Source organism: Eucalyptus grandis, chromosome 3, assembly GCF_016545825.1.
Source record: "Eucalyptus grandis isolate ANBG69807.140 chromosome 3, ASM1654582v1, whole genome shotgun sequence".
Classification (NCBI taxonomy): domain Eukaryota; kingdom Viridiplantae; phylum Streptophyta; class Magnoliopsida; order Myrtales; family Myrtaceae; genus Eucalyptus; species Eucalyptus grandis.
In genome coordinates, this window is record NC_052614.1 from 69,286,124 (window position 1) to 69,568,921 (window position 282,798).

Consider the following 282,798-nt stretch of genomic DNA (forward strand, 5'->3'; position numbering starts at 1 on the left):
TTTATTTTATTCTTTATTTTTTTGTTACTAAATCATTTTTTTTTTATTTTTATTTTTTATATTAAATGTCGTAGATACAATGGCGGCGTCCGAAAGGAAGAAATTTTGTGTCGTTATCAAACGAATTTTTATTTTTAGAATAAAAAAATTTTGTGTCGTTATCAAACGGTTATTTTTGCTTAGAAACACTTCTAGAATAGAAAAATCTATTTCTGTTCCATAAACTATTTCCAGAATGGTTGTCATGTGCGCCTAAGCGATTGCAGGTCACTTCGTGGAAATTGAACGTTTCGGTGCGTGTACGGACATGGAAATTTGCAGCGGTGTCCCACAAAAAATCAAAATAGTAAATAAAGAAGCAAACTTCGACCACATACTGGAGCCGAGGAGCCAATAAGAGACAAAGCATTGAATTTACAATTTCGAAATCTGAGCTAACTTTGACCACATACGCTTATCTTGTGAGCTTAAATTTATTATTATTTGAGACTTGTTGATAGTGTTAACTGTGTATTTTGGTGTATAATAGTGAGTCCTATCAACTTGAGTATGAGCAGCACCAGCTTTGGATAGAAGCAATTGGGTATAAGCGGCACAACTTGACCGTAACCATTCATTGGTAAGTGGAATCTAGCTAGTAGGTTGTTAATGTAGGAGAATGGACGTGGGCCTAATCTAAACTAAACCACTATAAATTTCATGTACAATTTTCTTTTCTTCAGATTCTTATTGTTTATTGCTACTATTTATTGCACACTTGTTGGGTGATTCAAAGTCTGTGCTACTGCATTCCAGAATCTAACCCTTATTCAAACTTTAATCTTGACTCATTCTATTCTATTTTAATTTGTCAAGATTTTGTACTGTCACCTATTCAAACTTTAAACTTGCTAGCCACCCTCAAATTATACTTCCAACTACGTGATTTGCAGACTGGGATCTTTTTGGTCTAGAAGAAGTTGGTTGCCAAAAGGAAGTGAGTATCCCTCCCGTATGAATAAAAAAGCAGCAGAACTGTTGAAATTGGGATTCCAGGTCAATGATCCATGACCGAGGATCGGCAAGTTTCATATGCTTCTCATCATCTAATTTAGCAAATAAGGTCTGTTTTGGTTGGATCAAGTTAAAATACTCTTCCACCTTGTCAAATGCAATTTTCATGAAGCAAAATGTCGATGAAAATGCTTTGATAGTTGCATTCGGCCTCGCATGCAATCCCTTTTGCGACGATCATCAACCCATTCTCTCTTGGATACATATGAGGAAATGTTAAACTTGACTGATGATATAGCTTATTTAATTAGGATCCATGTGAAGATGGTATGTGTAATAGCACTTACAGACAATACGAGTACTTTTCATGATTACAGACAATAGTGGTCTTAAATAAGCAAAATCATATTGAACTCGTAAAAGAGCTTGAACTGGAGGTTGGGACTTCAAGCTCCTTCCAACATCCGAGTAATTTTCTTCATGGTTGGCCTCAAAGCCGGGTCTTCCTGGATGCACCACAATGCTGTCATCACAAATCTTCTCACCCTCTTTATGTCACTCGATGCCTCCTCATCGCTCTCCACTAGCTTAAGTATGCTCTCGTCGTGGTATGGAGTCATACCCAGGTCAACTAGCACAATTTGAGCTTCAATTTTTGCTTCTGGCTTGTAGTTCTTTCTGCAGCAAATGAGCTCAACCAACAAAATGCCGAAGCTGTAAACATCTACTTTGCTAGAAATAGGCATATTCTGAACCATTTCGGCGCTAAATAACCTCTAGTTCCTCTAAGTCCAGTGGTGGTTCGTGTTTGGTTCGCCATCAACAGCTTAGCTAATCCCAAGTCTGAGATTTTTGCAGTGAGAGAGCCATCAAGAAGAATATTTTGCGGCTTGATGTCGCAATGGATTATATGCCTGGTGCAATCAGTGTAAATAAGAGAGCCCCCCGTGCAACATCGCAGGCAATTTCTGTTCTTCTGTACCAGTTGGGCTTTGAAGCGCCAAATAGGAAATCCGCCAAAGTGCCATTGCTCATGAATTCATACACCAGTAGTCGATGTTGACCTTCATTGCAGTATCCAAGCAACTGCACTAAGTTCTTGTGGTCAGTTCGGCCAATTGCACTCACTTCTCTTTCAAACTCCTTTTCGCTTTCTCCAGTCCTTGTCGCCAACACTTTTACTGCCACGAAGTTTGTATCCTCGGATCCAAGAACACCTTTGTACACTGTTCCAAAAGCACCCCTACCCAATTCTTCTTTGAATCCATATGTTGCTTCGTGAAGCTCTGATAAGTGAAAGTCCGCATGCCTGTAGCTTGATTGATATGGACTGGTCGTGACAACTTAGAATCCCTAGATCGGAAGCTTTTATAAATTAAGTAGCTAATGAGTAAAAGCAAGTTCAAAAATACAGAACTACTCAACAGCACTGATCCAATGATCACCAGAGTTGAGTTCTTGTTCTTCTTCTGGCCGTTTCCTATAGATGTCAAAGTCGAGTCATCTATCCGGACCTTGATCAGAGCTTTCCACCCACACTAGAATCCTTCCTACCACTTAAAAAGAGGGATATTCTTTTTCCTGCAATTTCCATCTTTGAAAACAGCGACTACGCAAAAACAATCGGCCAAGCAAGCCTCTCGGCACCAGTCCTCAGTTTTCGATTCGCTAACCTCGTAGTCAGACTGCGGCCAGTCTGTATTGAGCATGTCACGCAAAGCAAACTGGTCTTTTCAGGCCTACTTCCATCACAACTCTGTGATATGAAGTCCTGTCTACATCCGTTCATCTCATTCGTCGAATCTAACAGAATATATCCAGGGCGCACTGGCATCGGGGCCTCTGATTGTCTGCAAGAGTACAGTAGCTGTTCAAGCCACAAACTCCAGTACCGCCTCGATTGATCCTCGTGCATATATTTGAAGGGACCGGGGAAGAGACCATCGACCAGCGCATTGGCCAGACAGAACTTGAATTTGCCGTCTTAGGGTGGATATATTGCCTGAATACCCCGTCGTATTCAAGGATCGCTCTTTGGTAATATCCGCTTGTTGGAACTAGTTCTGCGGTGATGGTGTTGAGTCTTGTTCCATTCCTGTCCGTGAGGTAGACCTGACCACTTTGATTGAATATCAACCGGAAGCCCATACGGCCAGCGGTGATGGTGTCGGTGGCCCAGTATGCATCTGAGACTCCCAGAGTGGAATAGAGCACGAGATTTCCGTCGGGTTGCAGTGTGAAGAGGAATCTCCCGGTGGAGTAATTCATTTCGGAATAGCGAGCTTTAACATTAGCCCCAAGATCTAACTGCTGCGTAGGCAATATTGTATCCGTTGGTTGGCTGAACGAATCCCACAAGTTGACGTGGTTCGCGCTTGCTAGGATGAAGTTCCCCGTGTCGAGCATGGCCGCATACGCTAAGCCAGTGCCGGTCAGGCCAGAAGACCACAGCTCTCTCCCTCTTGGGTCGGTAAGCACCAGCCCACCATCCGCGGTCAACTGGACTTTCGAACCTTCAGGTGCTAGACTACTGCCATTTGCCGACCAGACTATGGTCTTGTCCTCTATCTTCTCGAACCATATAGCCAACAAATAAGCTCCTGCTCCCATTCTCCGGAAGCCGAAGGAAAACTCACCTGACGGTGACGACCAGGAAGAGTTCTGGTCGTTCGCCGTCAACGAGTTGCCCAAGGTCAAGTTGCCGCCGAACTGAGCTTCGGTGGAAAGGGGAAGTGGAACGAGTATTAGAAGGATTCCTAGTATAACTGAAGCCATGTTTGATGAAACAGGCGTGCTCCTTGAGTTGAGCTACTTCGGCCTTAAGGATGAAACCGGCGTTCTTATAGAGATTTTTCCACTTTTCCATGCCACCAGAGTCTCTCGCGTACGTCCGGTCGTTTATGGCAGGTGAGAGAGGCGACCATTCCTCCTCCGCGTAGATGCAATTTCTCCACAGCGAGTTTGAACTAAAGTTGTGGACAGCCTTTGCCCATGTCAACACGTATATCTATCACTATCTTTGACCAAAAAAAAAAACAAAACAAAACACATATATCTATCTAGAATAATGATTTTACCATATGGTCTGAAGTATTATCAAAGCTCCACCTGTAGTAAAAGGAAAGGATTAATTAAAATAGGAGGTGATATTTGTACATATATTTTATTAGTTAATTTTTTTTTTTGCATTAATAAACCATTTCTTTAACAGCAATTAATAAACCATTTTAAAGTTTATAATGAGTATTGATTTTTACTTGATATTGTTTCTTTTTTTCTTAAAGTATTTAATAGTTCTATTGATATATTCATCAAATTTTCTTCAAAAATTCTTATATTAATATGATCGATTTAATTTTTCTGATAATAATATCTCCGTGAATTTATCTTTCTTCATTTTCTTTATTTTTCCCTTTTTTCTTATTTAGAAATCAATGGTGAAAGAGAACTTGTTAAACTTAGAATAAGGCGTCCCCGCTCCATAAGCTTGACAGGACCAGATACATTTTCAAGGAACGCACTTGGAAAACACCAAAGTTCGTCGTATATGTTTAGTTGGAGATTTTTTGAGATGAAAGTGATGGAAGAAGAAGGCAGGGCCAGCAGTCGATTCAATCCCCATGAATTCAAACCGACTACAAGTTGCTCCGCGGAAATTTTTTTTTTTTTTTTTTTTTTTTTTTGGTGGAAAGATAACTTATATTAGATTAGAAATCAATACAAGCAGGTGCCCTAGCGTCCGAAGAGATAATGGGCCCGTTTGGTTCGGCTTTTGGAAATGCATTTGCCAAAATGCAAATACCTTTGGGTGAATGGGGTTTTCCAAATGCAAATATCGTTTGGTAAAATTTGCTTTGAAATGCAACTTTGGCCAAAATACCGTTTGGTAAAATTTGCATTTGTAAATGACTTTATTAAATTAAAAAAACAAAAAAATTCTATTTTCTTTTTAGAAATCCGGCCACCCAGACCGCCGGATCCGACGGCCGAACCGCGGATCCGGCGGCTCGGATGGCCGGATCTGTCGCCACTGGGGTCGCGCGACCCGGCGACGCCAGGGTCGCGCGACCCCGGGCGACGGTCGCCGGGGTCGCGCGACCCAGGCGACGGTCGCCGGGTCGCGCGACCCGGGCGACGGCCGCTCGAGGTCGCGCGACCCAAGCGACCGTCGCCTGGGTCGCGCGACCTCGGGCGACGGCCGCTGGGTCGCGCGACCTCAGCGGCCGCCCGGGATCGCGAGATTCAGGCGTCGCCGAGGTCCGGCGACGGTCGCCGGGGGGGGACCCTTGGCGGCGGTTGCCGGCGCATTACCGCGCGCGACCCCTTGGCCGGCGGTCGTCGGCCTCCGGTCGGCTTCTCTCCGGTGAAGATGAACAGTGGAAGTTGCATTCCGAAAATGCAACTTCCCAATGGACCTCTCCCCCTCCATTCCCCCAAAGCCCTTTCAACTCCCTTGGAGATGCAATTGCATCCCCCCAAAGCCCTCAAAAAGTTGAACCAAACACCTTCAGCATTTGGCCAAGGGCCTTTGGAGCCCCAAAGTCCCTTCCAAATGCTGAACCAAACAGGGCCAATATTTAGGAAAATAGATGGAGGGAAGAGAAGCCAGCTTGTAGGTGGGCCTTGATCCCTGTGGGCTTTAGCGGCCGATCGGCTGCTAGGTTTGCCTAACGCCGAACATGTTGAAGCAAGAGATTAGGGCATTGCTGAAGAAGATCGCTGAGAATCGCGAAGAGATGGCGTTCCGTCCATGGTGGCCGTTGTTTCTGCCGAACTATCTCCACCAACTTTAAGCAATCAGATTCGATCACAAAGTGCTAAAGATGGAGTCCCTATTTGGATCAGCCGTTGAAGAGCGGATATGAGGGCATAGATCTCGGCTTGGAAAGCCGAATGGGCAGGCACAGATCTGGTAAGCACATCGATTAAAATACCTTTACTATCTCTGTAAATACAAGCAATTGATCCTTTCTCCGATTCCATGCGAAAAGCCCCATCAATATTACACTTTATATATCCCTCCGCAGGCGGTTTCCATCCCCGATCTAAACGACCAATTTGTTGTTGATCTTCGTGGCGAGGTTGTAAAATACCTGCTCGAAAGTACGTGAAATTTGCATTGAGCATGTGACCGATCAATGCTTCCGGCAGCGGCATTGTGCGGTCTTGTGCAACTTGGAGAGGAATGATTACTGTTGGAACCAAAAGGATTTGGAGGGAGAGAGTGCACACACAAAGAGAGACTATATTACACAATATGTCTTGTAAAAGGCTTAATGGAGTACACACACAAGCTTTGCTAAGCTTATAACTCTCTCTACAATCTCACTCTCTCACTGTCTCTCCCTACTCTAAATAAACTAACGTAACCCTATATTTATAAGCATCTTCACCACATGGACTTCAAACTTGCAAGAGTTAAAGTTAAACTTTTCTTCTTGGCAGTCAAAAAGGTGGGCTGCGTTTCCTTCACGTGCAAGTACTAGCAAAGTTAAACTTTGCTTCTTGCTCCTTGAAGGCTCCAGTAACAATTATACTATTATTTTAATATGTGCCCATTCATTCCTTCATGGGAACACTTGCTGCCCACGTCCAGACTTCATGCATAATGGACTTCTTGTTTTTATATTAGGTGTTGACTCCAACACTCTCCCTCAACACCTAATACTCTTCTTCTATAGCATTTGATATTCATCTTCTTCAGTTGCCTCGGCAACTGTGACTTCCAACTGAGCTTTGCGAAGCTCGGATTTCATCAATGCTATTTCACTTTGCGTATCAGTCTCTTTTTCCTTCTCATGGAGCTTTTTTTCTACAATCTTCCATTTGTTTTTGCCCTTGGGGATCTTCTTCTCTGGGCGACATTTCTTGAGCCTTTGCAATTCCTTGAGCTCGTACCGGAGCTTCTCGTGCTCCATTTCTTTGAGCTTGAGCTCCTTGTCCTTTTGCTTCAGCATTTCATCCTTCTCTTTCAACATCTCCCGCATCTCTTGCAGTTCCTTCTCACGACCGCTTGTTGAAGCTGCTTCTTGCTTCTTCGAGCTTGCCCATGGCTTGTTCTTCTTTTGGGGATGTCTCAATGGCTATCACATCATCTGCCTTGATGATACCGGTGGCTACAGGCTCTTCTTGCTCCTCTGCTGCAACAATCGCTTGGAGACTCCATTCTTTATTACTATGGTTCTTCTTCTTGGTAAAAGTGGTAGCATCTCCTTTTACCTGCTTGAACCAACAAACTCTAGCAAAGTGACCTACTTTGCCACAAATGTAGCATCGTTTGCTATGCCTTTTGTTGTCTTTGTCACAGTCTCGGTGTGCTCTCCCTGGTTGAGTGCTTCTCGCTATTGGTTGCCTTTTCCATTCACTATGACTTTTCCACCGTTTGCCATTCCTAATGCCGACATCATTTCTCCATTGGCTCTTGAAACCTCTTTTATTTCTAGAGAGAGTACGCACATCATCCACGGTACATGCTAGCACCACATCTTCATCATCATTGACGATATGTGCATGTTCCGTCACCTCTGCTCGACATTCGGATTTGTAATGTCCGAATTTATTGCACTTGAAACACCTGACTTTTGACTTGTCACGTGTTCTATATCTGCTAGTGAAATTTGAATTTTCACCCCTACCTCGGGTACCTCCATGACCTTGTCCACCTTGATAATCTCCTTGATTTGATTGAACAACCCGACTCTGCAATACCTGCTCGGGATACGAACCGATGGACTTTTGATTCATTCTTTGCTCATGCGAGCATAATGAACCCATCAACCGCTCCAACGTCATGGTTGATATATCTTGGCCTTCTTCGATCGCCGCAACCACGTAGTCAAATCTTTCAGTCAAAGACCTCAAGATTTTTTCTACGACTCGTACATCTTGGAATTCTTCACCATTAACCCTCAATTGGTTAACGATGGTTTGTACACGATCAAAGTACGCCGAGATAGATTCAGAGTCATTCATGCGTAAAGACTCAAAATCTCCTCGAAGTGTTTGGAGCCGCACCCGCCTGACACGATCATCGCCTTTGTAGGATTTTTGCAATATATCCCATGCTTCTTTCGCAGTCTCCGCGCTCGATATTTTCTCAAATATCGTCTCCTCCACGGCTTGAAAGATCGTAAATAATGCTTTCTGATCTTTCTTCCGAGTTTCCACCAATAAATCTTTCTCCGTCTTTCTTAAAGCATCGAATGCTTCGGCATCGGCCACTTCGATGTAGCCGTTCTCCACCAGGTTCCACAAATCTTGGGATTTGAAAAGAACCTTCATCTGGACGGACCAGTTGTTGTAATTCTTTCCGTTCAACTTTGGGAGTAGCAGTTGAACAGAGTTGGTGGAAGCCATTGCTAGCTTTGAGTTCACGATCCTTGATCGACTGCTCTAGGTTCTCGGTCTCCGGCCGCTGGTTTTGATACTCCGATTCCTGACCTCCTAGGCTCTGACACTCCAATCCTTGGCGTGCTCTGGATTCACAATCCCTGACCGCTAGCTTTAACACGGTCCCTGGCCGACTAGCTCTGATACCAATTGTTGGAACCAAAAGGATTTGGAGGGAGAGAGTGCACACACAAAGAGAGACTATATTACACAATATGCCTTGTAAAGGCTTAATGGAGTATACACACACAAGCTTTGCTAAGCTTATAACTCTCTCTACAATCTCACTCTCTCACTGTCTCTCTCCCTACTCTAAATAAACTAACGTAACCCTATATTTATAAGCATCTTCATCACATGGACTTCAAACTTGCAAGAGTTAAAGTTAAACTTTTCTTCTTGGCAGTCAAAAAGGTGGGCTGCGTTTCCTTCACGTGCAAGTACTAGCAAAGTTAAACTTTGCTTCTTGCTCCTTGAAGGCTCCAGTAACAATTATACTATTATTTTAATATGTGCCCATTCATTCCTTCATGGGAACACTTGCTGCCCACGTCCAGACTTCATGCATAATGGACTTCTTGTTTTTATATTAGGTGTTGACTCCAACAACAACAATAATGAACGAAATTGATTCAGCAGACACTCTCCAAAAGTTTGCATCCAGGAATTCCGAATTTTGAGACCGATATGTTGGGCTAAATGGATGTCACGGTGACATAAAGATATCATGCTCGTGGAGTTTACAACATCATGCAATACTTCCCACATCTAAAAGCAATTTGGTTTCCATTTAGTATAAATGATCAGTTCACAAAAGGGGAGTGTTCCTTTATATAGATTACTGCATAAGAGGTAACTATCTACAGTTTTCTGCACATCTTTGATCTTACTGTCAAGAGTCTCTGCAACTTCGGCATATCAGTCACGGCAAAAGTATTCCCGCGCCACCGTGATAATGCCAGCCAAAACTTCCTGTTTATACATTCGTCCCGCAAATAAATTACAACCCGCCGCTTTCGACAATGCTCGACTAGTAAGGCGAAGGGCTAATTTTCCAGGGTTTGTAGGGTTTGATCAAGGGCCTGAGCTTAAAATGAGCGGCTTCCAATAAGCTCCGTGCTGCATGAATCCCACAAAATCTGGCCTGATCGAGTAGGAATTTTCCTGGATAAATTCCCGAATGCTCAACGGGCTATACTAGAATAGTTTTAAAAGGCGAGCAAACTGTAGTCTTAATCTCTTCCATCTGCTCCTAATGAGTGTCGGGTGCAATGCCAACACGTGCTCAGGCATAAAATCATGTCTTGTCAATATCCCACCACTGGCGATCTCTGCAATAAAAAAAGTGTCGAGATTAAAATAAAAACATAGAAGAACATGTTCAACTAGAGCAGAATGTTATTGCAATAATTAAGCACCCAGTCGCATTGAAGTATCGCACCAAATACCCGCAAGAGACGAGATGAAAAATCAATTGTCATCCCTTACCATGATCTACTCTGATTTTCTAGTGAAACTAGGAAGCCACCAAATGTCAAGCAGCCATATATACAGAAATTCAGCTAAACGGAGAGGAAAACGTCTTAGCGCAAAGCTGAGCTAGTGAAGCTACAGAAGTATTTGGCAGTCCTCACCAAAAAGGGTCAAACTTGCACATAAGAAAGATAACCGAGTAAAATAAGAATGGAAGAGGTGAGGGTGCGAAAATCAAGTATGTGAGGCCAAAGGAAGATGGTATTGATGTGATTCTGAAAAATGGCCCAATTTGCTGAAAAGAAGGAAGGCATCAATGTTTTTCATACATCGTCAATTGCTCCAACCAAAAAGAAAAAGTCCATTTTGCTAGTAGACACAGGACTAGAGCTATGAGCAAGATCACCGAATGATTATGTAGTACTCTATTTAAATTAACAGTAGAGTATTTCGATGCCAAAAGACAAAAAGAGCGATAGAATAGCTTTTGATAGAATTAAAGAAGTGAAAATGAGAGCTTACGCCAGAGATTTAAGGTATCACCAGTAGATGTCTCAAGCCAACTTCCCGGAAAAGTATGAGAGCCTTCGCAAGTGACATTGTCTCCACAACCGTGTAAGGTGAAGCATTAGTAAAAGGATGTAAATCCAAGAACATCTCCATCTCTTCTTCAGTCAAGTCTATATCTTCTATCATGTTATAATGACCTGATCCCCTCTTCATGAAGTCCTCTGCTGAAATCTGCTCAAAGGCATCAATATCCGTCGGAACTGGATCAGACAAAAAAGCTTTCTTCTTTAAAAGCTCCATCAGATGAGCACGGAGAATTAAACCATACAGAAAGGGGGACTCTGAATGTGGAGGTTCATCAATTACAGGAAACCCGTTGTGCCTTGTAGTTCGCGACACATGTACCACATTAGCGACCTTCTCGATGCCATGAAACAGCTGAAGGGGCCCACTCACTACATCACCAACTGTTAATTGTCTCGTATATGGCTCGGCATGGGTCTCAAGGTAAGGAAAGCCCTTTGCTTTCGTGATAAGGTCATAGATGTTGCCCTTGAAAGCATCAGCTAGAGTCTTTGAAATAAGAAGAGCCATCATCAAGGGTAGCAACAGCAGATTGTTCGTCAGTTCCAAAAGGATTACACATAGAGAAACCGTCATCCTCATAGATCCACCAAGAAAAGAAGCAGCACCCAGCACAGCAAAAAGACCATGGTTAAGATTGGAATGAGAACCAATCAACATTCCAACCAAACGCCCATAAGATGCACCAGTAACTATTACAGGAACGAAAAGGCCAGCAGGAGCGACAATGCCATAGCTAAGTATACTCAAGAAATAACATGTGACAAAGAATATAATTATAGAAGAGTACTGGAACTCGTCATCCGTGCCCTTGCTAAAGAGATTTTTGATTGCATCATCATTCGTGTTAAATATTAGGCTGGCAAGATCATTGTAATGTCCAGGAGGACATTGAAACTTCTTTTTAGTTGCCAGATCGGCCTATTGTGGGACAGGCTTCTCCAGCATCGGCCGGACAAACTCGACAAGAGGCCGGACAAACTCGACAAGATGCCAGCCACGGTAGTCCAAACAGGAGACACGACGTGAAAATTGAAATCCAGCAAGCAAGCACAATTTTGTAGGCAATGCCCTTTCTGAAAGAACAAGGTCATTGTTGTAATCAGTTTATTGTTACCGCATAATCACATACTCGCGATTACTGAGAAGTAAAGGAAAGAGAACTTACTCGTTGATGAGGTTGTAGATACGAAGAACCTTCTCCAGGAAGAAGTTATACAAGCTACCCAACAATCCACCTATCATACCAAGGAGAAGTACAGGAGGTACATCAACAATGTGATAGGCAACATTTGATGAGGTAACATCGTACATTATCAGCCCTCCTTTCCCAAAAAGCCCACATTTCCCACTCAAACAGACGTCAATGAGAGCCCTCAGCACGATTGCCACTACAGCTGTAGTAAAGAAAGCTCTCCACAACAGGGCACTTCTCCACCTGTAAAAGAAAATAAAGATTATGCCGTGCAAAGACATCACATATTTCCATGGAATATAAAATACTTCAAGGTCTCAGATAGTCAATAAGCTGCAGCGATACATCTCAAAACCAGATAATAAGTGCAAGGAGAAAGTGCAAACAATTTAAGCAAACACAGCCAAGAACCAAAAACAGGGAGAAACAAACTGGCTGATAGAACCGAAAGGAAGCCCAGAATCATCTCTTCCTGGTAATCAGAATAAGTTAAAATAGGAATTTACATAAACCGTTAATATCAGGAAACCAGATTTCTGTACTTGACCAGCAATTTTTCTCAGCTTTTCAGAACTAAGGTAAATATGATCTGCTAACAAGTCCAATATCCAGGACTTTAAGAACAATGAGATTTTGCATCGCAAGGATTCTAATTGCTAAAATAGACAAATGGAGACATCAGAAGAAAGCAGTGTATCACAACAATTCATCATACCAAGACACCATCTCTTCAAGGGCGAACAGCAAACAACCAACTGGGGCACGAAATGCAGCAGCAATTCCAGCAGCTGATCCACATGTTACAAGGTCTCGCCGATCTCGATCATTCTTGAAATACCGAAGCCACTTCCAAGTTAAACCATATCTCTTTGACCCACCTTGACCCAATAGTGATGCGATACAAGCACCAGTGTGCACCGAGGGTCCAGCCTTGCCAACAAGAAGAGATGATGACACCACACAAACGCTCCCAACAATCTGTCGATTGGAACATGCCCCATGAGACTCTCACAAACTTAAGGGAGAACATACTTAAAGGCTATGCCTTAAAAGACAAATTAGCTGAACAGTTACACTTCCAGGAATAGGGGAAAATATGCAAATAAAGCTTGAACTAGCACTGACATCACAAATTGAACTGTAAAAGAATCCGCTGAACGTAGTTGTTTTTGTTATCCAAAATATTTATATTCCTGAAAATAGTCAAAATTTCAAAAGGGCTTGCAATTTGAGGGTATTAGGTAAGTTCTATTTTAAAAATACTCCTCTTCTAGGTCAGCCAAAACAAATTTTAGTCCTACATATTTCACTGGTCTCAAGGAAGTCTCTAGAAGAACCTCTAGGCCAGTAATCGTCAACGAGCTGATCAGAAATAATGGGTAGATTCATCCTCGCTGCTTTAAAAGAGGGGAGTACAGAGAAAAGACAAGAGGGAATAATTAATAGATTAAATAGATGAAGATAAAAACATACAAGATAAAAATGGCAATGTTCAATAGATATCACGCATGCCAATCTGTAAAAGATCGTGTTAACTCAAATGGCAACTCTTTTACAAGCATAACCATGTTTATACTCTCTTACAAGCCAATCAGGCTCTGCTCTCACATCCAGGATAGGAAGAGATGCTTATGGAAACAGCAATAAGGAAATTTTAAGAAATATACAATTAGAGACCAACGAAGCAAGAAACCACATGCATGAAATTTCACCTTTACATATAATGTTCTCAATGTAAAAATCCCTGGTGCATCCCCACCATTGAGGTAAGCCTTAACTTCCGGTATACCAATACACTTAGAGACCGACAAAGCAAGATACCAAAGGCATGAAATTTCATCTTTACAAACAATGTTCGCAAAGTAAAAATTCCTGGTGCATCCACACCATTGAGGTAAGCCTTAACTTCCGGAATACCCGAGCCAGCAGCAGCTGGTGACACCAATGCTGTAATAAGGGCCGCAAATAAAGTAAGCCCGAAATTGGAAAGAGAAAAAACAAGAAAGGCCATTCCAAACCTGCGAGAGGAATTAGATGATATTACCAAGGTTTCCTCCACTCGGAAGATGAAAAAAGCAAACTTTTACTGACAAAGCAAGTCCAAAGCTTTCTTCTGTGTAGTACATTTTTTATCGGAAATTTCTGCAGTACTCAAGTCTCTGAGAAAAACTAAACAGTTCTGATTGCAAGTTCCTTTGACTCTGCATGCATCCACAGATAACATACGACCCCCACTTTACACCAAGTCTATTGTGATCAATGCTCTTCATCATACATTACGTCAAAAACACAGCAGACGGCAATGATTTTAGCATTGATTTCATTACCTGCGTTGCAACATCATATCTGAAGTGACCACAAACTTAACCCCTGCAAGGTTCTCGACAACTCCACCGAATTTCCCTCAGCTCTGCCACTCGTCCGTCTCTCTTTCATCGCCCAGCTGCAGCCGAACCCTCCACTGTCTCTCCCTCTTGCTGTCTCTCCACCGAACCCACGGATTTCTCCTCGCAGCATCACCTCCACCACTTGCTGCTCCACTGATCCCTGCTCCCCGCAGAACCGACGCCAGCACACCACTCACGCCAGTCCACCTTTCTTCCCCGAAGTCAACCTCAGCTCACGCGGTTTCCCCTCTTCGTTCCCTGCCGCGCCAGCTCACCCCGAATTCTGCTGCACCGAAACAATTCCTTGCATCTTCTTCGTCCGCTTCCCCTGCTGCCACGTTCGTGTCTTCTTTCGGTCCAGTCAACAATTCCCAGCAACGAAGACCAAAGCTGCTCTCTCTCCTTGCTGCGCTGCCTTCGTCCACGACACCACCCACCGAAGCTGCCCCAAAACCGTCTTCTTCCTTCGTCCGTTCAGCCCGCATCAACGGCCCAGCAGCTCGCCAGCCCATCCTCGCCCGCAAGTTCAGCAGGCCCAAGTCTCGCGTCCACACCAGCAGCCCACGAAATCTGCAGCCCATCTTCAGCAACTCAGCCCACACGAGTTTCAGCCCACTTCAGCCCAGCCTCTGGTCCAGCTCACTTGAAGCCCACGAAGCAAGCCCAACCCGCAGCCCAAGCCCAGGACCAAGCCCAGCAGTTTGCGGTGTGCTTGCAAGGCTTGTTTGGCCCGGCCCAAGCTCCCTCGGTGTCGCCGTAGGCCGGAGTTTCGGCTGCCGTCGCGGTGAACTGGTTTTCGCACTAAATCGGTGAGTTTATGCACTAAACTCTATCTAGTAGGCTAATGACGTTTAAATGATGTTTAGTTTCAGTTAATTAGGGATTATGTGGTTAGTTAGATTTTAGATTAGTGATTTAATTAGTGAATTATGCATGTTAAGTGTTGAGATTAAATTAATTAAGGACTAGATAGGATGTGCTATTTATCTAGACAAGTTCGGGAATTTTTCCCGACCCGTTTAGGCGGTTAATTTAGCAATTTTGGCCTAGGTTGGTATTTATGGTAATTAATTGCAATTATTTAATTATTTTTGGTAATTATTTAATTATTAAATATTTTTCGGAAATTAGACCGGGATAGCTAGTGACAGAATTTCATACTAATTGCAATGATATGGTTAATTTATGCAATTGAGTGTTAATTTGTGCAAATTGAGTGCTGATTAGAAGTTTGAGTATTTAATTCCAAAATTTGTGAATTTTGATATTTATTTAGAAAATCCCGGGTGTCGGGTTTTAACACCAAAAATGATTTCATGTACTATATAAACCAATGGGATTTTAAAAAGAATATTATGAATTTTCCGAGTCCAATCTGACCGTGTACCCATACACAACTATTTTCACCGGGTGTTTTTAATACGAAGAAAATAGGCCAGGATCACTAATTTAATTAAGGCATTTGAGTGCAATGCATGGTGTCTGGGCCGAGATTGAATTGTCGTGTGTTGGTTAAGAGAATCCATCCCAAGCGTTTATGCTGGACGTTACCCTGTATGGGATTTGGGTCGCAATAGAGTCTGGACCTATACTCTTTCAGGAAAGCCGTCTTTGAGAGAGGTAACTGTGCTCAATAGGGTGAGATATTGCCTGGCTACGCCAGTAAACCGCCGAACTTCAAGTAGGTCGTACCCTAGAATGGCATAATTATCAATTGGAACGCATGTTAAGTGAAATAGATGCGCCGAATTATGGGACAAAATTGCGTAACATGGTATGGGACGTGTTATAACGATTTGGCCATATAATCAGGACCTCTATAATTTATTTAGTTGAGTAATGCATTTCAATTGTTGCGTGCATCAATTTTATGCATGATGTATGTGAACCGTATTGACCTGCAGAGTGGATCTGAGACGAGGTAAGTCTCTGTGACTGTATGATTGTGTAATTAGGACGCCTCTAGGCGTAATACCCTTCTAATCGAGGTCTGAGATTTATATCTCACCCCGTTGTGGGCTCAAATTTTAGGGCCGTAGAGCGGAGGACCTAGAGCCGAACTAAGGGGATCCGAGAAGTAAGTCAGTTATGACAATTTCTTTTTTAGAGTCGGTTTTGAAATCTTTTGGGTATAGACTTTTGTACATGACTCAATATGTTTATAAAAGCATATTTGTTTGTGAATCTGTTGTCCTGCTTTTTTATTCCGAGATGGTTACTATCGGAGGATTTATTATTTGCTTCCGCATGTGCAATAAAATGAATGGGTTGGCAACTCATCCTGAGAAGTCGCAAATTTTATTGACCATTGAGGGATGGGCGCACGCTTGAGGTTCGGGCGTGACAAATATCACCTACGAGATTGATCATCTTTATTAGAAACAATTTATATACATCAAATCTTTTCGGATGGTAAATAATTTTGGAAACAATTTCCTAATTGTATCGACAAATAGAATTGATGGCCTTTCATCACAATCTTCAAACGGCTCGAAGATTTTCTTGATTGATTCTGTCCAACGGGTTGATTGGAAGAATTTATTTGGAAAATGCTAATGGTCGAGAAGGCATGGAGGAGTATTTAAGGAGGACTCTCCAGTTGTTGAATAGAGTATGTGAAAAGAACAATTTCAAAGTCTGAAACTTACCATTTACTTGTTATTCCTTACTCTGTGCTCAAATTTGTACTCAAGAGAGAGAGAGAGAGAGACTTTGTGAAAGCAGTAAAGACTCTTCACTGTGAAGTCGAGATCATAAGATTGTAAATTTTTTTTTTGATTCTTAGTGGAAACAAGTCAGAAGGCTGTCAACGTGGGAGAGTGGACGTAGGCTTGATCTAAATCGAATCACTATAAATTCTATGTTCATTTCTCATCCTTAAACTCCTTTATTTTATTCGTACTTTAATTTTGTAGTTAAAGTATAAACTCTTTTAAAGTTTGCTGATCATTAGACTCAGTTTCAAAAGCAAAATTTCTTAGTACTCTTTGCAAAAATTATTTTCACACCTATTCACCCATCTCTAGATGTTCATATTAGCACTTTCAACACTAACAGACCATACACATACTATTCATTATGACAGACACCAGATGTCTAAATAATCAAAGTCATATTGAACTAATAAAAGAGGTTGGTCAGGCAAGAAGACCACAGCTCTCTTCCTTTTGGGTCGGCAAGCACTAGTCTGTTGTCGACAGTCAACCAGACTTTCGAACCTTCAGGTGCTAGACTATCGCCATTTGCCGACCAGACTATGGTCTTGTCCTCTATCTTCTCGAACGATATAGCCAACAAATGAGCTCCTGTTCCCATTCTCCGGAACCCAAAGGCGAACTCCCCCGACGGCGAAAGCCAGGAAGAGTTCCTGTCATTTGCTGTTAAGGAGGAGCCAAGGTCAAGTTCCCTCGGTCTGAGCTTTGGCGGAAAGTGGAAGTGGGATGAGTATTAGGATTCCAAACATCACTGAAGTCATGTTAGATGAAACTTGCGTGCTCCTTGAGCTACTTCAGCCTTGTGAACGAAACCAGCATTCTTTATAGATTTCTACTTTGTATCCTACCTTAGTCTCTCCCACAGCTAGTTTGAATCGAATTTGTGGACAGAGTTTGCCCATGTCAACACATATATCTAGAATTATCCTATGATAGTATTCCTTGTTTTTGTTTCTTTTTTGTTGAAGTATATTATTAGTTCTATTTGTTGTTTATCGGCGTCGCAGCGGAAGCGGATCGTATATTTGCAATTATGTCTGAGCTATAGAAATTGATCGAAATAAAACGAGGAACAATAAAAGAAAATGACACCAGAGATTAACGTGGTTCGGTCCGAATGTCGGAACCTACGTCCACAGGGAGAGCCAGCAAATCAATTCACTATAAATCGGAGAATTACAGGATTACAATCACATATGCACTCAAGTATTTCCCAGCCCTACTATACACCCAATACCCACGGTGTTTAACAACTCAACTCACTCACTGGACTCGACTCCGCACAAACCTTTCTGAGCTCTCGTCTCTCACACTCTCTCGAGCTCTTTTCTCTCGCTCTCTCTCTCTCTCTCTCTCTCTCTCGAGCTCTTTTTGCACTCTATCTTGGCATCTTCAGACGTCTTCTTCTTCTATAGGGAGAAGGGCAGAAAACAAGACAAAACAAATAAAAATAAATGGCCTCATTAAATGCAGCGCAGGCGCCCACAAGACAAGCCCACAATCGGCACCGAACGCCCACCATATTTGAAGGCATGCATGCGGATCGTGCATGTGCATGGGCAAGCATTTAATGAGGCGGAAGAGAGTCAACAAACGTGCGCCTATGATCCTTGGAGATAACCGTGAGCTGAGGTGGGCGGCCGTCTTCGAATTTCTTGTTCATGGAGAGAAGCAAGCGTATGACCATCATGCACTGACACACAGGTAGAATAGCTTCTGCCTTCTCTCTTTCTTTATTCTGCCATCCCTCTTTCTTTATCAATAAAATAACAAGAGAAACCCACAAAGAGAAACCGTGAAAGAGGGAATTCGGCGCCTACAAGTGTTGACCAATTTTCTACGTGCATGGCCATGTGCATGCATTTCTTCATGCACTTGCAGCAGGTGGTGGGTCCTTTATTTAATGTAGAATATTGTTGATCCCTTCCTTTTCGGCAGAAGACAATTCTTCTCTGACTTTGCTTGCATGCTTGAAGAATAAAACCCCATGCAGCTTTTGGCTTCTTCCTTCTACGCATACGCACGAAGAGATGGGATTAATGCCGGAACAAGAAAAATTCGAAGACATCACAAAGTCTCCCCTGAACTTTGTTATTTGGCCAAACTTATGCGTATTAATCTAACGGGCTCAAACTTGAGACACGATATAACACTATTAATATATTGAGCACAGTTTACAAAAATTATGTATCACTGATATTAAATTTTTCTGATAATAATATCTATGTAAATTTATTTTTCTTCATTTTCTTTAGTTTTCCCTTCTTTTTTCTAATTGAAATCAATGGTGAAAGAAAACTTTCAAATTTAGAATACGGGCGAGTCTACACCATTACCTTGCCGGGACCCTGATATTTTCCAAAGAAAAGCATGAATTTGGAAGACTTTGACCAAACGTCGTACACGTTAAGTTGGAGATTTTATGAGTTATGGAGAAGAAGTCAGGGCTTGCAGTTGATTCAATCCCTATCGCGGGGATCCAGGCTGACCCCCCTAGCCCCGTGAGGGGCTTGTGGACGGGTAGGTCAATGGGGGTTGAATCTTTTTCGAGGCCAACCCCGGCCTCTACCCAAACTTTCCTAGTGGTCAGAGCCTTTTAATAACGAATTCAAACCGACTAGAGAGTTACTTAATGGAAATTGAATGTTTCAATCATAATTGTAGATATGCTCGGACGTACGTGGAAAGTTGCTTTGTCATCTTGCATCAGGCATGCGCTCAATAGTTGCGGACCGTGGTCCATGGCGTTGTGGTGATCAATGCTTTGAATGAGACAGGTCTTTGTGCAACATGGAAAGTAATGGCTACAGCAATGATGAATGAATGTAATTCTGCAGATATTCTACTAAAGTTTGCTTGTAGTAGTTCCGGGTTTCGAAACTCCTGTATGTTTGATTAAATGGATGTTGCAGTGACACGACTATCCTATTCTCATGGACTTAACAACAGTATGCAAAATGTAGCGCATCTAAAAGCTATTTGGTTTACATTATGACCCAATTGCACTTTTGTAATAAGTTTAGAACTTTCAGTAGACTTATCCTCTAAAAATATAGAGCATTAGAGCTATAGAAGATCAATGAAAATATAGAGCATTTAGAGCTTATAGAAGATCAATGAAGTGTCAAGTCAACAACTTTAAAAAAATCTAATGGATGCCCACTGGAGAGAGGTAAGGTAAATAGTCGACTTTAAATTTCGATTTAGTGCTCCATATGTGATAAACGAACCACAAACGAAAACCTTCTAGGACATCAAGGTGATGAAGATTAGAGATGGATGGATTTAAACGGAGCTTGGTTTACTCATGCTAGATAGACATGGTTTTTGCTTGGGGACTCATTGTTGATGCCTATAATTAGGGATTTAATCGGTTGATCCTTAGAAAAAAATTATATATATATATATGGGCGTGTGTAAATTTGCATTATTTAACAAACTTCATGCTTCTCCCTACATTTCATCGCAAATAAAGGGGATTGTGATTTTTGCTACATCATGGGAGACTCGACTTGAAGAGAACATTGAAGCCTTTGATATCATTTTCACTCATACATCATCAACACAGCGGTCTACAAATATTCACCTTGGGGATTGTTTTTAGTTCTAATTTTCATCATAAAAAATCCTAAGGAGAATGAACCAAGTTGTGGCCGAACCAAGCAGCAACGCCAAACCCTAACTCCAGATAATTTAACCGGGGCCGGCCACATGAAGATGATATTGGGCCACATGCTCTCAAATTGAGCGTGCATTGGACAAGGAGGAAGTATATTCTTTGAATGGAATGGCCTCATGCATGCATGCAGAGGAAACAAGCTCATAATTGTCTAATGACTTTCTGCTTCGCCAGCTGCATGAACAGGGGCATTCACCTACTTCTATGAAAGTGGCGCAAGCAGACTTTTTCCGGAGCGAAATAAACGAAAGATGAAGCCCTGGACCAAAACATCGTCCGTCCTATCGAATCGAGAATATGACATGAAAATGATGGTGAACGAGCTGGCAGACGCCGTGGCTGACTAAGACAACTATGAAATCGATCCCATTAACACTTCTCCGGTGCAGATTGATTATTGGATTTGGATCTTCGAGATCTCTCCCTTGTCCAGTCCCGTCCTGTTTGGACCCGTTATGGAATGGCATGACCGTAGCCGAGTTATTTATATATACAAGATCTTCAATGATCATTTTATAAGGGAATATGTATGCTTAGAAAATTGTCTGCCTTGTGTTGCTTCCCGCAAGTTCTCAAATGGAAAATTGAGAGAAAATTCGTCTGATTATGCTTCCAACTACGTGATTTGCGGACTGATTTTTTGGGCTATGACAAGTTGGTCGCCCGAAGGAAGTGAGAGTCCCCTTCTGTATGAATAAAAAAGCAGCAGAGCTATTGAAATTGGGATTTCCTTGCACCCGATTCATGCCTTGAGGACCGGCAACTTCCATACGGTTCTCATCATCTAATTTAGCAGAAGAAGGTCAGGTTGAAACAATGTTTTGCATCGAATGCAATTTTTATGAAGCAAAATCATCGATTGGAAAATGCTTTGATGCATTAGTTTTTCCCGTGACACTGTTCTAGAACCTAAGAGATTCAACACAAGAATCTGTGACTTTCAATTTACCAGTGATGCATCATTTCATATAGTTACTTGATCATTCAACAATATAAATCTCTCTTCAAAGTTGAAGCATGCAATCCTTTCTGCTGACAATCGTCAACATGTTCTCTGTTGGATACTTGCGAGGGAATATCAAACTTTAGGAAGATTTAGCTTATTTAAGCGGGATCCATGTGAAGACATTATGAAAATATTTGATCTGGCATAATAGCACTTACATACGGCATGGATATTTTTCATGATTACAGACAACAGTTGTCTTAAATAAGCAAAATCATATTGAAGTAGTAAAAAAGCTTGGAACTGGTGGTACTGGGACTTCAACCACTCCTTCCAACATCTGAGTAGTTTTCTTCATGGTTGGCCTCAAAGCCGGATCTTCCTGGATGCACCACAATGCTATCATCACAAATCTTTTCACCATCTTTATGTCCCTTGATGCCTCCTCATCGCTCTCCACTAGCTGAAGCACACTCCCATTGTGGTAGCGTTATAAACCCAGTCGACCATTACAATTTGAGCTTCAATTTCCGCTTTCAGCTCATAGTTCTTTTGCAGCAGATAAGCTCAACCAACAAAATGCCGAAGCTGTAAACATCTACTTTGCTAGAAATAGGCATATTCCTTAACCATTCTGGCCCTAAATAACCTCTGGTTCCCGACTCCGGTGGTGGTTCGTGTTTGGTTTGCCTTCAAGAGCATAGCTAATCCGAAATCTGATATTTTTGCAGTGAGAGAGCCATCAAGAAGAATATTTTGCGGCTTGATGTCGCAGTGGATTATATGTCTAGTGCATTCCTCGTGCAAGTAAGAGAGCCCCGCGCAACATCACAGTTAATTTCTACTCTTTTGTACCAGCTAGGCCTTGAAGAGCCAAATAGAAAATCCGCCAATGAGCCGTTGCTCATGAATTCATACACTAATAGTCGATGTTGACCCTCATTGCAGAATCCAAGCAACTGCATTAAGTTCTTGTGGTTAGTTTGGCCAGTTGCACTCACTTCTCTTTCGAACTCCTTTTCACTTTCTCCGGTCCATGCCATCAACATTTTTACTGCCACAAAGTTGGTATCCTTGGATCCAAGAACACCTTTGTACACTGCTCCAAAGGCACCCCTACCTAGTTCTTCTTTGAATCCATCCGTCGCTTCTTGAAGCTCCTGATAAGTGTAAGTCAGTGTGCCTGTGGCTTGGTTGATTTGGACTAGTTGTAAGAACTTATAATCCCTAGATCGGGAACTTCTATAAATTACACAGGTAAGCAAGCTCACAAACACACAGCTACTCAACAGCACTGATTCAATAATCATCAGAGTCAAATTCTTGCTTGGATTTCTTCTGGTGATTTTGTTGGATTAATAGTGTCTCAGTTGTTGTTTTCTGTTTTTTTTTTCTACTCTATTTTCCTCTGTTTTTTTATTAAAAAACAGCCAAGTGCATTTAGTGTTTTTTGCTATTTTCTAGGAAGTGAATTAGCACGTTTAGGTGCAGTTATATGCTGCACATGTGTGTGGTTTGTAAGTAGTTTTTGTTCTTGTTTAAGTTGTCCTGTACTTGACAGTTTCCTTAGAAAACTGACATACGCAAGTTTGTGCTATGTTTTCTCTGTGCTTTTTTTCCTCATTCAAAAACTATAGCTTCTGGTTTTCTGTTTCTAGTTCTTGTTTTTGATCAAGTAACAACAGTGGTATCGAGCGTGTATGATCTTGAGGGACTGTGAAGTGAAGCAAGTATCGAAGTGTAAAGAAGTTAAAGGGTGATGGAGACAGGGTCGAGTGGTTTCTCTACGATGGCTTCTCCAGTATTTACCGGAGAGAATTATCAAGCATGGGCTGTTAAGATGACATCATTTTTGGAGGGTCATGATTTGTGGGAAACTGTGGAGGATGATTATGAAGTTGCTCCACTTCCAGATAATCCGACCATGAATCAAATCAAACTTCATAAAGAGAGAACCACAAGAAGAGCCAAGGCAAAATCTTGCTGTATGTTGTCTCGCCTACCATCTTTACCAGAATTATGAAGTGTGACTCTACAAAGGCCATATGGGACTTCTTGAAGGAAGAATATGAAGGGGATGAGAAGATAAGAGGTATGAAGGTGCTGAATCTCTTGAGAGAATTTGAGAGACAGTAGATGAAAGAGTCTGAGTTAGTGAAGGAATACTCTGATAGGCTAGTGGGGATAGCTGATAAAATCAGAGTTTTAAGGATTGACTTGAAGGATGAAAGGCTTGTTCAGAAGATCCTGGTGTCTCTTTTAGAGAAGTTCGAAGCCACCATAGCGTCTCTGGAAAATACAAGAGACTTACCTGATATAAAGCTTGCAGAATTGTTAAATGCTCTACGGGCACGTAAGCACTCGAATGAGAAGAGAAGAGTTTGTAGAGGGTGCGCGCAAGCTAGAGTGAAATCAAATGATGGAGGCAAAGGAAGAAATGGATTCAATCTAGAGAAAATGCTGGTGACTCCAAGTTTGTAGCAAAAGAAGGAAATTCTCGGTGGGTCTAGCAAATGGAAGAAGAACAAAGAGCCTTGTCAATACTTTTGTGGTGGAACTAATCATCGTTTTAGACGTTGGAGAAAGCCGATGCTAGGTGCGAAGATGTCACAAGTTGGGTCACATGGAAGCCATCTCGCAAAGAGAAAATTACCAGCAAGGGGAGAAGCCTAGGTAGCAGTGAATGAAACTAAGGAAGAGCACTTGTTTGTAGCTTCTTTTTCTGGATCTTTTGTTGGGAATGATGCATGGCTGGTGGATAGTGGCTGTACCAATCATATGACTGGCAATTCAAAGCTGTTTAGGATTCTAGACAAGTCAGTTAGGTCCAAAGTCAGAATTGGCAATGTTTAGTATATTGAAGTGCAAGGGAAGGGTACGGTGGCTATTGAAGGAAATCAGGAGGTGAAGCTGATCAGTGATGTTCTTTTTGTGCCAAATATTAACCATAATCTGTTAAGTGTTGGTCAATTAGTTCAGAATGGCTATAAAGTGAAGTTTGAAGGGAAGGAATGTCTTATTAATAATGCAAATAGCAAAGAAGTGCTAAGAATTCCAATGGAGGACAAGAGTTTCATTTTCAAGCCACAAGAGATGCAACAAATGGCTTTAAAGTGCAAAGAAGAAAATACGGAGATATGGCATAAAAGACTTGGGCATGTTCACGGGGGAAGAGCATGTCGTTTATGCAGAGAAATAGCTTGCGAGATGACTTGCCAAGTTTGGAGGAGGAATTTCCACAGTGCAAAACTTGTCTTCTTGGCAAGCAAGCCATATTTCCTTTCAAAGGAGGAGGCAGGAGAGCATGTGAGAAGCTGCAATTAGTCCACACAGATCTATGTGGACCTATTTTTGAGTCTTCTCTTAATGGTAGCAGGTATTTCATTACCTTCACTGATGATATGACTAGAATGAGTTGGATTTATTTTCTGCGAACCAAGTCTGAAGTTGTTGATGTGTTTGTGAAGTTTAAAGCCTTAGTTGAGAATTAGAGTGGGAAGAAAATTAAAATGCTCAGGTCTGATAATGGTTCTCGAGTATATCTCACAAGTTTAAGTTGAATTGTGAGTAAGCAGGAATTGTGCAACAGTTCACTGCTCCCTATTCACCTCAACATAATGGGGTCAATGAGAGGAAAACAGAAGTATTATGGAGATGGCCGGATGTATGATGCGAGGAGAAGATGTTGCTAAGAAGTTCTGGAGGCTAAAGCAGCTAATACTGCGGTGTTCACCTCATTGAACAGTTGCCCATAAAGGCCTTAGAGAGGTCAACACCTTTTGAAGTCTGGTATGGTGTTAAACCTTCTTTGAGAAATTTGAAGGTTTTTGGGTGTTTGTGTTACACTTATGTTCTTGAGGTCAAGAGGGACAAGCTGGATAAGAAAGCGAGCTTGGAATCTTCATTGGTACAGTCTCCAATCAAAGGCTTACAGAATTTTCACCCTATGACGGGGAAGGTGACTGTAAGCAAAGATGTTGTTTTTCTAGAGGAAGATGAGTGGAATTGGATGGAAGGAAAGAGTGCAAAACAGCAACAATTCGAAAAACAACCTGCAACAGATGTAGAGGTTGATGAAGTTATAGATGGATTGAAAGACAGTGTGGATGATTTACCAGTGAGAGGCACAAGGTCATTTGCTGAAATCTATGAAAGAAGCAATGTGGCAATGCTCGAACCATCTAACTTTGTGGAAGCTAAGGAGGATCAAAGGTGGATTGCAGCAATGCAGGAGGAGATTTCAATGATCTAGAAAAACCACACATGGGAGCTTGTGGACAGACCATCTGATAAGAATGTAATTGGGGTTAAGTGGGTGTTTATAACAAAACTTAATCCTGATGGTTCTGTTAATAAATACAAAGCTAGACTGGTGGTGAAAGGCTATGCACAAATATGGGGAGTAGACTATTCTGAAACATTTGCTCCTGTTGCATGACTTGATACAATAAAGCTACGTTAGCTATTGCGGAGAGAAGGGGTGGCCTATATTTCAGTTAGATGTCAAGTCTGCATTTTGAATGGAGAGCTTGAGGAGGAGATTTTGTTGAACAACTCGAAGGTTTTAGTATCAAAGGGTAAGAAGAGAGTGTATACGGGTTGAAGAAAGCTCTATATGGACTGAAGCAAGCTCCAAGAGCTTGGTATGGGAAGATAGATTGATATTTGCAGGATTTTGGCTTTGTAAAAAGCTTAAGTGATTTCACTCTTTATGTCAAGAAGGTGAATCACAGTGTTGTAATTCTGTCACTTTATGTAGATGATCTATTAGTGACGGAGAATGATATGGAATTAATAGAGAAGGTGAAGCAAGATCTATTTGCAGTTTTTGAGATGTCAGATTTGGGAAAAATGGCTTATTTTTTGGGTCTGGAAGTCAAACAGGCTTCATATGAGATCTTCATCTGTAAAAAAAAATACATGAAGGAAATCCTAAAGAAGTTTCAGATGGAAGATTGTTGAAGTGTAAGCACTCCTATGGCTGCTAAAGAAAAGCTGCAGAAGAATGATGGAATAGATGCAGTAGATGCTTCTATGTATAGAAGTCTGATTGGGTGTCTCATGTATCTTACAGCAACCAGACCAAATATTCTATTTACTGTGAGTGTTTTATCCAGGTTTATGAGTAGTCATAGTCAGTTACATTTGGTTGCAGCAAAAAGGGTTTTGAGATATCTCAAAGGAATATTGTTCATTGGTGTGAAGTTTAAGAAAGGTCAGAAGTTTAATTTGCAAGGATTTTTTGATAGTGACTGGGCTGATTCAATAGATGACATGAAAAGTACGTCTGGGTATTGTTTCAGTTTGGGTTCTGCTTGTTTCTCCTGGTGTTCTAAAAAGCAAGAGATTGTAGCTCAGTCTACTACAGAGGCTGAGTTTATAGCAGTTATCGCAACCTGCAAATCAAGCTTTGTGGCTGAAGAAGATAATGAAAGATTTATGGCTGAATTCCAGTGGCTGTATTGAAATCAATGTGGATAATCAAGCTGCTCTAGCAATATCTCAGAATCCAGTTTTTCATGGCAAAACCAAGCATTTTAAAGTCAAATTTTTCTTTCTGCGTGAGTTGCAACAAAGTGGCGAAATTAAGTTGGTTTATTGCAGATCTGAAGATTAGCTTGCAAATATGTTCACAAAACCACTTTAAGCTGGAAGATTTGAAGTATTAAGAAAGAAAATTGGGTATGCAGCAGAAGCGATCCAAGGAGGAGTTTGTTGGATTAATAATGTCTCAGTTGCTGTTTTCTTTTTTTTTTTTTTTTTTTTTACTTTGTTTTCCTTTTTTTTTTTTTTTATTAAAAACAGCCAAGTGCATTTAGTGTTTTTTGCTATTTTCTAGGAAGTGAATTAACACGTTTAGGTGTAGTTATATGCTGCACGTGTGTGTGGTTTGTAAGCAGTTTTTGTTCTTGTTTAAGTTGTCCTGTACTGGACAGTTTCCTTAGAAAACTGACATACGCAAGTTTGTGCTTTGTTTTCTCTGCGCTTCTCTTCCTCATTCAAAAACTATAGCTTCTGGTTTTCTGTTTCTAGTTTACTATTTTGATCAGTAACAACAGATTTCCTGTAGCTTTTGAAGTTGAGTTATTTATCCTGACCTTAACCAAAGCCTTTCCACCCACGCCAGGATCCATCCTACCATTTGAAAGAGGCGTCCTCTTTTTCCAGCACTTTCTGTCTTTGAAAAAAGTGACTGCACAAAAACAATCAGCCAAGCAAGCCTGTCTGCACTAGTGCTCGGTCTGTGACTCGCTACGCTCGTAATTAGACATCGGCCAGCCTGTATTAAGCATCTCACGCAAAACAAACTGGTCTGTTCCAGGCTAACTTTTGTCACAACTCTGTGGTGCGGAGTCCTGTCTGCATCCGTTCATCTCGTTCGTCGAATCTAACAGAGTATATCCAGGTAGGCAGTGGCATCGGGGCCTCTGAATTTGATCGTCTCCACGAGTACAGTAGCTGTTGAAGCCACAAGCTCCAGTACCAGTATCTCGGTTCATACTCGTGCATATATTTGAAGGGACTGGGGAAGAAGACCATCGACCAGATCATTGCCCAGCCAGAACTCGAATTTGCCATCTTTGGGTGGATATATTGCCTGAAGACCCCATCATATTCGAGGATCGCTCTTTGGTAAAATACGCTGGTTGGAACTTCGTCTGAGGTGACTTTATTGAGTAATTTTCCATTCCTATCCGTGAGGTAGACCTGACCACTTTGATTGAATATCAACCGGAAGCCATTACCTCGGGTGCCGGTAGCCCAATATGCATCTAAGACGACCAGCGGGGTAGGAATGGCATAGAGCACGAGATTTCCGTTGGTTTGCAGTCTGAAGATGAATCTCCCATTGGAGTAATTCATTTCGTAATAGCGAGCTCTAACAACAGCGTCCAAATCTAACTGTTGCGTAGGCAGTATCGTATCCGTTGGTCGGCTGAACGAATCCCACGAGTTGACGTGGCTTGCGCTCGCTAGGATGAAGTTCCCCGTGTCGAGCATGGCCGCATACGCTAAGCCAGTGGCGTTTAGGTTAGAAGACCACAGCTCTCTCCCTCTCGGGTCGGTAAGCACCAGCCCGCGGTTGGCGGTCAACTGGACTTTCGAACCTTCGGGCGCTAGATCATCGCCATTCACCGACCAGACGATGGTCTTCTCCTCTATCATCTCGAACCATATTGCCAGCAAATGAGCCCCTTGTCCCATTTTCCGGAACCCAAAGGCGAACTCACCCGACAGCGACAATAGGGAAGAGTTCTGGTCGTTCGCCGTCAATGAGTTGCCCAAGGTCAAGTTGCCGCGGGCCTGAGCTTCGGCGGAAAGGAGAAGTGGAACGAGTACTAGAAGGATTCCTAGTATCGCTGAAGCCATGTTTGATGAAACTGGCGTGCTCCTGAGTTGAGCTACTTCAGCCTTAAGGATGAAACCGGCGTTCTTATAGAGATTTTTCCACTTTTCCATGCCACCAGAGTCTCTCTCGTACGTCCGGTCGTTCATGGCAGGTGAGAGAGGCGACCATTCCTCCTCCGCGTAGATGCGATTGCTCCTCCTTTTCTCCACAGCGGGTTTGAACCAAAGTTGTAGACAGCCTTTGCCCATGTCAACACATATATCCATCACTATCTTTGACAAAAAAAAAAAACATATTTCTATCTAGAATAATGATTTTACCATATGGTTTGAATTTTTATAAAAGCTCCACCTGTAGTAAAAGGAAATGATTAATTAAAATAGAAGGTGATATTTGCACATATATTTTATTAGTCAATCTTAAAAAAAAAAAAAAAAAAACCATTTATTTAGCAGCAATTAATAAACCATTTTAGAGTATATAATGAGTTACTTGATTTTGTTTCTTTTTCTTGAAGTATCTTATTAGTTCTATTGATATATCATCAAATTTTCTTAAAAAATTAGTATAATAATACTATCGATATTAATTTTTCTGATAATAATGTCTCCGTGAATTTATCTTTCTTCATTTTCTTTATTCCCCCCCTTTTTTTTTTTTAGAAATCAATAGTGAAAGAGAACTTGTCAAATTTAGAATAAGGCGACCCTTCTCCAAAAGCTTGGTGGGACCTTGATACTTTTCAAAGAACGCACTTGGAAAAATTCGACCAGACTTCGTCGTACATGTTTATTAAAGACTTTTTAAGATGAAATTGATGGAAAAAGAAGGCAGGGCCAGCAGTTGATTCAATCCCCATGAATTCAAACCGACTACAAGTTGCTCCGTGGAAATTGAACATGCTCGAACATACGTGGAAATTTGCATCAAGCATGCAACCGATGGATGCTTTCCACGGCGACGTTGTGAGGTCTTGTGCAACTTGGAGAGGAATGGTTACAATGATGAACGAACATAATTTTGCAGACACTCTACAAAAGTTTACATCCAGGGATTCCGGGTTTCAAAACCGATATGTTTGGTTAATTGAATGTCGCGATGACATAAAGATATCATGCTCATGGAGTTTACGACATCATACAATACTTACCACATCTAAAAAGCAATTTGGTTTCCATTTAATATAATTGATCAGTTCACAAAGAGGGAGTGTCCCTGTATATAAATTACTGCAAAAGAGGTAACTATCTACAGTTTTCTACACATCTTTGATCTTACTGTCGAGACTCCTCTGCATCTTTAGCGTCTCAGTCACGGCAAAAGTATTTCCGTGCCACCGTGATAATGCCAGCCAAAACTTCCTGTTCATACAATCGTCCCAAAAATAAATTACAACCTGCCGCTTTCCACAATGCTCAACTAGTAAGGGGAAGTGCTAATTTTCCAGGGTTTTTAGGGTCCGATCAGGGCCTGACCTTATAATTAGGAGCTTCCAATAAGTTCCATCCTGCATGAATCCCACATAATCTGGCCTGATTGAGTAGGAACTTTCCTGGAAAAATTCCTGAATGCTCGACTGGTTATGCTAAAATGGTTATAATAGGCGGGGAAACTGTAGTCTTAATCTCTTCCATCTGCTCCTAATGAGGGTCGGGTGCAATGCCAACACGTGCTCGGGCATAAAATCATGTCTTGTTAATATGCCCACCACAGGCAAGATTAAAATGAATACATAAAAGAACATGTTGAACCAGAGCAAAATGCTATTCGCACCCGGTGGCACAGAAGTATCACACCAAACACCCACAGGAGACGAGAAGAAAAATCAATTGTGATCCCCCACCCTGATCTACTCTGATTTTTTACTGAAACTAGGAAGCTAATGTCAAGTAGCTGCATGTGCAGAAATTCAGCTAAACGGAGAGGAGAACATCCTAGTGCAAAGCTGAGCTAGTGAAGCTACATAAACATTTGGCACACCAGAATCCCTTTCACGGGGTTAAACTTGAACATATGAAAGATAATCGAGTAATATAAGAATGGAACAGGGGAGGGTGAGAAAATCAAGCTCGTTAGGCCAAAGGAGGATGGTGTTAATGTAATTCTGAAAAATGGCCCAATTCACTAAAAAGAAGGAAGTCATCGTTGTTTTTAATAGGACTTTGTTAGTATAATAATCTTTGGGCTATTATGAGAATAACAGCTTGTTATAAATCATAAATTCTTGAAGAAGTTGGCATTACAATAATTCGTAATTATTTGTTATTTAGTTTTTTATGGTCCAAAACAAACTGTTATTTTTACAATACATTAAAAACTATCACCAAATCTTTTACCTTTTTTTTAATATATTGTCGACTGCTCCAACCACAAAGAAAAAATCAATTTTTCAAGTAAAGAAAGGACTAGAAGTATCACTGAATGATGGTGTAGTACTCTATTGAGATTGGCAGTAAAGTATTTCAATGCCAAATGACGAAAAGAGCAATAGGAATAGCTTTTGATAGAATTAAAGAAGTGAAAGTGAGAGCTTGCGCCAGCGATTTCGGGTATCGCCAGCGGATGTCTCAAGCCAACTTTCCTTTTAATTTTTTTTTTTCCTAAAATGGCTAACCTAGCAACCTCAGCAGCACCTCTTTTTTTGAAAAAAAAAAGTAAACCATGTCAGTTTCTTTTTTTCATTAACCAAATCGGATGGAGTTAATAGAGAGACTTGATTGAACTAATTTCATAAGTTTTAAAAATTGATTACACTTTTTGGAAAATTTCATAACTCGATTGCACTTTTGTAATAACTTTTTGGGACTTTTGATGCACTTTTTCCAAAAAAAAAATATTGAACATTTAGAGCTTATAGAGGATCAATGAAGTATCAAATCAATAACTTAATAAAAAAATCTTATGGACACCCATTGGGGCGAGGCAATCTAGCACGCTCGACTTTAAACTTCGATTCAATGCTTGTTTTGTGATAAACGGACCACAACCAAATGCCTTTTAGGACAGCAAGGTGATGAAGATTAGAGATGGATGAACTCGAAGGGAGCGTGGTTTACTCATGGATTGGGCTGGATAGACATGATTTTTGTTTGGGAATTCATTGTCAATTTTTCAATACGTTTCATAAAATTAGGGATTTGATTTTTTAATCCTTAGCAAAAGATATGTGAATTTGCATTATCTAACGACATTCATGCCTCTCACTACATCTATTGCAATCAAGAAGATTGTGCTTTTTGTTACATTGTGGGAGAATCGACTTGAGGAGAACATTGAAACTTTTGACATCATTTTCCTCACCTCGTTTTTTCATTTCCAATCACACATCATTAACACAGTGATTTAAAAATATCACCTCGGGATTATTTTTATTTCTCAGTACCATCTTCAAAATCCTAAGAAGAATGAATTGAGTCGTGGCCCGACCCAGCAAGGACGCCAGGAAGGGTTCCTGTCGTCCGCCGTCAACGAGGAGCCCAAGGTAACGTTGCCGGCAGTCTGAGCTTTAGCGGAAAGCGGAAGCGGAACAAGTACTAGGAGAATTCCTAATACTACTGAAGCCTTGTCAGATGAAGTTTGCGTGCTCCTTGAGCGGAGCTACATCGGCCTTTAAATTGAAACCCGCATACGCTAACAGAAATTTCTATTATGTTCGAGCTTGTCCCGTACGTCCCGTCATTGAAGGCCAGGTGGCTACTCGTTCTCCGCTCAAACCAGATCTATCGCACTTGGGATGTCCATGTCAAAATTATATGACATATTATCTAAACTAATGATTTTCACCAAGTCTTCTAATCTTTTACAAGTGGTCTGTCTGTTAAGTTGAAAAATTGATGATTTACTATTTCGCTCAAAGTTTATAAATTCCATATCATGTTGGTAAAATTCCACTAAGCTAAAAGTAAGCCACTAATTTCACTAGTAATTTGTTAATTTCGCTAGTAAAATTTTGTTTCTGGTGGCAATTTCCTAAATAAGTTGACATGCTTAGTATTGAACGTTACTAGATTTCATACTTAATCATTGAAAATTATTTATGAAATTTAAAAAAAAAAAAAAAACGATGCCCTCAACTCATGAAAAAAAAAATGACTCATTGAATTTAGTCATTTTTTAAATATAATTGCTTGATCGATCATTTTTTGATGTGCGTCCCTAGCAACATGTAAAAGTGATTCTTAAGCTTTTAACAATTTGGCATTTGCTTGGCGATTATATCGGTGACACGTTGAATTTAACTCACTCAAGGTATTGGCTGTTTTGGCCCATCCTATGCTGCGCCTCACGGTTTTGTCATTTGTCATACAAGTGAGTACTTTTTCAAGAGGTCACCCTTCCTCATAGTGCCTCTACCTAAGTAGGTTTAACCTCGGAGTTCCAAATTGCCGCTAAATCAAAAAGCGCCTCCGTGAGTTAATTCTAGTTTTTACATATATATCCTAAATTGCTCTGTCTGTTCCGTGTGGTTTACTTATGTCCTCTTTGCTATTCTGGAAGCCATTAGGAGTCGTTCCTAGTCCAAGCCCTTTAGCCCTAGCAACCACTCTCCACTCTTGTTGGACCGAATCCTTATAGTATCCAAATGAGCTATAACATCATCACCTACTTCCAGTGGCAATGGCGTTTCCTCTTGTGGATTTTCATGCCGTTGTTGATGCAAAACATGTAAAAAGTGCCATGTGCAAGTGGAAACATGTATTTAAAAATGATATTGTAGATAGCTGTTTTTACCATGATAAGAATTCACCAAACTTGTTCACTGTTACAAGTTTCCAGTAAAAGTTGAGTGGCAACCTTTTTATCAAGTTGAACTATTTATTTACCAACAAGAGAACGATTCTGTTCTGAAATGGTCAATGAACTTGAAGTTACTAATTTCACTCTTAAGGTACTAATTTCACGGCTACGTTTTCATTTTGAGTGGTAAATTATATTCTACATGAAGTTGGTAAGTTCCTTACTCTGCCGGTAAATTATAACAAGTACTAGAAGGAATCTTAACATCACTGAAGCCATGTCAGATGAAACTTGCGTGCTCCTTGAGTGGAGCTACTTCAGCCTTATGAATGAAACCAGCATTCTTTATAGATTTTATTCTTTGTATGCTCCCGGAGTCTTTCCCATGGCTCGTTTGAACCAAATTGTGGACAGATTTTGCCCATGTCAACACATATATCTAGTCTTATAATAGTATTACTTATTTTTGTTTCTTTTTTCTTGAAGTATCTTATTAGTTATATTTTTATATTCAGCAAAGTTTGTTGGAAAATCAACTTTAAAATTGGGTAGAACAATGAAGTGAGATTTTGAGATATGATATCACTTTCTTAAGGATTTATTTGCTCCCATAAAATTGCTAATATTCAACGGCAAATTTCCTCCAAGATACAACAAAGTCTCAGTGAGAATATTAGATAGCAATTCTAATATTTCTCCGAATCTCTCAAGGAAAACAATTCAAAAGGATGGTTGTAGTTTTTGGAAAGAAGACCTGAAAAAAAAAAAAAAAAAATTAGCGAACTGTTTTCTCAAAACCCGACATATTTATGTTGGTCTTATTGAACAAAGACATACCTTCGGGAAAAATTGCAAAATGAACTAATACAATTGCAAAAGACCATTCAGGAAAGGTTGCTAATTGAACTTGTATGTTTTCCAAACGACAACTTGAAAAGATATAAAAATTTCGGAATAAAAATAATAATAATTTTTTATTAAAAAATTCAGAATTTAATCATTTCGAAAAAAATTGTAGTTTTTGGAAAAAAAGACCTGAAAAAAAATTAGCGAACCATTTTCTCAAAACCTGACATATTTGTGTCGGTCTTATTGAACAAACACATACGTTCGGGGAAAATTGCAAAATGAACTAGTACGATTGCAAAGGACCATTCGGGAAAGGTTGCTAATTGAATTGGTATGTTTTCTAAACAACAACTTGAAAAGATATAAAAATTTCGGAATAATAATAATTTTTTATAACAATTCAAAAATTAATCATTTCGAAAAAAAAAAAAAAAGCTGAAAAAATAAATACAACATTTTGATTAACAAGATAACCTTATGGAATATAATTAAAAAAAATAGTGGATTAGGGCTAATTAAAACGCAAGCGCTCAAGTGAGTCAAGTGCGCCTAATAATTGCGCAATCATACCCGCATCCAGCATGCGGGTATTTTGAGGTGTGGCTCACGCCTCATTGCTGTTTCTAAATAAGCTAGAAAAACTCACACATTATGTGGTCTATCTCCTCCTAACTTTTCTATGTGGGACAAAGAAGAAAAGCATTCTTGTTTGTTTTGCAAACCAACACCCAACAAAGTTTACAAAAAATTATCTTATAATAGTATCGTTGATATTAAATTTTTCTGATGGTTATATCTTTATAAATTTAATTTCTTTTTTCTCCTTTTTTTTTTTTTATATAAATCAGTGGTGAAAGAAAACTTTCAAATTTAGAAAACGGCGAGGCTACACCACAAGCTTGCGGGGACCCTCATATTTTTGAAGGAACAGCAAGAATTTGGAAGACTTTGACCAAACGTCAAACAAGTTAAGTTGGAGACCTTATGAGTTATGGAGAAGAAGGCAAGGCTCGTAGTTGATTCAATACCTACGAATTCGAACCAATTACTAAGTTACTTCGTGCAAATTGAATAATTCAATAGTAATCATAGATATGCTCGGACGTACCAGGAAATTTGCTTGGTCATCCTGCATCAGGCATGCACTCAATGGATGCAGACCGTGGTCCGTGGCGTTGTGGTGATTCAATGCTTAAAATGAGACGAGTCTTTGTGCAACTTGGAAAGAAATGGTTGCAACAATGATGAATGAACATAATTCTACAAATATTCTACTAAAGTTTGCTTATAGTAGTTTCAGGTTTTGAAATACTTGTCTGTTTGACTAAATAGAGTGACGTAACGATATTGTATTCTCATGTACTTAACAACATCAAGCAAAACTTACTGCATCTAAAAGTAATTTGATTAACATTATAACTCGATTGCACTTCTACAATAAGTTTAGGACTTTTATTATGCTTATCATATAAAAATATAGAGCATTTAGAGCTTATGAATGATCAATGAATTATCAAGTCAACAAAATTAAAAAAAAAAAAATCATATTGAACTGATAAAGGAGCTTGAAACTGGAGGTACTAGGACTTCAACAACTCATTCCAACATCTGAGTGATTTTCTTCATGGTTGGCCTCAAAGCAGAGTCTTCTTGGATGCACCATAATGATGTCATCACAAATATTTTCACCCTCTTTATGTCACTCGATGCCTCCTCATCGCTCTCCACTAGCTTAAGTATGCTCCCGTCGTGGTAGCAGTCATACACCTAGTCAACTAGCACAATTTGAGCTTCAATTTCCGCTTCCGGCTCATAGTTCTTTCTACAGCAAATGAGCTCGACCAACAAAATGCCGAAGCTGTAAACATCTACCTTGCTAGAAATAGGCATATTCCTGAACCATTCTAGTGCTAAATAACCTCTAGTTCCTCTGACTCCAGTGACGGTTCGTGTTTGGTTTGCCATCAAGAGCTTAGCTATTCTGAAATCTGATATTTTTGCAAAGTGAGAGAGCCATCAAGAAGAATATTTTGAGGCTTGATGTCGCAGTGGATTATATGCCTAGTGCAATCATCATGAAAGTAAGAGAGCCCCTGTGCAACACCACAAACAATTTCTATTCTTTTGTACTAGCTGGGCCTTGAAATGCTAAATAGAAAATCCGCCAAAGTGCCATTGCTCATGAATTCATACACCAGTAGTCGATGTTGACCTTGATTGTAGAATCCAAGCAACTGCACTAAGTTCTTGTGGTTAGTCTGGCCAATTGCACTCACTTCTCTTTCAAACTCCTTTTCGTTTTCTCCAGTCCTTGTTGCCAGCACTTTTACTGCCACAAAGTTTGTATCCTCAGATTTGAGAACACCTTTGTACACTGTTCCAAAAGCACCCCTACCTAGTTCTTCTTTAAATCCATCCGTTGCTTCTTGAAGCTCCGGATAAGTGAAAGTCTGCATGCCTGTGGCTTGGTTGATCTTGACTGGTCATGACAACTTAGAATCCCTAGATCGGAATCTTCTATATATTAAATGGGTAATGAGGAGTAGAAGCAAGTTCACAAACACAGAGCTACTCAACAGCACTGATTCAATGATAATCAGAGTGGAATTCTTGATCAGCGCTTCCATTTCCTATAGATTTTGAAGTTGAGTTATTTATCCTGACCTTGATCAGCGCTTTTGCAATATCACTACGATCCTCTCTTCCATTGGAAAGAGGGATTTCTTTTTCCAGCAATTTCCATTGTCGCCGAAAATAGCAAGTGCACATAAACAATCAGCCAAACAAGCCTCTTTGCAACTGTCCTCGGTTTGCGCCGCGGTACGCTCGTAATCAGACATTGGCCAATTTGTATAAGGCATGCTAAAGAAAGTGAACTGGTCCGTTTCAGGCCTACTTTCATCACGACTCTGCGGTACGAAGTCCTGTCTGCATCCGTTCATCTCGTTTGTTGAATCTAACAGAGTATACCCATGTGGGCAGTGGCATCGGGGCCTCTGATCTTCTCCAAGAGAACAATAGCTGTTGAAGCCACAAGCTCCAGAACCCATAGTTTGCGTGATGCTTGTGCATATATTTGGAGGGACTGGGGAAGAACGGGCCACCACCCAGCCCATTTTCATGAGAGAACTTGAATCAGAGTGGACATACTGCCTGAAGACCCCGTCGAATTCAAGGATTGCTCTTCGGTAATATCTGCTGGCAGGGAATGTGTCTGAGGAGACGAGTTGGAGCAGTGTTCCATTCCTATCCGTGAGGTAGACCTGACCACTTTGATTGAATATCAATCGGAAGTCGTTGCTCGTGTTGCTATCCCAGTAAGTATCTGAGGCAACCCACGGGTCAGGAGTGGCATAGAATGCGAGATTTCCGTCGTCTCCCAGCATGAAGTGGAATCTCCCGGCGGAGTAATTCATTTCGGAGTAGCGAGCATTAACTTTAGTCCCTTGATCTAACTGTTGCGTAGGCAGCAACGTGTCGGTTGGTTGGCTGAACGTCTCCCACAAGTTGACATGGTTCTGGCTAACTAGGACAAAGTTCCCTGTGTCAAGCATGGCCGCATACGCTATACCAGCGACAGTCAGGCTAGGAGACCACAACTCTCTTCCATTTGGGTTGGCAAGCACAAATCAGCCATCGGCGGTCAACCAGATTTCTGAACCTTCTGGCGCTAGATTAATGCCGTTCACCGACTAGACTATGGTCTTGTCCTCTATCTTCTCGAACCATATAGCCAATAAATGAGCCCCTCTTTCCATTCTCCGGAACCCGAAGGCAAACTTGCCCGACGGTGACAACCAGGAAGAGTTCTGGTTGTTCGCCGTCAACGAGTTGCCCAAGGTCAAGTTGCCGCTGGTCTGAGCTTCGGTGGAAAGGGGAAGTGGAACGAGTATTAGAAGGATTCCTAGTATAACTGAAGCCATGTTTGATGAAACTGGCGTTCTCCTTGAGTTGAGCTACTTCGGCCCTAAGGATGAAACCAGCGTTCTTATAGAGATTCCCCACTTTTCCATGTTACCAGAGTCTCTCCCGTACGTTCGGTCGTTCATGGCAGGCGAGAGAGGCGACCATTCCTCCTCGGCGTAGATGCGATTGCTCCTCCTTTTCTTTACAGCAAGTTTGAACCAAAGTTGGGGACAGTCTTTGCCCGTGTCAACACATGTATCTATCACTATCTTTGACCAAAAAAAAAAACACATATTTCTATATAGAATAATGATTTTACCATATGGTCTGAAGTTTTATAAAAGCTCCAACTGTAGTAAAAGAAAATGATTAATTAAAATAGAAGGTGATATTTGTACATATATCTTATTAGTCAATCTTTTTTTTTTTGTACTAATAAACCATTTATTTAACAGCAATTAATAAACCGTTTTAGAGTATATAATGAGTTCCTTGATTTTGTTTCTTTTTTCTTGAAGTATCTTATTAGTTCTATTGATATATTCATCAAATTTTCTTAAAACATTCTTATAATAATATCATCGATATTAATTTTTCTGATAATTATATCTCTGTAAATTTTATCTTTCTTCATTTTTTTTTCCAAAATTATCAACACTAGGATTATTTAAAAATTTATTATCAAAATCTGTATTTTCATCAACACTCTTACAAGAACATATTCCTTATTAGATCTCTTTTTACCCGCATCTTAATAAGTGAGGACACTATATAAAAGAAAAATCGGATGAAACCCTAATGATTTGACCCATTTTTACCGCCTCAATATGAAGTTTATGATTAAAAAAAAAAAAAAAGTTAGCCAAATAGAGCCGTTGTCTAGCGTACTACGGAAGAGTAGGTGAAGAAAGACTTGTTAGATATGAATATGGCAAGTTGACTATTACCATGTGTGAAATTTTTTGCATGCAACAAATGAAGCCTTGTTCATTCAATTCCCACCATCTAGCCCAATGGTTAAGATTTTCAATCAATATTGATTGAAATGATAATATTAAAAATCATTAAAATATTTTAGACTAAATTAACTAAATTAAAAAGTTGAAAAAAAAAATTATTTCTATTTCAGAAATTAATAAGTTAAAAATTTCAGCTTCTAATTTATTTGATTTCTTTATTTCTGGAATAGAAATTTATTTCAGAAATATAAAAATCAAATTGTATTATCAAACGGATTTCTGTTTTAAAACTGTTCGAGAAACAGAGAGAAACAGAGAAATTAAGAAACTGAAATTTTATCATACGCGCCTAAAAGAATGAGTGTTCCCCTTCTCACTTCTTTTCCCCTTCATTTTGACTTTTCAGCCTTTTTTTTTCTCTCTTTTTTGGTTAAATCAACCGAACCCCACCACTTCTTTGATCCAGGCAAAGAAAAAGTCCAACTATTACACGATTCAAGGCCCAAGTTCACCTGCCAAACTCGAACTGGACGATGGAGGACTGAAACGACGACGAAGTGGTGGATTGAGACAGCGGTGGGGTGGTGGTGGTTTTTTTTTTTTTTTTGGTCAGTCCTACTCTATTCCTACTCTACACTCACTCTCGCATTTTTGCCCCGCCTCAGTAGGGCGTAGTGAGTCGAAACCCACTCCGAAACTTACACGTCCCCACCCCATCCCCCGGAAGGTGGAGATTTAACCCTTCACCTCCCCCTTCCATGTTGGAAGGGTGGCCACTGGGACGAAGGGTGGCCACCGGGACGAAGGGTGGTGGTGGTTGACTGGGAGATGTTTGCGTCTCAATGAAAGGGAAGAAGAAGAGAAAATAAAAGAAAAGAGAAGAGAGGGAAGAGAGAGGGAAGACAGTGACGTGAGATGAAGGGGCTTCTAGCGCGGTGGGCCCAAGTGACACGTATCATATGGTGAATGGAGTGGGATTTTGGGAGAATCTTACTCCTACCCAATATTTTATTGATCACATTCTGGAGAGGAAATCGAACCAAAGTAGGATTCGGTCAACAAGTCCAATCTTGGACTTTTCTCTTTACCTTTTTTGCTTTCCTTGTGTCGTGACTTCCGCAAGAAATAGTAAAGAATAATTTTTCTTCCCACTTTCTTTTTCTTGTTTTCATTCATTTACAAAATTCGGACTTTCATTTTAGGCTCAAACTCGAGACATAAAGCAAGCTAGTATACTCGACTTTAAACTTCGACTCAGTGCTTGGTATGTGATCAATAGACCACAACCGAATACATTTAGGACGGCAAGGTGATGAAGATTAGAGATGGATGAAGTTGAATGGAGCTTGGTTTACTCATGGATTGGGCTTGATAGACGCAATTTTTGTTTGGAGATTCATTATCGACATTTAAATTTTCACCTAATTAAACTTTTTCATAACGTTTCATTAAATCAGGGATTTGATTTGTTAATCCTCAGCAAAAGATATGTGAATTTGCATTATCTAAAATTCATGCTTCTCACTACATTTCATTGCAATCAAGAAGATTGTGCTTTTTGTTACATCATGGGAGATCGACTTGACGAGAACATTGAAGCTTTTAATATCATTTTCCTCACTTCTCAAGATTATTGTTATTTCCAAGTAACATCATTAAAATCCTAAGGAGAATGAGTTGTGGCCCTACCAAGCAAGAATGCCAAACCCTAACCTGAGTAATTTAGCGGGGCCAGCCACATGAAGATGAAATTGGGCCACATGCTCTTAAATTGAGCATGCATTGTTTGGAGCTTAAGAAGCATCGATACTCTTCGAGATTTTGTATCGTGTCTAATACTCTAACACCAACACTCTTTGAGAGTCTTTGTATCATGTCGACACTCCAACACATGTCAGACACTCTCCGACACTCTCCGACACTTGGTCAACATAAGTTAGAAAATCTGATACTTAATCAACTTTCTCAATACTCTCCGACACTCGAGTTGGAATTCCGATCTACGAATTGTTGATACGTGATTCCGAAATGTGAGGTCAATTTTGAAAATTTTCAATAAATAAGGGGTCAAAATGTATATATGTGAAAAAATAAAAAACAATAATAAAAATAATAAATGGGAAAAAAATATCTAGTTTCTCTTATCTTCGACACTCATTTCCTATGATACACAATTAACTCTGAAGTTTTTCTCTTCTTTTCCGACACGTCCGATACGCGAGTCCAGAATGTGAATTGCTTTTTTTATCTTTAAGTTTTATGAATTATTTAAATAGAGTTGAATTTGTCAAATTAAAACAATCAATAATTTTAATAAATTGTGGATTAATGTTTTTAGAGTAAATTCATTCTAGGATTTTTTATTATTTATTTATTTGTGAATTTGAATCAAATTAGTTTAATTGAAATAATTATAAAAATAATAATTTATTATGTATATATAAAAATATACATTTAATATACAATGTATCTCAACGTATCAGAATTCTCTATTTTTTGAAAAACGATGTATCGACGTATCATGTCATATCATGTCATGTTTGCGTGTCGCTTATTGCGTACTAGTATCAGTGCTACTTAGGTTGGAGATCTTGAAAATTGGAGGAGCATGAAGTATATACATTGAATGGAATGGCCTCATGCATGCATGCAAAGGCAACAAGCTCAAAATTGTCAAGTAAATTTCTGCTTCGCCAGGTGCATTAATGGAGGCATTCATCTACTTCTTTGAAATTGTTGCAAGCAGACTTTTCCAAAGTGAAACAACCAAGAGACAGAATACCCTTGACCAACACATCGTCCATTCTATCAAATTGAGAATATGACATGAAAAAGATGGCGAATGCGCTAGCAGACGCCATAGCTGACTGAGACAAACATGAAATCGAACCCATTAAGCTTCTGGTGCAAATCAATTCTTAGATTTGTATCTTCAGCGTCTCTCCGTTGCCTCATCTCAGTACATTTTCTAGTTTCGCCCTGTTTGATTGCTTTGACTGCAGCTCATTGCGTTGTTTATACAAGATCTCCAATGATCATTTGGAAAGGAACACGTATGCTTAGAAAAATTGTCTGCCTTGTGTTGCTTCTCACAATTTCTCAATGGACGAATCAAGAATCGTTTGATTATGCTTCCAACCACGTGATTTGCGGACTGGGATTTCTTTGGTCTGGAAGAAGTTGGTTGCCAAAAGTAAGTGAGTGTCCCTTCTGTATGAATAAAAAAGCAGCAGAACTGTTGAAATTGGGATTCCAGGTCACCGATCCACGACCTGAGGATCGGCAAGTTTCATATGGTTCTCATCATCTAATTCAGCAGATGAGGTCTGTTTTGCTTGGATCAAGTTAACATACTCTTCTACTGTGTCCAACGCAATTTTGATGAAACAAAATGTCGATGAAAATGCCTTGATTGAATTCCTAAGAGATTCAACAGAATAATGCCTGTGACTTTAAATTTTTCAGCGACTGATTCTGCATTATTTGATATGGTTACTTGGTCACTCAACCATCAAAGTCTCTCTTCATAGTTGCATGCGTCATCGCATGCAATCCCTTTTGCCAACAATCGTCAACTCTCGGATACATGCGAGGGAATGTTAAGCTTGACGGATGAATTAGCTTATTTAAGCGGGATCCACGTGAAGACATTATGAAAATGTTTGATTTGGCGTGATAGCACTTACAGACAACACGAATACTTTCTATGATTACAGACAACAGTTGTCTTAAATAAGCAAAATCATATTGAACTGATAAAAGAGCTTGAAACCGGAGGTACTGGGACTTCAACAGCTCCTTCCAACATCTGAGTAATTTTCTTCATGGTTGGCCTCAAAGCCGGGTCTTCCTGGACACACCACAATGCTGTCATCACAAATCTTTTCACCCTCTTTATGTCGCTTGATGCCTCCTCATCGCCCTCCACTAGCTGAAGCACGCTCCCGTCATAGTAGCAGTTATACACCCAATCAGCCATTACAATTTGAGCTTCAATTTCTGCTTTCGGCTCATAGTTCTTTCTGCAGCAAATGAGCTCAACCAACAAAATGCCAAAGCTGTAAATATCTACTTTGCTAGAAATAGGCATATTCCTGAACCATTCTGGCGCTAAATAACCTCTGGTTCCTCTGACTCCAGTGGTCGTTCGTGTTTGGTTCGCCATCAAGAGCTTAGCTAATCCCAAGTCTGAGATTTTTGCAGTTAGAGAGCCATCAAGAAGAATATTTTGCGGCTTGATGTCGCAATGGATTATATGCCTAGTGCATTCCTCGTGCAAGTAAGAGAGCCCCCGAGCAACATCACAGGCAATTTCTACTCTTTTGTACCAGCTGGGCCTTGAAGAGCCAAATAGGAAATCCGCCAAAGTGCCATTGCTCATGAATTCATACACCACTAGTCGATGTTGACCTTCATCACAAAATCCAAGCAACTGCACCAAGTTCTTGTGGTTAGTTTGGCCAATTGCACTCACTTCTCTTTCAAATTCCTTCTCGCTTTCTCCGGTCCTTGTTGCCAACACTTTTACTGCCACAAAGTCTACATCCTCGGATCCAAGAGCACCTTTGTACACTGTTCCAAAAGCACCCCTACCCAGTTCTTCTTTGAATCCATATGTTGCTTCTTGAAGCTCGTGATAAGTGAAAGTCCGCGTGCCTGTAACTTGATTGATCTGGACTGGTCGTAACAACTTAGAATCCCTAGATCGGAAGCTTCTATATAATAAATAGGTAATAAGGAGTAAAAACAAGTTCACAAAGACAGAGCTACTCAACAGCACTGATCCGATGATTATCAAAGTCGTATTCTTGTTTTTCTTCTGGTCGTTTCCTGTGCATTTTGAAGTCGTGTTATGTATCCTGACCTTGATCAGAGCTTTTCCAATCTCCCCGGGATCCTTCCTTCCATTTGAAAGAGGGATCTTCTTTTTCCAGCAAATTCCATCGCCGAAAATGGCAACTGCGCAAAAACAATCAGCCAAGCAAGCCTCTCTGCACCAGTCCTCGGTTTGTGCCGCGCTATGCTCGTAATCAGACTGTGGCCAGTTTGTATTGGGCATTTCACGCAAATCGAATTGGTCTGTTTCACGCCTACTTCCGTTACAATTCTGTGGTGCGAAGTCCTGTATGCATCCGTTCATCTCGTTCGTTGAATCTAACAGAGTATATCCAGGTGGGCATTGGCATCGAGGCCTCAGATCATCTCCAAGAGTACAGTAGCTGTTGAAGCCACAAGCTCCACTACCGATATCTTGGCTGGTGCTCATGCATATATTTGGCGGGACTGGGTAAGAGACCCTCGACCAGCCAATAAGCCGGCCAGAACTTGAATTTGCCATCTTAGGGTGGATATATTGCCTGAATACCCCGTCGTATTCAAGGATCGCTCTTTGGTAATATCCGCTGGTTGGAACTGGGTCTTCAGTGATCATTTTGAGTGTTGTTCCATTCCTGCCCGTGAGGTAGATCTGACCACTTTGATTGAATATCAACTGGAAGCCGGTGGTGGTGTTGGTATCCCAGTATGAATCTGAGGCGACCAGTGGGGTAGGAGTGGCATAGAGCACGAGATTTCCGTCGTTCTGCAGTGTGAAGAGGAATCTCCCGGCGGAGTAATTCATTTCGGAATAGCGAGCGTTGAGTTTAGCCCCAAGATCTAGCTGTTGCGTTGGCAGTATCGTATCCGTCGGTCGGCTAAACGAATCCCACAAGTTGACGTGGCTTGCGCTCGCTAGGATGAAGTTCCCCGTGTCAAGCATGGCCGCATAGGCTAAGCCAGTGGCGGTCAGGTTAGAAGACCACAGCTCTCTCCCTCTCGGGTCGGTAAGCACCAGCCCGCGGTTGGCGGTCAACTGGACTTTCGAACCTTCGGGCGCAAGATTATCGCCATTCGCCGACCAGACGATGGTCTTCTCCTCTATCATCTCGAACCATATTGCCAGCAAATGAGCCCCTTGTCCCATTTTCCGGAACCCGAAGGCGAACTCGCCCGACGGCGACAACAGGGAAGAGTTCTGGTCGTTCGCCGTCAATGACTTGCCCAAGGTCAAGTTGCCGCTGGTCTGTGCTTCGGTGGAAAGGGGAAGTGGAACGAGTATTAGAAGGATTCCTAGTATAACTGAAGCCATGTTTGATGAAACTGGCGTTCTCCTCGAGTTGAGCTACTTCGGCCCTAAGGATGAAACCAGCGTTCTTATAGAGATTCCCCACTTTTCCATGCTACCAGAGTCTCTCTCGTACATTCGGTCGTTCATGGCAGGCGAGAGAGGCGACCATTCCTCCTCCGCATAGATGCGATTGCTCCTCCTTTTCTCCACAGCAAGTTTGAACCAAAGTTGTGCACAACCTTTGCACATGTCAACACATATATCTATCACTATCTTTGACCCCAAAAAAAAAAAAAAAAAAAAAACATATTTCTGTCTAGAATAATGATTTTACCATATGGTCTGAAATTTTATAAAGCTCCACCTGTAGTAAAAGGAAATGATTAATTAAAATAGAAGGTGATATTTGTACATATATTTTATTAGTCGATCTTTTTTTTGTACTAATAAACCATTTATTTAACAGCTATTAATAAACCATTTTAGAGTATATAATGAGTTCCTTGATTTTGTTTCTTTTTCTTGAAATATCTTATTAACTCTATGGATATATTCATCAAATTTTCTTAAAAAATTCTTATAATAATATCACCGATATTAATTTTCTGATAATAATATCTCTATGAATTTATCTTTCTTCATTTTCTTTAATCCCCCTTTTTTATAGAAATCAATGGTGAAAGAGACTTATCAAATTTTATTTTTTCCCCATTTTTTTATAGAAATCAATGGTGAAAGAGACTTATCAAATTTAGAATAAGGCGACCCTGCTCCAAATGCTTGGCAAGACCTTGATACTTTTCAAAGCACGCACTTGGAAAAATTTGACCAAACTCCGTCGTGCTCCAAATGCTTGGCGGGACCTTGATACATTTCAAAGCACGCACTTGGAAAAATTCGACCAAACTTCATCGTACATGTTTAGTTGGAGACTTTTTAAGATAAAATTTATGGAAAAAGAAGGCAGGGCCGGCAGTCTATTCAATCCCCATGAATTCAAACCGACTACAAGTTGATCTGCGGAAATTGAATATGCTCGAAAGCAAATGGAAATTTGCATTGAGCACGTGACCGATCAATGCTTACGGCAGCGGCATTGTGCAGTCTTGTGCAACTTGGAGAAGAATGATTACAACAATGATGAACGAACATGATTCAGCAGACGCTCTCCAAAAGTTTGCACCCAGGAATTCCGAATTTTGAAACCGATACGTTGGGCTAAATGGATGTCACGGTGACATAAAGATATCATGCTCGTGGAGTTTACGACATATGCAATACTTACCGCATCTAAAAGCTATTTGGTTTCCATTTAGTTCACAAAAGGGGGAGTGTTCCTGTATATAAATTACTGCATAAGAGGTAACTATCTACAGTTTTCTGCACATCTTTGATCTTACTGTCAAAGAGTCCTCTGCAACTTCAGCATATCAGTCACGGCAGAAGTATTCCCACGCCACCGTGATATTGCCAGCCAAAACTTCCTGTTTATACATTCGTCCCGCAAATAAATTACAACCCGCCACTTTCGACAATGCTCGACTAGTAAGGCGAAGGGCTAATTTTCCAGGGTTTGTAGGGTTCGATCAAGGGCCTGACCTTATAATGAGCGGCTTCCAATAAGCTCTGTGCTGCATGAATGCCACAAAATCTGGCCTGATCGAGTAGGAATTTTCCTGGATAAATTCCCGAATGCTCAATGGGCTATGCTAGAATAGTTTTAATAGGCGGGGAAATTGTAGTCGTAATCTCTTCCATCTGCTCCTAATGAGTGTCGGGTGCAATGCCAATACGTGCTCAGGCATAAAATCATGTCTTGTCAATATGCCCACCACAGGCGATCTCTGCAATAACAGAGCGTCGAGATTAAAATAAATACATAGAAGAACATGTTCAACTAGAGCAGAATGTAAGAGTTTTTCTAATTGTGGACTACATTAATTGATATTGTAATTTACCGTTTAACGTTTATCGTTTTACGGGGTTTGGTCTAAGGTGAGATAGTAGGTTTCTTAATTAGTCTAATATGGGCTGGCTAGTGTGAGCCGAGTTGAGCCTGGCCCGTAATGAGGGGGACTGGCTGGAAACTCTATAAATAGTGCTCAAGTCTCTCCTCTAACCCTAATTCTCACATATATCCTCACCTAAGGGGCGTTTACTTAACGCTACACGTGAGGGGGCCGCCTCATTGAGCCAGTGATACGGAGGGCAATAGAGGAGAAGGACTTGCGCGTGGAACATTGTGTTTCCGCTTCCGCTTCAAGAATAATGGATCCCAAAACAAAAAGTGCGTCAATTCTTTCTACTCAATCATGTGTGTGCTTGTTCTAGTTATGGAGATCTTGGGGTTTGCGCAATATGCGTCTAACATGTGGTATCAGAGCATCCATAACCCTAGAACACGAACGCAATTGATTTTGCCCTAATTTGTACGGATTAACCCTAATTAGTGCGGATCTTGCCCTAATCTGCGATTTTCGAGACTTTTAGTTCAATAAAAATTAACTTAAATTATATATTCGGATTGGGCTCGACGAGACGAAGAAAACCATGGGCGGCGCGTCGCCGGAGGAGGCTGCACGCGCCTCCACGCGCGGCCACGCGCCGCATGCGCGTCGAACACGCGCCGCGCGTGTGATCCACGCGCCTCGCACTCAGGCGACGCGTGCGGGCGCGTGGAGACTCCAATTCGCGCGTGGCTGGCGGCGACGAACTCGTATGGTTATTTCCTACGTCATAGTGTATTTATTTTATATTTTTGATGATTTTATGGATGTGAAAATACATGCAAAGCCCTAAATACGTGGCTTTTTAGTCTATTTTCTGCGTATTTTTTTTTCTTGTATTTTTCTGTGATTTAGAAAATACAGGTGCCGGGATACAAGTATGTTATCACATAAACATTATAAAGTGTGATTCATTAATAAAAATTAAACTTTATTTTATTTTATTAATGAATAAGGCAATGTAATTAGCATGGCATGTGATTTGAGTGATATAATGCCCCTATCACTAAAATTAAATCACATGTATATGATGTATGTGAGATGTAAAGATTATATCCCTGGGATGAGAGAGTTTCAAGGATTCAATTGAGTTGTGACCGCCAAAGTGGCACACTTGGTTGAGTTTGAGAAATTTCGATCTCGTATTTTGATTGGGATGTCTCCTGGTCTAATGCATAGTCATACTCCCAAAGGAGGTGATTATGTATTAGTTCATGGAGGGATACATGATAGTGTGGTGGAGGAGTGACTGATTCTAATGATTCATATACCCAAAGGTGATGAATTCACGAAGATTGGAATATATTCTCATAACCCTTATTATGTGGGGAGTGTATATATTGCTTGTCATATATTCTGCCCAAAGGTGATTATGTGATTTTGCATGTAACTCTCTAGATGTGTACTTGTGCGTCAAGTTACACAATGCTCACATGATGCTAATTATATATATTGCTTGTCTTTCAGTCACCTTTTCTGTAATTGGTAACTCCGTCACCATTGAGGTTCTTGCTGGTTCGAATTTTAAGAGATGGAGAGAGGATTTTTTGTTTGCTATGGAGATGGCAGACGTTCATATGGCTCTTACTGCTGATCGGCCGGCAGATTTGACTACCGAGAGTACAGAGGCTCAAAAAGCAAATTTTGCTGCATGGGAAAAGAGCAATAGAATTTGCTTGCTGTCCATGAAGCGTTCCATTCAGGAACACTTGAAAAGTGGTTTGCCTGCAGACTGCAATGCTAGGCAGATGATGGAAGCTTTGATGGCTAGAAATCGTGTGTCGCCTAATGCTGAGATAGGGACACATATGCAAACACTTTTTACTATGAAGTATAATGGTTCTGGTGGAGTTAGAGATTATGTTCTGAGGATGGTTGATTTGCAAACAAAGCTTCAGGTTCTCAATGTTGAAATTCCTACTGCTTGCATTGTCCATCAAGCTCTAAATACTCTTCCTCCTGATTTTGGGATTATTAAGACCAATTATAATTCTCAAGATGAAACCTGGTCTGTTAATGATCTGATTGCAAGGTTGGTGGCAGAGGAAGAGAAATTAAAGAAAGATAAAGGACATATTGCTCTTTATGCTTCTAGTTCTGCTAGTGACAAGGGTAAGAAGGTGAAAACTTATGCCCATAAAAGCAATTCAGAAGTTGCTGGTCCTTCCAACTACAAAGGAAATTTTGAAGGAGCAGGTCCTTCTAACACTCTGGGTCCTAAGAAGGCAATCACCAAGAAGGATGGTGTTCTTTGCTACTTTTGTAGGGAGAGAGGACACGTGAAGAAACGTTGTAGCAAGTTTAAGGCTTGGTTGTCTAAGAGAAATAAGAGAGAGCCTAAAGGTAATGATTCTTTGGCATTAGTTTATGAATCCAATCTATCTGAAGTTCCGACCAATTCTTGGTGGCTAGATAGTGGTGCAACTAATCATGTTGCATTTACTATACAGGGGTTCATAAACCAAAGGACGCCAACTCAGGATGAATCAAAGCTCACTGTTGGAAACAGCGTTGAAGTTGACGTTGAGTTCGTGGGAGATGTTATTTTGATTTTAGATTCTGGTTTTCGAATGGTGTTAAGAAACACTTTTTACATACCTTCTTTTAGGCGGAATTTAGTTTCTGTGTCTTGTTTGGACATGTGTGGATACTCTTTTGAAATAAAGAGTCATACTATTTCCATGTTTTTTGATTCAAATAAGATTGGGTGTTGCAATTTATCCGATGGATTATATCGATTGAGCTTATCTCCCAACGACATATACGTTGCTTATTCTGCTGAAAATGTTGTTTCCAAAAGACCTCTACCTAAGGAACAGTCTTATGCATTGTGGCATAAACGTCTTGGTCACATCTCTAAAGACAGAGTAGAAAGGCTTATAAAGGCTGATATCTTGCCTACTCTTAAAGATGATCAAGAGACTTGTGTAGACTGTTGCAGGGGTAAGATGACTAAGATAAAGAAGAAATCTGCTGTACGAAGTTCAGACTTGTTGGAGGTTATTCACACTGATATTAGTGGACCATACACGGCTACTTTGTGCAGAAATTTTTATTTCATCACATTTATTGACGACTATTCCCGATATGGATACTTATACTTGATTAAAGAAAAGTCCGAGTCTCTTGATAAATTCAAGATTTTTCGGACTCAAGTGGAGAAACTTGATTGGGAAAAGTTATTAAGATTGTCAGATCTGATCGTGGTGGTGAGTATTTTGGTAGGCACGGTGATGCTGGTCAACTTAAAGGGCGGTTTGTTAAATACTTAGAGGATTTTGGGATAATAGGTCAGTTTATTATGCCCGGAAGTCCTGAACAAAATGGTGTAGTTGAAAGGCGGAATCGTACTCTTATGGACATGATGAGAAGTATGATTAGTAGGACCAATTTACCTAATTTTTTGTGGGGAGAAGCTTTGAAAACAGCTCTTTATATTCTAAATCGTGTTCCTACTAAAGCAGTTCCATTGACCCCTTTTGAGTTGTGGACTGGGCGTAAACCTAGCTTGAATCATCTTAGAGTTTGGGGATGTCCAGCAGAAGTGAAGTTATATAATCCAACATTGAGTAAACTGGATTCCAAAACTACTCAATGTTACTTTGTGTCTTACCCAGACCACTCAAAGGGGTATCGCTTTTATAACCCTAATGGAGGTACAAGAATTGTGGAATCTCATACTGCAAAATTTCTAGAATTTGATGTAGCTGAAAAGGGTAGTTGCTCACAAGCTATCGAAGATGATAGTATGGTGGGGATTACTGGATCTCTGTCTCATCCTGTGCAGACAATTATGGAGCCTCTTACGCCACAAACTGAGCCTATTGTGGCACTTGATCCTATTGTTGAGACAGTTCCTGATGAAATTCCTCAAGCCCCTCAAATTCAAAATGAGGTTGACGTAGCTCCACTCAGAAGATCAACTAGAGAAAGACATTCAGCTATACCACCAGACTATCTAGTCTACCTGGGAGAGCATGATTATGACATAGGCTGTGTTGTTGATCCCGTGACTTATACTAAAGCCATCTCATGTCCTCAATCAGATTTGTGGTTAGATGCGATGAAAGATGAGATGCAATCCATGAAACATAATGGTGTTTGGGAGCTTGTTGAATTGCCTGAAGGTTGTAAACCTATTGGCTGCAAATGGGTATTCAAGACTAAAAGGGATTCCAAAGGAAAGATTGAAAAGTTTAAAGCCAGGTGGTAGCTAAGGGTTTCACTCAAAGAGAAGGAATAGATTATGAAGCAACATTTTCTCCAGTTTCTTCTAAAGATTCCTTTAGAGTGATCTTAGCATTGGTAGCTTATTACGATATGGAGTTACACCAGATGGATGTTAAGACTGCTTTTCTAAATGGAGACCTTGATGAGGAGGTTTATATGGTGCAGCCTGAAGGTTTTGTAGCAGATGACTCAGGTCAGCTTGTTTGTAGATTGAAAAGTCTATTTATGGCCTTAAGCAAGCTTCTAGACAGTGGTATTTCAAGTTTCATAGTGTTGTTACTTCATTTGGATTTATCGAGAACAAAGTAGATCAGTGCATATACACCAAGGTCAGTGGGAGGAAATACATTTTTCTCATACTTTATGTAGATGATATCTTGCTTGCTAGTAGTGATATTGGTTTACTGCATGAGACAAAGCGGATGTTATCGAAAAATTTTGACATGAAAGACCTTGGTGAAGCGTCTTTTGTTCTTGGCATTGAGATCCATAGGGATCGCTCATGCCGTTCATTGGGTTTATCTCAGAGGGCGTATATTGATCGCATTTTAGAAAGATTCAATATGCGGGACCGCAAACCAGGAATTGCTCTGTTGTTAAGGGTGATAAATTGAGTCTTTCACAATGCCCTAATTCAGATTTTGAGAAAGCTCAAATGAAGGATGTACCTTATGCTAGTGTGCTTGGAAGCATCATGTATGCTCAAGTTTGCACTAGGCCAGATATTGCTTTTGCAACAGGACTTCTAGGCAGATATCAGTCTAATCCAGGACACGATCACTGGGTTGCTGCCAAGAAGGTTTTAAGGTACTTAAAGAGAACAAAAGATTATATGCTAATTTATAGATATGTTCCAGACCTGCAACTAGTTGGATATTCAGATGCAGATTTTGCTGGTTGTCAAGATGATAAGAAATCAACGACTGGATACATATTTATGTTGGCAGGAGGTGCAATATCATGGAAGAGTGAGAAACAGAAATCCATATCTTCTTCAACCATGCAAGCGGAGTTTGTAGCATGTTTTTCAGTTGCTACTCAAGCTATTTGGCTCCGGAACCTCATTAGAGAGTTATCAGTTTATGATTTTGTGGATAGACCCATACAGTTATATTGTGACAATAACTCTGCAGTGTTGTTTATAGGGGTCTAAACACATGGAGGTCAAGTTTTTGACTATAAAAGAATCAGTACAGAATGGTGACGTTGCAGTAGATTATATTCATACAGATGATATGGTTGCAGACCCACTAACTAAAGGCCTACGCCCATGTGTTTTTGATCGACATGTCATTAGTATGGGCCTAGGAGCGTCTTGAGATGCTATTATTTAGTGGGAGCTGTGTTTTATTCTTCTTTGAATAAAGTTTACATCTGTTTTGTTACAATTTAATAACAGTTTGATACATATATGTCAACTTTTTGCATTCAATAAAATGTTTTTGAATGGATTGTTATTATGTTGATATATATTGTTAAAAGTCTCAGGGTATTGTTTAAACCTTGAGTGAAGGCTAGGGGCATCCGGGCATCCGGTTATTAGCCTTGTGCATATGTCTTGTGATACATAAAGAAAGGTTAACCATAAGGACAAGACATATGTGGGTTCATAGGAACCATAAAGCATTCTCTTGTGACACAAGTTTTTTTTGTGTCGCCTAAGGTAAGAGAATGGTGACTGACAAATGGGATCTCTCTATGAGAGATGTTATCCATTTGCCACACTACCATATTGAATCCATATCAATAAAGTCGAGAGCACTTGTGACCATGGAAGGCTCTGTGTGTATACATGCAGTTACCGCCATGATTCGATGTTTGAGACTTTATGGGATAGGATTGACTATTAAGAATTATCTCTGGACTAATGTGCGCACATACAGTACGATTTCAATTAATATAGTCCAAGTGGGAGAATGTAAGAGTTTTTCTAATTGTGGACTACATTAATTGATATTGTAATTTACCGTTTAACGTTTATCGTTTTACGGGGTTTGGTCTAAGGTGAGATAGTAGGTTTCTTAATTAGTCTAATATGGGCTGGCTAGTGTGGGCCGAGTTGAGCCTGGCCCGTAATGAGGGGGCCTGGTTGGAAACTCTATAAATAGTGCTCAATTCTCTCCTCTAACCCAAATTTTCACATGTATCCTTATCTAAGTGCGTTTGCCTAACGCTACACATGAGGGGGCCGTCTCATTAAGCTAGTGATACGGAGGGCAATAGAGGAGAAGGACTTGCGCGTGGAACATTGTGTTTCCGCTTCCGCTTCAAGAATAATGGATCCCAAAACAGGTGCGTCAATTCTTTCTACTCAATCATGTGTGTGCTTGTTCTAGTTATGGAGATCTTGGGGTTTGCGCAATATGCGTCTTACACAGAATGCTATTGCAATAATTAAGCACCCAGTTGCATTGAAGTATCGCACCAAATACCCGCAAGAGACGAGATGAAAAATCAATTGTGATCCCTCACCATGATCTACTCTGATTTTCTAGCGAAACTAGGAAGCCACCATATGTCAAGTAGCCATATATACAGAAATTCAGCTAAACGGAGAGGAAAACATCTTAGCGCAAAGCTGAGCTAGTGAAGCTACAGAAGTATTTGGCAGTCCTCACAAAAAGGGTCAAACTTGAACATAAGAAAGATAGTCGAGTAAAATAAGAATGGAAGGGGTGAGGGTGCGGAAATCAAGTATGTGAGGCCAAAGGAAGATGGTATTGATGTGATTCTGAAAAATGGCCCAATTTGCTGAAAAGAAGGAAGGCATCAGTGTTTTTCATATATCGTCAATTGCTCCAACCAAAAAGAAAAAGTCCATTTTGCAAGTAGACCCAGGACTAGAGCTATGAGCAAGATCACTGAACAATTATGTAACTCTATTTAAATTAACAGTAGAGTATTTCGATGCCGAAAGACAAAAAGAGCAATAGAATAGCTTTTGATAGAATTAAAGAAGTGAAAATGAGAGCTTACGCCAGAGATTTTAGGTATCACCAGTAGATGTCTCAAGCCAACTTCCCGGAAAAGTATGAGAGCCTTCGCAAGTGACATTGTCTCCACAACTGTGTAAGGCGAAGCATTAGTAAAAGGATGTAAATCCAAGAACATCTCCATCTCTTCTTCAGTCAAGTCTATATCTTCTACCATGTTATAATGACCTGATCCCCTCTTCATGAAGTCCTCCGCAGAAATCTGCTCAAAGGCATCAATATCCGTCGGAACTGGATCAGACAAAAAAGCTTTTTTCTTTAAAAGCTCCATCAGATGAGCACGGAGAATTAAACCATACAGAAAGGGGGACTCTGAATGTGGAGGTTCATCAATTACAGGAAACCCGTGGTGCCTTGTAGTTCGCAACACATGTACCACATTAGCGACCTTCTCGATGCCATGAAACAGCTGGAGGGGCCCACTCACTACATCACCAACTGTTAATTGTCTCATATATGGCTCGGCATGGGTCTCAAGGTAAGGAAAGCCCTTTGCTTTCATGATAAGGTCATAGATGTTGCCGTTGAAAGCATCAGCTACGGTCTTTGAAATAAGAAGAACCACCATCATCAAGGGTAGCAACAGCAGATTGTTCGTCAGTTCCAAAAGGATTACACATAGAGAAACCGTCATCCTCATAGATCCACCAAGAAAAGAAGCAGCACCCAGCACAGCAAAAAGACCATGGTTAAGATTGGAATGAGAACCAATCAACATTCCAACCAAACGCCCATAAGATGCACCAGTAACTATTACAGGAACGAAAAGGCCAGCAGGAGCGACAATGCCATAGCTAAGTATACTCAAGAAATAACATGTGACAAAGAATATAATTATAGAAGAGTACTGGAACTCGTCATCCGTGCCCTTGCTAAAGAGATTTTTGATTGCATCATCATTTGTGTTAAATATTAGGCTGGCAAGATCATTGTAATGTCCAGGAGGACATTGAAACTTCTTGTAGTTGCCAGATCGGCCTATTGTGGGACAGGCTTCTCCAGCATCGGCCGGACAAACTTGACAAGATGCCAGCCACGGTAGTCCAAACAGGAGACACGACGTGGAAATTGAAATCCAGCAAGCAAGCACAATTTTGTAGGCAATGCCCTTTCTGAAAGAACAAGGTCATTGTTGTAATCAGTTTATTGTTACTGCATAATCACATACTTGCGGTTACTGAGGAGAAAAGGAAAGAGAACTTACTCGTTGATGAGATTGTAGACACGAAGAACCTTCTCCAGGAAGAAGTTATACAAGCTACCCAACAATCCACCTATCATACCAAGGAGAAGTACAGGAGGTACATCAACAATGTGATAGGCAACATTTGATGAGGTAACGTCGTACATTATCAGCCCTCCTTTACCAAAAAGCCCACATTTCCCACTCAAACAGACGTCAATGAGAGCCCTCAGCACGAACTGTTATTCTTATAATACATTAAAAATTTTCACCAAATCATTTACCTTTTTTTAATATATTGTCGACTGCTCCAACCACAAAGGAAAAATCAATTTTTCAAGTAAAGAAAGGACTAGAGATATGGCTGAATGATGGTGTAGTACTCTATTGAGATCGGCAGTAAAGTATTTCAATGCCAAATGACGAAAAGAGCAATAGAATAGCTTTTGATAGAATTAAATAAGTGAAAGTGAGAGCTTGCGCCCACGATTTTGGGTATCACTAGCGGATGTCTCGAGCCAACTTTCCTTTTATTTTATTTTTTTTCTAAAATGGCTAACCTAGCAACCTCAGCAGCACCTCTTTCAAAAAAAAAAAAAAAAAAAGAGTAAACCATCTCAGTTTTTTTTTTTCATTAACCAAATCGGATGGAGTTAATAGAGAGACTTGATTGAACTAATTTCATAAGTTTTAAAACTTGATTACACTTTTGGAAAATTTCATAACTCGATTGCACTTTTGTAATAACTTTTTGGGACTTTTGATGAACTTTTTCCATAAAAATATCGAGCATTTAGAGCTTATAGAGGATCAATGAAGTATCAAATCAATAACTTAATAAAAAATCTTATGAACACCCATTGGGGCGAGGCAAGCTAGCACGCTCGACTTTAAACTTCGATTCAATGCTTGTTATGTGATACACGGACCACAACCAAATGCCTTTCAGGACAGCAAGGTGATGAAGATTAGAGATGGATGAATTTGAAGGGAGCGTGGTTTACTCATGGATTGGGCTGGACAGACATGATTTTTGTTTGGGGATTCATTGTCAATTTTTCATAACGTTTCATAAAATTAGGGATTTTATTTTTTAATCCTTAGCAAAAGATATGTGAATTTGCATTATCTAACGACATTCATGCCTCTCACTGCATCTTTTGCAACCAAGAAGATTGTGCTTTTTGTTACATTGTGGGAGAATCGACTTGAGGAGAACATTGAAACGTTTGACATCATTTTCCTCACCTTGTTTTTTCATTTCCAATCACACATCATTAACACAGTGATTTAAAAATATCCACCTCGGGATTAATTTTATTTCTCAATAGCATCATCAAAATCCTGAGGAGAATGAATTGAGTGGCGGCCTAACCAAGCAAGAACGCCAGGAAGTGTTCCTGTCGTTCGCGGTCAACGAGGAGCCCAAGGTAACATTGCCGGCAGTCTGAGCTTTGGCGGAAAGCGGAGCGGAACAAGTACTAGGAGAATTCCTAATACTACTGAAGCCTTGTCAGATGAAGTTTGCGTGCTCCTTGAGCGGAGCTACATCGGCCTTTAAATTGAAACCGGCATACGCTAACAGAAATTTCTATTATGTTCGAGCTTGTCCCGTACGTCCCGTCGTTGAAGGCCAGGTGGCTACTCGTTCTTCGCTCAAACTAAATCTATCGCACTCGGGACGTCCATGTCAAAATTATATGACATATTATCTAAAATAATGATTTTCACCAAGTCTTCTAATCTTTTACAAGTGGTCCGTCTGTTAAGTTGAAAAATTGATGATTTACTATTTCGCTCAAAGTTGATAAATTCCATATCATGTTGGTAAAATTCCACTAAGCTAAAAAGTAAGCCACTAATTTCACTAGTAAAATTTTGTTTCCGGTGGCAACTTCCTAAATAGGTTGACAAGCTTATTATTGAACTTTACTAGATTTCATACTTAATCATTGAAAATTATTTATAAAATTCGAAAAAAAAAAAATGATGCCCTCAACTCATGAAAAAAATGACTCATTGAATTAGTCATTTTTTAAATATAATTGATTGATCGATCATTTTTTGATGTGCATCCCTAGCAACATGTAAAAGTGATTCTTAAGCTTTTAACAATTTGCCATTTGCTTGGTGATTATATATGTGACATGTTGAATTTAACTCATTCGAGGTATTGGCTGTTTTGGCCCATGCTATGCTGCACCTCACGGTTTTGTCATTTGGCATACAAGTGAGTACTTTTTCAAGAGGTCACCCTTTCTCATAGTGCCTCTACCTAAGTAGGTTTGACCTCGGAGTTCCAAATCGCCGCTACATCAAAAAGCGCCTCTGTAAGTTAATTCTAGTTTTTACATATATATCCTAAATTGCTCTATGTCTGTTCCGCGTGGTTTACTTATGTCCCCTTTGCTATTCCGGAAGCCATCAAGAGTCGTTCTTAGTCCAAGCCCTCTAGCCCTAGCAACCACTCTCCACTCTTGTTGGAACAAATCCTTATGTATCCAAATGAGCTGTAACATCATTGCCTACTTCCAGTGGCAATTGCGTTTCCTCTTGTGGATTTTCATGCCGTTGTTGATGCAAAACATGTAAAAAGTGCCATGTGCAAGTGGAAACATGTACTTAAAAATGATATTGTAGATAGCTGTTTTTACCATGATAAGAATTCACCAAACTTGTTCGCTGTTACAAGTTTCCAGTAAAAGTTGAGTGGCAACCTTTTGATCAAGTTGAACTATTTATTTACCAACAAAAGAACGATTCTATTCTGAAATGGTCAATGAACTTGAAGTTACTAATTTCACTCTTAAGGTACTAATTTCACGGCTAAGTTTTCATTTTGAGTGGTAAATTATATTCTACATGAAGTTGGTAAGTTCCTTACTCTGCCATTAACTTATAAAAAAGTACTAGAAGGAATCTTAACATCACTGAAGCCATGTCAGATGAAACTTGCGTGCTCCTTGAGTGGAGCTACTTCAGCCTTTTGAATGAAACCAGCATTATTTATAGATTTTATTCTTTGTATGCTCCCGGAGTCTTTCCCATGGCTCGTTTGAACCAAATTGTGGACAGATTTTGCCCATGTCAACACATATATCTAGTCTTATAATAGTATTACTTCTTTTTGTTTCTTTTTTCTTGAAGTATCTTATTAGTTATATTTTTATATTCAGCAAAGTTTGTTGGAAAATCAACTTTGAAATTGGGTAGAAAAATGAAGTGAGATTTTGAGATATGATATCACTTTCTTAAGGATTTATTTGCTCCCATAAAAGTTGCTAATATTCAATGGCAAATTTCCTCCAATATACAACAAAGTCTCAATGAGAATATTAGATAGCAATTCTAATATTTCTCCGAATCTCTCAAGGAAAACAATTCAAAAAGATGGTTGTAGTTTTTGGAAAGAAGACCTGAAAATAAATAAATAAATAAATAAATAGCGAACCGTTTCCTCAAAACCTAACATATTTATGTTGGTCTTATTGAACAAAGACATACCTTCGGGAAAAATTGCAAAATGAACTAATACAATTGCAAAAGACCATTCAGAAAGGTTGCAAATTGAACTTGTATGTTTTCCAAACGACAACTTGAAAAGATATAAAAATTTCGGAATAAAAATAATAATAATAATTTTTTATAACAAAATTCAGAATTTAATAATTTTGAAAAAAATTGTAGTTTTTGGAAAGAAGACCTGAAAAAAAAATTAGCAAACCGTTTTCTCAAAACCTGACATATTTGTGTTGGTCTTATTGAACAAAGACATACCTTTAGGGAAAATTGCAAAATGAACTAGTACGATTGCAAAGGACCATTCTGGAAAGGTTGCTAATTGAATTGGTATGTTTTCCAAACAACAACTTGAAAAGATATAAAAATTTCGGAATAAAAAATAATAATAATTTTTTATAACAAAATTCAGAATTTAATAATTTCGAAAAAAAAAAAGCTGAAAAAATAAATACAACGTTTTGAGTAACAAGATAACCTTATGGAATAAAATAAAATAAAAAATAGTGGATTAGAGCTAATTAAAACGCAAAGCGCACAAGCGAGTCAAGTGCGCCTAATAATTGCACAATCATTTGCGCATCCAGCATGCGGGTATTATGAGGTGTGGCTCATGCCTCATTGCTGTTTCTAAATAAGCTAGAAAAACTCACACATTAGGTGGTCTATCTCCTCCTAACTTTTCTATGTGGGACAAAGAAGAAAAGCATTCTTGTTTGTTTTGCAAACCAACACCCAACAAAGTTTACAAAAATTATCTTATAAATAGTATCGTTGATATTAAATTTTTCTGATGGTTATATCTTTATAAATTTAATTCTCTTTTTCTCCTTTTTTTTTTTTTTTATATAAATCAGTGGTGAAAGAAAACTTTCAAATTTAGAAAGCGGCGAGGCTACACCACAAGCTTGCGGGGACCCTCATATTTTTGAAGGAACAGCAAGAATTTGGAAGACTTTGACCAAACGTCAAACAAGTTAAGTTGGAGACCTTATGAGTTATGGAGAAGAAGGCAAGGCTCGGAGTTGATTCAATACCTACGAATTCGAACCAATTACTAAGTTACTTCGTGCAAATTGAATGTTTCAATAGTAATCATAGATATGCTCGGACGTACCAGGAAATTTGCTTGGTCATCCTGCATCAGGCATGCACTCAATGGATGCAGACCGTGGTCCGTGGCGTTGTGGTGATTCAATGCTTAAAATGAGACGAGTCTTTGTGCAACTTGGAAAGAAATGGTTGCAACAATGATGAATGAACATAATTCTACAAATATTCTACTAAAGTTTGCTTGTAGTAGTTTCAGATTTTGAAACACTTGTCTGTTTGACTAAATGGAGGGACGTAACGATATTGTATTCTCATGTACTTAACAACATCAAGCAAAACTTACTGCATCTAAAAGTAATTTGATTAACATTATAACTCAATTGCACTTCTACAATAAGTTTAGGACTTTTATTATGCTTATCATATAAAAATATAGAGCATTTAGAGCTTATGAAAGATCAATGAATTATCAAGTCAACAAAATTTAAAAAAAAAAAATCATATTGAACTGATAAAGGAGCTTGAAACTGGAGGTACTAGGACTTCAACAACTCCTTCCAACATCTGAGTGATTTTCTTCATGGTTGGCCTCAAAGCAGGGTCATCTTGGATGCACCATAATGCTGTCATCACAAATCTTTTCACCCTCTTTATGTCACTTGATGCCTCCTCGTTGCTCTCCACTAGCTTAAGTATGCTCCCGTCGTGGTAGCAATCATACACCCAATCAACTAGCACAATTTGAGCTTCAATTTCCGCTTCCGGCTCATAGTTCTTTCTACAGCAAATGAGCTCAACCAACAAAATGCCGAAGCTGTAAACGTCTACCTTGCTAGAAATAGGCATATTCCTGAACCATTCTGGCGCTAAATAACCTCTGGTTCCTCTGACTCCAGTGACGGTTCGTGTTTGGTTCGCCATCAAGAGCTTAGCTATTCCGAAATCTGATATTTTTGCAGTGAGAGAGCCATCAAGAAGAATATTTTGAGGCTTGATGTCACAGTGGATTATATGCCTAGTGCAATCATCATGCAAGTAAGAGAGCCCCTTGTGCAACACCACAAGCAATTTCTATTCTTTTGTACCAGCTGGGCCTTGAAATGCCAAATAGAAAATCCGCCAAAGTGCCGTTGCTCATGAATTCATACACCAGTAGTCGATGTTGACCTTCATTGCAGAATCCAAGCAACTGCACTAAGTTCTTGTGGTTAGTCTGGCCAATTGCACTCACTTCTCTTTCAAACTCCTTTTCGCTTTCTCTAGTCCTTGTTGCCAGCACTTTTACCGCCACAAAGTTTGTATCCTCATATCTGAGAACACCTTTGTACACTGTTCCAAAAGCACCCCTACCTAGTTCTACTTTAAATCCATATGTTGCTTCTTGAAGCTCCTGATAAGTGAAAGTCTGCATGCCTGAGGCTTGGTTGATCTGGACCGGTCGTGACAACTTAGAATCCCTAGATCGGAAGCTTCTATATATTAAATGGGTAATGAGGAGTAGAAGCAAGTTCACAAACACAGAGCTACTCAACAGCACCGATCCGATGATAATCAGAGTGGAATTCTTGCTTCCATTTCCTATAGATTTTGAAGTCGAGTTATTTATCCTGACCTTGATCAAAGCTTTTGCAATATCACTACGATCCTCTCTTCCATTGGAAAGAGGGATCTTCTTTTTCCAGCAATTTCCATTGTCGCCGAAAATAGCAAGTGCACAAAAACAATCAGCCAAACAAGCCTCTTTGCAACTGTCCTCGGTTTGCGCCGCGGTACGCTCGTAATCAGACATTGGCCAATTTGTATAAGGCATGCTAAAGAAAGTGAACTGGTCTGTTTCAGGCCTACTTCCATCACAACTCTGCGGTACGAAGTCCTGTCTGCATCCGTTCATCTCGTTTGTTGAATCTAACAGAGTATACCCGTGTGGGCAGTGGCATCGGGGCCTCTGATCTTCTCCAAGAGAACAATAGCTGTTGAAGCCACAAGCTCCAGAACCCATAGTTTGCGTGATGCTTGTGCATATATTTGGAGGACTGGGGAAGAACGGGCCACCACCCAGCCCATTTCCGAGAGAGAACTTGAATCAGAGTGGACATATTGCCTGAAGACCCCGTCGAATTCAAGGATTGCTCTTCGGTAATATCCGCTGGCAGGGAATGTGTCTGAGGAGACGACTTGGAGCAGTGCTCCATTCCTATCCGTGAGGTAGACCTGACCACTTTGATTGAATATCAATCGGAAGCCGTTGCTCGTGTTGCTATCCCAGTAAGTATCTGAGGCAACCCACGGGTCAGGAGTGGCATAGAATGCGAGATTTCCGTCGTCTCCCAGCTTGAAGTGGAATCTCCCGGCGGAGTAATTCATTTCGGAGTAGCGAGCGTTAACTTTAGTCCCTTGATCTAACTGTTGCGTAGGCAGCAACGTGTCGGTTGGTTGGCTGAACGTCTCCCACAAGTTGACATGGTTCTGGCTAACTAGGACAAAGTTCCCTGTGTCAAGCATGGCCGCATACGCTATACCAGCGACAGTCGGGCTAGGAGACCACAACTCTCTTCCATTTGGGTCGACGAGCACAAATCGGCCATCCGTGGTCAACTGGATTTCTGAACCTTCTGGCGCTAGATTATTGCCGTTCGCCGACCAGACTATGGTCTTGTCCTCTATCTTCTCAAACCATATAGCCAACAAATGAACTCCTCTTCCCATTCTCCGGAACCCGAAGGCGAACTTGCCCGACGGTGACAACCAGGAAGAGTTCTGGTCGTTCGCCGTCAACGACTTGCCCAAGGTCAAGTTGCCGCTGGTCTGAGCTTCAGTGGAAAGGGGAAGTGGAACGAGTATTAGAAGGATTCCTAGTATAACTGAAGCCATGTTTGATGAAACTGGCGTTCTCCTTGAGTCGAGCTACTTCCGCCCTAAGGATGAAACCAGCGTTCTTTTAGAGATTCCCTACTTTCCAAGCTACCAGAGTCTCTCTCGTACGTCCGGTCGTTCATGGCAGGTAGAGAGACGACCATTCCTCCTCCACGTCGATGCGATTGCTTCTCCTTTTCTCCAAAGCAAGTTTGAACCAAAGTTGTGCACAGCCTTTGCACATGTCAACGCATATATATCTATCACTATCTTTGACCCCAAAAAAAAAAAAAAAAAACACATATTTCTATCTAGAATAATGATTTTACCATATGGTCTGAAATTTTATAAAACTCCACCTGTAGTAAAAGGAAATGATTAATTAAAATACAAGGTGATATTTGTACATATATTTTATTAGTCAATCTTTTTCTTGTACTAATAAACCATTTATTTAACAGCTATTAATAAACCATTTTAGAGTATATAATGAGTTCCTTGATTTTTTACTTTTTGTTTCTTTTTTCTTGAAGTATATTATTAGTTCTATTGATATATTCATCAAATTTTCTTAAAAAATTCTTATAATAATATCATCGATATTAATTTTTCTGATAATAATATCTCTATGAATTTATCTTTCTTCATTTTCTTCATTTTTCCCTATTTTTTTTTTTATAGAAATCAATGGTGAAAAAGAGTTAAACTTAGAATAAGGCGTCCCTGCTCCAAATTGACAGGACCGGATAATTTTCAAGGCAAGCACTTGCTCCAAACTTGTCTAAATGTTTAGTTGGGACCTTGATACTTTTCAAAGCACGATTCAATTTGGCACTTGGAAAAATTGAAATGACCTAACTTGAGCAGTCGTACACGTTTAGTTGGAGACTTTTTAAGATAAAATTGATGGAAAAAGAACGCAGGGCCGGCAGTCTATTCAATCCCCATGAATTCAAACCGACTACAAGTTGATCCGCGGAAATTGAATATGCTCGAAAGTATGTGGAAATTTGCATTGAGCACGTGACCGATCAATGCTTACGGCAGCGGCATTCTGCGGTCTTGTGCAACTTGGAGAAGAATGATTACAACAATGATGAACGAACATGATTCAGCAGACGCTCTCCAAAAGTTTGCATCCAGGAATTCCGAATTTTGAAACCGATACGTTGGGCTAAATGGATGTCACGGTGACATAAAGATATCATGCTCGTGGAGTTTACGACATCACGCAATACTTACCACATCTAAAAAGCAATTTGGTTTCCATTTAGTATAAATGATCAGTTCACAAAAGGGGGAGTGTTCCTGTATATAAATTACTGCATAAGAGGTAACTATCTACAGTTTTCTGCACATCTTTGATCTTACTGTCAAAGAGTCCTCTGCAACTTCAGCATATCAGTCACGGCAGAAGTATTCCCGCGCCACCGTGATAATGCCAGCCAAAACTTCCTGTTTATACATTCGTCCCGCAAATAAATTACAACCCGCCGTTTTCGACAATGCTCGACTAGTAAAGCGAAGGGCTAATTTTCCAGGGTTTGTAGGGTTCGATCAAGGGCCTGAGCTTATAATGAGCAGCTTCCAATAAGCTCCGTGCTGCATGAATCCCAAAAAATCTGGCCTGATCGAGTAGGAATTTTCCTGGATAAATTCCCGAATGCTCAATGGGCTATGCTAGAATAGTTTTAATAGGCGGGGAAACTGTAGTCTTAATCTCTTCCATCTGCTCCTAATGAGTGTCGGGTGCAATGCCAACACGTGCTCAGGCATAAAATCATGTCTTGTTAATATGCCCACCACAGGCGATCTCTGCAATAAAAGAGCGTCGAGATTAAAATAAAAACATAGAAGAACATGTTCAACTAGAGCAGAATGCTATTGCAATAATTAAGCACCCAGTCGCATTGAAGTATCGCACCAAATGCCCGCAAGAGACGAGATGAAAAATCAATTGTGATCTCTCACCATGATCCACTCTGATTTTCTAGTGAAACTAGGAAGCCACCAAATGTCAAGTAGCCATATATACAGAAATTCAGCTAAACGGAGAGGAAAACATCTTAGTGCAAAGCTGAGCTAGTCCTCACCAAAAAAGGTCAAACAGGAACATAAGAAAGATAATTAAGTAAAATAAGAATGGAAGAGGTGAGGGTGCGAAAATCAAGTATGTGAGGCCAAAGGAAGATGGTATTGATGTGATTCTGAAAAATGGCCCAATTTGCTGAAAAGAAGGAAGGCACCAGTGTTTTTCATATATCATCAATTGCTCCAACCAAAAAGAAAAAGTCCATTTTGCAAGTAGACACAGGACTAGAGCTATGAGCAAGATCACTAAACGATTATGTAGTACTCTATTTAAATTAACAGTAGAGTATTTCGATGCCAAAAGACAAAGAGCAATAGAATAGCTTTTGATAGAATTAAAGAAGTGAAAATGAGAGCTTACGCCAGAGATTTTAGGTATCACCAGTAGATGTCTCAAGCCAACTTCCCGGAAAAGTATGAGAGCCTTCGCAAGTGACATTGTCTCCACAACTGTGTAAGGCGAAGCATTAGTAAAAGGATGTAAATCCAAGAACATCTCCATCTCTTCTTCAGTCAAGTCTGTATCTTCTATCATGTTATAATGACCCGATCCCCTCTTCATGAAGTCCTCTGCTGAAATCTGCTCAAAGGCATCAATATCCGTCAGAACTGGATCAGACAAAAAAGCTTTCTTCTTTAAAAGCTCCATCAGATGAGCACGGAGAATTAAACCATACAGAAAGGGGGACTCTGAATGTGGAGGTTCATCAATTACAGGAAACCCGTGGTGCCTTGTAGTTCGCAACACATGTACCACATTAGCGACCTTCTCGATGCCATGAAACAGCTGGAGGGGCCCACTCACTACATCACCAACTGTTAATTGTCTCATATATGGCTCGGCATGGGTCTCAAGGTAAGGAAAGCCCTTTGCTTTCATGATAAGGTCATAGATGTTGCCGTTGAAAGCATCAGCTACGGTCTTTGAAATAAGAAGAACCACCATCATCAAGGGTAGCAACAGCAGATTGTTCGTCAGTTCCAAAAGGATTACACATAGAGAAACCGTCATCCTCATAGATCCACCAAGAAAAGAAGCAGCACCCAGCACAGCAAAAAGACCATGGTTAAGATTGGAATGAGAACCAATCAACATTCCAACCAAACGCCCATAAGATGCACCAGTAACTATTACAGGAACGAAAAGGCCAGCAGGAGCGACAATGCCATAGCTAAGTATACTCAAGAAATAACATGTGACAAAGAATATAATTATAGAAGAGTACTGGAACTCGTCATCCGTGCCCTTGCTAAAGAGATTTTTGATTGCATCATCATTTGTGTTAAATATTAGGCTGGCAAGATCATTGTAATGTCCAGGAGGACATTGAAACTTCTTGTAGTTGCCAGATCGGCCTATTGTGGGACAGGCTTCTCCAGCATCGGCCGGACAAACTCGACAAGATGCCAGCCATGGTAGTCCAAACAGGAGACACGACGTGAAAATTGAAATCCAGCAAGCAAGCACAATTTTGTAGGCAATGCCCTTTCTGAAAGAACAAGGTCATTGTTGTAATCAGTTTATTGTTACTGCATAATCACATACTTGCGATTACTGAGAAGAAAAGGAAAGAGAACTTACTCGTTGATGAGGTTGTAGACACGAAGAACCTTCTCCAGGAAGAAGTTATACAAGCTACCCAACAATCCACCTATCATACCAAGGAGAAGTACAGGAGGTACATCAACAATGTGATAGGCAACACTTGATGAGGTAACATCGTACATTATCAGCCCTCCTTTACCAAAAAGCCCACATTTCCCACTCAAACAGACGTCAATGAGAGCCCTCAGCACGATTGCCACTACAGCTGTAGTAAAGAAAGCTCTCCACAACAGGGCACTTCTCCACCTGTAAAAGAAAATAAAGATTATGCCGTGCAAAGACATCACATATTTCCATGGAATATAAAATACTTCAAGGTCTCAGATAGTCAATAAGCTGCAGCGATACATCTCAAAACCAGATAATAAGTGCAAGGAGAGAGTGCAAACAATTGAAGCAAACACAGCCAAGAACCAAAAACAGGGAGAAACAAACTGGCTGATAGAACAGAAAGGAAGCCCAGAATCATCTCTTCCTGGTAATCAGAATAAGTTAAAATAGGAATTTACATAAACCGTTAATATCAGAAAACCAGAGTTCTGTACTTGACCAGCAATTTTTCTCAGCTTTTCAGAACTAAGGTAAATATGATCTGCTAACAAGTCCAATATCCAGGACTTTAAGAATGATGAGATTTTGCATCACAAGGATTCTAATTGCTAAAATAGACAAATGGAGACATCAGAAGAAAGCAGTGCATCACAACAATTCATCATACCAAGATGCCATCTCTTCAAGGGCAAACAGCAAACCACCAACTGGGGCACGAAATGCAGCAGCAATTCCAGCAGCTGATCCACATGTTACAAGGTCTCGCCGATCTCGATCATTCTTGAAATACCGAAGCCACTTCCAAGTTAAACCATATCTCTTTGACCCACCTTGACCCAATAGTGATGCGATACAAGCACCAGTGTGCACCAAGGGTCCAGCCTTGCCAACAAGAAGAGATGATGACACCGCACAAACGCTCCCAATAATCTGTCGATTGGAACATGCCCCATGAGACTCTCACAAACTTAAGGGAGAACATCCTTAAAAAATTAGCTGAACAGTTAAACTTCCAGGAATAGGGGAAAATATGCAAATAAAGCTTGAACTAGCACTGACATCACAAATTGAACTGTAAAAGAATCCGCCGAACATAGTTGTTTTTGTTATCCAAAATATTTATATTCCTGAAGATAGTCAAAATTTCAAAAGGGCTTGCAATTTGAGGGTATTAGGTAAGTTCTATTTTAAGGATACTCCTCTTCTAGGTCAGCCAAAACAAATTTTAGTCCTACATATTTCACTGGTCTCAAGGAAGTCTCAAGAAGAACCTTTAGGCCAGTAATTGTCAACAAGCTGATCAGAAATAATGGGTAGATTCATCCTCACTGCTTTAAGAGAGGGGAGTACAGAGAAAAGACGAGTGGGAATAATTAATAGATTAAATAGATGAAGATAAAAACATACAAGATAAAAATGGCAATGTTCAATAGATATCACACATGCCAATCTGTAAAAGAACGTGTTAACTCAAATGGCAACTCTTTTACAAGCATAACCATGTTTATACTCTCTTACAAGCCAATCAGGCTCTGCTCTCACATCTAGGATAGGAAGAGATGCTTATGGAAACATCAATAAGGAAATTTTAAGAAATATACAATTAGAGACCAACGAAGCAAGAAACCACACGCATGAAATTTCACCTTTACATATAATGTTCTCAATGTAAAAATCCCTGGTGCATCCCCACCATTTAGGTAAAACTTAACTTCCAGTATACCAATACACTTAGAGACCGACAAAGCAAGATGCCAAAGGCATGAAATTTCACCTTTACAAACAATGTTCTCAAAGTAAAAATTCCTGGTGCATCCACACCATTGAGGTAAGCCTTAACTTCTGGAATACCCGAACCAGCAGAAGCTGGTGACACCAATGCTGTGATAAGGGCTGCAAATAAAGTAAGCCCGAAATTGGAAAGAGAAAAAACAAGAAAGGCCATTCCAAACCTGCAAGAGGAATTAGATGATATTACCAAGGTTTCCTCCACTCGGAAGATGAAAAAAAGCAAACTTTTACTAACAAAGCAAGTCCAAAGCTTTCTTTTCTTTAGTACATTTTTTATCGGAAATTTCTGCAGTACTTAAGTCTCTGAGAAAACTAAACAGTTCTGATTGTAAGTTCCTTTGACTCTGCATACATCCACAGATAACATAAGACCCCCACTTTACACCAAGCCTATTGTGATCAATGCTCGTCATCATACATTACCTCGAAAACACAACAGACGGCAATGATTTTAGCATTGATTTCATTACCTGCGTTGCAACATCATATCTGAAGTGACCACAAACTTAACCCCTGCAAGGTTCTCGACAGCAAGGTTGATGCAGAACCCGATAACACCGACGATCCCACCAATCAAAAAGCATAATAACCACTTCATAAATATGTACTGGAAAATCTGCATCTTCCCTCTTGTCCTCCAATCTTGCTTGAAAAAATCATTCTCTGCAATCCTGCACCCAAGAATCCACAATTCCCACGAAACATAACTAAAAAAGCTCCAATTTTTGCGAGTTAAACAACTCGGGTACCGAAAAAGAAACAACACGATGATGAATCGAGTCTCGGAAAAAGAACCCATAAAGGAAACAAACTCACTCGTAATCAAGGCTCTCAATTGGGCACACGTTGGCCCCGACAATGGCCACCTGCGAAGTGGAGTTTATGGTGGATCTCTGCAGGGCGAGAAACGGCTGCGTGAGCGATTCCGGGTCTCCATTGGGTTCAGCCGCCATGGTTCTTACAGGAAAATTGCTATCTTCGGATGAATTGCAAAAGCATCAGCTTCCAGTTCTTGCAGTTCCAGAGGACATAAGGAAAGCGTTTGTCGAGAAACGAGGCAGAATTCAGAGAACCCACCAAGAGTCAAAACGGACGTGCACACGTCATCCCGACACGTCCATTCGAAGAGTCGAAAAAGAGAGAGAACTAAGTCGAGGGTGGTGGTGTTCAGGGGAATTCGTATATTTCTTCATCCTTATTTGGTGTAAAACATGGAAGAAGGAGAGTGGTGGGTGAGGTCTGATCTGGTGGTGCTCGGGACCACGAACTCTAACCTTCCATCAGTGATTACTTAAACGATTTGATCATCTTGGTTTTGAATTTCTTAACTTTGAAGATTAGGTGGGGGACTGTGTGGGATGAATTGCCCATGTGGATCAGCAGAATCTGTGGGGAGAGCTGTTTTGGAGATCTATCCAAGGATAGAGAGGCAAGCAATCAAAGGGCTTGTGGTCCTCGCAATATCTTGAGCTCGTTTACCATGTGGATCTGTCATGTCAGTTGATTACTATGAAATTCTTGAATATAAAATCTCTCACTCTCTCTCTATCCAATCAACATATCACCTATCCTCGAATGGGGCAATTCGCATCTTAAATGCTTGCCCAAAGGATGTCGTGGGTCACTCGATTCTTACTCGATCTTGATAACTTTTTTTTTTATCGTAAATTTCACATTTCATGTGATTTTCTTTTTGGGTCTATGTGCTCTCTGAACTTTCATTTGATATTCGATGGAGCCTCTAGTCTCATTTTCTCTTCCATTTAGTCCTAATAGTTGTAGCGTGGTCCTTCTATTAAATGTGTTCTTCTGGTGACATGACTATCAAGTTAGCATCGAATGCGGAGGCAATCAAGCACTAAGTGGATTGTCAAGTCACTTTTTCATTTTCTTTTCATTTTTCATTTTTCATTTTTCATATTTAGTATTTAGAATGTATTGTAGATTTTGGTTAAAAAGTTAAATAAGTGACATTCTGCTTTTTTAAGCAAAATTAAATATGGATTTGTGAATGCTTGAATTGATATTCAAAGAGTTTAAAATTTTATATGATATGCAACTGACTTGTTATGAAAACGTGATAGTTTGAACACTAATTGAAAAGGGCAAAGGGAGATCTAAAAGGACATGAGAATAAACGATAAGAGAACAAAAAATACGGCATTATGAGCATAAAGAGGATCAACAAAATTATTGTTGTTTTATCCTAACGTTATCTGGTTTTAGGCAATTTCAAATACTAAATAAGATAACTATATATAACATAAATATTTTATCGGAACCAGTAAATTAGACATTTGGTTTATTCAATTTTGTTTATCCAATTTTGAAAGGAATGATTTCATCTTGAAGTCGTAAGGATGTGAAGGCGTTTGTTGACTTGACCCTCTTGATGAGAGAGGCCAACATTATCCGGGATATGGAATTAGAGAGATTTGAATAATATGGTTTTTTTTTTTCAAAAATTTTGAATATATGATATGAGAATGTTTGGTACAACTTCCTTGCGAACTTCCTTGCGATGATTTGTTTGGTACAACTTCCTTGCAATGGTTTGTATTTTACAGATCCTCAATCATTTGTACATTATATAATGAAATCTTAAATTTTTCAGAAAATGTAATCGAGTCCAACCTTTCTATTAATACAGTTGATAAATCCAAAATATTCATTCAAAAATGCCATCAAACCAAAATTCTATACTGAAAAAATATTGTTTAAATTCGTATAACTTACTTAATATTCGGTTGCATTTCATATATGAATTTTCTAGATTCTAATGCTAATGCACTTTTTCCCCCTTTTTATCCAAAAATGACCTTCATCTCGAGATTGAAAACAATGGAAAGGTCCTTTCATTGACAATGCGTGCAATGCCTAGGGCAATCTAACCGAAAATACACATGCGGTATAAAAAATGATTGGTATGAGTGGATTGGACGCACATCAAATACGATAATTTCACATTTTGAAAATTCATGAGGAGTTCAAAGTCACACATCTATTTACATTTATATATTGTCAGTGGGACATTTCATTGGCCTTCATTTAAAGCAGCCTCCGGAAAGGAAAGAAAAGTTACATTACAGTAGCAACAATCATTGAAGGAAAATAAAAAGGAGATGACATAGGAAGGAGAGCTCGTGTGGAGTGGGCTCAATCACGGATCTGCATCGTGATCACTTTTAACTAGGAAAGACACAACTTTCTCCACTTGGATTCATGATGATGACACACGTAAGGGTTAGGTTTTCCTCTCCTATCATCTCTCTTGTCTTCCTGTGTGCCAACACCGGAAGCCCCGAAGCTTCATCAGATGTCCTGTAGTTTCCACTTGTCCGATGTCCTCTGTCGCTTGACGACAGAAAGGCGATTTGCCTTCACCGACCGGACCATCCAAAACGAGAAACATGGTGATGCATCATCTGCAAAATAAGGTACAATAACATCATTAGAATCATTGATCTTGGGAAGCTTACGTGGAGTCCATGTAATCAGCAATTTAGATGGACGTTGCGTGACCAATTGTTTGTCAATTAAAAGCTTTGCTTTATCTTGCTTTTGATTACTCATCCCATGAATGAAAGCTCATCGAATGATATCTATGAAAACGCCATTTATCTCGATTGTTAGAGCAACTCGGCCTAGGATTCTACAAAATTAATAATTGTAAGGCTAATAGTACCCAGTAGCCCCACATTAATACAGTCATACTATATTTACCCAAAGAAACTTTTTATCACAAAATGTCTCAAACTGATACAATTGCGCCACATTTATCCTAGACTTTTGGTCATAAAAAATCTCAAATTAATATACCTTGTGCCATATTTATCTCAAGAAAATTTTAGATTATAGGTAAATGTGATATGGGTGTATCAATTTGGAGTAAATATAGTGTGAATGTATTGGTTTGGAAGTCTTTGTAATATATAAATTAATTTAAGGTAAATGTGAAACGAGTGAACTAATCTCATATAAAGGTAGCACAAGGTACCGTACATGGGTATTTCGAGAGTTTTTGTGATACAAAAATTAATTGAAGGCAAATATAGCAAGAATTTAACAATTTAGAGTTTTTTTTTTTATTAATTCAAAGTTATAATCATAGTCCATAGGGGATTTCGTCAAGTCAAAAGTTAGCTCCCAATCACCAAGTACATGGGTATTTAAAATTTGAGCGGGAAGTACATGTATCAATTCACAAAATTCATAATTCAAATGATACGACAAATTCTAAACACATGTTAAAAACCTCACATAGAAATATATTGCATCATTCTATAAGAATTTTGCGAATCATCGGATATTCTAGCATTGCTCTTCGAAGTACCCATTAAAGTTGTCTTCTTGTACGCCAAAAAGTGGAAGCCCGAAGCTTCTCAACATAGAGACAAAAAGTCATCGTCTGTATCAATTCAAACAGCTATGGAATGCAATAAATTCAAAAGTGAAAATCTTTATCCGGAATGCTTTCAAAAATACCAACCAAGGAGATCTAAACTCTGTCCATGGGCTGCAAAGGTATGGTTAAAAACCTACTCACATGAGGTTAAAAATATGAATGGTTGGTACATCGAAAGAAATTCTTCCATAAGATCGCCAATTTTGGCAAATATGGAAAGAACGCAACAATTTTGTTTTCCGATACAAAACCAGGTCTCTTCAACTGGCTTCCTGCGACCTCAGACTGCTCCAAGGCTATATAATTCCTCCAATCAACCAAGCAACCACGTTATCATACTTATCAACATTTATGGTCCATTTATTAATCATTCTATTTCTAGAAATAATTTTTATTTAGAAATAGTTTTTTCCAATTAGATTCTTTGGACGAGTTTCTAAATATTAAAAGGCACTTGCTAATTATCCAAAATCTCTATTCTCGGAATAAATTTTTTTTAATATAACCCTCAATTTTTTAAAAAACTTTTAAAATTTCTTTTGATATCTTAATAATTCTATTACATTTTTCCTTTTTCTTCTTCTATTTTTTTTTTTCTGTCTTTCCACTTCTACTTCCTATGGCCAGTTGCTAGCCACACAATTCCCACAAGCGGCCGATGAGAGACAAGAGCCAATGAGGAGATCATCGGGGTCAAGCTCACTGTGGTTGGGCAAGGCTTGGTCTCACCAAGTCTAGCGAGGTTGAGCCTCACTAGTGGGTGGGCAAGGATGATATTTGCAGGGGGTTGCAAGGTCACCGAACCCTGTCTGGCCGGTCGTCGACCATCACCATGACTGGCGAACAACTAGGGGAAGAAAAAGAGGAAGAGAAAAAAAAAAGAAAAAGATTTGGATTTGATTTTGGAGTTATTCCCAGGAATAAAAAAAGTAACTTTTTTAACTTCTTAATTTTCTTCTAAATCTATTTTTAGGAACAAAAATGTCACCAAACATCTTTTTTTTGTTAAGAGAAATAAAATAATAGAATCAAGTACTATTTAGTTCGTTACCAAACAAACCCTTAACATCTGATGAAGTCTTGTAGGAGATTCATTGAGTGGACATAACACAGATTGAGCCTTGTCCTTAATTCCTACTAGTTATATATAGAGAAAATGACACAAACGGTTCACAAACTTTGGCCTAATGTACAATATAATCCTTGAATTTTTAATTTGTTCAATGTGATTCTTGAATTTTTAATTTGTTCGATAATATTCAATTTAGTCCATAAACTTGAAATAAAAGAATAACAATGTTAAACATTTACAAAAAAATCTATGAACTAAATTGAATATGTACTAAAAGTTTAAGCACCACATTATATATTGAGTTAAAGTTCAGGGCCCACATTAAATAAATTAGAATTCATAAACCATTATACATATATATTATAATAATAATTCATTAAAAAAGACAACGTAGATCACCATGAGTCAGCAGTGATGGGAAGGCTGCTTTATGATAATACGACCCACCCTTTTTTATCGCTTGATGCTCGCTGTGTCTCCATCCACTTGGCCCAAGTCTTGACAGAGAAGGAAGGTGGTGGATTCTTTTTGGCTACCCCTTGTCATTGGCAGAGCACCGAAACTTGACGTGAGGACTCTGGATTTCTATAATTTTTTTTCCTGCATTGGAAGTAGCCAAATCGAGCCGAATTTTTATCTGTATTCGAGTTTATTCAATCCGATCTGTCGCAGCTCTCCTCCATTTCGCAGGGTCCACAAAATGAAGGGTTGTAAGAGACCCAGATACAAGCAAGCAATTCGCAATTAATAAAGGTTATTGTCAACAATCTTTCTTTACTTATGTGAGAGAAAAAAAAGAGCCAAGTATTTAAAAATTCATAATTCGACGGATTACTGTTAGACATTAAATATGATCTGTTGTTTTAAAAGTATGATTGTCGCTTACCATATCTCTCGTAGTATTATTTTTTTAACTCAGCATGCGTAGCATTACTTGATATGTACAAATTGCTTTTGTGCTGTCTCTTTCCCTTTCTAGAGAGCATATGTGCTGTCTCCTTTGGAGGAGAACAAGAAGTGGCCCATCTTATCCTATTCAAGCTATGATGACAAGACAAAGGAGAGGAGGGAGGACTGAGGCTTTTGAGTTCCCTCAGTGACCACACTTAATCACTTGCCCATAGTATTGCAGCAAAATTTCACCCTGATATGTAGCAGTAGCCTTGTCATGACAGATCAGTGAATGCCAACCGATCATGATGTATGAATCATGTGGAGTCCATGTGATCATTTGCGATATGTTGACCACTTCAAGCCATTTGCGAAATGTTAATTTAGTAGGTTACAACCATGCAAGTGTCTGGTTGCCAACTTTAATGTACGAAAAAGTCACATTCATCCCAACATCTTAGCCTTAAAAGTGCCTTTTGAACGGTATCTTCGCCAGCTGATTTGATCCGAGCAACCATATTCTTATTGCAAGATGCATATAAAAAGGAAAAAGATTGGTATGCCACACGCGTTCATGTCGGCATTATAAAATTTACAGTTGAGGAACGCCCAAAATGCCATATACATCAATCAAGAGCATGGGCAATTGTTTATGTCTCAAACAACATAATCCAGAAAAAGAACAAGAAACCATTTCATGGTGTTTCGATTATTTCATATTACATAGGTGGAGTAGAAATAATAGCTCGTTAAATACAACATCCAAGCTCACATGCTTTTGGATGGAATTATCCCAGCGATGCAGGCGTACACAGCAACAGACAGATTAGCAGTAGCAAGAGATGCTGTGCATCTAAAATTGCGGTGGATGTGAGACTATTAAACTGAACAAGAAAGGTCTGGCCTAGCACTTTGCTTATTCAATTGAGTCAACAAACTGTCCTATGTGAAAGCTTGAACTTCTGCTCAGTAAGTTGCAATCTGGCCCACCAAGCTCGTGAGATAATGCTTCTTCTTCAGTCTTCTTCTCCTTCCATTGGTTGCCCTGCATTACCGTGAATCAGGGGCATGTTGAACATGTTTACATTCAAAGATTGCACACAGGATGTGCGAGATGTTGTAGTGACACAAAGCAGTGAAATGTCAGTGTCCATCTGAGATCTGAAAACCTGCTTTCTACCAATTAAGTTAAGCAGTTTCCAAATCACCATCCTTAAAATTTTGAGAAATAACGGGAGATCTATTTTTGTAGCACCTATTTATCATTTCTATTGCGACAATAAAATCAACAGTTCCAAACAATGAAAACTAGTTTCATGTAACAACTGGTCAGACTCGAAAGCTTCCTCAACCCAAATCGAGAATCAAGTGGATTCTACACTAATGCAGTTCTCATTCTTGAAACATGTTTTAGAATAAGATTTAGAGGTCACTCCTAATAACCAAATGCATCCATTAGTCTACAGCTAATAAATGGGGTAGAGAGACGGAGAGAGAATAAAACTTACCAATATTGATTCTGGAGGACAAAGGAGTCTGTTGCCACCTTTCTGCCATCATCATTTCGGTTCCAGTGGTAGAGTGCATGTGTTCTGTTTTTTATTTCCAGTGTTGAATGACCATAACTGGCTTCTCTGAATGCAGAATAATCTGGCTGCGGATCTCTAAACCTGCAAATACAACGAGAAAGTACTGCAGATTAATCTTTTTTCTGGATAAGATCTCGACAAGAAACACAACTTAATCTCACTTTTTTTAGCACCCTGATAAAAAACTAATGGGTGTAAGCTTGTTGGCCTCGCTCACCTTCCAGCAAGACCTTCCTGATTGCCTCCATCTCCAACAGTAATGTAGACAGGAGCTGACTCGTCTGGGATGGGGTAACGATCACCAGTCGACACATTGTAATGTATATTTGAGATCCGATACTGAATATGAAAAGAAGATAAATTATCAGTTCTTTGCAGATCTTATGATCTGTTATGGCAGTTAAAGAATGATTATTTCATTAGGTGAGTTCAATAGTTCATTAATATGCTCTCCATTCCAGGATTCATTTAAATGGAAGAGGAAGAAATCAAGTTTAAATGTGCATTCAAGAACTATAAAATTCTATATGCTAATCAGGGCTAGCAGTTGTAAAAAAAAGCTCTTTGGTCTCATTCTCATATCTGAAAGTCACATCTGATATTTCTTCACTGTTTCTTCCCCGTGGTAGGATGCATTAACCTTTGGTTGCTGACAATTCTCCAAATTATTGTCTGCTTAAAATATAATTTTCACCCCCGAAATATGAGCCAAGTTTCATTTTTCACTGAACTTTAGAATTTGACAATTGCACTCTTCAACTACCCTCAGTAGAGAGAGAGAGAGAGAGAGAGAGAGAGAGAGAGAGAGAACAAAACCAAATTTCTATCGATTTTATAAACATCATCTACTGTCTATGACGTGCACTTGCTCAAGTCACCCTAGCTAACCAAAATCTTCCACTGATTTAATTAGGCTATAGATTTTGAAAATCCGCCTGTTGTAAAATAGGGGATTTTCACTTATTAGAACTGAGTTTCATGAGTAGGTGATTATCGAGCACAACCCACAAATAAGAAGTCACCAGATTGCAAGCATCACCCACTCTACAGCCCACAGATTTGATAACAAAAGTATCTTGCTTCATGACAAACAAAATCCTAGCAGCCTGGGTTGATTAAAAAACATCCTAGCTACAGGGAGCTAAGATACTCGATCCTACAAGTACAAAGTAGATCTGACTTATATATCAACCAAATATAAAAACTGGATCCAAGAAGCGATAATCTCTAATTTTCCTAAGAAGTGATAATCTCTAATTTTCCCAGCCCTACAGAACACTAAGGCTAGAAAAAGAAACCGCGAAGTTATAAAACATGTCAGTTGGCAGAGATGGTTCAAGGGAGTAACATGACAAAATGCCGATAAGAAAAATTGATAGTTTAAGAGGATTTTAACAAAGTTTTGTCCTTTTTCAAGAGTAAGGACACTTCAAGGGTGTCATTGTCAAATTTAGAAGTTTAAAGATGAGTGAGACTCAGTTCAAAGTTCAGGACCAGAAGTAAAGTTTTACTGTTTCTTCTACTTAGATTAAAAGGGGCAGAAAGCAAATTTGTGGGCTCCATTGTTTTCAGAATTCAAATTTTTAGAAACTCAGAAAAAATTTGAAAAGTTGGTATTAACAATAGGTCTCGACATTTTCCAACTCAAATTGAAAGATCGGTGAAATTTGGTCAGCAATATGTCAAATCACATTTTATCAGTTTTTGAACAAAATGGAAGCAAAGTTCTCATATTAAAGTCAAGAAGTTACTGGATACAATTCTCAAAAAGTAAAAAGCTGAAACTTTACCCTCTCCAGAATATAACTTAAAATGGAAAAGAGAGTGTTTCTCTGAAAAGAGGGTACGTTAGTATTGTCGAAAAGTTTATCCCCATAATTGGTTTCAACCACACTAGTCTACTCTAATTAATAAATCGTACTTGCCGCCAATGCCAAGATTCTACCTAAAATGATCCATAGATTATCTTCTTATTTCCCTATAATGAGACTCAATTGATGAAGCAATTATGAGTGCATCAAAGCCTATGTACACTATCATGCCATCATAGAAGATGCTATTACGCAAAAGTCATGAATTGAGAAAAAGAACCCCATACCGATCTTTCATAAGCATGGACGTGACCAGCAAAAATAACATCCACTTTGTTTCGGACAAACCACCTCTCGAATACTGATCTCATACTCTCACCCTCCATGAAGTGAGCATCATTGCTATTGTAGATTGGAACATGCATCAGTACAATGAGCCAAGGGGTCTTCTCCCTATCCACCCTTTTGAGTTCTTCTCTTAGCCACATCCATTGTGGTGTGTATTTCACTGTCACAGAGCTTCCACTGATCAGCAACAGGTAAAGAGAAAACAGGGGAAAATAATGTCATGTCTAATTTATAAATTTGGCAGTTTATTTGCTGGAAAACAGTTGCAAATGTCATCAGCACCAAAGTATAACCTCTGACATTCCATATACCGATGGATAGAAATACTGTAAGTTGTTGAGTCAAATATGCTGAAGACAAGGAAGTGCTCGAATAAATTTCAGCAGGGTTTCCCTTGAAGCACCTTCTGTAACAATTTTATTGTACTAGCTGATGTAATTATTTCAAGTTGCAGTTTAGTAAATTGTAGGATGAGGACCACAGACAAACAGTGGGGCACCTAAAAAAAAGCTCCATTTAGCACTCTCATTATTGCTACAAGTAATTGTGCTCTATCACTTATCTGATCACCTGAACATTGTTCAAGACTGAATGTATAAGGAGATAGAAATTACCAAAGGGGGAATAGCTTGACAGCACAATAATATGGGCAGATGCACGTCTGACAGCGTACCAAAGAGGACTGGTGCTTTTGGATGCCAAATAAGGGGTAGCATACCGATAAAGGTATGACTTGAAAGGAATAACTTCTCCCTGCATGTGTTCAAGAAAATTTGGAGAAGAAAATAGGTTAATTGAAACATAAAATAGTCCACGGAAATTACTTGAACAAGAAATTATAAAAGCATGTTCACATAACAATCCATGGCACATAAGAGCAAAACAATAGTAAAATATCAGAAAACATCATTTCAGTCTGATCAAATGGTGTGGCAGAATAAAACTGCAAACAATGGAAAATGTCTGGGAAAAAAAAAGAAAGAGAGAGAGAGACTAGAAAATGTCATTTAGCTACTCCTTGAATATATCAGCAGACATATGAGATTCTCTGATGTCTACACAAACTCATTCACTTAATAACTATATCCCTTTCCTTCCAATAAATTAACTGTAGTGCAAAAATCACAACACGATAAATTGACATACATGAATAAGCTGAAAAGTCAATATTAATATAAAAGTACAAAACCAGTGATAGATTTTTCATCTTGAAGAGCATAGACCATTCAACTAAAAAGTCATCCACCAACTAAAAGGAAAAAACAGCTTGTGAACCACAACTTTAATTTATACGTTCTTCTAATTTAGAACAATGAGAAATCCCTGGAAAGTTAAATTTCTAGGTCATCATGTTTATTAATTATTGTGGGAAAAAGAGCCTGACTTTCTTATAGAAATTTAGAAAGTGCTTAGTTCTGTTCGCCAACTCTACAATAACTCTACACAAGTGTAGCTGTAATGTCCCTATTCCCACACAAGTGGGAAGACTGTTGAAATTATTCAAGATCAAAATTTGCTCTTTTGATTTCCTATAGATACCAGCTACACTTTCTCGGTTTAGCAGACAGACTTTTTTCAACTCCCAGAAAGGATAAGCAAATGGCAATCTTTGCCCAGCTGCTCAAGAACTTTAACCACCTGGAAAATGTTTATCCTCTTTTCCTACAGGATTATGGAGTAAGCAATTACTACTGACACTGTAGTACTTCTTTTCACAGAAACCCTCTTCTAACTATCATGCGTCTTACCAAAGCCTATGAAAAGCTAGTTTGAGGACCCCAGTAGTAAAACTAGTCTGCCCTCAAGCTTCAGGGCAAGTGAGCATGAGTTGATGATCCAACATCATATCACAATGTAGTCCTTAGATTATTTCCTTTTTCCCATTTGGTCCTCAAAAATCACTCTCAACTGGACTAATTCATGCATCCTCATTTTGACCTTTTAGGCCAACTTGGTCATTCAGTTCATTGGATCAGCATACAAAACTGAACAGCCTGTGAGCCTGATAGAAGAAAATGCCCCTAGTTTCAGGAAGGACAGAAAAAAAAAAAAAAAAAAAACTATTCGACCACCACCATTCTAATTCTGATAATGCGATTACTTTTGTATAAGATGAGTAGACCTGAATGTGGGTTGGGAGAATCCCCTATATTATTTTGAAGAAACAAAATAATCAAAGGCTACTAAAGCGTGCATTGGTCATATAAAACCAGCTTGTAGATACACTGCCAATATGTAGATAGAGTCCTACAAGAACATCTAGGAAGGTGAACAAGGCATAAAATGTTAAAGGGTGTCTAAAGCAGGATGGACCTATGTAGAAGGTAAACAAGCTGTAGAATGGGGGATTCGCTGAGGCTTGGATGAACCAGTAGAAGGTAAACAACTGTGTAGAATTAGAAGATGTCAATACACCTGGGTAGAAGGTCAACATTAAGTTTAGCGTAAAGCGTGAATAGACTAAAAAGGACTGTGTGCAGAAGCAGCTCCCACTGCAGATGAGTAAAATACGTGTTGGATGCTTCTACATTCCTGGTGAAGAATACCCAGAGATCTTTCCAATTTGATTTAATATTCGAATTGGGGTCAAGCAACCATTTTCAAGGTCTGCAGTCCGCATAAAACAACCTGGAGAAAATCAGAACTAGTTTGTCCTCTTTATGCAAGCAGGTAAGAGAGTCAGATAACCCGCAAAAGCAGAAGCCACTACTTCTGGAAATCTTCTGCTTCACTCAGGTACAGCAAAATGGACATGCAGTTTGTAGGTCTGCTCAGTTGAGAAGTGAGTCAAACAGATCCTTTGACCCAGAGATGGCTTACCACAGTTATTTTTAAGATTGGAAAGCTATTTAAAGTGATCGAGGATTGCTGAGGACTTTGACAGAAACCAGACCATCTATTCCCACTGTCTTTGAATACTCTCGTGCTTACACTGGTGAAAAACTGCTTCTTTTCTAATTGTATTCACCATGAGGTTTGTGCTTTATAGAGTTAGAGGTGGCTGCATTCATTGGGTATCTACTAAACTTCATGCAGAAGCAGCACTATTTACAGACTGTAACATCTGTAAGATTATTAGTGGATCTCAGCCTTGTTGTGGCTGTTAATCTAGGAGAGTGAATGTAAGCCAAATGGAAGGCAAAACCACTGTACATCAGTTTGCAATATTTTCTATCTTTTCAACTATCTTATTAACTGCTAGATAAGAGTTTCTGCATCTGCACAACTATATTTCATTCTACAAAAGAGCTTTTGCATGTCTTTACAAAAAAATTCTAATCTCCTCATAACAACCAATTCATCCCCTCTTGGTTTGTGTTAGCCTTATCAAACTAGTTTGAGGCGCGATGCATTCAATAGCTGACTTATTTCTATGAGTGGCGATCTTGTGCCATGACTATTCGAACTGGTATTTCATGAAATTGCTAAAATAAACAAAAGAAAAAAATCATTATTTTGACAAAATGATCCTTCTAGAAAACTGGTCAACACTTCTTCAGCTGTATGGATTTCGAATTACTTGTGCTCATCTTCTGTAACATTTTCTCGAGAACTTTCTAGCATCTTAGTCCTATCAGATCCTCTTACCAGATTATCTCCCATAATTTGGTCGATGCTTTACTTCTACAGTGTGTCCATTAAGGTCCAATATGAAGAAGAAAAGGTGATTGAGAATCAATATCCAAGAAGAAACATTAGATGACAGAATTATAACTATAGTGAAGGTTGGACTAAATTGAAAATAGGAAATAGGGAAGGTCTAGCAAATTAGTCTACCAGACTTGCATATTACCTTTAGGAAATGAATACACATATTCCAGTAGATGTTCAACTATATGCATCATTTTAGTGTGCTTGTGCAAGAGTACTTTGTTCGTCTGTGCTATTGGTAAGGGCAATACTTTACCATGTAGGGCATGTACTCAATCTCATGATTCCCAGCAGCCCAGAGCCACGGTTGATACGCAGCAATTTTTTCAATAAAGCGCCCCCATGTATCCCACCTTAAGCCAACATCATTGTACTGATACCTATCAGCATAAGAAAGATCCCCGACAAATAACACAGCCTGAGCTCCACTGTGCATATAATGCTCAAGAGTGGATAGTGAATTGTAAGTCTGCCCCAGATCACCTGCAAAATACAGTGACATCCAATAATAAACAGACTATAATCAGGACTCTATGAGTGATGCATTCAGTAGAAATTATCGATAGCACTGAACCTAGATAGAAATGAATTTCACTATCCCACATCACTCCTAGGGAGGCCTTCCAAAACAAAGAATTATTTCTAGGGCTATCCACTGATAAATGCCCTCAAAGGCTCAGCTGGATAACTGCTTGATACTCTGCCTTTCCTTTGCCACATTTTTGTTGTGGAAAGTACAAAAAGCTGAATAAAAAAATTGCTTTATGCAACAGTTCTGGAAATTAACTGTTTATGGAAATCTCAATTGATTCTTTGGCTTTTTCCAACAAGAGTTTACTTGTCAATCAAGAACAATTTGCATCCTCCCAGAGTTCTGCATTTCCATAAAGTATATGTTGTTTATCCAGGAAAAGGCATTTGTTTAATTAATTAAAAAAAAAAAAAAAAAAAACTTCTACTGTTCCTTCAACGAAAATTGCTATGCATGAGCACGCACTCTAATGTTCTACACATCCACATACGAGCATTCTCATCTGTTTACATATGGTGAAACAACTCACCAATGATACCAAATTTGTATGGAGCATCCGGACCAATCTTTGGGGGTGTTTGAAATGAAAATTCTCGGGAAGAATCACCCTCTCCAATCTTGTAATAGTACTTGGTGTCATACTGAGAGAGAAGATATCAACAAAAATCTTATACAGAGCATTCTTTTGTGAAGTTAAGTTAGAGTCTCAAATATGAAGCTACTACCTGCTGCAAGACCATAGGCTACCAAAGGAAAATTATTGAAAATAGAATGAAAACACTGGAAAAGTTTTAACAATCTAGAGAATGGCAATAAGTGACCTTGAGGCCCTCAAGTAGACAGTGATGTACGTAACCGGACTTGTAATTATGAAAGGTGTAGTTTGTCGCCGTCCCTTCAGCAGAAAGAGTGTATCTTCCCGGAGATGTTCCAAAGTGAACTACACTCAAAACAGGCGCGTCAGTGGTCACCCACGATACAATGACAGCCTTCCCATCATAATCGCCTTGTGTGATATGCACCTGCAATAGGATGTTTCAAAAGAAAACGAGCTCAGCAGGGCTTTACCACAATATAAAAAGCTGAGAAAAAGAACAGCAGTAGGAAAATATATAAAGCATCCCCATCAGTTATTGCTGAAAAGTGAACTTCAAGCATCTCAAAACTAAAAGCATCATCATGCAAGATACTGTAATTTAGCCAAGAGACAGGTGATTAGGATAATTTAAGAGGTGTTATTAGCTGAGGATCCACAAGTCTCATAGTCGTCTCCTTCAAGCAGTTCCTACATAAACTTTACTCCAAATGAATAAGCTTCACAAGTATTGCTGTTATGCAGCACCATTTTGTGCCTATATAATCAAAAGATAGAGGTGTAGCACTCAATATCAGAAATTGATTCTTTATTCATTCCACCAATTTTTTACAGATACTGCCACCTAAAGAGTTCAAAGGAAAATGTAAAGAGGGGAGCAAAAAAAGCTGACATCTCTTCTGCAACAGTTCACTATTGCTTACTTGTTGTGGTGCATTGTGACCCTTGGGGACTGCAAAGACTTCATTATCCAAAGGAATGTCAACAGACGGCCACTCTGATCTGACAAACGTACTTGTGATGCCACCATATACTCTGGCCCCATAGCTCACGAAGGTGATTGCTGCAAAAATAACTTGGACGAACCAGGAAGGCCTGCTAGTAACAGTGCCTATCATGGTTCAAGAATTGACACGATTCCAATACACAATCACCTACCAAAGAGTCAATGCAAGAATCCGTTAATTATTGGATCAACTCCCTGAAAATGAATGATTCAAGTTGAAAAGAAACAGCACATCTAATAACCAATCGACTCGTTTAGCAAATTTGCGAAAGCTTTCATTCTAATTGCCCCCCCGGGCCCTCATACTGTAGAAAACGATAATATTTTTTCGCGGACAGAGTCGAAACTCATGGCAAGTCACTGCATACCCATTTCCATTTTCCCACTAAAAAGCAAGAATCATGCCAGATTACCCTTCGAGAACCACGCTTTCGACAACACTGTGCAGGGAAAGAGAACGAAATTCGAGCAAATCGAAATGGCTGGACAAAACCCAATTCAGCCAAACGCAGATGGGTCATGCGAAAAGCGAGAGGAGAGAAGACTACCTTCAAGAACCACGCACCAGACACAGAGAGAGAGAGAGAGAGAGAGAAGGAGAGGGGTGGTGAGTTTAAAAGGGTGGTTGTTGAGAGGATGGAAGAGCGAAAGGGAAGCGATGGGGTGGCGTGGCGTGGCGTGGCGTGGGAGGGAGCGCTTGCCAATTTCACTGCTTTGTCGGGTACTCCATTGTTTTGGAATGGCTTTCAAGAATCAAGAACGGATTTTGCGAGCCTGGGTGACCGAGAAACCGTTGGCTATGATCCCATCCATGATCTGCTGCAACTACAACTTTGTCTAAACATGGGATCCGGATCGAGGGTGGCGGGCGGTTCCCAGTGCACGTGACTGTCCAATGCACGTGATGGTTTTGCATAATGTCTTTGTCTGTACTATGTTAATGGCAGATTTTTGTCCCATTCCAATCAATTTTCTCTGTTCTTGCTCTCCACTTTATCAATTATTTCTGATTTTTATAGAATTAATACTAAAAAAATTCGAACTTTACATAATTTGACACAAACACTCTAAACTTAAACTATAAAAAATTCCAAACTTAAACTATAACAAATATATCTTGGATAGAATTGAAATAAAGCGTTTATATATTACATATGAATAATTCTATGTTTTCATTACACATAAAAAAAAAAAAAAGTTCGGGACATTTGTATTATAATGGGTATAGTTTGGATTTGTTGTAGTATTTGCCCTTTTATCTATGTTATTTTCTCTAAATTTTAAAAGTAAAGATATTGTATAAATTATGAGGGATTATTATAATTACTAGTGGAGTTGTGAAGAATTAGGTATAGTGGCTAAATAAACAAATTGTGGACCCCATGGTTAGTGCAATTACTTAATGAGTTTTTGGATTTTCATGTTATTTTTTCATATCCCACCAATTGCATGTAAATTATTTTAAGTTAAATTAATATGTACAGATTTAAAACGTAGGCTTGAGTGATTAATAGGGCTTATTGACAATTCTATTGGCCTCAAGATAATCAAATCTCCAGGCTCGTGTCTTGAGTTCTTAAAAAATAATTAAATAATTATCAATTAATAGCTCTTCTATGATTGCGATGACCATTTGTAAAACTATTTCTAGTAATCAATAATTTTCTACTTGTCCTTATATAAATCAAGCATTTTCTGTAAATATAATTGCAGATTGTAATCTAACAAACTTTCATTAGATAAAACTATTATGTCTATATTATCTGCACCATTCTCTAAGTAAAAATGAACCTTCGACTCCAAAGGATTAAAATCAAAACTTTATTTTCCAAAAACATCCTCAATTAACTGTCTTTCTAATTTAATAAGTTTATTTTATCTCCCCCGTATTCCATTTTCTAACTATGAATCTTTTCTACATTAATTAACAATCCTCACCTGATTCGGGTTTCCCCTATTTCGGGCTTAGCCATTCATCCCGGGCCGGCCCATTTATCGACCACCGCGCTTCTCTTCCCAAATCGCCGATCGAACCAAAAAATCGTCACCGTCGCGATCCCCATTTCATCTAATCGGCAGATCGGCCGATTTAGGGTTTTCATCTCCCTTCGATCGCTCGAGCTCGATCCGATTCCCAACCTCGCAATCGTTCCCGCCCCAATCGCCGCCGCCGCCGCCGCCGCCGGAACCCTAGGGGAGAGAGATGGGGAAGAACGAGTTCCTGACGCCCAAGGCGATCGCGAACCGGATCAAGGCGAAGGGCCTGCAGAAGCTGCGGTGGTACTGCCAGATGTGCCAGAAGCAGTGCCGCGACGAGAACGGCTTCAAGTGCCACTGCATGAGCGAGAGCCACCAGCGGCAGATGCAGATCTTCGGCCAGAACCCCCACCGCATCGTCGAAGGCTACTCCGAGGAGTTCGAGGACTCCTTCCTCGAGCACATGCGCCGCAGCCACCGCTTCAGCCGCGTCGCCGCCACCGTCGTCTACAACGAGTACATCCACGACCGCAGCCACGTCCACATGAACTCCACCCAGTGGGCCACCCTCACCGAGTTCGTCAAGTACCTCGGTCGCACCGGCAAGTGCAAGGTCGAGGAGACCCCCAAGGGCTGGTTCATGACCTACGTCGATCGCGATAGCGAGACCCTGTTCAAGGAGAGGCAGAAGAATAAGAGGATCAAGGCGGACCTGGTGGATGAGGAGAAGCAGGAGAAGGAGATAATGAAGCAGATCGAGAGGGCCGGGCAGTTGTTGCCGGCTGCCGCTGCGCCGGCGAACGGGACAGGGCCCGAACTGCCGAGGGAGGTGAATTTGGAGAACGGCGTGAAGATAGGGTTCTCGCTCGCGAAACAGCCGGAGCTTAAAGAGAGAGGGGAGAGTTCCAAGTTGGTTTTCGAGGAGACAGAGAACGATCGGGGCGGGAAAAGGAAGGGTGGTCCGGGTGGCGAGCCGAAGAAGAGCATGACGAAGTCTGCACTCGAGGAGTTGATGAAGGAAGAGGAGAAGAAGAAGGAGCGGATTAATAGGAAGGACTATTGGTTGTGTGAAGCCATTGTTGTGAAGGTGATGAGCAAGGCACTGGCTGATAAAGGGTATTATAAGCAGAAGGGCGTTGTTCGAAAGGTGATCGATAAGTATGTGGGCGAGATCGAGATGCTCGAGAACAAGCACGTGTTGAGGGTGGACCAGGAGGAGTTGGAGACCGTGATTCCGCAAATCGGGGGCTTGGTGAGGATCGTGAATGGCGCATATCGAGGCTCGACTGCAAGGTTGCTGGGGATTAATACGGAGAAATTTTGCGCTAAAGTGCAGATAGAGAAAGGTGTCTATGATGGAAGGGTGATTCCTGCTGTTGAGTATGAAGATATATGTAAACTTGCATAATGAGGTTGGTGCTTAGTGCTTAGATATATCTATTCAGATAACCTTGAATTTTTCTGAATCATCCATCAAAATAAGCTCCAAGGAAAATGTGTCCGTGATGATGATGAGCCCAAGATTCTTGTTGATTTGTATATGCAAGCTGACTTTTGATTTATGAAATTTTGAAATGTCGGATGGAAAGCTGTCTTACTTCTGCTATGCTATGCTCCTTTGTATGTTTGGTTGTTTTTGTGATTTATGCATGATCATTTCTAGTCAACTGGTAAATGAATTGGGATATATGTAAAGTTGCGCAATGAGGTTGGTGCTTACTGCTTAGATATATCTATTCAGATAACTCTGAAATTTCTCTGTGTCGTCCATGAAAATCAGCAAGTAAAATGTGTATGTGATGTGATGGTGATAAACCCAAGATTCTTGTTGATTTGTATATACAGGCTGACTTTTGATTTATGCATATCTGAATTATCAGCCGGAAAGCTGTCTTACTTCTGCTATGCTATGCTATGCTTCTTTGTATGCTTGGTTGTTTTTGTCATTTATGCATGGTGATGTTGATTCAATTGGCAAATGAATCGGGATATCTGTCACCTAAGTGTCTTGTGTTCATCAAATGCTGCCCCGTTTCGGTTAGGAAGATGTTCCAGGTTATGTGCTGGTTTCCTATATGTAGACTCCGAGCATCCAAATTACTGTATATGTATTGAGGTATGTACTGCTTTTCCGATATGCTTTTCACATTACTTATAGGTCCTTTTGTTAGCCACTGGCGGCTTATTCAGTCGAAATTCTTTTCATTTTAGTGTGGATTTCTGGCTTTGTATCGACTAAGCAGTGTGTTGATTAGCTGGAGCAACTTTTGTTTGTAATAGAGAAGGCCTTGGACCTTGGTGCACAGAATGGAGAATAGGCGTTCTAAAAGACACAAAAAAGAAGTATTTGGGGGGTCTCTGTAATTTACATGATCTGATTGAATGATGTTTTTCTGATTGTTGCTATGCAGATGTTGAGGATTTTGACTAACTGAACATGATGAATGTGCACAAGCGATAGAACAAGAGGACTTCGTAACATGAGTAGTTTCTTCTGTTTACTCGAAAGAGGGAATCGTGCGCTTTCTCGATGTCTGATTTTCGAAGAAGGGCCCATGTGATGGCGCGGCTCTAGGGTTAATGGGGATTTGAGGGAGGGTGAACCATCTTCCGAGAAGTTCTGATTTTACTTGGAATCTTGCACGACCTGAAAGAATTCACGGGAGGGGTAGTTTCATCCTATTACTTTGTTGTGAATGACTAAATTGACTCGTTTTGTCATGAGCACCTCCATGTTCTGCTGAGCAAACATAACTAGTTTCTTTTGTTGGTTAGGCATACTACGTTCTTCATTATGCAATTTTATTTTAATCTAACCGTCATTTTCATTTAATCCTTTTAATGGCGAAGTCGAATATTCGATGCCATGTTTCCACTCATTTTGTTTCTAACTGGAATTCGTGCTTGCCTTATTCAATACCATGATGTGTTCGGGCGAACTGGAATTCGTACTTGCCTCATTTTCCTTTTTTAAGGCGTCATTCTTGAAGGGAATCCTCGCTGAAAAGCTTTTTATTACATAAATACATTTCTCAAGTTAGTAAACTTAAAACATACAGATACAAATTGAGGTCTCTACCAGCAGCACGCCTTTGACCCAGCGAAATCTGCCATATACATTCATGGGGAGAAATTCCCCACTCAGCAAGAACTGCTCCAATGGGAAACACGTCGATCCCACGTACGATTCAAGCATTGAAACGAAGAACCAGTGAGAAACAACAAAGGCCAAACGTATTGTGGAATTTGACCATGTTTATTTGTGCCTTGAGAACACCATTATGCAAGCAAAGGTCATCACAGATCAAGGTACGATGATATTCATGAACTTCCTCTTTGCAAATGCCAACCACCATTTGTTTGGAGTCCCATTTGGTCTATATGCGACACTCAACAGTCTTCCGCTTGTTTCTTCTCTTATCTGCTTCAGATAATTCCTGAATAGCTCTGCATCCAGAGAGCGTATTAGTGGCGGAGCAGCTTATGAATATGGAAACACGGCAATTGTGATGAGACTGCCAAACAAACACAATCAAACTCAAGCATAGGAATTGACAGCTGGCATTCGATTTGTGTGATTCTAAATTCCAATAACAGGTCCGACCAATGAACCGGCCTTGCAGAGCATTTCTTTGTAAAACAATTTCTCCACTCAGTTTCATATCAGCCAACTCAAGATCTTATTCTTCTGTTCCCAAAGTAGCTTCAAATCGTAATGTTCTCGCAAGTTATTTATCGTAACACTTTGGCCAAGCTCTTTTGATGTGAATGCCTATGTAACTAGGACAACTTTAAATATTACATGCCACAATGTCTAAATCTAGATGGATAAGGAAAACTGAACCGTACATCTAGAGAGCTAAAATGTTACTGTTTAGAGACACTAGTAGGAGACTAATGCTACTTCCCAACTTTAACTTAATAATTTGCACACCAAGATTGAGTTCATTCAGGAACAAACATGTTTCCCTCTGTTAACATTGTCATCCAAAGCGATATCTCGCTAAATTGAATACCCAGTCAGATACCACCAGAATATCTGCAGATACGCACATTTAGAATAGTTCGATCAAATTAAACCACTTCTAAACCAATTAACTGAGGAAGCCAAAAAAGAAGAAAGCACAAATGAACAACGACCGATTGAGATGCTTAACTTATTCCAATCAATTGATCAGGTGGAAGGACAAGTATAAGATAAATATGCATATTGACAAAAATGACAACAATTTCATGTATGCAAGATTTTATCAGCTTTATACAACAAGAGCACTTGCCTGCTTCCTGTGGAGACTGAGGCAAGGGAAAAAGGCCTGGAAAGGGATAACCGGATTCTCCAGGCACAGGGACCTTCTCCAGACCCAAGTTAATGATAGCTTTGGTCCCTTCAGCCAAAGTTCTGCAGCCCTCTAGCCTCTTTAGTGCCACATTGATGTAGAATGTCAAATAAATGAGGAGCTTATCCGCAGCACTCTTTATATCGAAGTTCCTAAAGAAAACATTGGCCCGGAAGAATGTGATTGCTTCATCAACAATATCGGTTCTATCTGCAGGAGGCATGCATCAGAAACCAAGCACACAGAATCAAATATATTTCAAAATTCCTGATCAAATCAACTACTACCTTGCTCAGAAGTTGGAGCTGGGCCCTTTATATGGCTTTTTAAGGGAAGCAATGGACACCCACATGCCCTAGTAATCCCTTCCTCATCCAAAAAACTTGAATGGTAAACCTGCGCCAATAGCAAGTTCTAAGCATAATCAGAAGAAGACACTATATATCCTAAAATTGCAGGAACACAACCAAAGCAATGTAAAAAGCACTCTAAATGGATGATTGCAACTTTGCTCGTCTCAGCAAAATTACACGAACAGCGCATTGGTTCAAAGAACCTGCAGTCTAACCCGAACGATAGGAAGCTTGCACTCCAATTTTATCTTTAAGAATGCAGATTCAGTGCATTTAGTTAATTGCGAGCATCAGGTCTCACTCTGGTCCTACCTAGATCAATCTGCATTGTCTAGTTTTTTTCTTGTTCTTTACGGGGGCATCTCTAAATCACTCCCAAGGTGAAGGAAGTCACAAGGCCCTTTCTTTTGCAAGACTCGGGCCTCACAACTTTCACTGGAGATGAAGAGCGGAAATGACCGCAATTTCACTCCGGTGTAGATATCATTTCAAACTACATATGGAGAAGATGAGCAACTGCCCATTTCTAGCCCCAGAATCATCTGCTTTCCCCTCCCTACATTGTTCTGGTGGTTGCTGCTCAAAACATGGAAACAGATCTCATGTCCCCATAAGGTTTTATCTTGAGGTAATGCATTTCTCTTCTTCCCTCCTCTACTAGCTCATCATTCTCTATCTCCCCCAAATTTCCTAAGAACAACCTCCACAGCTTCGACATGCGAGAGCAAATTGCGATAAACGCCCCCCCGAAATGTCCTCGACTGGAAACATAAGTGAAAAACGATGTTCTCATCACCATACCATGCTTCTTCTTCCGACCAAATGCTCGACCGCGACTGCCCAGAACGTCAAGTTCTTCGAATTATCTGCACAAGCCGCAACCAAAGAAACCCATCAACACCACCATCGCCATCGGAGGTAGGCGACAGGACCGATCTCGCCACGATGCGGGAGCCGCCTACAGTCCCGGCCCGTCCGGCAGCGAAAATTCAACTTTACCTGAGATGGAGACCGACGCGACGGCAACGGCGAACGACTCCGCGGGGATCGATCCCGGCCCTCGACGGCCGACGGGAAGCGGCGGCGGGAGATCCGGCGTTGATCCGGCGTTGCTCCGGCGAGCGCGGACGACGACGACGACGACGACGACGGTGAGAAGACGAGGAAAGACGAAGGGAATTCGGGGCGGCGGGTTTTGGCCCGAACCGGTTGGAGTGAAATGCAAGCTTTGGTCGGTACGGTTGGTGCCGCTTAAACCCGGGCCGCATCCCGATATGGCCCGGGTCGGGGCTCCGGATCCGCTGAGCTGCACATTTACTTGCATCGTGAGATTTTGGAAGATCAAAAGGCTAAAAAAGAAAGAAAAAAAAAATCCAAACTGTACCTATTGTAACACATTTATCATGAATTTATTTTATCATAAAAAAACTTCAAACTTGTACTTATATAATATATTTACTATTTGTCTAAGTTTTTGTTGAGTGATTTTTTACAATTTTGTTACATGGATGTCATATCAATATCGTTTACCTTCTGACATTTATATAGGTAGACTTTTAATAGTGTTCATTAACAAACTTATGATGGATAGTAGATGTATCAGACGCATATAAATTTTGAGTTTTTTTATGTCGCTAAAAAAAAAAGTTCGAAGTAAATGCTTCATACTAGATATAAATTTGCGATTTTTGTTATATGTATGTATGTGTAGAAACATGACATTCGGATTTTTGATGCTTTCACGTTGACCCTCAGATTTAGATTTTGCAATATAAAAGATTTGTCATATTTCCAAAAACATCGCAATCGCGACGTTTAACACGATTATCTCTAATCCATTTTTCTTCCTAGACTAAGGAAGTAATAGGCAAGTGTCACAGGCCGAGAGTTGCGCTACTCACAAGTGTCATGAGTACGGGAGGATTCACGGACCGTGACACAAGGCAATATAAGCAGCGCGGCCGCATTTCCTATTTCGTTGCGTAATCCTTCTCGCACTCTTCAATATTATTTCGAAATTAAATGACTGAGAGTCTGCTATAAAATTTTATCTCCATGACCGTAGGTGACGCTTCCTTACTAAACCAATCTTATTTTGAGGTGCATGATGGAGTTTGAATAGTCATGGTTTATGCTTTTTTATTAAAAGGTGTGTTTTGCTTTCGATCAAGCTTGTATTTTTAGTTTTGATACTAGCATCTCCTTTTCCTACATAGGATATATGGCGTTTTATTTATTTATTATTATCATTATTATAATGACCGAGGATTTGTTGGAGCATGCCCTTTGTTGACTTACGCCAATTTGAGATCTTATGGGCCTCCTACGGTTGAGGCCTAACAGCGACTATATTTTAGGAGAAACTAGCCCAATAAACCACCATGAGTAGTGCAGTTAGTTGAAATCTCTCCTTCCAGCACATGAAGGTTGAGGGTTCAAAATCTGTGCGATTCAAGTGGTGGGCCGCATATTTGTTAATTTTGGACGGCGAAAGTAGACGTTCCTTGAACTATGTGCCCATATCTTATGTGTGATCCCTTAATGATGATTTCAATGGTTAAAAGCTTATTAGAAGAACGGGAAAAGTATTAAAAAAATCATAAATATATTCTATTAATATCAATACAATTATAAACCTTTATTTTGGACTGATTCAATCTTAAATATTTTCACCAATTTAGGGTAGATGGCAACGGTCTTACACAACACGCGAGTGTGGACTTAAACATTTTGTTTTTACAATTTTTTTTTTTTTTTTTTTTTATTTTTTTCTAGTTAGAATCTAAAAAAAAGGTATGTGAACGGGCTTGGATAAGGCTAGCAATTCATCGATTGTTGACTATGCACAAAAGAAAAATAATAAATAGTAGATTACAATCTTGAATCTTATACAAAAGAGTTAGGTAGGTTAAGCAATAAATAGATAAGATAAAATTGATAAATTTTATATAAAACATTTTTACCATAAAAAATCTCAAACTCATATATCTATGACATATTTATTATTAATTAATTTTCATTAAATTTTACTATTAAATTATTAAATTTGATGATACAAGGCAATTGACGGGTGCCTTAATTTATATACTAATCTATCGCTTTTTGCAGTATTTATTTAATTTAATGAAAATTAATTAAAAAAATAAATTTGTCATAAATATATGGATTTGAAGTTCATGATGGTGAAAATAAATTTATTACATGGGCATGAGAGTTTTCTCGGTGGTAATCCTTAAAATAAATAATTTGTGGAAAATGGGGTTTATTAACAAAGAAAGAAAATAGAAGTTTCCCCGAGGTATTTTCTCTCGAGATATAGCCGCTACTGGGCCTCCACCGCAAAAGCCCGTGAGATCCTAAATTAGCATAAGCCGAACAGAGACAGATTCTAGATTCCAGATTCCAGATTCTGACGAATCCTCAATCACCACAAAAAAAAAAAAATAATAATAAAAAAAGAAATAAAAAATTCTTCACTGAGGATGGTAGGACCACGGACAAAACATAAAGTAGGACTTGCTCCTTATCGTCTGTCAGGTCAGCGCTCTGACAGCAAGTACAAGACATGTGTCGATTCGATACAAGGGTCAAAATCTTGTCTCCTAAGAGTTCAGAATTTCGGTTGGAGCGCACACCAACGCCGCCGGGACGCCGCCGCTGCGCCTCCCTCATCGCTCGCCGGCACAGCCGCTGCCGGCGGCGGCATACTTCCCGACCTGTTCGCCTCCGGGGTATCGACTCTTTCCCCCTCGGTGCTAACCTCGTATCCATCCGTGTGTCCCCCCCGAAAAGGAGGCGTGTGCGGGCCACACGCCCGGCCATGGCGTGACCGACTGATCATGTCGTTCCGCAAAAGGGTCTGTTGAAGTTCGTATTTTTATTGACTTGTTGCACCTCGTGTGTCTTGCCACGGTCACCCTGTAGCCTCCAAAGCTTTCTCCTTCCCATGTTTTTGGGAAGCCATGGAGGTTGGTGGGTGAAGATAATTCTGCAATATGCTGGCTGGGGGTACATGAATTTTGAAAACTTGGTGTGAATTTGCTGGAAATAATATTAAGCACAGAGCGGCGGGCCGCTGTGGTGGGAAGGGCGACAGGCCACCGGTCCCCATGGTGGCTTTAGCCCTTTCTCCGGGAAGTAAAGGAAAGGTGTAGGGTAGAAGGAGGGGCCCTAAGCACAGTGGCTTCCGCGCTTCTAGTAAAAAAGAGAGAGTTGTTGACATTCCTTCGTTCTGATTGCTGTGCGAAGGACTTTTGGCACTAGTTGGATATATGAAGTGATGGGCTTTCGAGTGCTTCTTAGTTCCTTAAGAAATGATACTGTAATTGTGATTGATGGTACTTGATTATGAAAATGAGTGTTTGAATTGGTTTCAAGGCAAAAAAGCACTTTCAAGCTCATATTTTTATGTTTGAGAGTCGAGATATAATATTCTTATGTCATTTTCTGGTACTATGTTGCTCCTCTTAATGCATTTCTAGTAATCGCTCCTCTTACTCTTTCTTTGCTTTGAAACTGCAATTCAATAGGAGGGGGCGTGATTAGCTTTAAGAAAGTACGTCGAGAAAGAAACTTGAGGGCCTAGTGGCAGAGCTTTTGCCTGTCTAATGGATCAGTTAGGTGATCAGGTATCAGCTCTTCTAGAAAGCAATGATCCTTACAAGAACCTGGGTGCTCTGAGAGTCATTGATGAGCTTATAGATGTGGCTGTTAGTGAGAATGCTTCCATGGTTTTGAGATTCTCAAATTACTTGCGAATGGTGTTGGAGTTGAACCAGGATGAGAGAATTTTGGTCCTCGCTAGTAATGTTCTGGGCCATCTAGCCAGGGCTGGTGGAGTGATGATGAATGATGAGATCGAACACCAGGTATGTCACTTTCCTGTCAGTCAGTTGTATGCTTTTTTAACATTGTAACATGGTCCTCTTTATTTCTGCAGTTAGTAATAGCTCTAGATTGGCTTTGTGGAGAGAGAGTGGAGCATCATCGCCTTGCTGCTGTTCTGATCTTGAAAGTAAGCATTTTTTACTAAGTTATTTTCCGAAGGGACGTTGCTTCCATACTAATCTCAAAGAGAGGATAGAGAATTCAGATTCATCAAGATTTCATTATGAAGGGATCCTAATTGTTGAGGGATTGCATGCTTATCTATTGCACTTTAGTGCTAGCCTCCATTCATTGGCTCTAATGGTGTATATTTTTGCTCTCTGGTCTGATTTAGGAAATGGCTGAGAATGCATCAACCATTTTCTATGTCTCTGTACCAAAATTTGTCACTTCCATCTGGTTTGCTTTGAGGGATCCAGAGGAGAACATACGAGAGCATGCTGTCGAGGCATTACGTGCTTGCCTTTGTGTTATTGAGAAGCGGGAAACACGTTGCCGCATGCAATGGTTAGTTCTGGCATCTGACTCAACTGCTTAAAAAAAAACAGTTCTGAAGTGCTCTATGCTAACTGAAAGGCATAAAGTTCACTAATTAGCTAACTTTTTGCATTTTTTATTATATTACATTTGAGAGACTAACTGAATTGTCTGCCTTTGATGTCCAGCATCATTTTCTGCTGTTGATATTGTTATAGCACTCATTATTGTAATTATAGTAATTGTTGTTGACCTCTCTCTTTCTTTGTAGATAATGAGTAGAATTTGTTCATTTCTTGCTGTCAAGATCACTTGCCTGTACTAAAGGAGACTTTTCAACTTTAGTGAGATTTAGTAGCCTTGCATTCCAACTGGCCACCTAACCAACATTTTCTCTATTAAGCAGAGTGAAGTCTTGTTGATATTGAAGGTCTAACTTATGGAATTGTATTGACCATCAAATCAAAACCATTTAGATGCAGTAGAAGCCTAATGCTCCATCTTGGCTGATGACGCACTAATCTAGCGATTAAGCTGACATTTCGTTGCTTCGCAGCAGGCCAAGCCCCATAATAGAGGATCTGTGATTCCTTAGCTTGAAAAAATCATGCACTGTGTGCTCATATTCATTTTGTTCTTTCCTAAAGTCGTTTGATGCTTTATTCTGTGTTCTCTATAAGCTTCGACCCAGATATAACTTATGTAGCTGTCATATTTGACAGGTACTATCACATGTTTGAGGCCACGCAAGGTGGCTTGGGTAGAAATGCTCCCGTTCATAGCATACATGGTTCATTGCTTGCTGTAGGAGAACTTTTGAGGTTTGTATCATATACAGGAAAAAAATGTCGTCTGGGGCATCCATTAGTTTTTTCTAGTGGAAAAAGTCTCTTTTTAATATTACCTCTTAATGCAGGAACACAGGTGAATTCATGATGTCGAGGAATAAAGATGTTGCGGAAACGGTTCTTAGATATCTAAAATATAGGGATCTTCTTGTTCGCCGCAGCATAACATTATTATTACCTCGGATTGCTCATTTCTTTCGTGATCGATTTGTTGCACAGTACTTAACGGTTTGTGAGCATCTCTTTTGTTGTTTGTTTTATGCCAGTCAGTGGGAATATTTAAATGGACTTTTCCCTATGTGGGCTCTTTTCTAGCTCTAATATGGCTGTGCAAACAAATTTTCTACAGATATGCATGAAGCATATATTTGCAGTTCTACAGTCACCTGCTGAACGAGCTTGTGGGTTCATAGCCCTTGGGGAAATGGCAGGTGCTTTAGATGGGAAACTTATCGAATATCTGCCGACTATCATGTCTCACATATGTGATGCAGTATGTAACTCTGCCGCTTAATTTTATTACAGTTGCTTATGAATTGAAGATTCCAGCTGCAGTAATTTTGTTTATTCTAGCGACTGTGATCATGCCATGATAGACGTAGTAGATGATATAATGTGCTGCCTGTCTATCAGCTTGGAAGGATGAGTGGATGTTGTCTACAAAGTTGGAGTCATTGATGTGTTAAAAGGACTTGTATATTTATTGGCTCCGACAACGGTGTTCCTAGTGAGGGAGCTTCATATAACTTTTCCTCTGGATAGTATCCTAATATATGGTGTTGTTCTGGTCCATAGATTGCGCCACGTAAAGGTAGGCCTTCACTCGAGGCTTTGGCCTGCGTTGGAAGCATTGCAAAAGCCATGGGGCCAGTGATGGAACCTCACATTCAAGGAATTTTGGATGTTATGTTTTCAGCTGGAATTTCTCCAACACTTGTTGAGGCTCTTGAAAAAATAACAACTAGGTACAATACTGTATTAATTCTCTATTCCTGGACATTCGTAATGTATAGATGAATAATGATAAAGAATTTGATTTTCTATTTGAACGTGATTCAGTATTCCATCTCTGCTACCTCCGATACAAACTTGGTTGCTCAGTTGCTTTTCAAGCGTTCTTTCCAAGACACATCCTCCTCCAGAAAAGCAGGCTATTGCCTTAGTTCGATGGAGTATGGTGAATACTTCAAAGCAAATCTTGGAGATTAACGGTTCAACCCTTGTGCAACTTGCTTTGCAAACTCTGGCTCATTTCAATTTTAAGGTACTGGATTGACTGAGGTATTTAAAGGATTTGTATTGTACCTATCATTGCATGGTGCTGATTAATCATTTTGTAGGGCAAAGAACTCCTTGAGTTTGCCGAAGAATCAGTTGTCATTTACTTGGATGATAGAGATATAGAAACACGAAAAGCCGCTGCCCTTTGCTGTTGCAAAATGGTTTTGAGTTCTCTCTCCAATGTGACATCGATGCAATTTGGTCAGGCTAAATCAAGTCAAATTGGAAGAAAACAAAGGCAACTAATTGAGGGGGTGAGTTCTTGTCATTGTTGGCCATTGCTCTTCTTTTCTCAGTTAAATGCAAATTGTACACATGCAGCTTATGTACATTAGGGGTGAACTTGAGCACCTACATTTCTCATGGTAGCATCTTTGAAAAAGCAAATGTAAAAATTGATACTTTACATTAAACACTATTTTAGAGGCATTAGGTAAAAGTTAAAAGAGAGGACCAGTGCATTTGCCAAAAGAAAAAGAAAAAAACAAAAAACCAAAAGCAAAAGGAACCAAGTTTATGGACACCAGATTACCATGGATTCCCAGCTACCTCCATCATTCAGTATTGAGGTTACTATGTGTGACCCGAATGTTAGCAATTACGTGCAGTGATTTCAGGCTGTGAAAATTTATTTAACTGTTCCAAGTAAACAAACTCATTGCACTGATGGCCTTCCCAATGATGAAAACAAGGAGTAGCTCAGGGTTACCAAAAGTTGCTGTAGATGATTTTGATGTCTGGTACTATTATTAGACAGAATATTATGCTTTTTCCCTTCCTCTTGTCTTAATAACTGAAGAAAAGAATCTGTTTTTTTTATCTCTCATAGAGTGATTACAATGAGTATAAATACATGAACAGAGAATCTAAATTAGGTAAGAAACCTATATAGATAAAGATCCTAAGTTGCCTCTAATATCTATCAATATCTAATTTACAGCAATCAGAATAAAAACAAATCACATAATATCACGTAATATAATCACGTAATATAATCAGGAGAAATTCTAGAAGATTTCCTAATACATTCCAACACTCCCCCTCAAGCTGGCTTGAAGATGTCTTCCATAGACAGCTTGTTCACTAGACGAATGAATTGCCTTCTATGTAATCCCTTGGTCAGAATGTCAGCAGTCGATCATCACTTGAAATATACGGCATACAAATTAGTCCGCTATCAAGTTTTTCTTTGATGAAGTGTTTATCAACTTCCACATGCTTTGTCCGTTCATGTAACACGGGATTATGAGCAATTGCGATTGCTGCCTTATTGTCGCAATATACTTTCATTGGTATGGAACTTGGAATTTGTAGTTCATCTAAGATACCTTTAATCCACATAACTTCGCATACACCATGTGCTACTGATCGAAATTCAGCTTCAGCACTACTTCTTGCCACCACACTCTGCTTTTTACTCTTCCAAGTGACTAAATTACCACCAACAAACGTGCAGTAGCCTGAAGTAGATCTCCTATCCATAGTACTTCCAGCCCAATCTGCATCGGTGAACACCTCAATTTCCAGATGTCCATGTTTTTCAAACATTAGACCCTTACCAGGACTTCCCTTCAAGTAGCGTAAAATTCTATATACCGCTTCAAAATGCCTTGGCCCCGGTGAGTGCATGAACCGACTCACCATACTTACAGCAAACGATATATCAGGTCGAGTATGAGATAAGTAAATAAGTCGACCAACAAGCCTTTGATACCTTTCTCGGTCTATTACTTCTTCAGCCTTGGCAAGTTCAAGCTTCATATTTGGTTCCACGGGGTCTCGCTGCTTTACATCCTAATAGACCTGTCTCTTTAAGCGAGATCAAGAACATATTTGCGTTGGTTTATAAAAATGCCCTTTTGGATCTCGCAAATTCTATTCCAAGAAAATATTTCAAGGCACCCAAATCCTTAACTTCAAACTCCTCAGCCAACTTCCCTTGCAAGCTTTTCAACTCAACTTTGTCATCACCAGTTAATATTATATCATCAACATAGACGATTAGAATTGCACGCTTACCTTCCTTTGAGTGTTTATAGAATAGAGTGTGGTCTCCTTGACTTTGGTGATAGCCAAATCTTTTAACCACCTTCCCGAATCGTTCAAACCACGCTCTTGGAGATTGTTTAAGTCCATACAACGACTTTTTTAATCTGCAAACTTTGCCTTCAGTTTCTGCAAAACCTGGTGGTAAACTCATAAACACTTCTTCCTCCAAGTCACCATTCAAGAATGCATTCTTCACGTCTAACTGATGTAAGGGCCAATCAAATGTAGCAGCCAAAGATAGTAAAATTCGAACAGAATTTATCTTGGCAATCGGGGCAAAAGTCTCCCGATAGTCTACTCCATAAGTCTGAGTGAACCCCTTTGCCACTAACCTTGCTTTATACCGCTCAACACTCCCATCGGGTTTACATTTTACAGTAAATACCCATTTACAGCCAACGATCTTTTTTTCTTCTGGTGTATCAACCAACTCCCATGTGCCATTCTTCTTAAGTGCAAGCATTTCATCCTCAACAGCCATCTTCCACTTTGGATCCTTCAAAGCTTCATGGATATTTCTAGGAATAGATATGTGAGACAGATTTGACACAAATGCTCTATGATTATGAGATAACTTTTGGAATGACACATGTTTTGATATAGGATGCTTAGTACATGATCTAACTCCTTTTCTAAGAGCTATAGGCATATCAAGATTAGAAGCATTAGTATCAGAATTTAAGATAGGAATGGAGGGAAAAAGAGTACTACTAGGATCACTGATGACGAAGGCAAGAGATCATCTCTCGGGGTTGTAGACGGATGAGGCTCCAGGACAAAGTTCTGATCTGCAATATTTTGAAGAGTTTTCCTTCTAGTATAAACTGAAGCTCGGGCTTGTTGATCACATTGTGATCTTGAACTTTTCTCCCCTATCTTTGACACATCAAGATTTGGCAGAGGTGTTTTCGAAGATTCAAACAAAGGATTAGGAAGGACGGGGAGAGTTAATCTCTTCACTAACTTCGCCATTCTCCCCCGAAGAGATTTGTTAGAAAAAAACGGTTGTGACTCGATAAATGTTACATCCATAGTGATATGAGTTTTACCAGTATGTGGATTGTAACACTTGTAACCTCTTTGATTAGGTGCATACCCTATAAACACACACTTTTCAGCCCGAGGATCTAATTTAGATCGACATGAATTGGGAGATGGACAAATGTAGTGCAACCAAACACCCTTAGAGGAATATCAGAAAAAATACGAGCTGTGGGGTACACTTTTTTGAAACAATTTAAGGGAGTAGTGTAATTTAATACCCGAGTAGGCAACCTATTAATTAGATAAGATGCTGTTAGCACAGACTTCCCCCATAAGTATTTAGGTACATGCATTGAAAAACAGAGGGCACGCGATACTTCAAGGAGATGGCGATTTTGCGTTCAGCAATGCCATTCTGTTGGGGTGTAGTTCGGCAAGTTGACTGGTGAATGATGCCTTTTCTGTCAAAAAACTCCCCAAAAATTGGTTATAATATTCAGTACCATTATCGGTACGAAGAATACTAATAGTAGTACGGAATTGAGTCATAACCATTTGATAAAATTTTTGAACAATGACTCAACTTCAGATTTGGCGCTTATCAAGTATGTCCAACATAAACGGGTATGATCATCTATAAAAGTAACAAACCATCGTTTTCCGGTTTTTGTTGACATGGGTGAAGGACCCCAAACATCACTATGGATTAAGTAAAAGGAGATGATGCACGATACTGTTTTGGATTATAATGAGTACGATGACTTTTAGAAAAAAAACAATTGTCACAATGTAGTGAAGAAACATCCACATCTTTGAACAAATGAGAAAACAAATGTTTCAAATATCTAAAGCTAGGATGGCCTAATCTATGATGCCAAACCATTATTTGTTCTTGAACGGGGGAAGAACTGAAAGTTCCATACGCCCGAGCTTTTTATTAGAGACAAACTCTTCAAAATAGTAAAGACCATCCCTCATCCTAGCATTGCCAATCGTCTTCCCGAGATCGATCCGAAACTCACAATGGGAAGCAAAAAGACAACACGGCAATTAGACTCTTTAGAAAGTTTACTAACAGACAAGAGGCTGCAGGCTAACTTAGGAACATGCAGTACATTATGAAGTTTAATAGACTTAGAAAGTGGAACTAATCCTTTGCCTGCAATAGATGAAAAACTCCCATCGGCAATCCGAATTTTTTGGTTGCCAGGACAAGGAATATAGGATTTGAACAAATATGGAAGATTAGTCATATGATCGGATGCCCCTGAATCAATGATCCAAGGTACAGATTGTGAACAACAAGAGAGGGCATTTAGATTTCTACCTTGGTGGGCAATCGAAGCAGTAGGATTACCCGATACGGACCCGGCTGAAGTAGTTGCGAAGATGGTTTAGTTGTTCTTTGCTGAAAGAGAATGCAAAGTGGCCTCATTAGCTGTAGGAGGCATACGCTGAGAAGACTTATTATCACGGCTAAATGAAGTTGGTCTCCTTGCTTCACTAGTTGTAGAAGCTGGACGGCCATGAATCCTCCAACAGGTCTCCGTGTATGACGGGGTTTGTTGCAAAAATCACACCAAATACGAGGTTTCCCATCGATCTTCGCAAGTTAATGGGGATCTTGCTTATATTTGCCTCGGAAACTATTGTTGTAGGAACATGGCCCTTCTTGTCTTCAAATATAGTTAATGCTGAACCTTCCAATGATCCATCCTTTCCGCCGGTAGCTGACTTGCCCAGCATTATTCCCCGTCTACTTTCTTCTCTCCGAACCTCTCCGAGAAGACCTCTCCAATAGGTGGAAGAGGCTGCTTCCCAAGTATTCTGCCCCGTACTTCATCAAACTCATCTCTAAGCCCTGCTAGAAAGCATAAATACGTTCGCTTCTACAATTTTCCTGTATCGATTACCATCTTCAATACACATCCACTCATGATCATTGAATACATCCAATTCCTGCCACAAACGTTTCAAGGAGTGAAAGTATTTTGTGACAGTTTCCTCTCCTTGTCGCATCTTCCCTAGCTTCAAGGTTAACTCGTAGATTTGAGATTGATTACCCAAATCTGAATACATCTCACACACCGCATCCCAGAGTTCCTTTGCGGTATAATAGCCCAGATAATTTGCACCAATATCTTCTTCCATGGAGTTGGTCAGCCACGTCATAATCGCTGAATTCTCTGCATCCCAGACAGCCCAAGTGGGGTCATCTGTCGCTGGTTCTGCATTATCTCCGGTCGAGATAGCCACTTTTTCCTCTACCCCGTATATACATTCGAACGGATTGAGACCACCGAAAAAATTATCACCATTCAGCTTTATGGAAGTGATCTGAATGGGATGAGCTTCGGTGGATTTTGTAAGAAGTGATGGAGGGTTAGATTGGGTGGTTGATGATTCGTCCGACATAGTGATCGAACGAAAGAAAAAAAAAAAATTACTCGAGGTGAATAGATGAAGGACCTTTGGGCTCTGATACCATGAAGAAAAGAATCTGTTTTTTTTATCTCTCATAGAGTGATTACAATGAGTATAAATACATGAACAGAGAATCTAAATTAGGTAAGAAACCTATATAGATAAAGATCCTAAGTTGCCTCTAATATCTATCAATATCTAATTTACAGCAATCAGAATAAAAAACAAATCACATAATATCACGTAATATAATCACGTAATATAATCAGGGAGAAATTCTAGAAGATTTCCTAATACATTCCAACAACCATTATTTGGGACGTGGATACTGAGTAATCTCAAGATGGCTGATGATGGAACTTGTCTTGCATTGACCAACTAAAATGACTACTTTGCTTATTGCAGCTTGTTGAGAAACTCCTCATTGCTGCTGTTACGGATGCTCATGTAACTGTTCGTAGGTCCATCTTTTGCATGTTGATGGATAGAGGACTTGATGAGTTTTTAGCACAGGCAGATAGTCTAAGTGCACTTTTTGCTGCTTTAAATGACGAGGTACTTTCTCTTATTCGGTGAAGTTTTAATTTTGTTCTGAAAGCCCTTGAGAATCTGGAAAAAGGTGATGTGTTACACAAAGCATGTACGCATGTGCACACTCGTCAGACATGCATGCATGCATATATCCATGTGGGCAGGCATAAGCTCCCAAATTCTCTGTGGGTGCAATAAATTAATTGTTTTCAGTGACTCTGAATCCATGATCATTGTCCTATCCTCAACCCCTTGTCAGGCTTTGATATACTTCTTTTGAGAACGTGAGAAAGATCTTCTTTAAGGTCCAGATTTTGAATCTTCATGGAAGAGGAAAGGTTATAAACCTCAAGATATCACGTACGTAGTATTGTATATGACCCATGTGGGGGTAAGTATCATTTGAGGTTGTCAAATCAATACAATTGACTGTGATGCAGAATGTGAATGATCCAGGTGTCTTCACATTATTTTTATGTTGTGGCACCTAAGTTTTCTCTGATAAATACAGCTGCTTCATTGTATACTCAAGTGATGCTGCTCTTCCCAACTAAAGAATTACTGGTTGACGATGTAGATCTTACTATACTCTTTCAATCTTGATTGGAAATTTTGGGTTATACTTGGAAGGGTTTTACAAATTCTTCTCACTGATTCCTCTAGGCCATCCTTCTTAGCTTTTGTTTCATTTTTGGCCCCTTTTGTTGTCGTCAAATTGTACTCATTACCTTTCACTGATATACTGAACACCTTTTGAAAGGATTTGCATGTTCGGGAATATGCGATCACAGTGGTGGGGAGATTATCAGAGAAAAACCCTGCATATGTTCTTCCGGCTTTTCGTCGCCAACTCATAAATTTGCTGACATATATTGAGCAAAGGTGATTTCTAACGGTGTTTATTTTTTATTTTCTTTTTAATATTCAACATGCATAGCATGAGTAATGTTTAGAACTAGTCAGTCTGTAGGTTGTGGAAACTACACATTTCCTCACAAGTTTATATGGATTTAAAATTAGAAGATTGGTGCTTTAGGGCAAGCTATTGGCTAAGATGCCCTTTCTCTGTCAGCAGTGCAGATAGCAAATGCAGAAAGGAAAGTGCACAGTTACTTGGTGTCTTAATTCGAAATTGCGAGCAGCTCATACGCCTATATATGGTTCCAATTCACAAGGTTAACTGATAATTTCAGCATCGTAGCTATCTACAACATTTGTTTGCCTCTTTTAATTTAGAGAATTCTAACATTTCCAGGCACTTGTTGCAAGTCTTGTGGAGGTCTCTAAGGGCAATGCTAATACGGGCATTTTAAGCAGAGTTCTTATAACTGTAGGGGATCTTGCTAGAGTGGTGAGTTTAATTTACTTTATTTATTTTTTTTTTATAATATTTTCTTAAGGTTTTTCAAATTTTCAGTTAAAGTCTATTTTTATGCAATCTAAGATTTCATTCTCAAAACTAATATAAGTTTACATCAAAATTGAGTTGTCAAGATTGATGTTTGTATTCATTTGAAGATTTTGTCATATGGGATTGAGATCCTAGAGAAAATCTATCAAATCAAGACCCTAGTTAAGATCATTTGATGCTAAGGTCCTAGGATTGGGTACAACCATTTGTTATTATCATTAGCTGGATATGCATCTCTATTGTTTTTTTCTACCTCAACCATTTCCTATCTGGCCAGATCTGAAGATGGAAAATTTTTTGTCTCGGTTGAATGAAATCCCTTGCTAGATGCCTTTGAGGTGTCATTTTTTTGGTTTAGGTAGTAGTATTGTTTCCTCTAAAGGCTTTTCCTCTTATGATTGGATTTCTCAACTATGAGGTTGGTCTCTCCCAAGTTTGTCTGGCCCATATGCAAGAGATTGTCATGATACATTATGGAGGGATTCTAATTTCCATTTTCTTGGAACCTCCCTTTTTCTATAGTGAGAAATTATAGTTATTTATTAAAAGAGAACCTGATCAGAGTACATCAGAAATTTGCAATAACAGAGAGAAAAGAACGACAAAACTAAAAGCAAACAATGGCAGCAATAATTGAGATGAGGTATGGATCCTTAAAAATAGCAAAACAAGTGAAATATGGTTCATTGGATCCCTTGAACAATCTTCTATTGCGTTTTCTCCAAATGCTAAGGCACAAGGGAGCGACAGTCCCAAGATCTTTGAGGAAGATGAGATCCAAACGATGAGGTCCAGCTCTGAGGCAGATGAAAAACTTTTCTTGGCATAATCCAGCACACACTAGAGACGTTCAAAATGAAGCTCTTAAATGGATGAAAAAAATCACAGCCTGACCCACTGCTCTTTTACGTTTTCATCTTTATTTTGTTGAAGTGCAGTATCATTACAACCTGTTTTTTTGCCACCATCACCTCTACCGCTAGCAATTTTGCTTTTTATCAAGAAAATGAATAATCATTGATCTGCAGTTCTTTTACATTTTCATCTTTATTTTTCTGTAGCACGTTATCATTATGACCTTTTTTTGCCACTATCACCACTACTACAAGCAATTATGTTTTTTTCAGGAAAACGAAAAATCATGGCTGTTTTGTTTGTTCAGGGTGGTTTTGCAATGCGGCAATATCTCCCTGATCTGATGCCTTTGATTGTGAATTTTATATTGGACGGAGCTGCAGTGGTGAAAAGGGAAGTGGCAGTGTCAACTCTCAGTCAGGTTGTTCAGGGCACTGGGTATGTTGGATGTTTCTTATGTTCTGCAGTTTCTATTTGTTCTTTAATATTTTGTGCATGATTCCTTCTGTTGCTCACCATATGTCAAAAAGCAATGATGAATGATAGATGCATTTTGATTCCGTTTTCTTTTGTTATTCCAGGCTGTGAAAGTTGAATCTAAATTTCTTGTATTGTTAATATTTTTTTAGAAAACTCTGGTGTTCAGTGGTTTTCAAAAGCAATAGGAAAATATTATATGAGAAAGTTATGAGGTGCAATGCTTAAACTGTGATCAGCAAACAAACTCTACAGACGTCGGAATGGGATACTTCACTAAGGAAGTAGCATCGGCAGTTAACTATACTGATTGTAGCATTCTGAGCTGCGTCTGGGTATGGAATGGATAGGCCCCAAGTGGCTGTCTCTCCTACTACCAATGTGTGTGGGCAGATCATTGCCCCTTCATTCTGGTTCTACTTCGTTCGCCATTAACAAATGCACATAGAACTAAAGAATGGGGATTCACATGAAATCTGCTTAAATTAGTACGAAGGATGTGGAACCATGCACTAATATAAAAAAGTCCAATCCAAAAGTTTAAGCCATTAAGTTGAGAAAGAATTACATGTTATATAAACCCATTGAAACCTGTACGTGACTGATGGGGAATAGCACTTTAACAGGCTTATAATACTAATTGGTGAATCGTGACCATATCTTGGTTTAAATATAATTATCTGAATTCTTGCTTAGTTTCTATCGTACCTTGGAATGGAATAGTTGTGTATTTCTGGCAAATTGAATTTAAGGCTTACACAATAGCAAAGTTAAAATTTGTGAACTTTGATAATCTAGCAACTTCTGATTGGCATGAATGGAGCTGTTATTGATTTTTGGATTGTAAAATTATTCGCTCGAGAGTCACAATTTCACAACCATGGTTGGTATAGTAGAACCTGTTGCAGCTTCCTTGTGCTGATGTTTGCTCCTCCTCTTTGTTCAGTTTTTCCATATGAGAATTTCGTGGCTGCTTCTGAAGAGACTAAGTTTCTATTTCGTGAATGTAAAATATCAAGAATATTGTGCTATTTGATATTGCAGGTACGTGGTAATGCCTTACAGTGAGTATCCTTCACTGCTTGGCTCGCTCCTTAAGTTGCTGCATGGTGAGTTGGCGTGGTCTACGAGGCGTGAAGTACTGAAGGTAGCTATTTATAAACTTGCTGGTGCATTTTTGGCTGACTATACCACTGTGTCTGATAAGTATCAATTCGTTTGCTTTATTTATTTGCTTTTATCAGGCTCTTGGTATAATGGGTGCTTTGGATCCTCTTATGCATAAGCGGAATCAACTAATTTTGCCTGGTTCTCATGAGGAAGCGGCTCCTGCAGCTGGTTATTCGGGCCACCATATTCAGCATCTGGATGAAGTAATGATGGATAATTGTCCATCTTTTGCTACATGCGAGACCTATTGTTCCATGGTAGGATATTGACCTGAGAAAAAGTCATGTTTTCATTGTGTCAAGTATCAAAATTTTTTATTATGTAGATTAGAAATTTTGCTGATTTTTAATCCTGATGCAAACTTCATGCACTCATCTGTGCATTTTATTTTATATAAAACAGACTGGAGCAACCGTTTCAATGGATAGTGTTCGCTCATCTAGTTCAGTTCAGTATTATCTGTGAGCCAGCTTTGCCCTTGTTCAACTGGTGCAAATTGTGAACCAGTTTGACCAGTCTTGGCATTTTGTAAATTATAGGAGGGCTGACAGATGAGGAGGTTAATCCATAACCCCTTCGATTAGACACTCATGCCAAACTAGCCAGGCCAAGCTTTCCTTCTTAATTTAACAGCATAAAATTAATTCAAGGAAACTAAGCTTTACCTTTTGAAAAACATTTACCATTTACACAGTTCCCATGATCGAACACTCACTCTAAGGAGTATTGAACACCTCTACCAACTTGACTTGTGAACAATTTTGCTTAATGAACTAGCTTAATGAACTAGCTTAATGTCGAATTTGGTGCTTTGATTGGTTCAGCTGGTTAAACAGCAACCAGTGAGCTATCTGGTATGATGTCCAACGCAGCTTTAAACTGTTGGTGCATTTACAATTTTCTTTTTTATCTTCTTTGTCAATGACCAGGTAGTCATAAATTCTCTCATGCGAATTCTTAAGGATCCTTGTCTTGATAGATACCACCGCGAAGTGGTTAGTGCACTAATTTCCCTGTTTAAGGTAACTTCTACAACATATTGGTTGACCTTCAATTGATTCATATAATTATCCTTCTCTCTTTGAATTTAATTAGCTTCTTTTTCTTGCAAGATTAGTCAACTGGACTTCGCTGCATTCCATTCTTGCCAAAGGTAAGTTAACTGGGGGGGGGATGATGGAGATGGACGAAGTGAATTTCACTGTACTTCAAATGGTTGATTTTGAGTGACCTTTGTGACTGTAGGTTTTACCTGATCTCTTTCACATTTTCCATAAATGTGACGATACACTGAAGGACCTTATAGCTTGGAAGCTTGGAACTCTTGTATCCATTGTTCGTCAGGTGTGGTGTGAGTGAAAAGATTTGATGCATGGTCATTTTATTGAGTTCACATGGAGGTTTTATGGGGATTTTTATGTGGCTTATGCAGCACATTAGTAAATATCGGCAAGAATTGCTTTCATTAATTTCTGAACTGTGGTCATCTCTGAGCTTTCCAGCTGTGAGCTGTCCTCCACGTGGCTTTCCAGTGAGCCTCTCTCTCTCTCTCTCTCTCTCTCTCTCTGTGCACCCCCCTCTCCCCACAACACACACACTCCCTCTCTCTATCTCACTTCCACACATCATTTGTGGGAACTAATTTCCAGCCAAACTATTCTTAGGTTCTGCACCTAGTTGAACAGCTTTGCTTGGCCCTCGGTGATGAATTCAGAACATATATTCCTGAAATACTGCCGTATTGTATTCAAATTCTTGGCGATGTAGTTCGGTGCAACGACTACACATATGTGCCTGATATCCTTCATACTCTCGAGATCTTTGGTGGTTCGTATTGTACTTTTCTCTTCTGATGTTTAAGTCTGGGTTGAATAGAAGGTCTTTTTTTTTTCTTTTTTTCTGGTCGAGGTTGAAGAGAACTAAATAGCAGTCTTTGCGCATTCTTTTCTATCACTTATCTCATCATTTCTGTTTCATTTTCGCAACTGCTGTATAATCGGATTATCTAGAAAGTTCATCTTGTCAATGACCAAGGATGTGTAAATGAAAAGGAAGCATGGACAGATTGAAGAGAATCCGATTGCTTGTATAATGAAGAGGAATGACCTATACTATAATTTATAGGGAGAGTAGAATTGCATTATATTGTGTTGACATAATTTAAAATTTTAAGTCCTCTACTAATTGCAACTCCAGGATAGTAGGATTGCTCCTGCAGGAACTTAAGAGCAATAGCAAGTATCCACTTAATTGACTCCAGAGTGAAGAATCTTTCCACATTGTAATTTTCTAGATCAATCTCTCTCGTACAGGGACACTCATTTCTGTTAAACAAATGCAGGGACCTTATGTGAACACATGCATCTTCTTCTTCCAGCACTCATCCAATTGCTCAAAGAAAATGCTCCAGTGGACAAAAGAAGCGCTGCCATAAAAACTCTAACCATATTAATCCCTCAAGTCCAGGTAGTCCAACTCAGTTTCTTAGAGTTAACCTTGTACAAGGGTGTGAACTAGTCTATTGGCACAGTTGTATTGGGATACCAGAATATCATATTCATACAGAGAGTGGTAAAAGGACAGTTTTTTTTTTTTTTTCCGCCGGGGGGGGACACTTGAATAATATAGATGTCACTTTGTGGACGCAGTATTATCTTCATTTTTCTTGTTGTTGCTTTAGTGATATATTTGTTCTCTATATTTTTCATAAATGCATTGCTTGAGTTAATTAATGTGTTTGGACTCTTATCTGCAACTGTTTTCTGTTATTATCAGGTTACTGACCACGTATCTTTGCTAGTCCATCACTTGAAGCTGGGTTTGGATGGGTTAGTTTGTCCTTTATCTTAGACTTCTGTTCAATAAAAGTAGAACAGCATTTTCCTTCATGGTACCTGCAAGTTGTATGTCTTCTGATAGCATGTGTTCTTTGGATCTTCTGATTGTATTGATTTGAATTGAACTGTTTTATAGTGTAGAGGAACCTCTACTGCGAAATGACGCACTTTGCACTTGCAAAGTGAAGGTTCTATCATTGACTCTCATTGTTTTGCTGAGAATGCCCCCCTGCTGCAAAATAATTTAGTTTGTAATGAGTCTAGCCTGAGAAACCTCAAAATTTGAAAGAGGAAAACAGCAGAGGACCAGTACATTAGTCAAGCCTCTCCATTTACAAGTTGCTATAGACTATTCTTTTACTCAAAGTAATAGAGAGAAAAGTTCTTTTACCGGGCTTGTGCCATTCTTTAAGTTCCTTTAGCTTCTTCTCTGTTTCCTTTATTTGTATCTGCATTATCTTTTGTATACGTCCTGTATTCTTGGATTCCATTGCACCCGTTTGTCTCTAATAAAGTAAAAGCACTTGTTAAGAAAGGCCACAAGAGAAACGAAATGAAGCTTACCATTCTTAATATGGTAAGAGGGGAATAGTACTGATTGTTTAGATCTGGTTAATTTATTCCGAATTCAGTCGATAGCAGTTAAGATGAGAACTGTCAGAATTTGAGATCACAGTTTAACCACCAAAGGATCTAATATCTGCTTAATGGCCAAACCTGGTATTGTTCAAGTTTGGACACTAGTTCTACCACCTGGCATTCATTTTAATAATTCACATTTAATTATACATTACCAACTTGACACTAAATGCAACATTATACCCTTGTAGCTTATTAGTAAATGGAAGGATTATCTCCAAGGGCGGTCTTGTTTAATAATAGTAAATAGCATGTGAAATTGTGTTCATATCTTAGAATACACTAAATTGGTGTATCAAGAGGGAAGCTCTCTAGCATCTACCACGATAAACCATGTGTCTTTTCATGGTTGGCCCATCTAGTCTTATCGATTGTTTATATATATATATATATAGCTTTCAAAAAGTAGTTTCTAACCTGGAAGTGGCAGGTTTGAATCTTGCGCCTCCAGGTCAACTTTTGTTTTTTGTTGATGGAGTTTTCTGGACTCGTTCTTTCTTTCTTTCTTTTTTAATTTTGTTCTGTTTTTCTTTTTCCATTTCCTTGTTTCTTTTCTTCTTTTCTCGATTAACATAAGATTTTCCACTATTTTTTTCCTCATTTTGTTTTCCTCTTTATTTTTTTAATCCAAATAGACACATTGATTTTTTTTATTTTATTTCATTGTCCAACCTATCTTTTAAGTATATGAATGTATTTCTTTTCTTATACATTTCCCAATCAATCCACTAATTTGTCTTTTCTGTCTATTTTTCTATTTTACTTTGTTGACAGTCAGTTAAAAATATATTGCAATTGATCCAAATATGAAGAAGTTATTTCAATTTTCTTGAATGTATCTATTGTTGTGACAAATCACATTTAGGATAATAAATAAAGAGTTCTTATGCTTTATTGTCACAATAGTATTTAACCCAATTGTTTCGTATTCCAGTAACAGGTATGCATAGAAGGAACTGCCACATATCATGCCACGTGTCAATTTTTTGTTTGTCTTAACACTGCTAACAATGTAATATGTATCTATTCTTCTCTTATTTTGTCTAATACAAGATAAGACTCATATTTTTGGAGAAATTGGCTTTATCTCTATAAAATGATTATTTCCACCTTAATTAGTACATTTTATCAAACTATAGCAAAAAAGAATTAGTCTGGCAAATCAGTATCGGGAAAATGATGAAATAATTTGCCAGGTCCTTAGATTCTTTCTCTGTGGAATTCTTACCCATCCAACTTTCTAATGTTCTCTTCCAGAACAAAGTCAATTCTTCTTGGACGGGGATCAATTTTTCTACATTTCATTCACTCTTTCATAATCTTTCCTATAGTGCTAAAAGAGGACTGACTTCCACCCAACCCATCATGGTACTCTTTCTGCTGCGCAAGACTAGGAGAGTTGGAAAAACTTACGTGAGGCTATTCATTAGGAGAAATTCAAATTGACGAGGCTCTTGTCATGGAAGAATGGATAGCAGCAAGGCAATTTCTTTCATCATTGAATAAACTCGCCTCTTCTTGTAGATTTTCAGAAACTGATGAAATAGACTAGAGTGAGACCTAGGCCATAGGATCTGTCTCATCATAGAAGTTAGTTCCCTTCACCAAATTAGTTCATCTTTTTTCATATGGAATTGCACAGATGTCTTTCTATATGAATATATCTTTTTGGTCTGTATGCATAAATCTTTTATTGTAATAATATCAAACTAGAGGCAAATCATTTTTGTTATTGCATTTATTGCGATGTGGAAAAGAATTACTTTGTTTTTATAGAAGTACCGGGATTATATCATCAAGTTTCTAGAAAAAATTAAAACTTTTATTTTGTAATATACCGAAACAAAACTATAATGTGCTATATGTAAGTTTTTGGAGCCGTGTCGTTTGTACAATTTGACCCCTATTAATATATTGCTTACTCTTACCAAAAAAAAAAAAAAAACTATAATGTGCTATATCGACATATAATCTAGTAAGAACACGTAGTATGAGAGGACTTTTTTAAGTAAGCAGCATGTGTTACATTTTTACTTTTGATCATATTAGTTTTCAACAACCTTATGCAATATTAAAGAACAATAATGAGTTAAAATAATTGTTTTACTAAAAAAATAATTAAACAGGAAATTGCTCTATACTCTTGTCCTTCAGTTTGATGAAAATCCTCCTTGTACGATGCTGTTAGAAAATTCGTTTGATAAGGATCAGACAGCATGGATTACGTGACCATATAACATATTTTGACTAGGACCATGTTGAAACTGTCTGAAAGAAGAAAGTTCATTTACAAGCCCTTGTGAATGTTGTAGATGATGCTTGATATGAATTGTGAGCATATTGGCAACCAGTTTAGGCTTTTAGTAGAAATTGTTTAACATGGAAATACATGTGAAGAGTATGAATCCTGATATGCCCTCTTTTGGGTATCTCTCACCGGCTGGAACTGTCCTCCCAATTCCTGATTGCATAGCCAGGGTGGCTAAGTGCACGTTGTCAATTCTGCATGGAAGGCTAAGCCTACAACAGAGGATAGTGATAATGAAAATACTTTACATACATCATTGATACCTTTTTTGACACCTTAAGATTTTGAGAGAAACTGCTGATTGATAGTGATAACAGTGCAAGTTAATTTAGGGAAGAGTTGGAATTTGGAACACCTTGTCACGAGCTAATCTGGTCCTTATTTTACTCAAGTACTGCCCGCTTCTGCGTGCAATTACCTTAATTCCGTGATTGATGATTCTTATATCTAGTTTACTATCCTCCATCTTATTTCCAGTGGAACATATCTCTCCGTGCCTCTTTGTTTTTATATGAAACTGCTTATTTGTTTATGTCAATTTGCAGAGAAATTGATGAGCTCAGGAAGGATGCTGTAGACGCACTTTGTTGTCTAGCTTATGCCCTTGGGGAGGATTTCATCATCTTCATACCATCTATACACAAACTTCTTTTAAAACACGGACTGAGGGTGCTCTGTCTAACAAACGCTTTTCTTGTAGATTGCATTCTGCTTGATACTATTTATAGATCATGATTGTGGCTAAACCTGTTTTCAGCATAAGGAATTTGAGGAGATTGAAGAGCGTGTTCAGAGACATGAACCACTGATCTCAGGGAGCAAAACTGCTCAGAAACTTAGCCATCACCTTGCTACAGAGGTGATGAGTGATCCATTGAGTGATTCAGAGAATGCTCTGTATGAAGATGCTTCTGATGCACAAAATGAGCATTGGGTTTATCAGGTATACTTTCCTCTCGCTATTAGCTAAAATGTGATGTGTGATTGTATTTAACCTTATCATAAGATGCACCGGAAGCAAGTATGGTTTCTTAGGAACAGTCTTGCATCATTTATGCAAGATGCTAAGTCTATTTAACTTATGGATCTTGTCATCTGTGATGGTGTGTAAAATTATACAATGCATATCGAGTCAAATGCACTTTATTTTATCAATGGCATGGTGGTAAATTGTTGCACACTTGCAATGAGCGTTTCATACTTTCAGGACACTTTCACTGAGGTAATTAAACTTCATAGATTTATTTTCAATCAATGCACTTTGCTGATGTTCTGGTCAATTTTCTGGACGTCATGCACTCGATGCAAGTTGAGCGCATTAACCTATCAGCTTAATTTTCAGTTTGACATTATAACAAGTTCAATCTACTTTGCACAATGAAGGTCAATGATGGTCATCTACTAAGTGCTGGGGAGGCTTCTCAATGCAGTACTAACGAAGATTGGGCTGAATGGATGAGGCACTTTAGCATTGAGCTCTTGAAACAATCTCCATTTCCAGCTCTACAAACCTGTGCAAGGTTGGCACGATTGCAGGTGAGGCTGGGAATTCTCTCCTTACGCTTTCTGGTTTTTGCACGTGGTTCTAACCATATGAGCCTACAGCCCCTTGTAGGAAAAGAATTATTCACAGCTGGATTTTGGAGCTGTTGGTTGCATTTGAGTGAATCTAGTCAAGAACATTTGATTCAGAATTTAGAGATGGCATTTTCGGCTCCAAATATTTCCGCTGAAATTCTTGCGGCACTTCTCAACTTGGTACACCTTTTCAGTTTATTCTTTAATATTAGTTTGCAATCAATACCACTGGGGCTTTGGACCTGAAGTTAATAGTGATAGAAGGAAATGAAATAAGATGACTCAGCGGGAGCTCAATAAGGCGATGGATAAATGGTTATATCTCTGTTAGTGGATTTGGTCAATCATTGAATGATCCAATAGTTGATAATGTTTTGTTTTGAGCAAAAAGGAAAGTTTTTCCTGCTTCACACTTCATCGTCATCTACTATGAGTACCGACACTTAGTTATGTGGATGAGAAATTTGAAGGATTTGGTTAATCAAATTGTGAATAAGTGCTCCTCTCCCGTATCAGTATGAATGGATGTCTGGAGCTACCTAATATAAATAAACATAACTTTGTCTATGTAGTTTAACATTAGTGGAAGCTGGCATGGTTCCACAATTTCGTCTATTCCTTTTTTGTGCATTTTAATTGATTTGAGTTAAAGAGCAATATCTGCAGGCTGAGTTCTTTGAACACTATGGGAAGCCTCTTCCTATTGACATCCGACTACTTGGTTCTCGTGCACAAAAGGTGAGGTTTTTACTTGAGCAGCAATTAAGGCCCTGGTTGGTTTTGGAATTGGGTATTTAGTGAGCCATAGGTCCATATACCATCTTATGGATGGCTGATTTGTAAATTTTTTAGATATTAGGTGAAGGCAGATTCTGCAATCCTAATATCCTCTGTTCTGATCACTTCTGACTCCTTGTTGAATGAGTCATATATTTTCTATTTGTAAAATCTCTTTACTTGACTTTACTCCATTTGTACATTTTTTTATTATTCTCGTTCTTGTTCATTTGCAGTTTCGTGCATTTGCGAAGGCACTTCATTACAAAGAAATGGAATTTGAAAGTGCACTCTCCAAGAAGATGGATGCTAATTCTGTTGCTGTAGTTGAAGATCTAATACACATAAACCATCAGCTTGACCAACATGAGGTCAGCCTTGTGTTTTAGTTTGTTGACAATCTTGATACTGCTTCTTGGAATTGGTTAGGTACATTTGCTGTTTTTCAGAATGCAATGTGATTGTTGTTCTACTGATAACTGGTTCCTGTTGTTAGGCGGCAGTTGGAATATTAACTTTTGCCCAGCAACGTCTGGATTTTCAACTGGAGTCATGGTAATGTTAAGCATGTGAATGGACCATGGATAGTGTTTGGGGTCTGATTTTAGTTTCACAATTTCTGCCATACCATAAATAATGTTTAATGTTCAACAACAAGAATTCTATAAAAGTACATATTTTTGTTTATGGCCGTTTCTATTTCTGTAAATACCAAAATGACAGAATCCGACTCTTGGCTTTAATGCAGGAAGCCATAACATGGAGAAAATATTATACGAGCTCATATATGACATCATTAGTTGATGCAGTGTATATCACCAACTCATTGGTTATCATGCACCATATGAGTTGGTGACTGATATAATTATTTTCCCCTAAAAATCGAGGCGAGAGCACCCCCCCACCCCCAAAAAAAAAAAAAAAAAAAATCCAGCCACAATGACCACACTAAAAAAGGGCACACTAGATATATTTTCTATGTCAATGGGATATGGCCATATATCTAACCCTGGATGTGACTACTTCATATCGGCTTGTCTTGTCTTGTCAGGTATGAGAAATTGCAGCGATGGGATGATGCTCTGCAGGCATATAATCTCAGGGCATCTGAAGCATCAAGCCCACATCTGGTTTTGAATGCTACATTAGGTTAGCAATGTTGTTTGTATGTCCCTAACAATACTTTGCACGTGTGTATTTCTGTGTATAGGTGTCAAGTCCAGCTCACTATGTCCTTCATTGCGATAATTGGTTGGAGATGAAATAGAATGGTTTTCACACTGTATTGTGATGAATATTTGTGAATGCTATGCCATACAAAACATATTCCTGATAGCAAACCATGAAAGAATCTGATGCATCATAAACTAAGCAAATAGATGTCATGTTCATGAGATCAATCTCCAAAAGCTTGCATGAGATATGTATAACAGTCTTTTGATGATGTGATGTGACTGGATTTTACTCACCACGCTGAGGTCACATTGATCTTACCCTGTACAAGTTTGGTCTGGTTTCATACAATTTACGTGGGAGGAAAGAATTCCTATGGATAGATTAGGGACAAAAGTCAATTTTACTTGCGAACTTTAAATGTATAGCTCTAGTTGATCAGTAGTGGATTAGGTAGAGAACACAGCTATGAATAACCCCTGCTCTTGTTGGAGATGCTGTTCATTTATCCTGTGCTATCAATGAGCCAATTCCCGGACCCATGATACAGCAAGGCATTCCCAGTTGGACCCCACACCTTAAGAGATGTTGCCTTGCTTGGCCATTCAAATTTTTCTTTTTTTCTTTTTTGTACTTAATTTATAATGATAAGTTGCTTATTTTCTTTTTTTGTCACACTTTCAGTTTACCCTACTTTCTTTGGCTCTGACTGGTCATGGCTACCTTTATTGGACAGTGTGATGCTTATCCAATTGATGATGCTGAGCAATTTTGTTGGAATGTATTAGGAAATCTTCTAGAATTTCTCCCTGATTATATTACGTGATTATATTACGTGATATTATGTGATTTGTTTTTTATTCTGATTGCTGTAAATTAGATATTGATAGATATTAGAGGCAACTTAGGATCTTTATCTATATAGGTTTCTTACCTAATTTAGATTCTCTGTTCATGTATTTATACTCATTGTAATCACTCTATGAGAGATAAGAAAACAGATTCTTTTCTTCATGGTATCGAGCCCAAAGGTCCTTCATCTATTCACCTCGAGTAATTTTTTTTTTTTTTCTTTCGTTCGATCACTATGTCGGACGAATCATCAACCACCCAATCTAACCCTCCATCACTTCTTACAAAATCCACCGAAGCTCATCCCATTCAGATCACTTCCATAAAGCTGAATGGTGATAATTTTTTCGGTGGTCTCAATCCGTTCGAATGTATATACGGGGTAGAGGAAAAAGTGGCTATCTGACCGGAGATAATGCAGAACCAGCGACAGATGACCCCACTTGGCTGTCTGGGATGCAGAGAATTCAGCGATTATGACGTGGCTGACCAACTCCATGGAAGAAGATATTGGTGCAAATTATCTGGGCTATTATACCGCAAAGGAACTCGGGATGCGGTGTGTGAGATGTATTCAGATTTGGGTAATCAATCTCAAATCTACGAGTTAACCTTGAAGCTAGGGAAGATGCGACAAGGAGAGGAAACTGTCACAAAATACTTTCACTCCTTGAAACGTTTGTGGCAGGAATTGGATGTATTCAATGATCATGAGTGGATGTGTATTGAAGATGGTAATCGATACAGGAAAATTGTAGAAGCAGAACGTATTTATGCTTTCCTAGCAGGGCTTAGAGATGAGTTTGATGAAGTACGGGGCAGAATACTTGGGAAGCAGCCTCTTCCACCTATTGGAGAGGTCTTCTCAGAGGTTCGGAGAGAAGAAAGTAGACGGGGAATAATGCTGGGCAAGTCGGCTATCGGCGGAAAGGATGGATCATTGGAAGGTTCAGCATTAACTATATTTGAAGACAAGAAGGGCCATGTTCCTACAACAATAGTTTCCGAGGCAAATATAAGCAAGATCCCCATTAACTTGCGAAGATCGGATGGGAAACCTCGTATTTGGTGTGATTTTTGCAACAAACCCCGTCATACACGGGAGACTGTTGGAGGATTCATGGCCGTCCAGCTTCTACAACTAGTGAAGCAAGGAGACCAATTTCATTTAGCCGTGATAATAAGTCTTCTCAGCGTATGCCTCCTACAGCTAATGAGGCCCTTTGCATTCTCTTTCAGCAAAGAACAACTAAACCATCTTTCGCAACTACTTCAGCCGGGTCCGTATCGGGTAATCCTACGCTTCGATTGCCCACCAAGGTAGAAATCTAAATGCCCTCTCTTGTTGTTCAATCTGTACCTTGGATCATTGATTCAGGGGCATCCGATCATATGACTAATCTTCCATATTTGTTCAAATCCTATATTCCTTGTCCGGCAACCAAAAAATTCGGATTGCCGATGGGAGTTTTTCATCTATTGCAGGCAAAGGATTAGTTCCACTTTTCCGAGTCTATTAAACTTCATAATGTACTGCATGTTCCTAAGTTAGCCTGCAGCCTCTTGTACGTTAGTAAACTTTCTAAAGAGTCTAATTGCCGTGTTGTCTTTTTTGCTTCCCATTGTGAGTTTCGGGATCAGATCTCGGGGAAGACGATTGGCAATGCTAGGATGAGGGATGGTCTTTACTATTTTGAAGAGTTTGTCTCTAATAAAAAGCTCGGGCGTATGGAACTTTCAGTTCTTCCCCTGTTCAAGAACAAATAATGGTTTGGCATCATAGATTAGGCCATCCTAGCTTTAGATATTTGAAACATTTGTTTTCTCATTTGTTCAAAGATGTGGATGTTTCTTCACTACATTGTGACAATTGTCTTTTTTCTAAAAGTCATCGTACTCATTATAATCCAAAACAGTATCGTGCATCATCTCCTTTTACTTAATCCATAGTGATGTTTGGGGTCCTTCACCCATGTCAACAAAAACCGGAAAACGATGGTTTGTTACTTTTATAGATGATCATACCCGTTTATGTTGGACATACTTGATGAGCGCCAAATCTGAAGTTGAGTCATTGTTCAAAAAATTTTATCAAATGGTTATGACTCAATTCCGTACTACTATTAGTATTCTTCGTACTGATAATGGTACTGAATATTATAACCAATTTTTGGGAGTTTTTGACAGAAAAAGGCATCATTCACCAGTCAACTTGCCGAACTACACCCCAACAGAATGGCATTGCTGAACGCAAAATCGCCATCTCCTTGAAGTATCGCGTGCCCTCTCGTTTTTCAATGCATGTACCTAAATACTTATGGGGGGAAGCTGTGCTAACAGCATCTTATCTAATTAATAGGTTGCCTACTCGGGTATTAAATTACACTACTCCCTTAAATTGTTTCAAAAAAGTGTACCCCACAGCTCGTATTTTTTCTGATATTCCTCTAAGGGTGTTTGGTTGCACTACATTTGTCCATCTCCCAATTCAGTGTCGATCTAAATTAGATCCTCGGGCTGAAAAGTGTGTGTTTATAGGGTATGCACCTAATCAAAGAGGTTACAAGTGTTACAATCCACATACTGGTAAAACTCATATCACTATGGATGTAACATTTATCGAGTCACAACCGTTTTTTTCTAACAAATCTCTTCAGGGGGAGAATGGCGAAGTTAGTGAAGAGATTAACTCTCCTGTCCTTCCTAATCCTTTGTTTGAATCTTCGAAAACACCTCGCCAAATCTTGATGTGTCAAAGATAGGGGAGAAAAAGTTCAAGATCACAATGTGATCAATAAGCCCGAGCTTCAGGTTTATACTAGAAGGAAAACTCTTCAAAATATTGCAGATCGAACTTTGTCCTGGAGCCTCATCCGTCTACAATCCCGAGAGATGATCTCTTGCCTTCGTCATCGAGGTGATCCTAGTAGTACTCTTTTTCCCTCCATTCCTATCTTAAATTCTGATACTAATGCTTCTAATCTTGATATGCCTATAGCTCTTAGAAAAGGAGTTAGATCATGTACTAAGCATCCTATATCAAAACATGTGTCATTCCAAAAGTTATCTCATCATCATAGAGCATTTGTGTCAAATCTGTCTCACATATCTATTCCTAGAAATATCCATGAAGCTTTGAAGGATCCAAAGTGGAAGATGGCTGTTGAGGATGAAATGCTTGCACTTAAGAAGAATGGCACATGGGAGTTGGTTGATACACCAGAAGAAAAAAAGATCGTTGGCTGTAAATGGGTATTTACTGTAAAATGTAAACCCGATGGGAGTGTTGAGCGGTATAAAGCAAGGTTAGTGGCAAAGGGGTTCACTCAGACTTATGGAGTAGACTATCGGGAGACTTTTGCCCCGCTTGCCAAGATAAATTCTGTTCGAATTTTACTATCTTTGGCTGCTACATTTGATTGGCCCTTACATCGGTTAGACGTGAAGAATGCATTCTTGAATGGTGACTTGGAGGAAGAAGTGTTTATGAGTTTACCACCAGGTTTTGCGAAGCGAAGGCAAAGTTTGCAGATTAAAAAGTCGTTGTATGGACTTAAACAATCTCCAAGAGCGTGGTTTGAACGATTCGGGAAGGTGGTTAAAAGATTTGGCTATCACCAAAGTCAAGGAGACCACACTCTATTCTATAAACACTCAAAGGAAGGTAAGCGTGCAATTCTAATCGTCTATGTTGATGATATAATATTAACTGGTGATGACAAAGTTGAGTTGAAAAGCTTGCAAGAGAAGTTGGCTGAGGAGTTTGAAGTTAAGGATTTGGGTGCCTTGAAATATTTTCTTGGAATAGAATTTGCGAGATCCAAAAGGGCATTTTTATAAACCAACGCAAATATGTTCTTGATCTGCTTAAAGAGACAGGTCTATTAGGATGTAAAGCAGCAGAGACCCCGTGGAACCAAATATGAAGCTTGAACTTGCCAAGGCTGAAGAAGTAATAGACCGAGAAAGGTATCAAAGGCTTGTTGGTCGACTTATTTACTTATCTCATACTCGACCTGATATATCGTTTGCTGTAAGTATGGTGAGTCGGTTCATGCACTCACCGGGGCCAAGGCATTTTGAAGCGGTATATAGAATTTTACGCTACTTGAAGGGAAGTCCTGGTAAGGGTCTAATGTTTGAAAAACATGGACATCTGGAAATTGAGGTGTTCAGCGATGCAGATTGGGCTGGAAGTACTATGGATAGGAGATCTACTTCAGGCTACTGCACGTTTGTTGGTGGTAATTTAGTCACTTGGAAGAGTAAAAAGCAGAGTGTGGTGGCAAGAAGTAGTGCTGAAGCTGAATTTCGATCAGTAGCACATGGTGTATGCGAAGTTATGTGGATTAAAGGTATCTTAGATGAACTACAAATTCCAAGTTCCATACCAATGAAAGTATATTGCGACAATAAGGCAGCAATCGCAATTGCTCATAATCCCGTGTTACATGAACGGACAAAGCATGTGGAAGTTGATAAACACTTCATCAAAGAAAAACTTGATAGCGGACTAATTTGTATGCCGTATATTTCAAGTGATGATCAGACTGCTGACATTCTGACCAAGGGATTACATAGAAGGCAATTCATTCGTCTAGTGAACAAGCTGTCTATGGAAGACATCTTCAAGCCAGCTTGAGGGGGAGTGTTGGAATGTATTAGGAAATCTTCTAGAATTTCTCCTGATTATATTACGTGATTATATTACGTGATATTATGTGATTTGTTTTTTATTCTGATTGCTGTAAATTAGATATTGATAGATATTAGAGGCAACTTAGGATCTTTATCTATATAGGTTTCTTACCTAATTTAGATTCTCTGTTCATGTATTTATACTCATTGTAATCACTCTATGAGAGATAAGAAAACAGATTCTTTTCTTCAAATTTAATGGTCCTCTTTCTCATAAATTAGGTTTTGATGTTCGGTCCGGGTGCTTGCTTTACTAGATTGATATATATTTTAAACAGTCATTAGGCAACACTTTGTTTCTCATTCCTAGCTCCATTCATGGGTGCTTGAGCTTGGATTCTTATGTTGTAGGTCTACTAGATTTTATAAATATTTTAAACAAGCGTTAGGCAGAACTTTTTGTTTCAATCCTTGCTGGTATTCACATGTATATTTTTGCAGGCCAAATGCGATGCCTTGCAGCATTAGCTCGATGGGAAGAACTCAACAACTTGTGTAAAGAATATTGGACCCCTGCTGAGCCAGCTGTCCGTCTAGAAATGGCACCAATGGTTGGGATTTTGTTCATATCAATGTTCCCTTCTTATCCTTTTTGCATTTGTTTAATTTTGGTTTGTTATTGATAGGCCGCTACTGCTGCTTGGAACATGGGACAGTGGGATCAGATGGCAGAGTATGTCTCTAGATTGGACGATAGTGATGATTCGAGGCTTGGATGTTTGGTTAACTCTGCTGCTAGTGGTGATGGTAGTAGCAATGGCACGTTCTTTAGAGCTGTCATTTCTGTGCGCAGAGGAAAGGTAATATACACTGCACTTCTGCTCTTATTTCTAGTTGACTGGCTGTATTCAGCTTTGATTTCTTGTTTTTGATGGCAGTATGATGAAGCACGTGAATATGTTGAGAGGGCCAGAAAGTGCTTGGCAACTGAGCTTGCTGCTTTGGTGAGTTCCTTAAATCTTGAAAGCTTGATCTTTTTTTTTTTTTAAATCTTCTCAACCAAGATTTTAATATTCACCTGCTGCTGCGCTTCTCTTATGGGCATGTTCTGTCAATGTGACATTTACATTTTTTCTTGTTGTTACTCTGGTTGACAGAAAAGTGACACTATTTTCCTTTTTGTGATTATCTTCAATTTTACATCTATGTTGGTTTATTAGAATGTGAGTCATGGTGAAGATGTTTGTTAGAGACATTTTATGGCTCATAAAAGTTCCGTTGCATGGCTTCCATCGAGGCCTCTTTGCTTAGGATCGGTTTTCAGTAGTCATTGCATTTTAATCACATAAGAAATGACATATTGACTTAGAAGCATCTGAAGTTGGCATCTTGCATGACCTTCCTTGTTATGTCTTGGATGCTCATTAAAAGGTTTCTTTAGATCTATTAGATGGCGTAACGAAATAGTATCTGTTGTCATAGGAAGAGAGTGTTTTGAACACGATGGGTATGTAACTTCCAGCTTCTTCCTAATTTTTCAAGGTCTCTTTAATTTGTTACTGTTTTATTCTATTCAGATCTTAGTAATTTTTCCCCAGATAATTTGTTCATATATTTGAAGAAGTTCAATTTATATGTATTCTTTCACCATTTTTTTTTCAATTTATATGTATTGACACCTGCTTAGGTCTTGGAGAGCTATGATCGTGCTTACAGCCACATGATACGTGTTCAGCAGCTCCTGGAACTGGAAGAGGTTTGACCGATCTCATCATTTATAACAGCAAAGCTCGTCGAATAAATCAAGCGTGATACTGCTTATTGTGACATGGCAAAAGATCTTAACAGGTCATTGAATATTGTACTCTTCCTGTGGGGAACTCTGTTGCTGAAGGACGACGAGCCCTCATACGAAATATGTGGACTGAGCGCATAAAAGGAGTGAAAAGAAACGTTGAGGTAGGCTCCTATGTAACTCTCTCAGTGTAGGATTCTTTCCATCTAGCACACCTGCATTAATATAAGTAGCCATCAAGGCAATTACACCACATCATCTTGCCTGGTGGGGAGTAAAAGAAAAGGCACAAATAGTGCATTTGTGGTGCCTAGAGTAGTCGAAATCGTACCGATTAAATGTTTGAGTATTTCAACATAATTGATGATCTGATTGGAAGATATATCTTAGGTTTTAATCAATGGAAACTATAGTTTAATAATCTAATTATCCAGCACTTTGGGACTGGTTTGCTGGAACTTACATGATATCATTGTCAAGTTATGTCCAAAGTACTATTCACTTTGCTAGAAGTTCCTCTTACATGTATCTCCGTTAAGCCTGAGTTCTGTATTTTGTTATTTTACTGCTGTTATTGGTGGAGTCTTTGTTCTCTCACCCTGTCATAATGCTTAAAATTAACAGGTGTGGCAAGGTCTCTTGGCAGTCAGAACTCTAGTCCTACCTCCAACAGAAGATATGGATACATGGCTCGAATTTTCGTCTCTTTGTCGAAAAAATGGACGAATTAGTCAGGCTAGATCAACCTTAATAAAAATCTTGCAGGTTGGGCTATCTTTTAAAGCAGTGAAACAAGCAGGCATGCCATATGGAGTTTTTTTTTCCTGATCTGACATGTTTGGTGAAACTAACCAGTTTGATCCCGAATCATGCCGTGACAATTTGGGGTTCCAAGTTCCTCCACAAGTAATGCTAGAATACTTGGAGCTGCAATGGTCTCTTGGCGAGGATCTGAAGCAAAAGGATGCATTTCTTAAGCTTCAGGTCCAACGAATTTCTTTTCATGGAATTATGTGCAATTGCTTAACCTAAGTACCATTCTGATTCTGTTACTGCTTTCGCTTGGCCAACAATTTTCCTTTACAGAGTTTGGCTGTAGAGCTCTCAAGTATGCGGAATGTTCAGACTGTTTCTCCAACAAATCTGACAGGGGATAAAAGTCCAAGCGTGCCACTCCTCGCACGTGTATATCTCAAACTTGGTACTTGGAAATGGAGACTTTCTCCTGGGCTAGATGACGAATCTATAGAAGGTAGTTGTTACTTGTTAGTTCACGCTGTAAAGATCCCTTGGGCCATTCTATAAAATATCTTTGCGTGCAGAAAGTCTTAGAGCATTTAAGAGTGCCACTCAGTGTGCATCAGAGTGGGCAGAAGCATGGCATACATGGGCATTGTTCAATACAGCTGTGAGCTCACACTACACCTTAAGAGGTTGTCTCGATGTTGCAGCGCAATATGTTGTGGCAGCATTAACTGGATATTTTCAGACAATTGCTTGTGCAGCTAATGCAAAAGTTGATGATTGTTTACAGGTAAATAAGTTTTTTTTTCTTGTTTCAAATATTTTCAGATGCTGTCCTCAATAACAACTTAAATCCTTATATGATCTATGATGGCTTAGTTCTTCTATTAGATTTCAAGACACATTTTCTAACCATCTGAGGTGACTTTTTTTTCCCTTTGGACTTTGTTTGATTTGCGGAAGATGAATGATTTGGAAAATATATATATTTTTTAATAACTACTACTTGTATCGCTTAAAATGATTAGTCAATGAAACATATTTTCATTACCGACGACAATTTATGTCTAAACAGTTTTGTGAATAATGAAAATATTATTTTTGTAAGTGATTGTTTTTAGGAAAATATTTTCCAAATCATTCATTTTCCACGAGACAAACGGAGCCTTAATGAGACTGTAAAATTGTAAATCTAGATTTTTCAGCTCATTAATTTTATGTTGGATTAATAAACTATGCATTTTGCATGTACTTGGACATGAGTGATGTCTAGTTATTGCTCACTTATTGTTTGTGACTTTCATTGAGGATTCTTTGAAGAATTTAATTATCTTTGCTTCTTGCAACCACGATCCATGTGCCGTGTGCCATGTGGTATTTGATAAATGATTAATAAAGTAAAAGCTATTTGAGAGAGAGACCCTGATCATGTACATATCATTGCAATTACTACAAGGGATTAGCACATGAAAGTTTAGCAATATCTTACAAAGTGAAAATAGTCAACCCCATAAACTTTAGTGTTGACACCTAAATTTTGGCTATCATAGTTACTCCTCCATCTCATAAGAAAATTAAGGGTCAACCCCTACCCAGAACAAAATATCACCACATAGTTTGTGTTTGGATTATAGGTACTACAAACATTTCTATTTAGTAATAGTATGTTCGCATAAATTACATTTTGGTTGGTCCGGTCACAAAGTGCCTTGCAATTAGCCCAAAGTGTTGCATGGGTTTAAGGAGAGTCACTAGCTTATTGGAGGCCATAAGAGGAGGAATTTGGCCGCATGGGGATGTTCTAAACTAAGAGTGTGGATTCCTCAATCAAATTTGGAAAGCAATAAGGCATATTCTATGCAAATTTCGGCCACATAAGGTATAAGAGAGGGAAATATCCCAATTTCCTAGTGGTATGTATGCTTGATTTTAAAATAGGAAAGTATAATATATGTTGTTCTTACTAGAAAGCCCTAGACCTAGGGCTATATAAGCATCTTATTCCATCAAAAAACGATACGATACAATAGACACTCACAAAATACACAGAGAACATCACACATGAGTATATGTGAAATTACAACATGAATTTTAATATAGGAAATTCTAAATTAAGAAACATGTTTGAAGGCAATCTAAGTCCTAGATGCAATGAATATAACATATGATTCCCATGCCACAACTATCAAAAATCACATATCGTCAATATCTATTAATGATATACCATATTGCATGTAATCTAGAGAGTTACATATTATTAAGGTTAACTTTTAATAATCATACCTTGTAGATAACATTAAGTAGTTAGTGGGTCATACGCTTGTAGTTTACTGTTGAAAGAAAATATTAGCATCGCATCATTAAACCTCTATTTTTTATAATAGGTAAGGGTCATCAGGTCATGCTTGGTGTCCTGGGATTTAGTTCCCTGTTTTTATGAAGGAAATATATAAGAGATAGCATTCTATATAATTTGCATAATAGGATTAATCCAATGTTAATTCTATCTCATGTCATAGTAGTCATGCCATATCAGTAGTATTGCATATAGGTTGCATTTAAGTAATAAATGTCATTTAGAATGTGCATACTTATAGCATGTAAAGTCTTGTATATGGAAAGTTCATCCTAAACAAGAAAATTCAAAGAGAGTTAGACATTGCATTTTATGTGTGTCATCTCATATTTCTGAACTATAAGAACTGCACATGCCCCTCAGCTTTCAGTCTATTAGTCTCTCCTGATGCTCTTGAGGAAAATTGTCTGTCCATATGCATCACCACCAGAATCAACATTAGCATTGTTCTTGGATGGCTTTGCCTGTGGTTTCAAGCAAGTTCCCTGAATATCTCCCGGTTCACCATTGTGAAGGCAACCTCCCCCTTTGGCTTTACCTTCATGTCTGCCATTTCTGCCTCTATTGTGTTCTGCAGAACTTCTGAATTGTTTGACTCATCAAAGAAGAGGTGTCACTTCATTCCCTATCTAGTGGGCGGTTCTCTCAAAACCCATACCACACATTGACATGCTCCTGTAATGGAGCCAATATGAGGGTCGGTCAAGATTTGTGATCAGAACAAGGAGAAACCATTTCCTGATCCAGAATAAAACTGCCATGACCACCAACTGTTCTGTTTATCTTTCACCTACTGTTTGCCACTAAAACCCTTGCTCCTTTTTTGAGAGACTCAACATGTGCTTGTGGATGAAAAACAAAGTATGGGAAAATGAATATTACAGAAGGAACCTCTATTTAAATTTAGGCAAAGCATCTGTTATTAAGTTTCTTTGGTTAAATGAGTCTCCTAGTTTGGGGGTTCTCTAAATTATGTGTGCTTCATTGCAGGTTTTCCTACCTACGCAATCTATGTGGTAACCCTATAGTATGGTACCTCTGCATTACTTAATGAATTTAATCAGAGCTATTAAATCACTACACCTCGTAAACTGTTCCTTTTGGAACATTATAGTAACTTTTTTATAGATCATGGCAAAAGGATTCATTTTCTCATTGTATCATCACGAATAGACAGCTCATTCCATCATTTGTTTCAGGATATACTACGCCTACTCACACTATGGTTTAACCATGGGGCTAGCGTAGATGTTCAAATGGCCATGGAGAAAGGATTTGCTCTTGTAAATATCACCACATGGCTGGGTGTGCTGCCACAAGTAATTGCCAGGATCCATTCAAATTACCATGCTGTGCTCATCCGGTCACTTTTAGTTCGCATAGGACAGAGTCATCCGCAGGTTTGAATAATGCTTTTGAAGCACAGCCTATTACTACCGATCCCCCTATTATTGCCTGTATGAGGTTCTCTTGTATTTTTCCTTTCAATATTACTCAGAGGCATTTATGTCTTGCTAAGAGTGAGGCTGGAGGAGATGTGTACACTTCAAATGCATATTGGCTTCAGCATGGTGTTATTGATTCTATCTGGATCATCTGTGTTTTTTCTTCACTAGCCATGTGAGAAATATGTACTGAAGTATTTTAATGTTCTTCTTAGGCCCTCATGTACCCACTTCTGGTGGCATGTAAAGCAGCGAGCAAGTTGCGGAGGGCTGCAGCTCAGGAAGTTGTTGACAAAGTACGGCAGCACAGTGGTGTGCTTGTAGATCAGGTGATAAGTGCTTTAATACAGTAAATTACCTATGTGCATGGTGGTGATCTTGAAGGGAAACTTTGGTGACAGGCGCAACTTGTGTCAGAGGAGCTCGTCAGGGTTGCACTTCCAGTACTCTGGTATGAAAAGTGGAACGAAGCATTGGAAGAGGCTAGGAAACAGTTTATAGGGGAATATAACATTGAAGCAATGTTAAAGGTGCTGGAGCCATTGCATGAGTCCCTCATGGAGGGAGCTGAGAAAAGCAATATAACCATCTATGAGAGGGCATTTATAAAGGTTGTGCCATAAATTGTTAACTGGCAGATAGATATTTCTTATCTCCACTAGAATGTCTAGTCTTTTATGTAGTCAGGGTGCTTGCTTGTGAACAGTTTGGACTCCTAATCTTCTTCATCCGTCTTGCTTTTATTTATTTCTGTGAACCTGAATATTTTTATTTTAACTTCTCTTGGATGCCAGTAAATATGGAATATAGTGTTTATTTAGATGTTCATACCCTTCCAATTCAGGCTTACTATGTGGAGTTGATGGAGGCATATGATTGTTGCATGAGATATAAGAGAACGGGTAAAGATGCTGAGATTAGAAAGGTAAATATCCATCATGCTTAAAATTGGGCATTCTTCCTTGTAGAAAAAATTGTCTTTCTACAATTACATATTTTTTCCAATTTTTTTAGGAAATAGTATCTTGTTTGGTATGGGGCTTTGATAATGCATGTAATTACAGCTTTTGCTGAAGTGACATGTTATTCATGTAATATCCTGAGCTTATGTCACTGCACTCCTTGCAAAGTAACTGACCTCTTTTTTGTTGTTTCTGGTTTGATCCTTCACTTTTGAGCTCCTCATGACATCTAACTTTGAATTATTCAAATGGAGAGTTTATTGTTGGGATGGAAATGCGATACTCTGAAATTATTTTGTGTTTGCATCAAGTATTTAGATGGTAGAGTATAAATCTGTTTGTTTTGGTGCTTTCTGCATGAAGACAGCTTTCAGCAATTTCCTTTTTACTGTTTTCTTACATTTTCTTGGCCATAAACCATTTTGTTACCTAAAGATGACTCTTTTGCATATGTAAATGGGCAAAATGATGGTGACAAAATATCTATGGCAAAATGATGGTGACAAAATATCTATCTTATCTTTATGGTCCTACTCAAAAAAATATAACACAAATGCTCCCAGTTACCAAATAAGGTTTGAATGTAGCTTTATTTGCCAACAGTCGTAATATTCAACTGGATATGATTCCAGTTGTATATTAATATGGCCTTGCTAGTTGCTATGCCTTCGAAAAAATTCACATAGGGCAGAGTTCTTAGCCAAGTTTAGGGAAAGAGCAACTGATTTGATGTAAGCCTCTTCCCTGTCTCCTCTCACTCATGGTTCATCCCGGTTGATGACAGATTTTACAAATATCAATTTGTTCTCATGTTATGCGACAGAAAAGTTATGTTTTTTATATTTTGTGCTATATTGTGGCCAGGCATGGGATCATTATAAATGTGTATACATGTGTATCAAGGAGCAGCTTCCAAGTCTTACCAATCTGGACCTCCAGGCAAGAAGAATATTGGTTTGTCATTAATATTACGCTCAACATCATTACCAAGGCACTAACTACTTTTATCTGGATTTTTAGTTTGTCTCTCCTAAGCTGTTAGAATGCTGCAACTTGGAACTGGCAGTGCCTGGGACATACCGTGCAGGTGAAAGAGAAAGCTAATCACGAATTTCTTGTTGAGGGGGAGATTAATTGCTCATAATTATACCCAACTCGATGTTTGTTTGCCAGATGCACCACTGGTGACTATTGCATCATTTAGTCCCAAGCTGCTTGTCTTCACTTCTAAGCAGAGGCCCAGACAATTAACTATTCACGGGAGCAATGGTGAAGAATATACTTTTTTACTGAAGGGTCATGAAGATTTACGTCAGGATGAACGTGTCATGCAGGTTCATCTGCATTTTCCCTTTCAGTTATCTCTTCCCGTGCCAGTTATCAGACATTAGTCACAGTCTTGTGTCTTTTTTCTTTTTGGTTTTTCTGACACTGTTTCTCTATGTCAAGTGGGAATTTGTGTCCTAATGAAGTATCTTCCTGTCAGCTTTTTGGTCTAGTTAACACTTTGATGGAAAATTCTAGCAAAACATGTGAAAGAGATTTGCGTATACAAAGATATTCCGTTATTCCATTGGATCCCAATAGTGGATTAATTGGATGGGTCCCCAATTGCGATACTCTGCATCAACTGATACACAAGCATAGAAATTCCAGAGAGGTCAGTTCAATTCTCCAAGATACTTTCTTTTGTCCGTGAAATCTGTACTTTTTAATTTCCCTTTTCTCTGCCTAAGTGGTTTTGTGTGGTCAAAGCTGCACTCTTCTTATATATATATTCTCTTCTTGTTACCAGATCCCCCTTGATCAGGAGTTTAAATACTTGGAGAGTTTTGCCCCGGAAAACTATAATCTTTTGCCCCTCTTAGCTAAAGTTGAAGCTCTTGAGCATGTGCTACAGAAGACAGAAGGAGACGACCTCAAAAAAGTAATGATTCTGTTTTAACAGGCTTTGAAAAGAGGAACAGAACGAGGGTGGTATTTGAACCTTTTGTTGTCTAAACTGGTGGTTATGGGCTCATGAGGTCCTCCTTGATTTTTGCTAGATTCTTTGGTTAAAGAGCCGCAATTCTGAGGTTTGGCTGGAGATGCGGACAAATTTTACTCGGAGCTTGGCTGTCATGAGCATGGTACGTGCTTTCCACTGTTAAGGGAGATTCTGTTGCTTTTAGGAAAAGAAGGAAGAAAGGATTTCTTCTCTCTTTTTTGGCTCTTGAACAGTGTTAGAAGTGTTACCATGCATGATATGTTTACGGGATTTATCATGCCCTAATGGACATGTGGTTGCCTTTCACCTAATAGTTTAAACTTTTGGGATGGAAATTTTTTACATACAGGAAAAGTCTTAACTTTTAAGGAAAAAAAGGAAATATGACACTGTGTTCTAGGCTGTCATTTTCCAGGACTTTGCTATGCTGTGTAACATATTGTCAGTGTGTTATGTAGAATATTTCCATCATTGATCCTAGGGCTTTCTCTTTAATTTGTTTTTTTAATAAAGCCAAGCCTCATATATGATCCGAATCACTAGCTTCTCACATATAGGAGTATGTAGACTGATTTTGAATAGTCGGGTACAGGAAACCTTCACATTTAGCCCATCACTGGAGAACCCACACGTCAGTTATGTCTTAACTTTCTTTTTCATTAGGTAAAGAAAATATGACTAAAAGGCACCAAGGGGGTGCCAACCCATATGCAAAAAGAGCTCAGTTACAAGACAAGCCATCTAGAATGTCAATTAAAGCATTTACATCCTCCACACATAATTTTCCACTATATCAAAAGGATAAGATTTTGAACCAACTTTCAATAATTACAAAAACGGGCATTTCCTCTCCAGTGAAAGCTCTCTTATTCTGCTCTTTCCAGATCAACCAAAAAAAGCAAGAGGGATTGAAGAAATCATCCTTTTTTAGCACAGGCAAAAGAAGACCTTGCATGCCCATTACTCTTGTTCAATAGATCCTCCTATAACCTAAGAAAGCCTAGTGCATGCATAAGTGGCTGCCCAAATCATTCTTATCCACGGACAGTGAACGAGGAGATGTCTCACTGTCTATGCCTCACTTGCAAAAATAACATCCATTAATTAGCACAATCCCTCTTTCTGCAAATTGTTTGATGTGAGAATACATTCTCAAGACGTTTCCCAAACAAAAAATGAAACTCTGTTCAGTACTCTCACTTCCCAAATAGCTCCCCAAAGAAAAGCCTCCCTGCCACCAATATCCTTCTTTTCAAGTAAACTACAATAATACTTCAGAGGAAAAGTTCCATCTCTACCACTACTACAAGGCAAGGTAACCACACTATCGAGGGAACTCTTAGAAATATACAACAATTAAAAACAAAAACTGACAAAAGATTCAAGTTCCCAATATTGGGCTTGTCTTGTAAAATCAATCTCCCAAGTGATTCTCCCTTCAAAGGAATGACAACAATCCATACACTCCGCCTCGTTCCTAGTGATGTCAAAGGGTTCAGGAAAATGATCCCCGAAAGACATTCCCTCAGCAAGTGTCAAGCCAAAATTGTCCGCTTAGCATTTCCCGTAATAGGATCATATAAGTAACAAATTGACTCCACTCAGCTCCAATCCACCTCCAAGCACCACACCCATGAGCTCATCTTCTCTTTTGGAAATTCAACCAGTTCTTGCAAGGCCAGACTTAGCAACAACAAATTGCCTGCAAAGATGATCATTTTCAACATTGAACCGTCATAATCATTTGCTTTAAACAAACCTTGTTCAGCCATAAAAGAGACTTTATTCCAATACCACTGTTACAAGAAGATTGCTTTATTGCTTTCGAATTTAGCAGATCAAACTTACGTGCCTCATTGCAATCCCCTCACAAAAATTTATTGCGAGTGTTCTCCAGCCTTTTGGCAATTGAACAAGGGACGGGAAAGAGAGGTGTAATAGATCAGGACCCCGGCAGGGCTTTTTTAATAAAAAATTATTCCTATTACTATCAGTTTGACAAGAACTCAGCCCCCTTAGTTATGTCTCAACTTGTCATGATTGAAATTTACAGAGGGAAATGCTGAAGTTTACATATTCTGGGTTGCATTTCAGGTAGGCTACCTTCTTGGCTTAGGTGATCGACATCCGGGCAACATTATGTTGCACCGTTACAGGTAACTCAAGTGAAGCATGAAAAAGTATTGAACTTCAAATTCAAAGTATGAAGTAAGTTTCTTGCTTTTTGCAGTGGAAAGATCGTGCACATTGATTTTGGGGACTGTTTTGAAGTTTCGATGAACCGAGAAGAGTTTCCTGAAAAGGTATATCTAGTATGCTCGATGCCATGTCACAATGCAAGCTTGCAAACAAAGCTTGGTGATTGTGTTTGTGCATAAACTAAATTGGATAAGCTCTTTGATACGGTGAATTTTGTTAACAGGTCCCATTCCGCTTGACCAGAATGCTTGTGAAAGCAATGGAGATCAGTGGCGTAGAGGGGAACTTCCATTCAACATGTGAAAATGTGATGGAAGTGCTTCGAACAAATAAGGATAGTGTAATGGCAATGATGGAGGTATAACTTTTAGATTGCTTCTCTTGTTTCTGGGTGATTCAGCTGTGTCTTAGCTTGGAACACAGTATAATATCATACTATGTATAGTTGCTTATATATGCCGTAAACTAAGTATATCATATGTAAATATAGGGACAGTGGACTAATGGTTTGATTAGTTTGCTGGTAGTCCGCAAAGAAGAGAAGATTTGCTTCCCTAGAACGTTGAATTGGTCATCTCGTCTTTTTTATTTTCCTTTCTAGCTCTCTTTTTTCTATTTTTGAAATTTTCAATACGCATATCTAAAGTTTCAAGTTGTAGTTATGTCAAGAAGTTGCTAATTGTGCTCATGAAGCACTATTCAGTTGAATTGATTATCTCCTTAAAACTTCTTTCAGGCTTTTGTACATGATCCACTTATAAATTGGCGTCTTTTTCCCAAACTATCAATGCTTGCTAGTGCTCATGTCCCCTCTATTATGAATTCTGAAGAATCTTCTCAAAGTAGAGAGCTTGCTCAGCCACAGCGTGGTGCCCGGGAAAGGGAACTTCTTCAGGTAGGCAGAAGTTCAGTAGAGTAAGAACTTTGAAACTACCAGAATCTGTTTGATGCTCACATTAGGTTAATTTTGTCTAGGCCATTGATCAACTCGGTAATGCAAATGAGGTGCTAAACAAACAAGCTGTGGCAGTCATGGCTCGGATGAAAGATAAACTTACTGGCCGTGACTTCTCCAACTCTTCATTTTCCAGCATCTCTAAGCAACATACCTTGAACCGCTGCAACTTAACTTCAGGGGATTCTCATGAAGTTGATCACGGTTTATCTGTTAAGCATCAAGTTCGAAAGTTGATTGCTCAAGCTACATCTCATGAAAATTTGTGCCAGAATTATCTCGGGTATGGTGCCGTCAATTTCACTTTGTTGATTTATGCTGATACTTTATTTCATCTTTTAAATGCTTATGGTTTCTGATGCAAATGTTCTGGGGCTTGACTTGATCAGTATTAGTGGTTGGGTAGTTTGGGCTTGGACTAGGGTTTTGGTTTGATTTGCCCCACCATTCCTGTATACTCTCTTGAATAGTATGATCATAGTCTACTGGTGAAGAGGGATGCCCTCCAAGGCCTTGAACTTCAAAGCTAAAAATATCAATATCATGCTCATGTTACGATTCTAAATCTCAGCAAATGTTTGCTGATCTGGAATATGGTGGTGGCTACTGTATAATAGGTTTTGTGTGTTACAGTATCTGTTCTTTGGCATTGTAAGTTCTGAGAATTTTGTTGTGAGTTCAGAAGGGTGTGTTTTTCTGCAAGAGCTTTTGGAAGCTACACATATCAGGAGCCCAGTTTTCTGATGTTTGCTTTGCTTGTCCGACAGTTTAGACCGTCACTGGACTGACTTAATTATGAGCTTGTTTATCGTATTTGTAGGACTTTTTCTAATTGAGCAACTGCATCGTATACTTTTACATTCTCATCTAATATCTCATTTTAAAACCTAAGCAATGTGTCTCATAACTGATCTTAGATGAACATAACTATTCCAATATGTACTGTACTCAATAAGCAATGCTCGGGTGGGGTCTGCAATTAGTCTTGTTTCACGTAGGAAGTGTTCATAATGTGGAAGCCTGTGATTTTCGACTTCTTTTCGTATTTGATGCTGGGGTCATGAATCTTTTCTTGTTAGACCATGTAATCAATTGTCCATTGTCTCTTGCTCCCATCGTCTCTTGCTCCCATTGTCATTGAATCCTTGTTCTGTTGGACTTATCGCTCATCTGTGCAATCCTTTACTACTATTTTTTTCTGTTCTAATTGTCTGAACAATTTGCTTTTTGCAGGTGGTGTCCTTTCTGGTGAGTTCAAGAAAATCATACAAATGTCTTGTACATAGCTGGGTTTCAGTGTCTTGTACATAGCTGGGTTTGAGTGTATCTTGTACATAGCTAAATACATTGGTCTTGTAAATTATGTACAGAAATACATAATGTATTTGCGCAGTCTAAATTAATAGAAAGATGGGTAGTGTGAATGTCAAGAAGCAACTTCTAAAGCATTTTGTGTCTACGGCGACTAACACCAAAGGCTCGGCCAATGACGATTGTTGATAGGACATTTGCCTATCCTAGATTATGCTATGTCATATGCAAGTCCTGGTTTTTGTGAATGACTCGAGATAATCTTTGGGTCTGAAATTTTTATCCTTTTTTTTTAAAAATAAGTCGAAAGATTGATATAAGTTGGGAACATGTTGCGACGTGTGCCAAGTTTTTTGTCAGGGACACTCGGGACATACATGATGCGACTCATTTATCTTGGAAGGCCTGATGAACTTAGATAAAGGCAATGGCATGTATTGTGCAGATCGGTTGAACCGAAGGCTCAAACTATCATGTCAATAATGATTTTCAATACTAGCAAGTTGCACGTCATTTTTCTCTATCCTCTTCTCGTGATGATCGACTAATGACATGAAGATATGCTCTTACATTATTGACATCGTATTCGCTCATACGTGCACAAATGCTAGAATTGGTACTGCGCATATGGGAGTTGATGGCCCTCTTGAGTATGGACATGAGATATTGGTAAGGGCCAAGAGGAAATAGACTTTTAATTGTCTACATAGCTCTTCCTCCACAAGTTACGTGAGTTTAGGCAAGATAGGGAAAGACAAAAGGAAATTATTTATATAAAAGTACGAAAGTCCTTTACTTCATTAAATACTTCGCCATAACTATAAAAAAAAAAAATGAAAATGATTTAGTGTAATAAAATATTAAAGAAAAAACTGATTGAGAAAAACGAATGTACTTTTAATAAATTTAAATATCAAATAGAAAGTCAGTTGATCAATTGAAGGTATTTGTCAAAATTATAGGTGCTATCAACAATAACTGGTGCACTTTGCATATAATTGATGGATCCCTGTGTCCTAAGTTGGAAATCCCCCTATGCTCCTATTGTAGGAACATCGAGAAAATTAACATAAAAATTCCTAAATTTATTGGATAGATATTAATTCAGTTCTAAACTTTTCAATTTAATCAATATAATCATGAATCTCTTGACGATTTGCAATGTAGTTCTTCCGACTAATTTTAGTCGAAATCATTGATATGGATGCGAATTGTCCCACACTACAAAGTTGATGCTAACATGGGTAATTTTTTTTTTTTTGGTAAAGAACTAACATGGGTAATTTTTCTTCTTTATAAAAGAGAGAATGATAATTTTGTTAAAATTTTTCATAAAAATGACATATGCACAATATGTTTAGGATCGATTAAATAATTTTCCCTTTAACTTTTAGGAGGGCTTAAACATTGAATTCCCATTTTCAAAACATGAACGTGTAGAGTAACCAAATGGAAACTCATTTTGTAAATGTAATTAAATATATATTTATATATACATACCATCAAAAATCATTAAATAATTCAACTAAAATTACAAATTCCCTTTCTTGGGTGATTGGTTCACAGATCATGCGCACCAACACACACAAAAGAGTAGGCATCAATAATTAATGTGAAAGTGGGAACTGAAATGATGCCGAGTGATGTTGGGTTCTATCTTTCTCCTTGTGATTAAATATAAAAAAAGAGTAGGCACAAATGATTAGATGTGAGCATGATTCTAGGGTATAATCGGTTTGATTCTAGTTCATAGGTATGTAGAGTAGGTAGTTCATGAAGTCCGATGGGTTCCCCAATTAGTCTTTATATTTTTCTTGTTCTATGTTTTCGTGCAATCTTGCAATATTCCATAAAGTCCGATTATGAGTGTGTAATATGGAATTACTAATTTGAGTTTCTATTCTGGTATATCTATGACTAAGACTTATACTTTAATATTTCATATTATTCTTGTGTTTAAAATATGAGTTGTGGTCAGTGAATTATAACAGCAAACAGTAGTTATTGGAAATGATGATTTACTGTAATTATTCAATTAAGAATATATGTGGAACATGGATAAATCTTGAAATTTGTGATGAGGTAAGTTTTGAGTTCTAGAGTATGCATGATAGGTTATACATTCCAAAATTTGGAAACTAGTTTCGAGTACTGATGGATAGGTGTGGTCCAGGACCTACCCCAGAATTCCTCACCCCTCGTACTACTTTGATAAGCGACATTTGCTGATCTGGTCGTGCCATGATTCCTTCAACAAAGTCATTTGAAAAGCCCAAGTATAGACCAGTCATAAAGGAAGTCACTCATCATTTGCCATGCTTTGCTGCTATAAATCTCGATCCCACGTTAGTCGAGGACTACCTTCATTGTCTTGGTCCCTACGACAAGGACACGTCGGTCCCTACTCGACGACCTCTCGACTGGATAAGCACAAGAAGTTTGGAATAAGAAAGAATATGACTAAATTGGAATTCCGTGTGATACATGAACTCTGCGTACCTTTGGTTTAAAAACTATGGAACGTGTTTTACTATTTCCCCAGAAGTTGTAGCCACAAGAAAACTCCCTTTTTCCTTCCATTAGCCGCCGTTCAGATCATTTAGGAAAATGAGTTGGCAGAAAATATTATATTATGAACAATAATCCTTTATGACACGTTCCAACTTCAAAAGAAGCTAAATTCATTTGTTAGATATTTCGCTTGGCATATGCTACTATTGGCTAGGATCCAAGCGTGACCTTAGCTGTCACACTCAAGACTCTTATTAGAATATTTAAATAATAAATCATACATTTAATTAATAATTTAAGTTTTTAGAACAGTTAGCAGTGGTCATAAGATCTCACATGATATCAAAGCTGGAAATCTTAAGTTCGAATCTTCCCTGGCCCTATTTATTTCCTCTAATTAAATATTTCAATATTTAATATTAGGCAAAAAAAATTAGACTAAGTATGAGGGGAGTGCTAAATATTTATAGATAAATATCTAAAAGCCCCAAACTTGCAAAAACTAAAATTAGTTAGTTTAGTTAGTTAGGGGTAAATTTGTCACGTATATTAATTTTAAGTTTTTTATGGTAAAAAATATTAGTTATCAGTACCACCCGCCGCAGTGACGTCGCTGGCTCGAGTGTTGCGCTTCTCATGAAAGGTGCGCGTTCAAATCCCAGAGGTGTTGCTTGGTGCCTTGCCCGCTTGCACGTGGTGGTGGTTTCCACGTGTCGGCCCAGGGTTTATCCGTCGACTATACGGAGTTCGCAGGTTAAAAAAATTATAAATAAATTTGTTACAAATGTACTAATCTGGAGTTTTTGAAGATATTAATCAAATATTTGTTATTAAATCATACGCCATCATCTAATAGCTTAAAATTTTTAACAGTAGACAATAGTTCAACAAAATTTCACAATTTAATAGTCAAGCTTGAGTCCTGAGGCTAGACCCATGACCCCGATCCTTTAGCCTCACCGCTTAGGCTACCCAAGATCCCAAACCTTGGCCTCTGAATCCGTGGCCTCTCGAACCGGAGCATCCTCTCCAAGGGGGGCTAAACCAAAATTGCACTTTCATTCTTCTCCAAAATGGCTAACTACGATCACCTCTCAGACAAACACCAGTCAACAGCTAATGACACCCCTTCTTCCCCCTCCCCAAAAAACAATAAATAAATAAAAAAAAAAAGTAAAAACAGTAAAGACAATAATTGGGAGGCCCGGAAAACAAGACCGCCACCCAATTCTTTATTTTCCCTTCTTCTTTTTGCCCTGAACTAAGGGGCCGGGAGAATCCCGTGACGTCACTCGTTGGGAAGATCCGAATCTACCAATCCGAACATTCCCACCCAAAATGCGGATCTCCCCGCTTAATACCTGCATATCAAAATTCCAGCATCTTTCCAAAGCATCCCCCAAATGATCATACCCCTCTTTAACACTATAAGACCATCTCCTCCCCCATCAATTCCGCCAGCTTCTCTCTCAAGAACAACCTCAAACAAACAACCTCAAAACGACATCCTCTTCCTCCCCCCCTGCACACGTTTCTCTCTCTTGCTCCCCAAAGAATCCTCTCTCTCTCGAAAGACCAAGAAAAGAACACAACAGAACAGAACAGGACCGAAACAGAGGCTTCCCTCCTCGCCCTGTCCCTGCCTCCGCCGGGAAACGGGAGCTTTCCTGACTTTCCGGCGGCCGGAAGGGGGCGGAGCCGGGCCGTTTCTTGCTTCTGGGTATCCTCCTATCACACTCTTTCGAAACGTGGTCGAGAAATACAAGAAAGAACGAGAAAAGTCGAGGTTCTTTCTTGCTTTCACGTTCCCCCTGCCGCGCGCGCGTTCCGAGGGAGGAAGGGAGGGAGCGAGGATTGACAGATGGTGATGGCCGTCGCGTCGCCGAGGAAGTCCTTCACGGAGAAGCTGCTGCATAGCTTCAGCAGCGCCGGCAGCAACTGCGGCAGCAGCGGCAGCCTTCTCAATAGGATCAGGGCCCTCCACGAGTGTCAAGAAGACGAAGACAATTTCTTGGAATGCGACGACAGCGACGGGATGGAGCTGGCTCAGATTGGCGCCGAGAGCACGAAGAACGTGCTGATCCTGATGAGCGACACAGGCGGCGGTCACCGAGCATCAGCCGAGGCCATCAAGGACGCGTTTCGGATTCAATTCGGCGACGAATATAAGGTAAGATTATTAAGATTGCTGGTGGAGCGGTTGGGATATCATACTTTTTCCTTTCCATGTTTGATCTCGTGATTCTTTGTTGATGAACATCTATTTTTGCATGGTGATGGTTCTGAAAGTTTCTGCCCTTTAAACTCCTCCTGCTTTTGCACGATCCTGAGACATTCCTATGTTCTTTTGATAAAAACACATTCCGGGTTCAATTCCATGTTGGAATTCTTCTAGTTATTGCCTTTGATCATCATCATTTCTCAGCACTACGGCTTCCTCTTCACCAAATTCTGATCGTTCTTTGATCTTTTACCCCTGCACTTAATTAAAACACGCATCCATCTCTTTACTTTTTTAGAACATAACTCCTGTAAATAAATAAAATAGTTCCCTTTTTCTTTTCCTTAGCTGTCTATCTTACCTACTGGTTCTGTTTTGGGTCTATTAACCTCTGTTCACCTTTTTTTCTGTCTGTCGATCGCATAATATTGTCCTTTTTTGAGGAGAGCCCTGTTTTGGTGTGATCAAGGTCTCTTGGCTTTTTCCTAGAGCTGAAGCTTCCTCTGAACAAAGCATTGATGCGAAGCTTGTCCAGACGTGAAAGTAAATGTGTTCACATGGGGCTTTTTGCAGATATTTGTGAAGGACGTGTGGAAAGAGTACACGGGTTGGCCACTGAACGATATGGAGAATCAGTACAAATTCATGGTGAAGCATGCCCAGCTGTGGAAGGTGGCTTTTCACAGCACCTCCCCAAGGTGGATCCACTCCTTTTATCTCGCTGCCATCGCTGCCTACTATGCCAAGTATGTAATCAGTAACATTATTTTCCTTTGTCCTTCCTTTTCTGGTACGACCTTTCCTTCTTTTTCTTAATTTAATTATCTTTTTGCTGTCTCTCCCTTGGACTAACTCTTATGGAAAAGATGATATTCTTTTATGAAAAGATGGTTAATCAACCGGCTCGGAAATCCGACCCGAATGCCTAAGGCTCATTCGTAACCCACGTAGTTAAGCGATGTGGGATGTGATTTGACAGATTGTTTTTGTTTCTTGGATGAGCAATAATTTGACAAATGGCTTACAGCTCGCAAATTGATTTCAAGAAACGTCTCTGTATAAATTGTTTGGTCCCCTAGGGGAAGGTTTAATCGTAGCATTATTGTTTCCAAAGTTGACGTGATTCTTCAACCACGTTCTTGTTTACTAGTTTGTTTGCTCTCGTGATTTTCCGTCTTCTGTAGCTTCTGAACTGCCATCAATTGAAGTGTGGTTGTTCTGTGGGAACTTGTAAATGGAATTGCAGTGGATTCATAAATTACTCAAAAAAAAGACCAGTATAATTTTTTCGCTCTGCAGATTTACACAGTTTCACGCATAACTTTCTCACGCTGGTATAATCTTCTGCTTGAAGGGAGGTGGAGGCAGGTCTAATGGAGTACAAACCAGACATTATCATCAGTGTCCACCCTTTGATGCAGCACATTCCTCTGTGGGTTCTAAAATGGCAGGGCCTTCAAAAGAAAGTGATCTTTGTAACCGTCATCACTGATCTAAACTCATGCCATCCCACATGGTTGGTTATTTAAATTCGGTTGCGGCAAATTCTTTGGCATTTAGTCATGCCTCGCATTCAGTTTCGACTGACTAAGCTATTGCTCTGTACTTTTAGGTTTCACCCCGGAGTCAACAGATGCTATTGCCCCTCGCAGGCAGTAGCCAAAAGGGCTTCAGAAGATGGTCTAGAGAACTCGCAGATTCGCGTTTTTGGCTTGCCCATTCGTCCATCATTTGCCCGCGCAGTTCTTTCCAAGGTAAATGCCAGTGCACGTGCATGGACAACTCAACTTCCCTTTGGTCGAATACATTTCGATAGATCATGTACTCATGAAATATTTTACTTTAACCTGTGCTTATCCAGGATGACTTGAGGGAAGAACTTGGAATGGACCCAGAGTTGCCTGCAGTTTTGCTGATGGGAGGTGGTGAAGGGATGGGTCCCGTGAAGAAGACCGCTCTTGCCCTCGGTGAAACACTGTTTGATGAAGTACACGGGAAACCATTAGGGCAGTTGATAATCATCTGTGGCCGAAACAGAGGTCTAGTCTCTACATTAGAGTCCATGGAGTGGAATATCCCAGTTAAAGTAATTGCCTATACCTCGCTCCTCGTTTGCTGCATTAGAAAAAGATATGCATTTTCATTTCGTTGTTCATGGCATAATTTTCTAATCTGTTCTTTTATAGGTGAGAGGATTTGAGAACCAGATGCAGAAATGGATGGGAGCTTGCGACTGCATAATAACGAAGGTAGGTTTCAAATTTACTCTGCCTCCTTGCCTTCCATTCTGTCTGTTTCCGCTGTTATAGATCCATAAAGCTTGTAATCTCACAGGCAGGACCGGGGACAATTGCGGAGGCATTGATCAGAGGACTACCCATTATCCTGAATGACTACATTCCTGGACAGGTGACTAAGCATTTCCCGTATACCCTGCAATTACATGTTGCATCAGTAGCATATTTCACAACTAAGTTTAATGATTTCCTTTTCGCTGATTCTCAACTGACAAAACACAGGAAAAGGGCAATGTACCCTACGTAGTGGACAACGGAGCCGGTGTCTTCACCAGGAGTCCTAAAGAAACAGCTAGGATTGTGGCTGAGTGGTTCAGCACCAAAAAGGACGAGCTGACAAGAATGTCGGAGAACTCACTTAAGCTGGCACAGCCCGAGGCTGTTTTCGACATTGTGAAGGACATCCATGAGCTCGCTTGCCAACGAGGGCCGCTTGCCAACATCCCCTACATATTGACATCTTCATTCACAAGCCTCATCTGAGCTGAACTGCACAGCATGCGCAATTTAAGCCAGAACGCCCTGTACAGCTAGGAAAGACTTAAGGTAGCATCATTGTTTCTCCTCAGGGCTTTGCAAAACAAAGCGAAGTAAGAAATTGAAAGCCCTCCTTTTCAAGCTTCTTATTATCAGAAGGGGCTGGGAGGGATTTGATTTTTTTTTTCATTTCTGATAGTATGAATCTAGGGTTTCGTATGAAAGTGTAGAAGGACATTTTCCTTGTGTATGATATGGCAATTCTCTTTTATCCCTTAATCAAATAGCCTAGTAAGTTTCTATATCTTTGAAAGGCAATCCAAGATGAGTCCTGCTCACTGCTTAGGAGCGTAGCTATATTCAGTGGCTTGAAAGGTTATAATCAACGACAGAATTCACATGCGATAAATTTCTGTGGTTCAGAATAGAATCCTGCTGGTCCCCGGAATGTCCCTATCCTACCACTTGCAATCAGGTGATCTAGTGATATGCGTTGCTAGCAGTCCGCTGAGAAAAAAGATGGTCTGCAACCGTCGTCTTCAACTTTTAGCATAATTTTCCTCGTAATGGATGGGGCTGGGAACAATCAGCACTTCCTGTCGGGGCACAACCTGAAAATGAAACATCCATGAAACGACTGGTTGAGCATCTGTCTTAGTTGTGTGGCTTTGAGGCCCTTTGAGCAAAGAAACGTTTAGTATAAGAGGAAAGGGCAACGACGTGAGCATACTTGCTAGTTACAAGGATCAGACTCCTGTAGTTCATGAGTGAGACATGCATCTCACTAACTAATCAGAAAACACAAAAGACATTCTTTATTATACATCTCTAATGACTAGCAAAACCAAACCTGAAAACAGTAATTGTACATGCATATACACAAGTAAGAAAAGCAAGCTACCAGAAATACTAAACTATGTTCACCATGACACATTTGGTCCCAACTTTTGCTCATATGATACATTTATTTCAAACTTTTTCTTGTGACACCAAAATCCTGAACTATGTATATGACGTATTAGTGCAAGTTTGGGGTTGTTGGCATCATAAAAAATAATATGGAGTAGATATGTTATAAGAATATAAGTTTTGGAATTTTAGTCATTTTTTTTTTTAATGGATGTATCACGCCAGTACAAATTTTGAGTATTTTGTGTCACAAAGAAAAATTTTGAATAAACATATTAGTTTATGATTTTTAGTGGTTTTTTCCTATACAACTATATCATAACTATTACCAACCAAAAGAAAAATATCTAATAACTATCCCAAAAATGGTATCTTAGTTATACTGCTCCTACTCATCAGCATGGAAAAATGAAAAAAGATTGAAAATGAATTATATAGGTAAATTGCTGCTAAGTGAGTTACGCCAATCTCTTTAAAACATGTTAAGCATTCAGTATGCATAATTATAAAGCGATAACATAAACACATAATCCAAACTCATTGTATAAAATGCATCACTAAACATAGCTTTACACGTCAAAATATACATCCAACCAACAATAGTGAAGCAACATTAATGGTCCTGCTTGTGCCATTGATCAATCTAGTTCTCTATGCCAAAGGTATGGCCAATCTTCATCCCCTGTGACAAGACCTATCAAGATTGCCTCTTTTACATAGGTCTCCACCCTAGTCATCCGGTGGCTCGGCTTTAACAGGATGTCCAGAGAATGGTATAATTGCACCCTAAGTGGGTTCTGATCATAACATTAACGAGCACAAATCCACCAATTCATTTCTCAATCATCCATAAAACCAATTCAGAATCCATCTCATAAACAGATTTCTAAACAAATTCATATAATCTTTCACAATGCCCTCCACCAAGGGAAAATAAATTCCATATAAACATTCTCAAATCGTTTCACATATAATTAACTCACAAACTATATTTGAATAGATACATGATTTCGAATAACCAAAATGATAATAAACGTCCAATCCAGCTTAAGGAAATTATTATGCTCTAAACGTCCTTTTCCTTTTACGTCATATCATGCGATGCCTCCTTTATAACTCATAAAGTATTTAATTTCTATAATTCACGAGATATGGATGTCCAAATCATAGAAGCCATAAACACCACTTACTTGACAATTTAAAATAGAGCTACGGAAGCTACCTCAAGTAAAATAACTCAAAATCCTGTTAGTCAAGTCAAAAATGAATATCATAATAAAAAACCAAGCTCCATTAATTAAGACTCGACTAAGCTTTGGTTCTGGAATGAAACGGCTCTGACGAACCAACGAAAAAACTCGCTCAAAATAGAGTAAAGCTTGTGTCCACTTTTTAGCGATAGCTTGCTTGCTGAAGCTAAAATAGCTTGGTTAAACTCTATTGTGCGCATTTCAATGAGGTCTTGAGTCGTTAAAAACCTAACTTGATATACCTAAAAAGACGAAATCACCTCTAGCCCATGGCTGGTGAACACCGATTCCAAAGACTCTGGATCCAACCAGGTCCGGCAATGTGCAGTAAATTTCCAAATTTTACCCCGTCAAACCATGATCCTAAATTGACTTTTGTAAAATTTCACGGTACAAACTTCACAGTACCCAAAATTTCTCATTCAATCAACTCAGTAACCAAAAGTTGAACTGGTCCAAAAAAATAAAAATAAAAGAAACGGCTTAACCAAGAAAGTTTATTCAATGAGATGGATTACTACTCTTCGCTTTCTCGAGGAAAAATGGTCATGATTTCTCCACTACTTAATGGAGGAAACTTCCTCTCGCTCCACGTAATGGGCGGATTCCTGTAAAACAAGATAACAAAACACATTCGTCTCTCTCAAGTTCAAGTCACCGCACTGCCGTTGTCACATCGCCTATGCACCACCACCTTCAAACTCTGTCGCCAACACCGGTCAACCTCATCGCCGTTGATGGAGCACTTAGTGGCCATATCATCGCAAGGTTGCCTGGATCAATGGCAGTGCTCAATCTGGACCGACAATCGTGGTTGTCGAGCAACAGTGCCCGAGCGCGCGCGAGAGAGAGAGACTTGGAGGACGGCAACGGTCGTGGTGGAAGTGTAGCTGCTAGCGGCACTGACCAGGAACATGTGATTCCTTAATGTTTCATTTGGTTTCCTCCTATGATACACAGAACACAGTTTTATCCACTTGAGTAGCTGTCCTTAATAAACTAAACAACCAAAGGCAAAAATTTATGGAATGGAGTTTTCATCCATTGATAGGACTTGTGTGCTTTATAGGCCTCATTCCTGATTCAAGCTGAAGAAGTCCTCATTCCACAGCAGAGGTTCAAGTTGTAAAAGTCCTCATTCCACTGCAAATTGAGATATGCATACTTGATAACTTTTGTAAAGAGGGAGTGTTTTTTTCTTTTGTCCTTTTTCTTATTTTGCTGTCTTAAAGTGTGCGCGTGTGTATAGTATGAATGAAATCCTTAGCTCCTTGAGAAAGAAAATGTTTCAGGCGCTACACTTATGTATCAAGCAGATGGGGAAATTTCCCACCTTTTCATATGAAAATCTATATACATCTTAGGGTTCTTCACCTCTTTTTTTTTTTTTTTTTTCCTTCTTTTTAGAGAAATTGGGTCAAATATCACAAGACGCATGTCAAAACAACCAACTAAGTAAATTTGAAAACGTTATCCTAAATTACCTTCGATAACTATGCCTAATAAGACTACCTGTCTATAAACTTCCTTAGGTAAACATTTCCAAATGCATATATAGAGAGTTTACCATACAAGCAAAAATGTTAAGATTATCGACAAACATATTCGCACTATAAGAGGAGAGTATGACATCGAAAATACATCAAGTAATTCGTATATTCAGTTTGTAAAATGATATGATAAATTGATATTGAGTATCTAATATAATATAATGATTTAAATATGAATTTTACGCTTCTCAAATCTTGTTATAAGATAAGTTTGCAATAATTTAGATATGCTCCATCATGAAGATAACGGAACATCTTGAGCAAGTTTAGAAGAAAAATTGAAAATTAGATTTGGGCTTTCAAAATCTTTGACTAAAAATTTCTGATGTTGGGTAAAATTGATTAAATTAACTTAATTAGCTAGTCAGCCTAATAAGACTACCTGTCTATAAATCTAAATTCTATCTTTTTCGACATCAGAAATCCAAAAGTAGCTAGTCAACTTAATTACCTTAGGGAGTAAGATATTGCCAAGTTTTCCAAAGTAGGAATGGGGTAGGGCAGGACTAAAGCGGGCTGTTTAATAAATACAGGAACTTCCAAGGGCCCATCTGCAAACGAATTCACCTATACCGGATTGCGAAAGTCCGCATCTTTTGGGGGGTCGAACGAAATTTCCCGGAAAAGGAGAAGTCGTCTTTTGAAAAAAGATCGAAGCTCGGAAATTCAACGAGGACGGGGGCGCCTGCTGCTGCTGCTCCAGCAACGCCGGTTCCACTCGGGCCAGCGTCGATCGCCCCATGATTCTTGTAGCACACTAGGAGCGATGCCGCGAAATTGAATCGGAATAGAAAAGAGGGTTTCCTTTGTTTTTTCACAAATTCAAGGCGACCAGGAATTTGGAGGTAATCATCAAGCACGTGATTATTGATCCGTAGTACGAATTTCGTTTCAAAATCCCATTTTGTTCGGTTTTCTTGGTTTATTTCCGTCTGGAATTTATTGGGTAGGTTTTGGTTTTCCGGGTTTTGATGGAGAAAGTTGAGGGAATCAAGAATTGTTGGAGAGCAGGGGACGGTTTAGTAGTTGCTGCTGCTTAGGAGGTTGAGTATTGAAGCTGTAGGAGCTTGGGTTTTGTCTTGGTTTTCTTTTTTCTTTATTTGGGCAATATGGTTGAAGGAAGACAGAGTGTGTCTTCTTGTAATTTGACTTGAGAGTGTCTGGAGTGAAGCCTGTGATATTGTGTATCATCGCTTTCTGATGAATTGATGATTTAGATGCAGTAATAGATAATGACATAATTCAGCGTGAATTATGTGATCTTTGATCCTTTAAGTTGTTGTTTATTGTGACTTAAATTCGCTTATGAGGCCAGCCAACTTTTGTTTTGTACTATTGATTTGGAGGATGATCCGAGTCGATTACATGGTTCGATTGGTAGTGGGATTAGAAGATCAGGGCAATGTCTGAAGAATCGAACTTGCCACGGAATTCATCAATGGTGTGTGGGGGAAAAGCTCTCCGTGGTACCACTATGGACCCGTATTATTAGTTAAAATCTGCTATTACAGTTTTTGTCGGTAATCTCTTCTTTTTGTGAATTGTGAATTTGAAATGCAGGTGGATTTTGGTGTAAATATTGAGACAGTTTAATGGTTTTAATGCATGTTCTCTGATTTAAATATAGTGAGTTCTGGCTCTCCCTTGCTTGAAAATATTGGCTGATGTCCAAGCCATATATATTGGAATCTAAAGTTTCGTCAACTCTCAGCTATCAATTTTTGCTCTTGGCTCTTAATGCATTTATGCCTAAAACTATTTTAGCTATAGAGGCTCACATATAAGTTTATTGAGTTCTTTATTCATTTATGTTATTGAGTTCTTTATTCATTTATGTTTTCATCGCCTATCTTCACTCATGCATTTTATTATTGCGACTATTCAGGATGCTCATAAAATGGCAAAGGGGAAGCTTATCCTCATTTGTCAATCCGGTGGTCAGTTCATCACTAACAGTGATGGCTCAATGTCATATACTGGAGGAGAGGCAAATGCTCTTGAGATCAATCAAGAAACCCTTTTTGATGATCTCAAGTTAAAACTAGCCGAAATGTGGAATCTTGATTATAAATCTTTGTCTATCAAATACTTCCTGCCTCTGAACAAGCGGACGCCCATCAATTTAGCAAATGACAAGGACCTAAAAAGGATGTATGACTTTCATGAAGCTTCAGTAACTGCCGATGTATATGTTATGGGAAAAGAAGGTTTTGTTCCTCAAAGCTTGAGGGATCATGCCAACAGGTACTGATTTCCTTTCTCTTTACATGCAAGAGTGTTCCTTTGAACTTGTATGTCTTAGTGTCGAACACAAATCATGTTACTGTAAGTTTCTAATCAATATGGTTCGTGTTGCATCAGATTGCATTTCTCTTGGTGATTCTTTTGAAAATTTAGTTTTTTGTATTTTTGATAGCTTTTATTTGATGGACATGTACCCAGCCAGGCTTGATTGAGAGGAACGTGGCCTTCGTTCCATCAATGAACTAAGATGCTAGTGTCCTTGTGCTCATTGATTAGTTTTAGTGTATTGTGCCCGATGTGATCTGAGAGAATGAGGAATTATGTCGTGTCTTCATAACATTTCTAATGATCATTTGCAGGACAAATGGCATAAAACATGCTGAAACTTTGGCAACTGGTACTGCTGCAGCCACCGCGTCCATTGTTGCTGCTGGAGCACCTGTGGATTCATTAATTGACGTTGCTGTAATTGATCAGAGTCTCCCAGCCGTGTCCACCCAGTCAAAAGTTACTCCACACAATGCCAGTCGTAAAATTACTGGATCTCCATCTGCTAATTCTACTATTAATGGCCTTGTCACTGTCACTGTTGATTCAGAAGCTCTCTCACCAGTTGACATGAGTTCTACACCGGCTGATACTGTTAAGAAGAGAAGGCGAACAACAGCATTAAAGAGTATTGACAGTGGTTCCAGCATTGGATCAAAAATTGATGAAGTTGGAGGGACAGGAAAAGGCACATCCAGGAAGAAGAAAATTCAGAAGCACCTTATTCCTGCAGTAGCTGTTGATGAGGAGCAAGAGGGAAAAGTTGCGCCTTGGAGTGACAATTTGGTTGATTGTCCTGTTGTTGCTGGCTCCGATCTGTCTTTGGAAGCTCTTGTTGGAGCCTGGAGAGAAGGTATTACTGGTGAGGGCCAGGAGTTCAAAAGTGTACGTGAATTTCGTGATGCACTACAAAAGTATGCTATTGCAAACCGCTTTGCATACAAGTTAAAGAAAAATGATGCGAACCGTGCTAGTGGTATCTGTGTCATAGAAGGGTGTTCCTGGAGAATTCATGCTTCTTGGGTCCCATCTTCACAATCATTTGTGGTGAAAAGAATGAATAAATCTCATACTTGCGGTGGGGAGTCTTGGAAGGCTGCTCATCCTGCAAAAAATTGGTTAGTAAATATTATAAAGGATAGGTTACGAGATAGTCCACATCACAAGCCAAAGGAGATTGCTCAGGGAATTGCTCGAGATTTTGGGATTGAGTTGAACTATAGTCAAGTGTGGCGTGGAATCGAGGATGCTAGGGAGCAACTTCAGGGTTCATATAAAGATGCATACGACCAATTGCCTTTGTTCTGTGAGAAAGTAGTAGAGGCAAATCCTGGAAGTTTGGCAAATCTTTTCACTGGTGATGATGGAAGATTTCAGCATCTTTTTGTATCTTTCCGAGCTTTTATACAGGGTTTCAAAGATGGCTGTCGTCCGCTTGTTTTCCTTGACTCTATATCGTTTAAATCAAAGTACCATGAAGTATTCTTGACGGCTAGTGCAGTGGATGGAGATGATAATCCTTTCCCTCTTGCATTTGCTATTGTTGACGCTGAAGATGATAGTAATTGGTGCCGGTTTCTAGAGCAGTTGAGATCTGCCTTTTCTACTTCAACTCCCATAACCTTTATCTCTGACCATGAAAAGGGTTTAGAGAAATTTGTGCATCAGGTATTTGAGAATGGTCATCATGGTTACTCCATCTTTCATCTTGTAGAGAATTTCAAGAAGAATGTGAAGGGTCCATTCACTGGAGATGGCAAGGGTTTCTTAGTCAGCAGTTTATTGGCTGCTGCCCGTGCACAGCGGCTTGATAGTTTTACAACATACATTGAACAAATGAAGAAAGTTTCTTCAAAAGCTTATGATTGGATAATGCAGATTGAGCCAGACAAATGGGCGCATGCATCATTCAGGGGTGAGCCATTTCATTTTATCACAGAAGATATTGCGGAGCCATATGCTAAATGGATAGAGGAAGTGAAGGAACTACCAATTGTACAGAAGATAGAGGCTCTCATATCGAAATTGGTAGAGTTGTTTAATGCTCGCCAAATAAATTCAAACAATTGGGTTACAAAACTAACCCCATCCAGGGAGGAAAAACTACAAGAAGAATCTCGGAGAGCAAGCAGCTTAAAAGTGCTGTTCTCATCAGATACGGTATTTGAGGTTCATGACAACTCTATCAATGTGGTGGTGGATCTTCAGAAAGGGTTTTGTAGTTGCTTGGAATGGAAATCTAATGGTCTACCTTGCCGCCATGCCATTGCCGTCTTTTATTGCACAGGGAAGTATACTTACGACTATTGTCCTAAGTGCTTCACGGTTGATAGCTACCTTATTACCTATTCCGACTCCATAAACCCTGTTAGGGGTCCATTTGAGAAGTCAACCGAGGGACAAGATCCTTCTCAAACCATGCATGTACTTCCACCGTGCACCCCAAAGCCATCAACCGAGCAAAACAAGAAACAGCTGACAAAAGCAGAGGGAGTAACGAGAAGGGAAGTTTGCTGCAGTAGGTGCGGCGGAGTAGGCCATAACAAAGCTACATGCAAGGAAACTTTGCAATTTTAATTTAAATTCAGATTCATACCGAAGGTTGTGCAGATTTCATGTAGTTAATCACCTGACTTTGGACCGACAGAGATATACTATCATGTTTAATGGCCTATCAGTATTGTGTCGGTAATCTTCGATTGAAGCGTGGGTGAAACTTGTTCCGGGTATTATTTAAATCTTTTGATAAATTTGAGGTTTCCTAACGTAGAATCTTTTTTTTTCCATCACTTCGTCTATGTGACTTTCGCGCAACGGGTACCACCATCTAGAGGGCATCCTCACTGCCGAGGAATCTTAACCTTCCCATTTGGACGAGCAGAAATCTCAGTGCTTGCTAGCATGTGAAAAGGGCTTGTAGGGGAAGCACATTTCCGTAATTTTTGTGGCAGTAACACGGGCGTATGCCAAATGAACTTAAGAATCATAAATTTTGGTAGTTAAGCAACTCATTTTATCATCCCAAAAAAAGGGTTTTAATCCTGAAGGAGGTCGATATATTCAGAAGGGGAATCCAACGTGATCATGATTAGCTAGCCAGTCTGCTCGTTTGTTGCTCTCTCAACAAACAAGTCTCAGTTGGATCTGGCATGGTCGCTGGAGAAGCACCTTTCCTCCTCTGAACATTGAACTAGTTTAATACTGCCTCCATGTTTCAATCTCTCTCCTTTCACATTTGCAGATTTCGACTGTGATTTCAGATGGAGTATTAAATTTCCTTGTTATCGCGTGCTCGGTGTTAGTCATAGTAGTGATGGTTGTTACAGAAGCACTTTGCACATGGCAAGAACATTTGTGGGGGTGATCAAGTTGGCACGGTTACTTGGGTTCTCATCCTCCCACTCCTGCACATGATCACTGAGTATTGTATTCCCTGATGACTTGTGTTTTTTATTCGGTTTTTGGGAAATGCATTGGCAAAAAAGCAAATAGCTTTAGGTGAAAGGGGTTTTTCGAAATGTAAATAGCATTTGGTGAATTGTAATTCTAAAGTGTATTGAGAAACAACTTTAGCCAAAATACCATTTAGTAAAATTTACATTTGTAAAAGACTTTTATTAAATTAAAGAAAAAAAAAAAAAAAAATATATATATATTTTTTTTTTTTTAAAGTCCGGCCACCGAACCACCGGATTTGACGGCCAAATGGCTAGATCTAACCCTCGGACGGTCGCAAGGTTGGGCAACCCCAGGTGACAACCGCCTGAGGTCAAGCGATCCCAAGCGACCCACCTAAAGTTGCGCAATTCAAGCCATCAGTTGCTGGGTCGCACAACCTAGGCGTCGCCTGGTTGCGCGATTCAAGCCATTAGTCGCTTGGATCACACGACCCAGGCGTCGCCTGAGGTCCAGCAATGGTCACCGAGGTCAGGTGACCCTTAGGCGACGGTCGCCAGCACGTCGCCGGTGCGCACAACCTCTTGGCCTGTGGTCATCGACCTCCAATCGACTTCTCCAGCGGTGGTTTTGGAGAATGGTTTTGGAGAAGATGAACAGTAACCGAAACTTGTATATCGAAAATGCAAATTCCCAAAGGACCTCCAAACCTACTTTGGACTAAGGCCTCTTAGAGTCCTATGGAAATGCAATTACATTTTGCCAAAATCGCTCAAAAAGTCGCTCAAAAAGTCGAATCAAACGCATTTGCATTTGACCAAGAGGCTTTAGAGTCCCAAACCGTCCCAAACAAGACGGTACATCTAATGAACTCCTGAGAATTGAGTCGTATGGACTACGCTGGAAACCCTTTGGGTTTTTATCCCTCATTCATGCATCATCCTAACATTAAGATTGTATCAGCCAAAAAATTACCGAACCCTTCCCCAAGAAAGAGAAGGATCAACCATGTCCAAAAATGTCTTGTCTGAAGTTGCCGCAATCCAAGTCATTGCTTACAGCATCTTCTGTAGACTACCCATGAAAAATTATGCAGAGAAATGTTCATGCATTGAACAAACAGGACTCCCAAGATACAATAAGCTTTTCAACACAATACTCGCAATTAACTTTCACCACTTATATGCTCTCTTATGCCGCAGTATTCACACATAATTTTCTTGACAAACTCAGTAGAAACCGCATTTCATCAAATCAGATTACATATCAAGAAGATTTCTGCAAAATAATGCAGGCACGTTGATGATGTTTCTCCTTCATCCAGAACAAAACATTCCTGCACTTCCGCCTCGATCAATAGTGTAATCGCGGTCAGCAATCAGTCCATCAAGGAGGTCTGAGTTTGCATTTTAGGCACAGCAGTCGATACTGCAATATGTGTTTTCGCACAAAATGGGCTAAGACAACACGAAGCCGCAATGTGTCCGATAAATACATCCTCGCAATATACACATTTATAGTCTAGAATTCTATATCCTATAAGGCTATATCGAAACAATGCACTTCCCCTAATAAGCCCCATCGAGATATTTGGTGCATATATATCACCTATCATATATACGACAATATCCTAGCTTGCTCAGCATAAGCACCTAGTCCTCTTTGTTAGAAAGATCCTGTACAATCATTCACTCCCTCCTTTAAAGGCATCAGCGGGTGAGGGTAAGTTGAGACAAACGGGACATAGGGGGTCAGATTTCTCTTCAAGAGGCGTCTTCTGCTCTAAACAATCTGCATGATAGACATGTCCACATACTAGAACTGCCACAACAGAGTTTTCCAAGGATGAGTGAGAGCCAGAAAGAAGATAAGGCTTCCTCCTCAACAGTTTCTGGCAGACCCCACATTGCAACTTTGCCGTTTCAAGTGAGGCGGAATCTAATGTGGCAGAATCTGACCTAATCCTCTCTGGCCTGCTAAAGGCTCTGTCTCTATAATCTGCAAGAAAAATATGATACCTCATGACGAAGTGTATCATAACAGATGGCTGATTGTAAATTTCCATCAACACCGATAGAACATTTGGGACCCGCATATAAACAATGAAATTTAAAAAATCACCATGTCCACAAGTGGGTGCACAACTTCCTCATTTGCAGCTAGAAAATGCTTTAATTCAATGCATAAGTTGATGCTTAAGAGAAATAGTTAACCTGCATAGTGCCAGTTGTCTGAGTTGTAGCGACTAGCCAACTTGAAGTTAAGTCTCTCTTCCCAAGAGGGTGGGGTCTTCCCATGAGAAGTGGTTGCACTCATATGGGCACCTGAGTTACGCCATGAGTTCTGGTGTCCATACCAGTGACGTGAGCGTTTCAGAAACATTGAACGCCCAAGATTTTGCCGAAGATGTACGGGAGAAGAGTGATTAGAAGAAATATCCATTTCCATGCTTGATGTGAAGGGCTTCATCTCGTTAGAGTCCACGAAGTGAGAAGACTTCTGCCCAGGGTTTCAATATGTCAGCACTTGAAAAGCACATAAAGTCAAAGAGAACTATATATAAGCAAACAACTGGAAAAGAATCGGAGGAAGGACCCTAAGATAAAGGGGGGTAAGAGGCAGCTCACTTTTCTAGATGATAATTCCACTACAGAAGAGCACGGCATGCTTTCTGCTGCAAATCAAAACATTTTTATCAGTAACGTCTGTCTCATATAAAGCAAAACTATGACCCATGGTCTATCACACGATGTGCAAAGCTAGAAGAATTGAAAGCGAGCTACAAGTATATGTGAAGGTCCCATTTGATCATAGTAAACCTTTGCAGAAACAATGCAGCCTCTACACCTCAGGGTGAAGAGAGAAATTGGGTATGTCATGCATCAACAGAGACTTGACCCACTCACTGACTTCATTAGAACATAAAAGTATTCAGACTGGAAAGGTCTTTGAGATTAAATCAAGCCAATATCTGAAATCATAGAACACACAAAACAAGGTCTGCGGATCAATAGTCAAAAGCAAACGTGGATCTCAAGCGCGCTATGCAACCACAAGGGAAAGAAAACCTTTTAAGACTTCAACACAAAGGAGCAATCGAAAAGAAAAGATCATTTAGGGAGTTAGAAGATAAGCATATATATTAGCTGCAACAAAGTAATTTGTTTGATAAACATGTATCCAATAAATGATATGCATTCTGCAAACTCAAACACACCAAACATCAGTCAATCCAATTAGCAGACATAAGGCCAGAAAAGCACAAAACAATTATCGAATTGGTGACCTAGGATTTAAAAATAAATAAAATCAAACTTGATAATGTTTCATGGATAATCAATAGTTAGGTAAGCATTACGTTGTAGATCCAGAATCAGCCGCCATTCAAAAAGAAAAGAATCGTCAGCCCCCGTGAGCTCTCCAGCATTGCCAAATTTACATACCCACTCACTCATCCATTCGTTAGATCTACAACTCCTCTAAATGCATGTTTTGTGTCAAGTAATCTGAATTTCTGAAGTCTGACTGAGTAAGATGAGCGTTCAACATAGAAGGCTTCCATGCGCTCTATTTTGGGCATCATCATATAATACCAAAGCACACACCTACGCTCTTACATATTCTGACATTTCTAATTTTGAGCATATCACAGCCTTCTTATTCTCCACAGGCGTTCTCTCTATCATCTCGATGTAACAATTCCGGTAAAACAGCCTCTCAAGTTCATCCACAATATACCTCAAGCTGCCAATATGTTCAGCAATGCCAATAGGATAAGAAACCATCTGTCTCACCAAACTACTTCCCATGATTTAACCATTCACCACCTCTCCTAGCAGACAAACGTGCACTATTTTCAACACCAGAAATGGTTAAAACTTTCTGCTTGTACAGATAAAAAAAAAAAATCAAGGCCCAGTCAGAGACTTTCTACAATCTAAACCTTGATCAAACCCATATATCAAGAAACACAGGGAATCGCAATGGCATTCATGAGAGAGGGAGAGAGAGAAAGGGAGGGAGACAGCATCCAAATTAATCGAAAATAAGGCTTAGAAAAGGCAAGCCAGACTTAAAGAAGAACAAACCCTAGCTCCGATCGCTCTACTTAGAGCAAAATTTGAAGAGAACCCAATCCCGGCTTCGCCCCCATCAACCCATTCAAGCTCAACAAAACCGTCTACAAAATGCTAAGCTCCGAATCTGACTACTCAGATTCTGAATTTCTTTTCCCATCCTACCTCACTAAAACCCCACCTGTCAGAACCATCAAAACCCGATCTTTCTTCCATTCCACACATGCCCACATTTCCCAGGAACCAAAACGGCCATCGAAATGCATAAAAATCCTTTATTTCAAAAACCCAAAAGGGGGAGGAGGAGACACGACCAAAACGTACCAGGTGAAGAAGACGAAAGAGAAGGGTCGGTGACGAGACGATCGTCGGTTCTCTTCCTCTTACCCATAATTAACGTCCACCGAGAAACAGTAAATGCCTAAAAAAAAAGAAAAAAGAAACCGATCCCCCTTAAATTCTGGAGCCAGCGGAGTCAAAGAAGCTGCAAGAATTAACCAAAAGGGTTCTTGGATTTGAGGCGAACTCAGCCTCTCCCTCTCTCTCTCTCTCTCTCTCTCTTACCCTGTGGCTTTGCGGTGGCAAAGGTGAGAGCTTTTACGGGTTTTGGCGATGTATAAATAGTGTTGGGAATTGGGCAGGAGGAGGAAATGGAAATGAAGGGGAGCAGCTTCAGGTGAGTAGCAGCGCGCGAGTGGGGCGGCTACGGGCGCCCACGTCACGCTCTCTGAGGTGACTGTGGCGAGTGTCGCGAGTGTGCGAGTAGAAGAGCAGACAGCATCCTGTAACATTAATGTTTTCGAAATCACACTTCGGCGATTTATATGAACCGATGTCCGGGATCTGAGGATTCATGATGTTTTCTTTACAAAAAAGCAATAACTTGTTACTACTGTCTCCTCAATAATCATTCACGTTGTCTATCAAAATATATAACCTATGATTAATTTGCTTCCTTTATATGTTATTCTCAGGTGATGTATATGTTATATATTTAACATTACTCAAGCAACCAGCGTGGTCATCCTTGATTAAGGTCCAAATTCGAAGAGTTATACTTGCACATGCACATTCTTTTAAAGTCATATTTAAAAAAAAAAAAAAAAAAAAAAAATCTTGCCAAGCATAGGCCTTGAAAGGGAAAATGAACTTTTCTAATGTGTCTCGTCGAAAAGATCAAGTGTCAAGAGCAACTCAAGTTTCGCCACAAAAGCACATTCAACCTGCTGCTAATATGGCAACCTTGCTCTTTACAGTGTGTCAAGACAATGCCACTTTTGAGGCAATCAAGTTTGTATGGCTAGTCAATGGCTTCGTGGTGTCAAATCCCCATCCCCCCAAAAAATGGGTTCAGCGGCCACTAACATCTTTCACTTGGAATTGCAGCAAGATGAAGATTCTCCTTCCCGGTCCCTCCAACTTCTCTGTAAAGACAAGATTGTTAGGCATAAACAAACTTGAGGCTTCATGTAGAAATTGCAATAAAGACATTCTCCAAGGGCGCTAAAACAATACGGCATTCTATTCCGTTAAATTTGTTCTAAATTCGGCTCTCAAGCACACAACTTGCATGGCAGACTTCCCTTGACTGGAAACTAATACTCCTTAAAGCAATCTTTTATGACAAGGTCAGGCAACATTTTAGTCTACCAAACAAGCAATTTGGTAAAAAGATAGCAAGCTAAGTACAACCATCTCCGCTTTCTTTGATAGGTCAAAACAGGGGGGGGGGTCATCACAACATCAAGTACGAGAACCGACAGACAAGTTCTCTGAACGAACAGATATTGAAGAAATCATTGATTTCCACATGTAAAAGTCAGATCAGGTAACAATAGCTCTAAATTGGAAAGGCATACCGAGTTAAGGAGTGCCGCAAGAATTTTCAGGAGGATTAGTCGGAGCAGACAATGCCCTCTAAATTCCGAATCACGTGTTCCTGACTGTAGACATCACTCAAATGCATCCATCCAACAGCTCAAAAATCCAGCTGCATTTAATCTTAAGCGCTACTAAGTACTAAAAGGATCCAGCAAATATCATAAAATGATGGCCATTTACAAACGGATCCACGAACTATAACTAAATGCTGCTATGTACAACTAAAAAGGATTTCAGCCGCTATAAGACAGGCACCCCAAAGGCATGACATTGATCAATCCATTTCTATTGTTGGACATACGTTAGTCAATCTATTTCTATAACTTCACATGCATTGTCTTCGGTCCTTTTTGGACTTGGCTGAGCAAATGATCTGATTCTTGCACTTCTTCTAGGGACCACAGAACTTGCATAAGTCTTCAAACACCTCCTTCCCCTAAATGGGAATCTTGAGATGTGTCTAGACAGTAATGGTGGGGAAGAAGGTCTGAGCTGTCCAGAAGGTGGAGACTCCGAACTTGGTTCTGGCTGTAAAGTAGGCTGAGCAGAGCAAGTAGTTGAGAAGTTGGTACAATACAGTGAAATAACATGCTCTTCAAATGGTACAATACAGTGAAATAACATGCTCTTCAAAAGCGAACATGTAACTAGGAACAATACTATGGGATCGAAATTATTGCTTGATGGACAAAGATTTACATATTTGGCCTTTTTAATAGCATGGTTTTTTCAACATGCTCTTGAACTTGTGATTGGTACACTCAAGTACTTGAAGTAGCAAAAGTTTTCCAATCAAGTCCTTTGTCTCCAATTCCAACAAATTAAAGCTGATGTCTCTGATTAGTGCTAGTGAAAAGTTTGACGTGGGAAAGAAGACAATTAATCAACTGTCCTTTGCTTCTTCCCACCCATTTGATTGTCCACAGACCTTAAGTTGATTGTCCACGTTGAAACTGATTTCTTTGCTGCATTAGACTATTGACTAGCACTGATCATCAGGTCAACTTTTTTTTTTTTTTTTTTTGGTTGGTAATCATCAAGTCAACTTCATTTTGCTGAATTTGGAGAAGAAAGGACTTGATTTTGATAAAAATCTTAAAGTTCAAGACCTTAATTGTACAAGATATAGATTGATTACCGCATTCAGAAAACCTTTTCTCCTAGGAAACAATCCAAGGATAAGAGAGTGCAAGTTCAGGGACCAAATGTGTACAATTTTGTGAGATAATAAAGGTCAACATAGACAGCCTGGAGTTTTCTTGGGCATGTGAATCATGATGTATTCGGAATGTGTTGAGACTGAAAGCAATATGAATATAGTTAAATTGTAACAACCCTAAAGACAAAAACATGATACTTGGAAGTTTACAATGGAGGACAAGTACCTCTGGAGTCTGTTCCTCCTCCCCCATCAAGGGAGCTTCATTTTGCATAGGGAGAGGATTTGCAGAGGCTTCCCTGCAATTTTAAATATGAAAAATTAATCCAGCAATGAATTGGGGCTGCTGTAAAGCTTATAAGTCCAAAAATACCACACCACGATCAACCACTGAAAAGTTCAGTATACAGGAAACCCTTACTCCAGATTTCTTTGCCCTCGGAAACTGATTCTGTAATTGGCTATGGATGTTTCATTATCTTCATCTTCGGAAGTTTCCTCTGCAGTAATATTAGCACAAGCACCTCCATCAGGTGTATCAGTGGCATCCTTACTGAGAACATCTTGCTCACCTCTAACTTCATCTCTCTGATTCACAGGGACAATATAAGTGTTCTTATAAGCAACAGTTCCATTAATGAACAGGTTGTTTTCCAATACTTGGTCCTGTTCTCTTTCAACTACTTGCCCTGACGGTCGTTCTTGCATCATGTTCTCTTCCTTCTGCTTTTCCAGAGTAGGAGTTGTCTCAACCAGGTTCGATGTGTTTTCCCTATTCCTTTTCCCTTCCAAGAATTCCACAGCATCGGTAGAAGCTCCACCACAGACCATTTCTTCCTCTTCTCTAATTGGTAAATCAGCATCACCATCATTACATCGCTGAAAAGGATCAGTTTGTTCTCCATCACTATCATTCCCCTGAAAACGACAGCCATTCACATCCACTTCATTATGTCCATTTACTCTATCAATCTCACTAGTTCCATTTCCTGACAGATTCTGTTCCATCTGATCCAAATTCTCTTGGTGGTGCTTGAGTCCAGCACGAATAAAGGCAGATAAGTTTTTTCTTGTCGAAGAGGCCTCCTTCTTGGCATCATGATATTCAGAAATGGCAATAGAATATGCACAAAATGGACAGTAAAACAGACTGTTGTTGTCAAACATAGCTGATAAGCCCACACAGTTCTCGTGAACCATCAAAGGGCAACTGCTGGTGTTACAAACTAACAATTGACCACCTTCATTACACTTCATACAAACATTTTGCTCACTCCAATCAACCATTACAAACGCATTGCGAGGTGATGGACACTGAGACTGAGAGTATAAGAATTCATGCTTTTTCATCGTAACATCCATCTCCTCTTTTCTATATTCATCACCATCACTGGACACATCCTCCCCAACAACGTGGACCACGTAATCTTTTGCGTTACTGGTAAAAGTCTGCCCCCACTCCGATGCTCGAGCTGATTCGCTGTTCTTTGTTTTCTCTATGGAGTCATGGACGCGTTTGGGATCATTAACGGAAAACCCCCGCTCCATTCCGTCGGAAAGTACATCACAAGTCTTTGGCTGAACATAATGCCTCCCATCTCCCTCTAACAACTGGTCGTCATCCACAGCCCCCATATGATCCTTGACAAGGTTAGCCATCTCTCTATCAGAACATCCATCATTTCTCTCGAAACCTAATCTTCCAGTTAGAACAACTGGTGATTCTTCTCTGTCCTTTATTTCGTCAGAATCTTGCTGTTTGGCCCTTTTAGCATCTGAATGAGCATCATGATGTTGATCCTTATTACAATTCCTTTCGATATTTTCAGCATGAACATCAGTATTGTTCCTCTTTGCGGGAAGACACATCCTAATACCATCATCTCCTACCAAGGGCTCCACATGATTAGTGGGTCGAGAAACCAAGTTTGGTTCATCAACTGTGTTAGGAGCATATGTGTCTCCCACATCAGGCGCACATGTAAAACCAGTATGTCCACCATTATGAATGACAGTCCTATTCAAATGACAAACATCTGCCAATCTACCCTCTTTGTTTAAAAAATCAGCATGTGGATGAGTACCTGCAAGTATTGTATCTTTCAGCTGCCAAAAAACAAGAAAAAAAACCAATTTAAACCTGAATGAAAGAGGATATCATGAAGATAGACAGCACTGGATGAAAGATCTGCTTACCTCCTCTAGAGCAGTTTTTGGCATAGAGGTTCTCTTGTGCATTAAAAATGAGTGAAGGTCCCATTTCAACAACTCATTTGCAGTCACTTCAAGATCAGATGCAGAGCCCTAAGATATAACAAATTCATAAACAGGGGAATAGACACCAAACTTCAGCAATCATTAGAACAGAACCAGTGGAAAGATGTCATGAAGAAAATAAAACACATTTCCACTGCATCATTTATTAGAACTCACATTATGGAACATATACTGTAGGACATTTTTGCAGCTCTTTGATGTATCAATTTTCGCCTTTGATCCCAATGAGGACAAAGTACTGTTCACACTTCCATTTCTAAAACCACATAACTCCTCCAAGCATCTCAAAGAAACAACTTCCTCCATATTTTTTCCCAAGTGAGCAGGTAACTCTGGAGCCGCTTTAATGATACCTGAAAAGCATAAACCATATGAATACCCAACAAAAATTATGAGAAAGTGGACCAAAACTCGCAAAATGCTACTGTAGAAGGTGAATACCATGTAAGAGGGATGGCTTAACTTGCTCGAATTTTGCCAAATACTCAATAATCCAGAACCAGGGAAGGCTCAACTCAGATGAGCTTTTGCCATCCATGGAAGCACTGTTGAGCAGTTGGGACAACAAGGATTTCTTCAACTCATGCCTTCATCAATCCATAACAAAGATTGCTTTCTACAGAGAGAAAAAATAACGATGATTTAAAACTGATCGTGCATTTTGTAAAATTATGCACCTGGCATATGATGGGCAAAAAACTTTCAGTATCAACCTAAAAGCTATGAATCCAATATAACTACAGCAAGAACGAAATTTTTCTGATCATGCACCACATGAAAGATTCATTTAGCAAGGACACTCTAGAGTAGTGATCCTCTTTGTCAAAAGAAGTAAATATACCATGACATCCTAAATGGAGTACTTCCACAGTGGAATCAAATGAAAGCCAATTATTGCCATGCTCATTAAATTCTCACATAAGTAACCCAACAATTGAATCCAAGCAATATTAAGAAGTAAACACGTTAGTTTTGATACTTTGCTTATACTGAGAAAGTTATAAAAGCTAAACGGAACCAAAGTCAAAAAGCTTTTCGTGCAGCACATGGAAAGGAGTAACGAAAAGTGCTGAATCATAAAAGTGCAGTCAGGTGACAAATCCGTACAAATAAACCATTTGACCATTCTGGCATGGCCTTCGCAGATAATATCGCACAACGCACAAACCCATATGAACAATCAAAATTGACAAAATTAAAAGATTAAAATCTTTGAACCACCAAGTCCCACGAACTCAGTAAGACCGACAGAATTAATAAGATAAACCAACCCAAGACAGAGTCTGAGCAAAAACAAGGTCAAAAGGTTAACAGCAATCATTGATGACAAGCAATTCGACTAATTCCATTTTGACAGATACGTACAACCTTTACTGCAAAACCAAAAAAGAGAATGAGAAAACAAGAAAAATGGATACTAAAGTCAGATACAAAGTATGAGCAGTTGAGCAGAAAATGCTTATCAATAGAAGAAATGCAACCGTTTAATTCAATTCCAGGGTGTTCATGAATCCAGATACACCCACCAACCATTCCAAGAGATCTCAAGTAATATCAGCTTCCTTATGTGTTCAGTTCATCGAAAGAATCACATTAGTTCAGTGTCTACTCTTCCTATAATTTTTCTTGACAAACAGCATCCAAGATTAACTAGCTTTCAACAAACAGAAATGCCGTGACTCCCAACTTGTCAATAATCGAGACAGATAGATACCCACGCATGATTTTGTTACAGCAGCCTAATCTAAAAATCCACTTCGTGCAGCAAAATTGGGTCCACAGTTCAGCTTGCGGAGGGACATATAATCGAAAGTCCAGTCCCAATATCCAAAGGGGAAATACACAATCAAAGTCCCACTGAAAGAAAAGAACGGATCAACACAAGTATTTCCACGCATAAGATCATGCTCGCGCGACCAAGAAAGAGAGAGAGAGAGAACCCAAAATCCAAGAAAATCCCTACCCTTAAATCCAACTCCAACAAGATCAATTTTTTTAGCAAAACCCACTTTCTAGCTCGTTCCCCACCAACTCTCATAGCTCATGCGAACCCGCTTTCGTTCAAAAATCATACCGTTCGCCAAATACGGGACGTGGGGTCGACCACTCCCGCGTTAATCTCTCACAATTCAGGCGAAACCTCACGGCCCGATTCCTTTCTTTGACTAATAACATCCCCACCACTTCCTGAAACCAAACGACGAGGGAAAAAAAGAAAGCAGAGAAGGGATGACGACATACCGAGAGAGGACAAAGGAGGCGGTTCGCTGCTGGGGTGATCATTGTGGGCACATTTCTTCTCGCCTGGAAGTCTGCAAAGACGGAACAGGCGATTGCCCCCCCAAGGCAAATCTTGAAACCCCCCCGGACACAAGCGATTCAACGGCTCGGTGGAGCGAAGCGGCGAGATTACGTCGGGGTTCGACTTGACGGGTCGGCCTAAGATCGTGTATCCGGAAGTGGGCTCGTCTTCGAATTTGCCAAGAACGGAAAAACCGGACAAGGGTATAGAGAGAGAGTTGCAGTTTCAGGTGCTGGCGGAGGAGGGAATATCGAACCAGAGAGAGAGAGAGAGAAGGGGAAGATATTCAAAACCGGACCGGGTCCGTATAATCACTTTTTGTTTCGAATCTATTTTATTATTATTATTATTATTATTATTATTATTATTATTATTATTATTATTATTATTATTATTATTATTATTGTTGGGATATAAATTTGGCGACCTCTTTGCTTAGTGGTGATAATAAATCAAACCATACGAACAACGACCTAGGTTACGAACTATTTTTTAGTAAATGGACGAGGTATTTTACAAATGCAAACATAATTTATGAACCTTAACTAGGAATGACTATACAAACAACAACAAAAACTACGAATTACGGTGATCTTCCAAGACAAATGTTACATTACATAAACAAGAACAGAAATTACAAAATAAATGTGAATACGAGAATGTAATGTTCCTCAAATACAAGGTCTTCTAAAATTGCGATGCCACAAGGAGAATTACCATAGAGACGAAACATTTATTAGGAAATGCACACATTTGTCATCATAACTATGTAGGTCTCATAATTGGTAACATCCCGCAAAATATAGTAAATCTAATTAAAGTTAAATGTAAATTTCATTCTCCCATTGTAAGGAAACTATCTAATTAATCGTAACTTTTCTTTGACATTAATAATTGTCCTCACCAATGGTACTTTATCAAATATAATTTTGTATCTTTTCTTTTCTTTTGCAGAAATAGTTTTAGTTCGCAATTTTTCACAAGAGAGTGATGTGCTTGAGAGCATAGCAGATTTCTTTTCTCCTATCATTAGTAAAAAACCTCCATCGCACTTTCCTTTGGTATTTGTCTTTATCCTTACTAATGTTAATTTATCATCAAATATCACTTGATAACTTTTCTTTGGACCACGTAATTTTCCTCTCTAAAAAGTTATTTAACATAGGAAACTTCTCTAATAAATTATTAAATGTATGTTGTTACCTCTAAGCTTGAATTTTAATGATATATTCAAATCCGAATAATCAAAAGCAAATGATACAAATAATCAACCCGTGTTATTTTTTTTCTAAAATGAAATGGTTTGGACATCAAACTAGACTGAGTAAGGATTCAAAATCAAATTAGATCTACGTTTGATTTTTTAGTAATATGGTTTGAAGTCGAATCGAACTGATTTAACTACGACCTTAAAAGAATTCACTAAAATCCGGAAGAGAGCAACATGAATTCTCTCCTATCTTCTTTTTTCTTGTCCCTTTTCTGCTCACCACCTACTCGCTCTCCTTAGTATTTTTCTCACCTAGTCTAACCTCTCCTACTACATAAAAATACAGAAATAATTCGGCTTGGTGATTTGGTTTGATTTTGAGGAAAACCCGACTATCATATTTTGATCGGCTTAAGTTTATGAATCCGATTTTTCAAAATTCTCTTTCCCAGCCGACCTAACTATTGGGATGAGATTGAGTCAAGCTACTCACGAGTGGCTCGAGCTTTAGCTTAATGGTTACTCACCTAATCTTGACTCCAGCTCAAGCTCAAAATCATTAATGCTAAGCTCAATTGTCCATCTAGCCTAATCGACTTTCTAATCATTCCTTTCAAAAACATTCATTTATGAAAATAGACACACTAAAATAAAAAAAATAAAAAAGGGCATTCCTCCATATTACCCGGTATGCATTCTTGGGAAGATATTCGAGCTAATCAAGCTCTCGCCCTCAACTTGTTTTTTTAACTTTATTGTGATTAAATCGAATTCCAAGAATCTCAATCCTACAGTAGCTTTTGAGAAAGCTATCACTCAATTTTGATCAGAAGCTTTAAAATATAATTAGTTATGTATTCATCGTGGCTGCTAATTAAACATAATTATTTAAACTTTCCTGGCTCTGCAATTGCATTCAAAAAACAAAATTCTACCTACGATAAATGTTCATTTGCATGTAAGTGGCACCCATAAATGATGGTTCTGAAAAATCTGCACTTCCAAAAGAGCCTCGCAAAGTATAATCACTTGCTTGTCATCAACCTCTTGGCAAAGCAAATGGCCACCGAAATTTATCATGACCAAACTCATTTCTCAGCATATAATGATGCTAAGAAGATAACCAATTCACGCTCCAAGTCGTAGCGAATGGTAACCAAGAAGAAAATGAAGAAACACCAGGCCGAACTCATTCAATTTGTAAAAAAGTACCTCTCACTAGTGAAAAAAGACAGGCAGCCCCAACTTACAAAAAGATCATCGTTATCGTCGTCATCGTCGTCATCGTCGTCAGCCTCTTCAGGACTGTTAGATAACGCTGCCTTGAGCAGATACATCATCAAAAATCGAACATCCTCTAAGAAAGACAGTTATTGTGGCAGATACATTGGCGAGACAAGGAGGGTGGACAGACGGATTAGGAAAAAAATCGGAGGCGTGTTGCCTTCTACGTCTCTTCCTTCCACCTATCAAAAGATCTTGAAGAGCAAACCTCCGTGGGTTGCAAAGAAAGGCGCAAAGACAAGTGACTCGACCGCCATCAGCTTGATGAGGATGTTCAGCGAGGGTCCGGATGTGTCCTTGAGAGGGTCCCCGATGGTGTCACCGATTACGGCAGCCTTGTGTGGGTCTGATCCCTTGGGACCAAGGGTCCTCGCATGCTCCGAGGCGCCAGCCTATCATTCAATAAACAAGTCCAGAAGCATCAGACATGGTCCACAAGAATTCCAAAGTACACAAGTTGGAAAGTATCATCAATCATCACTCTTTTACCTCGATGTACTTCTTGGCATTGTCCCAAGCACCGCCAGTGTTGGAAGCAGAGATAGCAATCTGAAAAAAGGAGAAGATAAATAAGTTTACCTACCAAGCATAATTTTGTCAAAAAGATACACTTTTGTCCAGAAAAGTTCTCCATCATCACTCTTTTTCAAGTTAGACATGATGTGTTCATTACGAGCTGTCCTCATTCATTTCGTTCATTATATAGCTTGAGCACAAAAGGATTAAGAAAGATTAAGAAAGTCATCAATCACAACAGGATTACCTGAACCCCGGAGACCAAGGATCCGGCAAGAACACCAGACAGAGTCTCAACACCGAAAAAGATCCCGACAATGAGGGGAGTGAGCATCACCAGTGCACCTGGCGGGATCATCTCTTTGATGGAAGCATCGGTGGAGATCTTGACACATGTTGCGTAGTCAGGCTTGGCAGTGCCTTCCATGAGACCTGGGATGGTGTTGAATTGCCTACGGACCTCCTCCACCATCTTCAAGGCGGCACTTCCCACACTCTTCATGGTCATTGCAGAGAACCAGTAAGGAAGCATAGCACCCACAATCAAACCGATGAACACTTTCGGAGTCAACACATCGACAGTCACAATATGTGCACGGCTCACAAAGGCACCAAAGAGGGCAAGGGACACAAGAGCTGCAGACCCAATGGCGAAACCCTGGACAGAGAAGCAGCAAACATTCAGAAATTTTTGCAGTTATGATGTCTTATTTCAGCATCTAAAGTTGATTGATGTCACACAAGTTAATTGAGAAAAATCAAACTGCTGCTAAGCCACCCTAATAATATGAACAAATTTAAGAAGGGAAAGATCTACTTTCAGGCATTATAGTAGAATTATCGAACACAAAAAGGCAAGCAAAATAGCTCATTTTTCTACATCAACATGAAGCAATAACGTGGCTGAGAAAATAAACTTAAAGCATTTTCACGAGCACAAATGAACGAAAGTTTGGAAAATTTCATGACCGATAAAGGGACATGATCAAAACCTTTCCAATAGCAGCAGTAGTGTTTCCAGCAGCATCAAGGGCATCAGTCCTCTCCCTAATTCTGTGGCTCATGCCTGCCATCTCAGCAATTCCTCCAGCATTATCACTGATAGGACCGTACGCATCAATTGCCAATCCAGTGGCAATTGTGCTCAGCATTCCAAGCGCAGCTACTGCAATTCCATACATTGCAGCAAAGCTAAAGCTAACAAAAATGCTGACAGCAATTGCAAAAATGGGAATGATGACTGATTTATATCCCAATGCAAGACCAAAGATGACGTTAGTAGCAGCTCCAGTTCGGCAAGAATCAGCCACATCTTGGACAGGGCTGAAATGTAATATAAGCAGTTCTCAAGTGAGAAATCCTAGTCATGATATAAATAGGAAAAGAAAAGTCAGGATGTGAAAAAAAAAATGACATGATATCAGATTTGTCACCTGTATGCATTGCTTGTATAGTATTCAGTCACAAACCCAATGATAAGGCCAGCCCACAAACCAACAGCGACACACAAAAACAGCTGCCTGCAATCCCAAGAAACAAAAATATAAAATTTAGACTAACCAAAATTAAAGAAAAACGAGAAGAATAAAATTTATCCTTTGTAATAGTCATATTTAGAACAATTGATTTCACAAAGCATTCTTTATCTACCTTTCAATATATTAGAGGGCAAAGCTTACCTGACTCCAGGAGCTCGAATTGCTCCCCAATGTTCCAATTAAGAATTAAATCAACTTATCTAGCCATTCTTCATCTGGTTATAATAACATCTTTACAAGTGGCCATTTGCACCATCATGTAAAATGAGTAATGCTATCTTCTTTAACAGCTAATCAAGCAATAACCTCAATCTACATTTAATTTGGTTCTGTACAGACTTATGAAGTTTCATCAGATGCCGAGTGTATCAAAAAGTAGTACCGGAGTACCACTGGATGAATGACATGCATGAATATGCAGTTGCATGATTGACACATGCATGATGCCCACCCATCCAGCAATACTTGTATAAAGTTTGTTTCACATCAGTTGGGTACCTGATAAATTTCCAAGTTTCCTCCTCATGACATAATTCATTTGAATCAACTTAAAAGAACAGCTAAGTGTGTTAATTATTATGCAGGCAACATAGGCTTTAACATGCAAAAACATATATTTTTGTTGAAGTTCTGATGTCATGAGCTTCATGAAAGAAAAATCAATGAGCTCACCAGTTTTTGACAACTTTCTGAGTTCCAAAGTTGAAAATGGTGAAGGAAGAAGGAACGGAAATCCAAGTGACAACAGCAATTCCCACAGTCATGAGAACTGTGGAAATTATCAGCTGTTTCTTCAGTGCTGGTTCAATCTCCTTAACAGCCTTGATCTCAAAGAAATCAGTTGCGAATAAGGTGGTGACCAGACAAACAAGGATACCCACAGAGCTAACAATCAGAGGGTACAGCATTGCAGTCAACTCATGGTTGATCCCAAAGGAAGAGATAGAGGCCACAACAAGCGCAGCACAAGATGACTCGGCATATGAGCCAAAGAGATCCGAGCCCATACCAGCTATGTCCCCCACATTATCACCTACATTATCAGCAATCACCTGAAAAGATAACACCAATATCAGATCTCAATAAAATCATAATAGGGTCAACTAAAACTAAAAGTGTGGATTGGTGAAACCAAACAAAGCCATAATCAAACTAAACTCAAGGTTCAATGTGGTCCATTCCATTTGTGTATTGTTTGTTTGGCGCAGGTGACTTGCTTGAAAATACTTAATATGCTCGAACAAATAGCAGAACTTACAGCTGGGTTTCTAGGGTCATCCTCAGGAATGTTCCTTTCAACCTTCCCGACAAGATCGGCACCTACATCAGCAGCTTTAGTGTAGATACCCCCACCAACTCTCCCAAATAGAGCCATGGAGGATCCACCAAGGCCATAACCAGTTATAGCCTCAAAAAGGCCTCCCCAGTCATCACCATAGTAAATCTTGAATAGGTTGATGGCAATGTAAAGGACCAGAAGACCATTCGCAGCAAGAAGGAAGCCCATTACGGCACCCGACCTGAATGCAGTGATAAAAGCCTTGCCGACACCTTTCCTTGCCTCAAGGGTGGTCCTTGCATTTGCATAGGTGGCAATTTTCATTCCAAGGAAGCCAGAAACCACTGATGTAATACCACCAAGCAAGAAGGCCACAGTGCTGAAGACAGCAGTAGCCAGGGCGGGCTTGCACAATTTGGTTGCGTCATAAGTGCAAGGCTGGCTCTTCGTGCTAAATCCCTCCACAGATCCGAGGAAAAGGAAGATTAAGACGGCAAAGGCAACCATGAAAACACCAACATACTGATACTCGGTGAAGAGGAAGGAAGTTGCTCCTGCAATAATACCATCAAGCATGCATGTGGTAAAGTTAGCAAATGCTTAGGGAAAATCTGGGAAGAATGTTATTCCGAAAAGAAATAGGAGAAGTATGATCCACAACAAGAATCAAAGATGACAACAATAAAGAGAAAAAAACAAAAGAATCAAACGAAGACATGATCGGTACGAAATTAAGCCCCACATCTGGAATCTGGACGATCCATATCTATTCCCAAACGAAAATACGATAGGTGGCAACATCTAAATCGGCAGAAAGCTCGCCTTTTTGGTCAACCCTACAACACACGTTTCACTTTAATTAATTGTGCCATAATCATAAGCAAGCAAACATACAAAATCTATGGAATCAAATTGAGCTTCAAATTTGGTTATCAGATTCGAGAAGACTTACTGTGCAACTTTATCTAAGGACATTTACGACACATGAACATTGAAGACTATAATGAAAGTCATGCGTGCAGACGACTGAAAAAAAATAAATAGAGAATCCATGTCACCGACCATGTGGGGCTGCGGCTCATAATTCTGCGAATGGTAAACCAAATTGTCTGCCACATTCTCCTATAATCTTCAGAAAACCACCAATTTAAATTTTTATTATGTAGATCCGAGAAGATTATCTAATTAATACATAAATAAGTACGGAACCATTTAATTTAAATTTAGAATTCGACTATGCAATCATCAGAGTAGTGACATGTTACCCGATTTCAACAACAAAAGTTTTCCAACTAAATCAACAGACAGCGACCCCACAAAAAGTTCTAGATCTAAGTCGTGCCACTGTGTAGTGTGTCCTCCATCTATAGACAGAGACACGGAAAAAAAAAAAATTTATGCTTCCTTCAAGGTTTGTGCGGCACAAAAGCAACTCAGAATATTGATAACAAAAGAATAATCTTTATCAAGGAAGTGGTCCAAGATCTCTGATGAATGATAAAATTCCAGAGACACGTGCCAAGCACAAAGAACTGCTGTGGATTCATACCAACAACAATATCAATCTTAACAGAGGCACATAACTAAAGAATTCATATAAGTAAAAGAAAGGCCTTTATCCAAATGAAGATCCAATCTCTACTCGACTGCTTTTTTTTTTTTTTTTTTTGAGGGATACTCAATTCACATATATACCAATATAAACTGGATTGCATTTAGTTTTGGACTGAGATAGTTATTGATGTGCCCAAGTGGGTCCTATTTTTAGATCTTCCTTTTATGCAGGAAGCAAATTGAGATCTGAGCTACGTTTAAAATATACATATATTATATAAATAATACCCTGCAACTCAAGCATATGTTTCACATTTCGAGATCCAACGAGCGATATGTTTATTCTACCAAGGATGGCACATGACACCTACCTCATCATTCACTGCCAAAATGAAAATCATGACCCCATGTGGAACAAAGCATAATTGATAAAAATAAATAAAAATATAAAAATAAAAATAAAAATCCAAATAAAAAAAATGGAAAAAAAAAAGGGAGCAGATTGAAAACTGATGACCGACCCACCGAGACAATTATAGCCAAAACGACACCAACATTAATTGCGGACACGCAACCCACGAAACATCTCAACAGACACCGCCAAAAGAAGCAAGAACAGATCCGAGCGAGCAGTCGGCGTGAATCAGGCAACAACATTTTTCGAGCAGAATACCCAGAACAATGCCGAGGAACAGGAAAAAGGCAAAAACTTTCACACGCTAACATCAAATTCAAACGAGATGGCACGAGAAAGACGCGAACTTTCACCGACAGACCGCACCGGAGAAGCACAAATCGAACCGGAACGCGCAGGAACTCCCGCAGATCCACTCGCGGGACGGCAGAGATCTACGCTAAACAACACCCACCCCAGAAAAAGAAGCCCAACCCAGAAAAGGGCAAAACGAGGAGAGGCTAAAGGAATTCACCCTCGGAGATGGCGGTCTGGATTTCGGCGCATTTGAGGACGACGCTGTGGTCGTTGATGTTCTCCTCCTCGTCGATGAGGTAGTCGGTGTACCCGTTCTTCCCGTTGTTCGCGGCGGGAGCGGCGGCGGCGTCGGCGGGGGTGAGCTTGACCTTGGAGACGAGGAGCCACTGGACGAGGGAGAACACGATGCCGACGACAGCGCACACGGGGATGAGGATCTCGGCGCCGAGATCCGACAGTATCGTCGTCGCCATGGCACGACGGTGGTGGGCGGGCGGGCGGTGGCGGTGGGGGAGCTCGGCCGCGGACCTCGCCGGAGAAACTCAAGGAACGAGGGGACAGCAGAGAGAGAGAGAGAGAGAGAGAGGGGGGCAGGAAAGAGAGGGGATGAGGAGGTCTTATATACACGTGCGCGTGCACACGCGCGGTAGAGAGAGAAAGAGGTGGGTTGGTTGATGAGAGAGGAGGAGGAGGAGGAAGGGGGGGACAGTTTTTTTTTTTTTTTTTGGAGAAATATATGATCTGTAAAAAAAAAAAAAAACACGATTTCACCGTGCTTCGCGCCAGCCCGGATTTTGTTAAAATGTGTTTAGATAAGCACGCAGGATTAGGATGGTGATGGTGATGGTGATGGTGATGGTGATTAGTTGGGCAGAGGAGGGGATTTGCGTTTTGGATAAGTACGACAAATGAGATGGGGTTTGTTCATGAGAGGAAGTGGCCTTCCTAGGTTGGACCTTTTTTAAGATTGATACAAATTGGAGGAAGCGCAGCGGTTGCCCTTCCTTGGGTTTGGATCTTCTAAGATGAATACGGGTGAAAGGGAGACGGGTCTGGTTCGCACACGAACTTTCGTTGTCATTCGGATTCGATTGATTGGAGATTCGATCTATTTCACAGTTAGGACTGAGTGTCAGTTCGTGGCGGTCCTCGAAAAATTGATTCCATTTGGCCAGTTTCGTGTTCGGATCCCACTTCTAAGTTCTTGGAACTGGATAGTGGTCCAATTTCCTAATCCTGTGTGGAATGGAATGGAACCGAACCCGAGATAGGACCAAGAAATATATCTTCTTCTTTTTTATCTTTTTCTTTTTGTAATTCCTTCACATACCTGATGAGTAAATATGCATTTGGTAACCGTTCTATTATGGAAAACAATTTTCTATAAAAAAAATGATTTTTATGATTTTGTTCTAGGAAACAATTTCGAGCAAATGAAGGTGTTTGGTAACTTCCCTAAATTTTTATTTCCAAGATAAAAATACGTTTGATAAGATTCTTAGATTTTTTATTTCTTTTAATTTTTTAAATTATTTTATTATATTTTCTTTTTTTTTCTTAGGTGGCCCGGCCAGGTTAAATGAGGTCCAAGGAGCTCGCCGGCGATAGATTAGGCGAGGTCCGGCAAGCTCGCCAGAGGCCAGCCTAACCATAGTGAGGCTCGGCCTCGCCTAGCCTAGCGAGGCCCGGCTTTGCGTCGGTTGGGAGGCCAAGCCTCATCATGGCTTAGCTCCCTGAGGGCCAACAATGCTTCGGCAAGGTCATCGACTCTCGTCTAATCGATCGTCAGAAAAAGAAAAAGAAAAGAAAGAGAAGAAGAAAATATAAAATAGAGAAAAATTGATTATAGAAATTGTTCGGGGAACAATAAGTTATTTTTTTTACTTCTTGTATCTGTTCCAAATTTATTTCCGAAAACAAAAGTTTTACCAAACACGTTTCTATTCTTTTTTCGTTCCCTGTAACAAAAGAATAGAAACTTTTTTTCCAAGGAACATAAATTTTTTTTAACAAACAGGCCCTAAGTGTTTTTTTTTCGATCATTTTTTTTAAGACATGGACTGTCTTAACAAGGAGATTATAATTAATAAATAAAGTTTACATGTTAAAGTGGAAGGAATATACGTGACAAGGTCTTAAGAAAATTCCAAATATGAAGTTAGAGTACCTTCATTTTGTCAAATAAAGGCTTAAAGTGGACATTATTTTAAATAATATCATAAAATAGCTATATTAGTCTTAAAAAAGAGCTAGACCTCAATGAATGTTAAGAGTATTTTCGTCCTTTTATAATTTTTATTTTCTTTCCTTTTTTACTTTTTTTCCCATAAAAGACAAACTCAAAAAAGGCTAAAACAAATATAAAAAAAAAAACACAAATAAAAAAGAAACAGACGAGAGAGCTGCAACTAGCCCTCACGCCCATATATATATTTAAGTAAGCCTTTTTTTAGTTTGTCTTTTTTGGAAAAAACAGAAAAGAAAAAATAAATGACAAAAATGCCCTTGACCCGAGGTCATCCTTTTTTTTAATATTGACATGGCTACTTTAAATTTTTATTTAGAATTAGATTCACTTCACACCTTTATTTGAGAAAATAATAACATTTCAAGCTCCTTTTTAATTAAATGAGGACACTTTAAGTTCTTATTTAAAATTTTAATTGTTTTAGCTTAATGAAGAGTCATTTTAATTTAAAACTATTGTTAAATGATTAATGATATTTGTTCTTTATTTTATTTTCAAGGGGTTTCAATTTGGAGCCATATTTGATGGACGAATGAAAAATAAAGTTCTATAATTCATGTTTTATATTATCATGTTTTGAACTTATTGTTTAATTTATTTTGTTCATCTATTAAGAATTGTTACATTTGGCGAACGAGAGTTTCAATTGTGGTTTTGACTTTAATTTTGCTTGGGATGAGTCTGCACTTTCCAATTTCTTTATATTTTATGTTTTTTCAGTACCGTACTTCTCACCGTCCTATTGATCTATTATTTTGCCGTAGGTGCTACTTGTCTTGGTTGTCAATAAGGGGATGTTTTACTAAAGTTTGCCCCTTTTCAGGAATAAATTTAAAAAAAAAAAAAAAAGGAAGGAATTGAGTGGTTCTCAAGTAAACCTAAAAGCGAATGGTATCAATAATGTCAGATTTAGGATTCATAAGATAGGTTCTAAATTTTAAAAATTAAGAATTGGACCCAATAAAATAGGTTGCCCTGAAATCTACTCACTTAAAACCTCTCATCCCAACTTTCTTGTTAATCACAATAATACTATAGGGTACAAGTACACATTTTCCAATATTGGCCCTAATTTTTTTTTAGTGAACTCATGAAAACCTAGACCTCAAATGCTCTCTAAGGACGCGTTTAATAACGTTTATGTTCAAAAATTGTTTACGGGAACATAAATTAAAAAAAAAACTATTTATATTCCAATGAACAATTTTTTTTAACAAAAAAACACATTTAGTAATTGTACAAGATTGTTCCTAGAATAGAAAAATAACAGAAACACGTTTGATAAACTTGTATAACTATTTTTGTTTAATTTTTTAATTTTTTAATTTTTTATATTTTTATTTTTCCTTTTTCCTTTTTCTTTTCTCTTTGGCGAGGTCGCGACCACCGCCGTAGCCGACAATTGGTTGGGCGACGTTCGGCAAGGCTCACCGAGCCACTAGTGAGGCTAGCCTGCAGCGAGGCTCGGCCTTGCTTAGGCAATGCGAGGTTAGTCTCGCCTTGGCCCGGCAAGAATTGGCCTCACATCGGCTCGACAAGCCTCTTTGGTGACTGGCAAAAGGAAGAAGAAGAAGAATAGAAAAAAGAAGAAAAAAAATGAGAAGAAAAAAAAAGTATTTCTCGAAAGTGTTCCCGAGAATAAAAATAAGTTTTTTTACTCATTATTTTTGTTCCAAATTTGTTTCCGAAAAAAATGTAAACAAATGCGTTTTTTTTTTTTGATGCGTTTTTTATTTATTTCCGAACAAAAGAACAAAATTTATCCAAACACCCCCTGAGGCACCACTTCCCATCCACGCGTGACTCGTTTTTAAGGAAAGTATTGCAGTCCTTGTACGGAAGGCTTTAAGCATGAGATGTTGATTGTAGGTTTTTCTAAAATGAGGATGCAAATTGGTACGGGAGTAACACCGGACGTTGAATTTTGTAATTAACACTTAAGGCTATTTCATGAAAGTTAAAAAGATGGGCAAACGCTGTGGTGGTCCACCTCTTCAAGGTCAATGACCGTAGCATCGATGTCACTTGAGGACAACTATCATCACCACCATCATCATCAAAGGCAACGTCTTGGTGGCTATGTGATCATGGTCAGCAGGTTGCTTATGGTGCGTCCCAAATACAGTCTATAAATTTAAGATTCCACCCTTACTTTTATGCTGTCGAATATGCTTTCTTATTTATTTATTAATCTTCCATTTTTAGAATAGTTTTACTCTCTTAATCCCATTCTCAATTGGGTGGTTGATTCGTATTCGTCCCATTTGAAGTACACCGTTTCATAGCAAACATATTTACCTGATCTAACATCCAAGCTAGAACAACAACATTAAAGTAGGGTGTGCATGATCTGGGGGGCGGTTCCAAAAATTTGGAATTGGGAACCACCCATTAATTGCATGGATCCACTGAGAACGGGACCATCGGTCCGGTCCGGTTTTCGGGTGGATCCATGGAATTAGTCTCACCAATAATAATATTGTTTTCTAAATCCCGCTATAAGTACTTTTCATATTGAGTAATATTTTTCTTTAAATCAACCGGTTTAATTAAGGGTACCTTTTTTCTTTCTTTTATTGGAAAACACTCAGTTTTTTTTTTTTTTTTTTTTTTTCTGTTTTTTAATCATTTCAGTTGAAATCTAAAATATTCTTTAAGTTCAAGATTATGGACGATTGTCATACATAGATCATCTTTTCTCTTATCCCCTAACGATGCTCAATTTGTTACAACTTTTGCTTTACTAAATTCTTTTTGTAAAAACGATTCCACCGAAACTTTACATTTTTTTGAACAAAGTGTCCTATGTGAGTCTTGAAAGTATCATTTGAATGAACCATTTATTGAGTTGCTGAAAAGTAACTTACACACTATACTAAATTCTTATAAAAACATAGAAACCATGAGAGGAGATAGTCTTAAAATTTAGGTTTGCTAATTAGTAATTTAGAAATTTATCATAATATAATCGGTCCGGTCCGAGTGGGTGGATCCGCCCATGGAGCCGGAAATCGGACCGGTATCCATCGGTTCCTAAAAATTAAAACTAGACCGGTTCCCTCAAGAATCACTAGTTCCGGGCGGTTTCAGTCCAATTTTGAGCGGTCCGGGCTGGTTCTAGTTCTTTTGCACACCCTTACGTTAAATGCAGCACACAATGCCGATGAATCTCATGTTTTACCCAACATATTACTCATGCTGATATGAATAGACTCTTATGATAGAGATGGTGGACGATAAGGAGCAGCAATTTTCTGTCAGGTGCGCTAAAGCTGGCTAACGATGCTACTCAGTAACCGCAGTGTAGGCATAAGACCGCTGTCTGCACATAGTTTGATGATTAAGACAATCCACGATAACTTAGAAAACCTCGTTTCTAGAACAGGAGACTAGGTTAAGTCAAGTGGAAGGGAGATAATCAACCGCTGCTAGGTGGCTAATCAATGCACAGATGATGATAGGCAATCCTGGGTTTTTTTTTCTTTTCACTTTTGTAGTGTTTGCTTGGCATCCTAGACATCGCCATCAAAGAAATGACGTCTATTCTGTCCGATGGGCGCGCACCAAGCACGACATGATTGAGCACTTTCCTACTGAAATCACATGATCACATGAATTCAGGATTGGGGCACTGATATTTTTGGCCCCTAGAAAGGGCCAAAGAATTGATATTTATGTTGCTTGTGGGAACTGAAAATTACATGCCTTGGAAGTACTTGAGGATTGACAAGCCACTCACTACTGGACAAGACGCCACCCGGATCGATTCAAAACGGGGAGCAAATCGCCCGGTCAAAAATCTTAAACTTACAATTCAATATTAAATTTTTCAATTTTACTAATTTAATTATAAATTTTTACATAAAATTCCAATATAATCTCTTCTATTGATTTTCACTAGAATCACCGCTATGTCAGTAATTCTTTCATAAAAGTTAGTCGGAAAGAATACGTCGAAATTTCACATAAATATTTATGACTACATCGATAGAATTGCGAAAGTTCGGTACTTTATTAACATTCGTACGATAGGTTAAGGATTGGCTGCGCAATTTTTCCAATCCAGATGACGCCTTTTAGGGAAACTCCAAGATGGATAGGAATGGGTAAGTTCGAATCAGCCATAGATGCGTTATCCTCTTCTTGGTCATGGATGAGGTCCCAGGTGGCATTTGATTCCGGATGAATTTCAAGAACCCGGGCGTATTCCAGACGCATTCCGTGGCCGAATCAACTTTTCCTCCCCCATTGAATTCTCACTTCTTCTTTCTCGCTTTCTCGCTTTCGTGTTATTTTCACCTTCTTTTTTGACCCTCTTGGCTTTAATAATGGTATTGCTTTTTTTTTTTATTATATGAAGTATCGATAGGGTTTCAGCGTCATTCCCTGCCTCGTGTACCTTATCGTGTGGGGAGGGTGGGATGGACCCACGTCGAATTGTATCCTTTATTCTATGAAGTGATTGTTGGTTTAGTAGTCATTGATTTGGCGAAACCTCCTTCGTTGCGGTCGTTTGCTTTAGCGAAACTTCCTTTGCAAAGCATCATTTCTTGGACCCACGAATGGAAATGAGGAGCTAATCTCTCTCCCAACCATCTACGGTTGTATCATTAGAAGAACTGAACTTGGACCTTTTTAATATAGGAGAAAAATCCTGCAGGATTAGCAAGCAGCAATAATACAACTATGAGAATAACCCATGTGTTTTTTTTTTTTTTTTTTGCCAAACGTTTAGTTTGGTTCTTGAATTTTGATATATTTAATATGATCCATGCACTCTTTGAATCGAACCCATTTCATCTTTCTAGTCAAGCCAAAAAAGGTCGGTATATGACATAATGATTCTACTCAATTACAAGTCTCGCAAATGCTGACATGACATGCACGGCCTCATGCACGTTGCAAAAGAAAGAGAGGGGAGAGCTCCATCGATGGCGGGGCATGTTGATCCTCATCGGCGTCTCAACCTAGGTAGCCATGCTGGTCGTTATCAAGAACCTTGCAAAGGCTTCCCTTCCCCATTTTGTTAGAATTTCATTCTGCTAGTTACAAGGTTTCATACCTTAGTTTGATTGTAATTCAGATGCCAAATGGAATAAATTGATTCAAGGACGAAGTCAATTTAAATCACAAGGTACAAGAACCCAATTAGCAAAAAGTTCAAGAATCTAATTTTACACCATCAAACTTATTGACTTTTTGGTATTGACTCAAAATAATGATGACAAAAGCACGATGAGTGCATTATTGAAAGAATTTTTTAGGCCATTGCTATGAGCATACGTTGCCATTAAGGCTTGGACAACGACTTCGTCGTGGAAGCTTTGCCCCGCCAGATCGAAGAGAAAAAATTGTCAACATTTGGATGACAAGCACCCATACCGACAGTACAAAGTCGTGCAAGCCTTCTCAGCACCGTAGAAGTCAACACTTCGGCTGCGTTTGTTTTTATTCTTTTTCTGTTTCTAAACACTTTTTTTATTTTTCTTATTCCTAGAACGAAAAAGCGAAAGAAAACACGTTTGCTTACGTTTTTATTCCAAAATTATTTTTGTTCAAAAACACATCTCTGGAATAGAAACAAGAAACAAAAAAAGAAGTTATTTTTTGTTTCTAGAACAAAATTCGAAACACTTTCCATTTTCTTCTTTGGGTGTGACCTCGGCCATGGCCGACGACCTTGCTTGGGAGCGTCGCCGGCCCTCGGTGAGCCGACCTCGCGCGGACCGGGCGAGCAATGGGCAAGTGAACGGCGGCGGGCTCCAACTCAAGGCGGCGGCAAAGTCGGGGCTAGGTCGCGGGTCACGGAGCGGGTCACGGTCGGGCTGGGCGGTGGTAGCGGCTGCGGTGTGAGGCTTGGCTTGGGGTCTCGGCGGGATGTCAAGGAGCGGAGCGGCGAGGACGGGCTGGTTGAGTCGTGGGCGGCGGGGGGTCAACGATCGAGCGGATCTCGAAGTCGTGGGTCATGGCGCGGTGAGATTTGATGCGGCGGTGGCGAACGGAGGCTCGAGACACCGTAGATGCGTTGATCGGGCATGAGGCGAAGGGGCGGTCTTTGGGGCTCTGCGCGTCGGGTCATCGGCGGGAGGCTTCGGGTGCGGTGTCCGGTGTCGCGCGGGGAGAACACGAAGCGGTAGGCGACGGATTTGGGGACGCAGAGGTCGGCGACGCCGTCGGGCCCAGGTCCGGCGTCGCGGCGTGTAGGGGGCGCGGTGGCTGCTTCGACGAACGGCCGGTACGGTGGCGGCGAGGAGGCGTCCAGTGCGGTCGCCGATGGGGTGGAGGAGACGACGATGTGGCTCTGGCCAAAAAGAAGAAAAAAAGAAAAAAGGAAAAAGAAAAAGAAAAAAAGGAAAAATAAATAAGAAAATAAGAAAGAAAATAGAAAAAATAAAATAAAAATATTAAAAAATTAAAAGAAATAAAAAATTATACAAATTCACCAAACGTATTTTGTTTATTTTTATTCCCAAACAAGTTTACCAAACGCCTTTTTTTTTTGTTCAAAATCGTTTCTTAATGTAAACACTTTTTTCATTTTTTATTTCCTGAACAATACCAAACGCACCCTTCGGTTTCTTTACAAGGAGGAACGACTTAGGTTGCTAGTACAGAAGATAAACCTACGTGTAAAAGCTGAAGGAACACCTTATACATTGCTTTATCCGATGTTGCAACATAGGATTCTACACTATCCGAAAAGGAATCATTCTTTTTCCTTGTGAGGTTTTCGCTTTTCTACGTGTTAACTTGATTTCTCCATCACTTTACAGTTGCCCACCTGTGGGAGAAGGAGACCTTCCAAGCTCGGGAAGTCCACCGCGCGCCAAAGAAAAAGCGACAGCTCCCATGTCCGCAATAACACCATTCTATTCCAAAGCGGAAATAAACAAAAAATGGAAACTGCTCTTCAATTCATTTGTTCGTACATTCATCATTGTGCTGTCCCATGAAAAAAGAAAAAGAAAAAAAAAAGAGAGAATTCTGAGCCCATAATTTATATTCCAAGACAGTCTAATGTGGTACTAGATCCAACAGTCATGTTGCTTGTCCTTACCTTCCTGATGAGCTAAAGACAATGCCATGATGGTGGGGAGACATTACATTATATTACTTATAATATGTAGTCTTCTGAAAGAAAAAGAAAAACCCAATTACAGAAAGGTGAATCGGTGGAAAAGAGATTGGTGAGGGATGGTTGACACTGTAATGTCACGGCTGGTGACTGGTGAGAGGTCAGTGCGGGGCCCATGTTCTGTCAATGTGCCTGAGCCAAACCTCACACCAATCCAAGATCCCAACAGTTTCTTCAGACAACCGGGAAAAAAATATACGTTTTCTTGATCAAAATATCATTTTGTGGCACCAGGTTGGGTTATCTTATTAGATGGATGAACTGGCCATGTGGGCATCCTCCACGATTTTCATCTTGGGCATGAGTTTTGTCTCCTGGGACAGGCTGTATTTTCTGTTAAATCGCGGTCACGCATTGCCACCACAGCAGAAACGAACGATGGCTCAGACGCTTTTGGCTGTTCTCAGCTTTCTGCAGAGTGAGAAATGACTGATGCTTGCATGCAATTGGTCTCCAGTGGAGGAAAAATGGGGGAGTCTCTTGGACCGAAGTAATGAGTGAACCGATTTCCAAGGTGAATGGGGACATGTTATTCCAAAGTATGGGCCAAATGTCTGAACATTTTCATTCAAGATGGGGTCAAACTACGGCAGAACCGCTGATCAATATCTTCTGTTTTTCTTTTATCTGTACTTTCACATAAACTATGTTCGAATTCATTTCACTCCAGTTATTTATGGCATTTGTCACGATCGTTATATATGTCATATATCTACTTCATATGATAATTTAAAACTTCTATCCTAGTGTCTATGTGTCAAGCAAAATGATTGATGATGATGGTGATGATCATTGTCCTCAAGTGACGTCAATGCTACGGTCATTGTTTTTGGTGAGAAGGATCACCGTGATGTTCTCTTATCTCTTTAACCTATCATGAAATATCTTTAAGGGATAATTACAAAATTCATTGTCCAGTTTCACTCTTGTATCAATTTGCATCCTCAACGAGCAGTGGGATGGGTGGTGATGCCTTGGAGCATTTGAGGGCTAGGGTTACATGAGTCCACTAAAATTTTAATGGAGGCGCTATGGAAAAATGAATACTTGTACCCTAGAGTGTTCTTGTGAAGTGATTAATGAGGAAGTTGCTTGTAGGTATAAGTCGTTCTAGGGTGGGTAGGTTTACGGTCAAACAGTCAAGACTGCGTGAAAATGAAGGGAATGCCTGGCATAAATTAATTGAATTCTCCATATATTGCCGACAGATATATAGTGATGCGTCCAATTTCATGCTTTCACTTTGGGACCCGAAATTCCAGCATGTTTTCGATCCATTCATGGCGACGGAGTAATGGATTCAAGCTCCTGTTCATGCTTTCATTTTCGTCACACTGTTCGACGAGGCGACTGCTCCAGAGCCGGGGGAGGAGGAGGATGGGAGATCTCTGATGCCGTGGAGCGTTGAAAAGGATGGCCGGGAGAGAGAGAATGTAAAACGCAAATGGGTTGAAGTTGTGTTTAGCGCAGACCCATTAAGACCCATCGGAAGTTAAGCTTTATTTTAGTAGACCCATTTTGACCCAAGTATTAAATTTTAAACAACCCATATTTGACCCAGCAAAATGAATATGAGTTAAGATATGGGTCAAATTAGTTGACCCTAGAAATCCTTACAACATCGCGGTTTCACTTGGTAAAGGGCAACCTGTGATTCTTGTCAAAAAATCAACCTCGATCAGATTGCCAAGCTTAAGAGAACACCAAAAACACAGCCTCAATCATTAAGTCCTCAATGCCCCTCACTATTGCAGATAGTTTATAACTCACCGTACGCATTTACATGCCGACAGACAAATGAACATACAGCTACTCTGCAGAAGACACGAAATGATGGAAGGTTCAGCGCCTTCCCGATGCCACTGATTCAGCAGAGAAGAGGTACTTCACTCTCGAAAGAACTGAGTCATGAGAAGGGTCATAGGGATGATCCTTTGACGGGATCTCCAGAATTGCTGGAACTGGCTTATTGTAGCTATCGACCAAAAACCTTATCATGTTTGCAACCTGAAAGCCAGAGATATCATCAACAATTAGAAGTATGTCACGTATATTCTTGTCATGGAGACTAATAACAGCCCATTTGTAATGATCAGAAAATCCTGTGCAGCTAAAATTGGCAAACACACGACCAACATCGATTCTGCCACTGGCCAAAATATTTTGATTGGATGCAAAAGAATCTTGAAGTTGATAATTACTGATACCCATAAGACACTCTTATTTTGTTAATGCTGAAGGCTGGATGAATAGATCAATACAAGGGCATATGATCTTGCATGAGCAACCAACGCTTACTACTCATGTACATGTTAAGACATTATCAGGGCTGCTGAACAACAGAAAAACAACCCTTCTATTTACAACATGTAGAAAAAACCAACCAAATGCAGTACCCTCCAAGTGTGAGAAACAATAAATGATTGAAGCACTTCATCCTTCATTTATCAGGAAAAGCAACCCATTTAATCAACATTTCAAGTATGAAAAGGAACTCACATATTGACTGATCAAAACAATAGCGATATCCTCCCTTGATGTGAACTCCTTGAAGGTATCTTCAATAGCTTTCACAGTTGTTTCTAAAGAAGAAGCACAAAAAAAACATCATTAAAGAGGCAAACATTAGTCTATCCTAGAATTCTGCAACCAATGTTGGTTCAAGTAATAGTGCAATCAGAAAAAGAAAAAGAGGTCTAAAGGTACAAACACTAACATCACAAGAAGAAATGAGAAGCCCAACTGCACCTAAGAATTAGCAAGAGACCGTACCAGCTTATATATCAAAGAACTTGACATGGAACAAGCAAGCTATCTAGAAAAATTTCAAACCATAGTTAAATTAGCTGGACATTAGCAGGACTACAAGCAGTCGAAGAAATAAGAGGGTTATGCCACAATACTATGGAAGATAATTGCAGCACAAGAACTTGCGAAGGGCAAAGATATCAATAATTAAATATCATTATAAATTCAATTGTACAGCAAATAATGATGATGCAAGGAGGACAGAATCATACTCGAGTCAACGATGAGATAGTTTGTCTTCCTCCTTAAGTCAACATTACCGACACCAGCCAGTAAAAACCCAGTGACAGTGTCCTGCACAATAAATTGGCATCTTTCAGATCAAAATAGTCTCTGGGGAATTAGCCAGTATTGCATTGCATTGATCTGTTGTAACTAAAGTGCACAGATGTACAGTGCCAAGGCAAGGATCTACAGCGGTAAATACAGTCTCATTTCTGACAGCTAAAGTTGCCAAGCAAACTTCTCGTTCTGTTGTTTGAATAATACATCACAAAGCAGTTTCAATACAGTGATTCACATAGCAGACCGTAGATAATTTGAGAGTAATTCTAAAGCACTTAAGAAAATGCCATCATTACATAAAGTTATCCATGGCTATTTCATGTCCCACACAACCAAAAAATGACATTGCAAACAAACATTTGCAACCCGTTTGAATCTCATCAGGTAAATTCTAGATTCCTGCAAAAGGACATGCACCCTCCAAGAAAAAAAACTGATCACTCAAGATACTAGAAAAGCCAAGCCAAACATCTCCCAAAGGTCAAACATCTCCCAAAGGTTGAACCACCCATTTAAGTGCTTCTCATGCTATATCTTTTATCAAATCCCACCCCACCAAAAGTCAGCGTTGTTTTTTAGGTAAAAGTGCTTATTTCATTTCAACCCAATTGTTCGAATAGTACAACCATAAACATAAAAAGGGGCATCTCCTGCTTCAAAATTGCCTCAAAAATAAAATAAAATATTCACAGCTAATAAGAGAATGATCCAACACTTAGAGGAACTTCTCATGGTCCACATCATCATCAATTCATTTCAGAATTGTTATCTGTAAATTGGATTGCATTATATTCCCAAAAGCATCTGAAACCCACAATCTCACTGCCTAAGTTTCTTCAGATGATGAACCTTCTTCTCGGTCACATTTCTAGTCAAAAGAAGTCCTCCCACTTAGGATCCCGCACGGCGAATGATATTTATGCATCCATACCTCATCAGCAATCATGGCGATGAGTGCCGAACTTTTAGCGGCGATAGGGGCCCTTCCAGCCATGTGAAGTCGAATTTAAATACCGGCGACCACTCGGCAGAAACTGGGCGAATTTTCCAACGGCGGGTCAAATTGAAACCCGGGCAATTCTCTCTTCTGACAGACAAAACGTTCAACTTTAGCATCCTCGAAGATTTCCCACGAAAGACACTTTGTACATTGCATTTGGCTAAGTAAAGTCGATGGAAGCAGCAAAAAAGCCGTCTTAACAGATAAGAATTCGGGAAAAAGGAACCCTAAATGAAGAAGATTTCCATCAAAACACCTACTTTCATTCTCTCCCGTCCCTGGAATTTTCAGCGAAACGAACGCATTCGCAATCAGAATTCAATCAACACCAGCCCAACTCCTAATCACGCAGGATTAACCACTAATCGCATTTACCGGGAATTTCTCGCTTCGCGATCAATCAACGAAATCACGCAAGACCAGATCCCAGATTTCCAAAATCGGAACCATAAAATAGTCTCGGGGCAAGTCGATCGCTTCGGACCTGTAAGCTGAATTGTTCAAGTTCCGAGCTTTGCTTCCTCCGCCGCAAATTGACACGGTAGAGATCCTGATCGGAGACCAGACGGACTGGTCTTGGGGGATTTGGACTTCTCGAGGGCTACACCGAAGGTCGGATCAAGAATTCGGCGGTCACCGCCGCCGCCGCCGCCACCGCCGCGGGGGGTGGCGGGTCTTGGAGTACGGACGGCGGTGGAGGAACGGCGGACCGATGAGAGAGAGAGAGAGAGGGGGGAGGAGAGAGAGTGAGGACGGGCGGGGCCTTGGGATTTGTCAATGACAATCCTCTTATTACATTGATAAGAGAAAATGACGCAAATGACCTACGCATTTTAATCCAAATATGATTTCTAAACTTTCAATCAATCCAACTCTAATGTAATATGTGATGTGATTTCTAAATTTTTAATTTATTAAATATGATCTTAAATTTTTTATACAAGTTCAAACTAGTTCCCGAGTTATATGTAAAGATAATATTAAACATTTTCATATAATCTAAAAATTAATTTAAACATATATTAAAAGTTAAGGGATTATATTAAACAAATTAAAAGTTTAGAGATTAATTACATATTGAGCAAAAATTCAGAAACTATTTTGAATAAATTAAAAGTTCATGAACTATATTATATATTTATATTATTATCCCCTTCAAGAATTACTTCAGATAATGTGCAAGTGCAAATTATTTTATTTCTCTTTTTTTTTTTTTTTAAAGTCAACTGTCCAGAGGTTCCTTCAACTTTGTCCCTTTTGGAGAATCTACAAGGTTTTTCTTTTGAATTTGGGAAATTTATGATCTTATGAAAATTATAGTAATAGCCATGTACTTTCTTCTGTGCATGTCCATATTTTATGAACACACCAATTGCGATAGCCAAGACGTTTGCCTAGAAGGAGCCACAAGTTTGCTTTAACTAGAGATGAGGTTTCATGCAATTATGTCTTCAATGAGTTGCTCATAAGTTAAGATTATCGTTCACTTTAAACTTAAGTAACAATAATTTTGGTGGCATCCATGTGTGCACCTCACTAATCAAGAAATCGGGAGTGGAGAAAGACATGGCATGTTTATAAAGTTGGAAAAAGAAAAGATAAATCATTTTGAAAATAGAGATATACAAATGATCATAAAGTGTAAATTTGAGGATTGTCGTTTATATTTTCTTTTCTTTTTTCTTTCTTTAAATAAGAAAGTTTGCATGCAAAGATGTCACGTTAGAGCTTGAAGTAGAGAGAAAACATAAGTATTGGGCTGTTTCAGGAGTGATAAAGAAAGTATTGGACTACTCCCACCAATTCGCTATCTGTGATGGTGTGTCCATGTAAAAAATAATATTAATAATCTCTGTCACATTTCTGTTAGTCAGCGCAATTACTTCTCAATAGAGATTTCCGCCATTATTTTTCTCCCTGATTAGTCTCTATATATTTTATATATATTTTCTATAATTTGTTACTATAATTAGAGCCCTAGCACTGCTCCTCTTCCTTGTATTTTTTCCCATTCATTCTCTTACAAAGAGATGTACAAATATCATTCAACACAATATTCAAGAGCAATTATGGCTGCATTTAGCTGCCACACTTGTTTACCTTAAGATATTAATTTCTTGAGGTTTTTCATGGTATGGAGATATCAATTGTGAAAGCATCATAGCCATGAGTTCCATCTAAGTTCCTTGACAAAATTGAGTCTCGCAACTCTCGTTGTTGTTAGGATCTCAATTTTGTAATCTAGAAATCTCATTGGGTCATCTAGTTGTTCAAATCTTGGGATGAAATTCACTGGGGATAACTATGTGGTGTGGAAAGCTCAAATCCTCCCCCTTCCTTTGAGCAAATAAACTGATTTCGATCATCCATGGAACACTATCATGTCCTCTAAAACAGATTACTCAAACCAATACAAATGGTCTTCCAATATGTGCCCAATCCCGAATACGATAACTGGTATACATAGGATTAGATTGCTCTTGGATGGATCTTAAGCACGACAACCGATTCAATTGTGAGTCAGTTATCTAATCTGAGCACCTCTCATGCCATGTGGAATTTCTTCTCTGCATCTTTTGCTGCCCAAAACAATGCGTGAGCTACCCAATTGGGGTTGCAAAATCAGATAATGTGGAAAGGTAATCAAACTGTGACCGAATTTCTTTAATAGGCTACTTTTATATATGATCAATGGGCCTCCATTGATGTGATTATCTCACCACAAGAGTACCAAATGCATATCTTCCAAGGCCTAGGAGGTGAGTTTCAAACCTTGGCTGTTACAATTTTGGCTCACACTTAGCATCAACAAATGATCAAAGAGTCTTTTCATTGCCTTCTCTCGGCTCATGAAGCATTATTGGAGCTCCGGGAACCACAAACCACCCAACCAGTTGCCTTTGTCGCGCACAACACCAGCTTGGGCCAAAATTCCCATTCACAGCATGGCCTCGCTTCCAATTTCAACATACCCAACTCAAATACGGGGCAGCGGAGGAATTTTAATCCTCCTGGACAACAGTCCAACTTCAATAATTCGGGCAACTTTCAATACTGAAATTTCAAAGGCAACAAAAATCAAAGATGCAGCAATGTGAGGTGTTAGATTTGCAATCGCCTAGGACACGAGGCCGTTGCTTGTCGCAATCGGTTCAACCAACAATTTGGGTTCTCTGGAGGCCACACGCACCAGCAGCAGTCGTACATATGACACGACGAACCAATAAAAGGCCAATTCTATTATGTGTCAACAAAGAGACTGATTAACATGACTAACGTGGAAAATCAAGAAATCTATTACTGTTTCTTTTATTATTATTGGATATTTAGCCATTAAAAGAATATCTTATGATATCTCCAGAGAGGACACACACCATCTACCCATAAATAATACATCAAAAATAATATGACAAAAATACAAACTGTATCATCTGTCACCCTGGTCAATCTCCCTCCTCTCACAAAAACCCCAACGATCCATTCCAATGCCGCCCAATTTCCTCTTAATCTACATGTTGCTTAAAGTAACAGTGCAATCACGAGAAGACGGCATCCGGGCTAACGTAAAAATCACATTTAAGCACGCTTGAAGAAGGGCATCCTTGGGAGGGATGACGAAGAATGACCTTCAAGCTGGGAGAACGATTTGGGTGCGACAGAATCATCTGAACCACTTCGAGCAGCACCCACGGTTCAACTGCCCTGGACACTCCGGAATTGTAACTGTTGATCTCTATTTTGTCAAGCGAGGGTGCGTTCTGGAGGAGAAAGTCGAGCAGGGAAAGAACAGGTTCCCACGCCTGACAATTGGCACCGGGATCGACAATCTTGACATTCTTGAGAAGCATCAGACACTGGTAGACCCTCCCCTTTGCAGGATTCCGAAATTCTTCTGCATCAAAGTTGCTACGGCCAACATTCTGGTCGCCAACGAGCTGGAACATCATGACAAATGATGAGCGATACTATTGGAACTACATGAGACAAAGGTGGAGGTTTGGCTAGAGATAAAATGGTAGTTGCTACGTTGAAATGACAGAGGTATAAAGATGATAATTATGCATGTTCATGCAAATCTGCTGTTAAAAGTGAATTGGGAGGGTTCTAGTAATTTGCTTACCCAAAAAGTGGGTGTGCAAGTCATCTGTAAGAACAGCTTCTCCAGGTGGGGCGAACTTTCGAGTATTTTCACTATATGGGGAGCTCCCACATGGTCCGCTGCGACGTGGAGCATCAGATGCCGACATTCTAAGGATGGAAGAAACAGTTCTCTCGCGTCTGTTGACGACAGCACCTAAGCATTAGACCAAAAAAGAAAAAAACGACAGCACCTAAGCACATTAGTCGTGGTGGAAGAAGCAAAATCTAATCACTTTTGCTTGTTCAAGCACTAAAGAAGATCATTCATAAGACATGTTTGCAGTTTCGACGATCTCCCATAATGGCGGACTGACCAGACTAATGAACGAACGACCAGCAAATGCTTCTCAAGAAAAAAGAAAATTATGGCACATCCGATTTTAGCCTTATTGAAGTTTGAATGTATTGTTGGATCCATATGGCGATATTAGGTTTAAATGGGTTTCAGTCCTATTACAAAAAGAAAGAATGCCTCACCCAGCAAAAATTCCATTGAAGTCTTAGAAAAGATGACAATGTTTCTCTCAACATGGAATCATCAAGCACCAATAAACAATATCACAATCTATTCTAAGCAAATGGCAGAATCTGTAACGAATGTCTGCAATTTGAACCATGCAACTTGAACCAGAAATAACACAACTCAAGATTAATTAAATGGGTTCGCACCTCAAGGCACCAGCTCCCTATCACTAATTTTGTAGCATGACGCAGTCTCGAAGAAGAGTCTCAACAAGATAGCCACGAGCTTGAGCCTCACCGACTGCATGAGTTGTTACCTTGAAATTTAAGTCAGCCTCAACCAAGGAAGATATTGGATCTACTTTGAACATAGAATCACCCGATAGGCGCAATTTAAGAAGATGAGGAACCGAAATTTTCAGGATCGAAGCTTGATCATTACGAATCTCACGATAATCAATCACCAACTCTCTCAAAAATCTTGATTCAACTTTGATGTGCTTGAAGCCCCAACAGGCTTTCAACTCAAAGAACTCTAGAACAGGACAGCCATTCAAAACTCTCATCATGTCATCATCCATCAACGTCGTATCACTAATGCACAATCTCTTCAGCGAAGGCCACTTCACGGCAACCATCATCGAAATACGGCAATGGCACACGTGAAGACTCACCAGCGTAGGGCAGCGGAAAAGGAGCTGCGGCAACTGATAATTGTTGTCATTGCGCAGGGTGATCGACACCTCTTCGACGTTGTGTCCGACAGCGAAGTGGAGCCAACTATTAATGACAGGCGCAATAACAATAGCAGAGCTGTTCCCCCTGCGAGTCCTTCGTCTCTGGGGGAAGGAGGAGGCGAGACAAGCAAAATCTAAGAGGAAGCTCTTCACCTTGACTGCGGTGCAGCGTAACCGCACCTCTCTCATGAAAGCCAAGAAATTCTGGATCTTCATAAAATCATAGCAGAAGGGCATAGAGAAAGATATATGTGGATTAGCAGTCCACTTAGACCGCCATTGCCTGGACAACATACTGGTTTTGATGGCCTCTTTTGTGGTCAAGAAGGAGAAGATATGAAGGATTATGGCGTCCGGCAAATCGCTGATGTAATCCACCGAGTGTCGGGTTCCATCTTGATCGGAAGGAGGAGTTGGTCGTGGACGTTTCTGTAGGGGAGTTGGATTGGCGGAGAACTCGATCCTGGCCATGAATGGAGGATTCTTCAAGCTTTTGCCTTCGGCTGTTTGACGCCGACGAAGTGTTTAGGTTGGCAAAACAATATATTACGGATGCTCTCACCAGCATAAAGATTGAACCCCGAAAATTTTTCTGGCTTATCTTCAAAATTCAAAAGAGGAAGATACACATTCTAAACTATGGATAAAAATAGAAGTAAATCTAATTAGTATCCGATAATAATTCCCAAAAAATTATGAAAAATTATTGCTCTGAATTCTCTACGACAATGGATAGTGGCGACCCGCTGTACCATTCAATTTCCACTTTTTTTTTTTTTTCTTTTGATCTAGAAAATCATTTTTCTTAAGTATGGATATCGACACTTAAATTTGAGTGATCTATTTAGATTTCATAAGAATATTAGGAGTTAGTCCCGACCCGTAAACATATATATTATTAATTTGCATACCAACATCATTATTATTTAGTATTAATGAACTCATTATAAATTCCATTATAATTGGATTGACTTAATTAGGTAGGCTCTGAGCTTAATGAAATTAATTGGACTAAGTCAGGGCACAAAATCTAGACAAACTAGGAAAGATTTGTGTTCTAGTATCAGAAATTGGAAAGCGGGTAGGCATAATCTTTAAGAATTCGGTTAGCTGGATACAAGAGGGATTCTAGTTTCTCAAAAAGAAAAGTCCTACTAGGAAAGGTGCAGATTATTTCGATCTTATGAAGATAGAGGGAGATTCACGGTTGCAAGATGACCTGGCCACAAATATTTGGTCAACAGCATGATATAGTGGAGCTAAAATACTTATTTGCATAAATTAAAACGAGGGTTCGAATCCCACTACCAACTGTTGATCTGTAAATAACCTCCTGGGCACATGGTATATCTTACCTGAAACATCATAAGAGTTTGAAGAAAAGCAACAAGCGAAATCCATATCCAGGTAAAATCACTATAAGGATTACAAAATTTGAACATTACATAGAATTTTTTTATTTTTATATTAATTCACAGTGAAGAAGGTTTAGTATTTTGGGAAGAAGATTGCTGGATCGCTTCTTCTCCAACCGTGGGACCCTAAAATATATCAAAAAATGTACACTATCTAAAATACAATTCCATCCATTATTTATACCCTCGCTCATCAACCTCCTCTCACTCTTAAGAATCCTAGCATCCATTCCAGTCCATTCCAATCCAATTTCTTCCTTGGACCAACAATGTCGTCAGGTAAATCGGATGTCTATCGGTCATCGCCTCCGACCACATCAGTCATGATGATGATGATGATGATGATGATGATGATAATAGGAGATGTAATTCACAGGGTTACTACACAGGCCCTTTAGTGTCAAAAGGAATTGGTTGGACCGATTGATTGAGGAGCTTGCCCATGTTTGCGGTGACAGTTAAAACAGGCACACGAAGGTGCGATCAAGGGAGGTGATTCCGATGCAGATAAATCTTGATTAGAATCCGTGTACTTGTTCAAGTGACCTTGATAAGGTAAGGCCTCGGCGTCTTCATGCTCCCAGGAAAAGCAAGAAGATAGAAGTCATGTGTATGTCAATCGATGCTACCCGACCATATTGCTGGAGTTCCTAGGAAACCCTTGGAAGCATTCTCCAATCATGTCACAACGGTCGGCATCGACCCTCGAAATCGGCCAACTAGAATGTCGGGTCGAATTAGCTGCACAACAGAAACAAAAATCCGAAACCCGAAGGAGCAGAATCCGACAGGCCGCCCAGTGGACCTATCATTGATGAGCAACGCCGAATTTACCAAATTTTGGTTTTCACTATGAGGGCATCTCAGTCAGATAGATCAACAAGCATAAATCAAGGACAGCACATTGGCAGGCAGTAGTCGGGAAGTCGATACCCAACAGATAACGGTCAAAAACCAATCAAAGACAAAGATATGCTAAGAGTGCATTTGGTAATCATTTTGTTTTCAGGAACAATTTCTAATTAGAAATGATTCTTTTTTATTATGTTTCCAAGAATAATTTATAATCATTGTAAGACGTTTGGTAACTATCCAAAATTTTTATTCTTGAAATAAAATTGTATTTGGTACCGTTTTCAAATTTTCTACTCCAAACTATTTTCTTTTAATTTTTTAAATAATTTTTCACTTCTTTTCTTTTTTTTTTCTTTTCATTCTCTTCTTCTTCTTCTTCAAGCTTTATCGGTCGCTGGCCTTGGATGACCGGCAACCGGCTAGACGAGGGCCGACGACCTCGTCGGAGCATCACTAGCCCTCGGTGAGGCCGTGCCTCTTCAGTCAAGTCTTGCTAGCAGTTGGGCGAGGCTAGGCCGAGGCATAGCTAGGCAAGGCTCGACTTGGCCCAGATCTGGCGAGATTGAGCTCGCCTAGTCGTCGGTGGGGCTTACCTTGTCGGGCCACTGTGATGGCGATGGTAATGGTTGATGGAGACGGTGGTGGAAGAAGAAGAAAGAAGAAAAGAAGAAGAGAAAATCGAAAAATAATTTGGATTGGCTTGATTCTGAAATTGCTTCGGGAACAAATAATCAACTTTCTTTTACTTCTCGATTCTACTTTAAATCTATTCCTGAAAACAAACTTGTTCCTGAGAACGGGAACAAAAAATTTATCAAATGAGTTTCTGTTCCAAATTTACTCTCAAGATCGAAAAAATAGAAATTTTTACTATTTGACAAGTTATCGAACGCATCCTAAATATCACTATAAAGGCATCTACGTCGACAAGCATCAAATGTGGCAAAGGGAAGAAATGATTGATAGCAGAAGTTAGTTACATACCCACCTGGACCGTCCTCAGCCAAAATCTGCGTCCTTTCTTCGGCTTCTTTGGTAGCTTAGGACCCCAAAGGCTTTGATATCATTTTAAAAACAGGCCATGTAAAAACTCTATCAAAAAAGAAATTATGCCACTCAACTATTGTACTAGCAGTCAACTAATACATAGAACATCAAAATAGAAGTGGATAAGATAGGAATGAAATATCAACCCCTGTGGATTTACATAGAGATATGCTTTTTAAGTGGTTGTAAGCCTTCAACAGAAAAACAATGACAACAATGGTAAACGTGCAGTAAGATCACATGGGGCAAAATCAATGGCAAGCATCCATTATAAGATAATCTAAAGGCCACAAATTTGAGAGTAGAACCCTAGGCTAACTCAATGGTATATCAAAGAATTAACATATTAGCCCGGGCTTCGAATGGCTTTGGTTTTAACTGTTTAGGCATTGTTTTCCATTTTGCATTTGAGATTTCATCTTTGCCCAATATTGAACCCGGGGATGTACATTAGAAAGCATTCCAAGCTGTATGCTTTCATGATTCTTGCAAAACACAGCAATATCTTTCCCTTTCGACTTCAAGTCATACATATTTTTGGTAAGTAAATTAAAAGCAGGCCTTCACCTTCCATAACAGCTCAGGCATGTCAAGTGCAGGCTATACAATTTCTAATTCAAATATGCTCTAGCTCGGTCGGTTTCGGCTAAAGATGGCTCCAATTCAGTATACATGCTCCAAGCATGACAGTTCTCTGGTGACCCCTCCTGGCTTTAGGGCTTTTTATTTCCTAATCTTGTCATTCTACTTTAGGAAGTTTTTCTGATTATTCCTTTAGTCGAATTTTCATAAAATAAAATGAATTTTCTTCCGAGTCTAACATATAAGAAATCAGTTATTCCAGCTTGGTTTTTATAAGGCAAATTCCGGCCCCTATGTGCTCCATGGGCTTGGCTGAAATTTAACTTTTTGAAAGCTCGGTGTAGCTTAATAATTAAGGTCAAAACCTTTCATTTCAGTCCATCTTAGTCCATTCGCTGCCGGTCCAATGCAAATTATGGGGTTAGTAATGCATGAAAAATGCAACTAATATTTGTATACAGTTTAATTATTATTTTTTTCTAGGGATCGGGATCGGTCCCTAATTTTCTTTGGTAATTGGATGTGGTTCGTGGCAAAAACAACTCTTAATAATATTTTTAATATTTGATCATTCAAGGAGAAGACAATTGTGTAGCTGATAATCTTTATTACTATCTGAATCAACTCCAAGTGATGGTGATAAACATCAATGTGCCTTATTAGGGGCAAGAGTTATTGACAAGGTCTACTTACACAATATGTGTTCGGCACCAAGTCGACCGTGTCCCAATCAAGTCTAATCATGCTGGTCATCTCATTTGTTCTCGAGTTATCAATGTATCTTGTGCGGGCCGACCCTTTTAAGCCTTTTACGATACGTCCTGACAAATTTTTTTTAAAAAAAAAGCTCACAAATTAAATGTAACGTTGAACAAAAGTGCAAAAAGGGTATTTGTTTTCGGTTTTTCTTTTGCCAATAATACTCGCTCATTTTTTTTGTTCGTCTGACATTTGCTCCGCATTCTTCCCTCCCTACACCAGACTTGGTACACATGGGGATAGATGTGTGTTAACATGTCATTCATTTATTTATTTTAATCAAATAATAGGGATAAGAGAAGTGTTTAGCGTGTAATTAGGTAATTATGCGTATAGAGAGAGAGAGAGAGAGAGAGAATTTAGGAAATCTAAAAGTGAGACAAAAATGGGTTTTCACTTAAAAAATCAAACCCAATTCTTTCTTCCCTACCAAAATCTGGGCTAATCTGTTGATACTTAAGCAAAAGCAATATCCTGTTAGAATCTAATTAATTATTCAAATTTGAGAGAATTATGAAAGGAAAATTATATTTGAAGTTATGTATCAACATTTGTGTACCGTAGGAATTTCAAATTTAAAAAAAAAAAGAGTCAAAATGTGTGAACCATAAGATTTTGGTTAAAGATACAGCACAAAGTAAAAATCAATCAACAGAAACTTCATAATTGTACATTTACTCATAGGAATATTCAAGAAAAAATTGAAAGAGTTGTAAAGATACATATGATATTCCTCAATTAGGGAAATTTGTTTAAAATATCATGAACTTATTGTATGACGGTCAATTTAGTTATAAAGCATTTAATTATGTTATTTCTGTCCAAAACTTTTTGACATTTTACTAATTTAATTTTAAACATTTTAATTGTACTGATTTAATCTTAGACCTTCTGATAATCTATCGATTTAGTCCTAAACTCTTTCGAGATTTGTGAATATAATCATTCCAGCAAATTTAGGTAAAAAAAACTGTTGACGTAACGATCTAATTAGTACTGACCATCTTATTTCACAAGTATTACAATTTTCTTTGATAATCTTATGAATTATTATTTATTTATTTATTTCTTTTTGCACATTTTTACCTCCGTCGAGTGTCGCTCGGACCTCGTGATTATTAGACCATTCTCTAGGTATAAAGATGACCGAAATTAATGTAGGCTTGCGCACTCAAAATTTACAGTGAAAATGACCCTTCCCCTTCCCTTTTCCCCTCTCCCTTTCTCTTTCCACGTCGATTCTAGGAATTCAGACACCAAACGGCGGCCGTTCACTGCAAAGGGCTCTGCTACTTTCCTCGTACCTTCGTGGTAAGCCGAGGAAACACGACAAGCCGTACTCCCGGACCCACCAGTGGCCCGCCGCCACCCCATGTGCCAAACGTGCCGCCAATCACGGACGCTCCCCGACGCAGGCATAGCCAGCTCAGCAGCGCGTCGTCGACTCGCCCCGAGAAAATATTGGGTGGGTTTAACCCAACACGTAGGCGGTGGGTTAAACCACTGAGCGATCGACGCGTGGCTCCACGTAGGCGAGGATGTCAGGCGTTTAAAATTTGCGCGCGCCGCTCGTGGGCCCACCACTCTGACGCTCTCTCCCCTCTGCTCTCCTCTGCGACATGTCCACTCGTCCTCTCTCTCCTCTCTTTCTCTCTTTCCCCGTTCTCCCCGTTCTCCGTTCCGTTTTGCGAGAGAACAAAATCGCAGGGCTTCTCTCCGAATGCTCTTCCCCTCCTCTGCTCTCTCTCCTCCGCTGGTTGCCTGCGACGCCGACGCCCTTTCCACCTCCGCCGACGCCTCTGCTCTCTCTCCTCTGCTGGTTGCCCGCGACGCCGACGCCGACGCTCTCTCCTCCGCTGGTTGCCCGCGACGCCGACGCTGACGCCTACGCCGACGCCCTTTCCACCTCCGCTGACGCGTCTGCTCTCCTCCGCTGGTTGCCCACGGCGCCGACGCCCCTCCGTCGCCCCCAACTCCGATGCGGACGCCGACGCCGACGTCGACGCCGACGCCTCCGCCCCCGAGGCCGTCGCCGACGCCCTTTCGCCTCCCTCTCGCGACCTCTGCTCCGCTCTCTCCCTCTTTCCTCTGCGGAGCGCCCTTGCTGGCTAACCCCGACGCCGACGAACCCCTGATCGCGTTTTGGCCTCCCTCTCCGCGAACGAAGGTCGCTCTCTCTCTCTTTCCTCCGCGAATCGCCCCCTGCTCCTGAACGCGGACGCCGTCGCCTCCGCCGTCGCCTTCCCAAGCCCCACCGTAGGCACCCCATTGGCGACTCCCGTACGTCCGGAGGTTCGTTTTCTTTTTCTTTTGGATTCCACTCAGTAGAATTCATGTTAAGGTTTATAGTCGGATAAGGATGGAGCACATTTGCATTAGGATTCCACTCAGTAGAATTCAGAGGAAGATTCAGAAGGAAGCAGTAGACCTTGTTTTTATTCAATAAGCAAATCTGTTGGTTTTCTGGACAAAGAACTTGCTGCTAGTGGGTTTACTAGAAAAGAGCAAGATGATATGGACAAGGTATAGTGATTCACGATGATTTGCAAATCGTTAACATTGTGTTGTCCAACTGCTTAATTTGGTGTTAGACCTAGTGGCTGACCATAATTGATTATTCTGGTTCATGCTTGGACCACTTAGGAGTGTGCCTATTTAGTCTTATTCCTTCCATGGATTTTACTCTTTGTCATTCTTGGCTTCTGTCAGCTCCTTCTCTCACGATCATCTTCATTCTCTTGCATCTGAAAGCCAAAATAATATCTGGCCAATTGCCTGCATTGTGGTTCCTGGCTTTGCATGTTTGGTCCTTGATTGGAAGTGGAAGTGGAAGTACTTTGGTAGTATTTTAATTTTTGTTTTCTGTTTTCTTGGAAACGTGTGAATGAAAATGAAAATTCTCTAACGGGATGAAAAATGGGAGTATATGCTTGTATTCCATCAAAGCTGTAAAATAGAATTTTTCTTTTTCCTTCCAAAGATCTGTGCTTTTGTTAGAATGAATAAATACTGGATACACCAAAATGTCATTTTCAGCTTTGAACTCTTTTTCATTCATAACATGCTTTCCATTGTCGAAGATGGAGAAACTGGAACTTTTTTCTAGGTTGCTTACTGTTGCTGGTTAACCATGTACTATGTGAGCTCAAGAACGTGTCAAGTGGAATTCAGGGAAAATGAACCTTTTTGTGCCGTTTCTCTACATCAACAAGGCTCTCAGTTAATTCTGTCATGTAGCATGGCACTTTGGATAAGAAAAACTCTAGAATGGGTTGTCGGGGGACTGTTCTATGCAAATGATGCTTATATTGCAGACTTGTACAGAAATCTGTAGATTGCATTGTGGGGTGAAATTTTGAAGGAGCTAATTGGAGCCTTCGAAAATGCGTGTTTTTATTTATGAGGTGAGAAAGAAGCGGGAAATACGATATTTTTTGGTGAGAACTGTGATGGGGGGCTATTTTAGTATTCTCTCGGAGCGTTCTCGTCATGCTTCGATGAATTTCTTGGTGGTAGTTTTAGGTGAGTCAGGGAATGGCATCTGTTGCTGCTAGGGTTAGAAATGACACTTCTGATGTTTAAGTTTATAGATACATCTGCAGCAGGTATTGCTTTATCTCTTGTACGTGCGTCTGTGGCAAGTATCTTGGGCCATTTGTAGGCCATCTTGCCTTCAAATGGTGCTGTTTTTCTCAATTTTTTCTTGCTGTTGAGCATCTGCAGATATTGTAGGTCCGCCCTGTGGTGATTTTGTCACAATATAGAAGTGAATAAATAATTGCGTCGGTCAATGCAAGATGATATATTTCATTTGTTGTTGAAGTTTTTTTATATGGACTTCTATGAAGAATTTGCAGTGCATGCTTACAATTAATATGTCTTCAGGCTTGGGTTTGGTAAAAGGAATTGAACTTTTTAGCGCTTTACTTTGGACATTGCTTCTTATCTACCTAGGCAGGTATGACTTAAATTCTCTCAACGGGATTTTGGCTTCTTCTTTTGTAGTTGCAAGTGGCACAAAAGCCACTTTAAGTTGTTTTAACAGGAAAAATGCTTTCGATTGATTTCTCAGCTGACATTTATGTGCATTATGATGTGATTCTTATCTCAGTGTCACAACGTGCTTCTACATTCTTTTGCAATTTCTCAAGCTCTCACCTCAAGAGTCTTCACAAGATCCCATCTACCATGTTCTGCTGCAGCATTCTAGCAAGTATGTTTGCACTCCATTTTATTGTATCATGATGCTATGTGCTCACAAGTTCTTGAAAGGCCAAGCAGTGCGTTTGCCATTATAGTTGGCTTAACTGTATCCTGTGAACTTATCAGTGGAAATTAATCTGCATACTCTGATTTACTTTTGTTACTTGCTAGGTTCATTTAACCAAGTTTAGATATATTTGCAATATTCATCAGGATAGAATGCATGAAGATAATTATTACTCAAGACATTGTTCTTTTAAAGAAATCCCTACAGTTCTCATAAAGTTGAGGTATATGTATTATCCTATGTTCAGTTTACGAGAGCACACTTAACATGGGTGGTTTAGTATTCTGTCTAATGCTTCCATGATTGTTGAACAAGGAAATCCTAAGACTGTTGCATATGTTTTACATGAGTCAACCTGTAGATATGTTATGTTTCTAATAGTTTCAACCATACAAGTTTAGGAACCCATCATGGATAAGGTCATAGGTTTGATGAGTAGAGTTTTTTACAAATGCGAGTTGAGATATAACTTCAGTCAGTATATTTACATTTGCTTTTCTGTTGGATACAGAGGAGGTGAAGTCCAAATGTCTGAGGATTACACATGCAGATCTATACCAGGTGAAAAGACTGTGTAAAGGATTGGTTCTTCTGTCTTACATATCACGAGTTGGCTCCCCAAATAGGCGGACAAAATCATTGTTGATATAACAAGCTTAGTTTGAAAAAGACTTACTATTTTTGCCATGTAACTTTGATGTTTTCTGCCCTCCAGCATGCAACATCTTCAAAACTAATATGCATGCACGTAGTGAAGCCCTTAATTGGCATAACCCACAAATTCTCTATTTTCAGATGCTTTAGGAGCAAATCTTTATCTATCTTATTTTTAGTTCTCTGGGAATTTAGTTCTCAGTTGCTTATAGGAAATCTCCTCTGTCTAGTTCAACTGGTATTTTTCTTGGTTGTGGCCTGTTAGTTTTGAAATGTATGTCCATCTAATCTGAATATCAATTAGTAAGTTTCCAGAGGAATGATTTGAATGAGATAAGAAGCGCAGTGGAAAAAGAGGTATCGGAGCTAACTGACATTCAAATGTTGTACATCCCATCTAAATGTCAGTAAGTTTTCAGATTAAGAACTGCACAAGCAAAATGGGCACGGTGCCTATTTCGCATGAGTCAGCTGTTGTGAACTCACTACAAAGAATGACTTGAGAGAGAAGTGCTGGGATTTGAACTCTTGATCTGTCATATGAAACAGTGCTAGAATATCCAGCCTAAAAGTTTAAGCTGTGATGTGGACAGAGACAACATGTATATAAGAAAACTGAGCCATTAGGTGAGAGAGACTATATGTGTATGAGACTCATTATGACCATGTTTTCAGGGGATGTTTGATTATATTAAAAACAATATTACTACTCATGCTTTCACATGATATTTTATATCTGCAACTCACTGTAGCTGATCGAAAGGAGGCTCAAATGAAAGGAGGCCTTCAACCGCAGCTTGGTTAAGCTTATCGATTTGTGATATTCACGTTTAACAATCCACTGCCTATCCATACCTTACCATAGCTCTAAATCCATAGGAGATATTTCATGCGTACAATTAGTAACAGGAGATACATATCTATGCATCTATTGGCTATAATTTCAAGATGTCAAAATCAGCTCCTTTACGACAAAATGACAGCATGAAGCAAATTCAAGTGCAAGGACATATAAACCAGATCCTCACTTCTAAACGTTTCAGATTAAAAATTGAAGGCAACCCCTTGCTTGCAGCGGCCAATTCCATCAGCTCCAGCTGTTCATCCTCCATAAGCTCCATGGATTCCTTGGCAATTCTGCGAGCAGTGGCCTTCTCCACTGTAGCTTTTCGTCTCTCTGCTTCTTTTTCTCGATGAAGCTCTTCTTTTTGTCTCTTTTTCTCCGCCTTCCAAACAAAAAACCAGAGAAGTTGGTAAAGAAAAGAGAAAAAGAAGAGATGCTGCTTAACCAATCAAATAAAGCAAAAGAAACTAACTAGTTAAAATGCAATATCAAGCTCAAATACTTACCTTAATAGATTTTTTCTGTAAATACTTCTCCCGTCGCTCTGATTCTCGCCTTTGCTCACGTAGCAATCTCTCCTCCTCTCTCTGCTGTTCACGCATCAACCTTTCTTCTTCCTTCCTTCTTTCACGATCAAATCTTTCCATCTCTTTCCTCATTCGTTCCTCAGACTGCAATAGAAAAATACAGGATAATCAGTACATGCCAAAGTTTTCTCCACAAAGCTTACATATCCTTAACAGTCAGCACAACTCTTCAAAAAGATTGAAACCTTTGGAAGATGACTACATCAAGGAAATAGCAGCAAATAACAAATTAATTGCACACAATCTCCATATGACAAGTAATGACCAACATATTAGAAGGGGTTCCTCTTTTTGTACAAAATTGCATGTGTGGCTTTTCTTTTGATATGGTAACTGACTATTACATAAACATCATTACAGTAACTGACTATTACACATATTCTGCAGCAAAATAGCCACCTATCTATACTTCCAATACACAAAAATCTCCTTTATCTTCCCTAGCGAAATATGCTATAATACGAAGTCTTAAACTCACACCTTCCTCCAGCCCCTACATGCTGCTGAATTCTTCCAAGTGCACTACCGGGAGCTTAATTGTTTTTGAATTTTGGAATTGTGAGATGACCTTCCACCTTTGTCCTTGTAAGAATTTCTAGAAGCAATGGTCTTCCCTCCTCTATGAACAGCAGCAATTGCTCGCCGTCTCTGCTTGTTCAGGCGCTTTACCAACTCAGCATCATTCGCATTCTCTTCACTTTCATCCTGCACCAGGTGGAAAAGAAACTCTCATTACTGAAGCTAACGAAAGAGCAATAAACAACGATAAGTGATGACTATGGAAAAACTTCTTTAAAAAATTTAAGTCACTTTTCATTTTCAATAAACTACAGTGAGTCATGACTCACTGATAAACACATGTGAAAAAGCACCAATCACAACAATTAGTAAACACTATACTAGTCCATTATCCCCTCGAAAAAAACAGTTGACAGCAACACAATTACTCAAGCTAAAATTGCATGTATTTATCAGCAAAAATTTCGAGAAGCAAATTTACGAATAGCTCATTTTTGTAAGTTCAAACAAGACCAAATTTTGAGCTGCTAAATTCAAAAGACCTCAAGCCAGAAACTTACTTGAATTAGCCACTCCATCAGGCGCCATTAAATGGGATTTTAAAGGAGAACATAGAGAGATAAGTTCATTTCACAGATAGCTGGCATCTCTCAAAGCTTATTCATCATCGTTGTCTATGAAATTTGTCACAAGTACAGAGACTAAACACTTGAGTATAGTCAGAGGTTCTCAAACAAGGAACCCAAGCCCAAAACTATCAAAATGGGCCTGAGCATCATAGAACACAACAAAGGTAGATCCAACTTCAAGATATCTGCAAGCCAGAATGTCTTCAATGTGATTCATATTACTCAACCTTCATGCTTATGTTGATAATCAAAAGTGCTGCCACGCGCTATCCAAGACTACATAGCTAGTGGGCGAAAGCCAGACCTAATGCCTAAAAAATTTCACCATATATACTTACCTCATTGAAGTATCCCTCACAACAAGGTTTGCTGAGTTGTCCTTCACATCTTTGTCTATTTTCTTTGATTTCCTCCTCATTTCCTTCTACAATGTGCCCTGGCTGGTCATTCAAATAGCAGGATTAGGATATAATACTGAGTGAGTCAGCACATTAGACTTTAAAATATATTTTAAGGGGGATCTCAGCTGACTGCCAGAAAATTAATACTGCATCCTCCAGTTAACCATCCAGGAAACAAACCAGGAAATTCTCATAAACGAATATATAAAACATGACTTCATCTTATCCGGTGAAAAGTCACTCAAGTGCTCCAATAGTCTTAAAAGATCTGCTCGGTTTTTGAAAATAAAGCACAGCGAACAACATAGCTTCCAGTAAAAAGAGGAAATCTCATGCCCTGATGTTATAGGTTTCACAAAGTTTCAGCAATGTTGATTTTCAGGCCTATCACAGCGAATGCTCTGATACTAGTACCTGATCCAGCAGATGCAAAGAGTCAACATCACTCATGATTGTTTCATCCCTTCCAGCACTATCTTCTTCATCATCATAACATATATCCTGGTCCTTTTCTTCTTCGACGAACTATATCAAAGGAATCCAATAACAGAAGGTTAATATCGCATCATGGACAATGCACACTTACAATACTCAATCAATGACACGCTAGGATGAACTTTCGATTAATGTGTCAACTAGTTGCACAAAATTCTCCAGGGCAACATGTAATTGGTTCCAGAAAATTTGTATATGCTGTTTTCATTTACATTTCAGAATGCGGCAGCTTCAAAAACACGTTTGGAAAGACACTGGAAATTATTTTACAACTTCGACAATGGAAAGCATGTTATGAATGAAAAAAGAGTTCAAAGCTGAAAATGACATTTTGGTGTATCCAGTATTTATTCATTCTAACAAAAGCACAGATCTTTGGAAGGAAAAAGAAAAATTCTATTTTACAGCTTTGATGGAATACAAGCATATACTCCCATTTTTCATCCGTTAGAGAATTTTCATTTTCATTCACACGTTTCCAAGAAAACAGAAAACAAAAATTAAAATACTACCAAAGTACTTCCACTTCCACTTCCAATCAAGGACCAAACATGCAAAGCCAGGAACCACAATGCAGGCAATTGGCCAGATATTATTTTGGCTTTCAGATGCAAGAGAATGAAGATGATCGTGAGAGAAGGAGCTGACAGAAGCCAAGAATGACAAAGAGTAAAATCCATGGAAGGAATAAGACTAAATAGGCACACTCCTAAGTGGTCCAAGCATGAACCAGAATAATCAATTATGGTCAGCCACTAGGTCTAACACCAAATTAAGCAGTTGGACAACACAATGTTAACGATTTGCAAATCATCGTGAATCACTATACCTTGTCCATATCATCTTGCTCTTTTCTAGTAAACCCACTAGCAGCAAGTTCTTTGTCCAGAAAACCAACAGATTTGCTTATTGAATAAAAACAAGGTCTACTGCTTCCTTCTGAATCTTCCTCTGAATTCTACTGAGTGGAATCCTAATGCAAATGTGCTCCATCCTTATCCGACTATAAACCTTAACATGAATTCTACTGAGTGGAATCCAAAAGAAAAAGAAAAAACGAACCTCCGGACGTACGGGAGTCGCCAATGGGGTGCCTACGGTGGGGCTTGGGAAGGCGACGGCGGGAGGCGACGGCGTCCGCGTTCAGGAGCAGGGGGCGATTCGCGGAGGAAAGAGAGAGAGAGCGACCTTCGTTCGCGGAGAGGGAGGCCAAAACGCGATCAGGGGTTCGTCGGCGTCGGGGTTAGCCAGCAAGGGCGCTCCGCAGAGGAAAGAGGGAGAGAGCGGAGCAGAGGTCGCGAGAGGGAGGCGAAAGGGCGTCGGCGACGGCCTCGGGGGCGGAGGCGTCGGCGTCGACGTCGGCGTCGGCGTCCGCATCGGAGTTGGGGGCGACGGAGGGGCGTCGGCGCCGTGGGCAACCAGCGGAGGAGAGCAGACGCGTCAGCGGAGGTGGAAAGGGCGTCGGCGTAGGCGTCAGCGTCGGCGTCGCGGGCAACCAGCGGAGGAGAGAGCGTCGGCGTCGGCGTCGCGGGCAACCAGCAGAGGAGAGAGAGCAGAGGCGTCGGCGGAGGTGGAAAGGGCGTCGGCGTCGCAGGCAACCAGCGGAGGAGAGAGAGCAGAGGAGGGAAGAGCATTCGGAGAGAAGCCCTGCGATTTTGTTCTCTCGCAAAACGGAACGGAGAACGGGGAGAACGGGGAAAAGAGAAAGAGAGGAGAGAGAGGACGAGTGGACATGTCGCAGAGGAGAGCAGAGGGGAGAGAGCGTCAGAGTGGTGGGCCCACGAGCGGCGCGCGCAAATTTTAAACGCCTGACATCCTCGCCTACGTGGAGCCACGCGTCGATCGCTCAGTGGTTTAACCCACCGCCTACGTGTTGGGTTAAACCCACCCAATATTTTCTCACTCGCCCCTTCGCAGCCGAAAGATGCGACATTTTCCCTCCGCTTGATCCTCCCCAAATTGACTTTGCTTCACGTTGGAGACAGGCAGATGATTTTGTGACAATTTTTAATATGTAATGAGAATAAAAAATTATTTTTAATTATAGTAAGTTAGATTGTAAATAATTATAAATTATTGCAAGATATAGTTTTTCACAAATTTATGGCTCGTAATATTTGCTCAATTAAAATATTAATCTTATATAACACAAGATGGGGTCTCTACTATTTTGGCAATTTCTCTCCTTAAAAGCTCATCAGATTGACCTTATAAAGGAGAAATTCCAAAAAGGGATTTGAAATGCTTTTTTTTTTTCTCTCAAATAAAAATTAAAAGTAGATCTTATTTTAAATAAGGATAGTACATTCTTTTTCTCAAATAAGAATCTAAAGTAAATGTTATTTTAAATAAGAACTTGAAATGGTTATATATATTTCCAATAAGGATTTTGGCTATCTCCGATGACTTTCTAGCGGTTAAGGTTATTTTCTTCATTTTTTTCTTATTTGTTTGTTTTTTCCCCTGGTTCTTCTTCTTCCTCTTTACTAGTGGCCGATCGAGCACCGGCAATGCCCACAAATGATGGAGACATAAATATTTTCTCAATTAGAATATTAATCTTATATAACCCAAGCTCGGGGTCTCTACTAATTTGGCAATCTCTCTTCTCAAAAGCTCATTAGACTGGCATTATGAAGGGAAAATTCCAAAAAGAGATATGAAAATGCATTTTTTTCTCAAATAAAAGTTCAAAGTGGATCTTATTTCAAATAAGGACAATACCTTCACTTTCTCAAATAAGAATTTGAATTGGATGTTGTTTTAAATAAGAACTTGAAATTGTTATATTTATTTTGAATAAGGGACTTAGCTATCTCCGTTGACTTTCTAGCGGTCAAGGTTAATTTCGTTATTTGTCATTTGTCCTCCTTTTTCTTTATATTTTTTCCTCGGTTCTTCTTCTTCCTCTTTGCTGGTGGTTGATGGAGCATCGGCAATGCACACAAATGATGGAGACATTAATATTTCATCAATTAGAATATTAATCTTATATAATGCAAGCTGGGGGTCTCCACTAATTTGGCAATTTCTCTCCTCAAAAGCTCATAAGATTGGCCTTATAAAGGGAAAATTCCAAAAAGAGATTTGAGATGCCTTTTTTTTCCTCTCAAATAAGAGTTCAAAGTGGATCTTATTTCAAATAAGGACAATACATTCACTTTCTCAAATAAAAATTTGAAGTAGATGTTGTTTTAAATAAGAACTTGAAATAAATATATTTATTTCGAATAAGGGTCTTTGCTATCTCCGTTGACTTTCTAGCGGTCAAGGTTATTCTCGTCATTTGCGATTTGTCCCTATTTTTCTTCATTTTTTTTTTTTTTTTTTTTTCCCCTGTTTTCTTCTTCTTTTTTTTTTTTTTTTTGGTCAGTTCTTCTTCTTCCTCTTTGCTGGTGACTAACCAAGCACCGGCAATGCCCACAAATGATGGAGACATTAATATTTCCTCAATTATAATATTAATCTCATATAACGCATGCTAATCGAGCACCGACAATGCCCATAAATGATGGAGACATAAATATTTCCTCAACTAGAATATTAATCTTATATAACACAAGCTGGGGGTTGACAACTTCTCTCCTCAAAAGCTCATCAGATTGGCCTTATAAAAGGAAAATTCCAAAAAGGGATCTAAAATGTTTTTTTTTTCTCAAATAAGAGTTCAAAATGGATCTTATTTCAAATAAAGACAGTACCTTCACTTTCTCAAATAAAAATCTGAAGCAGATGTTGTTTTAAATAAGAAATTCAAATGGTTATATTGATTTCGAATAAGGGTCTTAGCTATCTCCGTTGACTTTCTAGAGGTCAAGGTTATTTTTGTCATTTGTCATTTGTCCCAATTTTTCTTCATTTTTCCTTTTTCTTTCCCCCGCTTCTTCTTCTTCCTCTTTGTTGGTGGCTGACCGAGCACTAGTAATGCCCACAAATGATGGAGACATAAATATTTCCTCAATTAGAATACTAATCTTATATAACGTAAGCTGGGGGTCTCTACTAATTTGGCAATTTCTCTCCTCAAAAGCTCATCGGATTGGCCTTATAAAGGGAAAATTCCTTAAAGGGATCTAAAATGCCTTTTCTCTTTTGTCAAATAAGAGTTCCAAGTGGATCTTATTTTCAATAAGGACAGTACCTTCACTTTCTCAATTAAAAATCTTAAGTGGATATTGTTTTAAATAAGAACTTGAAATTGTTATATTTATTTCGAATGAGGGTCTTGGCTATGTCCGTTGACTTTCTAGCAGTCAAGATTATTTTCATCATTTGTCATTTGTCCCCCTTTTTTGCTTCATTTTTTCTTTTCTTTTTCCCCCAATTCTTCTTCTTCCTCTTTGCTGGTGGTTGATCGAGCATTGGCAATGCCCACAAATGATGGAGACATTAATATTTCCTCAATTAGAATATTAATCTTATATAACGCAAGCTGGGGTCTTTACTAATTTGGCAATTTCTCTTCTCAAAAGCTCATCAGATTGGGTTTATAAAGGGAAAATCCCAAAAAGGGATCTAAAATGTCTTTTTTCTTTTGTCAAATAAGAGTTCAAAATGGATCTTATTTCAAATAAGGACAGTACCTTCACTTTCTCAATAAAGAATCTTAAGTGAGTGTTGTTTTAAATAAGAACTTGAAATGATTATATTTATTTTGAAAAAGGGTCTTGGCTATCTCCGTTGACTTTCTAGCGGTCAAGGTTATTTTCGTCATTTGTCATTTGTCCCCATTTTTCTTCATTTTTCTTTTTTTTTTCCCTCGGTTCTTCTTCTTCCTCTTTGTTGGTGGCTGATTGAGCATCGACAATGCCCACAAATGATGGAGACATATATATTTTCTCAATTAGAATATTAATCTTATATAACGCAAGTGGGGGTCTCTACTAATTTGGCAATTTCTCTCCTCAAAAGCTCATCGATTGGTCTTATAAAGGGAAAATTCCAAAAGGGATCGAAATGCCTTTTTCTTTTGTCAAATAAGAGTTTAAAGTAGATCTTATTTTAAATAAGGACAATACATTCACTTTCTCAAATAAAAATCTGAAGCAGATGTTGTTTTAAATAAGAACTTGAAATTGTTATATTTATTTCGAATAAGGGTCTTGACTATCTCTGTTGACTTTCTAGTGGTCAAGGTTATTTTCTTCATTTGTCATTTGTCCCCATTTTTCTTCATTTTTTCTTTTCCTTTTCTTTTTTTCCCCCTAAATCTTCTTCTTCCTTTTTACTGGTGGCTGACCGAGCACCGACAATGCCCACAAATGATGGAGACATTAATATTTCTTCAATTAGAATATTAATCTTATATAACGCATGCTAATCGAGCACCGGCAATGCCCATAAATGATGGAGACATAAATATTTCCTCAACTAGAATATTAATCTTATATAATGCAAGCTGGGGGTCTCTACTAATTTTGCAATTTCTCTCCTCAAAAGCTCATCATATTTGCCTTATAAAGAGAAAATTCCAAAAAGGGATTTGAAATGCCCTTCTTTTTTTTCTCAAATAAGAGTTCAAAGTGGATCTTATTTCAAATAAGGATAGTACATTCACTTTCTCAAATAACAATCTGAAGTAGTTGTTGTTTTAAATAAGAACTTGAAATGGTTATATTTATTTCGAATAAGGGTCTTGGCTATCTCTGTTGACTTCCTAGCGATTAAGGTTATTTTCGTCATTGGTCATTTGTCACCATTTTTCTTCATTTCCCTTTTTCTTTTCTTTTTTTTCTCCCTTGGTTCTTCTTCTTCCTTTTTGCGGGGTTCTGACCGAGCATCGGCAATGCCCACAAATGATGGAGATATAAATATTTTCTCAATTAGAATATTAATCTTATATAACACAAGCTCGGGGTCTCTACTAATTTGGCAATTTCTCTCCTCAAAAGCTCATCAGATTGGGCTTATAAAGGGAAAATTCCAAAAAGGGATCTGAAATGCCTTTTTTCTTTTGTCAAATAAGAGTTCAAAGTGGATCTTATTTCAAATAAGAACAGTACATTCGCTTTCTCAAATAAGAATCTGAAGTAGATGTTGTTTTAAATAAGAACTTGTTATATTTATTTCGAATAAGATCTTGGCTATCTCCATTGACTTTCTAGCGGTCAAGATTATTTTCGTTATTTGTCATTTGTCCCCATTTTTCTTCATTTTTTTCTTTTTTTTCGCCTAGTTCTTCTTCTTCCTCTTTGGTGGTGGCTGATCGAGCACTGGCAATACCCACAAATGATGGAGACATTAATATTTCCTCAATTAGAATATTAATCTTATATAATGCAATCTAATTGAGCACCGGCAATGCCCACAAATGATGGAGACATAAATATTTCCTCAATTAGAATATTAATCTTATATAACGCAAGCTGGGGGTCTCTACTAATTTGGCAATTTCTCTCCTCAAAAGCTCATCAGATTGGCCTTATAAAGGGAAAATTCCAAAAAGGGATATGAAATGCCTTTTCTCTTTTGTCAAATAAGAGTTCAAAGTGGATCTTATTTCAAATAAGAACAGTACATTCACTTTCTTAATTAAGAATCTGAAGTAGATGTTGTTTTAAATAAGAACTTGAAATGGTTATATTTATTTTGAACGAGGGTTTTGGCTATCTCCGTTGACTTTCTAGCGGTCAAGGTTATTTTCGTCATTTGTCACTTTTCCCCATTTTTTCTTCATTTTTTCTTTTCTTTTTCCCCCGGTTCTTTTTCTTCCTCTTTGCTGGTGGTTGATCGAGCACCGGCAATGCCCACAAATGATGGAGACATTAATATTTCCTCAATTAGAATATTAATCTTATATAATGCAAGTTGGGGGTCTTTAATTATTTGGCAATTTTTCTCCTCAAAAGCTCATCAGATTTACCTTATAAAGGGAAAATTCCAAAACAGGATTTGAAATGCAGTTTTTCTTTTATTAAATAAGAGTTCAAAGTGGATCTTATTTCAAATAAGGAAAGTACATTCACTTTCTCAATTAAGAATCTTAAGTGGATGTTGTTTTAAATAAGAACTTGAAATGATTATATTTATTTCGAATAAAGGTCTTGGCTATCTCCGTTGACTTTCTAGCGAGTGGTCAAGGTTATTTTCGTCATTTGTCACCCTTTTTCTTTTTTTTTTTTTCCTCTGGTTCTTCTTCTTCCTTTTTGCTGGTAACTGACCGAGCATCGGCAATGCCCACAAATGATGGAGACATAAATATTTTCTCAATTAGAATATTAATCTTATATAACACAAGCTAGAAGTCTCTAATAATTTGGCAATTTCTCTCCTCAAAAGCTTATCAGATTGGCCTTATAAAGGGAAAATTCCAAAAAGGGATCTGAAATGCCTTTTTTCTTTTGTTAAATAAGAGTTCAAAATGGATCTTATTTCAAATAAAGACAAGACATTCACTTTTTCAAATAAGAATTGAAGTAGATGTTGTTTTAAATAAGAACTTGAAAGGGTTATATTTATTTTGAATAAGGGTCTTGGCTATCTCCATTGACTTTCTAGTGGTCAAGGTTATTTTCGTCATTTGTCTTTTGTCCCCATTTTTCTTCATTTTTTTCTTTTTCTTTTTCTTTTTCCCCGGTTCTTCTTCTTCCTCTTTGCTGGTGGCTGACCAAGCACCGGCAATGCCCACAAATGATGGAGACATAAATATTTCCTCAATTAGAATATTAATTTTATATAATGCAAGCTGGAGGTCTCTACTAATTTGGCAATTTCTCTCCGAAAAGCTCATCAGATTGGCTTTATAAAGGGAAAATTTCAAAAAGGGATCCGAAATGCCTTTTTTCTTTTGTTAAATAAGAGTTTAAAGTAGATCTTATTTCAAATGAGGACAGTGCATTCACTTTCTCAAATAAGAATTTGAGGTGGATATTGTTTTAATTAAGAAGTTGAAATTCCAAAAAGGGATCTAAAATGCCTTCTTTTTCTCACATAAGAGTTCAGAGTGGATCTTATTTTAAATAAAGACAGTATCTTCACTTTCTCAAATACGAATCTAAAGTGGATATTGTTTTAAATAAGAACTTGAAATGGTTATATTTGTTTCAAATAAGGACTTTAACTACATCCGTTTCAAATAAGAATCTGACTTTCTAGCAATCAAAGTTATTTTCATCATTTGCCATATTTTTTTGCTCTGGTTCTTCTTCTTCCTCTTTGTTGGTGGCCGATTAGGTATCGACGATGCCCATGAAGGGTTGGGCGAGGGACGGCCTCACCTAGGCTTGGTGACCCTCGCCTAGGGGCCATTTGCGAGCTCGGCCTGCGTTGGCCCCAGGCAAGGGATAGCCCCGCCGGTGAGGGTAACTCTTGTCCAACCTACTTCATATCCTTTATTTGAAACAATCAAACCCGCTTCAGGTTTTTATTTGAAATAATTAAGATTACTTCATGCATTCATTTAAAATAAAATTCACTTTAAACCTTTATTTGGAAAATAAAAGCACTTTATATCCTTTTTGAAATTCTCCCCCTTTGGTAAAAATCAGACAAACTTCATTTCAAAAGCCTCCCTCTCCCTCCCAAAGAGCTTTAGCGCGTGTCTTCGACATGCCGCTCCTCTTCCCCTCTCTGCAAAGCTTCCTCGTCCCCCTGCCGCCGCCGCCGTCCGTCCGCCACCTCCGCCGCGATCTCTCTCCTCCCCCTCAGTCCCAATCCCTCCCTGCCACTCGCCTGCAATCCCCTCAACAATCTCTCTCCTCCTCCCCCCGCCTCCGCCGCCGCCTCCGCGTCCAGTCCTTCGACGGCGCCCGGCCGCTCGACTGCGAGCCCGAGCTCCCCGCCGGCTCCGAATCGCGCGGCGAGCTCAAGATCGCCGTCGTCGGCTTCGGCAACTTCGGGCAGTTCCTGGCCAAGACCCTCGCGCGCCAGGGCCACGCCGTCCTCGTCCACTCGCGATCCGACCACTCCGACGCCGCCCGCGAGCTCGGCGTCACGTTCTTCCGCGAGGCGGACGACCTGTGCGAGGAGCACCCGGACGTCATCTTGCTTTGCACCTCCATCATTTCGCTGGAGCAAGTCGTAAAGGCGCTGCCTTTGCAGAGACTGAAGCGGAGCACGCTGGTCGTCGACGTCTTGTCAGTAAAAGAGTTCGCGAAATCTTTGCTCGTTCGGCTTTTGCCTCCCGATTTCGATATAATTTGCACGCATCCGATGTTTGGACCTGCGAGTGGGAAGAACGGATGGAGCGGGCTTAATTTTGTGTATGAGAAGGTTAGGATTGGCGATGAGGAATCGAGGATTTCGAGGGCCGAGAAATTTCTAGAAATCTTCGCGAGGGAGGGGTGTAATATGTTGGAGATGACTTGCGCCGAGCACGATAAGAGTGCCGCCGAATCACAGTTCATTACGCACACGGTCGGGCGGGTTCTGGAGAAGTTGGATTTGGAGTCGACGCCGATTAATACGAAGGGGTACGAAAAGTTGCTAGCTCTGGTGGATAATACTGCAGGGGACAGCTTCGATTTGTACCATGGGTTGTTCATGTATAATAAGAACTCGTTGGAGATGTTGGAGAGGTTGGATTTGGCTTTCGAGACATTGAAGCAGCAGCTGTTTGGAAGGTTACACGATGTGGTGAGGAAGCAGTTGGTTGAAAGTGCTAAGACAGAGCCCGTCTCGCCAGAGAATTACAAGGCGTTGATGAATATTACAAGTGGTGCGGCTGCTTCAAAATCAAAGGGGTATGATTTTGCTGATAAATGGTTTTGTTGGTTTTGGTTGTGGGAACTTATCTTGTTCAGTTATATCGCTTATCCTTGACCATTTGACTGTATATTCTCTGCTTTTCACCAGAGCAGTAGAAAAGCTGCCAGCGCAAAGTTTTTAGGCATTATGCTGTTCCCTTTTGAGTTGTGGCAGTGAGAATGAAGTCTAGTGTTGTGGTTTAATGATTTGATATACCTCAAAACTGATGGCCAGTTGCCACTAATGTTCCCATTTTCACTGTTTACTCTGTGGAACAAATGAGATATACTTAATGTAAGGAAACCCTGGTTGTTTCTTGTGTTTGCTGAAAGATTTGTAAGATCATTTTACCTCTTCTAGAAAATTCATGCGATGTAGAATCTCATTCATAATTTTTCTCTAAACCATCAGATTCCAAGATGTTGCTCCATCAATCAGCTATCTAGTGCCTAGCGCCAGCAATTCTCAGGATAGGTCGCCCCTCAAGATTGCCATTGTGGGATTTGGAAACTTTGGCAAGTTTCTAGCAAAGACCATGGTCTGCCAAGGTCACACAGTTATAGCTTATTCTCGATCTGATTACTCTGAGGCAGCTCAAAGGTTGGGGGTTTCTTTCTTTTCTAATGCAGATGATCTTTGTGAAGAGCATCCAGACGTGATTCTTCTTTGCAGCTCAATTTTGTCCACAGAGAGTGTCCTTAAGTCATTGCCTCTCCACAGATTGAAAAGGAATACTTTGTTCGTCGATGTACTTTCTGTGAAGGAATTTCCGAGGGTTTTGTTTCTCCAGAACTTGCCATTAGATTTTGATATTCTTTGCACACACCCAATGTTTGGACCCGAAAGTGGCAAGAATGGATGGAATGGTCTTTCCTTTGTTTATGATAAAGTTAGGGTTGGAAATGATGAGTTAAGACAAGCACGATGTGACCAGTTTTTGGGCATATTTGCACAGGAAGGGTGTCTGATGTTGGAGATGAGTTGTGCTGAACATGATTGGCATGCAGCTGGGTCACAGTTTATCACGCACACAATGGGGAGGACTCTGGAGAAACTACAGTTGGAGTCCACCCCGATCAACACGAAAGGCTATGAGACTTTGTTAAATTTGGTGGAGAACACGGCGGGTGATAGCTTTGACCTCTACTATGGGCTATTCATGTATAATGTGAATGCGATGGAGCAGCTGGAGAGGTTGGATTTGGCATTTGATTCCCTAAAGGAGCAACTCTTTGGGCGTTTGCATGGTGTCCTCCGGAAGCAATTGTTTGAGAATGCGGATAAGCGTAAAGTTTTTGTGAAAAACCTGTATTGCCAAAGCCATCTCAGGATGTTGATGCTTTGTTGTCTTCAAATTGGATCCAAGTTCAAAATTTATGAAGTCTAAGCTTTGTTGTTTTGAGGTAGGCTTCCCACCTTTGCCTGACATTGGTTTGTGCTTAATTTTCCACAAAATCTAATGCTGAGAGAGTGATTTTGGAGAAGAAGATTGGACAATAAAGTGTAGTTCCATTTTGAGGTTAGGAAAAAGCTGCCAGTGTATTTACTATTAAGTTTCTCCAGAGAAATTAAATAAGATACTCTGATTTGAAAGCATTAGTGGAGCAGTACTTTCTTATTTTGGGGAGCAATACCTGCACTTTCCGATGTCTGCCGAATAATGCTCAGTTGCGTGTATTGGCCGCAAAGACGACACCCTGAAGCTAAACTTGTATTCTGGATGTTGTCTATTTGAAGGCGTATTTGTGGGTGCAATGGTTGTGACTTTGTTCGAGGATCTAAATGCTTGAGCATAGACTTTGCTTGAGCCACTGACGATTGTTGTGCTGCTTTCGGGCCTAGAATGCGAGCTTGTTTCAAAATGGAATGATCTAGTGTATTCCTTATTTATTTGTACAATCGAGTTTGGGGTTTCAATTTGGCGGAACTGTCCAAGCTCATATTTATTATTTTAGAAACAAATAAATTAATCTTTTTCTCTGCTGTTGATTTCATCTTCTTCTCAGCAACTGTTGGTATTACTGGATTTTCATCTCCAGAAAACTTGATAATGTCCTGGCTTAGCCTTGAAGTTGGCATTGAGGAGTACTTGTGCAGTTGAAATTCGACATCGATACTGCACTCTTCTATCTTTAGATGCATTAACAGCAATCATTCCTCTTCGTTGCTTGTAGTTTTAGAGGGCAACGTGATTCCCAGAGGGGAAAGTGCGCATCAAATGCTAAAATATGGACAGGAAGTTAATCAGGAAATCTTGAGTTGTCTAACCTCATGGGAGTTTGACAGAGAAGATTGTCACATTACAAATGCATGCCAATATATATGAGTTGTGTTTCCATGGTTACTGATGTTACAGTTTCTAGTTTGGTGTATTGCAATATGAGTGAGTTGTGTCATGTTAAGTTACTTTAATTGAGTTATTCTTTTATTTTCAGAGTTTTATTTCTTTTTTATTTACATAAGGGTATTATGGTCATATACAATTTATATTTAATATAAATACAATGAATGTAAGGTTTCTATTACTACAAAAAACTACAACCCACTCTTTTTTTTTTTTTTTTTTTTTTTTACGTTCTCCTTCTCCTCCTTCTCTCTATTCCTTCTCTCTTCCTTCTTTCTCTCTTTCTACTTGCTGCAGGTTCTCTGATCAACTTTGTCACATGGTATCAGAGCAGATCTAACTACCTGATTACTTGATCCTATTGCTGGTTTGAGAGTCCCCTAGTAACCCTACTTCTTCTCTAGTGTGCAGCCACCTAAAGTTGCAATTTTTATCGGTTTTCTCTTTGAGTCTTGATATATATGAGATCAGAAGATATCAGATTCATCAGGTTCGATTTTTGAACATGGATTACAACACTTATTGATCAGTGGATTCAAGAATAAGAGTATTTCATTGATTATGGTTGACTAATTTTGTTGGATTCCCTTTGGTTAACTGATGGAGTCAATTACATATGATTATACATTAGTATTGCTGTTTTGTTTCTTGCATTAAAGTTTCAGCCTTCTTGATTAAGTGGTAGATATATTTATATTGAGACTATCATCATGAGTGATACTAAGGCTTCTACAGATAGTGTCAATGTTTACATTACCACTATTAAATTAAATTGATCTTCCAATTACTTGTTATGGGCCCAAGCTGTGAAGGTCTATATTAATGCCAAAGGGAAACTCCATTATTTTACTATAGACCCTCCTGCTGAAAATTCTAAAGACTATAGTGATTGGATGAGAGAAAATGATATACTTTTGGTGTGGTTATGGAATAGCATGGAACCATCCATTGTTGCTAATGTCATGTTCCACACAACTGCCAAGGGGTGTGGGATGATCTTATGGAGATTTACTCACAAGACAAAAATATGTCTAGAGTTTATGAATTATATGAGAAGATCTTTAGTTTTAAATAGGGAGACAAGTCTCTTGGAGAGTATTATAGTGGTTTGAAAGGTATGTGGGAAAAACTCAATCTTTATTAGCCCATCACTACTGATCTTGAGAGACTTAAGACATGATGAGCTGAATTTCAAGTGGCCAAGTTTTTATCTGGCTTAAATGCTAACTTACAGCCTGTGAAGAGTCACCTTCTTGCTGGAGAGAGAGTTCCTTCTATGAATGAAGCATTTTGTTAAATTTAGCACATTGTCCCTCCGTCTTCTACGTCATCTAAAGACAATTAAGCATTTGTGGCTAGTAGTAGTGGTCGTGGTCGTGGTCGTGGTGGTTTTTCCAATAAAGGTCATGGTTTTGGGGGAGGTTGTAGTCGTGGTGGTGGACGTAGTGGACAAAATTCTGATTGAGATAGCCATCAGTGTATATACTGCGGCAAATCCGATCATATTATTGATACTTGTTGGGCCAAGCATGGCAAGCCTGAGTGGGCTTAACGATTAATTACTGCAAATGCTAATGTGTCTAAAGGGAGTGCTGGAATTGTGTCTTACAATGACATGAACCCATTTATCCCACCTGGGGCTAGTTCTTCTGAGTCTACGAACTCGAGATGATATGGTTGCACAACTCATCAAGCGTGTGCAACAACTAGAGGCTTCCAATTTTTCATCATCAAGCATGTCCAACAACTAGAGAGGCTTCCAATTTTTCATCCACTGCCACTCTTGCATGTATAGGTAACATGGCCTCTTTCTCTACTTTGTGTCTTAGCACCCCTTGGGTCATTGACTTGGGAGCTTCTAGTCATATGACGGGTAAGCAAGAACTATTTTCTTCCCACCATAACTCTAGTTCTTCATCAAAAGTTATTTTAGCTAATGGTTCCTCGACTCAAGTGATTGGATCAGGGACTGTTTCACTCACACATTCCTTATCTTTGTCCTCTGTTTTACATGTTCCCCAACTTCCTCTAAATTTGTTATCTGTTAGTTAGTTAACTAAAGCTCTTAGTTGTTTAGTTACATTTTACCAATCTTATTGTGTTTTTCAGGACCTTCAGACAAAGAAGTTGATTGGTGGAGGGCATGAACGTGATGGACTCTACTATCTAAATAATGTCTCTACTGCTGACGCCAATGGTCTAGCTACTAGTTCTATTATCCCCCTATTATGGCATTCTCGTTTAGGGCATTTATCTTTATTTAAGTTACAACAAATAATTCCCGAGTGTAAATTACTTTGTTACTTTTGTGGATGATTATTCTCGTTTAACATCACTTTATACGCTTCATGACCGTTTTGAATTTTTACATGTTTTCCAATTATTTCATTGTGAAGTTACTAATCAGTTTAATACATCCCTTAAAATTTTGCGAACGGATAATGCTCTAGAATATACATAGAAATCAATTTCTTTGTTTTGTTCTAATCTTGGCATTATACATCAAACAAGTTGTGCTTATACCCCTCAGCAGAATGGTGTGGTCGAGAGAAAGTACCGTCACCTCCTAGAAGTTGCTCATTCACTCTTATTTCATATGCGTGTGCCAAAATCATTTTGGAGTGATGCTGTCCTTACTGCATGTTATCTCATAAATCGTATGCCTTCCATTGTCCTCAATCATTAGTCACCAATTAGTGTTATATTTCCTGACAAGTCGTTATTCCCTCTTACCCCGCGCGTCTTTGGGTGTGTTTATTTTGTTTATAACCTACGTTTCGGTTCTGATAAACTATCTCTTCGTGCCACTAAATGTATTTTTCTCGGGTACTCACATACACAAAAGGGATATTGGTGTTATGATCCAATGACTTGTACCCAATACGTTAGTGGTGATGTTACTTTTTTCGAGAGCACACCATACTATTCTACTGAGGGTAAAGAGTTTTCAACTGACATTGTAGCTGATCCTCCTATCCCACGTCTTATCTTTTTAGATTATGTTAGTTCTTCTCAAATACCTCCTCCCTTGCGGGTGTATTAGCGGTGAAAGCAGTCTACGGCACCACTAGTTTCCAGCTCTTCCATGCCCTTCGTTCAATCTTCCTCCTTGTCTCCTGGAATCGGATGATCTTCCGATTGCCCTTCGCAAAGGTACTCGATCGTGCACGCAGAAATCCTCTTTGGCTTACCCTATTGAGCTTTATGTGTCTCTTTCACATCTTCCTTCTCCATTACATGACTTTGCTCTATCATTACAAACTCACACAATTCCTACTTCTACCACTGAGGCTTTGTCTCGCCTTGAGTGGAAGAAAGCTATGAATGTGGAAATGGAAGCTCTGGTGTCTTGCCAAACGTGGTCATTAGTTGATCTTCCTCTTGGGAAAGATGTGGTGAAGTGTCGTTGGGTGTACACTATCAAGTACAATCTGGATGGCTCAATTGAACATCTTAAAGCTCTGCTCGTTGCTAAAGGTTTTACTCAAACTTATGGAGTGGATTACTTTGAGACTTTTTCTCTTATGGCACGTCTCAATTCTGTTCGTGTTATTATTTCTCTTGCTGTGAATTTTGATAGGCCATTATATCAATTAGATGTCAAGAATGCTTTTCTTTATGGCGATTTGTCTGAAGAAGTATATATGGAGCAACCTCCTGGGTATGTTGCTCACGGGAAGAATCGTAGTAAAGTATGTCGGCTACATAAGGTCATTTATGGGTTGAAACAATCTCCAAGAGCATGGTTTGAAAAATTCAGTTCAGTGATTTCCAGATGTGGTTTCCACCAATGTTATTCAGATCATTTTGTGTTTGTTCGCAAGAAGGAATCGAGAGTGGTCATTCTTGTGGTATATATGGATGATATAATTGTCTCTGGTAGTGATGTGATTGGCATTTCTGAGGTTAAGTCCTTTCTTTAGCAGCAATTTCAGATTAAAGACTTGGGAATCCTTAGATATTTTTTGGGTATTGAAGTTTTATAAAGTAAAAAAAAGTATTAATTTGTCTCAGTGAAAGTATATTCTTGATCTTTTGTCTGAGACTAGTACACTAGCTTCCAAGCCAATTGATACTCTTACGGATCCAAATCAAAAGTTTGGAGTTGATGATGGAAATGAAATTGAAGACAAGCAACAATATTGATGTCTGGTTGGGAAACTAATTTATCTTACTGTTACATGTCCTGATATTTCTTTTGCTATTGGTGTGGTGAGTCTATTTATGGAGTCACCTAAGAAGGCTCATTGGGATGTTGTTTGTCGCATTCTTCGATATCTTAAAAGCTCTCCTGATAAGGGACTAATTTATAAACCTAACGGTTCTTCCACTCTTATTGGCTATTATGATGCTGATTGGGTTGGGTTAACGTATGATCGACGGTCTACAATTGGGTATTGCACATTTATTGGTGGTAATTTGGTTACTTGGAGAAGCAAGAAACAGATTACTATTGCTAGGTCTAGTGCGGAAGTTGAATATTGTGCTATGGCACATACTGTGGCCGAATTGTTGTGGTTGAAATCTCTTCTCAAGGAGCTTGGATTTTCTATTAATCAACCTACTGATATGATGTGTGATAATGTAGCAGCTATTTATATTGTTGGGAATCCTGTTTTTCAAGAGCGAACTAAGCATATAGAAGTTGACTGTCACTTTGTTCGTGATGCTGTGAAGCAGAAGCTGGTTGCTACTCCTTATGTTGCCTCTAGAGATCAGTTTGCTGATACGTTTACCAAAGCATTATTTTGCCCTGCTTTTGTTGCTGGTTGTTCCAAGCTGGGCATGGGTGATCTATATGCTCCAGCTTGAGAGGGAGTGTTAAGTTACTTTAATTGAGTTATTATTTTATTTTCAGAGTTTTATTTCTTTTTATTTACATAAGAGTATTATGGTCGTTATACAATTTATATTTAATATAAACACAATAGATGTAGGGTTTCTATTACTATAGAAAACTATAGCCCTCTTTGTCTCTTTTACGTTCTCCTTCTCCTCCTTCTCTCTATTCCTTCTCTCTTCCTTCTTTCTCTCTTTCTACTTGCTGCGGGTTCTCTGATCAGCTTTGTGACATGTCACAAATACGTTCATTCAGAGCTTTGACCTTGCGTGGTCAAGCACGTTGGAGGACCGTGCAGGGAGCTGTAGACAATTCCAGTCGTCATCATCCTCGAATGCTTTAAATAGCATGTCCACCATCTCTGCTCCGACCAACTCTAACTTCGGCGGCTCCCACTGTGTTCATCAAACAAGAATCAGGCTCAAGCTCAACCTCGTGCATTAATTCATCCAAATTGTAAGAAAAACCGTTTGTCCAAAAAGGCTAAGCTGTTAGGAAACGGTCAAATGATGTATTATTAGCATATGACTTGATACAATCCTAGCTTACACCATGCCTTATTACCTTACACAAACGATTATAGGATCTCCAATCTCTGCGAGGCTTTAATGATTGTCTCTTGAACTCAATGAAGTTTAAGTACTTGGATTTTTATTGTAAGGATAATATACAACAGACTATAATTTGTTGTTGCAGCATATACCCTTCTCTCATTTATCAGTCAAGAGAAATTTATGATTTGGACCGTCTTCGTCTTCGTTTAGCCAATGCACAACAAATGACAGATAAAGCCAAGTACCAATCAAAAGGTTTTGGACGTAAAAAGAAGATGTCTAAAGCACGATGTCATCACCATATTAAATGACAAATAAACTGATACATCGTTGCTCTTTCTAGCTGAAGTTTCAAGATCCATCTCAACAAGTCAAATAGCAGGTTGATAGTCTATATGCTTGTACCTTGGGTTTTTTGTCTTTATCGAAAAAAATTGCCCTTGAACCCTGCACCAAAACGGATTCACCAATGCATTACACAAATCGATGAAGAGAAGGATACATACGACACAAGACAGACACCCTTGGCGAATGCTCTAGTTGCCAAGATATCATATGGTCTATAGATATTTTAGATCATGTTCATCTGTACCATTGATCATATAAGCTTCACAGTTGGACCCACATAATCAATGATTGAGATGGTATTGATCTATGTGGTTCATAGTTCATGAAATAACTTCTCGGCCAGTGGAGAGTTGCTTATAAAAGTGACGTGAGAAATCAAAAGTTCCCATTGGATACTTGAATATGTCCTACCTATTAAAATATCCAGTTAGAGTTAGTACCTCATAGTAGTCATTGGTGATCTTCCTTCGCACGATGTTGCAAAAGACGGTGTACTCGCGAGCTAGACATTGTTCAATCGTCTGACCACGTCCTTCTCTTATCTAATAACCATCAAGATCCACAAGTTCTTTTAGCTGTTAGATGCAATATGCCATGCTCCTTGTAATGTTACACATAAATGATAGATATCCATGAGTACCATGTACCCAACAACTGCTGGAACAAGCATACACAGACATAAATGTACGTACGCAAAGAGTTAGTTTATAACTGGAAAACTCCCATTCCATTCTAACACAAACTGCTGAGTACTTTCTACTTTCAAATTCCCATCTGCACACACCCTATAAGAGTAGATTTTGAGAAGTGGAAGATATCTGTCGAATTTCACTATCATTGGAAAGCGCGTTACTTTGTATAAATTACCACTAAGCTGGATAGTATACGTTTTGTTTTGCATATTACCGATCTCAGAGAAATCTTTAGGCTGGTCGGACTAGCAGACTTCATACTGTTCACTGCCTCGGCGATCCATTTCTCTGCCAAGTTATTTAGCAGCTCCTCCTCCTGCACCGCGAAAGTATCTCAGCTGTGCAACTAGAAAAGAAGAAGGAGAAAGAATTCAAACCAACGTGTGCTTACAAGAGAATGTAATATGCCCTCCACCGTCTGTCTTGAAAAACATCTGTTTATGCTCTTCAATCTATTCCAACAATGAAGAGTTGTTGATGTAAGAGAATATATTCGACAGGAAGAGAGTGAAGTCCTAGAGTAGAACATCAGCAACCTTTTGTGGAGTTCTTCCTCTTTCATATTGGATTTGCACGCATAATTGTTGATGACCGACAATATGTCTGATGCATTTGACGAATCCACCGAAGAGAGAGCATGCTCTAGAAGAGGAAGATCCTATCGAGAAAATAGAGGGTTAACCATATACATATAAAAGACAAACTAAAATCGTATTGGTTATCCGATACATCTAATGCGTCGCCTTTTTCCTTTTAAATATTAAATAACAAAGCGAGCAAGTTTTGGAATCGCTACCATCCAGTTACCTTTGAAAAGACAAAATGAGTTGCGAGGCCACATGCAAGCATTGTTTCTCCATCCAGCCGTGCTCCGGTTAATCCTAGATATTCACCTGCTTGATGTAACATCACTTGTAAAATCTAAAGGATAGGATAATCTAATCTAATCTAGATATTCGATAATTAAAAAGCTTGGCACAATACACACACACACACACACACACACACACACTAATTGGTCAATTAAAATTTGACAATGTGGCACAAATACAAAGACGTCCAAAATGAGAAGATCCATACATTGTACTTCTCTTCCTACAATGGACAGTATGTGTATAATGGGTTCATCTGAAGTGAAAAAAGAAAAGAAAAAGCTGTTCAGAATTACCAAAGTAACCGGGAAGCTTGGGTAGGAAATGAGATGCACCCACATCAGGAAAGATTCCGAGTATTGCTTCAGGCATTGCAAATACCTGCAACACCAGGAATCGAAACACTCTTCAAAAAGATTCATTTTCTGTAGTTTCAAGCAAGTTTTTATCAGATGTCTCAGAAGATGCATTATGATGAACAAAGCTCATCTGCAAACATCATTCATCACCATTGAGTCCGGTTATAGAAATCAAATGAATTTATAAATGAGGGCTATCTACCGTCTTCTCTGTCACGACTCTAAAGCTTGCGTGCATGGAGAGTCCAGCGCCGCCGCCCATTACCACTCCATTGGTGAGGCATACCTTTGAGGTCATTCATATGAAAAAGAAAATGTTTAAGTTGATTTTGACGGAATTGCTAGCTTTAACTACAGATACTTATCGTTTGGTTCATCAGCCATGGAAGTACTGCATAAGAAGAAAAGCCCCCAAATCTCACCAAAGGCTTTTTATAGGTGGCTATCAAGTGATCCAAGGTGAGTTGTTTCTTGTAAAAGCTTGCTCCAAAGCTCCAATGTCCTGAATGATTTCAGAGATACCAGAATTTACTCAGATTATAAGATAAAGTTATCAACTCTTATTTGAGTTAGTTATGAACGTATATTTGATTATTTTTTCGTATCTTTGACAGTCTATTTTTAAAATATTTTCCCAACTATTGTTTACATATTCTTTTTTTTTTGGTCGAAATTGTTTACATATTCTAACAAAGCCTTAACTTTACCAAGTATTATGTCAAATTAACAAGTGTTGGTAGCTCAATAACTTAATTAGGAAAAAATGTCACCATTTACTCGTTTTTACTAATGGTTTTTTGTAGCACTCATTAAAACTTATCGAAATTTAACAGCACAAAAAAAAATTCCAATTTTTGTACACGAAACATTATAATTTTGCATGTATATATGGCTGTCCCCCAAATATTGTAAGTTTTTTGGAAACGAATACCATATCTCTTGCATATTTCAAGGGTCACAGTTATATTAAACACAATCAAAAAAGAGCAAATCCGGATTTGATCACCTGTTAACATGGAGCAGATATTTTGGAAAACATCACCGCCCGCACAAAATGCTTTCCCGTTTCCCTGATGAATATTTGATCAAGAGGCGAAGAATAACATAGAGTGTAAATCAGCTAATGCATATCCAAGAGAACATATCATTGATCAGATGGAGCATGATCAATCGAATTTGAATCTAAATGTATACACTAGATGAAATCTTGAAACGCCTCCACTGTTATTTGCTTAAATATGTACTAGCACCTCAGTAGGGAGAAAGGACAGAGATAAATACAACCTCCAATTACCTTCAAGATGACAGCATTGACAGTAGGATCGTCCTCGTAGATCTTCAACTTGCTAAACATCTGAGAAATCTGCGCGCTCAGAGGAGACGCACTTGAGTAATGGACCTGCGTAAATGAGTAAAAGAAAGAAGAGAGGGTCGCACCATTTCGAGATTGAGGGAGTTTAACTTGGAAGGCCGGTTCAAGATCACCTTTCTCACTCCCGAATGCTCTTCAAACAGCACCTGCCAAACGCAAATGAAATCATGGTCTTTCAGGGCACCAAGCATGGCTTCTATTTAAATTGTTGGAGATCAATGAGTAGACAAGACAGACCGGCTGCTCGGTCAAGTCTCTGCGGAACAACTCGGTAGAGCTCAGAGACTGCATATTCATTATCTCTCTCTCCCTCCCTCTACCTCCCTCTCCCTCCCTCTCTCTCTCTCTCTCTCTCTCTCTCTCTCTCTCTGTGCTCTCTCCTCCTCCTATTTGGGCTGCGCAGGGTCAAGGAAGGAAGCTCAGTTCCTATTTATAAGCAGATCCAGTAATCCTGTCATGACATTTAACCAAGTTTGTCCTACTCAATACTTCATGCACATACGCAACCTCATTCATATATTCGGCCTCCCCAGTATTGTTGATGAGCAAACGTCTTCGAATTACACTATCAAAGATTATAAAATGTTCGGATGACCAGAATTTGAAGCCTCAGCTATGGGAGGTGCGTACGTCAGCATGATTACGTAATTCATGTTCCAACAATCGTCAAGTTTGGCCATTGCATGACCCGTTCGTATGCTGTCAAAATCAATAATGAATCTTATCTGGGGAGAAGTAGAATAAACAAAGACTCATCAGGTCTTGCACGGGGAAAAGGCCTCCTGACACAATCAGCTTTCTCTGTCCTTGTCCTTTGGTGGAATCATTTTTCATCAGCATTGCAGATACCATGTTCTTGGGGGAGTAATGTTGGCAGTCAGACACTGTGTCTTTCCTTGGGATTCAATTTGGTGCGCTCTCCTCCCATTTCCTTCACGAGAGAATCTTAACCTAGTACAGCAATATGTATTTATTCAACTAATTGATTGGCCTGTAGTGGAAGCAGTTAAGACAAAGGAAAGCACCTTTTTGAGCACTTCTTATATTAACTAGCTGAAACTTGAAAGCTGTAACGATCATCAGTTTTAGAGAGAGATTCTATACCATTTAACGAATTGGCGGTCAACATAGGAATACGCCCTTAGTCTGTTTATAACTCTTGCATCGGTGCTATGTTACCCTAGCTTCTTTCATGATGTAAACGAAGGCTTTTGGCTCACTCTTCCCAATGCATTGCATCGAGACAGAGGAGCCTACTCATTACCTAATATTTTATCTATTTCTCGAGGCAAAAGAGGGTCTAGATCCGTCCCCTTTAAACGAAGGTACTAAATTACAAGTTGCTCCAATATTTATAGTCTTAAATGATCAAGTGGCGATTTTAAAGCCAACCCAATTGCTTAACTTTCTCACGGGTTCCCTTGATCACGGTAGACAATCCACCGCTAGTTATTATATTTAATTACCAATGCCCATGTTAGCATACCATCAGAATACTTAAATACATATTAGGTAGCTTTAGCTTTTACCATTTGATATAGTGAACTTATAATTTTTTTTTTCTGGGAGATTATTACCAATAGGTTCGATGACATTGTGTCCACAAATTGAAATACTAACTCATTGTCATGACCTTCTCATAGTGAATTTTCGAGGAAAAGTAAATGGATTATTAAGCAAACACTTAGCGTAGACTCTTCTAAATCCATACCAATCGCAACATTGGGTTTTAAATTAATTCATTAAACATGCAGATTAATTCATGTTGGAGTCATTGCTAATTTATTTTGGGTTGATTAGAAACTCAAGTAAAATGTGGGATAATAAATGGTTTGTTTTGTTTCTAATATATAATATCAAACTTCTTAGGCCAAGGTGCCATGTGAATGTTTGCTTTCAATGAATTGTGAGGGCTAAATGCTATAACTCGTTATTGATAGTTATTTTTTCATCACTCAAAGTTTGATGCTTGGCATATTTGGTTTCTAATGTAGATGCGCACGACTTTGCGTTGGGGCCTCTGCTTTCAATTCTAGCTCGTAGTTAAATTTTTATTTAGACCAATGCTTATACTTAAAAGAAATATTATGATAGAATTGAGCTTTTCTTGATCTTGATCTAATCGATCCCAATTTATTTAGAGCAACAACGATTGAGCTTGATACAATCTATGTAGGATCCATATCGAGTTTCTATGCTTAGTCTTTTCCATAGAACTTCCTATATGTTTGGTAAACTAATGACTGTAGCTTTGATGCCCTTTTATTACCGGAGATAGGAAAGAAGATACAGATATAAGATGATTAAGTCGGATTGCTTGTTAAAGATAATATATGCTCTGTTGCTGGATACGACATCGCTGGACGGTGGTTATTTAGGTCCCAGAAGTCTATGTCAACATCAATTTTGAGAGCCTAATAAAGAATTTGTCTATTAGCACGCGAGATTACTCAGTAACCAATATTCTACCTAGTCTTTAATTATTATGTATAATTACTTATTCCAATGCAAAACATACCATCAACATATTTATATACAGATTAGATATCTTTATCCTTTACCTAATAATACCGTTGATTAATAATTTTTCAAGAGGTTACTACCAATAGGTTCGGCAACATTTTGTTATCATATTGAGTTACTAAGTCATCACAGTGATAATCAGTTGACCTTTATGGTCATACGAAACACAGTTAAAAGAAAGCAAAAAACCCTCCTCATTGATCAACCTTCTATACTTAGGACTCATGCACAGATGGCAACACACATGAAATGATAAAAATTAGACAGCAAGTTAATCAGGAAAACTTGAGTTGCCTAACCTCATGTGATCTTGACAAACCAGACTGTGTCACATTACAAATCGATGCCAGTAAGTGGGAGTTGTGTTTTTACGGCTATTGCTGTCACAGTTTCCAGTTTGTAGAACTGCAATGGATAATGTTCTCCATAGAGTTGAAGAGAGGGAAACATCAATGAAGATACCGAATTTACCTGCGCCACAAGCAGTCGAAATCCTCTTTCTTTTGGCTGGCTAGCAGGAACGCCGTGCGTTGAATTCAACAACTTAGGAATTTTTGTTTCTTGTAAATAGCATGTAATAATGCACTTGTAAAGAGAAATGTTGGACTTGTAGGTCTCATACACAAATAGATAAATAGAGAGAGACATAGACGACGGTCTAATTGCATCCATATTAACTAAAAACTACAAAATGGGTCTGTTCAGAGGTTCGATCTCGCGTGATCTAGCGAATTGGAGGACCGTGCATGGAGCTGTAGACAATTCCAATTGTCATCATCCTCCGATGCTTTGAATAGCATATCCACTCTCTCTACTAGGACTAACTCTAATTTTGCCGGCTCCCACTGTGTTCATCAAACAAAAATAAGGCTCAAGCTCAACCCCGCGTATTAATTCATTTAATTTGTTAGATAATCTGTTTGTCCCTGAAGGTTAACTTGTTAGGAAAAGGGCCAAAAATGTATTTATAGCATACGACCCGGTAGAATTCAAGCTTGCACTTTACCTTCCCGACTATTATAGGATCTCAAATCTCTGCGAGGCTTTAATGATTTTCTCTTGAACTCATTGAGATTAAGTACCTGGATTTTAATTATTTGGATAATAAACGACACTCTATAATTTGTTGTTGCAACATATATCCTTCTCCTCCCATCGGTTAGTTAAAAGAAATTAATGATTAAAAAATTGCCAAAATGTGTATTTTCCCATAAAATAGAGAATTCCGATACATTGGACGTGTTATTTCATTAAATGTATATTTTTTTATACACGCGAAAAATTATTATTTTATGATTATTTTAATCATATTAATTTGATTCAAATTCATAAATAATAAATAAATAAATAAATAAATAAATAAATAAATAAATAAATCAATCAATAAATAATAGTCTAGAATGAATTTATATTAAAAACATCAATCCATCATTTGTTAATATTATTCATTGTTTCGATTTGACAAATTCAACTATATTCCAATAATCCATAATATGTGGAGAAAATGGAAAAACAAACAACCCACATTCTTGACTCACATGTCAAAGCGTATTGGAAGAGAAGAGCAAAAAAATAAACTTGGGAGAATGAATGGTGTGTCGCTAGAGGTGAGAGTTGAAAGAGGGGAGAAAACTACATATATATATTTTTATTTTTCCATTATTATTATTATTATTATTATTATTATTATTATTATTATTATTATTATTATTATTATTTTATATCTATATTTTGACCTTTCATGTATTGAAAATTTTTAGAATTGACTTGTGCGTGTAGGAATCACTTGTTGGAATTCCAAATTCGCATGTTGGAATTCTGGATTTGCATGTCAAAAAGTGTCGGGAGAGTTAATGTGTCGGAGTGTTCGACAAGACACAAAGATTTCAAAAGAGTGTCGGTGCTTGCTTCTTGGAATTCAAATTCCAATAATCATGCAAGACTAGTTCATATGCAGTCAAAAGTTGGAAATGAAGCATATCAATTATGAGGGAGAAATAGAATAAACAAAGACTCAATCTCGTCTTGCATGTGCAAAACCCTCCTTAGTGATCAACTTCCTGTGATCAAGACTCGTGCGCAAATGGTTTCTAATTACATGATTCATGTTACAATATTCATCAAGCGGAGCCTTTGCAAGACTAGTTCACATGCTGCCAAAAGTCGGAAATGAAGCATTTTTAATTTTGACGGAGAAGCAGAGTAAACAAAGACTCGTCTCGTCTTACACGTGCAAAACCTCGTTATTGGAAGAAACAGAATAAACAAAGACTCGTTTCGTCTTACATAGGCAAAACCACTTTATTGATCAACTTTCTGTGGACGGGAATCATGCGCAAATGGTTTCGGATTACGTAATTCAAGTTGCAATAATCATCAAGCGGAGCCATGCAAGACCAGCTCGCATGCGGTCAAAAGTCGGAAATAAAGCATATTAAATTTGGGGGAGAAGTAGAATAAACAAAGAAATAGTCTCGTCTTGCATGTGCAAAACTCTCCTTACCGACCAACTTTGTGTGATTAGGACTCATGCGCAAATGGATTCTAATTAAGTAATTCAAGTTGCAACGATCATCAAGCTGAGCCATTGCAAAAACAGTTCATTTGCTCTTGAAAGTCAGAAATGAAGCATACGAAATTTGGGGAAAAAGCAGATTAAACAAAGCCTTTGGCCGACTCTTCCCAATGCATTGCAACAAGACACTGGAGCTTGCTCATCAACTAATATTTTTCCCGCTCTTTATCTATATAAATTGCCCAAGGAAAGTCGGAGGCCCACGTCTGCAACAAAGAGATGCTTGTTTACAAGTTTTTTTTTTTTGGTCGGAGCTTGTTTACAAGTTGGCTCTAATACAAATAGTCTTAAATGATCACGAGGTGTGATTAGGACACGCACAAATGTTTTCAAATCTGGATTATAAAAATGTTGCTAGGACCAGAATTTGAAGCCTTAGATATGAGAGCTGCGTGCGTACGTTTAATTATGTAATTATCATCAGGTTGAACCATTGCGTGACGTGTTCATATGCTGTCAGAAGTTGGAAAAGAAGCATACAAAATCTGGGTAGAAGTAGAATAAACAAAGACTCATCTTACCTGGGGAAATTATTTAAAAAGTTCTAAACCTATTGTTCGGTGACCTATTTAGCTATAACATTTCAATTGTGCCAATTTAATAAACATTTTTCGGTAAATTGTCAATTGAGTCATAAATTTTTTAGTTGTGTCAATTTTGGTCATTCAATCTAAAACATTTTGATAGTTTGCCAATTTAGTATTAAATCTTTTAATGATTTATCAATTTAGTCATTTTGGCCAACTTTGGTAAGAGATTGCTGTCGGTTATTCTACGTGGTATGGCTAATGTCGGCATGGACAATTTTTACATTTTTTGAATTTTTTATAAATATTTTGAATTTTTTATTTTATTTTCTTCTTTTTTCCTCTAGCTGGTCACCAAGCCTCGGCAATGACCGGCAATCGACCACTAACAAGGTTCAACCTCACTGTTGTTTGGGCAAGGCTCGTCCTCGTCAGGTTGGCAAGGTTGACCTCATTAGTGGCCTTGCCAGCTTCGGTTGACCTCCGGGATGGAGGAGTTGTTTTTTTCAGCTACGGAGTTTGGTTGTACAACCATAGGAATTGCCTCCTGCTGTTAACAAGGCCATCTATGTGAACTTGTGTCAGTTGAGAGTCATCATACTCCTAAGGTCGACTTCACATATATGTGGTTGGAAAGGTTTTAGTCTCATATACAAGAGAAGCCAATCGAAGATGGGACCTTCAAATGGCAGATTTTTAAAGATTTTTTTTTTTCAAAGATTCAAATCCTATATTAAGATGCACCAAACATATAATGAGATATTTTTATAATTTGGGGATATTTGGAGGATTTTAAATCCCTCTTTAATCTATTCTATCCCAATTTGGATCCGAACAACCAAATACAGGATAAGCCCTCGTCGTCATATGAAACATAGTTAAAAGAGAGCATATCCCGATTGGATCACCTATTAACATGGAGCACATAACATCACGACCCACACAAAATGCTTCCACGTTTCACTAATGAATATTTGAGCGAGGGGCGAAAAATAACATCAATATTAGAAATAAGCTAATGCCATATCCTAGAGAATATATTATTTGATCAGATGGAGCATGACCTATTTATGTGGCGTAGAATAGACACTTGTGTACTCAATTAGCCTAATCTAAATTCAGATCTAAGAACTAAATAAAAATGTGAAATGCGAGAGGGCATTTTCGAGCTTTTCCTCTTCCAATTATGCACTTCGCAATTTACACCCAATTAATATATATTTGTGAAACAACATGGACTTAACAATCTAAATATATCTATCAAATTTGTCATCAAAACAATACGAGTCAATATGTGTTAAAAAAGAACATCCTACACATATAATAAGCATATGCAACCTCATTAATATACTTGGTCCCTCCCAGTAATTCATGAATTTAAACTATCATCATGACCATTATCGAGATTATAAAGTGTTTATAGGACCAGAATTTGAGGATTTAGATATAAGAGGTGTGTACCGTGGGCTTACTTACGTAATTCAAGTTCAAGTTCCGATAATCATCAAGCTGAGCCATTACATGACGAGTTCATATGCGGTCATAAGTAGAATAAATAAAGACTCATCTACTCGATAGAATAAATAAAGACTCGTCTACCTTGTCTTTGTTTAATCATCTAGCTGATCCATTATTAGTCTTTATTTAATCATCGAGCTGATCCATTGCAATTCTAGTTGGAAATCAAGCAAATTTGGGGGAGAAGTAGAATAAACAAAGACTCGTCTTGTATTGCATGTGCAAAACCCTCCTTATTGATCAACTTACCATGATTAAGACTCATGCTCAAATGGTTTCTAATTACGTAATTCAAGTTCCAATAACCATCGAGCTGAGCCATTGCAAGTCTAGTTCACATGCGGTGAAAAGTCAGAAATTAAGCATATTAAATTCGGGAGAGAAGCAGAATAAGCAAAGGCTTGTCTTGTCTTGCACGTGCAAAACCCTCCTTAGTGATCAACTCTCTGTGATCAGTGACTCATGCTCTAAATATGAGAGGTGCGTGCGTAAGCTTAATTACGTAATTATCATCAAGTTGAGCCATTGCGTGACGGGTTCATATGCTGTCAAAAGTCGGAACTGAAGCATACAAAATCTGGGTAGAAGTAAAATAAACAAAGAATTATCTTGGGAAAATTATCCAAAAGAATCTTAAACTTATTATATGGCGGTTAATTCAATGTTAAACCTTTAAATTATGCTAATTTAGTTCTAAACATTTTAACGATTTGTCAATTTAGTCATTCCGGCAAATTTTGACTGGAAATCATTGATATGATGCTTTGCTTTATGTTGGCCTTCTTACGCGGTGCGATCGATGTTAACATAAATTTTTTGTTTGCATTTTTGTAATTTTTCTGATTTTTTTATTTTTTATTTTTTTTCATCACCTTTACTTTATTTTTTTCTTTCCTTTTTCCTTTGGCTAATTGTTAGGCCTTGGCTATGGCTAGCAACTGGCCATTGGCAATGCTCAACCTTGTCATCACCGGGCAAGGCTCACCCTCACTGGGTTGGCGAGGTTGACCTCACTAGTGGCCTTAGCAGCATTGGTTGAGGCTCGGCCTCATCGAATCTAGCAATGGTCAAGCCGCGGGGAGATTGCTATCTTTTGAAAAATAAGGGGATTGCTAAAAAGCAAGATTTCATCTCTCCACATAATGTCATATTGATAGAATATTGTAGAATGCAGTATTCAATTTATTTCCTTGTTCCGTTTCTTTTTCCATTATGTTTTTTTTTTTTTTTTTGGGTAAAGGTAAGAATATATTACTGAGCTTAGGACAAAAGTACAAACGGCGCCAAAAACTTTCACTCTAGCTGCATAAAAAACAGGGAGAGTGGAAGGGGGCCGCAATCAAGCCAGACGGCAGTACAAGAAAAGAAAACACAAAGCAACAGGCACAACAACTTCAACCGAACCTCCACGCACTAGGGGAAGATCGCTGGAAAGTGCCACACCCGACAGCTCAAAACACCGGAGGATTAACGAAAACTGACGGGTCAAAACCCCAACCTCTCTGAAGGCGACGATTCCTTGGAGTGTCAGGGACATTCTTATATGTAATGGCCTTATCTTTGACCACCTTAAACAGGTGGTTCTTGAGGGCAGAAATAGCTAAGGTATCTCCTCGAAATATCATGTCATTCCTTTTCTTCCAGATTAGATGACACAAAGCTCCAAAGGAAAACCGAGCGATGCTATGAAAGAAATCCTTACCCACTAGAAACTTCATAGCCCAGTAAAGGTTGTCCACCCAAGTGCCATTTCTCCATGGCAAATTGCATCTAGAAGCCCAAAAGTAAACTAGAGTAGCTGAGGTGTTGCATTCGAAGAAAAGGTGGTCAATAGAGTCCGGCTGGGACTTGCAGAAGATACAGACCGAGTGATCAATTCTGCCAAAAGCAAGAAGACGCACTTGTGTTGGCAAACCATTCTTGATGATGAGCCACATCAAAAATTGAAAACGAGGGGCCAAGGCCCCATCCCAGACAAGAGGAGCCCAGGGGACTCGAATCTTCCTGACTCTGATGGAGTTCCACGCAGAGGCCACAGAAAACGATCCCGAAGGGTCTACACGCCAAACAAACCGGTCATAGGCCGAAGAGAGGGTCGGAAATGAGAGACCCCAATCCTCCAGTCGTAATCTGGAGGGAGTAGCTGCATGAGAGTAGAGAGTCGCCACAACCGCATGCACAGGAAGGTATGGGTCATTCAAGAAGGAGTCAGGGATCAGTGAATAGAGAGGGCCACAAGGCATCCAGTTGTCGAACCATAATGAGATTGACTGCCCATTCCCAACTTCCCAGCCAAACGACTGCCTAAACCCACTACGAAGTTGAAGAATTTTCTTCCAGCCCCAAGAGCAAACAGACGGTTGAGGGGCTACCCAAAAATTATGCTTCTTTAAGAAATTTGAATGGATCCACCGACACCACAAAGATTCTTTGTCCAGAAAGAGGATCCAAATATATTTAAGCATAGAGGCTTTTTCCATTATGTTTTTATCTCTTATATCAGCAACAATGTGAAAAATGGGGAGTGATAAAATCTTGACTCTTTTCATTGAATTTCCTACCTAATAAACTTTGATTGTCCGAAAGGAAATTATCGAAATCAATCTTACTGCATTTGGAATATTTCAATCAACCAAGAAACAATCATATTGAAGATGGAAAGTTCTTCATAGGAAAGACTCAACTTTTGGAAACTTCATCTGCTGTATGGGCGGTAGATGTTCGGGGTTGGGGGGGGGGGGCGCACTTCTTTCTCTACAATTCAAAAACAATCAAATCTTCATGAAGGTTCAAGTCCAACGGTTGATTTAATGGTTCATCCTCGAAAAGAAGCTCCAACGGTCAACTTGGACAGTAAGGAGTATTAAATGAAGTCATACTGCTGAAGGACGTAAGAGAGAACACAGACATTCTGAATTCCAGAGTTCACAAAAGTTTTGTCTCAAATACTTTCGTCTTACTTGGGCTAAACAATGTTAGAGGTCGTGAGTGTGAGATTAGCAAATCTTTCACACGAGCTTGAGTAGCACTTACTCGGTCCTTGTAACCTCTGATTGATTCATACTAGCAGAATCTAACCAATAGGCTGTTAGTGCTGGAGAGGGAGAGTGAACATAGGCTTGTCAAAGTCAAACCACTATAATTATGTTGTGTGCAAATTTCTCTATCCCTAAACTCCTGTTTATATTTCTATGATAATTTATTGACATCGGCAAGATCTTAACACAACACAGTTTGTCGTCGGATGTTGTCTTGTTGCAATATCGTTCTAACTTGTTTAAATTCTACACTATCACCTATTCACCCCCCTCTAGGTGATTGATCTAGTCCGAAAAGAATTTATTTCTCATTTCTATTTCAAACAAATTAATGGACTAAAAATTTGTTTTAGAAATAAAAAAAAATGAAATTGTATTACCAAACAAAATTATATTCCAAATACGTTCCTAGAAACAGAAAAATAGTTTTGGCAATAAATAAAATGATTATCATGTGCGCATTAATTGTTTATCCCATCCTTGGGCTTAAGAACAGCCAGAAAACGGGCCTCTATGACTCGGGAATGGCCCCATCTCAATCATTGACAAAATCATTGATTTATAAAATACGAATGCAAAAACAAACCAAGAGATACAAAATAACTCAAATCAAAACAAAATTTATAAACGAACTATATGTTATGAAAAAAAAAAAAAAAAAAATCAGTACCAAACGAGTTATAATTAAAGCGATCAAGATCAAAACAAAGCAAGATATAATAATGATCAAAAGCATACTAACGAAATACCACGGGTCGAAATCAGACATGGAGAATTCTAACTCGGATTAGAATGTGCTCAAGGACGAATCATGCCGTACTCTCGGTTTGAGGCTGCGAGCGCACTTAGGGGTTGAACACTTGGACCAAATTCAGAAGATGGTCAGCAACTACTGACGGTAGATTGTCTACCATCATAAATCAATAAATTATGATTTTATAGATGACTTATAGAGGTTGGTAAAGTCTTAGAAAATATGAGAAGTTACTAGCGAAGGATCCATCAAAAAGTTAAGCAACCATCTAGACCCTTACGTTTATAAAACTAAATATATTGTACGGATATTAATTTAGTTCTATAATTTTCAATTTTACCAATTTAGTCATTATATTTACATGAATTACATCATAGTCCTTTCAACAACGTCAGTGATTTCTGGCAAAAATCGATTGAAGAGACCATATTAGAATCTCACATAAAGATTTAAGACCGAATTGACAAAATTAAAAGATTTAAAAATGAATTAACATCTGTATAATAGGTTAAGGACTGACTAGATAATTTTCCTCAAACATTTCCTGGTTAACTTGCAAAAAATAAAGACTAGATAAAAGAATAGTTAAAAGGAAGCTCATGTGCCTTAATGCAATGAATTAGGAAGAGTCAGCCAGAAGCCCCTGTTTGCACCATGCAAGGATCTTAGGGTGACATAGTATGCGATGAGGCGAGAGTTGAAATAGACAGATTCATTGGTTAGGAAGCGCAGTCACGTTATCCTGGCTCTCAATAGTGACATTTACCAGTGATGTCCACGCGTCCAGTAACAAAGATAAACATAGCAAGCAATCTCACGTAACCATCCACGTGTAGTTTAAGAATCAAGATGTACTGCTGCACTTTTGAGAAGTCAACGAGGAGCTGATTTGTTAGGCCCTCTCTTTTGGTGACACATCTCCTTACTTTCAAAGATTTTTCTCTTTATTTTATGAATTACTATTTGGTTACGGTCCTACGGACGGTCTTAAAAACATCGTTACACTAAGATGCTGACATATATATATAATTTTTAATTTTGGTGACTTAGCACTTAATTTCATTAATATACTTGGTCCCTCCCAGTAATTCATAAATTTAAACTATCATCAAGACCATTATCGAGATTATAAAGTGTTTATAGGACCAGAATTTGAGGATTCAGATATGGGAGGTGTGTACCGTGAGCTTACTTACGTAATTCAAGTTCAAGTTTCGATAATCATCAAGCTGAGCCATTACATGACGAGTTCATATGCGGTCATAAGTTGAATAAATAAGGACTCATCTACTCGATAGAATAAATAAAGACTCGTCTACCTCGTCTTTGCTTAATCATCGAGCTGATCCATTGCAATTCTAGTTCATATGTGGTGAAAAGTTGGAAATTAAGCATATTAAATTTGGGGGAGAAGTAGAATAAACAAAGACTCGTCTCACATTGCATGTGCAAAACCCTCCAAATTGATCAACTTACCATGATCAAGACTCATGCGCGAATGGTTACTAATTACGTAATTCAAGTTCCAATAACCATCGAGCTGAGCCATTGCAAGTCTAGTTCACATCAGATGAAAAGTCAGAAATTACGCATATTAAATTCGGGAGAGAAGTAGAATAAGCAAAGGCTTGTCTTGTCTTGCACGTGCAAAACCCTCCTTAGTGATCAACTCTCTGTGATCAGTGACTCATGCTCTAAATATGAGAGGTGCGTGCGTAAGCTTAATTACGTAATTATCATCAAGTTGAGCCATTGCGTGACGGGTTCATATGCTGTCAAAAGTTGGAACTGAAGCATACAAAATCTGGGTAGAAGTAAAATACAAAGAATTATCTTGGGAAAATTATCCAAAAAAGTCCTAAACTTATTATATGGAGGTTAATTCAATTTTAAAATTTTCAATTATACCAATTTAGTTTTAAACCTTTGGACAACTAGCTAATTTAGTTCTAAATCTTTTAACGATTTATCAATTTAGTCATTCGACTAATTTTGACGAAATCGTTGATATGATACTTTGCTTTATGTTGGCTTTCTTACGCGGTGCGATCGATGTTAACATAAAATTTTATTGCATTTTTATAATTTTCTGAATTTTAATGATTTTTTATTTTTAAATTTTTCATCACATTTTCTTTCTTTTTTCCTTTCTTTCTTCCTTTGACTAGTTGTCAGGCCTTGGCTATGGCTGGCAACTGGCCATTGGCAATGCTCAACCTCATCGTCATTGGGCAAGGCTCGCCCTCATTGGGCTGGCGAGGTCGACCTCACTAGTGGCCTTAGTAGCCTTGGTTAAAGCTTGGCCTCATCGAATCTAGCAATGGTCAAGCCGCAGGGAGATTGCTATCTTTTGAAAAATAAGGGGATTGCTAAAAAGCAAAATTTCATCTCTCCATGGAATATGTCATATTGATAGAATATTGTAAAATGCAGTATTCAATTTATTTCCTTGTTCGTTTCTTTTTTCCATTATGTTTTATCTCTTATATCAGCAACAATGTGAAAAATGGGGAGTGATAAAATCTCGACTCTTTTCATTGAATTTTCTTATGCTCATTTCACCAGTAATGATACATATCCTATCAGCTTTCTTTGTAGCTATCAACGAAGCACAAATGCATGGAGAGCTCTATCTTGTAGACAACAAAACTACACATAAAAAAAAAAAGGATCATTCAAAGAGAAAAAATTGTATTACGACTTTTTCTCGTATATAAGAGCACATATGGGTATCAACATCACTGTTTATTTTGGCTAATAGATTTTATTATCAATCTGCCTATCAAAGAACTGTTTTCTAGACCTCAAGCTCTCTGTCAACAAGTGGGAGATTGTCTTTATATCTTCGGACGGTTTCTGTGGTACGTTATCTCCTTAATTAATCTGCGAGGTGAGGACACCTGGAGTGCCATAACTTGGCACACCGGGACACTTAAGTGCCATAACTTTAAAATGGTACACTTAAGTGCCATCATCGGAGTAAAATGGGACACTTAAGTGCCACTCCGGCGAAAATCCGGCCAAATGGCTGACGTGGCAATTTTCCGGCGAGTTTAGTCCAAAACGGCGTCGTTTTGCATGCGACGTGGCGGAGAAAACGCAAAAAACGATGCCGTTTCGTGCCTACGTGTAAATAATAATATAAAAATTAATTAAATTATAAAGTATTCAAAAAATTTAAAAAATTAAGAAAAATTTAAAATTTTTAAAAAATTAAGAAAATGAAAAATTAAAAAAAAAAAAGGGTGGGGCGGGTCGAACGGGCGGCGAGGCTGAGCCCTCGCTGCCGCCGCCTCCCCGCCGTCGCGGAAGGGCTGGCGACGGAGGGGGAGGGTCGGCGGGGTCGCGGTCCCCGGCCGACCGACGGCGAGGGCTGCGAGCCCTCGCCGAAGCGCGGCGAGGGCCGTGACCCTCGCCTAGATGCGGGCGAGGGCTCGCGGGCCCTCGCCGACCCCTCCCCACTCCGTCGCCGGCCCTTCCCGGCGGCGGGGGAGGTGGCGAGGGCCGCGAGCCCTCGCCGGATCTGGGCGAGGGCCGCGACCCTTGCCCAGATCCCGGCGGGTCGCGGGCCCTCGCCGCCTCCCGCCGCCGCCGGGAAGGGCCGGCGACGGAGGGGGAGGGTCGGCGGGTCGTCGGGCCCGGCCGGGGCCGGCCGGCCGGCGGCGGGCCCGCGAGCCCTCGCCGCGATTTGGCGAGGGCTCGCAGCCCTCGCCGTCGGTCGGCCGGGGCCGCGACCCCAATCGACCCTCCCCCCTCCGTCGCCTGCCCTTCCCGGCGACGGCGGGGGGCGGCGACGGCGGGGGGCGGCGGCGGCGAGGGCTCAGCCCTCGGCCGCCCGTTCAACCTCCCCCACTTTTTTTTTTTTAAATTCTTAAATTTTAAAATTTTCTTATTTTTTAATTTTTAAAATTTTTTAAAATTAAAATTTTTAAAATTTTTTTTTTTTAAAAAATTTTTGTTAATTTTTATGCTGATTTGGAGCTCCGGCGAGCCACGTAGGCAAAAAATAATAATAAAATATTGCCACGTAGGATTTCCGGCAAGGGTCGCGGAGGTGGCACTTAAGTGTCCCACTCGAAAAAAAGTGGCACTTAAGTGTACCGTTTGGAAGTTATGGCACTTAAGTGTCCCGGCGTGCCAAGTTATGGCACTTGTGCTTTGTTCTTCCGCCATTAATCTGCAGTAGGCATCTTTAGTACGACAGATTCCACAGGCTGGTGAAAGATGCTCCAGGAGGATCAAGCCATTTGATGGAATGGAAGAAAGAACGACCACTTGTTCTCGGGAAAACATCAGCGGGTGACACGGACTCGTATTAGTAGTTAATATCGGTAAATATCACAAAAAAATTTAAATTAATACACATATGACAAATTTATTTTAAATTGATATATTTGTGACAAATTTACTATCGTTAGTTTTTGACAAATTTTACCGTTAAGTTGCTGAATTGAATAATACATGGTAGTCGATAGATATAATAGTTTGGGGTTCCACCGTAAATATACTTATTTGTAATTTTTCGTGATATTAATTCATTTTAACAAAACTAATAAAGGCTATATATGTTATGAATATATCAGTTGAGATTTTTGGTTGTCAGAAATTAGTTTAGAATATATTTATCACAAGTATACCAACTTAAGATTTTTTTGTGGTCAAAAAATTATTTTGAGGTAAATTTATTATAAATGTACCAGTTTTGAATTTCTCATGATATTAACCCATTGTGTAATATGATATTGACGACCTGGTTTGTTTGGGATGATGTTCGCACGCCAAGGGTGGCCCCCTGATCTTTCATTATCCATGAAATTACACATGAATCCTGTGGCTCAATGGGAGTAGGTTAAGGCTCCACCCCCAAAAGTCTATATAACAAGAAGGTTCGGGTTCGATTGTTGTCACTGATCATACGAAAACCCCCTTGCTAGTAGCTAAGCCTTATTCGAAACAATCTTTCAAACCATGGCGACCACAACACTCCTCCCCCGGGAAGCACGAAGGTATTGCTCTTTTGCTCTCGGACTTACGTCCAAATAGATTATTTTCTAAACGATGGGAAAATTTGTCATTCATGTGGCTTTGGCAATGTGCGTGCGATTTAAGGATGTTGGAAATTACGTTTAAGAGTAGAGCTTTGCTCATCAAAGCTGGAAATGCTCTCGTTTTCGTTTCTTTTGTTCATGTAAAACTAGATTGTGTGGCTCATTAACACAAGGTTTTGCAGACTGGAGGGAAAGGTGGCAGTGATCACAGGTGGGGCGGGCGGCATAGGAGAATCGACCGCGAGGCTCTTCTCGAAGCATGGGGCTAAAGTCATTATAGCCGACATTCGCGACGACTTGGGCAAGTCGGTGTGCAAGGATCTGGGTGCCGAAACCGCATCCTTTGTGCATTGCGATGTATCAATCGAGTCCGATGTTGAAAACGCTATTGCCACTGCGGTCGACAAGTTTGGAAAGCTGGACATAATGGTGAACAATGCTGCGATCAGCGACCCGCCTAAGGCCAACATATTAGACAATGACAAGGCCGACTTCGAGAGGGTGATCAGCGTGAACTTGACGGGCGTCTTCTTAGGGACCAAGCACGCTGCTCGAGCCATGATCCCGTCACGGAGCGGAAGCATCATCAATGTCGGGGAGCGTCAGCTCGAGCGTGGGCGGGGTCGCGTCCCACGCGTACACCAGCTCCAAGCATGCTGTCGTGGGGCTCACGAGGAACGTGGCCGCAGAGCTCGGGCGATATGGAATTCGTGTGAACTGTGTCTCGCCTTATTTCATTCTGACGCCATTGACAAAGGAGTTCTTCAAAGTCGACGAGAGTTCAGGAGTCCGAGTGTATTCTAACTTGGATGGGGTGAGTCTACAGGAAGAAGATGTTGCGAAGGCTGCTCTGTATCTGGGGAGTGATGAGTCCAAGTACGTCAGTGGCCAGAATCTAGCGGTGGATGGAGGCTTCACCACCATCAATCCCGCCTTTGGATTGTTTGCTCGTGCTTAAATCATCTCCTCTTCGTACGAGCATTATCGTGCCATCCACTTTGTACCTTGTGTCCAATAAGAAGTCTTGAATATCATGTTGAAATTGAAAGGAAATCGAAAGGTTTCAAATTCCAAAAGAGCTCAAATCTATAAGTTGAGATGAGACCTCGTCTGGAAGTTGCACTATTTTTTTGGATTAAGGAAAATTAATGAAGTACATTCTCAACATTAATCCAAGGTCTTAGACATATTTTATAATCAAGTTATATTAGAGGGTGAACTATTTGTTAAGAAATGATGTGGGAAATTATTGAATCTTGTAATTCAAGTCTAATGCGAGAAGAAGAAATTACCAGGTGACATAAGAGATTAACATGTGTATAAGTTTGAAGTTTTTCGTAGTATTAACATTAAAAATAAATTTTTTCTTTCTACTTTGTTGAGCCTGTTTCTTTCGGAGTTTATAGGAAATTAAGTAATGATTTATACAAGGCATACCATGGGCCTAAAATGTTTTCTACATGAGCAGTCACGAAATGGAAAATTTCACTTATTAATGAAATTAGTGTAACGATGTTTTTAACACCGTCCGTGACCAAATAGTAACTCATAAAATAAAGAGAAGTCACTAGAAGAGAGGGCCTAACAAATCAGCTGCTCGTTGACTTCTCCATAGTGCACCAATGCATGTTGATCCTTAAATTTCACGCAAGATGGTTGCGTGAGATCGCTTGCTATGTTTATCTTCGTCGCTGGACACGAGGACATCACTGGTAAATGCCACTATTGAGAGCTAGTATAATGTAACTGCGCTTCCTAACGATGAATCTGTCTATTTTAACTCTCGCCTCATTGCATACTATGTCGCCCTAGGATTCTTGCATGCTGCAAACAGAGGCCTTTGCCTGACTCTTCCGAATTCATTACATCAAGACACATGAGCTTCCTCATTAACGATTCTTTTATCTATTCTTTATTTTTTTTATTTTTTTTTTGCAAGTTGACTGAGGAAAGTGAGAGGAAAATTATCCAATCAGTCCCGAACCTATTATACATATGTTAATTCATTTTTAAACTTTTCAATTTTGTCAGTTTAGTCATAAACCTTTGTGTGAGATTCTAATATAGTCTTTTCAATTGATTTTTGTCGGAAATCGCTGACGTAATTGTCTAGTCATCGCCGGCCATTTTACATGGTACACTATCAAGTCAGCGATTTTGACGAAAATTGCCAAAAATACTATAATAGAATTTATGCAAATATAGTGACTAAATTGATAAAATTAAAAATTTTATAATTAAATTTATGTTCATACAATATATTTAGTTTTTTTAAAATAAGGGCCTAGATGATGTGTTTGGTAACGATTCATTCTTGGAAACAAATTCGATCGAAATGATTATTTTTTATTCGTTCCCTGAACGATTCTAAGTAAAAGAACGCATTTGGTAAGCGTACAAAATTTCTGATTCTGGAATAAAATTGCATTTGATACCATGTTCATTGATTCTATTCCAAATCAATTTATTTTAATTTTTAAATAATTTTTATAATGTTTTCATTTTTTTTCTTTTCTTTTTTTCCTTTTTTCCTTTTTTTTTTTTTTTTTTTCTCATATTCTAATTCTTCTTCAAGTCGGTCGTTGGCCCTCGTCGGCTCGGCCTCACCGGCTGTTGGGCGAGGCTCGCCTGGCCACCGGTGAGCTCGCCGGACCTTGCCCTAGCCTGGTGAGCTTACTGGATCGGTTGCTGGTGACCGGAGGCGGCAGCGGCGAACAGCAGTGGGTGGTGACGGATGGCGGCGGGCGGCGGACGTGGGATGGCGGTCGATGAAGAAGAAGAAAATAGAAGAAGAAGAGTTTTGATTCTCAATTTTGTTCCCGAAACAAGAATAAACTTTTTTTTTATTATTCTTGATTCTCATCCCTAGATTCTGGGAACAAATTTATTCTCAAGAACAAAATTTTTACCAAACGTCCCAATTCAGAAAATCAGAATAAGACACCGTTTGGATGGTTACCCAAACTGATTTCGGGAAAAAAAATCGAAAAATCTGTTTGGATGGTTACCAAATAGTGCCTTAACTTTTTGACGGATTCCTCACCAGTAACTTCCCATCTTTTCTAAGTTTGGATGGTTACCAAATCTTTTCAATTTGGTGTCTTAACTCTTCGACGGATTCCTCGCCAGTAACTTCCCATCTTTTCTAAGACTTTACCAACCTGTAAGTCATCTATAAAATCATGATTTATTGATTTATGATGGCAGACAATCTACTGTTAGTAGTTGTTAACCATCTTCTCAATTTGGTCCAGGTGTTCGACCCCTAAGTGCTTTTGCAACCTCAAACCGAGAGTGCGGCATGATTCGTCGTTTGAGCCAATTCTAATTCGAGTTAGAATTCTCCATGTTTCATTTGGACCCATCGTATTCCATTAGTATGCTTCCGATCATTATTATAACTTGCTTTGTTTTGATCTTGATCGCTTTAATTATAACTCGTGTGGTACTGATTTTTTTTTTTAATAACATATAGTTCGCTTATAAATTTTGTATCAATTCAAGTTCTTTTGTATTTCTTGGTTCGTTTTGGCATTTGTATTTTGTAAATTAGTGATTTTCAATGATTAATGTGGGGTCATACTAGGATCATGGAGGCCCGTTTTGGGCTGTTCTTAAGCCCACAAATGGGCTAGACAATTATTATGGCACGCATAATAACCATTTTATTTCTGGTCATAATTATTTTTATATTCGTGAAAATATGTTTGAAATAGAAATTCGTTTAATGGCACAATTTCATTTTTGTATTTGTGAAGATATGTTTGAAACAGAAATTAAGATAAGATACTCTGATTTGAAAGCGTTGGTGGAGCAGTACTTTCTTATTTTGGGGAGCAATACCTGCACTTTCCTATGTCTGCCAAATAATGCTCGGTTGCGTGTATTGGCCGCAAAGACGACAACCTGAAGCTAAACTTGTATTCTGGATGTTTGTCTATTCAAAGGCATATTTGTGGGTGCAATGGTCGTGATTTTGTTCGAGGATCTAAATGCTTGAGCATAGACTTTGCTTGAGTCACTGACAATTGTTGTGCCGCTTTCGGGCCTAGAATGCGAGCTTTTTTCACAATGGAATGATCTAGTGTATTCCTTATTTATTTGTACAATTGAGTTTGGGGGTTTCAATTTTGTGGAACTGTCCAAGCTCACATTTATTATTTTAGAAACAAATAAATTAATCTTTTTCTTCTGCTGTTGATTTCATCTTCTTCTCAGCAACTGTTGGTATTACTGGATTTTCATCTCCAGAAAACTTGATAATGTCCTGGCTTACCCTTAAAGTTGGCATTGAGGAGTACTTGTGCAGTTGATATTCGACATCGATACTGCACTCTTCTATCTTTAGATGCATTAACAGCAATTATTCCTCTTCGTTGCTTGTAGTTTCAGAGGGCAACGTGATTCCCAGAGGGGAAAGTGCGCATCAAATGCTAAAATTTGGACAGGAAGTTAATCTGGAAATCTTGAGTTGTCTAACCTCATGGGAGTTTGACAGAGAAGACTGTCACATTACAAATGCAAGCCAATATATATGAGTTGTGTTTCCATGGTTACTGATGTTACGGTTTCCAGTTTGGCGTATAGCAATATGAGTGAGTTGTGTCACAAATAGGTTCATTTAGAGCTTTGACCTTGCGTGGTCAAGCATGTTGGAGGACCGTGCAGGGAGCTGTAGACAATTCCAGTCGTCATCATCCTCGATCGCTTTAAATAGCATGTCCACCATCTCTGCTTCGACCAACTCTAACTTCGGCGGCTCCCACTGTGTTCATCAAACAAGAATCAGGCTCAAGCTCAACCTCGTGCATTAATTCATCCAAATTGTAAGAAAAACCGTTTGTCCTAAAAGGCTAAGCTGTTAGGAAATGGTCGAACGTTGTATTATTAGCATATGACTTGATACTATCCTAGCTTACACCATGCCTTATTACCTTACACAGACGATTATAGGATCTCCAATCTCTGCGAGGCTTTAATGATTGTCTCTTGAACTCAATGAAGTTTAAGTACTTGGAGTTTTATTATAAGGATAATATACAACAGACTATAATTTGTTGTTGCAGCATATACCCTTCTCCTCTTATTTATCAGTCGAGAAATTTATGATTTGGACTGTCTTCGTCTTCGTTTAGCCAATGCACAACAAATGACAGATAAAGCCAAGTACCAATCAAAAGGTTTTGGACGTAAAAAGATGTCTAAAGCACGATGTCATCACCATATTAAATGACAAATAAACTGATACATTGTTGCTTTACTAAATAAAGTTTCAAGATCCATTTCGACAAGTCAAATAGCAGGGTAATAGTCTATATGCTTGTACCTTGGGTTTTTTGTCTTTATCGAAAAATATTGCCCTTGAACCCTGCACCAAAACGTATTCACCAATGCATTACACAAATCGATGAAGAGAAGGATACATACGACACATGACAGACACCCTTGGCGAATGCTCTAGTTGCCAAGATATCATATGGTCTATAGATAATTTAGATCATGTTCATCTGTACCATTGATCATATAAGCTTCACAGTTGGACCCACATAATCAATGATTGAGATGGTATTGATCTATGTGGTTCATAGTTCATGAAATAACTTCTCGGTCAATGGAGAGTTGCTTATAAAAGTGACGTGAAAAATCAAAAGCTCCCACTGAATACTTGAATATGTCCTACCTATTAAAATATTCTTTTAGAGTTAGTACCTCGTAGAAGTCATTGGTGATCTTCCTTCGCACAATGTTGCAAAAGATGGTGTACTCGCGAGCTAGACATTGTTCAATCGTCTGACCACGTCCTTCTCTTATCTAATAATCATCAAGATCGACAAGTTCTTTTAGCTGTTAGATGCAATATGCCATGCTCCTTGAAATGTTACACATAAATAATTGATATCCATGAGTACCATGTACCCAACAACTGCTGGAACAAGCATACACAGACATGAATGTACGTAAGCAAAGAGTTAGTTTATGACTGGAAAACTCCCATTCCATTCTAACACAAACTGCTGAGTACTTTCTACATTCAAATTTCCATCTGCACACACCCTATAAGAGTAGATTTTGAGAAGTGGAAGATATCTGTCGAATTTCACTATCATTGGAAAGCGCGTTACTTTGTATAAATTACCACTAAGCTGGATAGTATACGTTTTGTTTTGCATATTACCGATCTCAGAGAAATCTTTAGGCTGGTCGGACTAGCAGACTTCATACTGTTTACTGCCTCGGCAATCCATTTCTCTGCCGAGTTATTTAGCAGCTCCTCCTCCTGCACCGTGAAAGTATCTCAGCTGTGCAACTAGAATTGAAGAAGGAGAAAGAATTCAAACCAACGTGTGCTTACAAGAGAATGTAATATGCCCTCCACCGTCTGTCTTGAGAAACATCTGTTTATGCTCTTCAATCTATTCCAACAATGAAGACTTGTTGATGTAAGAGATTATATTCGATGGGAAGAGAGTGAAGTCCTAGAGTAGAACATCAGCAACCTTTTGTGGGGTTCTTCCTCTTTCATATTGGATTTGCACGCATAATTGTTGATGACCGACAATATGTCTGATGCATTTGACGAATCCACCGAAGAGAGAGCGTGTTCTAAAAGAGGAAGATCCTATTGAGAAAATAGAGGGTTAACCATATACATATAAAAGACAAACTAAAATCGCATTGGTCATTAGATACATCTAATGTGTTGCCTTTTTTCCTTTTAAATATAAAATAACAAAGCGAAAAAGATTTGGAATCGCTACCATTCAGTTACCTTTGAAAAGACAAAATGAGTTGCGAGGCCACATGCAAGCATTGTTTCTCCATCCAGCCGTGCTCCGGTTAATCCTAGATATTCACCTGCTTGATGTAACACCACTTGTAAAATCTAAAGCATAGAAAAATCTAATCTAGATATTCGATGATTAAAAAGCTTAATACAATACACCCACACACACTAACTGGTCAATTAAAATTTGGCAATGAGGCACAAATACAAAGACGTCCAAAATGAGAAGATCCATACATTGTACTTCTCTTCCTCTTTAATTCCTTTCCTACACTGGACATTATGTGTATTATGGGTTCATCTGAAGTGAAAAACGAAAAGAAAAAGCTGGTCAGAATTACCAAAGTAACCGGGAAGCTTGGATAGGAAATGAGATGCACCCACATCCGGAAAGTATCCGAGTATTGCTTCAGGCATTGCAAATACCTGCAACACCAGGAATCGGAACACTCTTCAGAAAATTTCTTTTTCTGTAGTTTCAAGCAAGTTTTTATCAGATGTCTCAGAACATGCATTATGATGAACAAAGCTCATCTGCAAACATCATTCATCACCATCGAGTCCGGTTATAGAAATCAAATGAATTTATAAACGAGGGCCATCTACCGTCTTCTCTGTCACGACTCTAAAGCTTGCGTGCATGGAGAGTCCAGCGCCACCGCCCATTACAACTCCATTGGTGAGGCATACCTTTGAGGTCATTCATATGAAAAAGAAAATGTTCAAGTTGATTTTGATGGAATTGCTAGCTTTAACTACAGATACTTATCGCTTGGTTCATCAGCCATGGAAGTACTGCATAAGAAGAAAAGCCCCCAAATCTCACCAAAGGCTTTTTATAGGTGGCTATCAAGTGATCCAAGGTGAGTTGTTTCTTGTAAAAGCTTGCTCCAAAGCTCCAATGTCCTGAAAGATTTCAGAGATACCAGAATTTACTCAGATTATAAGATAAAGTTATCAACTCTTATATGAGTTAGTTATGAACGCACATTTGATTATTTTTTCGTATCTTTGACAGTCTCTTTTTAAAATCTTTTCCCAACCATTGTTTACATATTCTAACAAAGCCTTAACTTTACCAACTATTATGTCAAATTAACAAGTGTTGCTAGCTTAATAACTTAATTAGAAAAAAATGTCGCCATTTACTCATTTTTACCTAATGGTTTTTTTGTAGCATTCATTAAAACTTATGGAAATTTAACAGCATGGAAAAAAATTCTGATTTTTTTGACACAAAACATTATAATTTTGCATGTATATATGGCTGTCCAACAAATATTGTAAGTTTTTGGAAAAGAATACCATATCTCTTGCATATTTCAAGGGTCATGGTTATATTAAACACAATTAAAAAAGAGCAGATCCGGATTTGATCACCTGTTAACATGGAGCAGATACTTTGGAAAACATCACCGCCTGCACAAAATGCTTTCCCGTTTCCCTGATGAATATTTGATCAAGAGGCGAAGAATAACATAGAGTATAAATCAGCTAATGCACATCCAAGAGAACATATCATTGATCAGATGGAGCATGATCAATCGAATTTGAATCTAAATGTCTACACTAGATGAAATCTTGAAACGCCTCCATTGTTATTTGCTTAAATATGTACTAGCACCTCAGTAGGGAGAAAGGACAGAGATAAATACAACCTCCAATTACCTTCAAGATGACAGCATTGATAGTAGGATCGTCCTCGTAGATCTTCAACTTGCTAAACATCTGAGAAATCTGCGCGCTCAGAGGAGACGCACTTGAGTAATGGACCTGCGTAAATGAGTAAAAGAAAGAAGAGAGGGTCGCACCATTTCGAGATTGAGGGAGTTTAACTTGGAAGGCCGGTTCAAGATCACCTTTCTCACTCCCGAATGCTCTTCAAACAGCACCTGCCAAACGCAAATGAAATCATGGTCTTTCAGGGCACCAAGCATGGCTTCTATTTAAATTGTCGGAGATCAATGAGTAGACAAGACAGACCGGCTGCTCGGTCAAGTCTCTGCGGAACAACTCGGTAGAGCTCAGAGACTGCATATTCAATATCTCTCTCTCTCTGTCTCTTTCTCTCTGTGTTCTCTCCTCCTATTTGGGCTGCGCAGGGTCAAGGAAGGAAGCTCAGTTCCTATTAATAAGCAGATCCAGTAATCCTGTCATGACATTTAACCAAGTTTGTCCTGCTCAATACTTCATGCACATACGCAACCTCATTCATATATTCGGGCCTTCCCAGTATTGTTGATGAGCAAACGTCTTCGAATTACGCTATCGAAGATTATAAAATGTTCGGACGACCAGAATTTGAAGCTTCAGCTATGGGAGGTGCGTACGTCAGCATGATTACGTAATTCATGTTCCAACAATCGTCAAGTTTGGCCATTGCATGACCCGTTCGTATGCTGTCCAAAATCAATAATGAATCTTATCTGGGGAGAAGTAGAATAAACAAAGACTCATCAGGTCTTGCACGGGGAAAAGGCCTCCTGACACAATCAGCTTTCTCTGTCCTTGTCGTTTGATGGAATCGTTTTTCGTCAGCATTGCAGATACCATGTTCTTGGAGGAGCAATGTTGGCAGTCAGACACTGTGTCTTTCCTTGGGATTCAATTTGGTGCTCTCTCCTCCCATTTCCTTCACGAGAGAATCTTTAACCTAGTACAGCAATGTGTATTTATTCAACTAATTGAGTGGCCTGTAGTGGAAGCAGTTAAGACAAAGGAAAGCACCTGCTTGAGCACTTCTTATATTAACTAGCTGAAACTTGAAAGCTGCAACGATCATCAGTTTTAGAGGGAGATTCTCTACCATCTAACGAATTGGCTATCAACATAGGAATACGCCCTTAGTCTGTTTATAACTCTTGCCTCGGTGCTATGTTACCCTAGCTTCTTTCATGATGTAAACGAAGGCTTTTGGCTCACTCTTCCCAATGCATTGCATCGAGACGGAGGAGCCTACTCATTAACTAATATTTTTTCTATTTCCCAAGGCGAAAGATACTAACTTACAAGTTGCTCCAATATTTATAGTCTTAAATGATCAAGTGGCGATTTTAAAGCCAACTAAAAACTACAAAATGGGTCTGTTCAGAGGTTCGATCTCGCGTGATCGAGCGAATTGGAGGACCGTGCATGGAGCTGTAGACAATTCCAATTGTCATCATCCACCGATGCTTTGAATAGCATATCCACTATCTCTACTAGGACTAACTCTAATTTTGCCGGCTCCCACGGTGTTCATCAAACAAAAATCAGGCTCAAGCTCAACCCCGTGTATTAATTCATTTAATTTGTTAGATAATCTGTTTGTCCCTGAAGGTTAACTTGTTAGGAAAAGGGCCAAAAATGTATTTAAAGCATATGACCCAGTAGAATTCAAGCCTGCACTTTACCTTCCCGACGATTATAGGATCTCAAATCTCTGCGAGGCTTTAATGATTTTCTCTTGAACTCACCGAGATTAAGTACCTGGATTTTAATTATTTGGATAATAAACGAGACTCTATAATTTCTTGTTGCAACATATATCCTTCTCCTCCCATCGGTTAGTTAAAAGAAATTAATGATTAAAAAATTGCCAAAATGAGTATTTCCGCCCCCCAAAAAAAGTAGAGAATTCAAATACGTTGAGACGTGTTATTTCATTAAATGTATATTTTTTTATATACGCGAGAAATTATTATTTTTATGATTATTTTAATCATATTAATTTGACTCAAATTCATAAATAAATAAATCAATCAATCAATAAATAAGAGCCTAGGATGAATTTATATTAAAAACATCAATCCATCATTTGTTAATATCATTCATTGTTTTGATTTGACAAATTCAACTATATTCCAATAATCCATAATACTTGGAGAAAATGAAAAAACAAACAACCCACATTCTTGACTCATGTCAAAGTGTGTTGTAAGAGAAGAGCAAAAACTAAACTTGGGGAAATGAATTGTGTCATTGGAAGTGAGAATAAAAAAAGAAGAGAAGACTATATTTTTCTTTCTTTTACTACTACGCTACTATTGCTATTGCTACTCCTACCTACTACTACTACTTGCTATTGCTACTCCTACCTACTACTACTACTATTGCTACTACCTACTACTATTACTATTGCTACTACTACTTCTACTGCTACTGATGCTGCTATTACTCTACTACTGCTACTGCTACTACTACTCTTGCTACTGCTGCTGCTACCGCTACTACTACCGCTACTACTACTACCTACTACCACTACTACCGCCACTACCGTCGCTACTACCGCCGCTACTACTACTACTACTACCTACTACTACTGCTCTTGCTGCTGCTACTACCACTACTACCCCTACTACTACCGCCACTACCGCCGCTACCGTCGCTACTATTGCTACTACTATTGCTGCTGTTGCTACTACTACTACTACTACATACTACCACTACTACCCCCAACTACTACCGCCGCTACTACTGCTGCTGCTACTACTACTACTACTACCTATTACTACTGCTGCTGCTACTACTACTATTTTATATCTACATTTTGACTCCTCATGTATTGAAAATTTTTAGAATTGACCCGTGCGTGTAGATATCACTTGTTGGAATTTCAAATTTGCATGTTGGAATTCTAAACTTGCATGTCGAAAAGTGTTGGGAGAGTTGATCAGATGTGGAATTTGACACATTTTGACCGAGTGTCAAACATGTCTCAGAGTGTTTAACAAGACATGAAGATTCCAAAAGAGTGTCGGTGCTTCTTAGAATTCAAATTCCAATAATCATGCAAGACTAGTTCATATGCAGTCAAAAATTGGAAATGAAGCATATCAATTATGAGGGAGAAATAGAACAAAGACTCAATCTCATCTTGCATGTGCAAAACCCTCCTTGGTAATCAACTTCCTGTGATCAAGACTCGTGCGCAAATGGTTTCGAATTACATAATTCAAGTTACAATATTCATCAAGCGGAGCCTTTGCAAGACTAGTTCACATGCTGCCAAAAGTCGGAAATGAAGCATACAAAGACTCGTCTCATCTTACACGTGCAAAACCTCTTTAGTGGAAGAAACAAAATAAACAAAGACTCGTCTTGTCTTACATGTGCAAAACCTCTTTATTGATCAACTTTCTATGATCGGGAATCATGCGCAAATGGTTTCGAATTACATCATTCAAGTTGCAATAATCATCAAGCCGAGCCCTGCAAGACCAGCTCATATGCGGTCAAAAGTCGGAAATAAAGCATATTAAATTTGGGGGAGAAGTAGAATAAACAAAGAATTAGTCTCGTCTTGCATGTGCAAAACTCTCCTTACCGATCAACTTTGTGTGATTAGGACTCTTGCGCAAATGGATTAAAATTAAGTAATTCAAGTTGCAACGATCATCAAGCTGAGCCATTGCAAGAACAGTTCATTTGCTCTTGATAGTCAGAAATGAAGCACGCGAAATTTGGGGAAAAGGCAGATTAAACAAAGCCTTTGGCTGACTCTTCCCAATGCATTGCAACAAGACCCTTGAGCTTGCTCATCAACTAATATTTTTCCCGCTCTTTATCTATATAAATTGCCCAAGGAAAGTCGGAGGTCCACGTCTGTCGCATTTCAAAAAAGAGATGCTTGCTTACAAGTTGGCTCTAATACAAATAGTCTTAAATGATCACGAGGTGTGATTAGGACACGCACAAATGTTTTCAAATTTATAAAAATGTTGCTAGGACCAGAATTTGAAGCCTTAGATATGAGAGCTGCGTGCGTACGTTTAATTACGTAATTATCATCAGGCTGAACCATTGCGTGACGTGTTCATATGCTGTCAGAAGTTGGAAAAGAAGCATACAAAATCTGGGTAGAAGTAGAATAAACAAAGACTCATCTTACCTAGAGAAATTATTTAAAAAGTTCTAAACCTATTGTTCGGTGACCTATATAGCTATAACATTTTAATTGTGCCAATTTAATAAACATTTTTCTGTAAATTGTCAATTCAATCATAAATTTTTTAAGTCATGTCAATTTGGTCATTCAATCTAAAACATTTTGATGGTCTACCAATTTAGTATTAAATCTTTTAATGATTTATCAATTTGGTCATTTTGGCCAACTTTGGTAAGAGATTGCTATCGATTATTCTACGTGGTAAGGCCAACGTCAACAAAGACAATTTTTACATTTTTTGAATTTTTTTATAAATATTTTGAATTTTTTTATTTTATTTTTCTTTCATTTTTCCTCTAGCTGGTCACCAAGCCTCGGCAATGACTGGCAATTGACCATTGACAAGGTTCAACCTCACCATTGTTTGGGCAAGGCTCGCCCTCATCAGCCTGGCAAGGTTGACCTCATTAGTGGCAAGGGATGGAGGAGTTGTTTTCTTCGGCTATGGAGTTTGGTTGTACAACCATAGGAATTGCCTCATGCGGTTAACAAGGCCATCTATGTGAACTTGTGTCAGTTGACTTCACATATATGTGGTTGGAAAGGTTTTAATCTCATATACAAGAGAAGCCAATCGAAGATGGGACCTTCAAAGATTTTTAAGGATTTTCAAATTTACTCTATGGCAAATTTTTAAAGATTTTTTTTTCAAAGATTCAAATCCTATCTTAAGATTCACCAAATATATAATGAGATATTTTTATAATTTGAGGATATTTGGAGGATTTTAAATCCCTCTTTAACCTATTCTATCCCAATTTGGATCCGAACAACCAAATATAGGATAAGCCCTTGTGGTCATATGAAACACAGTTAAAAGAGAGCATATACCGATTGGATCACCTATTAACATGGAGCACACAACATCACGACCCACACAAAATGCTTCCACGTTTCCCTAGTGAATATTTGAGCGAGAGGCGAAAAATAACATCAATATTAGAAATAAGCTAATGCCATATCCTAGAGAATATATTATTTGATCAGATTGAGCATGACCTATTTATGTGGCGTAGAATAGACACTCGTGTACTCAATTAGCCTAATCTAAATTCAGATCTAAGAACTAATTAAAAATGTGAAATGCGAGAGGGCATTTCCGAGCTTTTCCTTTTCGAATTATGCACTTTGCAATTTACACCCAATTAATATATACTTGTGAAACAACACGGACTTAACATTTAATAAGCATATGCAACCTCATTAATATACTTGGTCCCTCCCAGTAATTCATAAATTTAAACTATCATCAAGACCATTATCGAGATTATAAAGTGTTTATAGTACCAGAATTTGAGGATTCAGATGTGGGAGGTGTGTACCATGAGCTTACTTACGTAATTCAAGTTCAATTTCTGATAATCATCAAGCTGAGTCATTACATGACGAGTTCATATGCGGTCATAAGTAGAATAAATAAAGACTCATCTACTCGATAGAATAAATAAAGACTCATCTACCTCGTCTTTGTTTAATCATCGAGCTGATCCATTGCAATTCTAGTTCATATGTGGTGAAAAGTTGGAAATTAAGCATATTAAATTTGGGGGAGAAGTAGAATAAACAAAGACTCGTCTCATATTGCATGTGCAAAACCCTCCTTATTGATCAACTTACCATGATCAAGACTCATGCGTGAATGGTTTCTAATTACGTAATTCAAGTTCCAATAACCATCGAGCTGAGCCCTTGCAAGTCTAGTTCACAGGCGGTGAAAAGTCAGAAATTAAGCATATTAAATTCGGGGGAGAAGGAGAATAAGCAAAGACTTGTACCCTCTTTAGTGATCAACTCTCTGTGATTAGTCACTCATGCTTTAAATATGAGAGGTGCGTGCGTAAGCTTAATTACGTAATTATCATCAAGTTGAGCCATTGCGTGATGGGTTCATATGCTGTCAAAAGTCGGAACTGAAGCATACAAAATCTGGGCAGAAGTAAAATAAACAAAGAATTATATTGGGAAAATTATCCAAAAGAATCCTAAACTTATTATACGATGGTTAATTCAATTAGAAACCTTTCAATTATGCTAATTTAGTTGTAAACATTTTTAATGATTTGCCAATTTAGTCATTCTAGCTAATTTTGATTGGAAATCATTGATATTATGCTTTGCTTTATGTTGGTCTCCTTATGCGGTGCGATCGATGTTAACATAAATTTTTGTTTGCATTTTTGTAATTTTTCTGAATTTTTACTATTTTTTATTTTTATTTTTTTGTCACCTTTTCTTTCTTTTTTTCCTTTCCTTCTTCCTTTGGCCAGTTGTTAGGCCTTGGCTATGACTAGCAATTGACCATTGGCAATGCTCAATCTCATCATCACCAGGCGAGGCTCGCCCTCACTAGGCTGGCGAGGTCAACCTCACTAGTGGCCTTAGCAGCCTTGGTTGAGGCTTGGCCTCATCAAATCTAGTGATGGTCAACCCAGGAGGAGATTGCTATCTTTTGAAAAATAAGGGGATTGCAATAAAGCAAGATTTCATCTCTCCACGGAATATGTCATATTGATTGAATATTGTAAAATTCAGTATTCAATTTATTTCCTTACTCCGTTTCTTTTTTCCATTATTATTATTATTATTATTATTATTATTATTATTATTATTATTATTTTATTATTTGTTCTTTGGAGGAACCGCTTTGGCCGATAGCCGCCACGTAAACCCCCAGGTGTTGCTAGCGGGGAAACCACCACCCCGACGCCACGCTTAACTCACCACACGGCACTTCAGCCTCCCTACTTTGCAGGGGTTTTGAACCTTGGCCTCCTCGGTGGAGGACAAAGGATCTACCATTCACCCTGCAACGGCCGGTGGTTCTTTTTTCCATTATTATTTATCTCTTATATCAGCAACAATGTGAAAAATGGCGAGTGATAAAATCTTGACTCTTTTCATTGAATTTTCTTATGCTCATTTCACCGGTAACGATACATATCCTGTCAGCTTTCTTTGTAGTTATCAACGAAGCACAAATGCATGGAAGAGCTCTATCGAGTAGACAACAGAACTACACATAGAAAAAAAGATCATTCAAAGAGAAAAAATTGTATTACGACTTTTTCTCGTATATAAGAGCACATATGAATATCAACATCACTTTACCAAAAAAAAAATATGAATATCAACATCACTGTTTATTTTGCTAATAGATTATACTATCAATATGCCTATCAAAGAACTGTTTTCTAGACCTCAAGCTCTATGTCAACAAGTGGGAGATTGTCTTTATATCTTCGGACGGTTTCTGTGGTACGTTGCCTCCTTAATTAATCTGCAGGAGGCATCTTTAATACGACAGATTCCACAGGCTGGTGAAAGATGCTCCAGGAGGATCAAGCCATTTGATGGATTGGAAAAAAGAACGACCACTAGTTCTTGGGGAACACGTATCAGTTAATATCGGAGGGGGGAAAAGGATCTTATTTCATTAAGGGTAAATATCATAAAAAAAAACTTTAAATTAGTACACATGTGACAAATTTATCCTAAACCAATATATCTATGACAAATTTACCATTCGTTAGTTTCTGTTAAATTTTACCGTTAAGTTGCTAAATTGGATAATACAAGGTAGTTGATGGGTGTAACAGTTTGGGGTTTCACCATAAATATGCATGTTTGTGATTTTTTGTTATATTAATTTATTTTAATGAAACTAACAGAGGCTATATATGTCATGAATATACCAGTTTGAGGTTTTCGGCAATAAAAAAATTAGTTTAGAGTATATTCATCACAGGTATATCAATTTAAGATTTTTTCTTTTTGTGGTCAAAAAATTAGTTTGAGGTAAATTTATTACAAATGTACCAATTTTGATTTCTCGTGGTATTAACCCATTGTATAATATGATATTGACGACCTGGTTTGTTTGGGATGACGTTCGCACGCCAAGGGTGGCCCCTGATCTTTCATTATCCATTAAATTATACATTGAATCCTGTGGCTCAATGGGAGTAGGTTAAGTCTCCACCCCCAAAAGTCTATATAACAAGAAGGTTCGGGTTCGATTGTTGTCACTGATCATACGAAAGCCCCCTTGCTAGTAGCTAAGCCTTATTCGAAACAATCTTTCAAACCATGGCGACCACAACACTCCTCCCCCAGGAAGCACGAAGGTATTCCTCTTTTGCTCTCGGACTTACGTCCAAAGAGATTCTTTCTAAACGATGAGAAAATTTGCCATTCATGTGGCTTTGGCAACGTGCGTGCGATTGAAAGATGTTGGAAATTACGTTTTAAGAGTAGAGCTTTGCTCATCAAAGCTGGAAATGCTCTCGTTTTCGTTTCTTTTGTTCATGTGAAACTAGATTGTGTGGCTCATTAGCACAAGGTTTTGCAGACTGGAGGGAAAGGTGGCAGTGATCACAGGTGGGGCGGGCGGCATAGGAGAATCGACCGCGAGGCTCTTCTCGAAGCATGGGGCTAAAGTCATTATAGCCGACATTCGCGACGACTTGGGCAAGTCTGTGTGTGTGGATCTGGGGGCCGAGACTGCATCCTTTGTGCATTGCGATGTATCAATCGAGTCCGATGTTGAAAACGCTATTGCCACTGCGGTCGACAAGTTTGGAAAGCTGGACATAATGGTGAACAATGCTGCGATCAGTGACCCGCTCAAGGCCAACATATTGGACAATGACAAGGCCGACTTTGAGAGGGTGATCAGCGTGAACTTGACGGGTGTCTTCTTAGGGACCAAGCACGCTGCTCGAGCCATGATCCCGTCGCGGAGCGGAAGCATAATCAATGTCGGGAGCGTCAGCTCGAGCGTGGGCGGGGTGGCGTCCCACGCGTACACCAGCTCCAAGCACGCCGTCGTGGGCCTCACACGGAACGTGGCCTCGGAGCTCGGGCGATACGGGATTCGCGTTAACTGTCTCTCACCTTATTTCATTCTGACTCCATTGACAAAGGAGTTCTTCAAAATCGACGAGAATGCAGGAGTCCGAGTGTATTCTAACTTGGATGGGGTGAGTCTACAGGAAGAAGATGTGGCGAAGGCTGCTGTGTATCTGGGGAGTGACGAGTCCAAATACGTCAGTGGCCAGAATCTGGCGGTGGATGGAGGTTTCACCACCATCAATCCCGCCTTTGGATTGTTTGCTCGTGCTTAAATCATCTCCTCTTCATACCAGTATTATTGTACCCTCCACTTTGTACCTTGTAACGAATAAAGAAGTCTTGAATATCATGTTCATATTGAAAGGAAATCAAAAGGTTTCAAATTCCAAAAGAGCTCAAATCTGGAAGTCGAGATGAAACCTAGTCTGATAGTTGCACCATTTTTTGGATTTAGGTAAATTAATGGAGTACATTCTCAACATTGATCCTAGGTCTTAGACATATTTTATAATCAAGTTATATTAGAGGATGAACTATTTGTTAAGAAATGATGTAGGAAACTGTTGGATCTTGTAATTCAAGTCTAATGCGAGGGGAAGAAATTACTAGGGAAATCAATGATGACCAATAATTACTAGGGAAATCAATAATGTGTATAAGTTTGGGGATTTTCGTGGTATTAATTTTAAAAATAAAGCCTTTTCTCTCTACTCTGTTGAGCCTATTTCTTTCACAGTTTATAGGAAATTAAAAAATGACTTATACAAGGCATACCGTCGGTCTAAAATGTTTTTTACATGAGCAGTCATGAAATGGAAAATTTCACTTATTAATGGAATTAGGTGCTAAGTCACCAAAATTAGAAATTATACATATGTCAGCATCTTCGTGTAATGATGTTTTTAACACCGTCAATGATCAAATAAGAATTCATAAAATAAAGAGAAAAATTGCTGAAAATAAGGAGATGTGTCACCAAAGGAGAGGGCCTAACAAATCAGCTCCTTATTGACTTCTCCAAAGTGCACCGATACATCTTGATTCTTAAATTACACGTAAGGTGGTTACGTGAGATTGCTTGCTATGTTTTTCTTTATTGAGAGCTAGTATAATGTAGCTGCACTTCCTAACAGTGAATCTGTCTATTTTTAACTCTCGCCTCATCACATACTATATGTCACCCTAAGATTTTTGCATGATTGCAAACAGAGGCCTTTGGCTGAGTTTTCCGAATTCATTGCATCAAGACACATGACCTTCCTCATTAACTATTCTTTTATCTAGTCTTTATTTATTTTATTTTTTATTTGTAATTTGACCAAGGAAAGTGAGGAAAATTATCCAATCAATCCCGAACCTATTATACATATGTTAATTCATTTTTAAACTTTTCAATTTTACCAATTTGGTCATAAACCTTTATGTGAGATTCTAATATAGTCTTTTCGATTGATTTTTGCCAGAAATCGCTGACGTGATTGTTTAGTCATCGCCGGCCATTTTACATGGTACACTATCAAGTTAGCGATTTGGTGAAAGTTGCCCACCTGCCGTCGCCTGTTGTTAGTTGCTGCACCTGCCTCTGCCACCACCCGCCGTTAGCAGCCGCCGGCCATTGGTTCCCTTTGTTGCTGTCTACCTGTTGCTCTGCGAGAGGGAGAATTGTTGTGTCATTATCAAACGAATTTCTATTCCGAGAGCAGAAATTTTGTGTCATTATCAAATGCATATTTTTACTTAGAAACTCATCTAAGGAATATAAAAATTTTATTTCTAAAACAGAATGGTTATTACTCGTGTTCTACAATCTATACAATCTCTAATTGTAGGCACATTTTCTCCGATTCCTATGCATAATTTTCTTTATATTTATTATGTTTCAGCATTTAAGTTTATTTTTTCATATATATTTAGATAATCTCATTGCTTAAATAAATAAATAAAGAATTTAAAAAAAGAATTTTGATTGCATTTAGTCGTTTCACGCATTACATGAATAGAATTAGATTAGTTCCTAGCATTGCTAGTTTCAGACTATTGCATTTCATTTATTAGACTATTATTCCGTTTACTTTTATGCATAGCTCACTAGACCTTGTCTCGGGTTTTCATAATAAGGCATTTGTATAATTTTGCCCGCCATGGCTCGGGTTACTTCTTCTTTTCCGTTCTTTTTTCAGCTTCGTTCTTATTATCGATCGTTTCATTTTCTTCTGAGGGCACTTATGCTTGATTATATAGATTGGTATGTCTAAGAAAATATTTTAAAAAATTGAAAAAGATTGGATGAAACAATGTTTTATTCACTTACTATGAATATAATAAAATAAAAAAGATTGAAAAAGAAGAAGAAAAAAACCTCGCGAGCCATTGATGGCGTTGGATCAAACGAGAGATGAGCTTCTGTGTGACCGAGCTTTTGTGGACTAGACTAGCCACAGAGAGAGAGAAGAGAGAGGGAGAGAGATAAATAGCATATAGGGTTTATGACCCCTGTAATCATTAAATGATCTTGTGTGTCTTTATATTCCATCTCTTTTTCGAATTTTCCTAGGAACCGTTCAAGGGTAAGGGATCGATTCTTTCTGTAATGTCTTGTTCTTTTAAATATTTTCAGGGTGAAACTGCTTAAGTCATGTCTCATATGCGAGTAACATGAATCTTCTCAATTTGTCCCTTTGATTCTTGGAAAGCCATGGATCATGCATTCACAATAGAACCATGCATCCTTTCCAGGTTCGTTCACGGACCACATCAGATGCAGGGAAGCATCAACGTTAAAGCATAAATAAATAAATAAATAAATAAGCCAGATGGAACAAGATTATGTCCAGTCCAGAAAACTGAGGCTTTGGTCTACATTTCACACCCGCAGTATCTGCTGTTTTAACCATAATGCGGTTGCTGTTTGATTAATCGACGTACGTAGGCAAATCACCACAGTAGTTCATAGTAAAAAAAGCGTGCCCTTTATTTACTCATTCTGTACAAGGCTAAGGATAATCATTTTTCTAGAGCTTCACTTGAAGTTGCCTAGAAATATTCATTCTATCCTCCGCTGCACTAATCTATTATACTCTGAAACTTTTTACAGCAGATGATCTGGGGCGACTCCGGTGCCTTATCTCTTAACTTTCTAAATCACTCGAAAGGAATGTTTATTAAAGATCACTATTTATTGCCGGGTATATGGAAAGAAAGGGAGGCGTGAACTTTTCAACACTTCGCGACCGATCCTCAAGCTAAGCTGCATCGATTATTATTGTTGTTGATGACGAATCTGACCCGAGAACAAGCCAGAAATGGCGGGGGTCTACTGGATGTCGATGCTTGTGCAAATCAGGTCGCCATCCTCATGGAATAGCATGTACTTAGGATGCTGTGATGCTGTACTTGGGAAGTAAAAGAAAGGACTCGAAGTATATTTTGAATTTCATTAGTAGATGCAGAGGTTCTTGTACCCCCACTGGTTACTAGGCATTGTCTGAACAATAACCTCCTTATATAGAATACAAAACAATGGTTCATGTTCAGGTTTAGACTTTAAAGAACATGCATTCTAGATAATCAGTCAAATCCGAACTTCCTCGAGTACCACCCTTGCCTTTTTGAAAACATTCGTAGTTGAAAGCAGCGAAGTTTCTGACATTTCTGTATAACCTCGACCTTGTCTCGTCAATGAGGCAATCCACTGGTCCAATCTCTTTTTCTGCCTCCGGCTCACTAAACAGGGCAAACGATAACCTCAATTTGTTCACATTCGTCAATACTCTATGCACCGGGCTCTTGAATATCCCATTTGTCATTATCTGCAAATTCACCACCAACCCAATCGTACTTGAGATAATGATACGAACACTTTGTGCAAAAATCTGAAATGACCTAGGCAGAATAACAATGAATAAACTCTAACTTTGGTTGACCTCTGTTCCAAACTGCATTTTTCTGTTGACATGAATAGAAAGGGGTTAATTGAAGTAGAATCCACTAAAATGACGGAAAACATCGGCAAATTAATTCCATGCACTCTTCATATTGTTTCCAACTATGCAGAATCCTATACCTATGACAACTAAACAGGAATTGATCTTGAACGCAAAATCCATTGCTTTACCTGCATCTGATCACCCAAATTGACCACAAGAGCGTCAGGGATAACAGGAACAGTGTACCAAGCACCATCTTTTAGGACTTGGAGGCCTTCGACTTCCCTGTCTTGCAGAAGAACTGTGATCCCTGATCTGTCTTGAATGAGGTTTGACACCAACGACTTTGGTCCTGGAAGAGGGTGGGTAGAAGTTGAACCTCACTTGCATTATCGGCAGGTCTCCAAACTGGTTCAAGAAGCCGGTCTCTTCCAACTTGAGCGACCTCGCCATGGCCTTGGAAAGATGATTCATCATCAATTTCACCTTGGGGGTATATTCATGCAAGATTTCACTGTCCGTCATAATGAGAGAAAAAGAATGAACATAAGTAAATCACTGGATAATAAATCATAAATAGAACGAGCAGTCATGTAATATCATTCCGTTGCGAATTAGACCGTTGATTATTTACAACTGCAGTTTTGGTCCATCAACTAACAAAATAGAAAAAGGCCAAGACATATACGAAAAATCAGAAGGATTTTCAGGCCAAAGATTGAGCCTCCTTTGATCTTCGGGAAACACTCTAAGAAACAGGCGATAGCAACAGTCTCTGATTCGGTTTTCGGTCATGACCAAGTCACTGCCATATCCTTCAACCTCGTTTGACGCTCATGAGCATTTTCGTTTCTCTTCATTTGGTAGTGCAAAGAACTGTTTAGCGACTTTGCGTACTTTGTCAAGATATCTAACAGACATTCCATGACAATAGCCTGAGAATTTAGAAACTCTGATCAGTTGAAATCTCTTATACGTAGTTAAAAATCAGCACAAATTTATTTATCTCAACATTGTCTCAGAAACATATGAATCAACACCTAGTAGTAGCCCTATTAATTTTATCATTGGTGAATCGAGTGATCCATATATGCAACTGATCCACTCACCCCACACTGGTGGAAAACCAACATAACAGAAAGAAAAACAATTAAGCTGAAAATTACTAATCATTAATCAAAAGAACAAATTAACATCAGAAAGGGGAAATCTAGTTGTGGTCGATTCTTCAACTGCATTACAGTTCTTCAGCAGTTAGGGCAGTTTTCTACCAGTTAACAACTTACGTAAAAGAAAAATTTTGGAGATGCAATTTAGGTATAAGAAATGTAACTTACTGAATGGCATTGAATCGACAGTGAGATTTACCTGAAGACCATGAAGAATCCATGGCAAAGTTACAATATCAAAGCGACCCACTAGTAGTTGATGCAACACAAAAGGAAGCAACACCCACTTAATTTTTCAACATCTTTAAGGTTGAATCAGTCGGAGTGTACTATAATCCATCGTTAACATCACCCAATTCCCACTTGCAAGCTTCTTCGTAACTGAGATAAACATAACCATAAAGACAAAACTATTCTGAACAAGCACGAAACAGATTACAGAGATAGAAACCTGGTAGCATCCACAAGAGCTGAATTGAACTGAGTTTTTGTAGTTCATCTTCTGAGGACAAAAGGCTGATATCAATCTTTGGGAATGTCACTGGAACATCACTGTCTGTTTCACAAACCATCGTAAGTTCTACTGTGAGAGGGAGAGAGAGACCTCGGTCTTGCTTTTTGGTGGTTTGATTTTGATGGGAAAGAGTTGGTGAGAAGGAGCTTAATTGTACTTGTCTTGAATGATGGATAAAGAACTTCAGACTGGCAAAAGACACCATCTCTCATTCTCAATGTTTCATGTGTAGAGGAACACAAGGGACCTGCCATGCATAAATATTCTCCCTAATCTTGATTTCGTTATCTTGGATTCATCGGGGCATGTAAAGAAACCTAAAAAATTCTGTCGACCATTACAATCTTTAATGAGAAAACTTTTTGTGGACAGATATTGACACTTTTCTTCTCATTTCATGCTTCTTCATGTTCAGAACACTAGCAGCAAATTGAGAGGTTGTCCACATCTATAGTAAATACATCAAGAATTAAAACCTTGATTGGGGTTTTTGCTGAGATCTAGCAGTCGTGGAACAGGATGAAAATTTACAATCTCAGTATCCTTTAATAAAGCTACACATACGAAATTTTATGAGGCGAATTTTAGTGAACATCAAACTGTCAAGGCCGGCCTATTGTCTCATATTTTGTATACTGCATAAGATTAATGATGACGACTGTTGACACCATAATTCAGAAACAATTACTTTCAAGCTACATGGAAACCACAACTATACTGAGCTTCTTGCGTCCACATTGTCACTGCATAAGGAATGTTCATTAAAGATCATTATTAATTGCTGAGGTATATGGAAAGAAAGGGGGGAGTAAAGTTTTCAACACTACGATAGCCGATCCTCAAGCTACACTGCATTGATTATAATTGTTGTTGATGAATGTTGCGTGAGAACAAACCAGAAACAGCAGCAGGCAACTGGATGCCGATGATTGCGCAAATCAGGTCGCCATTCACATGGAATGGCATGTACTTATGATGCTGTGATGCTGTACTTGGGAAGTAGAAGAAAGGAGGACTTGAATTATATTTTGAATTCCATTAGGTTGATGCAGAGGCTCTTGTACCTCCACTGGTTACTAGGCATTGTCTGAAAAATAACCTTATATAGAATACAAAACAATGGCTCATGTTCAGGTTTAGACTTTAAGGCACATGCATTCTAGACAATCAGTCAAATCTGAACTTCCTCGAGTGCCACCTTGCCTTTTTGAAAACATTCATAGTTGAAAGCAGCGAAGTTTCTGACACTTCTGTATAACCTAGGCCTTGTCTCGTCGATGAGGCAATCCACTGGTCCAATCTCTTTTTCTGCCTCCGGCTCACTAAACAGGGCAACTGATAACCTCAGTTTGTTCGCATTTGTCAATACTCTATGCACTGGGCTCTTGAATATCCCATTTGTCATTATCTGCAAATTCACCACCAATTCAATTGTACTTGACATAATGATACTACAAATAACAAGAGCTCTCGAACAGTTTGTGCAAAAATCTGAATTGACCTAGGGAGAATAACAATGAATAAACTTGAAATTTGGTTGCCCTCTGCTCTAAACTGCATTTTGCTGTTGACATGAATAGAAAGGGGTTGGCTCAGGTAGAATCCACCAAAATGACAGCAAACTGCTCCCAGGCATTCTAAATATTGTTTTGAACTATGCAGAATCGTAAACCAAAAACAACTGAGAAGGAATTGATTTTGAATGCAAAATTTATTGCTTTACCTGCATCTGATCACCCAGATTGACCACAAGAGCGTCAGGGATAACGGGAACAGTGTACCAAGCACCATCTTTTAGGACCTGGAGGCCTTCGACTTCCCTGTCTTGCAGAAGAACTGTGATTCCTGATCTGTCTGAATGAGGTTTGACACCAAAGACTTCGGTCCTGGAAGAGGGCGGGTAGAAGTTGAACCTCACTTGCATCACCGACTGGTCTCCGAACTGGTTCAAGAAGCTGTTCTCTTCCAACTTGAGCGACCTCGCCATGGCCTTGGAAAGATGATTCATCATCGATTTCACCTTGAGGGCATATTCATGCAAGATTTCACTGACCATCATAATGAGAGAAAAGAATGAATAGAAGTAAATCACGAGATAATAAATCATAAATGGAACGAGTAGTCATGTAATATCATTCTATTGCTAATTAGACTGTTGATTATTTACAACTGCAGTTTTGGTCCATCAACTAACAAAATAAATAGAGAGCAAGACATATACGAAAAATCAGAGGGATTTTCAGGCCAAAGATTGAGCCTCCTTTGATCTTCGGGAAACACTCTAAGAAACAGGCGACAGCAACAGTCTCTGATTTGGTTTTCGGTCACAACCAAGTCACTGCCATATCCTTCAACCTCGTTTGAAGCTCGTGAGCATTTCTGTTTCTCTTCATCTGGCAGCGCGAAGAACTCTTTAGCAACTTCACGCACTTTATCAAGATATCCAACAGACATTCCGTGACCGATTGCCTGAGAATTTAGAAGCTGATCAGTTGAGATCTCTCATATGTCATTAAACATAAGCACAAATTTATTGATCTTAACATTTTCTGGGAAACATATGAATCAACAACCAAGTAGTAGCCAAATTATTTTTATCATTGGCCAATCGAGTGATCCATATATGCAACTGATCCACTCACCCCAAACCGGTGTAAAACCAAAATAACTAAAAGAAAAACAATTAAGCTGAAAATTACTAATCATTAATCGAAAGAACAAATTAACGTCAGAAAGGGGAAATCTAGTTGTGGTCCATTCTTCAACTGCATTACAGTTCTTGAGCAATTAGGGCAATTTTCTACCATTTAACAACTTACATAAAAGAACAATTTTTGAGATGCAATTTAGGTATAAGAAGTGTAACTTACCGAATGGCATTGACTCGACAGTGAGATTTGACTGAAGACCATGAAGAATCTATGGCGAAATCACATTAGCAAAGCAACCCACTAATAGTTATGGACTCGACACCAAAAGGAAGCAACACCCACTAATTTTTCAAAATCTTCAGTGGTGAATCGGTGCAAATATACTATAGGCCGTCACTAATATCACCCATTTCCCGCTTGCAAGCTTCTTTGTACCTCAGATAAACAGAACCATAAACACAAAACTACTCTGAACATGCACGAAACAGATTGCAGAGGTGGAAACCTGGAAGCATCCACAAGAACTGAGGATTGAGCTGAGTTTCTGAAGCCCATCTTCGGTGGACGGAAGGCTGATGTCAATGACTGGGAATTTCACTGGAACGCCAACATCTGCTTCACAAGCCATCACAAGTTCTTATCTGAGTGGTAGAGAGAGATCTTGCTTCTGGTGGGTTCGAATTTGATGAGCAAGAGCTGGTGAGAAGGCGCTTACTTATGCTTGATCTTGCTTTATGGTGGTTCGATTGTTGTTGTAACATTAACGTGAAAACTGATCATATCTTGCCACTAACTTTTTTTTTCCCCTTTCTATGGCAGACTTCGCTAACCCATAAAATAAAGGTAAATATTCCATTATTTTCTCACGAGAAAAGTTCTAAAAAAAAGAGTCTAAAATATCCTTATTTTTACAACTAAAAACTTGAAATGGACTTTATTTCAAATAAGAGTTTGAAGTGGCCTTAATTATTTCAAATAAAGGCCATCAAATAAGGGCTTAACCTTGCAAGTCACCAACCGGCTAAATTTTCCAACTAATCAAGGATATTTTTGTCTAAATATTCTTTTTTTTTTCTTTTCCGGCGTCAACCAACAACTACTAGCAAAAGTTGATGAGGGCTCGACAACAGCCGGTGAGGGGTGAGGCCACCCTTGCGAGTTGCTAGTGGGGGTTGTCGAGCCCTCGCCTGGGGTAGGTAAGAGCCGACTTCACAGGTGCTTGTGAGGGGCGGCCTCCCAGGGCAAGTGTAGCCTTGCCCAAGCAAGGTCATCCCTCAACTATGGCTAGTGTGAATGGCCCTTGCTGAATGGGGGCGAGGACGACCCTTGTCAGCCCTTTATGAGCATCATTGGTGGCCAAAGAGGAAGAAGAAGAATGGGGAAAAAATGAAAAAAATGAAAAAAAAAAAAAAGGAAAATGATAACTACCAAAAATACCATTGATCACTACTTCATATATTTATTTGAAATAACAAAATTGTTTCAAACTCTTATTTAAAACAAAATTCGTTTTATGTTTTTATTTGAGAAAATAATAATATTTAAGGCTTTTATTTGAAATAAAGTTCACTTTGAATTTTTATTTGAAAAATAGATAGCACTTCAAGCTTCTTCTTTTTTTGAAATTTTTCACTTTTTCTATAGTGGCCCCTTTTTGGAATTATCTTTTCTCCTGCAGTGGCATGGAGCTTTTTCTCATATATCTCTTTCTTGGTTTGCTTTGGATTACTGGGCAGTCCTCATTTTGAGCAACCCGGAAAATCCTCTGAGATTTCGTGCACGGCTCAAACTCATGACGCGATTTAACAATTTTAGTGAGAAAGAGTTGGTGAGGAGAATCTTATCTGTACTTGTCTGGAATAGATGATGAAAGGACTTCAGGCTGGCAAAAGAGACCATTTCTCTCACTCTCAATATTCCTCATGTGGAGGAACACAGGGGACCCACCATGCATAAATTTGCTTCCTAACCTTCAATTCATTATCTTCGATTCATCAGTGCATGTAAAGAGACGTGGACATTTTGTCAGTCATTGCAAGCTTTAATGAGAGACCTTTTTGTGGACAGACATTGACACGTTGCTTCTTATTTCATGCTTCTTAAGGTTCAGCAAACTACCAGCAAGTTGAGAGCTTGTCTGCATCGATAGAAAATACATTAGGGTTTAAAAACCTTGAGTGAGGTCATTGCTCACGTCTAGCAGTTGTGGGGGACGAAAATTCATTATTCCAATATCTTTATACGGTAAATTTTAGTGAACATCTAGTCATTAAGGCTGGAGTACCGTCTCATAGGTTGTCTCATTACATATATTGATTATGATTATTGATGACATTACAGCTTTGATAACAATTGTCCTGTGGCTATGTTTCTTTCACTCTACTGAGAAACCACAACATTATTGAGCATCTTGTGTCCACATTTGCCACTTCTGATGCTTATTTAGGGCACAAAACTAGCACTCAGTTTCATGCCATGTACACCAACATGCATCCTAGACAGCAGATATTGGAATAAGTCAAATTCGAAGTTCCTCGAGTGAATCCTTTCCTTTCTGGAAGCACTCGTAGTTGAAAGCCGCAAAGTTCCTGACACTTCTATATAACCTCGGCCTCGTGTGGCTGACTAAGTGGTCGACCGGTCCGATCTCCTTCTCTGCCTCTGGCTCATCAAACACAGCGATTGACATCCTCAACTTGTTTGCATTCGTCGATACTCTGTGTAAGGGGCTCTTGAACATCCCATTGGTCATTACCTGCAGATCTTGTCCCCAATCAAATTCACTAACGTAGTAAAGACTGGGATATCTAGGAAAGTTTATGCTACATACTCATAGGCTAGGTCAATGCTTATTAATCCTCATAATTTCGACATTCAACAAATTCCATGCCTATATCTAATGAAATGAATATACATAGTGACAATCACTTCCGCAGTGAGGAAAGCGCACACAGTTGCTCCAATGATAGATGTCCAACGCCAATGTTTGCATTTTCAGACCCAACTGATGCAACTTTCTCGATATTTTCCTTACAATGATGCAGAATGCGTACCTGCATCAGACCACCCAGATTGATGACGAGAGCGTGGGGAATAATGGGAACCGTGTGCCACATGCCATCCTTGAGGACTTGAAGGCCTTCCACTTCTTTGTCCTGCAAAAGGACGGTGATTGCCGATCTGTCTAAATGAGGTTTGGCGCCAAAAACTCCAGCCCTGGAGCATGCCGGATAGAAGTTGAACCTTACTTCCAACACCGGCCGGTCTCCAAACTGATCCAAGAAGCTGTTCTCTTCCAACTTGAGTGACCTCGCCATCGCCTTAGAAAGATCATTCATCACTGATCTTATCTTGAGAGTATACTCGTGCAAGGTTTCACTGTCAATAAGAAAGACAAGAAAGAATGAACAAATTTAAATCACGGTATATAACATCATTATGGAATAAAGCAGTCATGCAATATCATTCTATTGCTGCTAAGACTCGCAAATTTCGCATCTTACTTGTCCAGACTTTTGGGTAGGTTGTTCTTCTGTGTTTCTCTATTTTAACGAAGCAACATATTCACTTCTTTTGAGACAATATTTTTGGATAGCACTGACCTTATGCAATTGTGTTGATGTAGCGAGGAATTCATAGAGAAACAGAAGCGTTTCATTTTCCATGAGTATTTACAATTGCAATTTTGGTACATGAAACAACAAGTTGGCAATTGCCTTTGGACATACCTGAGGTCAGCAGGATTTTCGGGCCAAAGATTCATCCTCCTTTGATCTTCTGGGAGTACTTTCAGAAACAAGCGATAGCAACAGTCCTTAACTTGGTTCTCATTTACAACCAAGTCATCTCCATACCCTTCAGCCTCATTCGAAGCTCGTGAATATTTCTGTTTCTCTTCAACTGGCAATGCAAAGAACTGTTGAGCAACTTCACGCACTTTGTCAAGATAGTCAATCGATATTCCGTGACCCACAGCCTAACATTTTGAAAACTCTGATCAAATTCAAAGCTCTAGCATATCTTTATAGGGAAAAAACAACTGCCAGTACCATCGATTGATGAATACACGTCTCCACAATTAGTTTTCAGAAAAAGGGAAACTATGGAACCCAATAATGTGCAAAAGAAAATGCAGGAGACTAAACTCAAGACTTCTTAAGCGTGCAACGACCATGCAACCGTTTGTTTTAAATTTTGAGCAGTCAGACTTCACTGAGAATTTTAAATCATTGTATAGCAATAAGGAGCAACTGATAACTTAGCCGCCTAACATAGAAAAGGTTTTATTTTCCTCGGGACATCAAAAGAACAAGGGTTTCAGTAAAAGTCTATGTTTTGTAGCTTAAAAAAGAAAGGAAGGTACCGAAAAAGGAGAAAACTAATAAACGTGTAAGGGAGATTAATTAAGGTGGAACGCTTATTGAATGTAGCTCATCTGCAGTGAGGTTGTTTCAATCATTTAACAATGTAAGTGAAGGAAATATTTCTCCGAAATTGGAATGTGTGGCAAATTTAAGCGTGTGACCTTCCAAAGGAATTGCATCTGTCATGGTTCATGACATCCACTAAGGATGTAAATACTAATGGCATCATATATATCACTATCATCATCTAATCTTTTGCGCTTGATGTTATAAATGTAACTATAAAGATAAACAAAGAGACTAGTCTGAAAAAGCATGGAAATATTTCAGAAACTGTGACCTGGAAGCAACCACAAGAGCTGATAACTGACTTCAGTTTCTGAAGTTCATCTTCTGAGGAGAGAAGGCTAATGTCGACCACTGGAAATGTCACAGAATCTGCATTTTCTGTTTCACAAGCCATGATAATTAATGCTGTGTGAGGAAGAGGGCGGGGCTGCTGATGATTAGGAATTTCTGAAGAAAGATTCTATTTGTACTTGTTTTGTTCAGAAAAGTCAAACCGGCAAAGTGCCATGTTTCACTCTCATTGTTTCACATGTGGAGGAGCAAAGAGGTCCCACCAGAAATAACTTGCGATATTATCTTGGAATTGTTTCTTGGATTAATGAATGTGAAGAAACTGGATTTCAGAGCGGAACTGTTTGTTGAGGTTGACATAGAGTTTAAAAATTGAGTTCTTGAGGAAAAATGTCCATTGATCAATTTGCTTCTCAGGTTCAGGTTCGGAAGAGACGCAAGAGACCTCGTTTTGATGCGGTTGCCAATGAGTAGGAGTTTGCGAAGAAAGATCCTATTTTTGCAGCCAGAAAAATACTATGTTTCACTCTCATTGTGTCCCATGTGGAGGAGCAAGGGGGTCCCATCAGAAACAACTTGCAAGATTATCTTGGATTTGTCTCTTGGATTCATGCATGTAAATAAACTGGATTTCTTAGCAGAACTGTCTGGCGAGGTTGTCATCAGTCAATACAAGCTTTAATAAATTGAGTTGTTGTGGAAAAATGTATTTGACGAATTCGCTTCTCAGCTTCAGGTACAGAACACAGCCCTCACATTGACTGTGTCTCCATTAAATTATACAATAATTGATACTTTTAGTCCCTCTAGTTTGCTTCTCCAGATTATTTTAGTCAGCCTTGTCGTTGGAAGACACAGCAAAAGGATGATTTTATTGCGTGGACACAATCATGTTCTTCAAGGTGAGAGGCTGAGGCTAATATACTAATCTAGACTACAATGGATTGCTGTAGTTTGTCACTACAAGTTATTCCGAAGGTGACAGTCAGATCTGTTAAAGGATTTAGCAAGTCGATCGTAAATGTGGCTTGTCACAAAAGTCGTACAGGATTGTCGCCATTAATTTCTTCAACATTGAATTCTGCATTTCTTTGAACCCACGAATAGGAATATTGATTGCCTAGTAGTTCTCTGAAAGAATAGAACAAGGCACTTGTATTGACAGAGGAACTGCGAAAAAGAACAAATTTCATTATTTCTCTTCTTCATAGTAGGAACCTAATTCGGGTTCCATCTCCTATCCATTACGAGCCGGAACATGGAATGGCATGTAAGCAAATACAATAGAATGAAGACTGACTACTATTGAACCTAACGAATTCATGTATTTAATCACCAGACGGACTCACGGCTAATATATTTCATTAAGCAGTACCGTCTGGCTTTGCTGATTCCCATCCTTTGCTGTCAAATGCTATTCTTCCCTCCTATTTGCATTGTTTAAACCTCTCGAAAGCAGAATGCTATTCTTTAAACCAACAACCAGGACTTCAAAATGGAGCTGCCGTTCAGGTTTATTATCAGCAACGTGACCCCTTTCTGCAATATCGGGTATTTTGAATCAGATAGCAAGCACAAACTCAAAGGGCACCCCAGTTTTTTAGCCAATTAAGATGCGAAACAAACTTCCAGAGGCTTTTGCACAATGAGCATAGACTCGGATCTTGTTCGATCCAGAGAAGCTTGCTCCCAAGACATTTCTCCCTATGAGTTGGTGCCAGAGCAGCGCATTGCAGAGAAGAAATCAGAATCTAAGGGCCTGTTTGTTTTCATTCTTTTTTTCTGTTTTTGAACAAAATTTCTGTTTTTTTGTTCCAGGGAACAAAAAAAAGAATAGAAACGCGTTTGTTTGCGTTTTTGTTCTAAATCTATTCTTTGTTCGCAAGAACACATTTAGAACAGAAACGAGAAATAAGAAAACATGTTTCTTGTTTCTAGAACAATTTTTAAGAACAAATTTTCTCTCTCTCCTCTCTTTTTCTTCTTTTTTTTTCTTCTTTCTTTTTCTTTTTTTCTTTGGCTAGTCGTCGGCCTCGGCCATGGCCGGCGACCGGCCGCCGAGGGCCGGCGACCTCACCCGAGCATCGCCGGCCCCGGCGAGGCTCGGGCCTCACCTTGGCTAGGCGAGCTCGGGCTCGCCCAAATCCGGTGAGCCCGAGCTTGCCCAGCCCACCGGCGAGGCTCACCGACTCGGCGGTGGCCCGCCGAGGCCGAGCCTCACCGGTGGGCCGGGCGAGCTCGGGGCTCGCCAGATCCGGCAAGCTCGAGCTCGCCTGGCCAAGGCAAGGTCGCCGACCAAAAGAAGAAAAAAAGAAAAAAAAGAAAAAAGAAAGAAAAATAAGAAAATAAAATAAAAATATTAAAAAATTAAATAAAACAAAAAAAAAAGAATACAAATTTACCAAACGTGTTTCGTTCATTTTTTATTCCGAACAAGTTTACCAAACGTCTTCTTCGTTCAAAATTGTTCTGGAGCGTTAAAATAGCTTTTTCTATTTCTCGTTTTTCAAACAATTTTTTAACAAACGTTACCAAACACGCTCTAAGCGCCTCGTTTGTTTGTGTTCTTTTGTTTTCGATTATGAACACATTCCTATTTTTTTGTTCCCGGAACAAAAAAAGAACAGAAATGCGTTTGTTTGCGTTTTTGTTCCTCGGACTTGTTTCTATTCCATGGAACAAAATTGAACAACAAAAAAAAAAAAAACTTGTTTCTTATTTCTAGAACACTTCCGAGAAACAACTTTTCTCTTTCTTATTATTTTCTTTTCTTTCTTTTCTTTTTCTTTTCTTCTTCTTTTTCTTTGGCTCTGGCCGCCGGCCCCGGCGAGGCCAAGCGTCGCCGACCTCGGCAAGGCTCGGCCTCGCCTTGGCCGGGCGAGCTTGAGTCGCCAGATCCGGCGAGGCCTAGCTCGCCCAACCACCGGTGGCTAGGCGAGCTCGGCCTTGCGGGGTCGGCGAGCCTCACCATGGCTAGGCGAGGCCGCTGGCCCTCATCGGCCGGCCGCCGGCCGTGGCCGAGGCCGACGATCGACCAAAAGGAAAAAAATAAAAAAGGGAAAATAAAAAATAAAATAAAAATATTTAAAATTAAAAGAAACAAACAAATTATACAAGTTTACCAAGCATGTTCCTGTTCTTTTTCTATTCTAGGAACAAGTTTACCAAACACCTTCTTCTGTTCAAAAATTGTTCCAAGAAACAAAAAAAAATTTCTATTTCTATTCTCTGGAACAATTTTTGAACGAAATGTTACCAAACGCACCCTAAATGTCTCATTATAGTAACATGCTGCAAAAAGAGAGAGAGTGTGCCAAGCAAGTATGCTCGTGTTTACGCTTGGTTTCTAAGGGCGTGCATGTTTATGTTCTTTTTTTGTTTATGAACAAAAATTTTGTGTTTTTGTTCTCGGGAACAAAATTTTGTTTTTTTGTTCTCGAGAACAAAATTTTGTTTTTTTGTTCCCGGAACAAAATTGAAACGGAAATAAGAAAAAAAAAAAAGTTATTTTTGTTCGGAAACACTTCTTCAAGAACAAATTTTCTCTCTCATCTCTTTTTTTCTTCTTCTTTTCTTCTGCTTTTTCTTTGGCCGGTCGCCGACCTCGGCCATGGCGCCGACCGACCGCCGAGGGCCGACGACCTCGCCGGAGCGTCATCGGCCCCCGGCGACGCCGGCCTCGCCAACCGGGGCAAGACCAAGCTCGCCCAGCCAAGGCGAGGCCGAGCCTCGCCCGCGCGCAAGCGACACTCGGCCTAGCCTTGGCCGGGCGAGCTCGAGCTCGCCTAGATCCGACGAGGCCGAGTTCACCCAACCACGGCAAGGCCGAACCTCGCCCAACCACGGGGCCGGTGAGCCTCGACGTGGCCGGGCGAGGTCGGCCCCCGTCGGCCGATCACCGGCCTCCGCATGGCCAGCGACCGGCCAAAAGAAGAAAAAAAAAAAGGAAAAAAATTAAAATATTTAAAAATTAAAAGAAACAAAAAAGAATATAAATTTACAAAACGTGTTTCTATTCATTTTTTATTCCCGGAACAAGTTTACTAAATGCGTCTTTTCTAGTCAAAAATTGTTCCTCGGAACAGAAATAGTTTTTTCTATTTCTGTTCCCTGGAACACTTTTTAAATAGAAACACAAACAAACGCGCCCTAAATGTACTGCCAAATTGTGCCAATATGTAGCATTTAGGACTTTTTTGAGGGAGGTGGAACCAAAAAAATTATATGGTTCCGTTACGTAGAAATGCGAGAAAAGGATTTAACGACAAAAGAACCATGAAAAAACCATGAGAGAAGAAGAGATGTCCTTACCCCTCAGCTAGTGTCGAAACCAGCCCAAAAGACATCAAGAGCTTGAAAATGTTGAATTTAGAAATTTAAAGGTTGATGATGGAATTCAATTACAATCACCTGTAGTAGTCAGGATTTGGGTCAATGGAATTTGCATTGAGCAAACCATAATTTCCACCTATCAGTGATTATCTGCAGTACATTTTTGTATCAAAAGTAGATGCAATGCCCATGTGATCCAGATACCTGTCCTTACAAAAAAGCATCCGTGTATGACCTTTATTTCTGTATAACAAGATCTAAACCATCTGTTTCATCAGTGTGTCAGGAAAAGTACCAGAAGCTGTACACAAATGTATTTGAAACTCCATCATGGCCGCTTTTGAAAGCTCCTGCTTCACCAACCCATGCTACGGCCGAAGTAGCCGAAGCAGAACCCTTAACTGTGTTTTGCAGCTTTCTAAATATTTTAGCTATTTCTCTGCTAAATCTGGTATGCCGTTTTGGCTCCACCATGCCAGAGAAGTTTCATTGAAACAAAAATGAAACTGGACGTATATGGGAGTGAGTGCACATGTACAGTAGTCCACTAAATGCAGAGAAATTGTTTTTGTCAAGTTCAAGTACTTCTTTATCTTATTGACTACCACTGCTTCACAACTTTATGGACTTAGATATTGGTCAGGAAATTATTGATACCTATAGTTGGGTCGTGTTCTTGCTCTATTTAGTGGATTTTCAAATTTCATACGGTTTTAAGTAAACCTGACTTCTGTTCAGTTAGCTGTGCGGGTAGTATGCAACCTGTTATTACTTTTCTTTTTGTGTGGTAAACCTGGCTTAGTAAACGATGTATATCTTTTTATGTTTTGCTCCTCTGTGATGCAGGATCTTAGCAACAAGATATTGTTCAACGCAGTAAAGGGTGAGCTTAGTTTAAAATATTTATGCTTTTACATTACTGGAGCATGACATTGTAAACCTCTGCTTAGTCGTTGTTGACAATGCGAATATATGAGTGCGAGACCATGGACTAAATGCGCATGGCGAATACTTTTTCAACTTCTGCAGCATTTTCACGATTGAAGATCAGATTATGCCACTGACGTTTTTAAACAACCCTGCCGTCAATTTGCTAAGGACCCTAAATCAGTGGTTGGGTTCACTGAGGGCTGCCTGACCACGGCTAGATGGGATCAACTGAATGCATTTTTCAAGCATGCTGGGTGTAATAAGTTTATGAGTTTCTGAAGTTATCGCAAGAATTATACTGCGTGCTTATGGTGATCTATTTTATCTTCATCAGCGCCCAAGTTATCCTTGGGTTAAATGCACTTAATGGGTGTACCATACTGCGATGGCATGGCCCTGCCGTGGGTGCTTGGCACTCAAAAAAAAGCCGAATCATTGATACGTTCTTGGTTGGGAATTTGGTAATTAGCGATACATTCTTTATTCTGCTTCTTAAGCTATGTATAGTGACTTCGGAAGCACTTCCTTCTCCAATTATGTTGCAGCCACACATTTAAATCCGTAAATTTGAGTACTTACTTGTTACATCCTATTTATGCTTATTTCTGATGATATAATATTGAAGCGAGCTAGATATAATTTCTGATTATATGTATGAGTGAACTCGACTTTAGGAGGATGAGAGGCTTATACTGTGAGTGATAATTTTATGGTTGGACATCTTGACCCTTGCTCTTCAGGAAACGAATTGAGTAGGAGTGGAGTTCATACAAGAGTCGCAGCAAGCCAGTACGCATCTGATACGGTTCGTCTGAAGAACTTGGTGTTAGACATTTACAAGAGTATTGAACCAAGCCTCTCATCCTAGCACCAGGAGGAAGCTATGATGCACTTTGGTTCAAGGAATACTTGGACAAGACCCCAAAATCCTTGGATGCAATTACTCTGCACATCTACAATCTTGGATCAGGTACCTTCTTTAGTTACTGTTCAACTACTCAAACATCTTGGATCTGGGACTATTATCATGCCTTTACCGGGCAGGTTCCAAAGTCACATTTCTCAGGCGGCCACCAGTCCAAAGTCGCACAAACAAAGTCATCATCGATATTGGCAATGGCAGATTGACCAACGGAGACATTAAGCTGAATAGTAGCACCTCCAGGTAGACCCTGTGAATCAGCATATATGGAGTAGTAGCTGAAGATGCAAGCCAGAAGGCCGATACCCATCAATGAAACAAGGGAGCTCATCTTCTCTGATGATCTCAAATTCTGAGCCTGAATGTGCTCTTGTTATTCAAAGAAAAAAGAGGATAACTAGTAAAGAAAGAATTCGTGGCACTTCATTGGAATTTTGGTAAATATCTGATAAAGTAGGTAACTTACTTATGACAAAATTTCAAAGTTGTTGGCAACTATATATTAATGAAACATAACAAAATAAAGAACCCCAAACAGTAAAAGAGAATCCGGTATCATATTAAGAAGGAAATAACTGCCTCATATACACTGGGTTTGAAAAGTAGAAATGAAAAGAGGGAAAGAGAATAAATGGCATATTTGTTTGTATCAAAATGATAGCCCATTTTGATGTTGTTATCTTTTTAAGCAATTTGGGTATGTAATCCGAGAAAATTATTTTAAAAAAAGAAAAAAAAAGAAATAAAGTCTTAAATATATCATGTGGATGTCAATTCAGTTTTAAATGTTTAAATTGATCAATTTAGTCTTAAATATTTTGATAATTTAGTCATTTCAGCCAATTTTAACGGAAAATCACTTACATGAATGCTAACCAGTAACACGGCTGGTGTTGAAGTTTCTACATTTTTTTAATTTCTTTTCTTTCTTCTTTTTTGTTTCATTATTCTTGTGCAAATCACCAAGCCTCAGTGATGGTCAGCAATCGGCCACAAGTGAGGGCCTACCTCATTGTTTTTGGTGAGCTCGACTATGACAATTTCATTTTTACTTCTGCTTTCAATTAAATAAATTGGGCTTTTCGTTGACGTGCCTATAGTGCTATTCTCTAAACTGATCACTCATGAGATAACTAGATTAGTCTAGAAAGTTATTAAATGATTTTGATGTAACAAACTTGAGAATTCGACCAGGAATCGACTGCTCGACCGCATTAGTCTACAAGAATCATTTCGGCATAGTCAAAAATCTATCAGAGACTGGAAATAGGTCGATTCGATAGAGATATATAATTAGGCATGGGTGATTCCATCTAATTACAAAATTTGCATCGATCGGCACTAAACCGATTTTTGTGTCATTTTGGTACCCTGTGATTGTGATTGAAATCTCGAGATTTTTCACGACAACCGAGAGTCGCTAATGCGTTGAAGATGTACATTATGGCTCGGGAATAATCGACCATAGGTCATTTGCACCGAAAATTCTAGAAACTACCCAATAGTTTAGGTTGCGCTAAAATCACATTTGACTGAAATTAACCGAGGAAATGATACCGATTTCAGAAATTGAAAACTTTCACTTGTCACAATTAATCTCGGGGAATGTTGTTACATTTTTTCAAAATTTATGGACGACGGGAATTATTAGCGAAAAATGGCAAAAGTAGCAAATTAAAAGAAGAAAGAAATGCCACATTTAAATAGATTTTTGGGCATTTATGATGGAACATTTGGAGAATGAATTATAAGGACTTAAGTAAATAATTGTCCTTATTAACTAAAGTGGTGAAATAGTAAAATGGAAAAGGGAGAGCCTCTTGGAACAAAGCAAAATTGTAAAAATGCCTATCACTTTAAATTTCTTCATCATTTAAGTTTCATTTTGTGTTGATAGAGGTAACTAGGGCTAGTGGGCCTCATGAGAGTGATAGGATGGCCATTTTTCTATGGAAGAAAAGGACCATAGCTTTGTGGAAAGTATAAAGGAAACTTCCTGGTAATTTCCTCATTTCTTTCTTCCTCTTTTCCGCGCGTGAACATCCGCTGGTTGCACCGTGCATTGGCTCATTCTACCCCTTTTTCATTTCTTTCTTTCTTTTTATTCCTTCTTCTTTCCCTCAATTGTACAAGTTTTTGCCGTCGCCATCTTCAAACGTGCGCATCTATGTTTTGCCTTTTTCTTTCGGTTTTTGCTGAACCAAACAGCAAGTAAAATCGAATTAGAGGAGATTCGGTTTTTGGCGTAACAAACCGGCGGACTACCAGAAGTTCGACCGGGCCGCTTTTCATGTTTTATATTTCTTGGTCAAAATCCCCTCACCAGCAGGAGAACAGCTCAGCCGACCAAACATCACGTTTGTTTCTCTTTATCGAAAATTTTGTAATTCCGTGTATTGTTGTTACAGTCGCATCGCAGCACACCCCTATGATGTTTCGACTCAACCCCATCACCGAAAGACCCAAGACATGTCTTTGTGTTGCTGTCCAGCCATCAGTGAGAGCCGCCATTAGTTTTAAATTGGTGAGTTATTTTCCTAAAATTGAATTAAGGACTGTGTACCTCTATTTAGAGATTTAAACGAGATAAGAAATGTTTAGATGATGTTAAATATGGTTGAGTGTTAGTTTAGTAAGGTTATATTAGCCATAGGGAGGCTTAGTTTTAGTTAAAATAGTAAGATAAAACCGTAGAATACAGCTGGGCCAAAAACAGGGGATGTTCTTTAAAATTGTTTTCTAGACATGTACGATTTATTATTTTTGTAGACTAACATATGTTACGATTTTGAAGTACATTCCTTCTGAAGAAATGTTTTTCACATCTTCAAGTATAACATATATTTTCTCAAGATTTTTAGGATTTAAAGGAAAATGATTTTGGCTTCGTTGTCTTTAAACAGAAACTCGAACTACACTAGAATTTGCGACCTGTAAGCATTCTATGGGTTGTTACTAACCCTTCGAGTTCGATTTTAAAAATGGGTTCTTCACAAAAGTTGTTTGTTACATCTTCTAGTTGAACATACTTGAACTTCAGACTAAACAGACCTGTTTCGGATCTCCAACAAAGTTTATTTCCAAAAACAAAACTGCTGAAAACATACTCGATTTTAGTACTGAATTGAGTGAATTACTAGGCCAAATCCAAAAGGATTTGGACCTTGATGTCTTCATGAAAAATGCTTGTTTACATGTCCTTTAGCACATGTTTAAGTTTGAGAATTTTTCGAAATCATATGAGTTGATTTCTACCCAAAAGTGCGCAACTGGGCAATTTCTACCAA

The 282,798-nt window shown here is 39.2% G+C and overlaps 24 protein-coding genes, 1 long non-coding RNA gene and 2 pseudogenes across 40 annotated transcripts; 8 read left to right on the forward strand and 19 right to left on the reverse strand.

The window, feature by feature from the left end:
• Window positions 1-9,205: 9,205 nt before the first annotated feature.
• Window positions 9,206-13,212, reverse strand: LOC104440551 (annotated as a pseudogene).
• Window positions 13,213-21,644: 8,432 nt separating this feature from the next.
• LOC104440564 (G-type lectin S-receptor-like serine/threonine-protein kinase LECRK1) lies at window positions 21,645-22,680 on the reverse strand. The gene is made up of 2 exons (XM_039309982.1): window positions 22,372-22,680; window positions 21,645-21,833 (listed from the first exon to the last, which is right to left on the reverse strand). The coding sequence occupies exons 1-2, from the start codon at window positions 22,678-22,680 to the stop codon at window positions 21,645-21,647; spliced, it is 498 nt and encodes a 165-aa protein (XP_039165916.1).
• Window positions 22,681-36,976: 14,296 nt separating this feature from the next.
• LOC120292102 (G-type lectin S-receptor-like serine/threonine-protein kinase LECRK2) lies at window positions 36,977-37,861 on the reverse strand. The gene has a single exon (XM_039309983.1). The coding sequence runs from the start codon at window positions 37,859-37,861 to the stop codon at window positions 36,977-36,979; it is 885 nt and encodes a 294-aa protein (XP_039165917.1).
• Window positions 37,862-42,865: 5,004 nt separating this feature from the next.
• On the reverse strand, window positions 42,866-45,299 carry LOC120292103 (G-type lectin S-receptor-like serine/threonine-protein kinase LECRK3). The gene has a single exon (XM_039309984.1). It carries the CDS (start codon window positions 45,297-45,299, stop codon window positions 42,915-42,917), a length of 2,385 nt encoding a protein of 794 aa, XP_039165918.1. The 3' UTR covers window positions 42,866-42,914.
• A 1,295-nt stretch (window positions 45,300-46,594) lies between these two features.
• Window positions 46,595-70,128, reverse strand: LOC104438605 (putative chloride channel-like protein CLC-g). 3 transcript variants are annotated; one of them, XM_039308892.1, is made up of 8 exons: window positions 69,471-70,128; window positions 69,125-69,325; window positions 68,638-68,815; window positions 67,531-67,793; window positions 66,952-67,058; window positions 55,712-55,874; window positions 54,491-55,619; window positions 46,595-47,122 (listed from the first exon to the last, which is right to left on the reverse strand). In XM_039308892.1, the coding sequence occupies exons 1-8, from the start codon at window positions 69,605-69,607 to the stop codon at window positions 46,988-46,990; spliced, it is 2,313 nt and encodes a 770-aa protein (XP_039164826.1). In that variant the 5' UTR covers window positions 69,608-70,128; the 3' UTR covers window positions 46,595-46,987. The 3 variants fall into 3 exon arrangements, with proteins under 3 accessions (XP_039164826.1, XP_039164825.1, XP_039164827.1); XM_039308891.1 differs by lacking the exons at window positions 46,595-47,122; window positions 54,491-55,619; window positions 55,712-55,874 and adding exons at window positions 64,362-64,930; window positions 65,568-66,696 and having other exon boundaries at window positions 66,789-67,058; window positions 69,471-70,108; XM_039308893.1 differs by lacking the exons at window positions 46,595-47,122; window positions 54,491-55,619; window positions 55,712-55,874 and adding exons at window positions 65,636-65,786; window positions 65,884-66,696 and having other exon boundaries at window positions 66,789-67,058; window positions 69,471-70,115.
• On the reverse strand, window positions 60,761-63,181 carry LOC104440572 (G-type lectin S-receptor-like serine/threonine-protein kinase LECRK2). The gene is given in 3 exon segments (XM_010053474.3): window positions 60,761-61,312; window positions 61,314-62,299; window positions 62,302-63,181. Coding segments are annotated over 3 exon segments (2,370 nt in total). The 5' UTR covers window positions 63,134-63,181.
• Window positions 70,129-75,597: 5,469 nt separating the features above from the next.
• LOC104438607 (bifunctional purple acid phosphatase 26) lies at window positions 75,598-85,410 on the reverse strand. Its single transcript, XM_010051792.3, has 10 exons — window positions 85,103-85,410; window positions 84,472-84,702; window positions 83,775-83,975; window positions 83,483-83,594; window positions 82,678-82,904; window positions 79,385-79,523; window positions 78,710-78,930; window positions 76,829-76,950; window positions 76,531-76,692; window positions 75,598-76,067 (listed from the first exon to the last, which is right to left on the reverse strand). Exons 2-10 carry the CDS (start codon window positions 84,664-84,666, stop codon window positions 75,989-75,991), a joined length of 1,458 nt encoding a protein of 485 aa, XP_010050094.2. The 5' UTR covers window positions 84,667-84,702; window positions 85,103-85,410; the 3' UTR covers window positions 75,598-75,988.
• A 1,203-nt stretch (window positions 85,411-86,613) lies between these two features.
• On the forward strand, window positions 86,614-90,272 carry LOC104438609 (KIN17-like protein). 5 transcript variants are annotated; one of them, XR_005549555.1, is made up of 4 exons: window positions 86,614-87,943; window positions 88,812-88,873; window positions 89,589-89,840; window positions 89,962-90,272. XR_005549555.1 is itself a non-coding variant. In XM_039308947.1 (2 exons), the coding sequence occupies exon 1, from the start codon at window positions 86,758-86,760 to the stop codon at window positions 87,937-87,939; it is 1,182 nt and encodes a 393-aa protein (XP_039164881.1). In that variant the 5' UTR covers window positions 86,614-86,757; the 3' UTR covers window positions 87,940-87,943; window positions 88,943-90,272. The 5 variants fall into 5 exon arrangements, 1 of the variants encoding a protein (XP_039164881.1); XR_001986285.2 differs by lacking the exon at window positions 88,812-88,873 and having other exon boundaries at window positions 88,943-89,840; XR_001986287.2 differs by lacking the exon at window positions 88,812-88,873 and having other exon boundaries at window positions 88,943-89,840; window positions 89,989-90,272.
• Window positions 89,519-92,523, reverse strand: LOC104438608 (actin-related protein 2/3 complex subunit 3). Its single transcript, XM_010051793.3, has 5 exons — window positions 92,221-92,523; window positions 92,023-92,087; window positions 91,156-91,264; window positions 90,809-91,078; window positions 89,519-89,978 (listed from the first exon to the last, which is right to left on the reverse strand). The coding sequence occupies exons 2-5, from the start codon at window positions 92,023-92,025 to the stop codon at window positions 89,836-89,838; spliced, it is 525 nt and encodes a 174-aa protein (XP_010050095.1). The 5' UTR covers window positions 92,026-92,087; window positions 92,221-92,523; the 3' UTR covers window positions 89,519-89,835.
• A 2,286-nt stretch (window positions 92,524-94,809) lies between these two features.
• Window positions 94,810-137,461, forward strand: LOC104438610 (serine/threonine-protein kinase TOR). Of its 3 annotated transcripts, XM_010051798.3 has the most exons (57): window positions 94,810-95,078; window positions 95,751-96,089; window positions 96,161-96,235; window positions 96,443-96,615; window positions 97,308-97,406; window positions 97,502-97,661; window positions 97,783-97,926; window positions 98,229-98,398; window positions 98,493-98,697; window positions 98,774-98,968; window positions 104,577-104,726; window positions 105,463-105,584; window positions 105,775-105,877; window positions 105,958-106,053; window positions 107,276-107,406; window positions 108,490-108,592; window positions 108,690-108,872; window positions 109,545-109,637; window positions 109,733-109,768; window positions 109,861-109,959; window positions 110,048-110,146; window positions 110,280-110,442; window positions 110,957-111,081; window positions 111,391-111,443; window positions 114,945-115,068; window positions 115,157-115,342; window positions 115,783-115,935; window positions 116,005-116,157; window positions 116,644-116,715; window positions 116,991-117,125; window positions 117,251-117,309; window positions 117,806-117,903; window positions 123,919-124,028; window positions 124,104-124,277; window positions 124,356-124,421; window positions 125,105-125,173; window positions 125,266-125,376; window positions 125,837-125,977; window positions 126,068-126,196; window positions 126,299-126,464; window positions 126,535-126,746; window positions 129,512-129,712; window positions 129,973-130,086; window positions 130,159-130,368; window positions 130,602-130,682; window positions 131,584-131,658; window positions 131,740-131,806; window positions 131,893-132,053; window positions 132,206-132,379; window positions 132,515-132,646; window positions 132,765-132,848; window positions 134,801-134,862; window positions 134,937-135,009; window positions 135,129-135,263; window positions 135,642-135,800; window positions 135,881-136,143; window positions 137,094-137,461. In XM_010051798.3, the coding sequence occupies exons 2-57, from the start codon at window positions 95,829-95,831 to the stop codon at window positions 137,110-137,112; spliced, it is 7,206 nt and encodes a 2,401-aa protein (XP_010050100.2). In that variant the 5' UTR covers window positions 94,810-95,078; window positions 95,751-95,828; the 3' UTR covers window positions 137,113-137,461. The 3 variants fall into 3 exon arrangements, with proteins under 3 accessions (XP_010050100.2, XP_010050104.2, XP_039164922.1); XM_010051802.3 differs by lacking the exons at window positions 94,810-95,078; window positions 95,751-96,089; window positions 96,161-96,235; ... (5 more) ...; window positions 98,493-98,697; window positions 98,774-98,968 and adding an exon at window positions 104,962-105,093 and having other exon boundaries at window positions 104,598-104,726; XM_039308988.1 differs by lacking the exons at window positions 94,810-95,078; window positions 95,751-96,089; window positions 96,161-96,235; ... (5 more) ...; window positions 98,493-98,697; window positions 98,774-98,968 and adding an exon at window positions 104,962-105,093 and having other exon boundaries at window positions 104,598-104,726; window positions 105,778-105,877.
• Window positions 137,462-141,062: 3,601 nt separating this feature from the next.
• LOC104438611 (monogalactosyldiacylglycerol synthase 2, chloroplastic) lies at window positions 141,063-144,961 on the forward strand. The gene is made up of 8 exons (XM_010051803.3): window positions 141,063-141,852; window positions 142,477-142,649; window positions 143,258-143,419; window positions 143,516-143,657; window positions 143,765-143,989; window positions 144,090-144,152; window positions 144,238-144,312; window positions 144,423-144,961. Exons 1-8 carry the CDS (start codon window positions 141,544-141,546, stop codon window positions 144,681-144,683), a joined length of 1,410 nt encoding a protein of 469 aa, XP_010050105.2. The 5' UTR covers window positions 141,063-141,543; the 3' UTR covers window positions 144,684-144,961.
• Window positions 144,962-148,990: 4,029 nt separating this feature from the next.
• Window positions 148,991-153,443, forward strand: LOC104438612. The gene is made up of 3 exons (XM_010051804.3): window positions 148,991-149,231; window positions 150,272-150,630; window positions 150,990-153,443. The coding sequence occupies exons 2-3, from the start codon at window positions 150,284-150,286 to the stop codon at window positions 153,253-153,255; spliced, it is 2,613 nt and encodes an 870-aa protein (XP_010050106.2). The 5' UTR covers window positions 148,991-149,231; window positions 150,272-150,283; the 3' UTR covers window positions 153,256-153,443.
• A 1,765-nt stretch (window positions 153,444-155,208) lies between these two features.
• On the reverse strand, window positions 155,209-158,935 carry LOC104438614. Of its 4 annotated transcripts, none has more exons than XM_039310260.1 (5): window positions 158,715-158,935; window positions 158,475-158,571; window positions 156,702-156,745; window positions 156,288-156,573; window positions 155,209-156,072 (listed from the first exon to the last, which is right to left on the reverse strand). In XM_039310260.1, exons 2-5 carry the CDS (start codon window positions 158,539-158,541, stop codon window positions 155,759-155,761), a joined length of 711 nt encoding a protein of 236 aa, XP_039166194.1. In that variant the 5' UTR covers window positions 158,542-158,571; window positions 158,715-158,935; the 3' UTR covers window positions 155,209-155,758. The 4 variants fall into 4 exon arrangements, with proteins under 4 accessions (XP_039166194.1, XP_039166193.1, XP_010050110.2 ...); XM_039310259.1 differs by having other exon boundaries at window positions 156,702-156,748; window positions 158,715-158,934; XM_010051808.3 differs by lacking the exon at window positions 158,715-158,935 and having other exon boundaries at window positions 156,288-156,570; window positions 158,475-158,708.
• A 343-nt stretch (window positions 158,936-159,278) lies between these two features.
• LOC104438615 lies at window positions 159,279-166,037 on the reverse strand. 3 transcript variants are annotated; one of them, XM_039310019.1, is made up of 8 exons: window positions 165,709-166,037; window positions 163,909-164,083; window positions 163,624-163,820; window positions 163,387-163,494; window positions 161,612-163,296; window positions 161,417-161,489; window positions 160,010-160,571; window positions 159,279-159,574 (listed from the first exon to the last, which is right to left on the reverse strand). In XM_039310019.1, exons 2-7 carry the CDS (start codon window positions 164,003-164,005, stop codon window positions 160,338-160,340), a joined length of 2,394 nt encoding a protein of 797 aa, XP_039165953.1. In that variant the 5' UTR covers window positions 164,006-164,083; window positions 165,709-166,037; the 3' UTR covers window positions 159,279-159,574; window positions 160,010-160,337. The 3 variants fall into 3 exon arrangements, with proteins under 3 accessions (XP_039165953.1, XP_039165954.1, XP_039165955.1); XM_039310020.1 differs by lacking the exon at window positions 165,709-166,037 and having other exon boundaries at window positions 163,931-164,066; XM_039310021.1 differs by lacking the exons at window positions 163,909-164,083; window positions 165,709-166,037 and having other exon boundaries at window positions 161,612-163,274; window positions 163,624-163,765.
• A 2,066-nt stretch (window positions 166,038-168,103) lies between these two features.
• LOC104438616 (pyrophosphate-energized vacuolar membrane proton pump) lies at window positions 168,104-174,434 on the reverse strand. Its single transcript, XM_010051813.3, has 8 exons — window positions 174,080-174,434; window positions 171,576-172,150; window positions 170,990-171,369; window positions 170,213-170,299; window positions 169,772-170,102; window positions 169,027-169,437; window positions 168,753-168,812; window positions 168,104-168,655 (listed from the first exon to the last, which is right to left on the reverse strand). The coding sequence occupies exons 1-8, from the start codon at window positions 174,333-174,335 to the stop codon at window positions 168,449-168,451; spliced, it is 2,307 nt and encodes a 768-aa protein (XP_010050115.2). The 5' UTR covers window positions 174,336-174,434; the 3' UTR covers window positions 168,104-168,448.
• Window positions 174,435-184,796: 10,362 nt separating this feature from the next.
• Window positions 184,797-188,092, reverse strand: LOC104438617 (V-type proton ATPase subunit F). Of its 2 annotated transcripts, none has more exons than XM_039308052.1 (5): window positions 187,823-188,092; window positions 187,270-187,425; window positions 186,266-186,347; window positions 185,745-185,827; window positions 184,797-185,252 (listed from the first exon to the last, which is right to left on the reverse strand). In XM_039308052.1, exons 2-5 carry the CDS (start codon window positions 187,330-187,332, stop codon window positions 185,088-185,090), a joined length of 393 nt encoding a protein of 130 aa, XP_039163986.1. In that variant the 5' UTR covers window positions 187,333-187,425; window positions 187,823-188,092; the 3' UTR covers window positions 184,797-185,087. The 2 variants fall into 2 exon arrangements, with proteins under 2 accessions (XP_039163986.1, XP_018727308.2); XM_018871763.2 differs by having other exon boundaries at window positions 187,714-188,092.
• Window positions 188,093-190,874: 2,782 nt separating this feature from the next.
• On the reverse strand, window positions 190,875-193,148 carry LOC104440573 (putative F-box/LRR-repeat protein At3g18150). Its single transcript, XM_039309985.1, has 3 exons — window positions 192,258-193,148; window positions 191,459-191,632; window positions 190,875-191,273 (listed from the first exon to the last, which is right to left on the reverse strand). Exons 1-3 carry the CDS (start codon window positions 193,146-193,148, stop codon window positions 190,875-190,877), a joined length of 1,464 nt encoding a protein of 487 aa, XP_039165919.1.
• Window positions 193,149-201,299: 8,151 nt separating this feature from the next.
• LOC108954277 lies at window positions 201,300-202,970 on the forward strand. Its single transcript, XR_005548937.1, has 2 exons — window positions 201,300-201,548; window positions 202,117-202,970. It is a non-coding gene; the product is annotated as an uncharacterized LOC108954277 (long non-coding RNA).
• Window positions 202,971-203,253: 283 nt separating this feature from the next.
• On the reverse strand, window positions 203,254-207,256 carry LOC120291097. 2 transcript variants are annotated; one of them, XM_039308029.1, is made up of 7 exons: window positions 206,797-207,256; window positions 206,564-206,707; window positions 205,654-205,764; window positions 205,177-205,278; window positions 204,171-204,395; window positions 203,610-203,774; window positions 203,254-203,485 (listed from the first exon to the last, which is right to left on the reverse strand). In XM_039308029.1, the coding sequence occupies exons 2-5, from the start codon at window positions 206,570-206,572 to the stop codon at window positions 204,213-204,215; spliced, it is 405 nt and encodes a 134-aa protein (XP_039163963.1). In that variant the 5' UTR covers window positions 206,573-206,707; window positions 206,797-207,256; the 3' UTR covers window positions 203,254-203,485; window positions 203,610-203,774; window positions 204,171-204,212. The 2 variants fall into 2 exon arrangements, 1 of the variants encoding a protein (XP_039163963.1); XR_005548936.1 differs by lacking the exon at window positions 206,564-206,707 and having other exon boundaries at window positions 203,255-203,485; window positions 206,797-207,253.
• Window positions 207,257-214,248: 6,992 nt separating this feature from the next.
• Window positions 214,249-217,049, forward strand: LOC104438618 (arogenate dehydrogenase 1, chloroplastic). The gene is given in 3 exon segments (XM_010051815.3): window positions 214,249-215,414; window positions 215,830-216,713; window positions 216,716-217,049. Coding segments are annotated over 3 exon segments (2,100 nt in total). The 5' UTR covers window positions 214,249-214,281; the 3' UTR covers window positions 216,799-217,049.
• Window positions 217,050-222,769: 5,720 nt separating this feature from the next.
• On the reverse strand, window positions 222,770-227,149 carry LOC104438622 (probable 3-hydroxyisobutyryl-CoA hydrolase 3). The gene is made up of 14 exons (XM_039308423.1): window positions 227,037-227,149; window positions 226,865-226,945; window positions 226,722-226,790; window positions 226,434-226,497; window positions 225,850-225,929; window positions 225,630-225,713; window positions 225,365-225,449; window positions 225,004-225,089; window positions 224,733-224,854; window positions 224,588-224,648; window positions 224,411-224,512; window positions 223,945-224,046; window positions 223,562-223,603; window positions 222,770-222,997 (listed from the first exon to the last, which is right to left on the reverse strand). The coding sequence occupies exons 1-14, from the start codon at window positions 227,094-227,096 to the stop codon at window positions 222,854-222,856; spliced, it is 1,182 nt and encodes a 393-aa protein (XP_039164357.1). The 5' UTR covers window positions 227,097-227,149; the 3' UTR covers window positions 222,770-222,853.
• A 15,553-nt stretch (window positions 227,150-242,702) lies between these two features.
• Window positions 242,703-243,740, forward strand: LOC104438621 (secoisolariciresinol dehydrogenase). The gene is given in 3 exon segments (XM_010051818.3): window positions 242,703-242,740; window positions 242,965-243,373; window positions 243,375-243,740. Coding segments are annotated over 3 exon segments (813 nt in total).
• A 3,396-nt stretch (window positions 243,741-247,136) lies between these two features.
• LOC104438619 (3-hydroxyisobutyryl-CoA hydrolase 1) lies at window positions 247,137-252,259 on the reverse strand. The gene is made up of 14 exons (XM_039308424.1): window positions 251,550-252,259; window positions 251,378-251,458; window positions 251,235-251,303; window positions 250,947-251,010; window positions 250,393-250,472; window positions 250,173-250,256; window positions 249,908-249,992; window positions 249,552-249,637; window positions 249,280-249,401; window positions 249,135-249,195; window positions 248,958-249,059; window positions 248,492-248,593; window positions 248,109-248,150; window positions 247,137-247,547 (listed from the first exon to the last, which is right to left on the reverse strand). Exons 1-14 carry the CDS (start codon window positions 251,601-251,603, stop codon window positions 247,404-247,406), a joined length of 1,176 nt encoding a protein of 391 aa, XP_039164358.1. The 5' UTR covers window positions 251,604-252,259; the 3' UTR covers window positions 247,137-247,403.
• A 7,266-nt stretch (window positions 252,260-259,525) lies between these two features.
• LOC104440575 (secoisolariciresinol dehydrogenase) lies at window positions 259,526-260,671 on the forward strand. Its single transcript, XM_010053477.2, has 2 exons — window positions 259,526-259,616; window positions 259,841-260,671. Exons 1-2 carry the CDS (start codon window positions 259,579-259,581, stop codon window positions 260,613-260,615), a joined length of 813 nt encoding a protein of 270 aa, XP_010051779.2. The 5' UTR covers window positions 259,526-259,578; the 3' UTR covers window positions 260,616-260,671.
• A 3,159-nt stretch (window positions 260,672-263,830) lies between these two features.
• On the reverse strand, window positions 263,831-266,798 carry LOC104440576 (annotated as a pseudogene).
• Window positions 266,799-266,960: 162 nt separating this feature from the next.
• On the reverse strand, window positions 266,961-269,401 carry LOC108958880 (probable 2-oxoglutarate-dependent dioxygenase ANS). Its single transcript, XM_018871765.2, has 4 exons — window positions 269,109-269,401; window positions 268,174-268,421; window positions 267,676-268,000; window positions 266,961-267,360 (listed from the first exon to the last, which is right to left on the reverse strand). Exons 1-4 carry the CDS (start codon window positions 269,229-269,231, stop codon window positions 267,124-267,126), a joined length of 933 nt encoding a protein of 310 aa, XP_018727310.2. The 5' UTR covers window positions 269,232-269,401; the 3' UTR covers window positions 266,961-267,123.
• Window positions 269,402-270,872: 1,471 nt separating this feature from the next.
• Window positions 270,873-273,458, reverse strand: LOC104440577 (protein SRG1). Its single transcript, XM_018870690.2, has 4 exons — window positions 273,308-273,458; window positions 272,332-272,579; window positions 271,657-271,981; window positions 270,873-271,358 (listed from the first exon to the last, which is right to left on the reverse strand). The coding sequence occupies exons 1-4, from the start codon at window positions 273,428-273,430 to the stop codon at window positions 271,122-271,124; spliced, it is 933 nt and encodes a 310-aa protein (XP_018726235.2). The 5' UTR covers window positions 273,431-273,458; the 3' UTR covers window positions 270,873-271,121.
• Window positions 273,459-282,798: the final 9,340 nt, after the last annotated feature.

What these genes read in the sequence shown, in the direction of transcription:
- LOC104440564 (XM_039309982.1), bottom strand. Translation starts at nt 22,680, where the DNA reads ATGATTATTGAATCAGTGCTGTTGAGTAGCTGTGTGTTTGTGAGCTTG. An exon ending in AAAAGGAGTTCGAAAGAGAA is followed by an intron (nt 21,834 to 22,371) that starts GTGAGTGCAACT and finishes AGTGTGCTTCAG; the next exon opens with CTAGTGGAGAGCGATGAGGA.
- LOC120292102 (XM_039309983.1), bottom strand. Translation starts at nt 37,861, where the DNA reads ATGCTTGACACAGGGAACTTTGTCCTAGTTAGCCAGAACCATGTCAAC.
- LOC120292103 (XM_039309984.1), bottom strand. Translation starts at nt 45,299, where the DNA reads ATGGCTTCAGTTATACTAGGAATCCTTCTAATACTCGTTCCACTTCCC.
- LOC104438605 (XM_039308892.1), bottom strand. Translation starts at nt 69,607, where the DNA reads ATGGCGGCTGAACCCAATGGAGACCCGGAATCGCTCACGCAGCCGTTT. An exon ending in TGGGAAATGTGGGCTTTTTG is followed by an intron (nt 55,875 to 66,951) that starts GTAAAGGAGGGC and finishes GTGGGCTTTTTG; the next exon opens with GTAAAGGAGGGCTGATAATG. An exon ending in TGATACCTAAAATCTCTGGC is followed by an intron (nt 47,123 to 54,490) that starts GTAAGCTCTCAT and finishes CTGTTATTGCAG; the next exon opens with AGATCGCCTGTGGTGGGCAT.
- LOC104438607 (XM_010051792.3), bottom strand. Translation starts at nt 84,666, where the DNA reads ATGATAGGCACTGTTACTAGCAGGCCTTCCTGGTTCGTCCAAGTTATT. An exon ending in TCCATGCTTATGAAAGATCG is followed by an intron (nt 76,951 to 78,709) that starts GTATGGGGTTCT and finishes TTTCATATTCAG; the next exon opens with TATCGGATCTCAAATATACA. An exon ending in CAGGAAGGTCTTGCTGGAAG is followed by an intron (nt 76,693 to 76,828) that starts GTGAGCGAGGCC and finishes TTGTATTTGCAG; the next exon opens with GTTTAGAGATCCGCAGCCAG.
- LOC104438609 (XM_039308947.1), top strand. Translation starts at nt 86,758, where the DNA reads ATGGGGAAGAACGAGTTCCTGACGCCCAAGGCGATCGCGAACCGGATC.
- LOC104438608 (XM_010051793.3), bottom strand. An exon ending in AGCTCCAACTTCTGAGCAAG is followed by an intron (nt 91,079 to 91,155) that starts GTAGTAGTTGAT and finishes TGCCTCCTGCAG; the next exon opens with ATAGAACCGATATTGTTGAT. An exon ending in TCAGTCTCCACAGGAAGCAG is followed by an intron (nt 89,979 to 90,808) that starts GCAAGTGCTCTT and finishes CTCTGGATGCAG; the next exon opens with AGCTATTCAGGAATTATCTG.
- LOC104438610 (XM_010051798.3), top strand. Translation starts at nt 95,829, where the DNA reads ATGGATCAGTTAGGTGATCAGGTATCAGCTCTTCTAGAAAGCAATGAT. An exon ending in GTCTAGAAATGGCACCAATG is followed by an intron (nt 124,029 to 124,103) that starts GTTGGGATTTTG and finishes TGTTATTGATAG; the next exon opens with GCCGCTACTGCTGCTTGGAA. An exon ending in GCTTGGCTGTCATGAGCATG is followed by an intron (nt 132,849 to 134,800) that starts GTACGTGCTTTC and finishes GTTGCATTTCAG; the next exon opens with GTAGGCTACCTTCTTGGCTT.
- LOC104438611 (XM_010051803.3), top strand. Translation starts at nt 141,544, where the DNA reads ATGGTGATGGCCGTCGCGTCGCCGAGGAAGTCCTTCACGGAGAAGCTG. An exon ending in ATCGCTGCCTACTATGCCAA is followed by an intron (nt 142,650 to 143,257) that starts GTATGTAATCAG and finishes TTCTGCTTGAAG; the next exon opens with GGAGGTGGAGGCAGGTCTAA. An exon ending in CCCGCGCAGTTCTTTCCAAG is followed by an intron (nt 143,658 to 143,764) that starts GTAAATGCCAGT and finishes GTGCTTATCCAG; the next exon opens with GATGACTTGAGGGAAGAACT.
- LOC104438612 (XM_010051804.3), top strand. Translation starts at nt 150,284, where the DNA reads ATGGCAAAGGGGAAGCTTATCCTCATTTGTCAATCCGGTGGTCAGTTC. An exon ending in TTGAGGGATCATGCCAACAG is followed by an intron (nt 150,631 to 150,989) that starts GTACTGATTTCC and finishes GATCATTTGCAG; the next exon opens with GACAAATGGCATAAAACATG.
- LOC104438614 (XM_039310259.1), bottom strand. Translation starts at nt 158,541, where the DNA reads ATGGGTAAGAGGAAGAGAACCGACGATCGTCTCGTCACCGACCCTTCT. An exon ending in TCTTTCGTCTTCTTCACCTG is followed by an intron (nt 156,749 to 158,474) that starts GTACGTTTTGGT and finishes TTTGATTTGCAG; the next exon opens with CAGAAAGCATGCCGTGCTCT. An exon ending in AGACAACTGGCACTATGCAG is followed by an intron (nt 156,073 to 156,287) that starts GTTAACTATTTC and finishes TTTTTCTTGCAG; the next exon opens with ATTATAGAGACAGAGCCTTT.
- LOC104438615 (XM_039310019.1), bottom strand. Translation starts at nt 164,005, where the DNA reads ATGGATGGCAAAAGCTCATCTGAGTTGAGCCTTCCCTGGTTCTGGATT. An exon ending in TAAGCCATCCCTCTTACATG is followed by an intron (nt 163,821 to 163,908) that starts GTATTCACCTTC and finishes TATGCTTTTCAG; the next exon opens with GTATCATTAAAGCGGCTCCA. An exon ending in CGAGGGCAAAGAAATCTGGA is followed by an intron (nt 161,490 to 161,611) that starts GTAAGGGTTTCC and finishes TTAAAATTGCAG; the next exon opens with GGAAGCCTCTGCAAATCCTC.
- LOC104438616 (XM_010051813.3), bottom strand. Translation starts at nt 174,335, where the DNA reads ATGGCGACGACGATACTGTCGGATCTCGGCGCCGAGATCCTCATCCCC. An exon ending in ATGACCCTAGAAACCCAGCT is followed by an intron (nt 171,370 to 171,575) that starts GTAAGTTCTGCT and finishes TTATCTTTTCAG; the next exon opens with GTGATTGCTGATAATGTAGG. An exon ending in ATGCCAAGAAGTACATCGAG is followed by an intron (nt 168,656 to 168,752) that starts GTAAAAGAGTGA and finishes ATTGAATGATAG; the next exon opens with GCTGGCGCCTCGGAGCATGC.
- LOC104438617 (XM_039308052.1), bottom strand. Translation starts at nt 187,332, where the DNA reads ATGGCTGGAAGGGCCCCTATCGCCGCTAAAAGTTCGGCACTCATCGCC. An exon ending in TCGCCATGATTGCTGATGAG is followed by an intron (nt 186,348 to 187,269) that starts GTATGGATGCAT and finishes TTTATTGTGCAG; the next exon opens with GACACTGTCACTGGGTTTTT. An exon ending in TTGTTTTGATCAGTCAATAT is followed by an intron (nt 185,253 to 185,744) that starts GTGAGTTCCTTT and finishes TCTGGCTTTCAG; the next exon opens with GTTGCAAACATGATAAGGTT.
- LOC104440573 (XM_039309985.1), bottom strand. Translation starts at nt 193,148, where the DNA reads ATGGCCAGGATCGAGTTCTCCGCCAATCCAACTCCCCTACAGAAACGT. An exon ending in AGGCTGACTTAAATTTCAAG is followed by an intron (nt 191,633 to 192,257) that starts GTAACAACTCAT and finishes TCTAATGCTTAG; the next exon opens with GTGCTGTCGTCAACAGACGC. An exon ending in CTTGCACACCCACTTTTTGG is followed by an intron (nt 191,274 to 191,458) that starts GTAAGCAAATTA and finishes ATGATGTTCCAG; the next exon opens with CTCGTTGGCGACCAGAATGT.
- LOC120291097 (XM_039308029.1), bottom strand. An exon ending in CTTTGCATCTGCTGGATCAG is followed by an intron (nt 205,279 to 205,653) that starts GTACTAGTATCA and finishes TTGAATGACCAG; the next exon opens with CCAGGGCACATTGTAGAAGG. An exon ending in GTGAGGGATACTTCAATGAG is followed by an intron (nt 204,396 to 205,176) that starts GTAAGTATATAT and finishes CACCTGGTGCAG; the next exon opens with GATGAAAGTGAAGAGAATGC.
- LOC104438622 (XM_039308423.1), bottom strand. Translation starts at nt 227,096, where the DNA reads ATGAATATGCAGTCTCTGAGCTCTACCGAGTTGTTCCGCAGAGACTTG. An exon ending in AGGGCATATTACATTCTCTT is followed by an intron (nt 224,513 to 224,587) that starts GTAAGCACACGT and finishes TTCGCGGTGCAG; the next exon opens with GAGGAGGAGCTGCTAAATAA. An exon ending in ATAAAGACAAAAAACCCAAG is followed by an intron (nt 222,998 to 223,561) that starts GTACAAGCATAT and finishes TGATGAACACAG; the next exon opens with TGGGAGCCGCCGAAGTTAGA.
- LOC104438619 (XM_039308424.1), bottom strand. Translation starts at nt 251,603, where the DNA reads ATGCAGTCTCTGAGCTCTACCGAGTTGTTCCGCAGAGACTTGACCGAG. An exon ending in GAGACTTGACCGAGCAGCCG is followed by an intron (nt 251,459 to 251,549) that starts GTCTGTCTTGTC and finishes TGCGTTTGGCAG; the next exon opens with GTGCTGTTTGAAGAGCATTC. An exon ending in CAAGCTTCCCGGTTACTTTG is followed by an intron (nt 249,638 to 249,907) that starts GTAATTCTGACC and finishes TACATCAAGCAG; the next exon opens with GTGAATATCTAGGATTAACC.
- LOC104440575 (XM_010053477.2), top strand. Translation starts at nt 259,579, where the DNA reads ATGGCGACCACAACACTCCTCCCCCAGGAAGCACGAAG. An exon ending in CTCCCCCAGGAAGCACGAAG is followed by an intron (nt 259,617 to 259,840) that starts GTATTCCTCTTT and finishes AAGGTTTTGCAG; the next exon opens with ACTGGAGGGAAAGGTGGCAG.
- LOC108958880 (XM_018871765.2), bottom strand. Translation starts at nt 269,231, where the DNA reads ATGGCTTGTGAAGCAGATGTTGGCGTTCCAGTGAAATTCCCAGTCATT. An exon ending in GTTCTTGTGGATGCTTCCAG is followed by an intron (nt 268,422 to 269,108) that starts GTTTCCACCTCT and finishes CTAAATTCTCAG; the next exon opens with GCAATCGGTCACGGAATGTC. An exon ending in GAAAATCCCTCTGATTTTTC is followed by an intron (nt 268,001 to 268,173) that starts GTATATGTCTTG and finishes TATGATGGTCAG; the next exon opens with TGAAATCTTGCATGAATATG.
- LOC104440577 (XM_018870690.2), bottom strand. Translation starts at nt 273,430, where the DNA reads ATGGCTTGTGAAACAGAAAATGCAGATTCTGTGACATTTCCAGTGGTC. An exon ending in GCTCTTGTGGTTGCTTCCAG is followed by an intron (nt 272,580 to 273,307) that starts GTCACAGTTTCT and finishes TCAAAATGTTAG; the next exon opens with GCTGTGGGTCACGGAATATC. An exon ending in ATCTGGGTGGTCTGATGCAG is followed by an intron (nt 271,359 to 271,656) that starts GTACGCATTCTG and finishes CAAGATCTGCAG; the next exon opens with GTAATGACCAATGGGATGTT.